This window comes from Pinus tabuliformis, chromosome 4_2 (assembly GCF_031772625.1).
Source record: "Pinus tabuliformis cultivar Carrire ecotype Pingquan chromosome 4_2, CPIR1, whole genome shotgun sequence".
Taxonomy (NCBI): Eukaryota; Viridiplantae; Streptophyta; class Pinopsida; order Pinales; family Pinaceae; genus Pinus; species Pinus tabuliformis.
In genome coordinates, this window is record NC_142304.1 from 420,737,356 (window position 1) to 421,025,713 (window position 288,358).

Consider the following 288,358-nt stretch of genomic DNA (forward strand, 5'->3'; position numbering starts at 1 on the left):
GACTCTTCAAGGATGAGGATGTTGAAGCATTGTTTTGTGCTATTTCTATTATCCAACCAGATTGGATAAACGAAGCAAGGGATGAATGGAAGAAGGACGAAGAAGTATGGCCACTTATTCAAAAGTTGCAAAAAATCCCAATTCAAACAATATTGCCAGAAATTGAAGAGGAAGGAAAAATCGTATTGGAACCAGGAGCAGCCACAGAAATAAGAACCTGACAACTACGAAATTGATCAATTTCAGAGTATCTCATCAAGTGGAAGAACTTACCTGCTGAAGATTCCACATGGGGAGGACAAGAATTTTATACAAAAGCATCAAGAACTACACAAGCATTGAGGACAATGCTTTTTGAAGGAGAGGGGCATGTTAGGCCCCTATACTACTAGTATAACCCCTTATTGTTATTAGTACAACCCACTTATTATAGTAATGTACCCATGCAGTGCCCATATTGTTACTATTGTGCCCCATAGAAGCCCACTATTGTTATTATTGTGCCCTTACATTATTATTGTTATGTCGGATCTGATTATGTTATGACCCCTTAGACTCCTATATGTAGAAAGGAGGTCTTTTCATTTGTATCATCCAAGAATTGTTCATTTATTTAATGTAAAGGAGGTTGCCCCCTCGAAGAGGCTGATTTCTAAGGCGTTGATCTATCTTTTCTATCTTTTCTTGAGCTGGTTACGTAACAGAGTTTAGAATTTGCACAATGGAGTTACTCAATAGCTAATTTGGAATTTGAATTATGCCTATCAAGCTATCCATTTGGATTAATACATTGAATCTCTACATATAAGGTTTATTTATATGCAATATTGTTTGTAAAATTTATCTAGTGGAATATGGGAACAAAGCTTTCTTGTAATACTGAATTTATTTCCTAAGTCCAACATTTTAATGTTTAGGAGACACAAAACATCTAATCACATATGTACTGAAAAGCTTGTGAGAGAGGAAATGCATTGATATTTTAAATTCGTGTGGTTAAAGTAAAATATATGCTCCCCAAATTTGTAGCATGCATCCTCTCAATTTCATTCCTATAGCATTCAAAACAAAAGCTACATCATTCCAAAAAGAAGAATTGTGGGTGATATAGCATCAAATCAAATTCATGTCATCAATTTCACTCTAAATATAGTTTCATGATGAATTAATATAGCCTCCATGTTATGAAATTTGTTTTAACATCGTCTGAGATTATGTAGAAAGACAAGATTTTTGGAATGAGCATTATTAGGAATTTCGTAAATGATATGAATTGATATGGAGGAGGTAAGATCATTTTGATGTTCTCATAAAATATAAACTATCTAATTTGTATTATTTTAAATCATTTCCATAATTCCCATCAATAGAGTTTTGTATGATAATATATAGTAGAGTTGAAATCAATTCAACTGTTGAAAATTGCAACAAGAAATGCTGAAAATGCAACAATAAAATCCTATTTTAATTTTGTCCTTGAATTAAATTAGGATTAAAATTGTAATTCCACATCTCATGACAACTTGTATTAGTTAACTAAGTTAATTTGAATTATTTGGCTCAGTTAATTCGAGTTGAGGATCTAAATAGACTCATGTAGAGTGTCTCCTACATTATAGGAGCCCTGGTTGAGTTTATTTTGAGTTGTAATTAATTAATTCAGTCTAATTGAGTTAAAGTCAGTTAAGCTAGTTCCAATTGTTGGAGGAACTAGTGGGAGGTCTAGTAGTGTGGTGCTACGTGTAGTGGAGTGTGGTGCTACCTGCAGTGATCAACCAGTAAAATGATGATTCACTCATAAATAACTCATGTATGTTAGATATGAGAGTTTCCCAATTGAGATTGGAGTTTAGGGACAATGTACTATCAGTTGTATGACCATCCAAATTGTACAGGTGGTGCATGCAGTCAAAGGAAGGCCTATGAGGATTACATAATTCATAATGAGGAATTTCCCTAAGTAATAGGGGCTAATTCCTTGAGGAACAACGCAAGGAAATAGGGACTTGGGAAAGTAGAAAATTGGTTGAGTGAAGGTTTTAACCCCGTACAGGAATTACCTGCATATGAATTCTAAAACACAGAAAATAAACAATGCGAGAGCATAACACATAAAACAAATATACATAGATATTTCCCCTGGATCCCAAAACCGGGACTACAAGCTTGATTATTCATTATGTTCCTTTCAATGTTACAATACATATTTATACATCTTGAAGCATCCAATACCATGGACCGAAAACCATCGCGTCCAAAAAACATGTACGAAAATCATGCACAAAACCATATGTAGGTTTGCCCAACCTAATATAGGGTCCAACAAACAAAATTTTCTAGGGCGTTGCCCCAGACCCCATAGAGGGGGGTTACCTGCACCCCTCAAACCCCCTGTGACCCCCCCGCTACGAAATTGGCGCAACGGAGGGGGGACTCTGCCCCCCCTCTAACCCCCACATTTAACTACATGGGCTAGTCATGGAAAGAATATAACACAACCAACATTCTCCCACTTGTTGTTTTCTTTCCACAGGGGGCCGCAAGAGAGCTTAGTCATTTATCTAGCCCTGCAATGCCCATTGTTTCTCTATACCAAGAGAACTTCTCAGATCTCACAGATTTTGTCAATGTATCTACAATATTCTTCAAAGTGTTCACCTTTACCAGCAACACCTTTTTGTCTTCTATCATATCCCTCACAAAGTGATACTGAACATCAATGTGATTTGTCTTTGAATCATATGCAGGGTTCTTTGCCAAGAAAATTGCACTTTGGCTGTCATAGTCTATCCTTATAGCTCCCTGTACTAACCCCATACTTGAACACAATCTCTGCAACCAAACTGCTTCCTTTCTTGCATGAGTGGCTGCCATGTATTCTGCCTCTATAGTTGATAGTGCCACTACAGATTGTTTCTTACTCATCCAACTGACTGCATCTCCAAATAGGTTAAACACATACCCACTTGTAGATCTTCTTTGATCTAGATCTCCAGCCCAATCTGCATCAACAAAGCCATGAATATCCAAAAATCTGTCCAATCCTGGTCTTCCTTGGTATCAAAGCCATAATCACTAGTGCCACACAAATACTTGAAAACCCGCTTCACTGCTATCCAGTGCTCCTTCCCTGGTTTTGACATAAACCTACTTAATACTCCCACTGCATGTGCAATGTCTAGTCTAGTACAGACCATTGCATACATCAGACTACCGATTGCAATTGTATATGGAACATGGGACATGTTCTCTTCTTTTTCTTGTGTCTTGGGACATAGTTCAGCAGATAACCTCACACCTACTAAATAGGAACCTTCACCGGTTTGCTATCCTGCATATTGAACCTCTACAATATTGTCTTGACATACTTCCTCTGGTTTAACCAGAGCTTCCTCTTTGCCCGATCTCTTTTAATTTCCATGCCCAAAATACAGTTTGTAGCACCAATATCTTTCATGTCAAATTTGGAGAGAAATTGGGTCTTCAAATCTAGGATAATTTCTTTGTCATTTCCATCCAGCAACATATCATCGACATACAAGACCAAATAAATAACATGGTCACCAATTAGTTTAAAATACACACAGTGATATGCTTTACTTCTGGTGAAGCCAAGTCCCCGTATAAATGTATAAAATTTTTGATACCATATCCTTAGTGACTATTTTAACCCATACAGAGACTTCTTTAACTTTCATACCATTTCTTTCTTACCCTTCACCGTAAAATCTTCAAGTTGCTTCATGTAGATCTCCTCTTTAGATCCTTGTGAAGAAATGTTGTCTTCACATCCATTTGTTCTACCTTAAAATCAAAAGAAGCAACAACAGATAAAAGTAATCTAATAGAAGCTACCTTGGCAAAAAGAGAAAAAATATCAGCAAAATCAATTCCTTGCACCTGGGAATAACATTTTTCTACCAACTGAGATTTGTATTTCTCCACCTTTCCTTCTGCATTTTTATTCTTCTTGAACATCCACTTGCTACCAATGGGTTTCCTTCCAGCCGGAAACTCCACTAGATCCCAAGCCTCATTTATGTGCAAAGATGCCATTTCATCAACCATGGCCTCTTTCCAAAGTTTTCCATCATCTGAATCTACTTCTTCCTTCAGAGTTTTGAGATCATCATCAGTAACAAATAAAGTAAAATTTGAATAGAAAGCATATGTACTATACCTTTCTAGTTGCCTTCTTTCTCGAACTGATCTTCTCACACTCGGAGTTTGTGGCTCTTCATCTTTTGATTCCTCCTCTGCTGTATGTTGGAAATAATACTGGGGGGGGGGGGAATCAGTATTAGCAAGTCAATAGCTTTTCATTTCCATAATTAGATTTATATACACTACTTCAGTTAAGGGAACTTGCGTGTACATGCAACAGTGTTCAATGCAACTAACGTATATTTAGTAAACTTATAATTCAATTAATTCATCATATGTTGATCTTTAATCAATGCATCAGAACTTAATTAACCATCTAAATAGTAACTAGGTGCAGTTAAAATAGAACAGATCATCACACACATGAACACCAAGATATAAGGTGGAAACCCAATGCGGGACAAAAACCACCTGTTGTTGTCTTCTTTTAATATAATAAAAACCTGTTTACAATCTTGTACTGGCGTAGACTCATACCAGTATGCAAGCACCCACCTGTAGAAGGCTGCAACCTTCTCTCGTTCTCCAGCTTCTACTGGAAGGGAGTTACAACCCCCTGGCTCTTGTACTAGCCGATATGTTTACTAGTACGTAAGCACTGACCTACAAAAGGCTACAACCCTCTCTCGTTTTTCGGCTACTACTGGAAGGGAGCTCCAACCCCCTGGCTCTTGTACTGGTCGATATGTTTACCAATACATAGGCACCAACCTACAGAAGGCTACAACCTTCTTTCTTCCTCCAGGGACCACGTTTCATAAATTTTCAGACTGGATACTCCTGGAACACAACACCATAATCTGAAGGCCATGTTTCATCCAATTTTCATACTAGACCCATCAACAACATTGAAGCTCAAAATTAGTCACCACTACAATACAACCATTGCATTAACCAATCATTAAATACTCAATCATCAATCTCTGAATCACCCACAACTGAATTACTGAAGCCCTGTCATCAAAACACAGTCACCGGAACACAGAAAAGAACCCAGAACTCTGCAACAACCACTAGAACCAACTGAAAATTCAGATATCATATTTCATAATGTATATGCTACTTTGATGAGCCGAACCAGTATGTATACGCACTTTTGTCAAAGCGAACCCGCAAACAGATCTACGAATACTAACGTAAACACTTCACAGCTATTTTAGAATTCAATCATACCCAGATCATAACATTTGTAGAATAAAACATGCGTCAGTATTCAGATCTAGTCTATCCATGATCAAACCACATAATGATAATACATTCCAAGCCTTAAGATCCCGATCCATCATCCATCGTCATCCACATAGGTGCATCCTTAGTTCAGATCAATCAAAGCATCAAAAACCCATAACCTACATACTGGATCTCACACTTCATCAGATATTCAATGCTTGTATGCTTGGCCTAATGATCTTCTCCTCCTTTTATAGTTTTAGGCCTTTCTCAATACCATGGACTAAAACCACTTAGTACCAATACCTTGGACCAAATACCTAAGGACAATACTTCAGACCAGATACCTTGGGTCAATACTTCAGACTAGATACCTTGGACCAATGCCATGGATCAAAATACCATGGACCAAATACCTTGGACCAAAACTTAGTTTTCCAAGATATACGCTCCTTTCCTTATGTGAAAGTGCGTGTGTATGTTATATGCTTCTTTTGGTCTATTAACTCACGTGTATACACTTCTTTGTTAGGGTGAACTCGTGTATACTTCTCTCTGATCATTAATCCTTTGCTATTGATCTGCTGCACTATGAGCTAGCATTTGAGTGAGTTGCCATCAAGGACAACACCTATATCATAATGCCAACAATCTCCCCCTTTGGACTTGCTGGCAAAAACAACACCAAGTCACTCTCCCCCTTTGACCTCAAGGGCAAAGGATGGACCAAGATATTCTCTCCCTTTGCTATACATTATGTTGTCCATACTCCCCCTGAGTACATGTTGAGATCTTTGATTGAGCTCCCCCTTTGTACATACTAAGATCCTGATCACATGTAGAGTCTGCAAAAATATTTTTGACAAGAATAACATGACTCTACAACTCAATTAAGTGAGTATGACCTTCCTATCACCAATGACTCATACATACATCAATCTCCCAACCAAGTGGGGATACACCATTTTTTACTCATCCACCCAACCAAGTGGGGATATACCAAATGTTTATACATGACTGAAATAGAAATTATTGCATCATTCTTCCCATCCAAAGTGGGGTTACAAATTAGGTCTTTGCATGACCTTTATATCAAATGATATACATGACTTTTATAACAAAGACCAACAATCTAAACAAGACCATGACAGTCATTAGCAACTATCATACACCATATATGATCTACACATAAGCATCTGTCAATAGCATCTAGACCTGTAACCTACAATACCATTCTCTTGGCCAACCAACAATAATATGCCACTTAAGTGATCATCCATGAATCTGATTTGAATACCAACAATGTGACCCCAAGTATCATCCACATAAGCATATTCACCAAAGGCTTCTAACCATAATGCCAACAATGCATTATTTGAAGCATATTCTCCCCTTGAACCTATTACATATGTTCACTATTAGATTTGATCATGCATATATCAACAAAAAGTTTCAAGGCATCATCATCAATCAGATATATATCAAGTTAACTTGTGAGGATCAAAAACACTTCTAGATAACATCTTATGTGTACCAATACATTTCCACACATTATCAACAGATTGTAACCATCATCAAACAGAGTATATAATTAACTAAACCATATCATACCCCTTTTCCTGAGTCTGTCCCACTACTTTTCTTCAAACTAGCATATACGCGACTATGCAACTTCAAACTCGTGTATATACGTGACTTGTCTTCATGAAACTTGTGTATGAGATTTAGAACACTGAGGTTTCATACTTTCAGCTCCCCCTGAGTCTGTTATGTCTGTACACTGTGCCATGCCACATCTTTCTGACTAAACTTCCTTCTTCTTCCATATGTTTGACTGTGATGATGTTTCCTCCTTTTGGTATGGTGCCCAAAATCTTCTCCTGGATTCCTTTGATATATGCCCAAGCTTGTTACATGCATAACATCTCACATGTTTCATATTCCTTCTATAGCAGTCAATGGCTTTGTGAACAAACATATTGAAAGTAAAACAATATCCTTTAAAGTCCTTGGAAGGTGATGATCTTTTTGTGTGACGGTCTTGAACCATTCTATTTCTGCATCTGGCTGCAACATGTCCAAAATTATGACATATGAAACATTCAACATTATTCATCAGAGGAAATAACCGTTTATCACCTCCACAATTAGGAGTAAAAGATTTTCTTTGAAGAATTTCTTTCCTTGGTGTTAATGGGGTTGACCTCTTATCTCCTTGTTGAGCATTTCAGGTTTTGCATTAGAGTTGCTTGCCTCACCCTGTGAGCTAGATTCACCTTCAATAGATTCATAAAAACCAAGATTAGTTTTTATAGCAGGAGATCTTTGACTACTAAGAATATCATCCAGAATCTTAGTACTGTCTTGAAATCGTAACAATTTATCTTTTTCTTCTAATTTACTTTTTAAGATATTTAACTCAATCTGATGTTGTTTTTCCTTTTCCAGATGTTGCTTTTTCAAGAGTTCTTCAGCCTTTCTTCCTTCTTCCACTTGTTGTCTTAATTTAAGAATCTCATTTTCTTGTTCTTTATCTGCTTGAGGTAGTTCTTCATTCTACTTATTTTTTAACAATATCACTTCATCCTACAACATTTGACGTACTTTGAAGGCACACTCCAGTTGAGCTTTTAATCTGCTAACTTCTTCTTTGAGGGCACACTCCCTTTTGTTAAATAGATCTTATTGATCAACGATTTTATCTAATGCTTCATTTGCTTGTTCATCTTGATGTGATTTGGAATCTGAATCCTTGTTTCCATCTAACGGGAAATTGCCTCTCCTGCTGTCAGTGTTCCTTTGAGTTGTGTTCTTTTTTAGCTTCTTTCCCATTGTTTCTATGGATTTCCTTCAAGCGATCAAGCTTCTACCAAAGGACCTGCTCTGATACCAATTGTTGGAATTAATACTGAGAGGGGGGGGGGGGGGGGGAATCAGTATTAGCAAGTCAATAACTTTTCATTTCTAGTCAGCTTTATATATGCTACTTCAGTTAAGGGAACTCGTGTATACACGCAACTGTGTTTAATGCAACTAGCGTATATCCAGTAAACTTATGATTCAGTTAATTCATCATATGTTGATCTTTAATCAGTGCATCAGAACTTCATTAACCATATAAACATTAACCAGGTGCAGTAAAAATAGAACAGATCATCACACACATGAACACCAAGATATAAGGTGGAAACCCAATGCAGGACAAAAACCACCTGCTGCTGTCTTCTTTTAATATAAGAAAAACTCGTTTACAATCTTGTACTAGTGCAGACTCATACCGCTATGCAGGCACCCACGTGCAGAAGGCTACAACCTTCTCTCATTCTCCAGATTCTACTGGAAGGAATCTACAACCCCTTTACTCTTGTACTAGCCAATATGTTTACTAGTATGTAGGTGCCGGCCTACAGAAGGCTATAACTCTCTCTCATTTTCTAGCTGCTACTAGAAGGGAGCTCCAACCCCTTGGCTCTTGTACTAGATGATATGTTTACTAGTACGTAGGCACCACCCTACAGAAGGCTACGACCTTCTTTCTTCCTCCAGGGACCACATTTCATAAATTTTCAAAATGGATACTCTTGGAACACAACACCATAATCTGAAGGCCACGTTTCATCCAATTTTCATACTAGACCCATCAACAACATTGAAGCTCAAAATCAATCACCACTACAATACAACCATTGCATTAACCAATCATTAAATACTCAATCATCAATCTCTGAATCACCCACAACTAAATCACTGAAGGCCTGTCATCAAAACACAGTCACCAGAACACAGAGCAGAACCCAGAACTCTGCAACAACCACTAGAACCAACTGCAAATTCAAATATCATATTTCATAATGTATACGCTACTCTGATGAGCCGAACCAGCGTGTATACGTGCTTTTATCAAAGCGAACCTGCATACAGATCTACAAATACTAACTTAAGCACTTCACAACTATTTCAGAATTCAGTCATACCTAGATCATAACATTTGCAGAATAAAACATGCGTCAGTATTCAGATCTAGTCTATCCATGATCAAACCACATAATGATAATACATTCCAAGCCTTAAGATCCCGATCCATCATCCATCATCATCCACATAGGTGCATCCTTGGTTCAGATCAAGCAAAGCATCACAAACCCATAACCTGCATACTAGATCTCACACTTCATCAGATATTCAATTCTTGCACGCTTGGCCTAATGATCTTCTCCTCCTTTTATAGTTTTAGTCCTTTCTCAATACCATGGACCAAAACCAATACCTTGGACCGAATACCTATGGTCAATACTTCGGACCAGATACCTTGGACCAATACCATGGATCAAAATACCATGTACCAAATACCTTGGACCAAAACTTAGTTTTCCAAGATATATGCGCCTTTCCTTTTGTGAAAGTGCGTGTGTATGTTATATGCTTCTTTTGGTCTATTAACCTGTGTGTATATGCTTCTTTGTCAGGGTGAACCTGCGTATACCTCTCTATGATCATTAATTCTTTGCTATTGACCTGTTGCACTATGATCTATCATTTGAGTGAGTTGCCATCAAGGACAACACCTATATCATAATGCCAACACTGTAGATTTTGATTCTTCCTCCTTAAGCTCAAACTCTATCTTCTCAGTTTCCTTTGGTTGGAATTCATGTTTAATAACATCTTTCACCTTTGTGAACACCACATCTCGGCTGTACACAACCTTCCTTGTTACTGGGTTCCAAAGATTATAACGCTTCAAACCATCCTTATTCCCAATAAAGATGCAATTTTTAGATTTACTATCCAACTTGGTTCTTTTCTCCTTTGGAACATGTATGTATGCATCACATCCAAATACCTTCATATGTGAAAGAGAGGGTTTCTTACTAGTCCATACCTCTTGTGGAGTCTTATCCTCTAACGCTAATGAAGGTGATTTGTTGACCAGGAAACATGCTATCTCCAACGCCTTTGCCCAGAATTCCTGTCCTAACCCGGCACCACTGAGCATGCTTCTTGCCCTTTCCATAAACGTCTTGTTCATTCTTTACGCAACTCCATTTTGCTCAGGTGTGTATGGAGTAGTTTTCTGCTATGCTATACCACACTTCTTACAAAATTCTTCAAATTCCTTGCTACAAAACTCTCCACCATTATCTATCCTCAACACCTTTATCTTCTTCTCTGTCTAGTTTTCCACTAGAGCCTTAAATTATTTAAACCTATCAAAGACTTCAGATTTCTTCTTAAGGAAATATATCCATGTATTCCTTGAGAATTCATCTATAAATGATACATAGTACACAGACTTACCCAGTGATGGAACCTTCACAGGTCCAGACACATCACCGTGAACAAGTTCTAATATATGTTTCGCCCTCTTACCACCAGAGGGGAAACTCACTCGATTCTGCTTCCCATATACACAATTTTCATAGAAATCAAAACCCAGAGAGATATTACTCATACCTTCTACCATACCTTTACCATGAAGTATTCGAAGGCCCTTCTCTCCAATATGTCCAAGACTTTGAGGCCGCAGCATGGTCTTCTCTCCAGAGACCACTAGATTTTTTGCTCCTCTTTTAGGAACCATAGAACTGTTGTACCCATCAACAACAGTGCTACCTTGCAGCTTGTACATAGTTCCAATCCAAACTCCCCATATCAATATCGCTGCTCCCTGAACCATATTGCAGGTATCCTTCTCGAACACTATTTTTACACTTGCATCATCCAACTTGCTCACAAAAATCAGATTTTTGGCTAATGCAGGAATATGCAGAACACCTGGAAGTGTTCTAACCATTCCACCTTGCAACTTCAACTTTACTTTTCTGCGACCAACGATTCTAGCCTTCCTATCATCTCCTAAGAAGACATCACCACCATCATATTTCTCATACTCGCAGAACCACTCTATATGGGGAGTGAAGTGAAAGGATGCACCTGAGTCAATCAACCATGCCTCATGATCTACATGTGTATTTGAAGAAGCCAAGTACACATCCCCACCTTCATCTGAAGTGGTTTTCGCCTCTACAGAAGGAGCATCATCATATACCTTTCCTTTATCAGGAGCTTTAGATTTACAATCCCTTTTTTAGTGCCCTTCCTTTCTGCATTTCCAACACACCATCTTTATAGGTTTTCTTGGAGATTTAGATCTCCCTCTAGATTTATAACTCCCACTCGATGACTTATTTTTGTTTTTGTTCTGGGACTTTCCTTGTACAGATACAACATCACCATTCTGGATCTCCATATTTTTTTGTCTCGTCTCCTTCGTTAGTAAGGATGATACTATTTCATCAAACTACAAGGCAATTGTATTGCTACCTATTGCAATAATCAAACTATCCCACAAATATGGTAGAGAACACAACAAACTAATGCACTTAACTTGATCTAAAATTTTAAACAGATAATAACTGACTTACCATAGTATTAAATGCGTTCAGATGCTCTGTCACCGAGTCTCCATCTTTCATCCTCAAGTTATATAGCTTTTTACATATGAACAATTTATTCACTAGAGACTTAGATTGGTACAAAGTCTCTAACTTTTCCCACAAAGCCTTTGCGGTAACTTCCCCTGATACATTCAACAATACTGAATTTGAGACACACAATCGTATTGTGCTCTTTTCCTTCTGATCCAACTTCTTCCATTCTTCATCAGACACTCTCGTTTATTTAGTACCTGGATCTACCATAATCCACTGATCTTTATCCACTAACAAATCCTCCATCTTGAGTTTCCACAACTCAAAACTTTGGCCATTAAATTTCTCGATCTCTATCTTTCCACTGCTCTCCATCTTCTTTCATCACCTGAATCGATCTCGCAAATCTCACACTAAAAAGGGTCTACCACAGGCCCGAGCGAAACCCCTCAGTAACAAAGGCATCCCCTTGAAGCCAAAATAGCTTTGATTCCAAATGTAGGTTTTAACCCCGTACAGAAATTACCTACATACGAATTCTAAAAGACTAAAAATAAACAATGTGATATCATAACACATAAAACACATATACACAGATATTTCCTCTGGATTCCAAAACTAGGAATACCAGCTTGATTTTTCATTATATTCCTTTCAATGTTATAATACATATTTATACATGCGGAAGCATCCAATACCATGGACCGAAAACCATCACATCCAAAACCATGTGAGAAAATCATGCACAAAACCATAGGTAGGTTCACCCAACCTAATATAGGGTCCAAAAAACAAAATTTTCCGAGGCGTTGCCCCAGACCCCATAGAGGGGGATTACCTGCACCCCTCAAACCCCCTGTGACCCCCCAGCTATGCAATCGTTGCAACAAAGGGGGGAATCGACCCCCCCTCTAAACCCCTGTTTAACTACGTGGGTTAGTCGTGGAAAGAATATAACACAACCCAACATTGAGTACTGGCTCAGGCTTGCCTAGGAAGCAGTGAGACATATAGAGATAGTGCAGAGGTTGCTCAGGCTTGAGCAAAGCATTGTAACCTTCTCATATTTTTCGATTAATGAAATATATAGATAGGAGGGATTTTTAGTTGTGGCTTTCCCTAAGAAATCATTGTGTAATTTGTTGATTGAATTCTTTTTCTTGTATGCTTAGTGATTGCATGATCGTTTAATTGTTTCTGCTGATGAGTAGAGTAGATTCAAGTCTATTATTTTAGCATATTATAATTAGAATTTTGAATCTACAAGGAATTTATACATGGTATCAGGGTAGAAATCACTATAGAAGAGGAGAATACAAGTTTGTCTTTTGTAGGTGAAATCGAATTTGTAGTATCATACTTCAGAGCCAATAGGATGTCATTCTACATATTGAGACTCAAATATTCCCTTGAGGGTAGTTAGAACTATATTTCTTGGAAGGACTGGATGTAGGTAGTGTTGGAAGATAATGAGCTTAATTAATTCATATACAAAGATATTCCTAAGCCTCCAACAGCTGATGCTCAAGATATGGCAGGGTGGAGAAAATGTATTGCAAAGGCGAGAAGGATTATCTTAGAAGGAGTTCAATATCATATTGTATCAAACCTCCATGGTAAGGAGAATCCATATGCAAAGTGGAATACCTTGAAAAACATGTTTCAAAATAGCACTGACCAAAGGAAGCTAGAACTAAAGGACAAGCTCAAAAAAATCAAGATGGAGAAGGGTGACAGAATACCAAAGTACTTGACCAAATTATCCCAATGTGAGTATGAGCTTAGAAGTGGGGTGTGATTGTTTCCAAAGATGATATGGTCAGCCTGACACTTCTAGACTTTCCCAAAAGCTGGCATGACTACCAGGACTCAGTAAATATGAGGGAGAAGCTACCAGAGTGGTAGTGCTTGTATTTTGACTTGGTGCAAGAAGAGTTTTGACAAAACATCAAAGATGGGACCTCATCCAAAGAAGTGGAAAAGGAATTTGCATTAGTCACAAAATAAAAGAAAGCCAAGGGAAATCAGTCCCAAGTAGAGGAGGGAAAGAAGGAATACTTGTCCAACATCAAATGTTTTCACTTTCACGAGTTCGAGCACTATGCCACGAAATGTCCTTAGAACAAAGCAAGCAAGAAGGAGCCTACAGTAGCAGTAACATGAGGAGCTCTCAATTCACAATTAAAACTTGATTTTACTCTCATTGCATGCATGGCAAGCACTATAATGAGAAGCATGTGGTATCTCAACAATGGTACCTTGTTCCATATGTCAGGGAATAGGGATCTATTCAATGACTTGGAGGAGAAATATCTCAAGAAGAACATAGAGTTTGGAGATGATGGGAGGTATAGCATGACTGATATTGATACAGTTACTTTTCAGATGGAATCTATCTTCCCTCTCATACTCATAAATGTGATGTATGTTCTAGGACTAAAGAAGAATCTGGTTTCCATCATTGTATTGGAAGACTATGGCTACGATGTGATATTTAGCAAAGGGAAGGTTTTCCTTAGACACATCGCCATGGGAATGTGAAAAAAATCGGTGTGAGAGTTAAGAATATATATGTACTTGAGGTACAAGATGCATGCAAAGCCTTGAGGAGCAATGAAAGTTTAGAGACTTGGTGGTTGATAGGGAGCATGAATTACCTCTCAACATGTAGCCTCAAAAGAAACCTCAACAATTGTGGAGCAACCACAATTGGAGAAGTAGAGAGAGGTTGAGTGGAGACATCCACTCAAGAAGAGTCCTCTAATAGGGGTAAATTTCGAGCCAAGTGGGTAGAGGGAGCACATGCATCCATACCTCCAGGTGAGAGGTGGGGCAATGTGAAGCAATAGTCCTAAGTGTGCAAAAATTTGGGCAGCGTCCATTCTGGTGCTTTTGTCTCATGGGTCATTACCTTGCTACAGGACCCAATAGTATTCAGTAGTAGGAGGATCAATGTTGGTCAGATAATAAGGAGTACATAACAGATTTGACATTAGAGCATGAGGCTCAGTAGAAGAGTCACCAACATCACATTTTTCCTAGTAGAGAGTTGCAGATTGATTCAATGATTATTTTTATCTATTTTTGGATGCTTTTCAGCTACAAATGTTGTAGTAGAAATAACAACAATGATAAGTGTTGCATGCAATACATTCCAAAGGTATTGGATTGGTATAGATGTGAATTACTTTCTTGTTGAGAGGGAGTGTTGAAAATTGCAACAAGAAAAGTTGAAAATACAATAAGAAAATCCTAATTTAATTTTGTCCTTGAAGTAAATTGGGAATAAAATTGTAATTCCACATCTCATGACGACTTGTATTACTTAACTAAGTTAATTTAACTTAGTTGGTATAGTTAATTCCAGTTGAGGGTCTAACTAGAGTTATATAGAGTGCCTCCTACATTATAGGAGCCCTGGTTGCGTTTATTTTGAGTTGTAATTAATTAATTTAGTCTAAAAGTTAGTTAAAATAGCTCCAATTGTTGGAGGAAATATTGGGAGGTCTAGTAGTGTGGTGTTGCATGCAGTGGAGTATGGTGTTGCCTATAGTGATCAACTAGTAAACTGATGATTCACTCATAAATAACTCATGTATGTCAGATTTGAGAGTTACCCAGTTGAGATTGGAGTTCAGGGGAAACATACTATTAGTTGTATGATCATTCAAATTGTACAGGTGGTGAATGCAGTAAGAGGAAGGCCTATGAGGATTGAACAATTCATATTGAGGAATTTCCCTAATTAATAGGGGGATAATTCCTTGAGGAACAAAGCAAGGAAATATGGACTTGAAAAAGTAGAAAATTGGTTAAGTATTGGCCAAGGCTTGTATAGGAAGCAGTGAGACAGATAGAGATAGTCCAAAGGTTGCTCATGCTTGAGAAAAGTATTGTAATCTTCTCATATTTTTTTACTAATGCAATATATAGATAGCAGGGGATTTTAGCTATGGTTTTCCCCAGGAAATCATTGCATAATTTTTTGGCTGAATTCTTTCTCTTGTATGATTCTTGATTTCACAATTGTTTAATTGTTTCCACTAATGAGTATAATAGATTCAAGTCTATTGTTTCAACATATTATAATTAGCAATTTTAATCTACAAGGAATTTCTACATCAACTACACTGAGTTGTGATCCTAGTTATACCAATTTTTGGTATGATAGTGGCCCAAAAGAAGTGCATTTATCACATTGAAATTCATAAGAAAGTACAAGATATTATGAAAGAACATGAATAGTAAAATTAATGGCTTAACAAAAAAGATGCTAAGAATAATAGATTGGGCATAGAGAAAGAGATAATTTATATGAAGGAGAAGTTGAGTCTTATGATGGAGCTACTAAAATGAATCCAAAAGGAAAGTCAAATGGTCTAAAGATATATTAATTAGAAGGATATTAAGGCATAAATTAACTGTTTGGTTCAAAGAAAAAGAGAAGCTAAGAGTTGATAAAGGATATGAGTGCAAGAAAAGGTATGGAAAGTAGTCCTTAGGGATAGAAAAATCAATATTCATCTACGAACTTGAGTGAATACAAATGTTTGATGAAGAAGATGCGGATGAGAGAAAAAATAAGAGTCTCACAAAAAGGTTTGATAAGTTCAGTCCAACATGAAGGAGAGATGCCAACTCTAGAACATCAAGAGAAGCAAGTGAGACAAAATTTCAATATAATTATTTAAATGCATGTGTGATTATACAATATGAAGAGGAACACATACAAGAAGATTTGATAAAGGAGAAAGATAAATAATTGTCTCTTGAAGATAAATGTAAGGCAAATGAAACTCATGGACCTAAAGTTTAAAGGTAGAGGACAAACCAAAGGAAAATTTAAATATTTTGGAAGGTGGAATAGACAAAAATAAGATAGGTAGCCTCATATAAGATCCACTGGAGGTCAAAACTAGTATACAAGTTGAAAGGAAAAACAATTCAAATGAAGGAAGTACCTTGTTCATGGTAGCATCACAAGTCCTATCTTGTTTTGTAGATCTTGTAAAAATAAATAATTCAGATAATTTTTTGTATTCCAAGTGAAGGTATGATATTCATAAATATGATATTAAAAATAATTCAAGAATTAAGGTAAAATAACTATAAAAAAATTAAGTGTATTTACATGTGAAAGTAAAGTAATTCTAAATCAAGCAAATAGGCCTTGGGATCCAAGAAGAGAAGACTTAGCAAATGTACCTAAACTTGATGATGATCCAATTTTAAATTTCGAACAATAACTAATTAATAATAGACAAAGGAAATATTTATTGAACATTAAATAAACCATGAGCAAGATCCTATGATGAAGTTTCTTTTCTTTGGTAGTCTGATGTAGTTGCATTTGTAATAAATGTATTTTTGTTTAATGTTTTATCCTAGGTTTAGATACTTTGGCCTCATACACATATGGAGGAATATGTTTGTATATAGCCTCCTAAATGTCACATAATGAGCTAAATAAATATAATTTACTAGTCTTACCATATAGTTAGGGGTGTTAGAATAAGAATAGGATTTTTTTTTTGATTTTCCTAAATAAGGGAAGATCTCAACAAGATCCACTTGGATACAAGTCATATTCCTTATGATATATATAAAGAAGTTGTAATATTTGTAAACAAAAATGATGGGAGCTATGAGTGTTTAATAGAAATAAGGCTTGTGTTATGCTCCATAAATCCAATTCTTCTTGTTTTGAATATGAGTGTTTATTTGACTATAAATCCAATTGCAAAAAAAGTTTCTCATTCCAATTCATCCAATTAAGATGTTTATATACACATGCATTCAAATCAATCAATGCATACTCAATTTTATTCAAGAAAAATTATATCCTATAGTGAATGTCATTCATCAAAGATGTACAGAAGAAATATCAATCCTCATGATATACTCTAATGTAAGAAGCTAAGGAGCTATAATTATTCCCCATCCAACCATACTCTACAAATCCAAGATACCTATTCACATATGGATTCCATGCAAAGCATGATAGCACACCATCAATTCATGATTTCCTTGTGTATGGCGAAAGCGAGAGAATGACAAATCCACTTGGTAACTTCATCAAGCATTCATATATCCATCCTAAAAGATGACAAAAGTTTCCCTAGGTAGTAAAGAAATCCATTTATGTTGCATTAGAATGACTTCAAAGAGACCAAAATTTCCAACTTGAGATAGGCTAGGATCTCATACTCATAATAAATAAATATCAAATATACAAGGTACATAAATCCATAAGAAAAAACTCAATAAATATGTCTAGAAGTTATATGAATGCTAATCCATTATGTTAGTCTATCATAAAATGATCCCTTCAAGCTACAAGAATAATTATGCTCTTTAAAACAGGTTTCAATTCAATTTGTACACAATTATAATAATTCATAACTATCAAGGAAGCACATATAACAACCCTTAGGGATGTCATTATAGGAAATCCATCACAAGATGGACTAAGTCCAAGTTGGATGGAAAATGAAGCTATGAAAAACTCATAACCAAAACTTGGTTTTTTGTACACCTTACATTGAACATTATAGCTATGTTTTCCGTAAAACACCAATTTCAACAATGTAATTTCATGAACATATTTTTTCCACTAGATTAACTCAGTTAGACAAGTAAGCCCACGGAAATCATTCCTAGTGCATGTGATAAATATTTAGCATAGTTCACACGGAGTTCACTCAAAATTTAATTAACTATGAGATTCATCACAATCAAGAATTTATCAATCTCTTGCATACACGAAAACGAAATGTTATGAACCTTGAACCTTAAAAATGATAAGAAACCAATAATTGCAGTCCTCTTCAAGGAGGAAACCCCATTTTACAATGAATAAAATGTGCAAGACAATATTTGATGATGCTAAGACTAGGTCTCCTTAGTATATATATATAAGAGACAAAGGGTAGACTTATAATAAAATGGGACCATGAAAGGTTATAGCCTACATAACAATATAAAAATAGAAATGTAATCACTAAATATCTAGGGCTTAATAAATATCTTTAAGGTTAACATGGGGATTGTATAGGGAGTAGTAGAAGTTAAATTGATGGAACTGAGGGAATCCCACTAGATGGCATTCAAAAGGGAAAAGCACTAGTGAAAGGAGAAAAAGGTTGAGTGCCCCCACTTAGACTAGGAGCGAAGGTAGATCCAATAACTACCATGCTAGGTGAAATGATAGGGATAGAAATAGTACCTCCTCCTTCAGCTGAAGGAGTATGCATAGTAGCGATATTGATAGCCACACTAGTGCTACTAATGTTGGCCATGAAGAAAGAAGGAGAGTGAAGAGGGCTACCATGTCTATCAGTTGGAGTACCAATGTATGATACAATGTAAGGAACGTCAGAAGGAAGAGGTTCTGTAGGAGTCCCAGAGGATCTGTGTTATAGAATCATTAAACACTCCTATAGTTCTGATGCTTTGGTATGGCCTTGGGAAACCCTTTCCCATACAAACTTGATCATTTATGAAAAAATAATATGTTTAATTCCATATATGACTCTTCCCTTTCAAAATCGCGTACACACATGGGTACCATAATACAGAACCCACGTATATTATTTAGAATATGAAAACATAAAATAATATCCTATTTTTAAGTGGGGTTTATGGGTTTCACAGAAACCCACCTACAAGAGCCTGTGGCCTACCTGAATCAATTGATTTCTGGTGGTATTTATATTCCTCATGGGAAGGCCTAAAAATATCAAGGAGATATGATATCGACATTATAGTATTTTTGGTCCCCAGATCAAGTCTTATTTTCCCTATGCCTCCTACACTCCCAATCATAGGAAACCCTTTTTTCCTTGCATAGATGCTCATCCTTCATTATATGGCATCCTTTTGCACATGCTTGAGAGGTGATATTTGAGGCTTAGGCTAGATGGATCCGAAGGAAGGTTTCATTGGTGCCATGGTCGGATCAGGTTGTATCTCTCCACTACTCTTTATTGATATCAATAAAGAAGCTTTGTCTAGTTTCCAATATGTTATGATCTCATGTTTTTATGATTCATGTGTAATATGTCATTATTTATATGTTTATGATTGATGATCTAACATGTTTATTATGCACACACTTTGAACTACTTGCTATGTATATGCTTCTCTAAATTATGTTGCAGGTATGCTCACTTGGGAGGAAGCAGAGGGTTTGGACCCTACGGGATCAACATCAAACATAGGACCTATGGGTACTCCTCTCAAACCCAACTTTGGTAGTTTGTATAGTTTGTTTACTTGAACTTATGCTTCTTTTTGATTATCTACCTTCAATCTGTTGAGGTTGTCAACCCTTACCTTAGGGAAGTTTTTCCCAGCAACAGAACTAGCAACTCCACTGGGGAATACAGTCACGTATTTCCTAGAAGGGTTTTGTTTCCCTTGATCTAGTATTTTCTTTCTTGTTTCTTGATTTTTCCAGTATTTTTAACTCATTTATAGTCTAATATTTTGGATTAGGTTTGTCTTTTTTTATTTTTCCCTGTTTTTCTCTATATACACTCTTTTTGTTGTACACAAAAGTGTACATAAATAGTTTCTACCAAAGAAACTAGTATATACACTAGTTTCTTCAGAAACAGTCGCATGTATACGTAGGCCTGTTATTTCACAATAACGTATATTTGGGAAAAATTGAATTTTTCAAGTTTTTCCTTCAGTTAGGGGTGTAGCCCAGTTTTTTCTACTTTCTTGAAGTCATCTACACTCTGGAATGGTCTTGTTTCTTGCTAGTGTCGATTTCTTTATCTCATTTTGCAAAACAATGTTTTCAAACTATGGTTTACATCCTTTCAAAGTTGTTTCATTTGAGGTTTGGGTTTCAGATCTTCTTTGTGAAGTATCTGATGTTCCTATGCTTTTGGGACAATGAGTTGGTTCTCAACTAGCTTATAATCCAATTTTTTCATTACTTCACTTTGAATTCTTGAATTTGACTCATTTGGTTTTTTTTTTATTATTTGAGAAGGGTCTTTGAAATGTTGGTTCAATGAAGGATTTTGGTTCTATGAAATCTTTTGGTCTTTTTGACTCTTTTACGTATCTTTTAGATCAATTTTTTCAAGTGTTTTGGTCTCTTATTCACTTTAGTCGGATAATATTGGTGATTGTTTATGGCTTGTGAAATTTGGACTCTTTTAGCTTGATTTTGATCTTGAAGTGATTGATTTCTTTTCTTTCTTGAAACTTTTGTCATAAGTCCTTAAAAAGAAAAGGAGAAAAACAATTTTTTTTTCCTTTCTTTTCTTTGGTTTTTTGGTCTTTTTGGCTTTTCAAAAAGTGTGAAAATCTTTTCTTGAGGTTGAAATTTGCTTCATTTGGGAGATATTTTCTTAGATATTTGTTTCTCCTTGTTTTTCAAATTTTGGCTTTTTGTCTTTGAAATAACACATTTGTTTGTTTAGAGAATTCCATAAAATCTTTCATTTAGGCATTTTAGTATGCGTTAAGGTAGTTTGCATTTTAGTCATTTTAGTCTCTTTCGATGGATGTTGAATATGTGAGTGTGCTTAAAGGAAAAAGAAAATAGTTTTTCTTTCATACATTTCTCATAGAACCTTGTAGAGATCACTTTTAATTGAATAAAAAGAAGTTCCATTTGCATGTAGCCTAGTTTTCTATTGGTTTCTTTTTGCATCACAACATCACAAGTTGCACTTCCGCTACCCTTGACCTAAATAACAACCAATAAAATCAAGTGCTTAATTTAAAATGAACTAGATTTTGTTTTTGTCATAGATACATCAATTAGTATAGGGAATTTAGGGCCTTTGAATAGGTGTGTGGAGAGTAAACTCTCCAAGGCAACTCTAAACTAAAACATATAAGTTGATTAAAGAGTGCAAATCCAATATCGTTAGGTTGTCCGAGAATGCTCCTCTAATAGAGGAGTTAAGCACGAGGACGATTGAAGACAAGGAAATAGAATTACCCCCTCTCCTACTTGTTGGATCCCATGCCCACGACTGTTCTGCCCAACCTCTATTTACGAGCTGGTGACCTTAGTTTCCTATCCTAGGGACTGCATAGGTGACTATGGGGGGGATGCCCATGGTATCTGATAGAGACGTTGCATCAATTTCATATTAATTTTGGAGGGTACCCTTGCGAAGCTCGGGTACTTGCATCGGAAAAGGCTATTGTCTATAGGTCAGTGTAACTATTTATGATACCTACGCTGGTAGGCTTGGGTCGTAATTATCCCAAACTGTCTTCGGAATGTCCTTATCTTCACTTTATTGTATTTAGGTGTCTCGTCCTAATCACCCAAAGCAGAAATAATTGGAATCCGCTTGTTTGGTTTTATCTTTAGGGACTTTTTAGTGAGTTCTCTTTTCTCCTGGATTTCCATAAGTTTTTATTTTTGAGCCTTTAAAATTTTCTCTTAATATTTAAAAGTGGTTGATCGCCCAGTTCATCGGTCTAGGAGGTTTCATGGGATTTCACCTGAGTGTCGAGCCTTCATCTAGAAGGCATATGAGAAATTCTGCTAGTGATTTTAAACCAGTAGTAGGTGACACATCAAAGATTAACCCTTCTCCAGGGGCTCTCATTTCATAGGATGAACCTAGTTCAGTTTATAATTTGGAAGAAAACACTATGGTCCTTGCTAGGGTTCTCTTCTAATCAGAAGACAAGGTGGATATTGAATATGTACCTTACGTTGTAGAATACATGGGTATGCCAACTCACAGGCCGACAAGCCCTGTTCACTCTCCTTTTTTTCCGATGGACAATGTTAGTGGCGTAAGTATGGCTACTAGTACTTCTGGTGTGCAGACCCCTCCTTTAGTTGCAAGAGGGGGTAATATTCCTATCTCTACTATTACACCTAGTACAATAGCTATTGGCTCTATGCCCATTCAAAGTTTGAGTGGGGGCACCCAACCTTCTGCCCCTTTCACTGGTGCCTATCCTTATGGGATTCCATCTAGTGGGATTCCTTTAGTTCCTTCAACCTTCCCATCTACTATTTCCACATCCATGACTTCTATGCCAAGTGGTTCAACATATTTTCAGGGTTTCACTTTTGGAAGTGGTCATATTCCTCCCAATCCATATTTGAACTTAGGATCAGTACCTTTCTCTAGACATGCTTAGAATGTTAATCCTTTGCAAGGATGTCAAGGATTGGAAAATCCTTCTGTTAGTGGTTTAGGGGTTGGGAAATTATCCCATCTATTTGGTCAACAAGGGAGTATGCCCTTCCCTTCTATTGGGACCTCACAATTATTTCCTTCGCTAGCTAGTGCATAGAATCCTTATCAGGGGATTTCCCCTTCTTTCCATGTTCTGTTGGGAGGAAATTATCCTATGCATGGTTACCCTGTGGTAGGGGGTGGATACCCTACGAATACTTCTAGGCCACAAGGATTTCCTTATGGTTTAGGTCCTTCTACGAGTAACCTGGGGCAACCTAATGCCTCTCCAAATTCAAGATACTCTTTTTCTAATGTCAGAAATCTTGCTCTTGGTGGGTGGAATTCTCATATTCCTCCACACTTACCATTCCTGACAACTTTGAACTTTCCATATCTTTCAAAATTGGCAAACAATTCGATCTGATACAATTCATCTTGGCCTCCGGTCCCCACCAAATTCCATTTGATATTCTGAAATTCGAAGGGAAGTGTGGATAAGATCCAACTGATCATATGACCATGTTATATTTCTGATGTTAATCTAACTCCTTGATTGATGATTCGATCAGGCTGAGATTATTTCAACGCACCCTAACTAGAAATGCTGTAAAGTGGCACATTGAGATTAAAGGGGGTACCTTTTATACATTTGGCAAATTGGCTACTATGTTTCTAAATCATTTAAGTTTCCTATCTGATATGATGTTGGAACTGAGCTTCTAGCCAATTTTGAACAAGACAAGACAACTCATATTTCTAACCACATCCAAGAGTGGTGAAAAAGGAAGAGACTAATCAATTCATATATCCCTGATGAGTTTATTCTTGAATGGTTTTTGAGATATTTGTAGCCAGAGATTTATAAGGATGTGTCACTATTTAGAGTGTTCATTGAAGAACATGCCATATTTAGAGCCCAGTAGTTAAATCTCATCTATTCTCAGTCTGGAGTCCTTTACAAGATTCTTCCTGATGCTCCTTGATCAAAGATTGATCTAGCCAAACCTAATCTAGGACCCCTTGCTGATGGAATTGTAGGGTTAATCGATAGTAGTACGGATAACTTGTTGAATCAATTGCAACAATTGTCTTTACAATCTGCTTCTCCAGCACAGGCTATGTCTTCAATGTCTATTCCTTCCCAACCTTTAGTAGTCAATATTGTCCAATCTTTAAATCCCAAAGGAAACCAATAGTGCAATGGGAAGAAGAAGGGATATGGTAAGAAGAAAGTTAAGGTTGGGAAGGGAAATGTAAACAAGCCCAATAATGATATTGGAGAGGGAAAAAAGGAATCAAAAAAGAAAGTAAAATTCCCATGCAAGTTATGCAATGGGGATCATATTACCCATATTTTCCCTAAGATTCAGGATGCTCAGTATTTGTTAGCTCAGTAGGGTTCTTCAACTCGACAGGTTGTGCTAACTAACGCTTTTCCCCAAGGGAAGCAAATGCTTGCTGGTGCTAATGCTAGTACTGGAACCCACATAGGGGGAAACCAGGATGGGGAATCTACATCGAATGTATATATGGTAAGGTCTCATGTTGATGTTGCTACAAGATCACATGATTATGGTGAGCCGGAACATTCTAATGCTAAGGATTATTTCGATATCCCAGAGCCACTCCATATAAAGAGGCTTGTGGTTGAGTCTATACCTCAGATGCAGAAAGTCTCTACAAAACATTCAACTATCAATCCCAACACTGGGGATTCTCAGAACCATTCTATTGTCAAATATCTGGCTCAGAGCCCCTGTGCAATGTCAGTGTTAGAGGTACTCCAATCATGTCCTACATAAAGGAGTGCATTTCTCACTATGATAAGAGAAGTAGATACAAATAAATCTCTCATTATTACATTTGATATGTCAAGTGTTAAGAATAGACTCCCTCATCACATGGATTTCTAGATTAAATCTACATATCGAAATAATATTATCTTTTTAACTATATTTGATAATGGAGATTCCATGTGCATCATGTCGATATCATGTTGGAAGGCTATCGGGTCTCCGAAAGTTGTTCCTTCCCCTAATATCCTTACTGCATTCAATGGTAATTCTCACAGGCCTCATGGAATTCTTCCAGACTTTCCAGTCTGTGTTGGGGGTAAGGTTGTCAATATTGAGGTAGAGATAGTTGATGCCAACCTTTATTATAATATTTTATTGGGTCAAAATTAGGTTTGTGCAATGGATTCCATTGTTTCATCGTTGTTTCACATCTTATTCTTCCCTCATAAAGGGATAATTGTTACAATTGATCAAATGGATTATTCTCCTAATGATCCCAATGCATCCTCTGACTCTTCTATCCCCTTGGTGAAGAACACCAAGCAGCCTGTCAAGAATTTGGGAGTTGGAATGTATTCCTTGTTGATGGGTGCTTTTGATATTCCTCCTCCTATTGCTCATATTAATTCCATTTCATCTTGCAATATTGCTCCTCGAAAAGGTTCATTCAGAACTCATTATTTTTCTGACCCTTGGCCCTTAAAAACCCCCTATTACCACATTAGAAGAGGGGAAAGTAGGTGGAATGGAATTCCTATGTCTGCAACATAAATCACATACCAATCTATTGTGAATTCTACAAATTTTGACCCTATTCCTCCCCCATCGGAGGATTTGGATGGTGATGTGGCTCTAGTTTGTACTGTTGACTCTACTTCAGCTATGGAGTTCCTTAACATCATCTTACCATTCGAAGAGGAAATTTTAGAAGCAATGACTAGTGCATAAATACCGTGGGATGATTTGCATCATTAGTAATATTTTCTCCATGATTTTCATGAAGTTGAATCAAATTTGTCCAATCCTTCTTCAATTGGAAGTGTTCATAAAATTATAAATCCTTTAGTCCCATCACAAATTTTTGCCGAAGGTAATATATTTAATACATCAGAACCCATTCCAGTGAACATGTCGAGGAATCCCAATATCATCGAGAATATCTTCATCGAAGATGAATGTTCCCCTAAAGAAATCAATATTTATACTGACTTCTTTAAGGAGTTTCGAGATGAGTTTGCTTGGTTTTATGAAGAAATGCTTGGAATTGATCCATTTATAGTTCAGCATGAGATCAAAACATACTAAAATTCTATGCCTATATGACAAAAGCTTCGAAGGATAAATCCTAGGAAAGCTACAACTATTAAGGCTGAGGTTGAGAAGCTACTTAAGGCGGGTTTCATATACCCCGTTCCTCTAACTGAGTGGGTATTGAATCCAATCCTAGTTGATAAAAATCAAGGAATGATCTGGTTATGCATCGAATTTAGGGATTTGAATAAGGCTTGTTGTAAAATAATTTCCTCACTCCATTTATCGATTAACTCATTAATGAGTGTGCTGGAAATGAGGTATTTTATTGCATGGATGGTTTCTCGAGTTATAATCAAATAATTATTGGTCCTAAAGATCAACACAGGAGAACATTTATTTTCCCCTGGGGTACTTTTGCGTACAAGAAGAAGCCTTTTGTCCTAAAAAATGTTGAAGATACTTTTCAGTGGGCCATGGCTTATTATTTCCATGACATTAAGCACATAATAGAGGCATATTTGGATGACCTAGATGCTCGTTCACGAAAGAGAATAGATCATCCGAAAAACATTCATTTAGTTTTTGAAAGAGGTCATCACTATAAGATCAAGTAGGACCCTAATAAATGTGTTTTCACTGTCACATTTGGTCAGTTATTGGGATTCATTGTGTCCAATGAAGGGAGTCGTGTTGATCCATTCAATGTTGAGGAAATACTTCAGTTGCCTCCCCCGTTGACTGTTCGTAAACTTCAAAGTCTCAAAGGAAAAGCCAATTTCATAAGGATATTTATCGTAAATTATGATGAGATTACGAAAGGATTTCCATTTCTTTGGGATGATTTCGCTCAATGATCTTTCGATGCTTTGAAAAACGCATTGACCTATGCTCCTTTTTTGAGTCCACTCGATTATAGCAGGGATTTCCTCTTGTATCTCACTTTAGCATAATCAACCATTGGTATGGTTCTAGTTTAGGAAGATGATGCTCTTAGAGAGCATGTGATTTATTATCTGATGTGAGGCTTAGTTAGTCCTGAACTTAGGTATTCTCATATAGAGAATGTTCTTTGGCAGTCATTCACACTGTCCAACGGTTCCGTCATTACATTCTGCTTAGAAGAACTTTTGTGTTGGTTGATGTCAACCCATTTCAGTTTGTCCTCAGTAGGCAAGTGATTGGGGGAAATTATAATAAATGGGTTGTCATCTTACAAGAATTTGATGTCAAATTTAGGTCAGCCAAGTCTAAATTTTTTTCGGTATTCACGGAATTGATTTCAGAGTTTCCTTGTGAATAGGATGTTGTTTATGAAGAGTCATTTCCTAATGAACATATCTTCCTAATATCTTCATAAGATCCTTGGTTGGAGACATCATAGTATATCTCTAGACTTCGAAGTTCCCTCATATATTTTTGAAGGATGGACGTAGAAAATTTCATTACCTAGCTAAAAATTATATTATTATCAATGACACTTTGTATCATCGCAGGATTGACTCAATCCTCAGGAATTGTTTAACCCTAGAAGAAGTTGAGCCTATTATAAATTACTGCCACAATGGATCTTGTGCAGGCTAGTTTTGGCCATCGATTTTCAAATATTGCATTGAAGTGGTAAAGAAGTGCCATCTTTGTCAAGTATACACTCAGAAAATGTGCTCTCACCCAGCTTCACTTTTCCCTGTCATCACTGTTGTTCCTTTCTCTAAATGGGGCAATGATTTTATGACTTATAACCCAGCTTCGACTAAGGGTCACAAGTACATTATCATAGAAGTAGACTACTTTATGAAGTGGGTTGAAGCTATGCCTACTTTCAATAACGACTGTGAGACAAAAAAAAATTTCCTATTTAACCAAATCATTTCACGTTTCAATATTCCAAGGGAGATTATCGTTGATCATGATAGTTATTTTTAGAATAAGATTATGTTTGAGGCTTTAAAATTTGGATTTCGACAAGAGCATTCGTCTCCATACTACCCTCAAGCGAATGGATAGGTTGAAGCTGTAAACAAATCCCTTAAAACTATCCTTTAAAGGACAATCAATAAATCTAAATCTAACTAGAACATCATGCCATATCCTTCACTTTGGGCATACTGGATGTCTGTCAAGACCACCATGGGTTTTACTCCCTTTTAACTAGTTTATGGTTTGGAATCAATCTTCCTTGTGGAATGTGAGATCCTGTCTCTTAAATTAGTGGTTCAACTTCTTCTAGACATTACCAGTCTTGAAGAATGCCTTATTCATTTGGAACATCTCGATGAGAAGCGTGAGGATGCAACCATAATGAATGAAGCTCATAAAAGAGAGTAAAGGCTCAATATGACAAGATTGTGCATCTTAGGGTTTTCTCTAAATGTGACCTTGTCCTGGTCTATGACCAAGATAAGGACACATTGGGGGCAAGAAAGTTAAAACCCATGCAGTACTATTCTTTTATCATCAAAAAGGTCTTGAAGAAAGGTGCATATGAGATGGTTGACTTTAATGGAAACGTGCTTTCGAAGCCCAAAAATGGGATTTATCTTGAGAATTATTATGCCTAGGATATTTCCTAGCATTTGCTTTGTTTTGTAAATATTATGCATAGTTTTTTGTTTCTGTCTATGGGTGTCATGGTGATATTGGTATTGTTGATCTACTTCGGCAAGTTTCGATGGGTGATCTAGTGTATCTAGAATTCACTAATGGTTCCAGTAGGCATACTCAGAGCTTAGCTTCCACCGCTTGGGTAATATATTATCCATCTAGTCAATTGTGAGTCTCAAGAGGCATATGTATTGGTCTCGCTTCCAACAATATGGCTGAATACAATGTTGTCATTAATTTACTATCTGAAGTAATATCTTTTGGTATTGAATTGTTAGTGGTTTATTTGGATTCACAACTGGTGGTGTGTCAATTAAATAACATATATCGTGTGAGAGATCCTTTAAATTATGTTGCCAATTTCTGAGAGTGAGATTATTACAAATATCATTTAATTTTATTACCTTTATTCATATTCCATGATTAGAAAATTCACTTGTTGATTCTATAGCTAATCAAACATTATATTGGCACATTAATCATTCATCATGTTAAAACCAAAAATATTGTAAAATCATAAATAATATGTCCAAAATGTTACAAAATGTGGACAATTTCCTACAAAATTAGGGCTTAAGCCTGATCATGTCCATAAAATACCAGTCATCTAATCTAAGTTTGTGGGCCCTGCCCTGGATGAGTGTCACAGAAAAAGATGATGGCATTCACCACCCATCGAAGGAGCCACACCCACTCCCGTGGTACTCCTACCACTCATCTCTGAATGGCCTCAGGGAGATCCTCTACCACTACCATGGGAACCTGGGGAGTCAAAATCTCCAAGTTCCTCTGGACTGCATGAAGGACTCTCTCAGACTTTGTTGCCACTCTCTTCGTGTCTCTGCTTCTGCCTAGGTAAACCCTCAAGTCTCATTGGTCCAACATTTGCATCATGATCAAATAATATTGTAAGATTTTTGTTTCACGGAAAAAGAATTTTAACTTCTTAAGATCATATTAAAAATCCAAAAGAATTCAAATAACATAAAAATTTAAATGTTTTACCAATATTGCCCCATGCAATTCCCTCGAGAAGTGTCAGTTCTAGGTCCTCTCGATAATATATGCCTGCATAAGGGTAGTCATTTATAAGTACAACTTGTTTCTCCCACCAGAGGAAGAACTCGTCATCAAATGTTGCTTGAGTGACTTCACCTTCGCCAAGTCAGCCCATATAGCCATCCTCAAATCCCTGGGACTACTAATGGTTGTAGACACTCTGGGTCAAAGTGATGGGAATCTCTCAAAGAAAAATGAAAAAAGTATGTTTCCATAGCCAAAATGATTCATTTTCCCTTGTCTCACTGAAGACAATTTCTTCTTCATGCAGACCAAGAGCATTGTGCACCAATCAAAGACTATCAGACGAAGGCACTATAATAACAAGAACATGGCAGGTTGAAAGGCATGATGTAGTGGTGTCGAGATTTCTACCCTGACAATGGTAAAGAGGATAATTTTAATACGTAGGCTCCCTACATTTTTTATTGGAATCTGTGTCCCGACCTTGTTTGTCCCTAGTGTATAGTAGAGACCTATGTAATATAAAACATTTAGGCCTCCCTGGGCCCTCTCTTTCAGATCAACTAGTTCCCCTCTTCAATAAATTCCTGTGACAAAGTAAATATCTTCTACCTCACTCTGTAAGGGCATCTGATCAATCATAAATAGATCTTTCTCTAGATCCCAGTAATGAATAAGAATCTCTAACAGTTGAGTTTTGGTTTTCATATTTGGCATCATAAAAAAATTGAGCAATCCACATCCTCTTAATGCATCCAATGCCAAAGGATCATTTAAAACCTCATTGTTAACATCATTGTGCTCCCTCTCTCTCCAAATTATTGTCATCCTATAAATTTGAGGGAATTCATCCATTATAAATCGGATTTTTCATTCTTCTCTGCACATACGAAACTTTCTTAAGAGACAGTCATGTATACATGTAAATTTTCCTTTAGAAACTTGCATGTAGGGATTTTTATATACCATTTCCAAAGAGCCGACGCACGTACACGGAGAGGAAATTTCTAAGAAAAAATCCTACAATTAAAAATGAATCCATTTAAAATGCATTCAAATGGATGAGATTGTTGATTTAGAATTACCTGGAAGATTTGGTTGACAAATTGGTTGAGGAAATCGTGAAATGGAGTTGCCCAAGTTTTCTCCCAAGCTCTCAACACTTTCAAGTTCAAATTAAATTTTGGTGAGTCAAAATGTCCTTTTATATTAAAACTTTAAAACCCACTTTTATAAAGTTCATAATTTTTAACTTTATTATTTCATGAACTTTTTAACTTTTTGGCTTGAAGTGTTGGGGGAGGTTATTTTCCAAGGTAAATGAATACTTTGTGACATTTTTTCACCACTTTGACTCCATAAGCACATACTATGGCAGCTATCATTTTCGTCACTGGAATATAGGTTAGGACATATCACTTTTTGCATTGCATTATGCATCGTAACCTCATACTGGGATATTTTTCCATAGGTCAATGCCATTATGTTGTGGTTTTCAAACCAATTTCGCTCACCATCTTGTAAAACCGTAACTAGAGGTAGAGGCGCTCCTTCCATGAGATTCCTAGTTAGATCCTCACTAGCATATGTTTCCCATGCTACAAGAAATTTTTAGGCTCGGGAGTCCTCTTTAGTCTCTCCATGACTTTGTGATGAAGCCTTATTCCTCTTGTTCTTCGCTATCATTATGAATTTATACCCTAGAGGCTCCCATGTGTTAAGTTGTATTGCTGCATTGAATATTGAATACTTGTACCCTTTTGGCCTTAAGCCGAATTCACTTGGACTCATTTATAAGCCGCTTTTGACCATGACCTTTCTACAAGTTCAAACCATGCATTCATTAGCCTCTGTGACTTGACACCTTTTATCTGTGGAAAGAACATTACTTTGAGTGTTGATGACCAATATCACCACCTTGCATTGATCATAGGAATGTACCAGTCTCAGGAACTAGTGCATCTACCCTTACCACTCATTCTTTCCACTGTATTATAAGCATTCTTTTATTCTTTTCTAGGCTTCAAATATGAAAAAGCCAAAAAAATCATATATTCCAAAAAAGAATGGGAATGAGACATTTACTTTCGTATTTCATGGCAACAACAATCATTTGTGTCACCCTTGAACAAAGCACTCAAAATAAGTCTTTCCTCCATTGGGATGGGACTTAGCTTGACTTTAGGAGAGACATAACCTTGTTTCTAAGTCAGTCCTCTTCCAATTGGTTATGGAGAGTTTGTTAATGCCTCCTGCATTCCAAACTTATACAAAGCTATTTTATGTTTCCATAGAGTCACACTTTGAGTCATGCTTTTGTTCAAAGGAAGTAAACCTGTGTCGACCATTCTGCGGTGTCTCTTGAATCATTTTCAGCTAGCCATATTTGGCCTTTCAAGCCCTAGCCCCATTTACATCATTGATAGGTTACCTTGTGCTCAACATTGATCAATATCACAAGTCTTTAACTGAGTGTTTCCCTTGTGTTCAACGTCAACATAAATTATCACACATTGGGATTCGTGCAGTACCTTGTTTACGTTCGACCTTATTGGTGGATTCCTCACCTCTATGTCAGATCTCATTATTGTTTGGTCCATAGGGTTTTTGTTGTGTGCTAGCTACATCTTATGTACAGTGGACACATACTTTAGAATGGTTACTTCATTTCTTTTTGCCCGAGTTCTTCCAAATTATTAGCCTGTGGGTTACACTCATGTTGGATGATGTAGGATGGCTTAATGCCTCCCTTCCAGCAGATATTTTCCCATCGAATCCAACTTACTGCTCTCAGAACAAGATCTAGAGTCCTTTTCAGTACCTTAGGGTTTTCAGTCATCAGTAGCAGACTCCTTCATTATCGACAATGAGAATACATCAATGCCTCATGATTGATAGATTCTCTAAAGTGTTTGACTTTAAAACATTTATTCACACTTGTTAGATTGTATTGGGGTACCTTTAATCTCATCATCATTATTGATGAGTTGTCTCGCATTTGTTAACCGTATAGATCAATGATTGGTAATCAAACGATTTCTCATATGGTAAAATTCATCCAATTTATTCCCATAGTGTAGAAATGTACCATCTGCAGTCGGTGAAGACCTCGAGTTGTGTCAGCATCTTGGTTCACTTGTCAACTCCTTCAATTTTATGATAGTGTTACCAACCACCCTTATATGTTGCAATTCATCACACTAGCGTCTCGTATGTTAACACCTGAGTTTATGGAGTACCATTGTTCCACCTATATGACTTGGTACTATTATGAGGATTAGTTATGTAGCCTCACTGATCACACATTCTTAGAGCATCATTGATCATATTTTCTTCTATACGTGATATTTAGACATAGCTCCATTGTGTTCCTTTGTAGCTATGATCAGATGATCCACTATGTATTCTTCAGTATTTTATGTACACTTTTCTATACATGTTGGATCTGCTCTATACATGATCAATGAACATGCTTTACCATCTCTGAGCATGAGTATGCCTGCCTCAAACATGAGTCTTCTTTCTGACTCCTTACGCAAGTATTCAGTGAGGTGGAATCTAGTGATCTCCTCTCAGGTCCTCATATGATCTCTCTTTGTACTTGATACATTTCAGCCATCATGTACCCCTTCTGACCTCATATATTAGGGGGTGTCTTTTTTAGGATCATTCAACACTCTTGTATTTCTGATGCTCTAGTATGGCCTTAGGCAGCCCTTTCCCATATAGACTCGATCTTTATTAAAAGACAATATTTTGAATTCCATACGTGACTCTACCCTTTAAAAAGCACGTACACACATGGGTACCATAATACATAACCCACGTATATTATTTAAAATATGAAAAAATAAAATAATATCCTATTTTTCGGGTGGGGTCACTGAAATGCCACCTACAAGAGCCTATGGCCTAACTGAATCAAATAATTTCTGGTGGTATTTATACACCTTATGGGAGGGTCTAAAAGGATCAAGGAGATAGGATATCGACATTATAGTCTTTTCAGTCCCCAGATCAAGTATGATTTTCCTTGTGCCTCTTGCACTCTCAATCATAGGAAACCCTCATTTCCTTGTATAGATGCCCATCCTTCATTATACGACATCCTTTTTCACATGCTCGAGAGGTGATCTTTGAGGCTTGGGCTAGACGGATCTTAAGGAAGGTTTCATTGGTGCCATGGTTAGATCAAGTTGTATCTCTCCACTACTCTTTTCTCATAGCAACAAAGAAGCTTTGTCTAGTTTTTGATATGTTATTATCTCATGTTTTTATGTGTAATATGTCATGATTTATATGTTTATGCTTGATGATCTAACATGTTTATTATGCACACACTTTGAACTACTTTCTATGTATATTCTTCTCTGAACTGTGTTGTAGGTTTTCTTGCTTGGGAGGAAGTAGAGGGTTTGGACCCTGTGGGATTGACATCAAACATAGGACCTATAGTTACTCCTCTCAAAACCAAATTTGGTAGTTTGTATAATTTTCTTGCTTGAAAGTATGGTTCTTGTTGATGTCTTCCTTAGGGAATTTTTTCCTGCCAACAATTCGGAACATCTTTAACTTCTACTTGGTCTTCTGACTAGAAGAGTACTCTAGCAAGAGCTGGAGAATTTCCACCTTAATTATGAGCTAGACTAGGTTCTACCTCTAAAATAGGAACCTTGGGTGAAGGATTTGTCTTTGTTGTGCTAGCTTGCACTGGTTCAAAGGAAATAACTTAATTACTCCTATTCCTTCTTGGTGAAGGCTCGACACTTATATGTGAAATCTCATGAAGCCTTCTAGACAAAGGAATTTGTTAATCAACTGCATTAAAGAATCAAATCACCTAAGGCAAGGTAGGAGCATAAAGTACTCACTAAAAAAAGCCCTAAAGATAAAAACAAGCAAAAAACTTCCAATTATTTTTGCTTCGAGTGAAAGAATCGGGCACCAAAATATAAGAAAGTGAAAAGGACCTCCCAAAGGTAAGTTGGGATGATGAAGACCCAAGCATACTAGCGAAGGTATCAGAAGAAGTTACGATGACCTATAGACAATAGCCTTTTTCGGTGCAAGTACCCAGGCTTCACGAGGGAACCCTCTAGAAGTACTATGAAAGTGATGCAACGTCTGCCTCAGGTACCATAGGCGTTCCCCCCATATTCACCTATGTGGTTCCTAGGAAAGGAAACTAAGGTCACCATCTCGTAATTGGAAGCTGCGGGGAACAATCATGGGCACGTGATCCAACAAGTAGGAAAGGGGGTATCTCTATTTCCCTATCTTCACACATCCTCGTGTTAGAGGAGGAGCTTTCCCATATAGCTTAATGACATTGTATTTCCACTCAATAATCAACTTCTATACTTTTCAGTTTGAGTGGCCTTGGAGATTTTACTCTCCACACACCTATTCCAAGGCCCTAAAATGCCCTAGACTAGTTGATGTTGCTATGCCAAAAAGAAAAAAATCTAGTTCATTTTAATTTTCATGTTCATTTTAATTGTTTGTTGTTTAGGACAAGGGAAATAGTAGTGCAACTGATGGTGTTATATTTCAAAATAAATCGATAAGAAAAATGTAGGCTACATGGAAATGCAACTCTCCTTTTCTTCGATGAATAGAGACTTCTATAAGGTAATACAAGAAACGTAATAAAGCAATTTTTTTTCTTTTCCAATCTGGCACTCACACATTCAAAATCTAACAAAAAGAAATAAATGATATCTAAATTGCATCTAACCTAATGAACACTAGTATGTAAATGAAGTATTCAAAGATAATTTTGAAGCAAAGAAAATGTGACCAATAAGACAAAGGAAAATCCAAACAACAAAGAGAAGAAAATCCCAAAGCAAAATACACTTCCCAAAGAGAAAAATAAATATTTTACCTTATCACAACAACTTGTACATTTTCCAAAACCAGAAAGGATACAAAACCAATAAAAAAAGAAAAGAAAGCAACAAGAAAGTGATTTTATTTTTCTTTTAAGTATCTTGAAAATTGAAAGTTCAAAAAGGGAAGCAAATCAAATATCTTAAAGCCAAAGTATAAAGAACATTCAAGTTCACCTAGTCGCAAATATGATCATAAAGATTGAAAAACTAGTGCAAATAAGAGACTTACAACTTCAAGAACTTGGAAAAAATATGCAAGAGACTGAGAGAATTAGAAATACCTTAGAAAACTAAAATCTCGCATTCACCAAAGAATCTCAAACCCTTTTCAAAAAAACAAGAAAGAGAAAGCAAAAAGGATCCAACTTATAGGTTGTAGAAAAAGAAAGCAAAAAGGAGCCAATTTAAAGCATGCCTTGCAGTCAATCTCAAAAAGATATTAAAAGATAAAGTATGTTCCTATGATTGAATTCCAATGCTTAGAAAATAGAAAGAATTATTTTCTATTATGCCTTTAAATCTGTTTCCTTTACTGAAAATATCTCATTCATGTACTACATAATTCATGTTCCTATACCAAAATGAGTTTCGTTCCTACACTAGAGTATTCTATTATGGTATTGGAATGCTTTGTTCCTGTACTGGAACGCTCTGTTCCTTTACTGGAACGCTCTATTACTGCACTTAGAACTCATTGTTCCTACACTAGAACGGGCTTGCTTTCAACCACCCTTCACTCATATATTAATGTGCTATGGCCAGTAAATTGGTAATGAGCAAAATCGAAACAAAAACTTCATCTTGAACTTTAACGAAAAAGACTTCCAATCCAAAGCAAGCATTGAATAAAAAGATAACTGCAAAGACTAAAGGGAATTCTCATGACAGCAGAAAGGAAAAACTCTTGTGTTGTAAATCAAAATACACTATCCAAAAGATGAAACTTAACCCTCTTTGTTATCACCAAAAAATTGATCATCTATCCTAATTTACTAGATGGATCGAAGTACACCATGTAAAACCAATTTTACCATAGTAAAGTTGCTTTCACTGTGAGAAATTACTTAATAAACCACCTTTGTTAAGTAATTTATAGTTAAACCCATGAAGAATAATTAAATAAATCACTATTTATTTGATTTTCTTCTAGGAATAATTAATTAAATCTTTGTTCAATTATTATTCCTTGTCATATTTGACCAAATTATGAAAAATAAACAGATAAATCATTATTTATTTTATTTTTCTATAAGAATAATTAATTAATCACTAATTAATTATTATTCTTTGTCAAATTTGAGTAAATCCCTTAGGAATAATTAAATAAATCATTGTTTGTTTATTATTCTTTAACTAATTTCTTGAGATGACAAATAAATCATTTATTTATTTATTATTTCTAAATAAAAGTTTAAATACGTTTTCCCTCCTAACCAAATATAATAAAATATTCCAAGTGGTTATTTCAAGAATGAGATCAATAATATTTTATTATTTCTCATCATTCGAGGATAACTCAATATTTGTTATAAATAGAAGGGTTTTCCATTCATCATTCACTTTTGATTATTTTCATTGTTGCACTCACTGTTGTAACTCTGATTATTTTCATTGTCGCACACCATTTTTGTTGGGTTTACAAATTATAGAGGAGAGAGAATCTACACAAGCTGAAGACATTTAAGGATATTCAAAGATCCATCCCATAGAGGGGGACTAGTAACATTTATTTGTTCCCTTCACAGGTTTTATAATAAAACTATTATTTGTATATCTTGTTTCCATTGGATGATTGGAGCTATTAGTCTTTCTTTTTGCTGTTTAACTATGATTGTGGCATAGATCCAGACTTTGGCAGGTTTTGTTTATATGAGTTGTTGTAGATCTACAATGTTTAGCAGCCATTTATATTGTTGATATTGTTTGTCATCCACAATATTAAGTGGGTTCTTTTTGTACGCTTTGAGAAGAAAACACTACAAAAAAATTGGTGATTGGTGAGAACCAATATTGCAGCAATAATGCTACAACTCCTAGACTGCCCACTTTACTCTTATCAATCCAGTAGTTTGTAACAAACTTGGAAGCGCCGGTCCTATATGCACAAGTACTAGTTCTCATTGCAAGTTGTCACTTGGTCAGGTGGCACAAGACCACTAGGAGATCAAGCCAACTTCTATGGATTCCAGAAGAAACTCTTCTATGTGATGAAAGGAAAGAAAGATTACTCTACAGGTGTTATTCTAATTGCAGAAAAGATAAAGACTGAAATGTAAATCAAACCTAGTAAAACCTAATTAACCAACTAATTATACTTTTATAGAAAGCACTATGAAAACCATGAAAGGAATGTTATTACTTACTCAAGGAAGTAAAAAACATCTAACTATGCTATTCCTGGAAGTAAATAAGCAAAAAACATATTTTTGGATTTTTATGTATTTTATGTGAATTTGACATGCATGTAATTTATTGTGTGTGAGTGTGGCAGTGAATAGGTGGCATTGAAGGGCGTTTTTGGGACTTGAGAGGATGTAGGATGGTGTGGATGGGTCCTAGGAGGTCTCAGGTGGCCTTCTGGAGGTTTTTCCCACATTCGGCCTTCAAAAGAAAGCCTACAAGAAAATCTACAGGAGGAAAACAATGAACTACAGGAGGCCTACAAGAGGAGGCTGAGAGCTTTTTTCACTGTTTTGAGGTGTGAGAGTGGGTGAGAAAGGTGGATGAAGGTTGGAATGAGGTGTTAGGGTGCCTAAGGTCTACCATGAATCACCAAGAGAGAGAGATGATTGGATTTGCTCAAGGAGAGAGGAAGAAGTTCTATGGAAAAATGCAGGAAACTAGGGCAGAATTGAGGTGAGATTTGGGAGACCTATAGGGCATGGATCAGATGGAGGGTGTGATTGCTGATAAGTGGGCATACTACTAGAAGAGATCTGCTGCACAAAAACTGACATTCAACCCAGGAAATCAAGAAACAAGTGAAATGAATACATTTAGGAAAAACAGAGTTTTGCATAAAAATGATCTAAACTATGATCTATGAAAGGAAATGTTGAGAAATTATATAGAAAAGGAAAGCATGAAAGAAGACTATTGAAAATAAGGAAGTGAGCATGATAAAAAAGATCTAAAGCAAAGCAAAGCTGGACTATTAACCTACTAAAAAGTTGCAAACACTAGAAGTCCTATGAATGAGGAAAACCTATGTTTTTGGGGCAGAAAGAGAGTCTTTACCTCAAATCATGGTCCCAAAGGGAGGAAGAGAGGCCAAGGCACTATTGCTAGCCTTTTGAATCTTTTCTGATTGCTGCTTAACCTACTATAGAAAGCACAAATGGAAGTAAACTACTAAATCATCAAAAGCAACCTATTCTTAACCATAATAGAAACACATCTACCGGCAAACTAATCTACAAACTGAAACAAAGAATACAAATACAAGTAAAGAGGAGTTTGGCTACTTGGATTGGGTCCTAAACCCAAGAGCTTTAGACCTCTAAGGTAACTCAGTGCTAGCTCAAAAAGGATTCCATCTTTATTTTCAAAACAATAGCAAGATTACATGAAACTATCACAAAAATAATAAGCTTGAAATTTGAGCAGAGTTTACATAAGAAAAAATTTGACCCTAGTGAGGTCGTAGGCCTCTCTAGTTATACAAATGAAGCTACCAACAACTTCCTTAAAATAAGGGAGGCTTGGCTCCCAAAACTCGATATAATCATCAGTCATCCTCCACTTGCTCGTCTGCCTTCTAGTGCATGATTCGACTGCTTGTACACCGAGCTGAATGAAGGGGAATTCGAAGTGAGGAGTAATAAATGAGGGGGATTCCCTCCTATAAGTCCTCTCCTCTATCTACTTCGAGTTATTGTTGCCATTTATCCACTGGATCCTTGACTTTGACCTAGAAATCCATCAAAAATCTGCATTAAATACATGTTAGACCACATGGCACAATAACTAACTCAACTCACTCTATAAGCATAAATATAATCATAAAATCATGTAATAAGCTAAGAGAATGGTTGATTTGACTAGGTTAGGAGGTAAAATGAGCCCATATAATTACCCATTTATGAGGCTCATCAGTGAATCCGCTAGGTTTATACTTCAGATCCGGAAACTTGGGTGACCTTTAGTTTTCAGCTTAGGGTTTCTTATTTTTTCAAGTCTCTTAATTTTTCCTAGCTTTTTAACTGTAGATCTATTAAATTTCTGACTTCCGCAAGCTTTCTGGTCTTTTCCACAGGTCACAAGAACCAGTTACGATAAAGGCGATAATATTTTCTGAGATTTGTCGATCGGGATCCATGGAGCAAAAATCACACTTTTTAGCCCAAAAAGTGCGATCTGGAACCTAGAGCGCACTTATCGGCCCAAAAAGTACAATCCCACCTGGAAAATAGGTTAGTACCTACGATTTATGGGTTTTAGGGTTTTTCTCAGTTTTGTTTCTGGGTTTTGCAGAGAGTTGTCTGCTGGGTTGTATGACCTCTATATCATCCCATTTAGGCCTTGGTCTACTCTAATTTACTCTTTGAAGTCGAATTTAGTTCCCCCTAGGCCCTCTAGTACACTTCCACCTTTATAGGAGGAGTTTAGCTGAGTGAGAAGTCTGAGTTTCTACAGCACTTTCAACCATATTTTCCAGATTTGTACCCTTATGTTTCAGATCTATAAAGATAGGTTGTCACCATCCATAGTTTTATATTACAACTTGTTAGGTCATTGGCCTTAAGGTCCCATTGGTTGCACTAGGTGTTTCACCCATCTCCCTATCTTTTTGCAATGATCTTCCACTCTAGTTTTTGTTGTTGCTACACCAGTTTCCAACAGCTTAGTGTCATTTGATCCTAGTCACACTAACATTTAGATCCCTTGACCTTTTTAGTGTGTTTTTTGTCGATTTAGCCACCAAAACATAGTTACCGATCAAACGAGAAAGTGAACTGGTACCCATTTTTTTGAGGTAGCAAAAAATCACCCGATTTTGAAAAGTGGTGATGCTAAAATACACTTTTTTTTAGCATATTTTTTGCACTTTAAATTTTCTTATGTATCAAGTATGAACATTTTTTTTTCGATGTTAGTGATTTTCATGCTGATTTTGAAAAGTGTTGATGCAACATCAACACATTTTTTTAAATGTTAGTGATTTTCATGCTGATTTTGAAAAGTGTTGATGCGGCATCAACACATTTTTTTAGAGGGCTTATTTTTGACACGTTAAATTTTTTTATGTATCAAGTGTGAACATATTTTTTTTGTTAGTGATTTTCATCTTGATTTGGAAAAGGGCTAATGAGCATCAACCCTTTTTGTTGAGAGGGCTTAGTTTTTACACATTAAATTTTCTAATGAATTAAGTGTGGATAATTTTTTTTAAATGGTGGAGATTTTCATGTTAGTAATAAAACATAAAAAAATAATAATAAAATCGTGACAAAAAAAAATCAAATACAAAAAATATATTAAAAAAAAGAAAAAAAAAAAAAAACCTATAAACATGTAAAAGAAAAAAAACCTTAAGCATAAAGGATGACAAAAATAAAAATAATAAAAACATGTTAGTAATAAAACATAAAAATATATAAAAAAAAATTAAAAAAACATGACAAAAAAAATAAAAAACATAAAACACAAAACATGTTAGTAATAAAACATAAAATAAAATAAAAAAAACACGACAAAAAAAAATCAAATACAAAAAAATATATTAAAAAAAAAAGAAAAAAAATACAAAAAAGATATAAAAATGTAAAAAAAAAACCAAAAATAACTCGTAAAAAAAATTTAAATAAATAAATAAATAAAAATAAAAAATTGAATAAAAATTGATGAAAAAAGAGGAAAAGAAGAAAAAGAAAAAAAAAGTGATTTTGTAATTGTTTTTTATTTTTCTTTTTTTTTAATTGTTTTTTATTTATTTATTTTTTAATTGTTTTTTTTTATATTTTTCTTTTAAGTTGTTCTTTTTTCAAATTGTTTATTTATTTATTTTTTAATTGCTTTTTTAAATTGTTTTATTTTTTATTTTATTTTAATTGTTTATTTTTAATTTTTAAATTGAAATTTTTTTAATTTAAATTTGCGTTTTTTTTTGTAAGGTATTAAATTTAAATATTTTAAATTCTAAATTTTTTTATAATTTAAATTTTTAAATAAAATTATATATATATATATATATGTTTAAATATTTTATAATCTTAATTTTAATTTTAATTTTTTAATTGTTTTGAACTTTTTTGACATTTTTTTAAATGATTTTTTTTTGGAACTTAAAAAATCGTTATATATATATATATATATATATATATATATATATATATATTTTTTTTTTTTTTTTCTTTTATTTATTTTTTTGTTTTTTTTTAATATAAATTTTTCATTTTCTTAATTTTGATTCTTTTTACATTTTTATTATATTTTTTTGTTTTTTGTTTTTATATATATTTTATGAAATTTAATTTATTTTTTTTCACCCTTGCCACCCCTGGCAAATTGGGCCTCGAGGTCACTGGGGAATTTTTTTTTTATTTTTTTTATTTTGCAAGTTTTTTATTTTTTTTAATGTTGCATTATATTTTTGTAATTTTTATTTATTTATTATTATTATTTTTTTATTTTTTATTTATTATTTTTTTAACTTTTTAATTTTTAATTTTTTTTTTTTAATTTTTAATTTCGTTTTTATTTTATTTGACTCTTTTTTTCCTTTTTTTTATATATATTTTTTATATTTGATTTTTTTTGTCATGTTTTTTTTAATGTTTTATTACTTGTTATTATTTTTTATTTTTATTTTTTTTCAATATTTGAATTTTTGAATTTCTATATATTTTTTTATATTTGATTTTTTTGCCATTTTTTTTTTCAATATTTGAATTTTTGTTTTCTTATGTATCTTTCACACACACACACATATAAATATTTTTCTTTTTCTTTTTTGTAGGGTATGTGTCGATGCTTGTCTAGCAACTCGATCCCATTATGTGCAATTTGATAGTTGATTTTAAATTTTTCGTTATAATGAATTGAGTCTGCCCCACAATGTGTTAATTTCATGGTTGGTCTTTAAGTTTTCATTACAATGGGTTGAGCTCACCTACAATGCATGTCAATTTGATAGTTGATTTTAATTTTTTTCACAATGTATCAAGTTGTGTTAGGCTAAGATTTCAAAATTATTATACATTTAGCATTTAAAAAAATTACTCTTGGTATAATAACTCTTTCATTTAGGTGTTTATTTTACAACTTTTTTTAGTCATAAATTTTTTCCATAATGTCATGCTTAAAATATTTTGAAAATTTAAGATTGTTTTGGAGTCATAATCTTTGGTTTTAATTCCATGGTTGAAAATTGTCAAGATTTTTAATATTTTTCTAAGTCGTGATATTTTATCTTTAATGTTATGGCTGAAAACAATTATAAATATTTCTTCTTAGCACCATGCTTGAAAATTGTTGGAATTTTAAAGTTTTTCAAAGAATTGATATTTTAAATTTAATGTTGTAGGTTTTAATTCTGTACAGAGATTACCTACATACAAATTCTAAAACATAGAAAATAAACAATGCGAGAGCATAACACTTAAAACACATATACGTAGATATTTTCCCCTGGATCCCAAAACTGGGATTACCAATTTGATTTTTCATTATGTTCCTTTCAATGTTACAATACATATTTTTACATGCTGAAGCATCCAATACCATGGATCGAAAACCATCGCGTCCAAAACCATGTGTGAAAACCATGCACAAAACCATAGGTAGGTCCGCCCAACCTAATATAGGGTCCAAAAAATTTTTTTCCAGGGCACTGCCCGGGACCCCATAGAGGGGGGCTACCCACTAGTTGTGGAAAGAATTTAACACAACCCAACAAATGTCATGCTTAAAAATCATTGGAATTTTAAGGGTTTTCAAAGACGTGATATTTTATCGTTAATGCCATGCTTGAAAACCATTGGAAATTAAAGTTTTTCAGAGTCACGATATTTTGCTTTTAACATCATCATTAAAAAGTGTTGAAAATGTACCCTGAAAAAAATAACATTACTTTGGCATCAACACTTTTCGATTTCAAGGTGTTTTTTGCACCAAACAAAATGGATTTTATTGTTATTTTTAAATAATATTGAAAATGTACTCTGAATAAATAAATAAATAAATAAATAAAATAATAAAAAATAAAAAATCCCTTTATTCTAGCATCAACATTTTTCAATTTCAAGGTATTTTTCCATGTTTTTTGGGGATTATTTTTCGATTTCAAGGTGTTTTTACATGTTTTTTGGGGATTTTTGGGCTCGAATACCCATTTTGAGGTAATAGTTCCCATTTGATCAGTAAATATGTTCCAACCAACATAACGTTTGCAAACCCAGTTTGGGTGAGGTTTAGTTAATTGTTTTGCTTTTCATTTTCTATTGTTAATTTTAGTTTATTTTCAACAAGTTCTTTTATTTTTTACAAACACGATCTGGGCTTAACCAATAAATACACTTGCACACACAAGCACACCTTAAACGAAGGGTGCTTGGTTTACACCATCAAGCCAAGACTTAACATAATAAATTTATCTCCCCTCATCGAGACAAAGGCATATTGTTGATCTCCCTTCACCTTTTTCGCGTCACATGTGTCTTACCACCATTGCGCCACTAAGGCATTTGTCGTGGAGACTATTAGGCCTTCACCCCAAGTTTCCACTTGGGAATATTACCCCTCCTCATCGGGTTCGAGTTCATAGCCCTCCGAGTCCCCACACCGACTCTTCTCTTAGTTCATCTGATTCCTCATTTGATTTTGAGCCTCCTTCACTGCATATCATCACCATGTCTGGACCCACAACTGGTGCAGGAACTCAATCTAGTGTTGTCTCTGGTTCTATGCCAGTGGTCACATCTAGCAAAATAGTCTTAGGAACCGTTCCAGAAGCCCCCATGCTCCCCTTTTTGGTTGGGTTAAGTATACCAAATTTTAACCAGTTGATAAACAACCCCATACACCATGATGATGGTTAGAAATCTATGCCAACTAAGAGACCCTCAGACATCCCAAAGTTTGAGGGTAATGCCTGAGAGGATCCTACCAACCATGTTCGATCCTTCCACATGTGGTGTTCGTCCAACTTCATTACCGATGAATCCATTCGTCTTTGGCTATTCCAATGCATGCCACTGGAGATGCTGTAAAATGGTATGTAGACCAACCTGCTACATCTCATTCCATTTTCACGGCGCTTTCTAAAGCATTCCTCTCATATTTCCAGTTACCTCTCCGGTACGACACTGGTATGGAGCTATTAACCTCATTCCTCCAATCCTCCACCACCTACCTTTCCGACCATGTTCAAGAGTGGCATCGAAGGAGGAGCACATGTCGTGCCCCACCCTTCAAAGACATGTCTATCTAGATTGGTTTCTTAGGAGCCTTTTATCTCCCATTAGAAAATACATCGCGTCCCATTTTCCTTAGACCGAGGAAGAAGCTCTCCAAACTGCTCTAAGATATGACCTGATTTATGCACAATCTGGTTATGTCTATACCATCATTCCAAACCTCCCTTGTCCTGGAAGTGCCAATGCACTGGGGGCATCTCTTGCCGCTGACAGTATCATTGGAACCCTTTCACACCCTTCGCCATATACTCAACAAAGTTATGGCTATCTGCAGGGGGCCACCAGTTCCTCCAACACTTATGCCCCTCTTGCTAGCAACATGTTTTCAGGGCCCCAACCTGTCTACCAAACTGTTGCTCCTCCTTATGCACAGTCGAGAGCTTTAGCCCCTAAAGCATTAGCGTCACGACCTCCCATGCATCCTGAGCCCCAACAGACTCCGCCCCCTCAGGGTCAAGTGTTTGCACAATAGAGTGTGACCAATCCCCAAAATTCAAAGAAAAAGAATAAGGGGAAGGGTAACAAGGGTAACTAGGGTAATCAAGGTAACCAACCTAGTGAACCCTAGGGGAACCAGCCTAACACTTACAACCAATAACAGGGTAGCCTGCCTAGGCAGAAAAAGGTTATTCGTACGAATAAGAATTGTGTATTTTTTGTTGTACATGGCCATTATACACATGAGTGTCCTCTCTTACCCCAGATGCGCCAAGTGTGGGAATCTCAAGCAGCTTCTAGAGGTCAACAATCGCCTCAGCATCCTGCACCATCTTAGCCGACAGTGCTCACAAATCCTTTCCCTCAGCAAGGATTTGTTTCTTCTCAACCTCAGCCAGGTTAAGTAGCCCATCCCCCCAACCTTCTGGTCCTGGTGACTACTAGATCCTTATGATGAACTCTGACGAGGTTAATCCCTCCAATATCAGCTTGCAAACTCAGTCACATCAATATGATAAGCCATCGACTTCGTCCTCCATTGAGTCCAAAACCAAAGCATCTGCTGAGCCTCTTATGACACCAAATGGTTTGTTAAAGATCCCTCAACCTTAATTTGAGGAAATTCCCAAGATCCCAGAGGGATCATTACATCGTAACACAGCTTCTAACTGAGTTGCCCAAACATATAGTATAGTAGAAGACTTGGTTCAATCACTTGCTGCCATGTCGACGCGAAGTACTCCAATCATGCCCATCTCAAAAGAAATCTCTACTAATTGCCTTGGGCATAATGGATCCTGCTGAAAATCATTTGATTGTCTTTCCTATTGATACATCAGAACATCCCCCATTGCCTTCATTTGTTGCTTTCCAAATACCGGTCTGATTTCATAATGCCATCATCTCTTGATGCATTATTGACAAAGGTCATCCACCTATGTGATGTCCGCTGTTGTTTAGAAACAACATAAGTCACCTGATTTGTCCCCCTCCACCATCACTTTTTGTGCTTGGGATAGACACTCCTCCCAGCCCCTTGGCATGTACTGCAACAGTCCAGTGACCCTTGTGGGAAAGGCTATTCATGTCAACATTGAGGTCATTGTTGTGGGGAAAAATGCCTATGCAGGATGATCCTATCCACCTAAGGTGTGACAGTGCCTTAGCAACAAACAGAGACAGCTATTCTGGTTTATTCCTTTATGAAATGCGAAAGAGGAGAGATCAATGGACTTACCGGTGTCTTCCGTTTGTCCCTCGATCTAGATCCTCTTCTCTTTGGGTGTTCACAGCTACTCGCCTCCTCACTCGCCCAAGAGAGCAGCTACTTGATTCCTGCGAGATCACAAGAGAACAGCTACTTGCGACAAGAGAAGAACACAACACAAAGGCAGATATTCATATTCATAAATGATTCAGGATTAGAAATAAATCAAATACACTAATGCAATCATACATCAAAGATACATCAGTATATAGGAGAAAACCAAGATAGATTTATTGATAAATAACAAGGTTCAGGAAGAGATACAACCCAGAGGGCTCCAATCCAGCATCTCCTTCCCAGCAGAATGGAATTCCTATCTTCACCTCCCTTCAAAGCATTAAACACCCAATGATTCCAGTCTCAAACCAACAACAATTCTTTGCAATAACAAAATTCCAGCCTCTAGATCTCATGGAGGAGAGATCTATATATAGATGTTTTGGAGAGAGGAAGAGTCAGCTTGAGATCTGACTAGTGTCCTCTCCCTCTGTTAGTTCTTGATTCCACTTGGAGGTTCTTGCTTCCACTTGGATATTTGGAACCTCTTACTCATCACCATTCGAATTCCCTGAGGCAAGTGTCATTTTGGAAGCTTCCTGGGTTCTAACACCTTGAGGAATGAGTCTGCCACATGTCCAATCTCGCTCAGCGTAGGTAGCCAGTGTTGGAGTTGACATTCAGCGCAGGTAGCCAGTGGAGCCATTGACATTCAGCGCAGATGGTTAGTGGAGCAGTTGACATGATCCTGAATTGACTTGTTTTTGAGCAGTTTTAGGTGGAGAACTTCTGTGAATTGTTGTGGTTTGTTAGCCTTGTTCCTCTAGGGGTAGGAACAACATGTTTAGGGACTTTGGATCCCTTAGATTATGGACATTTCATGCTCAATGTTGTAAGGCACAAAAATGTCTATAACAGTTGCCCCCTAAAGTATGAGGCCGTTTATCGGGTGAAATTCTTTATCCAGGAGGGTCCGAAGTTCATCCATTTGCTGGAAGGAGACCTGTAATAAGATACAATACAATACATCATGATTCATATTGCTTTCATGATCTAGCTGAGGCGGGCATTCCCATGCTCAGCTTTATAAATTCATTTTTTGTACATAGAACAGACGATCGTCTGATGGTAGACTGATAATTTTGTTGAAATTATCATCCTTTGAGTAGGATGATCATCTGCTGCAATGATGTACATGAAAAATGTCTTTATCTTTCCTGAATATATATCGCAGCCCGGATGGATGAAACTAGATCCGGGGTCTTCAAACTCGTTCAATCTTCACTCTAAGTACAAGTCGATCCATGTGAGAATTGTGCTGAAGTCGAACATGGAAAGACATCGCTTGATTACCGGTCGAAGAGGTAAACCGTTAACAAGCGCGAGAGGAATCACCGATAATGATAATGACCCTCAAGGTACTGCAGTACAATTCACGTGGTGTGAATAAAGGACTTGGCGTCGAACACCACGCAAAATCTTCTGGTCGAAGGTCATTGATGTATACCTGTCGCCGGAAGTGAGAAACTTGCCATTGAGGCATGCAAGCTTCAAAGTACTGAAGGGGTTGTTCCTAGATCAACTTCTTGGATAATGAGCTGATGTCGACAAGAAGTGATCCGTCAAAGGAGGGCCTTAATGAATCCCACATCAGTGACATGGAACGGAGCTAATGATTTTGACAGAGGTGAAAATGATCCGTGACATATGATTCAGGGTGGCGGTCATGAATGGATGAAGGATAATGTATGGCAGTGGATGGGACCCGGTTGACTCTTTCTGAACGACTTCTCTTGAACATATGGTGACACTGATGTGATGGATCAGTAGCATTACCCCAATTATGGATGGTATGGCGAGACCATGGTGATGTGACCAGTGAATGAAACAACCCAACCCGATTGTGGTACGGAGAAAAAGTGTCATGTTTAAGAGCGACTTGCTACCATCAAAGTTTTCTTGAGTTTCTCCCAATTTTTCCCCAGTGATTGCTGACCAGTACCTCTTTATTTTTGTCAAGCTTGAGGAGGATAACATATGCTTGTTCTATAACCTGCCCTTCGGGCAAGCCCATCGCTATGTTTTAACGAGCCTAGCGATAGTGAAACTCGTTCTCGTCTAAAGACAAGTTTGTCGCTATTTAATGATTTTAACGAGTCTAACGACAAGGATAACTCGGTTCTTTTCATTTTTAGAGAGTCTGAAAAGATACATAAAGTTAACTCCAAAAGTCCTTTTTCGTCATCTAATCCCTTTAGTCCGAAAATGTATAAAACAATACAGAAGGGATGAGTTTTCGATAGTTTTAACGAGCCGAACAAAACAAGCGCTCGATCTTTTTGTGTAATAATCCCTCAGGTCCAAAAAGATTAAAATCTAGAGGAGGGATAGCACTTCCGGTTGCTTTAACGAGCTGGAAGGCCAAAACTCGGCAATCTTTTCATATTTTACGAGTCAATTGAAAAGAGCTTAAAGGAGACTCGTCTTTTGAGGAACGAGTGATAAACAGGGTTAGCAGCTGATTCCAGGTACAGGTTGGAATTTTCCAATCACGGCAGTGTCACAAGGATGGCTAGGTGAAATCACTCTTCGCAGCTGTTCCTTAAAAAGGGTAAACAATCATATGGAGGTGAATGATCGGCCAAATGAAAAGTGGAGGTGACGGTGCAAACACGACCAAGGCTTTTAATGGCTGATAAAGTTACATACACAATGGTTATTTACCGGAATAGGTTCATTTTTTAACGAGCTTGAACACGGAAAAACACTGCTCAAACTTATGTTTATTTTTTAACGAGCATGAACTATGCGCTAAAACTGCTCAGATCTTGCGTTTATTTTTTAACGAGCATGAACTTTATGCTAAAACTGCTCGTTTATATGGTCAAATTTTGATTTTTTACCATAACTAGTTTTTTCTCTTTTCAAGGATAGTACTGCATTCTCAATTGCTGCATCAAACTTAGTTAGAAATGAATAAAATTTGCTTGAAAATGAGATTAAAACCCTAATATTTCGCTTTGAACTACGTAAAAAGAAATTAAAAAGTGTTTTTACCTCTCATTTTACCATTTCATTTGAACTTGGCTTGTTGGAGCTTTGGAGGTGCCTCTTCCCCCTTGATTTTCACCAGCTGATTTCGGGAGATTCTGTGGATGATTCTCGGTGCCGTCTGGACCAGGTAGGAGCTAAACCCTAGCTCTCTCTTTTCATGGTTTCATTTTTCCATTTTGTGCCTGTTTCCCTGTCTTCTTGAGCACCTGGGGTTTTGCCATGGCGCCCTGTCATCAACACAGGTGGTCCACTCGAAACCTGCGTTGAATGTCAAGCTGCCTTGAGGCAGCTTGACCTTCAACGCAGGTGGAACACTGTCTACCTGCGTTGGGCTTAGAAAACTGATTTTGTGGCACAGTTTTTGATGAAATTTCGCCAGTTTCTCATCAAATCCAGGATCTTACTCATTCTCTTGTTTGTTCTGAAGGGACCTTTGAGCAAAATGTCCCTTACATGGCAAGAACGAGAACATGAAGAAGAGGACATGATTGCCCTCCATGATCCTGTCACGGTGAATGCACTGCGGAACTATGGCCTGCTGAAGTTCTTCCGTATCTCTAGCATGAGAGCACAGATCTCCTTACTGCAGTATATGCTTGATGCTTGGGATCCTATCAACTAAGTATTCCAGATTAGGGGCAAATCCATCCCCTTGACCATCGTAGACATTTGCTTCTTGACTGGGTTGTCAAGGCGGGGTGCCCCCATTTCTTTGTCAGGTTCGGCCCGGGGGAATGACTCCGTGAGAGATTATGTCCGCCAGTATTGCAGGGAAGGTTCCCAGCCAAGCAGAGACGACAAGGTTGTTATCCGTGAGATTACTGACAGATCTCTCAGGTCCATTCTGTATATTATTGGTAGGATGGCCGGTAGTGCATCTCTTCATGTCGCCAACAGATCTTATGTGCAGCACGCCTTGGAGTGTCTCCAACCGAAAGTATTCAACTGGTGTGATGCAATACTTCTTCAGATGAAAAGTCAATTGACCAAGGTAAAGGACGGGAAGCTGAAGAACTTTGGATTTGGTTCTATTTTGACTGCCTTTGCCTTGGAGAAAATTCCCCTGATGCAGCCTCAGTATATTGCACTCGACTTGCCTTCTCCGACTGAGCTACGCATGCAGAGATGGGTCGATCACATGTATAGGCATGCTGGTCAACCCCAGATTACTTTCACTGATACCTTCTTCAGGTGGTTCGAGCGCCAGGAGATGGTCTATTCCGAGTATCCATATGTTGGCATGGATTTCTGAGGTGATCCGGATTTGGTGTTACCGGATGGCGAACAGTGGGGCGCTATTGGTAAAATCTCTGACCATATCACTATTTACTGTTTTTATTCATAATGTTGTTGTGCTTCATTCTATCAAGACTTTTAATCAAACTCTTGTGTGCGTGCAGATGTTGGTCATGTTCGTCTAGCAGTTCGTCCGAGGCCGCCAGTCGCTGCCCCAGCAGGGGAGCCTGCTGGGAGGGTTATTCTTCGCGACCTTGACGTGGCCAAGACCCTTACAGCTGTGCAGGAGCAGGTTGAGAGCCTTACTCTCTGTATTTCAGATGTACGGATCGAAAAGTTACCTTTACAGTTGCAGCGGCATACTACTGGGGTGCCTAGACGATGGACTCGTCTCTTGCGCATGATTGCACAGGCCGTGACGTGCTATCATGAGCATCACTGGGCTAGGGTGCCCCCTAGCACTTTTGAGTTTTTGGGTCATGCGACCAATTTTTGTCTTGGTTACAAAATATTATGTGTAAACAATAAACAACTTTTATATATATATTTTGATTTTCGAGGTTTATTCTAGTTGAGTTATATGATCCACTTGTACAACATTGATGATGCATTTCTTTTTATAAATGTCGCAAATGTCTATCTAACACATAGTTTGCTAATGAGTCGGTTAATGTGTTTAAGTTCCTGGCAATATGTTGGTATTGAAGTAAATCAAACTGTCTTTCCAAAATCTTAACCCTTAGAAACATACGATAAATAGCTGGGTTGCGGACAGAGTATATACCATTGAGTTGTAGTATCACAAGTTGTGAGTCTAGCCTGACGATCAGTCGGCGTATACCATGGGTGATGGCATCAGAGAGGAGTTCTATCAACATGCTATACTCAGCGATATTATTCATTGATTGCCCAATACACACACCTCTGAAACTCACTAACTCGCCGCTTGGATCAAAAATGGCCCAGGTCGCGGAGGACAGGTTCCGCGAACTACGACTCGCTCCGTCAGCATATCCCACACATGTCTCAGAAAGGTTCGACATATGCAATAAATGAAAAAAGGTGGATTATTCGACCGAAACAAACACTTTAGCGAAAACAAAATACAACAAAAGCACACAGGTTACTATTTAAGCATAGTAATTCTTGAGGTACAACCCGTTGCGGGGTTGCGCTAGTGGAATTCCGTCATAATCCATTAACTCGTAGGCCCCTTTTGCTGACACTCATTTAAAAATATAGGGGCCCATCCATAAGGAATTAAATTTACCTGCTCCCAATTTGTCGGATTCTTGGTCGTAAAGCAGGACCAAGTCACCTTCTCAGAAGATACGGGGTTTGACATTTTTGTCGAACTGCGCCTTGACTCGTTTCTTATGGGCTTCGTTAGCCAAAGCGGCGTCACGACGGGTTTCATCCAATTGGATTAATTCCAAGAAACGTGCCTCTTCTTCTGAAGTTCCGGGGAGGAGATCAATTGCGAGTTTAAGAGACGAAATTTCACACTGGACTGGTAAGACTGCCTCCAGGCCATACACCAGTTGGAAAGGTGTGAACCCAGTCGCATTCTTTACCGATGTTTGGTAAGCCCACAAGGCTGAGTACAGGATTAGGTGCCATCTTCTTTTGTGAACCCCGATCATCCTTTACAACATACGCTTCAGGACCTTGTTGATTGCTTCAACTTGTTCGTTGGCTTGCGGATAGTACGGTGTAGAGCTGTCGTGAGATAGCCCTAGCTTGGCAGCTAATTCAACCATCATGTGATTGCGAAAATGCGATCCATGATCTGTAACTATAGCTTGTGGTACGCCGAACCTGGCGACTACATGATTGAAAAAGAAAAGGGCAGCTGTTTCACCAGTGTTATCCAATGTAGGCATCGCCTCGGCCCATTTGGTAAAATAGTCAACGGCGACTATAATATACCCATGCCCCCCGGTCGAGGTGGGGTTACATTGCATGAAATTGATGCCCCATTTGGCGAAAGGCCCAACAACAACTATTGGCTGTAAAGGTGCGGGTGGTCTTCTGGTTTTGCTATCAAAAATTTGACAAGCATGGCAACTTCTGACTGCGATTATGCAATCTTTGAACATGGTTGGCCAGAAGTATCTTGCTCGTAAGATTTTTTGTGCTGTTGCATATCCAGATTGATGCCCCCCACACGCGCCTGAATGACACTCATCCAGGGCTTTTTCGGCCTCCTCAATGGTAAGGCACCTCCTCAGAACTGTATCGATACCACGACGGTAAAGCGTATCACCGACGATCATGTAGTCTTTAGCTTGGTATCATATACGTTTCTGTTCAAAGTGAGAGGTGTTAGGCCTGAACTTTTGGGTTTGGAGATAAATTATGATATCTCCATACCACTCATTGCTTGCAGGTATCAGAAACAAACTCTCGTCCATGATTAATTCTTCGGATGTTTCATCGTTGGACGACGATGGGAGATCACACAATAATTCTGCGAAAACGAGAGCTTTCTTCGATTTGGATTTTACAAATTCTAGATCAAACTCTTGAAGGATCGCTATCCATTTTGAATATTTGCCCCCCAGCAACTGTTGCGACAGTATATAAGTCATGGGGTTGCAATCTGATAAAATGGTAGTTTTCCGAAAGAGGACATAATGTCGAAATCTTTGAATTGCTTGAACAGTTGTAAGCGCTAGTTTTTCAATGTAAGAATATTTGCTCTCTGTATCATTTAAGTTTTTACTTAAATAATATATAGGATGTTCAATTCCATCGACTTCTTGAATTAAAACCATCGCAATGGTCGTATCCGCTGCAGCCAGATACAGGTTAAAATCTCTTTGATATTCTGGGGCATACATTAATGATGCTCTTACTAGAGAATCTTTCAGAGCGTCAAAAGAAGCTTGCGCCACCTGATCCCAGACAAAAGGTACATCCTTTTTCAAAAGACGAGTATAACCTTTAGCAAGTTCTGCGTAATTTGGAATGAACCTCCTCAAAAAGTTTGCTTTCCCTTGGAGTTTCTGAATCTGAAGCAAATTTGAAGGAGGCGGCAAATTAATGATTGCCTGAACCTTGCAAGGGTCGAGACGAATCCCATCCTTAGAGACTACAAAGCCAAGTAAACGACCAGAACTGACGCAAAACACACATTTGTGCGGATTGAGTCTTATCTTGTAGTGTCGGCAACGTAGAAATATCGCTCTTAGATGCTGCGGATGATCAGTCCGCCTTCGCGAATGAGCCGGAAGGTTGTCAAGATATGGTTGAACGATGTTCTTGATGTCATGGAAGGCATAATTCATTGCCCTCTGAAACATTGCCCCTGCGTTCTTTAAACCAAAGGGTAATTTTCGATAAAATAATGTGCCCCACAGACAAATAAATGCAGTCTTTGACTGGTCCTGTGGGCGGATATTTATTTGATTATACCCGGAAAATCCATCCATAAATGAAAAGATTTCACAACCGGCACATTCATCATTTATCTGGTCGATGAAGGGTGTAGGGTAGTTGTCCTTCGGACAAGCTTGGTTTACATCCCTATAGTCGACGCACACTCTAATCGTCCCTTGTTTCCTCATAACAGGGACAATATTCGATACCCAATCGGTTAGAGGAACCGGGTAGATGAAACCAGCATGGAGGAGATTTTCAACTTCTGCTTTAATGGCAGCGACTTTCTTGGGGTGCACCTGCCGAAGCCGTTGTCTTACTGGTTTGACATCAGGATACATCTTGATTTCATGTTCAACAATACTCGAGTCAATGCCTGGCATTTCATCGTATGACCAAGCAAAGACATCTATGAACTCGCGAAAAAGAGCATTATATATTTCCAGTTCTGAAGGGGAACAACCTTTGCCGACATAAATATTCTCTACAACATTTGGTTTAGTCGAGATATTTATGGCTAAAGTCTCTTCAATATTGGATAAGTTTTGCTCGGAATCCACCGTATTTACAGTATTTGATAGGAATTCAAAGACTGAAGGGTGATAGAGGTCATGTTGAGTATCTTCTTCATATTCTGGAAGAAGGGAACGATGGTGGTGATCATTCCATGGTGCCCCCTCAATCAACATTGATTGTAAGATCCCTTCGTCAGTCCCATGCACTTTCGACCAAGGATCTAATGAGGTACCATATTCTCTAGACCTATCTACCCAAACACTTGACGAGCGTTGATTTGGGTTCGCCTCCCATGCCCGAAACATTGATTGCTACAATATTTCTATTGGGCTTTGGGGAAAAACCATGGCATGATCCATGTCGATATCATCTTCTACGACCTTCGTGGAAGATATCATGTTGCAGGTTGCTACTAACGCTATATTTCCTATATAGATGGGAGGTGGAAGCGCGAAGGTTCCCATCAATGTGGGGTCTTTCAGTAGGCCTACTCCGATATCTTGAAGCGAATGGTTGCTTTCATGGATCATGGGAATGCTTCCTGTAACTTGTGAACCATTAGGGAGGAAGTTCTGTTGGTCGACGACCGTAATCCCTTCTTGAAAAGGGAACGCGATCTTCCTAAAATAAGTCGACACGACAGCTACCATGGCATATATCCATGGTCTTCCCAGTAGGATGTTGTAGTCAAGATTCCCATCGATGACTTCAACATCTATTTCCACTGTTTTTCCCCCTAGTTCAACCTTCAAGTTATTTAGGATTCCGTACGGGGTGTACGTCCTTCCGTCGAATGCTTTTAATGTCGTCGAAGATCGCGACAAGGTTGGAGACCCTAGAGTTTTCCAGCAACTCATCGACATGATACATGTAGATGCCCCCTCATCAATAATTGTTCGGTGAACAGTTTTGTTGAGGGCTTTCACTTGAATAAGGAAAGCTAGTTGAGCTGGTAACTGAGGATCGTATCCTTTGTGGTCAAAGGATACAAGATTGGAATCCTTAGGATCAACCCCACCAATAGCCGATAACAACGCCTGCCTTTGGGATGGGCAATTTTGTAGTACCTCAAGAGTCGACATAGTGGATGGCGATTGGGCCAAATATTCCACTATGTTATAATGCTGCGCCGCTCTGGCGCGAGGATTAAATGTCGACTTGTGTACTACTCCCTTCGGCAGTTTTATTGTTAATTCAGGAATGATTGGTGGTACAACTTCTGTCGAAGTTGTTGTTGAACTACTTGGTTGATCTTTACCTTTGTCGTTCGACAGCGGTGGATTCCCGTAATCTTTGTTCCTTGTCGAAATCAAAGCATCATTTTGTTGCTTGGAAATCGACAACATTAGCACTTGCGACGGGGAAGCATTTCCACTATCAACCAGATTGTGACCTTGATCGGGAAACGGATCAGTTAACACAGCCGAGGTATGCGAACTTTTGAAGAACCTTTTAAGCTCAGCTCTGTATGGACAATCTTGTGTCCAATGATCCTCATCACATATAAAACATGGAGTTTTTGGTTTCCCTTTCTTAGGAGGATTTGAAGAAGTTTTTCAGGGGATGACTCACCATGTTTCTTCTTCTTCCCTTTGTTTTGCTTCTTCTTGCTTCCTGGTTGATTGGGTTCTTTGCCTTTATCTGCCGATATGGCATTTACTTCCGAAGCAAGAATTTCTTCTTTTGCATTTTGATTCGAATTCTTACGGGCTTTCTTAGACGAAGCCTTTGTCGATTTCACGTTTGCCGTGCCAATCACACCATCGCCGGCATGAGAGTCACTATTTGATTTATGGGGAGGAGGAATTGAGAATTCCGGTCTAGGGGCGTCAGGTATTTTGTTGTAGAGCGTGCCAGACTGAGTATACACTAAGTCTAGATATTGTGCACGAGCAATAACCTGCTCCTCTGTTACGACTCCCCCCTTGGCCACATCTTCCGTTATAGCAGGAAGTAACGACTTAATAAACCATTCAGCTAATAGCTGATCGGGAACGTAAGTCTTTACCATCCTGCGACGACGACGCCACTCATGTATATGATCGGATATATGTGTGGCCGTTGTCTGCTTGAAGTTGGTCAAGATTTCTGTTCCAGTTTCATACCTTATCGGTAATTGAAAATGGGTTAAGAAAGTCGTGGCTAGGGAACTGAAATTGTCGAAAGAGGCTCTAGGTAATTCAATATACCATTTAGCCGCTGGACCTGTCAATGTCCTCTGAAAAAGGCGAAGCCTTATCGAATCATCGTTTAGGGTGTTCGACGAACACCACAGATGAAAAGTCATTACGTGATTCGACGGGTCTTCGCCTGGATTTCCATTGAATTTAGGAATGTCCGAGGGAAGTTTGTGAGGAATCGCTGGCCACCAAGGGGCGTAAGCAATTGGATCGTTCGTTAATCGGTGTAAATCCGGTAATTCTAAAGTTGCCATGAATGGTAACTGTTGATTCAGGTTAGGTGAGGCGTACCCAGGATACGATGGAATCGCCTGAGCAGTAGGCCTTTGCATACCAGCATAATGTAATTGATGTTGGTATGAATGATACGGTTGGTGGACTTGACCACTGCAAAGCGGTTGGTTTTGACCGTTATGAATATACGATTGTCCACTGTTCGCAAAGATCTGTTGCTCAGAACCTTGGTACACTTGCTAGAATTGTGGTTGTTGGTATTGCACCAGCCACGATTGTGAAGCCATGTTCTGCTGCGCTATACTAACCGGTGGACCAAGATGTGGGGTAATTGTACCCGTTTGGACCTGTGTCACCCCACCAGTTGGTGATTTTGGTTGTGTCACAGGGTCAAGGGGTTGTTGCATTACAACCTGAGAAATCTGAGGTTGACATACAACAGGAATCGTTTGAACTTGTGACACTGTTACAATAGCTGGTGTTGTCAGGATGTTCGACATAGGTAGACATTGTTGCATAGAATACACAACTCTTGGTTGTTGGGGTAGCATAGGTACCCAACCACTTGTCGTAACTCCAGTATAACCTGAATACTATTGAGAATTGCCGTATGGATATCCTCCCGGAGGGGATAATGAAAGGGCATACTGCCCCCCATACGGTAGCAATCCGAAACTCAAGGGTATTGTTTGCCCTTGGGGACTGGATGGCCCAAATTGACCTCCATAGGGATCAATCTGTCGAGTCTCAACATAAGAGTTACCGGATATTATTCCAGAGGAACAAACTGGAATAGACCACACTGTCGAAATAGTCCCTGGGTGGACTCCTTCTAGCGGTTGCGAGCTAGTTGGGATAGATGGTACGCCGGCAAACATCGTCGGAGTGACGACAGGGAGTTCTGCTGTCGCTGTGTCGTTTGACACAGTCCTAGATGTTGACGGTTGCTCAGACATTTTGAGTCTATCCAATAAATTGCCTAACGATTCTACAGGAACTTCCACTGGTGATAGACTAACTTCTGATGTAGAAGGAAAAAGAGTGACCCCTACTCCAAAATGGGTTGGAGTACTTGCTTGCAGATCCTCTACAATTTCCTCTATCGCAATCAAACCAGGTGGAAGAGGAAGACCGTCAGGTCCATAAAATATTTCTGGTGCCGAAGAAGGGGTTGTTTCGACAACGACAATTGTTTGAGGAACACGACTCTCTGAACCGGTTACAGATGGAACTGGTTCAGTAACGCAAGTATTTGTTCTCAGACTAGGATCAGTGTTACTGTCCCTCTGTGGCTGTTGAACTTCTTCAATAGAGGCAGGGTTTCCAGAAATGTTTGGAGTAACCGGAACCTCAGATGTTGTCGGAACACTTGTTCTAACTTTGATAGGAGATTTCGAACCGGTTAAACGAGTTCACTTTGTCCGTACTGTTTTCGATTCCAGAGACAAAGACGGTTGACTCATAAGCCTCCGCGAACGACGGGGTTTCAATTGACTTTCTTCCATGATTGCGGATTACTCGATCAACTAAAATACAAAAAGGGGAAAATGTGTTTCCGTATTGAATGAATTTTATTAGACGCTTTAGACACAAATTGCTTTTTCACTTTTAAAGAGTCGAGAAAAAGCTAAAGATGACTCTAGTCTCCTTCGATGTTTTAACGAGCCCGAAGTGACAAATGCTCGAATGGACTTTTTATGTTATAGAGTCTGAAAAAGGCCAAAAGAAACTGCTCTGGAGTTCTAGGCAGAGGGTGTGCCAAAATTTTCGCAAAACCGCAGAATACTTTTTTAAGGTACGGGCGGTCGATCTTCCTGAATGTTGTGTTCAGTGCATTGCAATCACTAGGGCGGCCGACACGGCTTCCTAAGGATAAAGGATATATGCCTATAGGGGTCTCCCAATATATACGCGACGGTACGTGGGAGCACAATCCGTACTAGCGCTATCGTCCCTCAGGAGGAATCACCCACCTTCCATGAGATCGACAGTCACTAGGCTTAACGACGCCGGAACACGTCTCTAGCCTAGACCTCTATGTTGTACGTTATGTTGCAAAGCGTTGTTAGGTTCATTCAGTTTATTTTAAGTTGATATTTTTAGAAGTTTTCCTTTCAGGATCACCACGAGATGTATGGTACAATTCCTAAATGCAGTCTAAGATGATAAGCAAGCTTTATAATCTTTTTAACTTTGAAAATCCTAGCTACTAAGGGAAAAGAAAGACACCATCTTTTCTCAAAGAGAAATCAGCACACTCTAATGCACTCTTCCTAAATCAAGCATGCAAACTTATCAAAATGCAAATGCACAATGCAGGTGTTTGTTTTCCGCTTTCTTAGTATTGATGCCTACAAAGAAAGCTTTTTGTACAACTTTGAATTTGCTTTTAAATGACAAGTACAAACAAGTTTACTTTTTCGAAATCAACAAGGGTAGAAGAGATTACAACACTTTGCGACTTTCGAAATGAATACTTGTTTCGACACTTAAAAGAGACAAACTCAAACCAATAAGCAAAAGCAAATGTATAATCAACTGCAAACAGCCAATGAACTCTCTCCTAAGATCACAATCAACAGATCTGAATCAAGGGCTACAGGATGATTATTTCACTCATGCAAAGGAAAACTGTAAATGACGCCACAAACACATAAAAACACTCACAGTATTTTTGTACAAAAGGAGGCAGAATTCAAGCAAAGAAAAGGAGTTATCAGACTGGTACCTACGCTGGTTAAAGGCTGCAAAAAACAGAGATCAAAACAGGGCAACAGAGAGCAGAGAACCCCAGCTGCACAAGGCCAAACTAGTTCAGCGCAACCTCAATACTGTGGGTTTGACATTCAGCGCAGGTAGCCTTCACGGGACCTGCGTTGAAATGCAGACTGCCTTCATAGCAGTTGCGCTGAAGGAGAAACTCTCGTTTCTCCTGGGTTTTGGGTCACAAATCGCTCAAAAATCAACAGTTTCAGGCCAAATCAGAAACACAAGCAAGGTATAATCAAAGGGATGCTTTGAGAGGGTACTAAGATCTATCACAAAGGATCATCAAGTCATTTGTGAGTCCATTGTTCAGATCATAGACAAAATCCAGTGAAGGATTAAGGCAGCAACTGTCTACTTTGCAGAAGCAGTTCGATTGTTGCTGTTGAGTCTATGAAGCAAACAATGATAGAAACACAAATAAAATGACTAAACAAATCTCCCCAACGGAGTCGCCAATTTGTTGTGGGGAAAAATGCCTATGCAGGACGATCCTATCCACCTAAGGTGTGACAGTGCCTTAGCAACAAACAGAGACAGCTATTCTGGTTTATTCCTTTATGAAATGCGAAAGAGGAGAGATCAATGGACTTACCGGTGTCTTCCGTTTGCCCCTCGATCTAGATCCTCTTCTCTTTGGGTGTTCACAGCTACTCGCCTCCTCGCTCGCCCAAGAGAGCAACTACTTGATTCCTGCGAGATCACAAGAGAACAACTACTTGCGACAAGAGAAGAACACAACACAAAGGCAGATATTCATATTCATAAATGATTCAGGATTAGAAATAAATCAAATACACTAATGCAATCATACATCAAAGATACATCAGTATATAGGAGAAAACCAAGATAGCTTTATTGATAAATAACAAGGTTCAGGAAGAGATACAACCCAGAGGGCTCCAATCCAACATCTCCTTCCCAGCAGAATGGAATTCCTATCTTCACCTCCCTTTAAAGCATTAAACACCCAATGATTCCAGTCTCAAACCAACAACAATTCTTTGCAATAACAAAATTCCAGCCTCTAGATCTCATGGAGGAGAGATCTATATATAGATGTTTTGGAGAGAGGAAGAGTCAGCTTGAGATCTGACTAGTGTCCTCTCCCTCTGTTAGTTCTTGATTCCACTTGGAGATTTGGAACCTCTTACTCATCACCAGTCAAATTCCCTGAGGCAAGTGTCATTTTGGAAGCTTCCTGGGTTCTGACACCTTGAGGAATGAGTCTGCCACATGTCCAATCTCGCTCAGCGCAGGTAGCCAGTGTTGGAGTTGACATTCAGCGCAGGTAGCCAGTGGAGCCATTGACATTCAGCGCAGATGGTCAGTAGAGCAGTTGACATGATCCTGAATTGACTTGTTTTTGAGAAGTTTCAGGTGGAGAACTTCTGTGAATTGCTGTGGTTTGTTAGCCTTGTTCCTCTAGGGGTAGGAACAACATGTTTAGGGACTTTGGATCCCTTAGATTATGGACATTTCATGCTCAATGCTGTAAGGCACAAAAATGTCTATAACAGTTATTGATGCCCCTTTGGATTATAACATTCTCTTAGGTTGTAGTTACACATATTCCATGTTAGCCGTTACATCTGTGGTGTTCCACAAGATGTTCTTCCCCCACAAAGGGAAGATCATTATCATCAATCAATTGACTTACTACGAGCCGACATCTGTGACCTCCCCCAAATCGATTATCTCATCGGTTTCGGATAAATAGTCTTCACCTCCCCTCACTGGTGTTTCACCCAGAGTCTATAAAGGTTCCTCATTATTGGGTTCTTTCCCTAGTCCTCCCCGTCCCATATCAGAGCCTAACTCTATGAGTGTTTGCATGTTACAAGCGTCACGGGCTGCTCTCAAGGAGGTTGATAAATCTGATCAACAACCAACTCCTCAGCACCCTGTTTTTTCCATCCCAGCTGAGCCCTCTGGATCCAACCCCCCAGGACCTCCTCCGTTTGTGGGTGCCTCTCCTATGTTTTCGCTAGGAATTGTTCCTCCAGGTCTCAACCATCTAGGAGTTATTCCACCGGGACATTACCCTACAGGTCAGATACCTTTCTTATTCCCCCCTCTAGGAGTATTTTCTATCCTTGTCATGGCTTCGTTGGTCCTTTCTAACATGACTTTTGGGATCCCAGTATGATACATTTATCCCCATACAAGCATTCCACCTAATTATCTAAGACCTTATCATGCTTTGACCCCGTTTCAACTAGTCCCTACGGCCCATGCCACTGCTTCAGTTCCATCCCAACGTCAACATGAACACACTCTTGTTGTGAAATCATCTAGACAGGGGGAAAAAAAAGAGAGGAAAGAACCTAAGGACAAGGCTCCCCAAGCTCCTCCAGCCCCTAAGGCCCCAAATCCATCACCTCCATGTGCTTTGCGTAAAGTTGTTGGGCACGCTACCAATAATTGTCCTGAACTTCCTCAACTCAAACATTTGGTTCATGAAACATTCCCTGAGTCAAATATCCATAAAGTCCATGTTAACTTACTAAGACCACCCAAGAAACTCATAATGTTGTGCACAAATCACCCTTGTGCCATGTGTGATCATCATGATCACTATTCCCATTGTTGTCCTCATCTCGATGAATTTTGCAATTGCCTTGAGGCACTTTGCAAATATGAGGCCACTCATAATGGATCATATACTCCTATATCTATGGATTCTAGTACCACTAGTCAACCAGAACAGGGGTACTATGGTCCCACCATCATGATTCCCCCCCCCGATGTCAAAATGACAGGACAACATATGCCATATTCTTTACCTGTCTTCATCCTTGAGTTCCTCGCAGGCAAACCTTTCTGAGGTTTCTACGCATGCTTCTATCGAACTTCTTTCGATAGAATCCCATGTCTCAACATTTGTAGATCCTTCATGTGCTAGTGTGTCATCTACCATTCAATAATATGCATATGTGAACCTTCTTTCTCATGTTGATGCACTAGGTAACATTCCTGCATCATGTAGTCATTATTCCTCCCATTCACCCATCTCCCAGTCTAATGAAGACATCATGGAAACTATGTCTACCCCTAATTACCCTTGCACTTAGGCGAGGAGGCATATTTTAGGAGGATTCTAAAGGCCATTCCATTCCTAATTCTCCCAGTGCACTCTACCTCCAGAAATGTCGCTCATAGCATATCCCTTTGATTTGTGTGTCTTTATTTCTACCATGAAGTTAGGTAGATTTCATCATCTCATCCATTTTCTTTTGTGCCTTTTAGATGGATCCATCATCCACACTATATATCGATCACACCGACGGTGTGAGTCGCTTATCTCGGAATATAGCTTCGACAACCTGGGCTATTTTTACCCCCTTGCATACGTTAGTCCTTACGAACGGCGTGTGCATTGGATCTGCCACCAATAACCAGGCCGAATATTGTGCAGTGATAAGTTTGTTAGTTGATGCCCTTGCTCATCGCATCCTTCATCTTCATGTTCATTTAGATTCCTCTCTACTTGTCATGTTATTGAATGGTGTGTATCATGTGCATAACTAAGTCCTATTTAGAAAATATCTGCGAGTTAAGATGTTGGTACGTGAATTTGAAACCATTACTTTAAGTCATGTTCTTAGAGTCCAAAATAACTATGTAGATACCATTGTAAATAACATTCTAGATTGGCATTTATCACATGTATACCACAGAACACAACCATAAAACATAATACATGGCGAACCGTCATCGTCATATAATAATTCATAATCATATTATGTATCACATAAAACATATAAGTGTTAGGAATCCACCACTCTAAATACATCCCGTACGCCCATAGCATACTGGGCAGGCACATAGGCCCCTACATCTCATTATCATCCTTTGGAGGACCCTATGCCAAGTTGGGTCGAGACACTTGAATCCCTTTTTCGAGCACTTGAAACAAAATGGCGCTCCACAAACTCCTCCTGCTAGGGGGCATCATTCCGATCAGTCCCCTCCATCACATATGCTTGTAGAAAGTTCTCATGCTTGGGGGCATGATGGTTTTCCCCTAGCCATATTCTCAATTAAATATCAGCCTAGATCCCACAGAATATAGGTATGGTCGATTATCCTCCCATTCCTTGGATAGTTTATCCTACTGGCCTCTCCAGCGAGCCATATGCACATCACATATCGTAAATGTTTGATATCGTATCTTCAAATATTCTACTCTATGTCCACATAGTCCCCATGTTTGACTTAGTGGGTGAGAATGATTCTAGACCTCCTCTAGTATTTCATTCTCGTTTTCCTCTCCCCTTGCTTCTTCACCAAGAACCATCGTTCCAAGAAGCATTAATGTCACCTTTAGACAAGTAAGGTCACTTGCCTAAAATTCTTGGATCTTGATTCCAATGGTCGGTTTGTCCACTATGATCTCCACAAGATTTAGGGCCTTCTCCTCCTCTCAAATTGGAGGGAAAATGTCATTTCATAGAAAAATACACATTTTTTTGTCGCCCATTGCGACCAAACCTTAGCTCATTTTGATGAACTGTTAGCACCATTGGAAATCTCTCATCGAGCTCTATAATTGGTCTTTCTTAGTTTGTTGTGATTCAACACTTCACTAAGAAGTAATTTTTCCAAGAAGGGTCACTTCATCGCCTCTCAAAACTGAATTTCTTCATAAAGTGACACTTGCACTTTGAGGTCCACCTCCTCTTAATACTTTTCATACCATGTGTCAATTTTATTCATGAGTAACCATCATTTACTCATGTTTTGATGGTCCCCATCAGGCCTAGTCTGTGTGGCAGTGTCCTCGAGTCACTCTTTTTTGGAGGATCTGTGATGAGTCACCCTTGCTCCATGGAGTCTATTTCACGTCCCATTATATCATGTCACAATATTCCATCCACATTTCCATATCATTCATCTTGTGTTTCTCATTTTGATCTCTAGTCATACTGTCCCCATCCCCTCTGGAGTTGAGTCAGTCACTGCCAGGTCAACCATGCACTTTATGCTCTAACATGGGAGGTCGTCTGTTTTTCCCTCAGTCTCACTTTTATCCATCATCTCCGGTGTCAGTCCATCAGTCACATTACTATTTTCCCTCACACCTTAGTTAAGGATCCTCATTGCCTCACCTATCGCAGGCCCTATTATGTCGACATCAACTCATTTATTCCAGAAGAACAACCTAGAGGGCGATGTATCTTGGTTATAGCTTCCATTATTGTTCAGTGCCTCGGATCGAGCATAGGGACACATTACTTCCCTTTTACTTGGTCGTTTCATGTTCGTGATTCATACACTTTATGGTCCAATGATGTAGCAGATTGTACCAGTGATTCCCGTGTGTGTGTGAGATGTTTTCGACCTCATGAGGGGGTGGCCCTACAAGTAGCCCCTCACATGCCCTAATGAATTTCCATTATGCTACAGGCTCAGATGCAGTTTTGCAGATTTGATGGGTTCAGTTCCTACCCATCGTAGTGTTCATAGCATGCACATCTCCTTCAGATGATCCATTCAGTTTTGCATAGCCCTTCCCCATTTAACAGGGCTTCTTTGTTTGTTTTACCCTCCTTCCCACCCATTTTTGAGGGAAGGGCCTTTATATCTCATGTACTTAGATATTATTGTATTCAGTCCTGGCTCATATTTTTTCCAGGTGCATTATGTACATGGGACACATTGTATTATTTTCTAGCTCTGTTATACCAACATGTCATGTGCCATTCAACATGTACTTCATTGCTCATTTTTATGTTTCTGGGCGCACCATTATTTTTGTACTAAGTTATCTCGGCATGTATGGTTATGCCTCCCTCGCCTCAGTGATGTCCAGTACCACAACATAAAAGGAGACTTGCATTTGTCTCACCCCCTCTGTCCCTATCCTCTCTCGCTTCAACTTTATTGGTCTCTCTCACTCTCTTTGACTCCTGTGTGTTGTTTAGTGATTGTGTCTTTACAACATACTTCGGTCATACGTTTTGCTTCTAACACTCATATGTTGGGAGGCAATCTGTTATCACCAAAAAATTGATCATCTAGCCTAATTTACTAGATGGATTGAAGTACACCATGTAAAACCAATTTTATCATAGTAGAATTTCTTTCACTATGAGAAATTACTTAATAAACCACCTTTGTTAAGTAATTTATAGTTAAACCCATGAAGAATAATTAAATAAATCACTATTTATTTGATTTTCTTCTAGGAATAATTAATTAAACCTTTGTTCAATTATTATTCCTTGTCATATTTGACCCAATTATGAAAAATAAACAGATAAATCATTATTTATCTTATTTTTCTATAAGAATAATTAGTTAATCACTAATTAATTATTATTCTTTGTCAAATTTGACTAAATCCCTAGGAATAATTAAATAAATCATTATTTGTTTATTATTCCTTAACTAATTTCTTGAGATGATAAATAAATAAATTATTTATTTATTATTTCTAAATAAAAATTTAATTTTTTTTCCCTCCTAACCAAATATAATAAAATATTCCAAGTGGTTATTCCAAGAATGGGATCAATAATATTTTATTACTTCTCACTATTCGAGGATAACTCAATATTTTGTTATAAATAGAAGGGTTTTCCATTCATTATTCACTTTTGATTATTTTCGTTGTTGCACTCACTGCTATAACATTGATTATTTTCATTATTGCACACCATTTTTGCTGGGTTTACACATTATAGAGGAGAGAGACTCTACACAAGATGAAGACGTTTGAGGATAGCCAAGAACCCATCCCATAGAGGGGGACTGGTAACATTTATTTTTTTCCTTCAAAGGTGTTTTAATTAAACTATTCTTTGTATATCTGGTTTCCATTGGATGATTGGAGTTACTACTCTTTCTTTTTGATGTTTAACTATGATTGTGGCATAGATTCGGACTTTGGCAGGTTTTATTTCTATCAGTTGTTGTAGATCTACAATGTTTAGCAACCATTTATATTGTTGAGATTGTTTGTCATCCACAATCTTAAGTGGATTCTTTTCGTACTTCTTTGAGAAGAAAACACTACAACACTCTTCAGATCTTCGTCATAGTGATAAATATACTTTGCTTGAAATATTAATTTTATAAAGTCTTTAAACCCATAAAAATGCCATAAACGATTTTTGTACTCAGTGATATTTAGTTTGTGTTCATGTAAGGAAATTGTTACAGTATAAAATTATGCACAGAGATATCATCACTCAGCCATAACTTGTATTCATATCAGAGCATGTTGTGCTATAAGGAAATACATAAAACTTAAATCATTAAAATCAAAAACCTATCTAATCTTCCGGAAATAACTCAAGAAACGTTCTCAAAAAAGAAAAGAAATAGTGTGATTCTTTAGGAAGAAATAAAATACTCAAACTGGAAATAGAAATCCACTCAACACACACGACGACTCCTCAGATTTGAGATCACACATAAGAAAAATACATTCACAAGGGTTTCACCAACCTTGCAAGCTCAAGTATATAAAAATCACTTTGCTCACACTAGCATAACTATATCTAAGCACACCATGAAAGATAGGGAGAACGAGATGGATTGGATGGGCCCTAGACAACTAGCTTGTTTCCCTTTACAAAAATTCTGAAATCAAATGTGTGAGGGAAACATTAAAAATAATGAGAGGAACTAGAAATAAATGAAACTTGCATTAGCTCCTTCTTTATTCAAAGTATTATGCAAATATGCATCGTAAAACCATAGATCCAGCCCAAAGGGATAGGGTGGTACAATATTACAAGATTACAACAGTAGGGTACCAAAGTTCTTCACAGTATCGCTAGCTAAACCTATCCTAGAAACCCTAATTTATACACAGATGCTCGGCTCTTGGAGGCAAAGAAAAACTTAACAGGAAAAACACGTTGAACGATGACCACCCTCCATCTTTAGCACATCCATAATGCTCCAAGCCTAATACAGAAAATGGAACAAACCCTCAGTAGTAGGTGCACGCCATTCTTTAACAAATATGATTTTTTTGGAGTCAATCTGGAATGAATCGGCCAAGTGTCCACCTGGTACAAGAACGACAGACGGTACAAGAACTTCAGATCTTGCACCAACCAACTCCAACTTTGATTAATGACATTTAATCACCACGCCTTAAGGAAATATGAATAGATAAGTTAAAAATAAATATAAGCCTATTCAACCTTTTAAATGGCTAATATGCCTATATGGTACATATAAAAAAAATCACAAAAAGGGACCAAGAATCATGTGTAAAGGGTTTAATTTAATTTTGAAACAGGGGTTTAGGTAGCATGATTAGGACAAAGGTAGGGTTAAAAGAAGGAAAATTATGACGACCAACAACTTCAAATGCAAGAATATTCAAAAACTCAAAACCCTAGGTTGACATAAGAATTTATCCAACAAGAGGAAAGATAAAAAAAAGTAGTTTATAAGATGATTCAAGAGCTTACAAAGATTAAAAAGGCTGAAACAAACTCGGTCAAAGCCTAAACAAATTCAAGAAATGAAGAAAGGTCATTTTTCCATATCTATATGCGACTGTTCAGATGCAATTCAACATATATACACAATTGTGTGTGAAGAAAAAACCATATACATGAGTTTCTTTGAAATCAACTGCGCATGTACGCGATTGTCTATTAATAAAAGAGCATATAGAAAGAAAATTTGGGAAAAATAAAAAAGAAATCCCAGACATAAAAGATTAGGCTAAAATACCAAATTACTCAAGACTTCAGAAGGCTGAAAAAACTAGGAAACAAAAAACTAAAAACCCATAACAAAGAAAATAACCCTTCTAGGAAATACCTAATGGTAATCCAGTGGAGTCACCAATTCTATTGGTAGGAAATGATCCCTAAGGCCAGGGTTCGAAGCCCCAAAAGAGAGAAATAGATCAATAAATAAAGAACACTTAATCTAGCATGACAAACATTCAAATGACTAAAATCGGTATTAGGAATGTACCCAAAGGTCCTATGTTTGAAGATGTTCCCATAGGGTCTAATCCCTCTGCTTCCTTCAGGTTATGTAGGCCTAAAAATCAATCAAAGAAGCATAGATTGATGAATACAACCTGATAGATACAACCTAATCTAGGCCAAAGGCATTGGAGGATTCTTCCTCCAAATCCATATACCTGAGCCATGAAGACAACCTATCTAATAGATGAAAGGACATGCTAGATAAGGGGACTGAGCATCTATGGAAAGGAAACCAGGGTTTCCTAGAGAGTGGGAGTGTAGGAGGCATGTGAAAAGTAGACTTGATATTGGGGAAATCAAGTATAATATTGATACATCTCTTCTTCTATGAATTATGCATATCTAAGGGGTGTATATATACCACCTCAATTTATGTTTTTTAGTTAGGCCATGAGCTACTGTAGGTGGGCTCTTGGTAAAAATTGTAAACCCTACCCAAACAAATATATTTTATTTTTATGCTAGTGGAAAAACCTATGAACGATTTATGAAACCAACGTTTCAGACTAGCTAGGTGAGTCCATCATCAGGGCAATGAGATCTGTATTTAAGAAAATATAGATCTCATTTCCCTGATGATGGACTCACCTAGCTAGTTCGAAACGTTGGTTTCATAATTTGTTCACAGGTTTTTCCACTAGCATAAAAATTCTGCCAGCCTGTATGGAATCTCTCTTTAACATATATTTTATTTATTTTTTTCAAATTTAAAAATGTGTATGCGGGTATAATATTTTGGCACCCACGTATGTACATTTTTTGTGTGGGTAGAGTCACATATGGATTTTGAAATATACATTAAGATAAACTCAAGTTTGTAAGGGTAAAGGGACTATCCAAGGCCATATAAGAGAATTAAGTCTACAAGAGTGCTTAATGATGCTATAACAAATATCTCCTAATGTATGAGGTTAGAAGGGAACATGATGGCTGAAATATATTAATTATAGAGAGAGGATCCATTTGAAAACCTGAGAGGATATCACCAGATTCCAACCCATCAAATACCCGTGGAAGGTGTCAGAAAAAAAAAATTCATGTTTCAGGTGCGAATATCCATTGCTCAAAAATAATAAAGCATGTTTTCTGCTCAAGTATAAGACAGATCCAAAATGTATACATAAGTGTACAAAATTAGCTAAAGGATACATAGTGCATCATCATATCATAGTTGTGAAAGAACACAATGGAGCTGTGCCTCAATATCATAAAGAAGGATGTTTGAACAAAGATGTTGTATAACTAATCCTCATAAAAGTACCAAGTCATGTAAGTGGAGTAGCAATATTGCATAAAATTGGGTGCCAACATATAAGTTGTTGAACAAGTGTTCAACATATAGAGTTGAGAGGTGATACTAGCATAAAACTAAAGGAACTACCAAGTGAACTAAGATGCTGACACAACTTGAGGTCTTCAATGACTGCATATGGTACATTTACTATGAGAATAAATGAGTTGAAGTCAACCATTTGAGAAATTATTTGAGTACCATTCATTGATGTATACTGTTAAAAAACATGAGACAATTCAACAATAATGATAGCAAGTGTCAAGGTACCTAAGAGCAATCTAACAAGTTTGAATAGATGTGTTGAAGTCGAACACTTGAAAGAATCTACTAATTAGGAGACATTGATGTATTCTCACTATTGATATCGAAGGAGTCTGCTAATGATGACTGCAAACCCTAAAGTACTAAAAAAATTAAAAAAATAGAGTAACGATTTGGAGTTCGTTGTACCTTAGGAGACAACCCTCAACTGAGTAGAGGTCAGTGCCAAATACATTTATCCAAAATGATGAATTTATCAATTTGTTGCTCCATTTTCAAACTCCAAAAGTGTTTGTTTTACAGGTGAAAACTATAAATTCTTCTTGGAATTAAAAACCCATTCAAAGTGGCCTTTTGATGATGAATATGATTCTAAGTCATAGTAAAATGGATGAAAAATATTTTAGGAAAGCTTTAAATAATAGGCTACTTGTGGCAGAACCTCTTGTTTTAAAATTTAGCAGAATTATGGAAGAAAGATGAAATGAAATACATAAAAGAGGAGCACATATTAAGGTTATGTTGTAGCCATTGCAGCAACCCCTCCAAAAATTTCAAGCCCTTAAAATTTTAGGAGCCCTTGTATCGTGCATTAGCTTTCTGCATCCTAAGAAACCACTCAAAATCTCTTTAGACAAGAAAATCCTTGTGAGAACCTAAGGTTTCCTTCTAAGTCAAGCCAAGTCACGAATCTAGTCCAAGTAAGGTAGTCACAGCTTCAGAATGCATCCCTTTCCTTCACATGCGACTAATGCAACTTATCCAACCCCAACATCCTAAGTCTCTTAAGTCGCATAGGTCGGGTTTTGAAAACTTGTGACCCTTGCGACCATGCGACCAACATGTTGTTGAGTCAGAAAGGTCACAATTGATATCCTTCACAACCCTTTTGACCTATCGACCTTCATAGGTCACAAGGTCATATAGGTCGCAAGGTCGCACTTGTGACCCATGTGACCCCCACACGTGTGACCAAAACTAGAAATAGTAGGTCACCCTGGTTAATTTGTAATGGATCCTTTGGTCGCATGAGAGACGAGGGAGACTTGCGACTTGGTCGAGCGCACGATTTCTCGAGGTAGGCGGTTTTTCACCTTCCCTGTAATCATTTTCTTCATCCATGTGTCATTCTCTTCCATCCCGACCCTACACATTCTACCCTAGGTGGTTTTTACCTCCCATTTCTGCCTAAGTCTCCACCTCAAACCTCTAATCAATCACTCTGACCCCATACGATATTTTCCCCCCCTCACAGCCTTTCCTCGTCCTTAGCCACATCTGCTTTCACCAGTGATCCCGACCATTTGGCCTTGAATATTTCGAGCCATCCCCTGAGGCTCAAGCTTCTCTTCTTATCTCACCTAAAACACATGCTATATGGACCACATCCACGATACCATAAACCTTGCAACCTTCGCGACCAGTGCGACCCCGCCCTCGCAACTGTTATGACCCCACAATCTCGTGACTGGCGCGGCTCTGTGATCTCTGTGACCTAGCGACTAGTGTGACCCCCACTACCTATGACCCATATAATTAGTTTCTAAGTCGCGCTCCTTCCCTTGCGACCCCTGCGGTCTACCTTCCATTGCGACATGCCAAAAGACCTCCTTGCAGCTTCTTGGAACTGATTTTATTTAAGCAATCTCTATTTTCATTTTCATGCTATTTCTATCATCCTAGGATTGTTTGTTCAACATGCCAGGTGATGTGGTCCTTGAGTACATCTCCATCTCCTCTTTTGAAGACGAGATGGTGCCCCTGACTACAAAGGTCACTCATAGAAGCTCTGGAAGCAGTTCATTGGAAGTCTATCAATATGAGGAACCACCCATCTATGGGGACACAACATGCAATATCAAAAAAACTAGAAGGCTATCCTAGTATAACATCTATGAAGAGTTCATGAAGCCAGAGATACGAGAAACCCATGAAGATTTCCCAATATAACTGAACGTCAAGAGGTATAAACTTCACAAGATAGCGTCACATCCTTCGATCTTTCCGTGCACTGAAACTATCAATTGGGTTCTCCAAAACATAGATACAGATTCATGGATGGTTAGGGATCACACTGGAGAACCCTTAGCAGAAATATCCCCTATAGTTATTACCACCTACTACAGACTCCATGAAAGGAAAGAGACTTTCAGTACCTAGTGGCTCTCAGGTTTCGTAATACTAGTTAAAGATATCTTGAGGGAATTTTTGCAGGACCCGTCCAAATTCTGGGTTAGAGTAGATTAGGCATACATGACAGAGGAGATAAGGAAAGTGTATCAATTGATTGCCTCTATGATGTGCCGCCTGTATGGAAAAGAAAACTATGATGTATTCCACGATACCTGGGTCCCTCTCATGCACGTTGTCACCACCTGTGGAACAATATTCAACTGGGTGAGAACTCTGGAATTGTCACTAAGAACAAACATAATTGCAGCTAAGAATCCAGAGCCAGAGAAACCACCAGAGTTCTACATGGCTTCATATCTTCTAGACGCCGTCTACATAAGATGCCAATTTGATAACTAGAGCTATAACTAGGATACATCAGTATCCAACCTTGTACATTACCACTACAGGGTCTTCTGGAACACTGCCTACAAGGGTACAAAATATGTTATTTACGAATCTTTTATCGCCCTACTATACCAACAGTTATTCAGGGACGAGCCACCATGCATGTCAAGGAGGGCTATGGATACCATAGTCAAAGTATCACATTGGTTTCTCATCTAGGAGGGAACATTAATTAAAGTCTTCAGTACCCATAAGGCCCCCCATGCTCTGGCTAGGTTTTTCATAGACAAAAAACTCCTGCAAGAAGTTTGCTTCTAGGTGGCACAGGGTTTTTCAAAGGTACTAAGCAAAGGAAAGAAGAAACCATGGTCTGTCTTCCCACTCATCATCAGAGCATATATAGTTGAGAACTTCAAACAAGTGGAGGTAGGAGATGAAGCATTGAAAGGTAAGCACTTTGTAAATCTCAACTATTGGACACATGATCCTGAGAAAGTCGTGGCTGCCCACTGTAAGAGAGAAAAATTCCACTGATCATATTCACATTCCAGACATGATCATGAAGATGGGGTAAAGAATTGGTATAATGCCACTAGGGGACTTGGCCCTAGTGAGCAACAAGACAAATATGAGGAGCTCCTCGAGCACTCCCAGGAAAATTTCAACCTTCAAGAGAGAGCCTCCACCATGAAGAAGAAACAATGGGAGACACACAAGGCCACTGGGAAATCTGAGAAGCAGAAAGAGAAAGAGGTCGAAGATATTTTGAGCGACCCAGAAGAGGAGGACAATAATGAAACACTGGAAAAGAAGAATGTCACCCTGGAAAGGAAGAAGAAGGAGCTCAAGAGGAAAAGAGAACAAGTGCTCAAGCAATCTCGAGATTCTAGTGACCAAGTCCAACTCAAAAATAAGAGGTGACAAGAAGAGGAGGAAAAGGAGAAACAACTAGAATAAAATTTGCAAGAGGAGAAAAGGGCCCAGGAAGAAGTAGAGAATAAAAGACAACAAGAAGAAAAGTTGTAGGAAGAGAAAAGGGCCCAGGAAGAAGTAGAGAAGAAAAGACGAGAAGAAGAGAAAAAGGCCAAAGAGGAGGAAGAGAAAAGGAGGCAGGAATGGGAGCTAAAGGAGAAGTAAGAAAAGCTTAAGAAAGATGAGGAGCTTAAGAGGCAAAAATCACTAGCACAGCAGGAGGGAAGTGGCAGGAGGAAGAACTAAGGAAGGTTAAAGAAGAGGAAACCAAAAGAGTCAAATGGGGAGAGACCAGTAAGATATATGAGATGGACATGGAACAAAGTGATCTACCTCCATTAGATGTTCCTCTTTCTACTCCCCTCACTGGAAGGTACCTTCCCTTACAAGAGCTGGGTTTCTCAAAAGAACAAGAAGAGGAGGTCCTAGATCACACTAAGATCATCTTCGATGAATTCAACCTCAAAATTGTGCAGGAAAGGAAGAAGTATTATGCTAGGAATCTAGCGGAGCCATTATCGGTCACCACAGCCAAGGAGATTGTGCCCAAAACCACTGTGAATCCAGATATGATTGCGTCAGTCGGGACATCTTTCATAACTGCCATAGAACATAATGTCTCCCAAATGAGAAAACAGATCATGAACCTTTAGAATAGGCTTTACGCATCTGAGCAAAGGGACACTAAAGTAGGGTGAGAGAGAAGGAGAATAAGAGAATGCAACCTTCTGTTTATTTCACTCAAGCACAACGCAATTCTAGGAAGCAATCAAATGAGAGGCAGAGACCCTTGGGGAAGCCATAGTGATGGTTTACGAAGAGATGTTAAAGCTACACCACACAGTGGCCCTGGTATTGGCGATAAAATCTCACACAAAATAAAGAAATGTGATGTTGAAGCTATAATCGCTCTAGACAGCATGCATGAGTGGTCCATTAAGTACCTAGTAGCACCAATAGTAGTCCTTAAGAAGGATTGGATCACCATGTAAAATTCCAAGGTTGAACTCCGCATCAAGATCTAATCAAAAGAAAAATTAGCTAAGGATGTGGACAGGGTGTTGGCTTCCTATAGACACCTTTTCAGCGGCCCAGAGTCTATGCTCCAAATTCATGGAGTTCCATCTATTCGAGAAGTCGGACATGTAAGGAAGCAAGAGAATATATCAAGGGAAGTGCAGGCCTTTTTTGATACATATAAACATGCATCCCATGCATATGATCTTCCCGTCACTAAAGAAAATATTACACGTTATGTGGTGGAACCAGTAAGAATATACACAAAACTAGTAACCTTAAATAACTAGGTGAACACAAAACGGACCACCCTCATTCCAAATGCACTCGAATTCCTGCACAAACATGATGAAGTTGAGCACAAACTATGGTGCACGTACTTAATGGAGAAACTCAACCTGGACGTCCTTGAACTTGTGATTGTTAAATTGATAGATTATATTAGTAGCTTATTTTGTGATGTTTTAAATTGATAGAATAAGACATTTTTGGAATATGAAAGGTCATGAGGAATTCCAAGAGTCTCGAGGTAGATGAAAGGTCATGAGGAAGTCCAAGAGTCTCAAGGTAGATGAAAGGTCGTGAGGAAGTCCAAGGGTTAAGGGTAGGCCAAGAGTCAGACTCACTCTATAAATACACCCTCATGACACATTGTAAAGGGATTTGGGGTTGACGACTTTTTTGAGACATATTGTTGGAGATAAATTATGCTCTTCTAATTGATGCAAGGAGTGATTGTAATGTTCTACTATTGGATTTCTCAAATATTTTATGTCGTCATGTCATGAGTATTTTCACTTGATGGATCAGATGTTCCTGAGAGTTCTTTGATGTACGATCTATTCATGTGTTGTCTCATAATACAAACTTTGTGTTGCTACGCATGGATGATATATGATGTTCTCACTCTATGCTTGTATTGGTGAATTGTTTCGTTGGTATTGGCATAATCTATCATTGATTATACATTTACTTATTCTTATAGATGTTTGATTCCCATGAGCTACTTTACAATTGTTAAGCACTTTATCTTATGAAACATGAGTCTTATTTGAAGTCCGCTGACAATTACTTTACATAAGGTTTATGTTGTTTATAATTTGGATATTCATGATGTGCACGTTATAAGATATTTGTCAATTATTTTGTTGTGTTTATTGAATTTCATGCGTTCAATTGAGCCCGCATCTCACTTTTGTCCAAAGCAAGCTCAACACACCTGAACGATAGTCGGGCCTACATATTGGATGAGATCCTTAAAGAAAATGGTGCATATTCTAGTTGGGAACCTACACTGAGGAGATCCCATTTTCTGTTGGTGGAGAATTCCAGCATGTCAACAGATTTGGTGCTAGAAGGAGGGCCATGAAAAGTACCAATCCACATCCTCACATTGAAACTTCTCATAAAGATAGTAACCAACCCCATCCCCCATGTCTCTTGAAATACCATATATCCCCCTTACGGTCTGACTATTCCCCCTTACGGTCCGGATATTCCCCCTTGCGGTCTGGCTTTCACGAGGCCCTAGCAAGAAGTTTCCCAACCTCCCCCCCTTGAAGATGCCCAGGGAGGAGAGGAACTTCCCCTTTTCGAAGTCACCAATGAATAGCTTAGGGCCATACACCCCATTACTCGACAGTTCACCAGGGGTTTGAAATGCATTCTTACCACTAACTCCCTATCCAACCCTCACACCTCCATGCCTCATCACATGCGTCAAGGCATCCTAGTTAATTCCATATCATAGTTAATTGGGCTAGCGCTCGATGACTATGCAGATGACGGTGAAAGTCTCTCCATCGAGAGGTTGGAAAATCCTCTCAAAGATGAAGGAGGGGACCCTATGAATACATTCACCGGGGAAAACAACCGATCATGATAGGGAGAGACGTAGGGAAACAATTGACAGAACTCGGAAGATACCCCCGTTAACAACCTACCTATGAGAGAGAATACTGAGGGGACCCTAGGGCAGGGGACCAAAGATCACCTTAGAGACCATATCAACTTTTACAACAATCAAAAACTCCTGAGGAACTTGAGAAACATCAGGAATGTGAGAAACACCAGAGGCATAGGACACCTCAAAGTGTCTCGAGGGGAAGGCATGCACTGTCCTCATACCAGTGGGGGGTTAGGCACTGGTAGTAAATCCGAGGGAAATGAAAACCAACTCTTGTTTCCTCCCACACCTAGAGGCAATCACCACCAAGCATTGGCCTGGATGGCTCAATCCCCATTAGGAATTATGGGCCAACTTCATGACATGTCCCGCCATCCTTAGAAACACCTCCCAAAGTTCAACCCTGAGAAGGGAACCTCGGTTGATGACCATATTAGAAATTTCTACCTAGCATTGCAAATGATGAGGGTGCAATATGATGACATGGCTTGTCACCTTTTCCCTCACACTTTCAAAAATAAGGCTACCACCTAGTATCGGTCACTACAGTTGACTCCATCTGAACTTGGGATGAATATTGGAAACCCTTTCTACATAAGTTTTCGGAAGACAAGACACCTTCTATGATCCTCACTAAGCTTAGCACGTTGAATTTCCATAAGAAGGAGAAAGTGAAAGATTTAAATCAATGATTCACCACCATTTTGAATAATTTCCCGACTGACGTGGCCCTTGATGATTCCATCATGATCGATTATTACACTCAAGCCCTGTCGTAGGACATTTCCGTTTTCATTAAACGTGAAGCAAAAATCACCCTAGTGGAGAAATTTTCTCTAGCCCTAGAGGAAAAGAAAGATCTTCTCTCTATCGGTGTCCTCGAGCATGATTCGCGGGAGGAGGCAAAACCATCTACTAAGAAAAATCAAGCCTCATCTAGTAAACCTACCGATAAGGACAATGATTCCTTTGATTTCGAAGGGTTGGCAAAATCCTTAAAGCAACTGACTAATGAGGTGTCTAAATTAAAGAGAAAGATCAGTGACATTTCCGGAGGGGGAAGATCCACAAAACCCTTTTTTCGAAAAACTAAAAATCACTCCCCTAAAACTTCTCAGGCATCCAGTTCAAAATTCAATGTGGAAGAATGAGGAAAGGACAACTTCTACATTTTCCACCAGGTCTCTCATTCTGAGAATACCTGCCCCTAATGGCTCCATAACATGACTGTTGTAGTAACCCAAGTTTTAGAAGACTAGGTCACGGGATAGGGTGAAGAAGAAACTAATTACCCTGAAGAGGAAGACTCCCCTCCCAACAATGATGCTTTGTCCGCCATGTTATCCTTCGAAGTCATCCGTGGGGTAGAAGTGTTGATCGCTCATGAAGCCATCGTGGGGGACACCCCTACCCCAAAGAATCCCAAAATATACAGTACTAGGAGTAAGAAACCCATGTCAGATTCTACGCTGGAAGATAAACAGAGGGCTCTGTTAAGAAGGATTCTTCCACCTGCTAACACTAGCTAGCCATCCAACCCTTTCCCCAAAGTGACAATTGACCTAAGCCCTAAATAGTCCTGAACAGTTGGAAAAGAGGACACATCCACACCTAAAAGTTCGACCAAAGGGGTTATAACTAAAGCCACCTCGTTATCGCAACGATCATTGGAAGACACTTCGTCCATAGACTTGGATTACAATATTATCGAGGACATGAAGAAGATGAAGGCTAACATATCATTGTGTGATTTATGCAAGTTGACCAATCAATGTTATTTGATCATAGAAACCTTTTCCACCTCTCTCGCCCCTTCAAAATATCCCTCACAAGTCAAGGCCAATTCCTCAGGTCGATCCCAGGCCGTGATTGACCTACAAGCCATTGTGAATGCCGCAAACGCAAACTCAAGAGGTTCAACCCCTTCATTCCTCTTGACCTTTGATATTTTCAACTACAATGTGCACAACTACCTCATTGACTCTGGTGCATCAACCAACATCATGCCATGGTCGGTATACAAGAAGCTAAACATCCAAACAAAAAAAAAACACGCTAAAATCATCTAGCTGGATAGGTCCCATGTCTTGGCCATGGGTGAGTTGAATAACATTATTATTAGGTTGTCTTCTGATTCTCGAGTGCATCAATGCATTTACATAATTTCCATAGACATCCTAGAAGCCTATGGGTTACTCCTTAGCAGAGATTGGTCCTACAAGCTTCAAGGCTACTTCGCCACAGAGTGGTCCCACTTATGGCTACCCTAAAAAGGAAAGAATAATCAGATCAAAGTCAATAGTGAGCCTTGCATGAAGCACACCATGACCGATCTTTAGGGCTCTAATGAGCCAATCTTCTATGCCCAAGAGGAGTAGTGGGTGTGTTTCCTCGAGACACTATTTGGTTGCTATCAGTCCCAAAAATCGACTATTCCTTTGGATGCCCAGTTAGAACTCCCATTGCAAACCACGGTCCATAATAATGAAATCTGTGCATTAAGTTTTCACACTCCAGACCCACATGTCCTCAATGTTGGAACCTCGATGTTATATTATGACAGATCCAAGAATCGCAACGCAGCTAGAGAAACTTGTGTCGTGGTAGACCCTAAAGGAAACAGGTTCTTAATTTCTTGTAGGTTAGAGTTTCAATGCACTAACAACACTGCAGAATATGAGGCATTAACCCTTGGCTTCAAGAAAGCCATAGATCTAAAGGCAAATTGTTTGAAGGTAATCAAGGATTCTGAAATCATTATAAGACAGCTACAGAACACAATTCACTGTTTGTCACCTCACCTCAAGAATTACCAACAAGATGTATGGCGTTTGATAAACTCATTTAAAGCTTTCAATATAATTTATGTTCCTAGATTTAATAATGCAGCCACTGACGCTTTGGCTAATGCAACAACTAGATTCATGCCCCTTAGGGATGTATTTTCTATCGACATTGTTTATAAACCGGTTGTGCCTAATAACATCACTAACTTACGCATTTTCAATGATGACCAACAAAGGCTGGAGTTCATGACAAATGTAGAATTGTTTAAAGAAGAAACCATCGAAGAAGAGGAACATGAAAGGTACCTACAGGAAGAGGTAGACTCATGAAAAGGAAACCCTATACCTAAAGGAGTGGTCACATTAGAGAAATTGTTTGTCCTACAGAATCATTTCCGAGGCCTGCCGAACACCAAGACCCAAAGTTCCACCCTCTCGCATGAACAGATCAACCTCAAAACTAAATCTAATCCCAAATGTGTCAACATAGGGCTAGTATGCCCCCCCGAGGAAAGACAAGCCCTTATCGGTTTGTTTAAGAGGTACAATGACATTTTTACTTGGACATATGACGATATGAAAACATATGAGACAAGGATTATCCAACATGTCATTCTTACAAAAGAAGGGGCTAAACCATTTCAGAAAAAGTTGAGGAAGGTGCATCCCGTATTGGAACCCCTTATCCAAAAGTAACTCAAGAATCTATTGGATTCTCGCATTAGCTTCAAGGTTAGACACTCTACTTGGGTATCCAATCTGGTTCTAGTACGGAAGAAATATGGAGAAATCCATTTATGCATTGATTTATGGAACCTCAATTGGGCATCAGAAAAAGACAACTACCCAATTCCCTCCATGGAGAATATTCTCCAAACCATCTCAAGATCGGAAATTTTCTTCTTGTTGGATGAATTCTCTAGATACAATCAGGTCTTAGTGGTCGAACCAGACCAGATTAAGACTACTGAAGTGGGGAACTTTTGTGTTTCGTCGTATGCCCTTCGGACTAATTAATTCCAGGGAAAAATTCCAAAAAAAATCGATATCACATTCCAGGGTCTAGTGGGCCAGAGTGTAGTGGTCTACCTTAATGATTTCACTGTTTTATCAAAGAAAAGGGCTGACCACCTTCACCATTTGAAGCATATTTTTTATTGGTGTCAGAAATATGGAATCTCTCTCAACCAAAAAAAGAGCATATTCACGGTTTCTGAGGGAAACCTTCTTAGACATGTCATTACCAAAGATGGAATCACTATCAACCCCAATCGCGTAAAGGCTATAACACAGATTCCCTAATTAAGCAACAAAAAGGTATGCAATCTTTCCTTAGTAAAATCAATTTTATTCACAATTTTATTTTATATTTTGCGCAAATTGTCAAACCTTTGCAGAATATGATAAATGAATATTTTATTTTCAAATGGAATCAAGAAGAAAAGGAGTCTTTTTTTCGCATCAAGACAGTGATCGATGAGGCCTCTTCCCTTTTCAGCGCGAATTTTAGTAAGGATTTCATCTTATACACTTTTTCCTCAGACTCATCCTTGGTCATAGTCCTCATGCAAAAGGATTGCAACCATGCTAAAAATCCTATATCCTTCATGAGCACAAGGCTACAAGGTGCAAAACTCAATTACCCAGACATCGATAAGCTGGCATAGGCGGTCTACAAAGCAGTTAAACATTTTAGACCATACATTCTAAAAATCCACATCACAGTAATGGTCCTACACCTGACATTCAGATCACTCTTCGTCCAACAGGAGCTGGGTGAAAGGAGAGCCAACTAGATGATCTCCCTCCAAGAGTATGATTTGGATTTCAAACCTTCACATATAGTGAAAGGCAGCAAATCAATAGGTCTCAAAGGGAGATCAACAAGGTTCAGAGGTAGAAGGATGGGAGCATGAGATAGAGATGTATGAGAATGATCTACTCTGCTCAATGATCCCTCTTCATGGTACTTTGACTTGAAGAAATACCTAGTGGAAGGGGCTCTGCCACATACTTTGTCTGCCAAGCAGACGAGAGCCATCAGACTTAAGGCTACCTCGTATCAAATAGTTCAGGGAAATCTATTTAGAAAGCACCACCTTGGCATATTGCTAAGATGTTTGGAATATGACGAAGCTCAACGATTGTTGAAGGAACTGCATGATGGAACCATGGGAGGTCACAATGCGGGTGACACCACTTCCCACAAGATCATGCAGGCAAGTTTCTACTAGCCCAAACTCTTTAAGGACGTGCATTCCTATGCTCGAAAGTGTCCCATCTATCAGAAGCACATAAGCAGACATGTTGGATCATCCGGACGCTCCGACCCATAGCAATAGAGGACCCTTTTTGACAATGGGGGTTGGATGTCATCAGAGAGATCATGCCGAACTCATCAAAACAACACATGTATATACTCATGACCACCGACTATTTCACTAGGTGGGTGGAGGCAATCCTGTTGTGGAAAATAAGCGACGATGAGGTAATATCTTTCAACAATCAATACATCATCACTAGGTTTGGTGTCCCAACCTCACTTGTCTTTGATAATGCTACATATTTTTCATCCTTAAAATTGTATGATTTTTCTTTGGAAAATAGTGTTGTTTTAAAAAATTCAACCAACTACTACCCACAGGGGAATGGTCTAGCAGAATCTACCAATAAAATCCTCATCTACATCCTCGAGAAACCCATTCTCTCTCACTAAAGACACTGACATAATGCTCTTAACAACACCCTATGGGCTGATTGGGTCACTCCCAAACCATCCATTGACACATCCCCCTACTTCTCAGTTTATGGGAAAGAAGCCATATTGCCACCTAATCTTTATCTCCCCACCCTCAAACTAGCACAAGAGTCACAAGGCTCCCCTTGCCCCACCATTAAAATCTGCATTGACACACTCCTTAGATTAGAAGAGGAGAGACTAAGGACTAAGGAGAAGTTTGTTGTCCACAAAGTTGAATTAAAAGGTGGTTTGACAAAAGTTGTGGGAACTTGTGAATTTGGTGTTGGCGATCTAGTTCTTAAATTTGATCGGGCCCATGAGGACAAGGGAAAACACACCAAGTTCCAAGCCTTGTGGATGGGTCCTTTCCAAATCAATGAGAAAATAGTCTTACACACCTTGAAGTTACAAACCCTAGGAGGGTGGGTTGAACCCCTTCCTGTGAATGGCCAAGACCTCAAGTTCTACTTCACCTAGAAGCCCTCAAGGTTACTAGTCCCACCTTTTACCATAGTTCCCTTTTGTTTCACTAGCTAGTTAGTTTGTTTTGTTTTTCAGTACAGTTTGATTTTCATTTTCTTTGAAATAAAAGTTTGGGATGACAGGTAGAGGTTGGAATGGACTTGCACTTCGGCTCCCGTGGGTGCTCTACGAAACCATTTGTTGACTAATCCTAAAGTCGTGACCAAGATAGAGTGTGCAAAACTGGTAGTAGTAGGGAACTTGACAGGACACATGACCTCACCTTTTGCTCGCATCAACCTATTCCAGCTACTTAGATGGAATGAAGTTCAAATTTTCTAGATCACCCATTGTTTTGGGAATGAAGGGGAACTGAAGAAAAATTTTGATCATACACACATTTCGAGAAAACAATAAGGTCTCTGAAAAACTAGAAACAACCTCTTTGCAAGTCAAATAAGTTGGGATCCCTTGTCTTCCCAAGATTGCAAAGCCACCATCCAATAAGTGAAAATAAGAACAAACAAATAAGATCCAATGAACACATCTAATTACTAATAATAAGGTCTAAAGGACTGAGAAACACTTCTTGTGCAAAGAGATGAGGTAATAACTCCACCGGGGTACTAACCAGGCTCGCTAACAGTGGAGCAATGTTCACAATTTCTAGGTAGTGACTCTGCCGAGGTATGTTCAGGCTCGTTGGTAGCAGAGCAACACCAGAGTACCATGGCTACTCTACTGAAAAAGCTTAAAGCTCGTATCATTACTTCATCTTCCATTTTCCTTCCTAGAATAACAAGAATTGATGTCCTATCCCATGTGTTAAAGATCGAGTTTTGGCAGATTGGGATAGACGACTGGTGTGAAGGAGGGACCCAAGTACCATCAGTTGGCCCTACAGATCTATGGAAACAACACTCATTCAGGTCCCCCTTAAGCCAAGCCATAAGACGTCATAGATCCTCGAGTTCTCCGAGTGAATTGCCAATTATTGTAGCTGCTGCAACAACCCCTCCAAAAATTTCAAGCCCTTAAAATTTTAGGAGCCCCTGTATTGTGCAAGAGCTTTCCACATCCTAAGAATTTGCTCAAAATATTGCTAGACTAGAAAACCTCGTGAGAACCTAAGGTTTCCTTCTAAGTCAAGCCAGGTTGTGAATCTAGTCCAAGTAAGGCAGACACAGCTTTAGAATGCGACTGTTTCCTTTACATGTGACTAGTACGACCTATGCGACCCCAACAACCTAAGATGCTTAAGTCACATAGGTCAGGTCTCAAAAACTTGTGATCCTTGCGACCTTCATAGGTCACAAGGTTGCAAGGTCGCACTTGCAACCCATGCGACCCTCGCACGTGCTACCAAAACTATAAATAGTAGGTCACCTTGGTTCATTTGTAACGACTCCTTTGGTCGCACGAGAGATGAGGGAGACTTGCGACTTGGCTACACGTGTGATTTCTCCAGGTAGGTGACTTTTCACCTTCCTTGCAATCATTTTCTTCGTCCATGTGTCAGTCTCTTCCATCCTGACCCTACACATTCTACCCTAGGCGGATTTTATCTCCCATTTTGGCCTAAGTCTTCACCTCAAACCTCTAATCAATCACTCTAACCCTGTGCGAACTTTCCCCCCCTCACAACCATTCCTCATCCTTAGCCACCTCTGTTTTCGCCGATAAGCCTGACCATTTGGCCTTGAAGAGTTCCAACCGTACCCTGAGGCTCAAGCTTCCCTTCTTAGCTTGCCTAAAACACATGTCACATGACCCACAATTATGATACCATAAATCTTGCAACCTTCACGACCCTTGTGACCCCGCGACTGGTACGACACCGTGACCTCGCGACTGGTGCAACCCTGCGACTAATGAAACCTTGCAATCTCTGCGACTCTGTAACCTAGCAACCAATGCAACCCTTGCAACCCCTGTCACCTTCCTTTGATTACGACCTACCAAAAGACCTCCTTGTAGCTTCTTGGAACTAATTTTATTTAAGCGATCTCTGTTTTCATTTTCATGCCATCACTCTCATAGTGGGATTGCTTTTTTGACATGCCAGGTGACGTGGACCTCGAGTGCATCTCCATCTCCTCTTTTGAATATGAGATGGCACCCCTAACTATAAAGGATGCTTATAGAAGCTCAAGAAGCAGTTCATTGGAAGCCTACCAATATGAGGAACCACCCATCTATGGGAACACGACATGAAATATCAACAAAACTACAAGGTTTTCCTGATATAACTTCTATGAAGAGCTCGCGAAGCTGGACATACCAAAAACCCAGGAGTATTTCCCAACATACCTGATCATCAAGAAGTTTAAACTTCACAAGATAGTGTCACATCCTCTGGTCTTTCCGTGCGCTAAAACTATCAATTAGGTTCTACAAAACACAAATACAGATTCATGGACAGTCAGGGACCGCATTGGAGCACCCTTAGCAACAAACTACCCTACATATATTTCCACCTAATCCCTGAAAGGAAAGAGACCTTCAATACCTAGTGGCTCTCTGGTTTCGTAATACCAGTTAAAGATACCCTCAGGAAATGGTGGTAGGACTCATCCAGATTCTAGGTTAGAGCAGATCCAGCATAAAGGACAAAGGGGCTAAGGAAAGTGTATCAAGTGATTACTGCTATGATGTGCAACCTGTATGGAGAAGTAGATTGTGATGTATTCTGGTACCTAGGTCCCTCTTATGCATGCTGTCATCACCTGTGGAACAATCTTCAATTAGGAGAACATTCTGGCATTGTCCCTAAGAACAAACATAATTGCAACCAAGCATGCAGAGCCAGAGAAACCACCAGAGTTCTACATAGCTTCATATCTTCTAGATATTGTCTGCGAAAGATGCAAATTTGATAACTGGGGCTATAACTAGGATATATCAACGACCAACCCCGTGCACCACCACTACAAGGTCTTTTGGGACACTACCTACAAGGGTATGATAGATGTTATTTCCAAATATTTTATTGCCCTGCTATACCAACAGCTATTCGGGGAGGAGCCACCATGGATGTCAGGGAGGGATATGGAGACCATGGTCAAAGTAACGCCTTGGTTTCCCATCCAGGAGGGCACATTCATTAGAGTCTTTGGTACCCATAAGGTCCCCATGCTTTGCCCATGTTTTTCACAGACAAAACACTCCTGTGAGAGGTTTGCTACTGGATGACACAGGGTTTTTCAAAGGTACTAAGCAAAGGCAAGAAGAAACCATGGCATGCCTTCCCACTCGTCGTCGAAGCATATATAGTTGAGAACTTAAAATAAGTGGAGGAAGAAGCTGAAGCATTGAAAGTTAACCACTTTGTAAATCTCAACTATCAGATGTACGATCTTGAGAAAGTTGTGGCTGCCCACTATAAGAGAGAAAAATTAAACTGGTCATGTTCACACATCAGACAAGATCATGAACATGGGGTAAAGAATTGGTATATTGCCACTAGGGAACTCAGCCCCATTGAGAAACAAGCCAGAGATGAAGAGATCCTTGAGCACTCCCAAGAAAAAGTTAGCCTTCAAGAGAGAGCCTCCACCATGAAGAAGAAACAATGAGAGACACAAAAAGCCACTGGAAAATTTGAGAAGCAGAAAGAGAAAGAGGTCGAAGATATTTTGAGCGACTCGGAAGAGGAGGACAATAATAAAACATTGGAACAAAGGAATGCCCCACTGGAAAGGAAGAATCAAGAGCTCAAGTGGGAAAAAGAACAAGAGCTCAAACAATATCAAGATTCTAGTGACCAAGGCTAGCTCACAAAGAAGAGGCGACAAGAAGAGGAGGAAAAGGAGAAACAACTAGAAGAAACGTTGTAGGAGGAGAAAAGGGCCCAGGAAGAAGTAGGGAAGAAAATACAACAAGAAGAGAAGAAGGCCAAAGAGGAGGAAGAGAAAAGGAGGCTAGAATAGGAGCTAAAGGAGAAAGAAGAAAAACTTAAGTAGGATGAGAAGCTTAAGACGCAACATGCACTAGTAGAACAAGAGAGGAAGTGATAGGAGGAAGAACTGAGGAAGGGTAAAGAGGAGGAGACCAAGAGAGTCGAATGGGGAGATACCAGTAAGATATCTGAGCTGGACATGGAACAAAGTGAGCTACCCCCATTAGATTTTCCTCCTTCTACTCCCCTCATTGGAGGGCACCTTCCCTTACAACCTTACAAGTGATGGGTTTATCAGAAGAACAAGAAGAGGAGGTCCTATATCTCACTAAGCTCACCTTCAATGAAATTAGTCTCACAATTGTGCAGGAAAGGAAGAAGTATTATGCTAGGAATCCATCAGATCCCTTATCAGTCACCACAACCAAGGAGATTGTGCCCAACACCACTATGAATCCAGAGATGATCGTCTCGACCAAGACAACTTTTGTAACCACCACAGAACATAATGTGGCCCAGACGAGAAAACAGATCACAGACCTTCAAAATAGGCTTTACGCATCTGAGCAAAAGGTCGCTAGAGCAAAGCAAGAGAGAAGGAGGGAAAAAGAAGAGAATGCAACCCTCTGTTTAATTCACTAAAGCACAAAAAAATTCCAGGCAACAATCAAAGGAGAGACAGAGACCCTCAGGGAAGCCATGGTGATGGTTTAAGAAGAGATGGAAAAGCAACACCACACAGTGGCCCCAGTCTTGGTGATACAAGCTCACACAAAAGCAAGAGTTGTGATGTTGAGGGAAGCTGTAATCGCTCTAGAAAACATGCATGAGTGGTCTGTTAAGTACCAAGGAGCACCAACGGTAGTCCATAAGAAGGATTATATCACCATGCAAAATTCCAAGGTTCAACTTTTCATTAAGATCCAATCAAAATACAAATTAGCTAAGGATGTGGATAGGGTGTTGGCTTCCTACAGACACCTTTTCAGCGGCCTAGAGTCTATGATATAAATTCATGGAGTTCCATCTATCGGAGAAGTCAGACATGTAAGGAAGCAAGAGGATATCTAAAGGGAAGTGCATGCCTTCGTTGATACATATAAACAGGTAGCCCATGGAGAAGATCTTCACGTCACTAAAGAAAATATTACATGCTATGTGGTGGAACCAGTAAGAATATACACCAAACTGGTAACCTTGAATAAACTGGTGAATGCCAAACATACCACCCTCATTCTAGATGCACTCAAATGCCTGCACAAACATGATGAAGAACAACCATAGATCGCCGCCATTGCAGTCGAGTAGAAACTATGGCCCACATACTTAACTGAGAAACTCAACCTAGACATCCCTGAACTTACTATTATTAAATTGATAGATCAGATTAGTAGCTTATTTTGTGACGTTTGTATTTTGATAGAATAAGAAATTTTTGGAATATAAAAGGTAATGAGGAAGTCCAAGAGCCACCAGGTAGATGAAAGGTCATGAAGAAGTCCAAGAGTTAGGCATAGGAAAAGAGTCACCCTCACTCTATAAATACACCCTGATGACACATTGTAAAGGGATTTTGGATTGAAGAAGTTTTTGAGACATATTGTTGGAGAGAACTTATGCTATTCTAATTGATGAAATGAGTGATTGTAATGTTCCACTATTGGATTCCTCAAATATTCTATGGCGTAATGACATGAGTATTTTCTTTTGATGGATCAGACATTCCTGAGAGTTCTTTGATGTATGGTCTGTTCATGTGATGTCTCATACTACAAACTTTGTGCTGCTATGTGTGGATGGTATATGATTTTCTAACTCTATTCTTGAATTGGTGAACTGTTTCGTTGGTATTGGCATAATCTATAATTGATTGTATGTTTACTTATGCTTATAGATGTTTGATTCATGTGAACTACTTTATAGTTGTTAAGCACTTTATATTATTAAACATGAATCTTATTTGAAGTCTGCTAACAGTTACTTTACGTAAATTTTATGTTTTTTATAATCTGTCTATTCAAGGTATGCATGTTATAAGATATTTTTCAATTATTTCCTTATGTTTATTGAAGTTCATGTGTTCAATTGAGCCCACATCTCACTTTCATCCAAAGCAACCTCAAGACACTTGAACGACAATCGGGCCTACCTACCAGACATGATCCCTAAAGTAAACGGTCCAGGGTCTAGTTGGGAACCTATATTGGGGAGATCCCCTTTGCTATTGGCAAAGATTTCCAGCCCATCAACAGGTTATTTAAATTTAACTTACAGATACCATAATTTCAGTAAAATTGTAATATTAAAGGCCAACAAATTCATTACTCTCTTATATAGAAGAACAACATCCAATTCACAAGTATGAGGAAACACGTGACACATTCAACATATGTCTAGAATCACTTCGTGTAGATTTTTACTATAGATTCAACAAATTATGTGATATGCTAAAACACAAGTCAATAATCTACTTTACTCTTCAGCAGAAACCAAAATTGATTGATGAAAACAATAAGTAGAAAAGGAAGAATTTCAATTGCACATAATACAATATTTCTCTGGGCAAAGCAACTGCTCAAAACCCTGACTATCTATATTACATTAACCAAAAGATATGAGAAGAAAATACAATGCTTGTTCAACCCAAACAATTCCTGCACACGTACAATCTAACACTTTGCCTCACAAGCCAAATTAAGCCAACACTTAGCGAATTATTCTCCCTGCCAAGCCCCTACTTGCGCAATTCCTGAGAAAATTAGACCGTATTTAATCGGGAAATTCTCACTCCATAACTATGTAATCCATCCATATGACCTCAATTGATTTCATGCACTATCTGTACAACTCAGAAAATTATAAAACTGATAGTACACTATCCCTGAACTCTAATATCAACTGGGTCTTCCTCTCAACTAACATGCATAAGTTATTTATGAGTGAACCTTTGGTTAATTGGTGTGGCACTGAGGATGTGCCAGTGCTCGTCCCCATTACTAAATATCCTACTAGTTCCTCCAATAGTTAGAACTAGTCTAACTAACTATAACTCAATTAGACTGAGTTACTTAATTACAACTCAAAATAACTCAACCTAGGCCCCAACAATTTGGGAATCAATCTACATGACTCTAGATAGGCTTCCAACTCGAATTTCCTAAGCCAACTAAGTCAATTTAGCTTAGTTAACTATTACAAGTTTTATGAGAATATAATTTTGATTTAATTCAAAGATAAATTAAATTGGAATTTCTTGTTGATATCTTTAACAATCCCTCTCAACAGGAAATGGATTATCTGCTACTCAGATCCTATCTCTGTGAAACTTGAATTTTCATCTTGACAAAGCCTTTATCAAAATATATGCATCCTGCTCCTCTGTGGGAATGTACTCCAACAACATAATTCTCCTCTACAAATAATCTCGAAGATGATGATACGAGATATCAATATGATTGGACCAATCATTAAAAAATTGATTCTAAGATAGTTTGATACAACTCTGATTGTCACAGTAAATTAGAGTTGGATCCATTTGTTGACCAAAAAAACGAACAAGAATCTTCCTCGTCCGGATAGCCTCACAGGTTCCTTGACTAGAATCCTTGTACTCTTCTTCTGTTGAACTGAGTGCAACTGATATTTGTTTCCTTTTGTACCAAGAAACAATTTTTGAGCCAATATTGAACATCCCACCTGATGTGCTCTTCCTTTTGGATAGACTCCCTACCCAATTTGCATTGATGAAGCCTTGAAAATTTACCCTCTCCATCCATCTATACAAAAGACCATACTGAGTAGTTCCTTTGAGGTATCTCAACACATGTTTGGTTGCCTTCCAATACAACTTGGTTAGCTTAACCTTTGTTTGACTAAGATGGTTAACTGCATAACACATGTTTGGTCATGTGTTCACCAAATACATGGGTGAACCGACAAGATTCTTGTAAATAGTAGACTCCACTACTTCACTGGAAGTAGCATCCTTCTTCCTCCAGTTACCTACTAGAGGAGTCTCCATGGGTTTACTTCTCTCCATGTGGAACCTTTTGAGTATCTCCTTGGCATACTTTCCCTGAAAGACAAAATTTTCCTCATCACCTTGTGATACTTCCATACCCAGAAAGTAGTGCATGAGCCTCAAGTCCTTCATTTTGAAATATCTTGCAAGATCCTTTTTGCAAGACTTGATCAACTTACCATCACATGTCAGAATCAAATTGTCGACATATAAAGAAATAATAAAAAATTTACCTTCAACCACAATATGGTAAAGGTTCACATCTACTTCACTTTTGGTGAAGCCCAACCTAGTGAAATAGCGATTGATCCTAGTGTACAAAGAATAAGGTGCTTGTTTCACTCCATACAACGCTCATTTGAGTTGGCACACATGTGACTCCCTGTTTAATGTCTCAAATCCTTCAAGATGCTCATTATACACCTCTTCCTCAATCATACCATTGAGGAATGTTATCTTTACATCCATCTGATGTATCTTCCATCCCATCTGTGCTGACAGTGCTATAATGGATTTGATTGACAAGTATCTTGCAACGAGAGAAAAAGTATCATCGTAATCAATCCCCTCTACTTGAGAAAACTATCTAACCACAAACCTGGCCTTTTCTTTCTCCACACTACCATTGGCTGCCTGCTTTACCTTGTAAAGCCATCTAGAACTCAACATTGACTTGTCTGTCGATCTTGGGACCACATCCCAAACATTGTTCCTGACAATGGAGTCATACTCCTCAATGATGGAATCAACCCAAAATGGTTGTTGCATTTCTTCCTTCAAAGAGGATGGCTTAGGCTCTACACATCCTCTCATCATAGTCATATAGCTAGTTACCTCTCTGGTGACCTCCTCTTCCTACGTTGTGATGTGGGTGCTCCCACATTCTCTCTAGCATCATGAAGTAACCTGCTAGCCTCTCTGGTGCGCCTTATCCTATCTCTAGAAGAATCTGCATGAGTGGGTGTCTCTACTCCCAAATCCTTTGCATGTGGCTTCTCCACATCATCCTGAGGTTCCTTCTTTGGAGCTAGAAGCTCCTCAACTGAATGTCGCTGAAGCTCCTTCTCAAGGGAACATCTCATGGATTTCCCTTCATCAAATTTTACATCTTTGTGAACCACTGTCATCCTGTTAATTGGAAAGTACAAATGATAGTTGTCAGATGTATCAATGTACCCCACAAATATCCCCAACTTTGCTGTTGACTCAGGATTTTTTCATGAATCTTTGGTTACATGGCAGTAGACTAATGAACCAAAAATCTTGAAGTATACCACATCTGTTTCTACCTTGAAAAATCCTCTTTCGGTGTACTCATCCCAAGAATTAAATGAGGGAATTTGTTCTATAAATATACATCTACGTTGCATGCTTCAGCCTATAAGTGTAGTGATAGGCCCTAGTCATGCAACATCGCCCGTACCGCTCCTACAATGCTTCTGTTCTTCCTTTCTAACACCCCATTCTTCTATGGGTTATGGGGTACTATCAACTCCCATCTAATGCCTTCTGATGCAGAGAATTTTTTGAACTCATTCGACACATATTCTCCACCATTATCACTCTTGAGAGCTTTAACTTTCCTACCAATATCTTTCTCAACTACTGCTTTAAATTCACAAAACTTTTCAAAGTCCAATCTTTCTTCTGCATGAAGAAGATCCAACACTTACAAGAAAAATCATCAAAAAAATATAACATAATACCTATGCTTGTCTACGGATGCTATCGAGAACAATCAACACACATATGAGTGAACTCAATCAAGGATCACTTCTGCTTGACTGTCTTTGCCACGAAATGAAGTTTTGGATTATTTTTCCAATGTACACCCTTTTCATGTGTCTACTTCCTCTAATTTACCCTTGGGAAGACCAGTAGAAATTTGTTGTATGATCTTGAAAGCACCATGGTGCAAGTGACCCAACCTCCTATGCCACAACTCACCGATGTCTCGGCTCTGCACCTTCTCTACTTTCGTGCTCAAGGAAAAAAAATCTTCTACCTCCAACTTGTAGATATTCTTTACTCGAACCCCTATCCCCTTCACTTGTTCTATGGCTATGTGATGAAGGAATGCCTTTCCCTTACTAAATATCACATCACAACCTCTATCCTCCAACATGGAAACATATACCAAGTTCTTCTTCAAACTAGGAACATACATAACATCTCTCAAAGTGAGGGGAGAACCCATTTCCCTCCCAATGGTAACTATACCTCCCATCATCACCCATCTTGATATGCATCTAGAGATCCTTCTCCTCCAAGTTATTGAATAGCTCTTTGTTACCGGTCATGTGGAAGGAAGCTCCACTGTCCAGGTACCACACACCACCCATCATCGATGACACCATATAAGCGATGAGGGTAAAGTCCAATTCGAATTTTGAAGCAAGAGCCTCACCTACTGCTCCTCTTGAGGGCTTCTTACCAACCTTCTTGAGCGGAAACTTTGTGGAAAAATGTCCCAACTTGTGACAGTGAAAGAAATTGATTTTCAACATGTCATTCTTCTTTCCACCCTGACAAGAATCTGTTTTGGAATGGGATGAATTCCCCTTCACTTTCTTTTCCTTACCTGATAAGGAACAATTCTTCTCATCATCATGCTTCGATGAGGACCCATCTCTGGTTTTCTGCTGAATCTCTTCTTGTACCAAGTCGGACCACAACCACTCCCACTCTAGAAGCTTCTCCCTCCCATTAACAGATTTCTTGTAATTGTGCTAGCTATTAGGAAGTCCTAGAAGTGCTAAGCTCACCAGAACATATTTGGCAATAGTAATCTTGACACTTCCAAGCTCATCCTGACATTGGGTGAACTTGGTCAAGTACTTCGGAATTGAGTCACCCTTCTCCATCTTGATCTTTTTGAGTTTGTCCTTTAGTGCCAACTTCCTATGGTCACTGCTATTTTGAAAAAGGTATGTCAATTCCTTCCACATTTAAAATTGAGTGTCCTTACCATGAAGATTTGAGACAATGTGATCTTGAATTCCTTCCAATATAATCCTTCTCGCTTTTTCCACACACTTTCTCCATTCAACTAGAGCTTTAGGATCAGATGTTGGAGGCTTCAAAATATCATAATCTATGAATTCCTTGAGGCCATTGTCTTCCAACACTACTTCTATCATGTCCTTCCAAGCTATGTAATTTGATCTTCCCTTCAGGGCATACTCAAGTCTCAAACCATAGAATGGCATATTGCTGACTCTGAAGTATGAACTTGCAAATTTGATTTCACCTGCACAAAAAAACGAATTCTCCTCTTCTATACTATCTTCAACTCTAATACCATGTAGATTTTTGTTGTAGATTCAAAATCCTAAGTAATATGCTAAAACACAAGACAAGAATCCACTATACTCTTCAACAGAAACCAAAATTGATCGATGAAAACAATAAGTAGAAAAGGAATGATTTCAATTTCACATAACACAATATTTCTTTTGGGAAAGAAACTACTCAAAACCCTGACTATCTATATTGCATTAACCAAAATATCTGAGAATAAAATACAATTCTTGTTCAACCCAAACAATTCTTGCACAAGTACACTCTAACTCTCTGCCTTACAAGCCAACTCAAGCCAACACTTAGCCAATTTTCTTGCTTTCCAAGCCCATACTTCCTTATGCAATTCTTGAGAGAATTAGCCCGTATTTAATTGGGAAGTTCTCACTCCATAACTACGCAATCCATCCATAGGCCCTCAACTGATTGCATGCACCATCCGTACAACTCAGAAAATTATACAACTGATAGTAGACTTTCCCTGAACTCTAATCTCAAATGGGTCTTCCTCTGAATTGACATGCGTGAGTTATTTATAAGTGAATCTTTAGTTTACTAGTGTGGCATTGAGGATGTACTGTTGCTCATCCCCACTTTTAGACCTCCTACTAGTTCCTCCAAAAGTTAGAACTAGTTTAACTGACTATAACTAAATTAGACTAATTTAATTAATTGCAACTCAAAAGAACTCAACTCGGGCCCCTAAAATTTAGGGATCACTCTACATGAATCTAGATAGACTTCTAACTAAAATTTCCTAAGTCAAAATTTCAATTTAACTTAGTTACCTACTACAAGTTGCTATGTGAATATAATTTCAATTTAATTCAAGGACAAATTAAATTCAAATTTCTTGTTGCAATTTTTAACACTTATAAAGTTTTATTGAAAATATCTAAGAAGATGAAAAGATTAGACAAATTTTTTTTCTCTTCTGAAGTCCAAAAAACACAAAACCATTCCTCGTTCCTCAAAATTTCCTTTTGTATGATAATTAAAATGAGGACAAATATGAAATTGTCAACTGTCAAAACTGCTAACTACTTGAACTGTTTTAAACTATTTTGGTCCTTCGAAGGACTACATTCATGATAAATTAAAAACAAAATTACATCATTTTACAAAAACATTTTAAAATTTTTTGATGAAGTAACATGTGGCTTCTTCTCATTAAGTAATCTCAGCTTCTGGTGCAGTATAAGGTCCAACTTTTGTTGTTGTTGTTGTGGGAGACATCCACTCTCTACATTTCTTCCATACTGTCATATATGAGATCTGACTTTTAACAAACCTTTTGTGAGACATTCTAAAATAAGTGATCCTACTATAAGTTGGCTTCTGAGTGAAAATAGTTCTAATTAACCATAACAACTGAAAGTCCCGATGTAGATAATTTACAATTGTTGCCCCTTTCAAAATTGTTGTTTTTTCATGATAAGTCCCAATATTACTTTTGGCTTCTACCAGCAAGGTTTCATAAGTCTCCTAGAGAAGCAGATTTCCTTGTTGATCTCAGCATGAAGGCAATCCTACTATGGTTCTCTTATCAAAATTGGTGTTAAATTTAAAACATCTTGATTTCTGCCAACTTTGTCTCAGTTGTCTTCTTATACAAATTTTTCAAAGCTATTTTATTTATCTCTAGCACCAATTCTGTTCTATCTTCAATATGCATCTCTCTTAACTCTTGTGATGATTTGAACTTAAGGAACTTGATCATAATTTTGGAAAAATATGCACGTTATTGGAGCTTTTTCTTACTAGCAGTAATTATACTTTCCAAGTCTCTAACAATGGCTTTCTCCTCTGCTACAATTGACAAAAATTCCCAAACATTCTTCATTGTATGAATAATATCATTCCAAGTAATCTCCCTAGCATGAATGAGGGACATGTTTCCTTTCACCTTCTCCTTCAGTTCTTTAATTTCATGAGAAGCAACATGATAATCATTTTGATACTTCAAGGCAATATCTTTAGCCATGGCCAATTCTCTCTCTATTATTTTTAGGATCTGCTTTGTATCATCTTCATCTCATCCTCTGATATTTTCAATTCTATCATTACTCTAGTGAGCTTCTCCAAAGGATCATCATAATCAAGTTGTACTAAAATAGTACAAACATGTGTATCTAGTTTCTGTTGCTAACTAGAATTCATTTCTTTGAGTGCAACAATTTCATTGTTTCTCTACAAAAGCTTATTCGTTAGAATTTCTTTTTATTTTTCTACCTAAGCTATTTCCAAGGCCATGACATGCTCCACAAGGACTTGAATTTCAGTCTCTGCCCCTCGCATAAGTTTTTGTACAACACTCCTATCTTTAGGATTTACCCCAGTTTTTACAATCAACTTCTTTAACTCTTTATTCTGGGTGAACAAGGCTCTGGAATTTTCCATTTCCAATTTAGGATGATTAACCACCTTTCCCAATAAAGATTCAACTTTGCTGGAAACCAAGTATTTTTTCTTAACTCATTGTAGATTAATTCACTTATTTTCCTGTGCAAATTAATCTTGTGAGGCAGTGGGATTTATCTTGAATCTACAGTCAAATTAATATTTTTAAAACCTAATGATGATGAAACTGAAAATACAAAAGGATGAGAGAAAGAACACTTCAATTGATTTCTCTCAAGATCCATGGAAGACAATAGTCTGGTGTGATATTCAGAAACAAACTGTCTTCAAGCTGAGATTCAATACTTTCACCCTCCTATTTATTTCTTCTATTTAACCATACAACTTTTTTAGAATAGGAGAAATACTATAAGAAGTTTCTTCAGGCATTATGGAAGAAGGTGTACCAGTAGAATCTCCCAATTGCAACTAAAAACCCATCGTAGCTGAGGAGCTTCTAGCCAGACATTTTGGCCCCTTTTCTATCTTAGAAAAATTTGGTCTTTTCGAACTCTAATTTTTTTCACCTTCCAAATCAATTATGTCTTCACTGCCTCTTTTCAAACCTTTCTCAGTAGGATGTGGAGTTTGAATTTCTATTCCTCTTTGTGCTCTTGTTTGACCACCATTTTCTAATTTTTCCACATCTAGTCGAGGTTCATGTGTATAAGGAGCATATGAATTTTCAACCCTTCTTTTAGAAATAATATGATGGGGATCATATGACCATTTTTCACCCAACTATAATTTCATGCCTTTAAGATTCTTTTTTACTTATTCCATGGCCTTCTTGTTGTTCACAATAAAAGACCCAATTGTTTTTGGAAATTTGAATAAGTGCCCCTTCTTTGCTCAAACAAAATGAACCCGATCAATATTTAAACTTTTTCTAATAAAATCTAAGGAAAACAACCTCATAGGAATAAATGTGGGTGGTCTATAAGAGGAAACCATTGCTCCATATAGTCTAATCTCAATATAGTATTCAAACTGGAATCATCACCCACTTTTAGATCTTTTCTAAGTTGAAGAAGAGATTGAGCCTTTGGCAAAATACAAGGTGGATGAGAGCTATTTATAATGGAGTAAGCAACTGATAAGAAAGAGGTAGTGAAGTATACAAATCCTTTATAATTTGCCTTACTTCTTAAGGCATCTATCCAATTCACCATTGATTTCTTCTTTTTATGGATATCCATTATATTAAGACCCAAATGCATGAATTTCTCCACATGAGTGTACAAGAAAAGATAAGTCACTAATCAAGGAAATCTAAAACAACCAGTTAGACTAAGGTTTGACAACTGAGAATTAACTAGTTTTTCCCAATAGGCAGGAATATCAAATATAATATCAGGATGCAACATTAAATTAAACATCCCCAAAATGGCTCTGCCAATGAAAATAATATTTTCACTTCACAAAACTTTGGCAATTATTTGCAAAATTGGTCTTCCATATTCAAAAAAAGTTTCAAGATAAGTTTGAGTAGACTCTATAGGAAATTGTTGTCTTGTAGGCATTAAAAAGAAGGTCATCTAGGCATAATCCTTCCGAGATAAGTTTTTGAAAGTATACAATGAAGTTTCTTCAGAAAATGAGGTATAAAGACTTAAAGGTGGAAAGTCCAGGGCTTGCTAGATTAAAAGGGCAGACACTTGAAAAATATTTTCACCTAATGCATTGATCACAAAGAACTTATGTGGGTAGAGAGAAAAGACTAACCGGTAAATAAAATTAGGGAAAATATAGGTTTGGGGAATTATTGCACCAAAAATACTTGATTTTATGAATACAACATACAAAGGGGACTTCTTTTGGTTGACTAAAATATGCTGACGAAGTTCCATTAGACTAAGAGAGAAAATTGGATCAAACATATCCCTCTTGGTGTCCATGAGAGAAATGTGGGTAGCAGAGCCAGACAACACAACTTTATTTGACATTTTGAAAACTTCAACAAGTGGAGATGATGTATAATTACCTAGTTAACAATTGACTAGTGGTGATAATTTTTAATTTTAAGCCAGACAATGATTGCAACGTGCTATGGACATGGAGAACTGAAAGTGATGAAATGAGAAGAAATGAGAATAAATGGGGTTAATGGGAAAACGGGAAAATGGGAGGGAAGACAAAATTAAAGTGGAATTGACATTCATGGTATGGATGAAGTGGAAGACGGGATATGATGATGTGATGGGGTGACATGGGAGTGACACAATTATGACATGTTAGACTAGACTGTTGAATGCGCTCGCTTGCTGTGGAGCTACTAGAGCACCCACCAGAACAAGGAAATCTTGCTGAGGGTGATCTTGCAGATCATATCAATCGTTGATAAAAATTCAATTGTGATCATTGACTGCTTTTATGGGAGCACCTACTGGTATAATGACTGAGCAAGTTGTGATGTTGGGTTGGGACCATTGTAGGGTCCCGAAACATCATTTAACTCCACCCGACGTAAATTACCACCATTTAACTATATAACATGTTTTTTCTTTCTAATAATAATAAAGTCCAATTGGGTACCAATAGAACTAATACTACATCATTCTCAATAATAATGCTAATCTACCTTTAATAAAATAAAAAACTCTCTGTTTATTTTGATTTTTAATTTTTTGTTTGGAAATATATAATTTTTTTTCTTTTCCTACAATTTAAAGACAATGAAAAATGAGCTACAACATCTAGCTCTGCTTGGGGTTATTTATTTAGAATGAAGCACTAAGAACGACATATTAGTGCCTTCACTTCGGGCGTGGATTCATGTTATAACTTAGAACATTAAATTGAAGAAATCACCTATTATTTACAATGAACAAATCAATAGTTACAACAACAAAGTAAAATATCTAATTAAGGAAATAATGTTTTAAGTGATGCCCATTGACAGACAACTATTGTAGTTTTCCATCCAATTTTTCCAAAATGAAAGTATTATTGGCTTTGAAAGTATTTGGAATGGACCAAACCATAGAGGATCAAATTTATCATGTTTTCCCTTATCCTATCTTCTCACATCCCATCTTAGAACCAAATCTCCACGCTGAGAAAGAAAAAAAGAAAATTTCAGGATTTTCTGTCAAAAATCAATTTCATTTTTATTGATAGCTTATTAAATTTTCGATTACCTTCTCTTTGTTTTCATTCAATTCCACTAGTTGGTTCATTCTTCTAGTTAGTGTATTAAGTTCCTATTCAATGTCCTGAATTAGTGCAACAACTGTTTTTTGTAATTAACTAGGAAACAAAGCTATTGATCCATACACCAATTCAAAAGGTGACTTCCCAGTGGACCTCTTAGTAGTCACCCTATTTTCCCATAAGGAAAATTTTAGTTGAGAGTCCTAGTTTTTCTTATTTTCTACATAAGTTTTCTTAAGTATCCTCACCAGAGTTTTGTTTGAGGATTCTTCTAGCCCATTTTCTTGTGGATGATGGGTGCTAGAACGTGAAAGTATTACATTTTACTTTTGGAAAAAAATCAATCAGCTTCGCACATATGAACACCTGAGCATCATCTTCTACTAACTTCTTCAGACAACTAAATCTAGTGAAAATGTTCTCCTCTAGAAATTTAATTACCACTGAAACAGTTGCCCTCCTAGTTGGAATAACTTCCGCCCATTTAGTAAAATAATCAGTACCTGTTAGGATCAATTTGTGTTGTCCACTAGAAGGTGAATTTATTTCTCCTATAAAATCTAGACTCCATTTTCTAAATGGTTCTTCAACAAACACAGGAATCAGTGGTAAAGGTGCCAATTTTTTTTTCTCAGTAAATATTTGGCATTGTTCACAACTTATTTCTAAATTGTAAACATATTAAAACAAAGAAGGCCAGTAGAAACCGACTTTCAAAATTTTATATGTCGTGACTTTATAATTATAATGGCCACCACAAAGACACCCATGATATTCATTAAAAACTTCTATAGTTTCTCCTTTTGTCAAACAGAGCGACAAAATACCAACAAGATCTTTCCATTACAATCTACCATTTGTTATTACATACTTCTGGGATTTCAATATGAGAGCTTTGTACTTTATTCTGTCTAACGAAGTTGGGAAGCTAAGAAAAGATAGATAATGGAAAAAATCTTAGTACCATTTAGAACAAAGGTACTTATACTAAAAGTTTTTATTAGGTTCTTTCTCCTTACCTTTTTCTTCTGCAATTTTTGATTCAGAGACTTCAACTAGCATATTAATTCCCATTGCTTGACAATTTTCTTTTGTTAGGATATTTTCTAGTCCTTATCCCTTTACCAATTTTGTTGGATTAATGTCCATATCATACTCTTTAATCTTTTCTATCCACTTCCGCCTCTTTCCATCACTATCACTCTGAGTTAGTACATCTTTGACAACAACATTAGGAAAAAATGAAGTGATTTGAGATTGCATAATATAAATTATAAAGGCCTTCAATGCTTTAACCAGAGCATAAGCTTGTTTTTCTAAAATTTTATACTTCAACTCTACATCCCTTAACATCCTGCTAAAAAATGCTACTGGTTGTTCTTTCTTATCTTGATTTCTCTACAAAAGTACTGCTAGCCAAGAAGTAGAAGTAGAATCTTGTCTCTTGCTTTCGCAAATTGCATTAGCTTGTGAATATTCAGGGAATTCTACATGTACAATGCATGTGAAGAGATCAATGAGAGAGCACAAGATAGCCCCACGGGACACTTCATCCCGCACGACCTATCTCGGAGGAATATAAAAGCACACAAAGGTTTATAGCCATGATTTATGGCAAGAAATAGAGAGAGAGATGGAAATATTCTTGACAAGTGAAATTTTGTCAAGTCATGGACCAGTTAAATTAGTTCCAAACTATTTGAGGAATTAATAGTGAGTTAATGGCCAGTTGATGCATTAGTGCACTCAACAAGTGCTACTCCAGTTAACTGAAGATTCCCTCATCAGAAACTCATGCATGTCTATTCTGAGAAAGACCCAGTTGAGACTGGAGTGCATAGAGAGTTTACTATTTTTTGTATAATTTTTTGAGTTGTACATATGGCACATGAATCAAAGAAGGATATAATTTTGGATTGCGTAATTATGGATGAGGAATTTCCCTTTAGATACGGGCTAATTCTCTCAGGAATTGAGAAAAGAATTAGAAGCTTGGAGGCTTGGAAATTTCGTTAAGTATTGGCCAAAGGAAGTCATCAGGTGGAGGATAGGAAATACTTGTGAAGGTTAAGCTCAAGGTTGAGCAACACATATTGTATTCATCCAAATTCTTTGACCAAGGGTGCAAGGAAATAGGGAGCTTAGAGAGCAAAGAAGAGGCCTAGATTTGGCTTGAGCTTACTTGTGAGCTGGGAGATTGATTTTACTGAGTGTTAGGATTGTTCTTGTGAGAACAAGCATTGTAAACTCATCTTGATTTTCTAGATTAATACAAAACAGATAGTGGGTTTTTGAGCTGTGGTTTTCCACAGATATTTATTTTGTTATGTGCCATTGATTCACTTCCTCTATTGATTATTGTTTTATCGATGTTTACGGGCTTCCACTGTAAAGAGTAGAAGTAGATTCTTGTCTCATGCTTTAGAAAATTTCATTATCTTGTGAATATTTAGGATAACTCCACATGTACAACACACAGGAAGATATCAATGAGAGAGGCATAGGATGGCCCCATAGGACACATCATCCCGTAAGGCCTATCTCAGAGGAATATAAAAGCACGCAAAGGTTTATGGCCATGATTTATGAAAATAGATAGAGAGAGAGATGGAAATATTCCTGACAAGTGACATTTTGTCAAGTCATGGAAAGCATGCTCAGGATGTGGTTTTGTAGCATTTTCATGTGTTAGAGGACCAGGACCTAGCATTAACGTTTTTTGTTATAAGATAAACCATCAGGGCTATAATTTAAAAAGGGCCAGTGGATATTATATCACAATTTTTTATAAAGCACTTGGCCCATGAACGTTAAGCACTTAAGGCCTATTACACAACATATCTACGATATTGATTTTTGAGAAGCTTAGGGAACTTGAAGAAAATAAAGAGCAAAATTAAAAGAGCTAAGGGAAAATTGGATGGGGCTAGTGGAAGCATTTAGTGGCATGGAAAAAATAACATGTAGAATTGGCAGTTTCTCTAAAGTTGGAGATCAATTAAAAATTGAAAAGCATTGTTAAAACTTGTAACTTACTATAATTGAGGAAAACAATAGTTTGAACCAAAATTTCTTGAAGTAACAGGTGAGGAGTAAAAGAAGACCTGGAGAATAGATTTAGAAGATTCAATTGAAAAAGACAAAGGAAAAAATAAGAAATCCATGCAAATATCAAAGAAAAAATTAACTAAATCTTCATACCAAAAATATCAGCCAAGAATATTTTAAAAGTAGAATTGAGTAATCGATTTGTTCAGTAACCAGAGATTGTTGAAGGTGTTTGTAAGGTGGTTTTGGTGAGTAGTTGAAGTTGACCAAATTATTTGTTTATGAAGGTGCTGAAGCCCCGAAAATAGGGTCTATAACAAGGGGGATACCCACCTGGTCCCGACCTTGGTTAGTAGCTCCTTTTCCGTTTGGTATAGTGGGTCTGACTGGGGATATGGGACCAGTTTCCCAATTTATGTGTGTGTGTGTTGAGATTTGATATTTCTTTACTAAAAGTTCCTAATTGAAATGCTTTTACTTTAACTCTAATCTAATAACATGAAATTCTAATAAATAGAAATATCTAATTCTACACTAACCCGGGGTGTAATCTTTTCGTTATGCGATCTAAAATGATTACAAATAAAAATTGGTAATAAAGATCATTCAATTGTTATAAGAAGAGAATTCAATAGAGATAAACCACTTTGTATAAAAAGTTAGATGAAACAATTGTGAAAAACATATCGCATAATAAGCTACTCATACATTAAGCATAAATGAATAGCTATCACTGTACAGAAGTGCCAAATGATAACTCAAGCATTCACACATCAATATATAAACAACTGAACATAAATATCACTTTAACACAAAGGCAAAAAGAGTTAAGAGATAGAAGTACCATTTATAACTAGTTCTACTCATGAGCTTCAAGCAATAATGATTTATCTCTTCTTAATCCAACATCCACTAAGAGTACAGAAGTGCAACATCAGTAGTAGATATTAAATGCAGATATCAATAAATCATGTTCCATTCATTCATCAAAACCTCCTTGGAGGGTGCAAAAGTGCATGTTCTGAGGACAAGTTTTTGACAAATTTCAGGACCCTTCTCTAAATGCATGAGAAGGGTTTAAATACTACTAACTAAATCTAAAAATAACTTATTACAAAAATGTAGGATACGGTTTAAATGACCGTCCTCATTTCAGGAAAAAATAAAGCAAAATTAATACTAACATTGAATCTAAAATTAAAACTAACAACTAACTATTTCTGTATATATTCCTTGAAATCGCAAGCGTTCAACATTTGTTTGAGAAGAGTCGGTTGGCCAACTTCCGAATTTAACTATCCTGCGAAAATGGCATCGGCAAGAGCTGGTGCCATCTTCTCGGCAGAATTGATGATACATTTGAGAGTCATGCATTAGTTGTGTGGTTTTACCAAATGTGCCCAGTAAGAATCCCAATTCAACTTAGTTAATCTTTTGATTGATTCTGCCTTTTCTTGAGCTTTCTGTCTCCAGCCTGTCTACAGTTGTTGTGCTTTTGGTAGATACCCTGGAGTGGTTTCTGAGATCATTTTTTCCCTGTGCAAATTTTCATTTATGCAGTCAATAACATTGTTTGCTGATGTGGTTGCTTCTTCTGCCACTTGCTCTCCTTTCCTGATTTGTGCATCCCATTTGTTAAAGAGCATTTCTTTGTGATTGTTGTTGATTATTGGTGTGCCTACTCTTTCCCCTCCTTTGTTTCTTGCCAAGCCAAATATTTAGTAACTCTTTTATCAATTAAATCATAATCATGTCGTAAGTCCACGACTTGATTAGTGATTTTATCGCTTATTTCGCAATAAGAGTTCCACTGTGATATTCTTTGGCACAATGCTTCCTATTGCTACAGTAGTCGATCATTTAAGAAAATGGATTCTGTAATGAGTTCTGTAAGCTTAGGATCATCCTTGTGCATCTCTTACATATCCTGTAACTATTTTTCTCTTTCAGTCAAACTGTTTGGTAGCCTATCTGTAATTGTTGGAAGTCCTGTTGTAATCTTTCAAGCTATTTCCGTGCTTTGTTGTTGGCCTTGGCTTGTTGCAACTGTTGCTGCAAAACCTGTATTTGATCTTCCTTCTATTTCAGTAGTTGTTGTACCTCATATGCTTTATCAATGGTCGTAGAGGCATATGCTCCTGCGATCTAAGATAATTTGGTGAGATTTTCAGTGGGATCGGTGGTAGGATCTTGCCATAGGATGTCTAATTTCTTTGCATCATGAGAGAGCACGTTTTCCAATTTTCTTTTCTTTCTTTGTCTTCTCACTACTGCCTTGTGTTGTGGACTATAAAATACATCAAGAGGGTGAATCTCCTCTATTTTGAGCATAAGTTCAGAGGATGGGGTAATGGGAATATGTTCCATTTATGAGACGTTGCTAATTGTTCTTGTGACTATATCTTTTTTTGCCTGTATATTACTCACAGGTGTCTTTGTGCTTTGTCCTTCAATATTGATTAAATCGTTGAATGTCTCCCATTCTTTATCTAGCTCGGTTCTGATTGATGGTGGTTGGATGATGAGAGGGGGAGGATCTAGTTGTGGAGAGATCAAAGCCTATTGTTGTGGGAACTCTTTTGACTGGGTAGTATCCCTTATTGACCCTTCGCTTTTATCATGGCCACTTTAAGATCTCTTAGAATTTTCTGATGTTTCTTTCCTAGATTTGGATTTAGATCTATTTTTGCCTGAACTTCCACTGAGACTGATACTTGGAGTTGGTTCCCTTATGGGTTCCAAGCATAGTTCTTCCAAAGGGATATTATTTAACCTCCTTTCCCTGTATATCTTGAACTCTTGAAATTCTACTGGAGGGAATCACACTTGGACCGAATGCAGAATTTCTTCAAGCGTACTTTTCTGTTGGAACATGTCTTCAAAAAGATCATCTTCTTTAGAAAACACCTTTATTTTCACTGCAGTAGTGAAATTCTTAGCAATATCATAAGGGTCAAATGGTCTTCCTCGAAATTTGAACAATCGTAGACATGTTATGTTGTTTACTTCTTTGAATGCATGGCCTACATCAAATAGTGAAAAGGCCCCACAGGCCATTGGAAATTGTGTCCAAATAGCCTTCTTTTTGTCTTTCAACTCTTTAGTCAAGCCTCCTTCTCCGCAGGTTTGATAAGCAATTTCTCGTGCCATGAGTTTATCAGGAACGTACAAAGCTAAGACATGAGGGGAAGCGAGACTTCCAAATAACCTAACATATGTAAACAATTCTTCTCCGAACCATCTCGCGACAAGGAGTATATCTACCTCTGCTTCAGGAGAAAATCTTGGAACATCTTTATCATACAATATTTTGTACAAGGGCAGCATGATTCCATGACAAATCTTGTAGAAATACAGAGTGAACTTAGAATCCCACAATTCTTTATGATAAATATGAATGGGTAAGGGATCTTGAGTCGTCCATTTCCAACCCATTAAAGGAAACTTGGAAACATAACAGATTGCATCCATCACATATGTAGATAAGTAGAAAGGGGGGTAAATTCTCTAAGAAACAGTTCTTTTAGACCGGTAACTTACAATAGCTATGGCTAAGTTGTCAGACAATATTTTAGCCCAATCCATAACAATAGCATTAATGGAAGAATCTAATAATGGTAGCCATTCAGATGAAAATTTGTTAATGTCTAGCTTCCCAAAAAGTTTATAAAGCATAGCAGCAGCAAAGCAATATGAGGAGGTGAGAGAACCAGTACTATACATACCATGTTTATCCCTTTTTAGTGGTTCGTCCCTCCTTGACCAGCATTTGGTACATTCTGCCAGGCTTTCATTTTCTTTAGCAAAATTCTCTATGAACTGTCCGTTATAAGTCGCCTGTGGCTCTGGTAAATGATACATGAGCTTCAAATCTTGTGGGGTGAATGAGCCAATGAGTCCTTGACCCTGAGTCTTAAATTGTCTATTTTTTATGTTGGCATTATCCATTACCCATTTAACCATGTTTGTGTATGGAAGAATTTTGGGCCTCGCCACTATTTGGTGTAAGAATGAGCAAGCTAGCTCTGTAATAGACGCCTCAGAAGACCCATGTGAGCCTACAGTAGTTGTAACCTCCATCATTTTTGGATTCTCTTCCTCAAGTAGACTATACATGCCTTCCCAAGTAGTAATACCATCATCTTTGTTACAGGCAGTGTCTGTATACAAGGGCGTCATTTCTTGATCTTCAGAACTCAGAGCTTTGCCTTTCTTTCCCATAGTATCCTGAATACTACTTGGTATAATTCTATGTTCTTTGTTCCTGTAGTTTACAAATAAGGTGAGAATCATGATAAGGAAAAGGTGATGGGAAAGCTTTAAATGCCGAAGACATATAAAATATACCACCTTACGTGAAATGGTTCTTCGATAAGCACGAAACCCTATTTCATTAATGATTGGAAACTAACTCATTAATTAGCATTAAAGTGCATAACCAGGTCTCGGTTTATGGAAAATACTTTTTTGAACAATGAGCCCGAAAGATTTGCGATGAAGCAAATTTGCGATTTTCTTCACAATTTCACATATCGCAACATCGCAATATCAGTCTATCACTTTATCGCTTTATCACAATATTGCAACATCGCAACATCGCAACATCGCAATATCACTGGAGCATAGCATATGACAATCATCCGTTAATGTGTTTTTCGCAAAATGTGATTTGCGATATGCGCCATCGCATATTGACAGTTTGAGGTTTTTCAGCGTAAGTGATATTTGATGCATGCGATGCGATGAATTTTCGCATCGCGATCTCACAACCTTAGAATTGTGTTTGTAAGGAGGTATCCATTATCCTTTTTGCGATGCGATATTTCTTAAGGAGTGATTTTATCCTACCTTATCATAAAACTTAAGATTTTTTAGATCTTTCAAGGGTATTCTCCTAAGTTTATGATGGTACGTTTTATTGAAAAAAGGAAATTCAAGCACTAATTGATTTTTTAAAATTTTTGACTAAGGGTCCCCACTTATTTAGTATTAGTAATAACACTAAATAAGAATGGGGGTTGTTGCTGGCCACAACAGAAGGAAAGTGGTCTATTGGTTATAGTTTGAAAAAGGATGAAAGATGAATCAAGAGGGTCAGCAAGTGGTAGATTTCATTTCTCGAGCAAGAGTCCCTTTCAGTGAAGACTAGTAAATGAGTAGGGGCAAGAGTCCCTTTTAACAAAGGCTGATAAATGAGCAAGGGCAAGAGTCCCTTTCAGTGAAGATTGATAAATGAGAAGGGATAGAGTTTCTTTCAGTAGTAGCTGATAAAACTACAAGTAGTATCTTGTGGGGAAATGATATAATCATGTTGAATCTTGTATAAATAAAAGGAATATTGATGTTTTATGTATATGTTGATCATGTTCTTGATGATAATTATGTTATGTTTTTAACATGATTGAGTTGTGTTGTTGATTCATGAATAATTATTGAAGTGATTGAAACATATAATTATGAAATTATATAATTTGGTCACACTATTGATCCACCCCTCCTCTTAGTAGTGGCTTGGTTTCCATTGTTTCTAACAATTGGTATCAGAGCCCCAAGTTCCTTCAGGATCAGTTTAATAGCCGGAAGCAAGATCATGGATCATGGAGAACCATGATTAGACTACCTCGGATAGAGTTCGATTTTTTAATAACTCAAATTATACAACTTTGAAATGTAAGGATAAGAATCTATTTGCAAGATCTTGATTTGGATGTATGGCTATCTATGGAGAATGGAGTAATAGATGATAAGTTTGATAAACAAGCCAGGAAGGAAATCACGAGGGGGTTGTCCAAGTCAAATATTGAATAAGTAATATATTTTAAGACTTTCAAATAGATATGACATGAATTATAGTCCATTTATGATATATACATATAAGCTTCATGTGATATCAAGAGGTTTTCCCTGGAGGATGGAGTAGTCAAAGATTCAAAGAATATTGAGGATAATGAATTAGAGAATGATTTTTCTATATCAACTGGCCAAGTTGTTATTCAACACTCATAGGATTCAGAGGAGATTTAATATACTAGCAATTTGTTATTCTATTATTAATATAGAAAAATAGGCCATTTATCTTCAAATTTCTTAATTGCAAGTACTGGTGAAAGTGAGAGTTGATCATCTAGTTGTAGTAAAGAAGGAGCTACTTTAATAGCAATAAAATATCTATATGTTTCTCAAGAAGATACTGGGTCCACCTTTGGTGAAGAGGAAGAAATAACAACTCATGTTTTAGCAAAAGAATCCGAAGAGTCAGCAAGGGAAAAAACTATTGAGCAAGATGTGAGTGAAGTTGATAGTAATGGTGAAACTAGTGGCTCCTCTATTTATTTGGAAGACCATGAAGAAAATATTTACTTGAAAAAGAACCTCATATCATCCCATGAGGACATCAAGAATATCAAATCCATTAATATGGAGTTAGAAGAGGAGAGTAAGATATTAAAAGAGTGATTGGTGAATCTTCAAAAGAATGCAAAACATTCAGAAGCTTTTGAAGAATTCAAACTAGCCATGGTTCCTCTTAGGTTGAGATAATATTGGAAAATGAAAGTGACTCAGCAACAATGTTAAATGGGCCCACCAAATTGGTTAAAGGAATACTCGACAAAATTGTACTGGTATAGAAAAGAATGCAACCACAAGGAGATATAAGGACTTCTAGGAATCGATACAAAGGTATGCAACCGTTCATATGCTTCTGTTGTGGCAACGTAGGTAAATTTTCGTCCAAGTGTCCAAAGAAGGAAGAGAAGGTGCAGTAGTAGAGGTGGAACACTCCATTTTGGCCACAACCATAAATTTCTAAGAGAAATTTGAACAACCAAGCATAGAGATACTTTTCCCCTCAAAGGAAATATCTTCAATGACCCAATAACAACAAGAGAGAAAATATTTGTCCAAGAAATTGGACAAGAAGAAGCTCTGGTAAGAAGAAGATTTCATTTACCCCCTTATTGAATAATGTTGAATGCTACAAGTGTAAGAATTATGGGCACAAAGAAGCTCAAAATGCAGATTTGGAAAGAATTTACCTCCTTTCCACAACATTGCAAACATAGGCATGGATTATGTTGAGAGCCAACAAGGACAACTACGCAAGAGTTATTTTAGTATTCATAAGAAAGGTAGGTCGAATGAATCATGGAGGAAACATAGACCCATGTTTGGCTTTAAAGATTATCATTATAATTTTAGCATATCAGAGTTTGCAATACATGTGGTTGATCTCTCTTATATAACTTGCAATAGACAAAGACTCCAACAATTTAGCATAGATAGTTATAAAGAAGAGAAACATGTAAATTGAAGATTGGATTTAATTGGTCCTAACAAGAAGAATAACCTTGTAGAATTTCCTATAAATTATCTACAAATTTACCTCTGAGATCTATGTAGAAAATCTGACTGTAGATTAACTCGATAATGCAATATATCATAGCAAAATATAATCTACTTCTACTATCAAACTTGTGGAAGCTTAAAGATCGAGCTGAATCAAAGCTGAACACATATAACCAAAAGAAGAATCAATGCACATGAAACACAAAAAATGCTCAAGGGAAAGCCTCAGCTAAAAATCCCACTATTTGTATCATCATACAAGGTGGAAATATCTCAGAATTACACAAAGCTTTAGCTCTCATAGCTAGCCAGCTCTCAGTACAATCCTCCTGGATGCTCACAGGCAAACAAAGCTTCTCACAAGTCTTCTCCTCTACCCTCCAAGCCTCCTATTTCCTTGCACTATTTCTCCTAGGTGATCCTATTGTTACCAAGTGTAACACTAATCACTCATAATGATATCACACCCTGTAAAACTACGTAATCCTCAAGGAACCTCTCCTTGACTACATGGATGAGTTTCCTTTATAAGAAAACACATGCAAATGATCGTATATTGTCCCTGTCTTTAATCTCAACTAGTTTTTTCTCTGAATAGACATGCATGAGTTATTTATGAGAGAATCTTTAGTTATCTGGAGTACACTAGTTTGATGCATGCATGCATTAACTGACTAAACTCACAATTTGTTCCTCAAATTGTTTGGAACTAATTTAACTAGACATAACTCAGTTAACTGAGCTAACTAGTTACAACTCAATTATAAATCATCCTTATCTCCTTAATTAAGGGATAATCTCCTTAATTTAAGGGATAACTATTGCATGACTTCAGAAAGAGTTATAACCTGAATTTCTCCAAGTAATTAATCCAAGATGAATTAATTAATTATTTTTCAAGCAGCTGGTGAGAGTAAATTCGAATTTAATTCACAATTTTAATTCAAGGACAATTTAAAATTGGAATATTCTGGATTCTATTTTTATCATTTCTTGTTGCTATTTTCAACACTCCCTCTCAACAAGAAAATAATTCAACTCGATCCCTATCCTAAACCTATGGAATGTTATGCATGCAACACTTCTCTCTAGTGTTGTTGCTCCAACAATCTCCAAAAATAAAAAAAACATCCAACCTGAATTGGTATGATGCATCTGTCATCAAAGTCTCTGATTGCTATTGCCTCTATCGACTGAAAACTCCGTGCTTCTGTTGACTCATCCTTTTTGCATTGTTGTCAATCCTTCTCTGTGATCTTCAGTATTTGACTAGTCTAGCCTTTGTCACTTTTATCTCTGACTGCATCAATCCCACTAATTCCTCCCACTACTATGTACTTTGGGCTCCCGTAGCAAGGTACGATCCATGAGGTAAAACCTCTCAATGGAACCTACCCAATTTAAGCCTTCTTGGGACTATCACTTCACATCACCCTACCTCACACCTGGAGGTATGGCTGCATGTGATCCCTTTGCTGACCCTAATTGTGGCTCCTCCACAATTTTCTGAGACTTCTTATGGGACTGCATGTTGGGAGGTAATTTACTCTCCCTCTCAACCAACAAGTCTCTAACATTTTCCTTGCTCCTCAAGGTTGTGCATGCATATTAAACCTCAAGAGAATATAGGTTCTTGACTCATGAACTGATTTGCTTCACCTGTCTTGTGGTGATGTGTCTAAGAAAAACCTTTCCTTTACTAAAGACAACATCATAGCATTTATCCTCTAACATCATGACCAATACCACGTTCTTCTTCAATCTAGGCACATACTTCACATTGGTCAGGATGATATGAGCTCCATACTCCCTCTGAAAAGCAACCGTGCCCACTCCTGAAACACTAAACATTTCATTGTCACCCATCTCTATGCCCATCTTGAGGTATTTCTCCTCCAAGGTACTGAATAAAATTTTATCACCGGTCATGTGGAATGAGGCTCCACTATCAAGATACCAACCACAACCCATCATCGATGACACCATGCATGTGATGAGGGTGAAGTCCATCTCAAACTGAGAGGCTAATGCCTCACCTTCAGATCCTTCGGAGGATCCCTTCTTAGACTTCTTTGATGGGAAATTAGTTGCATAATGTCCCATCTCAATTTGAAGTATGATATGAATTCGATTTGCACCTGCAACCCCGAACTTCAAAATTTGAATTCTGTTCTCCGTATACTGTTCACTGCTCCGATAAACTTAGCTCCGATTTCCATGTAGAATTTCCTGCAAATTCTCTACAAATCTACCTTTGAGATCTATGTAGAAAATATGACTATAGATTAACTCGATAATGCAATATACCAGAGAAAAATACTATAATCTACCTCTACTATCAAACATGTGGAAGCTTAAAGATCCAGCTGAATCAGAGCTGAACACATATAACCAGAAGAAGAATCAATGCACATGAAACACAGAAAATACTCAGGGGAAAGCCTCAGCTAAAAACCCCATTATCTGTATTATCATACAAGGTGGAAATATGTCATAATTACACAAATATTTAGCTCTCACAACTAGCTAGCTCTTAGTACAATCCTCCTAGATGCTCACAAGCAAACAAAGCTTCTCACAAGCCTTCTCCTCTACCCTCTAAGCCTCCTATTTCCTTGCGTTGTTTCTCCTGGGTGATCCTAGTGTTACTAAGTGTAACACTGATCACTCAAACTGATCTCACACCCGGTAAAATTTCGCAATCCTCAAGGAACCTCTTCTTGACTGCATGGATGAGTTTCCTTTATAGGAAAACACATGCAACTGATAGTACACTTTCCTTGTCTTTAATCTCAACTGGGTCTTTCTCTGAATAGACATGCATGAGTTATTTATGAGAGAATCTTCAGTTATCTGGAGTACACTAGTTTGATGCATGCATGCATTAACTGACTAAACTCACAATTAGTTCCTCAAATTGTTTGGAACTAATTTAATTGGACATAACTCAGTTAACTGAGCTAACTAATTACAACTCAATTATAAGACATCCTTATCTCCTTAATTAAGGGACAATCTCCTTAATTTAAGGGATAACTGTTGCATGACTTCAGAAAGACTTATAACTTGAATTTCTCCAAGTAATTAATCCAAGATGAATTAATTAATTATTTTTCAAGAAGCTTGTGAGACTAAATTCGAATTTAATTCAAAATTTTAATTCAAGGACAAATTAAAATTGGAATATTATGGATTCTATTTTTATCATTTCTTGTTGCTATTTTCAACAAACCTGTGGTTTGATAGGAAGTTACCCAATCAGGAAAATCAACAAAGGAGATTAGCCCATGGTGAGAGTTTGGAGATTTATGTGGTGATATTTTTGAGAGTTTTGAGAATTCAGATTATCCACAGTATCCATTTTTGAGTCTATAACAAGACTCATCTTCAGGACAAATATACAAAGAAGAGAAGGGAGAAATGGAAAAAAATATGGGATGGATGCAAGAAAAAAATGAGGGTGGACTAGCAAACCCTAACCTAAAATAATGAAAGAAAAATATTCCATGAAAAAGATATAAATAAGAAAATAGAATAAAAATAATAAAATTATTATTTTAAATTTTATTAAATCTTTACAAATTTTTAATGTTAGAATAATTAATAATCAATATTATTATAGCCGTATTTTTATTAAGAATAATTATTAAATAATAAAGTTAATAATAATATTTTATTATTAGTATTAATTATAGTGTTATTAGTAATGATGTTTCTTATTACTGATAATAAAGTGGTAATTAATAATAATAAAGCTAATTATTATTATTATTTTTATAGCTTAATATTAATTATAATTAATAAAAATGATAGCGATAATAATTAATGATCTAGGATTTACTTCATATTATCGGATTTAAAGGGGAAAATGAAATTTCATGCTAGGGAATTATATGGAAGGGAGTTATATGTTAAAATTAGGTTAGTATCAGGCAATCAAAATGTTTATTGATTAAAATTAATTGCTAAGGAGGAAAAATAATTAGATTTGGATATAAGATAAAGTCCTGATGGGAGAGGGAGATTTATAGGCTATTTTGTCTCATCTGACCAATCAACCTCTTAATGGGATCATTCACATCCTATTCCCCCTTTACATCATCACTGAACAAATCCCTATGCATGACTCTCTCATTCCCCATAGTTTATGCTCTAAACAACATCATATGAGCCAATATTAGGACCAACGCACCCTAACGTCTTGCTGGACAACGTTCACTTGAAGGTTGCTCCACTGTGGCATGCATTGATCACATACATGTTGCCCTATTTTCACTTGCATTGGTTCTATAAATTAGTGAAAAAGAGAGAATACCGAAGCCTCAATTTTTAGAAGCTTCACGCATCTATTGTAACAATTTACCTTAGATTAAACTCTCGAATCCTATCCTATCCTACCTTGGAGTTTCCATCCCTTATCCATAGATCTCATCCTCCCATCAAGAGCAGATCTCAATCCCAATATTGGTAAAAGGATAAGAACTCCCAACTTACGTCACTCTATATATTTACAACCTTCCATATGCAAGGGATTGGCTTTTGGAGAGTGATTCTACCTTTATATTGTTGTTGTGAGAGTTATCCTTTCATGCATTTAGGGTGATTGGAGGTACGCTTTGTAGCAAAGGAAGGACAAGTCAACAACTTGGAGGATCTCGTCTACAAGATCAACACCTATTTATGGTTATAACTCACTCCATTTATACCAATACAAAGGGTTCTCTTTTTTCCCTATATGTGATTTCGTTATTTCATATATTTCAATACCATGTTGATCTGTTGAATAAAGTAGATAGATGATGCTACATAGATCTCATAGTTTCTTGGCTTGTGTTGTCTAGTTATGTAGGTTCTAATTTTGGCAGTTGGATCTAGGATTGGAGCATTCAAGCCAAAGAAGGAGCCAAACATACAACAGATTCCAAGTAGATTTCTTCTGCTCATCTACGTACTTTAAGGAAAACATTAGGTCCTTTGTCATTTTGCTATTCTAGGATAGCCACCAGACCTAAGGGAGATATTTCTCTCCATAGTCATAAATCGCGCATAACAAATTAGTGACCATATTAGGGAAAGGTGTATTCCCTTGGTGGTTTCTTTGTCCATTATGTTTGATTTACCTCTATCATAGACCTTTGATGCTTTAATGAACCAAGAAAATACCTAGGAAGGGATTACATTGAGTCTTGTTTGTATTTTTTATGTAGGAATCCTCTTTCCTAGGAACAACACACAATCTCCTTTGCTGACAAAGCATTGCACCCCACCTATTCCTTCCCTATCCCTACAATGCACCTCACCTAGGCCCTATTTGTGGTTGTGTTGCAGAGGATTGATGTCTCTTCTACACCTGCATTGATCCCTTTTTTTGCACAAAACTTGCCTTGTTTTCTCAGTGTTGATTTGATAAGCCTACTTCCAACTGAGCTTCCCTGTGGCTTGAGTATCTTGTGGTCTCTCTGAAGCCTCCATTTGGTTTGCATTTGTGTTTGATTACCTTTGGTAAGAATTGGTTTCAATTTTTTTTCTTATCATTAGCTTGCTTGCAAACTTGTTTTGTTTAATCAATTCTCAGTTGGATAAATAGTTTTTATAGTCCTCATTTTGAAGAGTGCATTTCAATCAGTGATTAAAATTTACATCTTATTTTTCCTCATTTTTGAAAATTAAGTGTGCTAAAAAGAAAAAAACTTTCATTTTCATTTAGAGTTTTTCATCTCTATTGATTTAGGAATAGTTGCATGAAAAGGGAATTTCATTGAGCATCTTGTTTGCTACATTTTCTATGTTGCATATTGTTTGTATCCTGCCTTAGCTAGATTTTCATTGAAGAGAAAGATTCCATTTCCTCATGATAAATTTACATCTTAGGGAATTCAGATGAATTCATGGTGAGCCATAAAACTAAAACTTAATTCAAGATCAACTCAAAATTTACTGAATCAACCTAAGGATCATTTGTAACATTAACACAAACACATAAAGGTCTAGGCTAGAGACATGTTTCAATGTTGTTAAACATAGGGGTTGTCATTTTTTTCCATTGTTGCATCCTGAGGGTGAAAGCTCGTTCTAGGTATGTGAGTGTATAGGATCGTACTCCACATACCTTCGAGTATATTGGTGGCGCTCCACACATGTAAAGTATATGGGAATGCTCTCATCGAATGGTTATGCATTAGACAACACTACTACTAACTACACTCCCAGGCACTGTTGTGTACATTTTGGGAGTCCCCAATAGGTTGTTACCCATTCATAGGTAATCGATTCTTCCACCTTGTAAATTGTGATACACTAAACACAACACTTGGGGATATTGGTTGTTGTATGTTAAGTTCTTAGTTCGCCAAGGTGTATATTACTATTCACGGTTTCTTGGTAACCCTTTATGACTAGATTACCCTCTTTTTGATTTATTTCTTTTTGTGTTGATAAAATTTACTATCCAAAGTGGAAAAAAAAATATCCCCCACTCCATTCACATAGAATGAAAAATAAGCCTCCTCTTCCACCAGAGGCTACTCTTGGCTATGTCAAAAGCATTAAAGAATGAAAACTACCAAATTAGGAAACTTGAGAACTACTTTTGTTCCTCCTCCTGAATCTGATCAACCAAAATCATATGTCCCCTTGAGTACCAAACTTGATATTACATATACTCTTGTCAGTGAAACAGACGAAACTGATACTGAATTACCTAAGACTTTGTTTCCTGATGTTATACAATAATACCTTCCTGAGTCAGAAACTTTATTTCTCAAGGTCATTGAACCTAAGGATCCTCATTCATCATTGCCTATTACTTCAGGTATTCCATCTTCTCTTCTTTTTTCTCAGACAAATTCGCCTACTATCTATCTTGGTCTTGATAGTGAACTGCTTCCACCTAAACTTGTGAGTATTGAGGAGATCCCATAAGAAGAGACTCATCCTTCTACTCATTTGGAGGGAATTTTCCTTTATCAAAGATGTCCTCTTCTTCCTCCTCCACCTCTTGCAAAAACTCATTTTCTTGGTTCTTTTGACTCACCCGTGAATTTCATGCGGCAATCCACTTCGTGATTATTTACCATCACTGGAACCGATATGGATTCCCAGCCTGTGTCTACCACTATGGTTGAGACACCAAATATCCCTTCCGCATCTATGTTTTCGATATCACTAGAGGCACATCTGTATGGTGGCCTGTTTGTCCCACTTGGTTATTAGTTTTTCTATGGTACCTTCTCTGGTGCATCTTTCAATTTATGGACATCCCCCATCTCATACAATTCGGGAATTCCATTTTGTGCTGCTCTTATGAGTGTTGCTCAGTCTATTGCTTCTCCTCCTCCTACACCGACAATTGAACAATAGGCTAGTCCCTATGTTAGTGGGAAATGTTTTCTTCAACAACCTAACTATCGTTATGTTGGGTGTCCTCCACATGGAGGGAAGTTTCCTCCATGATACCATACTCTTTTGGCAAGGGGAAACTTGTTGTTGGTATACCCCAAATTGGTAACCAACATTATTATAGTCCTTCTTATCCTGGGATGGCCTCTAGTGTTTGGTAGCCTACTTTTCTCATTCAACCTGGTTCGATGTAATTGGATTCAGCATTTGTTTCCCAACTTGTGCCATCAAATCAAGTTCTTATTCCTTAATATGTACCTCAACAAGCTCAAATTCATGTAACTCAATTCTGTATCTAGTACCTCCCAAGTACCACTTACTCAACCTCTACAAGTTCCTCTACAATCTCAATTGCTTGGACAAGGTATTCCTGAAATTCTAATAGGACATACTGTGTATGGTATGGAATAACATTAATCGAACCCTCCTTATCATGGGATTGTGAAAATTTCCATCGGCAAATAATATAGACCTTATCAGGGTATTCCTCAGGTGCCTTTTAAATGCTAAAAAATTCATGGTTACCCTAGGGCTATTCAACAAGGCCACTTGTATTCTAGTTATCGCATTGACTACTAAGGAGGATTTTGATAACTAGAATCCACTCCTTAGTTATTCCTATTAAATTTCCTTCCATTATACCTAAATTCAATGGGAATCTAGGAGAAGACCCATTGATGCATGTCATGACATATCATTTATGGTGTTCATAAAACTCCCTTAATGATGATTCTATCCAACTTTGCCTTTTCCAAAGAAATGTTATGGGTACCGCTTCTAAATGGTATATTAAGTTACCCAAAGCTCCATTCCATGATTCGATACCTTAGCCACAACCTTCCTCACGCATTTCCGGTTTCCCATCATATACGAAACTGGAACGAAACTGTTAACAAACTTCAAACAATGAGATTCCACTCACATTTCAGATCACATTTAGGAGTGGAGGCATCATCACTGGTTGGTAAACCCTTATGTTCCTGATCAATTTCTCATAGATGTTGGCTTGACGGGCCTTGGACTCAGGTTCAGAGTTAGTTGTGCTAAACAACAAAACCCTACACTACTGGCCCTTTCGGAAACAACCTGCATAGCGCAGGTTGCAGTCTCATCCGAGGCAGTGTTTTGGAGATCCTAAAAGCAGGTTTCTACATCCAAAGGACTATGTGATGTGTTTCTATCCAACTTAGGGCTTATCTCAACCTTTGCAAACCATAGCCCTTAAGATCCAGAAATTGCAGCAATTAACAGTTAGCATGTTTATGCCCTTCTCCGATTACACTAAACATTCATAACATCATATAAATACATAGATCTAAGTCTTCATGAATATATTAAGTAATTTTCATGATTAATTGCATTCTACAGATCAAAACATACAATGAATTTAGAGATAATAAATGATACACATATACACAAATAATTCTTCAAAACAACCTTTATTATAAGGGCTTAATTAATTAAATTGAAATTAAATTAAGGGCTAAATTAAAAATATTAATTTATATAAAAAATAAAAATAAAATATAATTAACAAAAGTAAAATAAAATAGGGGAATATGGTTTTAAAATTAATTAATATAAGATATTTAATTTAATTAATTAATATAATATAAAAAGGCTTAATTAAATTAATTATATTAATTATCTTATATTAATATATTTAATTTAATTTTATTTAATTGATTATATTAATTTAATTTTATTTAATTAATTATATTAATTTAATTTAATTTAATTAATTATATTAATTAAATTAAATTAAATTAAGGGCTTAATTAATTAAATTAAGGGCTAAATTAAATTAATATAAAAATATTAATTTATATAGAAAAATAAAAATAAAATATAATTAACAAAAGTAAAATAAAATAGGGGAATATGGTATTAAATTAATTAATATAATTAATATAAGATAATTAATTTAATTAATTAATATAATATAAAAAGGCTTAATTAAATTAATATAAAAATATCAAATTTTTAATTAATAAAAAGTAAAATAGAATAGGGAATAAGGTATTAAAAAAAAAAAAAAAAAAAAAAAAGGGTGGTTTAATCCAAAATGAAAGTAAAAATAAATTAATTAACTTGATTTATTTTATTAATCTAATATAAATAATAATAATAAGATAAAATAAAAATGAACAATTGAAATTGATTATTTATAAATTTCTAATTAACCTATGGTGTGGGGTTTCATTAAATTAAGAAAGGGAAGAAAAATTTAATTTTATTTAATTGATTAATTAATTAATTAATTTATGGTTGATTTATTAAGGCTAAAAATAATAAAATAAATTAAATATTTAATATAAAAATTAATAATTAATAAATACAATTATAAATAAATAACAAGAAATAATAACAAGAATGTAAAATCATGTGTCGGCTCTCATATTAGGGTTCCTTTGTGTATTTATATCCAGGTGTCTAGCTGCTTCTCTCATCATCTTTCATTCATTTCATTTCTATCTTTCTGAATTGTCCTGATGATGGACCCCCGTTGGGGTTTGAAACGTCGACAGACTGAACTAGAAACTGTGGATAATCCGGAACATGAAACTACAAAAAACTTCCACAGAGGCTTGAAAACCAACATAACCTTTATTATAATTAGATCTTCAATTAAAGTCCTTTCCAACCCTACGCACAAAGTTGTAGGGGCCCATGCACTCAACTGCAGAGTTACCAAGGTCTTCATGCACATAGCTACAAAATCCTTCCCCTTTGCCCAAGTATAGAATAGACAACTCACACCCAAAACCTGCCCTTCTATTCTCTTTCTTTGATATCTTCATATGACTCTTCTATGACTTCTTTTTTGTATGAATCTTCATTATAATATCATGGTCCACAAACCATGGGCGAGTCACAAAAAAACTTGAATCTTAACAAACTAAGGGGCTTTGACTTTCTAAAAGCCCCTTTGCCTCATATCGACCTGTTCTACACCTGCTCCACTCCTAAAAATGTGGAGACTTTACAATATTTAACAAAAATTTATAAAATTTGACCCAAGGGGACCCCATCCCAACAGGCCCCCAACGAAAATTTGTGACTCGTCCCTAGTCACTCTGTTGGTGTTGCCTCGATCTTTGCCTAAAAACTACTGAATTTGATCTTCAAGGCTTGAAGATATGATGTTGCCTGCATGACAACCTGGTGACAATTTTCGACTAGTTTCTCTGTGGTTGGACCTTCAACTGCAAGGCCCATGGTTCTCTACATTTATTGCAGAGCCTTTAAATTTCTCTAGACTATCTGTGACAGTTGACTTGCCTCATCGACATAGGGTTGCATCCTTGAGAAGATAATGGAGGCCTCCTAACACATCTCATCAATCTGGATCTGGATGAACTTTCCTTCCTGAAGCATGGTGAACCTTTTCATAGGTGCTAAGGTCTGTGTTGTTTCCTAGATCGTGCCAAACTAAAACTATTTGTCACGGATGTCTACTTCAATTTTTTGCAAGTGTGGATCTTCCTATCGTGAGGTCCACATCTCCATCATCTACTCAAACAATTGGCTACAATCCTTGACTTAATCTTCTAGAGTAGCCATATATTCTTTAATAGCAGCCTCGTGCTTCTCTTTGACTTCCAGAGGAGTGGTTGGCTATAGCTTAAGTTGAAGCTCCGATATCTTCAGTTCCTGCTCAAAGTAGACCTTTCTAATTTCCTCCTATGACTCCTTCAATGCAACAAGTAACTTCTTAATTTTCTCTGCTAAGACAACTTCTGCTAGAATTTGGAGCTCAGGGAGCTCACTGTACACTTGGGTAAAAGCGGTCTCTAGCTGTTGATTCTATTGTATCGCCTCATTGTGGACCTATAAGGCCTACACTTTCTCTTCAAAAATATGTTGATTAGTAGTTTTGACCTCATTAATAATCAACAATGCTCATTTCTCCTGGAGACATAGCTCATATGAAACTCCTTGGTGCAGCTCATGTAAAGTCTGGAACAGTAGTGTTGCAAGGTTGATGCTGAGGTTCTTCGAGAACTCTCTGTGCTCCTAGCCTTCATCTGTCTCAAACTGGAGAGAGCCCCTTGGTACTGGTACTAGGTGAATCTTGAACATGAGTTCCATTGCACTAATGCTCGACACACTTGCTTGTCCCACACTCGCCTAGATTACCCCTGTCTGGACCTGTAAATCCTTCAGGCCCTATTGTACCTTATCCAATACTTGGTGGTACTAGTCCTCGATGTGTCCCTAGATAGTTTTAGTGGCATTGTAGACAACATCTCTTATTTCATCAAGGTTTCCCTCCGTGAGGACCAATGGCATTGCACTCACAGATTTCTTGGACTTCTGCTTCTTGTGAGTTCCCGTGGAACTTCGATTCTACCTCTTCCTGATCCTGAAAGGGTATTCCAAGTCTGTACCCCCTTCCTCTTCATATTCGGTCTTGACCACAATGTTAGTGCACTCCATTTCAACTTCTTCAAGGTCAATAGTGGCCTGCGATGTTTCTGTAGCTTTTTCCTTTGGCACTTCCTTCTCTTTGGCCGAGGTATTTTCTTGTTGCACTACCATTTCTTTCTGCATTGCCTTCTCTTTCTGCGCTGCCTTTTTTTTTTTGTGCACCCTTTTCTGTTGTAGTAGCCTTTTATTCTTCTTTGTCTTTGTCTTTCTTGGTCGCCATCACATCAGATGTTTTCCCCATATCGCCTTTTGTGGCCTTACTTGTACTTGCGCCTTCATTAGATGGGGTGAGCCATTTGCTCAACCATTTGTTGATGACCCCCAAAATGTCTTCTTCGATGACCAAATATGTCAACTTATGCCATGTTCGTGTGGCATCCTTCTTTGCGCGTACAGATTGATTTTAGAAATCTTCCTTAACATCTGCAATATTAGTATATTAAGCATGTAAACTTGGCGATAATCGCGGTTGTTGGTTGATCACCATCCACAACTCTGTCTCGAACAAGACCTAGAAGATCTTCATTTCCATGATGTGTTCAGGATCCTTCATCACCAACAGCGAGGTGAATCTCGCAGCCTTGCACCAATCTGGATCCTGTGTTGGGAACTAGCTCTCCTCAGGTGTCCTCCATGCCACCAACGCGATCAATTGAAGTAACCATGCATAGTGGAATGTCTTGTGAAAATTCCTACACTCGAAGGAACCACTATTGCAGCAAATCTGAGTCGACTTCACCTACTTGATTTTTAAATTAAATTCATCAAGTTATTCTTCTAAATATTGAAGTAGATTACTTCTGCAACCTACACTAATTAAATATTTGATCTCATGAAATAGAAAGCAGAGCAAAGAAAAAGATACATAAGACACACTTATTTTTGGACACAATAGTCCCCGAAAGAACTGAATGCAAGAAAACTGGTGCAAAATCTCTTAGGGTTTATTATTATGCAGGAGAAATATCTGAATACAAATCTAGGATACTCATCTAGCAATCCTTTACAAAGAAAATATTGGAGGAAAATCTAAGTGAGTTTTACCTCACTTCACTCGGTAGAATTCCAGTTGATCTGACATAAGATTGGCTATCCTCAACTATTTTTGTGCTGGTTGTGCATCATCCCTATGTCAACTTTTCTTCCCTCCGCATTAGCTCTCCTGACTGTTCTGGTAGTTCCTGAAAATTCTGGATTCTGCGTGACAGGCATATTTTCTGCATCAACTCTCCCAGCTACTGCATTTCCTTTGCATCAGCTCTCCTGGCTATTTTGGTAGTTCCCGGTAGTTCTGGTAGTTCCTGATAATTCTGGCAATTTTGACAATTATGGATTTTGCGTGACAAAAAACTTTTCAGTGTGAGATCTCTCAGCTACTACGCTGCCTGTCAGCAAGCTCTCTCCACCTCTTTGTTTTGTATTTTCCAAAAATCCCTTCTCTCGGATTCTTGCTACCCCTCGGTTGCAAGATCTCCCTAATTTATTTTCCTCCTAAGAACTTCTCACCTTAGAAAATCAATTTCCTCAATCTCTTTTTGTGCGTTTCAAAATGAACCCCAAGCCTTGATTTTATACTTTTCCCATTGATTCTTCAACGACAGAGATTAAGTCTCTAATCAACAGGTAAGATTAAAACATGACTTGATCCACCTTCTAGATCATTCTCACCCATATTTTGATTAATACCCATTAATATTTTAATTTCCCTAAGTTTATACTTAGGAACTCCATTAAAATATTAATTATTTTAATAAAATACAATCTAGGAGGAATTTCACCAAATGATTTTTGGGTCCTTTATAACTTATGTGCCTTAGCCTCTCCTTCAATTTTCAAGGCTAGAGCACTTCCTATGGTATCAAAAACTAACACTCCCTCTTAGCGAGGAAAGTGCTCTAGTAATAATGTCCACTTGCATGTTGCTCTATTTCTGAAGCACCTCCTTTTTGCACTATTGCTGCCACCAAAATTGTCTTGCTGCTGCTACTGTACTGCTTTCCATGACATTTCCACTGTCACTACTGCATTTGTCCTACAACTCCCTCTCAAATGTTGCATCTGCTATGCTACTAGCACTGCCACTACTAACACTACATCCGTACTCCAACTTAGTTGCTGAGAGAAGCAATTGAAAAACATCCAAAATTAGTTTAACTTTACTGTGTTCAACATAATACAATGAATGTTGGATTCTGACTGCTATTGATTCTGACCCTCTGAATCTTCTACGTTGTTGCTAACTCCTGCACTGTTGCCAACCTTGCTCTGCACTAATTAGTCTCTAGTCCCTAGCTACTGCATCTGTCCTCCAAAAAATCCACTGCATCATGTGACACTAAGTCCATCTCATTACTACTGAATCTTGGGCTCCCTTAGCAAGGAATTGATCTAAGAGGTGGACTCCTCAAGGATCCTTCCCACATGTAGTCCTCTCGACTACAACTCAATATTGCCCCATCTCCCTCCTGGAGAAATGTGGGCACTCATGGAAAAATCATCCTCATCAATCTTTGTTGAAGAAGAATTAGGATCATGTTTCTCATCCTTATCATTTTTCCTCAAAGGACACTGGGATGCATAGTGGCCCATCTTGCCACAACTAAAACATTTCACCTTTGAAATTTCCTTCTTTCACTTTGACTTCTATTGTCCCTTCGATGCTAGAGCTATGTTTTCCTCCTTCTCCTTCCTCTGTGTGCTACTCCCATTGCTTCCGTTGAGGTTTACCTTCACTAGGTCCCTCCTTAACTCCTGTTGAAGAGTCGCCCACATCTCCTCCCATGAAGATAGTTTTTCTCTACCCAATATGCTTTGGACGAAAACTTCTCATTCATCCAAGACTCCATTCAAGGTTATCCTCACAATTGCAGTTGGCTGAGGGGTGGACCCCACTGCAACAAGTTGGTCTCTGGTGTCATGGAGACGTTGAAGATAGAGGTTCGCCCATTCTCCTTTCTGCACCAAATTTTGCTGCAACTTATGCTCTAAATTCATCTTTTTTTGCTCAAAAGAGACTTCATACAGGGAGGACAAGGCTTCCCACATCTCTCAAGCTGTATCCTTGCCCTGCAAGTGTGAGACCATGTGATCTCGAACTCCATCAAGAATGAGCCTCTTTGCCTTCCCCTTCTCGGCCTTGTACTTCTTCTTTTGATTGTTGTGAGTAGGAAGAACTGCAACACTATTGATGCAGGCCTCAATATCATACTCCTCCAGAATAGCTAAGATTATGGCCTTCCATATAATGACATAGTTGGAAGCTCTTTCCAACCTATCCCGATCTTTGAGCCCATGCGATGCCATCTTACCCAACTGCCGAATTGACTCCTCTAGTCACTTCTTAGCATTGCTAAGCTACTCAACAAGTGATAAATTTGAACTTTCTAGCGGAAAGTTCTTTGAGGAGAAAATTCTCCTTCTATATATCTTTGTTCTTTTCTAGCAGATTTCTGCCCTAACAGAAACTGTGCCCTTCAAAAACTGCACTAAGGATTTGTGCCACTCCCTCTGCCTCTACAAACTCACGAACTGGAAATTGTACCTCTCTATTGTCTCACTCAGAGAGAGATTTCCTTGGATCAGCTTCCAAACAAGGACTAAGCAATCCCTTCGAGGGGATTTTAATTACTTCCAATTGCAAATTTCGGCCTCACTACTCAACAATTGATCTACTCTTCCTATTTCAAAATCAACACTCTAATACCATGTGAAAATTCCTACACTCGAAGGAAACCCTACTGCAGAAAATCTGAATCTATTTCACCTACTTGATTTTTAAATTACATTCATCAAATTATTCTTCTGAATACTGAAGTAGATTACTTCTATAGCCTACACTTAGTTAAATATTTGATCTCATGAAACAAAAAACAGAGCAAAGAACAAGATACATAGGACACACTTATTTTTGGAGACAATAGTCCCCGAAAAAACCCAATGCGGGGAAATCAGTGTAGCAGCTCTAAGGGTTTATTATTATGCAGGAGAAATATCTGAATACAAATCTAGGATGCTCATCTAGAAATCCTTTACAGAGAAAATACTGGCAAAAAATATGAGTGAGTTTTACCTCACTTCACTAGGCAAAATTTTGGCTAATATGACACAAGACTAGATAACCCTGGCTATTTCTACGATGGCTCTATGTCAACCCTGCGTCACCTTCTCTACCCTCTGCGTTGGCTCTCCCATTTGTTTTGGCAGTTCCCAATAGTTTCGGTAGTTACTGATAATTCTGGCAGTTCTGAAAGTTCTGGATTTTGTGTGATAGGCAACTTTTATCCAACAGCTCTTCTGACTAATGCATTGCCTTTGCATCATCTCTCTCGACTATTCTGGTATTTCCAGGAAGTTCTGACAATTTCGATAGTTCTGGATTCTGCGTGACAGACAAATTTTCTGCGTCAACTCTCTCGGCTACAGCGTTGCCTCTCTGCAAGCTCTCTCCACCTCTTTGTTTTGTATTTTACGGAAAGTCTTTTGATCTAGGTTGTCATTGATGTCAATATGGCAATATTTTGGATACTAGAGGATGACATGAAGCCAAGGGGAAGCTGAGAAAATCCATGAAGAGACAAGAGGAACCATATATGCAAGGAGGTCTTTGAAAGACATTGCCAAGCCAGAGGAGCAGATGGAGACGACAGGAGCAAACAAAGCAAGAAGAATAGAGCATATATATGCCAAAGAAGAGGAGCAAATGGAGCATATCGGAGCAAGAGGAGCCATCGGAGGAGAAATGGATGCATTTACCACCAGTGGATCCATACATATATATATATTCCATATATATGTCAATGAAGAGGAGCACACAATTATCGGGAGCCTATCAGGAGCCATATATCCATGGGACGCAACAATCACAGCTATCGGAGCAATAGTGCCAAAGGAATACTCTATCGGAGGGGTAGAGCTATCGCATATCGCATAGGGCAAGAGTAAGGTTCATAAGCAGAGCAATATATATATATATATATATATATATATATATATATATATATATATATATATATATATATATATATAAACAAAGAAACAAAACAATGGAACAATATATATTTGCATGCAATAAACACTATCGGAGGCGGAGCAGTATATAATATCGGAGAAATCATATCGGCGGGCTTTATTAAGTGTCACCCCCGAAACCTCTGATTGCGATAATGTATGTGGACCCGATGCGGGATTGTGTTATGGTTGAATGTTTATCGCATCCGCCCATCGCAATGCTACACAGAGGGTTGTCCAACTAGAAGCACCGATAGCGATATGCATACGGACCCGACTACACCAGTGCAATATAATTTAATATGCTATCGCATCCATGTAACCCCATCGCATCGGGCCTATGTGGTGTTCCCATATTGCATCATGTTACAAAGGAAAGTGGATGCGAAGGATTATAAAGGTTGCTTTGAAGTGATATCAAGTCCGGCGGATATTGCATCACTTACGGGAAGCGACGTCCAACCACTGTGACTGGCAATCGTCAATTGGCATCGCATCGGGCCATCGCAGTGGAACACATATATATATTAAAAAGGGACATTGCGAACTACTGACAGCAATAGCGATATCACATTGGGACTGTGGAAAGCGCCGATAGTTGGAAGTCCGCATTTCCGACTGTCGATACCGCGATTGGATCATGACCGTCTAATCGGTTAGATCCTGATCTGCGTATATAACCCCATATATGCGTTAAAAGGCATAGAAAATGTTGTTTTCAACAGTAATGAAAGCTTTGGGTCTCGAAAGGGATTAAAGAGCTGATTTTCCAGTTTAAAAGGGTTTTCGGTCCCGATATTTAAGAGAGGTGATTGTGGGTCAAATATCCCTTGTAGGCCTTATTTAAATCCATTGTTGTCGCCCCTTAGTCTTTTGGACTGTTTGTATCACATTCTCTGTGTAATTAAATACTTGTATATATTGCTTGCGCAGGGTTTGGAGACAAATATGAGTTAAGGAATGCTCCCGATAGCTCAGAAGACGAGAATCAGTGATAGGACGTGGTAGGTCCGTTAAATGTAATAAGTATTCTCTGTGTATGCAGCCTCTCTTTCTCCTGAGCGTGTCCCGTGAATATTGGAATGTTTGGATAAGACAGGGGAAATGTAAATTCGAGAAGCCGAAGAAGCAAGCAAGCAAGGAGGTAACTGACAGGATAAGCGAGCATTTAAGAAACCGAAGAGCCTATGGAGAAAGGAAGCCACAGAGCCAACAAGAAAGAGGAAACGAATGGACAGAGGCATGGAATGCATAAAAACAACAAAAACAGAGGACTTCGCATGCTGTTGATTGTTGCGAAAAATGAGAATGTGAGATAGCAGAAGTAGCAACGGTGAATGCTATTGAAGGTTGTTGAACGCTGTGGAAAATAAGTTGTAGGATACAAGGGTAGCGAGAGGATCCAGTAGAACAAAAAGAGGGCTGCAGGGCTAACAGGACAATAGACAGTCGAAGGATAGAAGTTGCCAGTAGAGAAGCAGTCTTGCTGAAACATTCACCGTGAAATTAGAACATATGCTTGAACTGAATGTAGGTTCTTATGTAGAGTTTTAGTGCAGTTGTAGTGGACTCACTAAAGTAGTGTGGAGATATGATCAGAGGTCAACTATTGGAGACTCTATGTGAATGGTAGGAAGAGTTGTAAAGACTCCTTCAAGAGAAGACATGGTTGTCATTGATACTGTAGTTTGGAGACTACAAAGAAGTTGTAAATAGATAGAACTCAGTAGAAAAGAGTTCTTAGGGCAGAACAACACTGTCAAATGAATCTTGATATGTAAGAAGGATTGGAGTCCTTGGGGCTGGAGCCTCAGAAGTATGGAAGGATTGAAATCTTTGGGAGTTGGTGCTCCTAAGTCCAAGATTCGTGTCTTGGAAAAATAGAGTCGGTGCTCTGGAGGTTGGATCCTCACCAAGTCCAAGTTGGAGCTTGGAATTGATTGTAACCATCTATATTTTGTATCTATTTTACTGCACAGTTTATGTTAATAAAATCATTTATTCTTGTTGTTCATCTTGTGTTTTGAATATATATGTTTGAACTGGTGAAACAATAGTGGGAAAAAGAAATACTGATTCACTCCCCCTCTCAGTATTTCCAACAATTGGTATCAGAGTAGTTACCTTCATTCAAAGCTCAACAGCTTGAAGGTTGAACCTTAGAACACAAATGGCGAAGTCAAGGAAGAAAGTCTCCAATCCTCCTAAGAATGTGTCTCCATCCACTACTAAAATAGAAGACAATCAATTTGAAGAGGCTCCAAGGCTCAATGGGAATTTTAATATATGGGAAGCAAGAATGAGGAATTTATTACAGACTCAAGGCATTGAAACCTAAAAATCAGTGATTAATGATAGCAGGATGGATAGAGAATCCAAGGAGTACAATGCAAAAGAAATGAAGGCAATCTTGAATGGGCTCCCTAATTCTATAAAGAACAATCTAGGAAAATTTTCATCAGCAAAGGGTATGTGGGACAAACTTCATGACCTTCACTCAAAAGGAGCATTGACCATGACCATCGATCAAGAAGATGATGGAAATCTAGAACCCATCATAGAATCTGAACATGAGAATGATGACATCAAGGCTAAAACAAACCTAGAAGATGAATAGAATGAAAAATACTTTGTAGAAGAACTCCTCGCTCAACTTATGACTGCCATAGAAGAAATTAACAATTTGAAAAAGGAAAATGAGGCACTTAAGAAGATATCTCCAGTTGGTAACCAAGATCAAACAAGGAAGAAATTTGACCTCATCAAGCTTCAAGTACAAGAAAGGGATGAAGAGCTTGCCAAGCTTAAGAAGGAATATCATCAGAGCGAAAGAAAGCATCATGAATAAGTCATATCCATGACAAATCAATTGGATAAAGCAAAGAAGTAGGAAGATATCTTGTCAAGCCAACTTGAACAAAGGCACATGAGCTTGAACAAGCTTGAAGAAGAGATTGGTCAGTACAAGGTAGAGGTCTCATCTCCCAAGTCTCAACTACAAGAAGTAAAGAAACAAGCACAAGGAGCTGAAAAGATTGTGGAAGCATTGGAAGTCATAGAAGGACAAGTTGATGAAGCAGGAAAGGAAAGAAACACCATGATCTGTCAACTGAAAGCAAAGGATGAAGAAATCTTCAAAATGAAGTCAGATATCATCTCCCTTAAAATAGTAGTAGATGAAGCTACTCGTAGCAAGGAAGAAACTAAGGAACAACTTGCAAAGAAGAATAATGAATGTGAAATATTGGAAAAATAGATTGTCTTCCTCAGAACAAAGGTTGAAGGGATGAAAAAAATCTTGAAGAGCTCTCAAGCCTTGGATGACATGCTCAGCTATCATAGATGTCCATCTGATAAATCAGGTCTCGGATATGTAGGTGAATCCTAAAACAAGAATGAAAATGCTTTAAACAAAAGAGATGTAAAGAAGTCAAAAATAAATGGTGATGCTCCCAGTTCCAGCAAAGGCAAGGAGAAAAATCAAGGCTACAATAGAAGAAATCCTACTCCAAGAAGAAATCCTGCTCGAAGAAGAAAACCAACTCCAAGAAGAAATGTAGATGATGTCAAAGAGGCGAGAGGCAATGGTTATCATCAAAGGATCTCAAGGCAGAAAGGCTTCAGAAGTACATCAAGGAAACTTCCATCTCCCAGGTACCAAAGTTCATTTTTTGGTTATTGTTATTCTTGTTCAAACTTTGGTCACATGGCAAAAGACTGTAAATCATATCATAAAGATAGATGTTATGGTCCCCAACCATCTCATAGAGATAGATGCTATAGTCCCCAACAATCTACTAGAAACAATTTTGCAAGAAGAAATCATGAATTCTTATTCATGAACAATGTAGAATGCTTCAAGTGTCATAACATTGGTCATATGGCATGTGATTGTAACTTAACTTGGGCTCTTACACAAGCTAGAACCATGCAAAAGAAGAAAGTTACACAAGTGTGGAGAAGGAAGGAAATACAATCCGAAAGTCCCTTGAGTTCCTCAGCCAACAACATATGTCATTGGCCTTAATTTTGCTAATATAAGCATTTTATGACTAGACTCTGCCCAAAAGAGATGATGCATACAGTTAGGGGGAGCCTGTAAGTCTTGATCACTATTGCAGAAGCTATTAGTGAAAAGGGTCCTGATGAAATCCTTGTTGAACTATATTAACAATCATCCTTTGATGAAGATCATGTCTCAGGAACACTCCATTGAAGCATATGATCCTGTAACCATTCTTTGGACTGTTGTTAAAGAAATAGGGCAAACAACCATGGTGCTATTATCAAAAAGTTTTATGTCTTAACTCAGGGATTTAATATGAGAACAGATAAATTCTGGACACTAATAGAGGGAGTCTTCAAACAAACAGATACATTTGGAATGGAGTTTGAAGTAAGAGCAGCTGGCAGCATATAACAAAACTGAAGCATTGCATGAAGATGCAAATCAGCAGAATAAATTTAAAGGATAGTCATAGATTGGATATCTGAATCTGCAGAGATATGTACAAGAACAAAAGAAAAAGATGGCTCATAGGAAGGAGAATGTTGTGCAGTCAAGCATAACTTAAGCTGATACAGATCACTTAAGAAATATAGCAACAGTAAGGCACAACCCCTCACATTTTTGTCCAAAATGCAATGATGATTGAATACTAGATGGCAGTAACTTAAGGGGAAGCAAAGGGACACAAAGGAACTCAGATATGGAGAAAGACAACAAGAAAGGCAACCTCAGGGGCATTTTCCCTTGATTTGTACTATGAAGGTCTCCCAATTCTACCTCTGGACACATCAATATGGATTTAAGCATGAAATCCTAGACTTGGACACTTGGTGTATGGCCATTTGCAATCTAAATAAAATCATTAAAGTAGAGCATCCTTAAGCATTGTTGAAGCCATGATAAAGCAGTTCTGAGACATGAAGAGGGAATAATGTGCAAATTGATGATAAAACATCAATCCTTCTATCTTGAGTAAAACGAAGAAGAGCACTATGACAGGGGGAGTCACAGACCTGTGAAGATCTACCATTCATGAAGAACAGAAGCAGTTTGATAGGGGGAGTCCTAGAGCACTCCTTTGCAATTGATGTCAAAGGGGGAGAGAAGAAGAATATTGCCATCAATTAAAAAGGGGGAGATTGTTGACCTAGGTTGTCATTGAAGTCAATATGGCAATATTCTGTATAATAGAGGATGACATGAAGCTAAGGGGAAGCCGAGCAAATCCATGAGGAGACAAGAGGAACCATATATGCAAGGAGGTCTTTGAAAGACACTGCCAAGCTAGAGGAGCAGATGGAGATGACAGGAGCAAACAGAGCATATATATATGCCATATATATGCTAAAGAAGAGGAGAAAATGGAGCATATCGGAGCAAGAGGAGCCATCAGAGGAGCAATGGATGCATTTACCACCAGCGGAGCCATATATATATATATATATATATATATGTCAATGAAGAGGAGCACACAACTATCGGGAGCCTATCGGGAGCCATATATCCATGGGACGCAACAATCACAGCTATCGAAGCAACAGTGCCAAAGGAATACTCTATCATAGGGATAGAGCTATCGCATATCGCATAGGGAAAGAGTAAGGTTCATAAGTGGAGCAATATCTATATATATATACATATATATATATATACATATATATATATATATATATATATATATATATATATACCTATATATATATTTATACATATATATATATATATATATATATATATATATATATATATATATAAACAAAGAAACAAAACAATGGAACAATATATATTTGCATGCAATAAACACTATTGGAGGCAGATAAATATATAATATCGGAGAAATCATATCGGCGGGCTTTATTAAGTGTCACCCCCGAAACCTCCAATTGTGATAATGTACGCGGACCCGATGCGAGATTGTGTTATGGTTGAATGTTTATCGCATCCTCCCATCGCAATGCTACATAGAGGGTTGTCCAACTAGAAGCGCCAATAGCAATATGCATACGGACCCGACTACACCAGTGCAATATAATTTAATATGTTATCACATCCATGTAACCCCATCGCATCGGGCCTATGTGGTGTTCCCATATTACATCACGTTACAAAGGAAAGCAGATGTGAAGGATTATAAAGGTTTCTTTGAAGTGATATCGAGTCCGGCGGATATTGCATCGCTTACGGGAAGCGACGTCCAACCACTGCGACTGGTGATCGCCGATTGGCATCGCATCGGGCCATCGGAGAGGAACACACACACACACACACACACACACATATATATATATATATTAAAAAGGGACATTGTGAACTGCTGACAGTGATAGCGATATCGCATCGGGACTGTGGAAAGCACCGATAGTTGGAAGCCCACATTGCCGACCGCCGATACTACGATTGGATCATGACCGTCCAATCGGTTAGATCCTGATTTGCGTATATAACCCCATATATGTGTTAAAAGGCATAGAAAATGTTGGTTTCAACAATAATGAAAGCTTTGGGTCCCGAAAGGGATTAAAGAGCCGATTTTCTAGTTTAAAAGGGTTTTCGGCCTAGATATTTAAGAGAGGTGATTGTGGGTCAAAGATCCCTTGTGGGCCTTATTTAAATCCATTGCTACTGCCCCTTCGTCTTTTGGACTGTTTGCATCACATTCTCTGTGTAATTAAATACTTGTATATATTGCTTGCGTAGGGTTTGGAGACAGAGATGCGTTAAGGAATGCTCCCGATAGCTCAGAAGATGAGAATTAGCGATAGGACGTGGCAAGTCCATTAAATGTAATAAGTATTCATTGTGTATGCAGCCTCTCTTTCTCCTGAACGTGTCCTGTAAATATTGGAATGTTCCTATAAGGCAGAGGAAACGTAAATTTGGGAAGCCGAAGAAGCAAGCAAGAGAGGAGGTAACTGACAAGATAAGCGAGTGTTGAGGAAGCCGAAGAGCCTGCGGAGAAAGGAAGCCATAGAGCCAGTGAGAAATGGGAAACGAATGGACAGAGGCATGGAATGCATAAAAACAACAAAAATAGAGGATTGCGCATGTTGTTGGTTGTTGCAAAAAATCAGAATGTGAGATAGCAGAAGAAGCAGCAGTGAATGCTGTTGAAGGCTGTTGAACGCTGTGGAAAATAAGCTGGAGGAGACAGAGGTAGTGAGAGGATCTAGCAGAACAGAAAGAGGGCCGCAGGGCTAACAGGACAATAGACAGTTGAAGGGTATAAGTTGCCAGTAGAGAAGCAGTATTACTGAAACATTCACCATGAAATTAGAACATATGCTTGAACTGAAAGTAGGTTCTTATGCAGAGTTTTAGTGCAGTTATAGTGGACTCACTAAAGCAGTGTGGAGGTATGATCAGAGGCCAGCTATTGGAGACTCTGTGTGAATGGTAGGAATATTTGTAAAGACTCCTTCAAGAGAAGACATGGTTGTCATTGATATTGTAGTTTGGAGACTACAGAGAAGTTGTAAATAGACAAAACTCAACAGAAAAGAGTTCTGAGGGAAATCAAATGAATCTTGATATGTAAGAAGGATTGGAGTCCTTGGGGCTGGTGCCTCAGAAGTATGGAAGGATTGAAGTCTTTGGGAGTTGGTGCTCCTAAGTCCAAGATTGGTGTCTTGGCAAAATAGAGTCGGTGCTCTGGAGGTTGGAGCCTCACCAAGTCCAAGTTGGAGCTTGGAAACTAATTGTAACCATCTATATTTTGTATCTATTTTACTGCACAGTTTATGTTAATAAAATCATTTATTCTTGTTGTTCATCTTGTGTTGTGAATATATATCTTTTAATTGGTGAAACAATAGTGGTAAAAAGAAATATTGATTCACCCCCCTTCTCAGTATTTCCAACAAATTCCTTCTCCTAGATTCTCTCTTCCCCTCAGTTCAAACATCTCCCCAATTGATTTTCCTCCTGAGAACTTTTCATCCCAAAAAATTGATTTCCTCAATCTCTCTATGTGTGTTTCAAAATTAACCCCAAGCCTCCATTTTATACTTTTCCTGTTGAGTCTTCAACGGCCGAGATTAAGTATTTAATCAACAACTAAGATTAAAACATGACCTGATCCACCTTCTAGATCATTCTCATCCATATTTTGATTAATACCCATTAATATTTTAATTTCCCTAAGTTTAGACTTAGGAACTCTATTAAAAATATTAATTATTTTCATAAATACAATCTGGGTGGAATGTCACCAAATGATTTCAGGGTTCTTTAAGACTCATGTGCCTTAGCCCCTCCACCAATTTTCAAGGCTAGATCACTTCGGACGCTACCAAAATCTAACATGCCTTGCCATAATATTGGGCTTCGCGGAAATCCTCCATGAACTCATGACAGAGATACTTGGCCCAATTGTATTGGACCTCTTTACTGCACTGCGTAGCCAAAAATACTATTAGTGCCGAAACTTAATTGACAAGACACTTCCTCATTATCTTTCCAGCCAAAATTTGTGTAGTGAACTGCACAATGACATCCGCTATGGAACTAATAGCGTAGCAGCGTGACTTCTTCACCAACCTAAGGTTTCTCTTCATCTGATTGGCCAACTTATTTTCTGCGATTTTCCCACAAAAGCATTTGTGGGGTTCGTGCCCTGATAAGGAAACAAGGTAATTCTATGGACGAGTGCGTCATCAATTGGAATGGGCCCTTCCAACCAGAGGCACCCATCATGAACCAATGCTAGCAATTGGCGCACACAGATAGTATTAATGGCACTTCTACTAAAGTGTGGCACCCACAACATGTTAAGCAATCCCGTGTTCTCAATCCTAGCTACCCACTTCATTGGCTTAATTCGTGTGATAGCCGACTCCTCATAGTAGACCTTCTTCAAATATTTGCTAGGTTCCAACTATGGGAACTTCACATGATGACCCAAGTCCCAGTCTTCCATCTTTATAAGTGGTACTAGGGCCAACAAATCACCCTCCACAAGGACTCCTCTGGCAGCAATGGTGTGAAGACTTTGTATTTCGCCAAGTCTGGGTCCTTAGTCACTTTGGCAGTGGATTTCCTAAGGGGTACATAAGGTGGTAGCCGAGTAATTAGTACTGCTTCCTCTACGTAAATATCTTCAATCCCCATATTCAATTCCTCCTCATCTAAGTTGAGAGGTTGTGTTGATTTCTTGCTTCTATCCATCTGACCCTTCTGTCTAACCTCTATTGGATTTTTTCACGATGATTGTTGCAACGACGCTAGCTATGGTTTCTTTTGCTTCTTTTCTCCTGTCGCGGAGGCAATGGGTTTAGGACTCAGCAACTTAGGCTCTATGGTAGGTACGAGTTGTGTTGTAGTCATTCTCTCCCAGAGTATTTCCTTTTTCCACTCAAGTAAATCTGCCTCCCACACAAGTCCTTTCTGTGAAAACTTCTGTCATGTCTCTTTCCAATCCCGTCTAGACATGCAGCAATTGTCCTGACGGAAACTAAAGCACAAAAGCTAAAGGAAATTTCTCTAGAAGAAAAGTGTTTGAATGTGGAGTGGGATGATATATTTATAGCCCATATTGAATTCAAATCCATTCGTTCCCTCTAGATCTCCTTCATTAATGTTCTTTTGGCGACATATTTCCAAAGATATGCTTCTTAAATGCTCCCCCTCGCTCCGTTTAACAGAAAAATAGCCATCCAATCATCTACATTGTTGTCAACGATTACTTTTTAGCTAGGCTATGTGGGACCCACCATGTTAGCGCAACTCCATTGCAGATCCACTCTATGCCTTTCTTCTAATAATTGCGTAACCCCTTCACTTTGCCAAACTACCCTTCTGGTAGCATAGTTTATAGTCTCGCACTTCCTTGCAACTGCCTGAAGTACTAATATTGTACTGCATTCATATAGTCATTGCGCAGGGGTGTGATCACCCCTGTACAATTTCAAATGGCTCCAATTGATTTTTCCTGGAATTAACTCTTTGTTCAGCTTTGTGATCTCAACTACACCTCCATCCCTAATCTCCTTGACAATGTATGGTCCCAACCAATGCATATGAAACTTTCCTAGAAACTTCATAAACTTGCTATCATACATGAGTACTAAATATCCACCTTTAAAGGTGTGCTGCTTAATGTAGCAATCATTTCATGCCTTTTCTTGAGCCTTCTGCACCTGCTAATGAAATCCTGCTAAGAAGTGATCTTATTATAACTCAAGTATCTATGTGAGGCATTCTTCCATGATATCCTGATCATCCATTTTTGCGACTACATCAATCTTCAAATTGGGTATAATGTACTTCATTGGCATCACCATCTCTTTTCCATAAACTAGCCAGAATGGTGTCTATCCAAACAACTTCTTGTAGGTAGTTCTATATTCCCAAAGAAAAGCTCGTATGCGCACATCCCAAACATTACTGTTTCTATTACAGATCTTCGTCAAAGCATTCTCCAGGATTTTATTAAAGGCTTCAACTGTACCATTTTCTTTAGGATGATACGATGTGTTTTTCTGATGATACATCTGGAAATCTTCAGACAATACGACAATTATTTCGTTTAGGAAACGTGAACTCCTATCTCTCATCAAGACCTTAAGACAACCAAACCTAGACAAAATGTATTCAAATATAAACTTCACAACTATAGCTGCACTGAAATCCTTCATAAGCTATGCCTCAGCCCTCCTGGTCAAGTATTTTGTCATTGTGATGATGTATCGTGCTCCTGTCTTCTTTCCTGGGGGTTGAATAGGGCCTATAAAATCTATTTCCCATTTTTCGAATCCCTGTAATGAAACTTGTGGGTTCAGATACAATTCATCTCTTCGCGAGGATACCTTGTCATTCATAATATGGGACATACCTATGTAGAACTTCATCTAAGCCCATTTTATACAAGTTCCTGGCAATGACAAAAAAATATATAGCCGTGACCACTAATTATTTCTTCTATTGCATCATACACCCTTCTGGAGCTGTACCTATAGATAGGAATTGGATTATATTTTCAAAGTGTTCATATGCAATGAGTACATCAAAGAGATGTGCATTAGACAATCCTTCCTCAAGACTTGTAGGCTCATCGACATTCTCAATCCATGAAAGGTGATATGGTCCAACATTTAATCTCCCTGTCTTCACAATTACTTCAAAGTCGTACTCCTGGAATAATAATAATCACCTACAAATCCCCCCCCCCCCCCCCCCCCCAAACACAGGCTTGCTGAATAGGTACTTCAAAGAGGAATGATCAATGTACATTTTGAAGTGCGCTCCTAACAAATAATTCCTGAACTTTTAGAGTGCATATACCATCACCAACCCTTCGCACTCTGTGGTTGAATAATTATTTTATGCCTTAGACAACTTCTTGCTCGTAAATGCAATTGGATGGTCAATATCTCCTGCCTCTGGTTGGATTAACACTACTCCTAATGCTATGCAGGATGCATATACACGTACATGGAAATCCTTATTCTAGTCGAGGAACACTAGAATAGGTGTTGTAACCATTTTTTCCTTCAACACATCTAAGTTTTTCTAGAAATCATCATCCCAGCAAAACGTTGCATCCTTCTTCAATAAATTTTCCATGGCCACAATTATCTATGCATATGCCTTGATGAACTTCCTATAGTATCTAGTTTGGCCCAATGTTGCACACAACTGTTTTACATTCCTTCGAGGCTCCAGATTGATAATCACTACAATCTTCACAGGGTCCACTAACCCTTTCTTATAAACAACGTGGCGTAAAAGTATCCCATATGGTACAAAAATATGCACTTCTTCATTCTAAAGGATATTTGATACTTCCTACAAGTATCCATCATTAGGTAAAGACTGAAAACATGCTTTTTTCACTAATCCAAACACCATCTAATCATGAAAGTAAACCTCCAAAAATTATGAATAAATTCTTTGAAGGTTGCGACTACCACCCTAGAAAATATTGCAAGGGAATTCTTAAGTCTAAATGGCATAACTGTATACTGAAAACAACCCGATTCTGTGGTGAAGGTAGTCTTACTTTGATCTTCTAGTGCAATCTTGGTTTGGTGATATCCTGAGAACCCATCTGTAAAAGAGTAGGCTTCTTAACCTCCAACTTTCTCCAATACTTCATTTGTGAATGGTGTAGGGAATGGATCATGTACACAGGCATCATTCAACTTCCTTAGATCTACCCAGATTTGGATTTCACCCTTTATCTTCTTCTCCTAAACCACCATAGGACTAACCCAATCTAATTCTTCTACAGGCTCAATAATCTCTGCTGCAATCACCTTATCTAGTTCTTCGTGCATTTTTTCTTTGTATTTACGATTCAACCAGTACGTACACCGCTTTATAGGATTCGCATATGGCTTCAGATTGATGTTGATAACACCCAGATCTCCTACTATTCCCTTCATATCAAAGAACTTTGTTGGAAATAAGTCCTGATTTTCCCATAATAGCTCTGCAACTTTGTCAACTGTGTCTTGATCCTAGTAATCACCTATATTTGCAAACATTGGTTGTGCTTCTCACCCAATGTTCACTTGCTTGGTTTTCAATGACTTTGAGATGTTAGGGAATTCTACCTTAGGCCCAACGACTTAGCATTGTCCCTCTAACTTAGGGATATTGATATTCTTGGGGTATTCCTCACTGTCTTCTGCGATAACATTGTAGCACTTCGGAGCATGGCACAGTACGTGCTATAGTCTGGTTGTACCTGTTATCACAAAATCGTGTACTAAGGGCTGCTACTTAGCACGATCTCATGCAACTATTTCAAACCAGGCTTTAGACTAAGGCTTAGCCTCCTTAGTCAGAGAGGGATCTCTCACAGATTTTTGATATGAATTAATAACAAGAAAAGATGGCTAACTCTTCAAACAGTACATGAAAATAAGCTGGTTGGAACAACAAAATAACACTTCTTCCATTGGGATCATGGAGTCAAACACCTCTGCAGTAAACTATTAACTACTCAATCATGGAAGCCAAGGCATATAATGTTTAAACACTCAGAACATTTCTCAAAAAGAACCTCAACTCATAAACATACACAGGAAGTCTGAGCACTAGGTGAATTCAGAGTGATTGCATATCTATTGAGATGTAAAACAGAAAGGATAAAGACAAAACCACATATATTCTGAGCCTTTGAACACAAGATGAATCTTGGGAAGAAAAAGTAATCTTTATATTACTGTCAAAAGTCTTTTACATTAGCCAATATAAAAACTCTGTTTTTTTCATAAATCTCCAACCCTACTTACATCAGCATTTCTCCTATATATAGGAAAACAAAACTAAAACTACCTTGAGTCTCCTCCTCCAGCATGAGGGGAGCTCGATGATCTATCATTAACTAACCTTATCTATTTTTAAACAAACTTATTAAATACATAAGGTATTGTGCTGTAAATACATAGAGTCCTAATCACATTGAAATTCTAACTCTATCTCCTCGTATGCATGATTCCTTTCTTGAGCTTTGAAACCTGTACATTTTCTGTTGTGGCCGAGATATGTTGGAGGAGCATTCACTGAACGAGCTGGCCTTGGATACTAGCTGTGTAGATGGCTCATTAATTAGTAAAGATGAGTGCCCTGTTTTCATGGTCCCTGTCTTCCATTATTCTTTACTACTTAAAGACCACGCTCCAAGCTCTTTAATTCTTCAATAACAACGCATAACACCATATGCCTCATGATCTGGATGCCTTGTGGACTGAACAGGTGTACAAACCAAAAATTCCGGTAACCCTACCAGAACCCTAGTAATTCGGTCATAAAGTACCTTTAAGAAAACTTTAGCAAAAAACAAAATATTTCACCTTTTCTCCAAAACTTACACCTGTCACTGTTTGAATTGCTATGATAGCCTTGTATGGTCTCCCTCCTGTCCTCGAGGCATTCCTTTCAAAATTCGCTGACCTCATCATCAAATTCATTGTTTTCTTATAAAACAACATCTACAGCAGTTTCGTAGCGCGCTACGAAACTGCTGTTTTTGTCAAAACAGAACATATTTATCTTGAAGCGCTTTCTGCTTAAACTCATGACTTTTTCAAACTTCTTTTACCAGTGTTAGGGACCTAGATGATTTCAAAATGATGGAGCTTAAACAAAATTTATCAAAACTTAGAAAGGCACCTTTTCATTCAAATCAGTGAGCTAGTTTACCTAGCTGTTTCTTCAAACTGGTCACCTCCTTCTTTAAAGCTTTGTTTTCAGATCTCAGGCTCATGTTCAGTTTTCTTATGAGTTTAGCTTGCTTGAGGGCTGGAACCGTCCATGAATACACATCTGCCACTGAATCTTTTGTTTTCAATTCTAGTTTGAGATTGAATTATTTAGCTTCAGCTGCTACGAAACTGTTGTTCTGCCTGAAAAATGGGTCTCGGGACAGAGCTCATAACTTCTCACAGAAAACGTATTTGGAAAAACTGAAGGAGGTTTTTGTGAACCTAGCTGTGCTTAACAAAAACCTCTTTTGGTTTTTTAAAACACTACTCCAGCTGCCCAGAATCTGTCTTTGAAAAAGAGGTGTAAAACAGGAAATTAAAAACTGCACCTACAACAGTTTCGTAGCGCAACTTTAGTCACTCGTTTCTCCCAGCTCATAATCAATTTGAAGAAACTGAAAGAGGTTTTTCTAGTTCAGTATGTTAGGAATAAAAACCTCTTTCAATTTTTGAAAATATTCTTTCAGCCGCGCTAAATACCTCCTGGAAGCTGACTGCTTAAAACAGAGAAATATGCCTGTAACAAACATCACCTACAGCAGTTGTAGCCAGTGTACCAGTATGGAGATCTCCCTTGGGAACATTATTTGTCTGTGCATATTTGCCAGAACTTTCATCTTTGGATGTCTCAGCTTCGTTTATATACAAGCTGGGATCTTAAATAGCTTAGTGCATCTGGGATCTTGTTCTGCATCTGTAGAACCAAACATATCTTAAAACATAGTTGTGAAATATGACGACTGTTGGGTTCTTCCAAGCGTTCCAATATAGAAAGAGCTCTCAAGTAATCACTTGCAAAAGTCTGAAAATCCTCTCTTTCCAATGATGTATCTTCTAAGGCACTATTCCACGACTAGCATCTTCTAAATCTTGATATGCTTTCCTTCTTATGATTGACACCTTATTCAAAAGCCACCTTTCTATTAACCTCAGCTGTCATTGACAGTGGAACTGATTGAGGACTTTTATCCTGGTTAACAAGCTTTAAACTCTCACTAGAAGGCAAGCAAGCCTGCAGCCATAACTCAGATGAATTACAAAACTTCACCATCAATTTGCCGAAACAGGCTTTTCTATGCATATATCATATTCCCACATAACTCATAGGAGACAAAAGTGATATGGGTGAGCAATGGTTTCGGACAAATTCCCAATTTCGTAGCGCAGCCAGTGCAAATTATGAATTATGCGCTACGAAACCACCTAAACATTTTGCGCTGCGAAACTGCTAAAAAGGCTTTATGCGCATCAAACTAATGTGAGCGGTTTTGAACTTTTGGCATTGGAATTTTCAGTGATAACAGTACCCACGTGACTGGTTCTATAGGAATTCTGAATATTGTAGCCTTGATTTCCTATAACGATTCATCAATACATTCCGATGCATCCTCAAAATTGAACGTTAACAGAAATATTTCCTTCAAAATGTCCCACTTTGTAGTTTTGAGTCGCAGATCTGTTTCTAAATACTAGTTCATTGGGATTGTATCCAAACTGTGGCAGAATATGTGCATCCATTTAGGTTGTGCTTCCTCTCCCCATGATTTCATCCAATGAGTTAGATGCTCGCATGGATCATCCTTCCCTATATATTTTTCAGTAATGTAGGTATTGGCATATCCAAACTATAACTTCATCATCCTATGGTATTCCTTCCATTCTGCAAAATTATTCTTATGTGTACCCCACCATCTAGAAAGCGTAGCTCTTAGCATGATGTCCAATGCCTAGAACCAATGCTCCTCCGGTACATCCCTTTCAAACTTATCAAGAAATAAATTTACATCTTCTAAACCATCATAATATGGTAAATTGTGTACCTCTGTAGATATACAACATAGTGATTTAGTAAGCCTGTTGCATCGCAGCATTGATACTTCATGCAATCTGTTTTGCCAATGCTCGAGCTCTTCGTCTGAATCCGAGTTGTAGGAGCTGGCCTTTTCCCAAGTAATTCACCCATCTGCCGTAGGGTTGATCCAATCCTCATTCCATGCAATGTTTATATATTTTCTCAATATCACCCTCCTCATAGCAATCACGGACTGGTTTAGTATACCACACACCCTCAGCCGAAACCAATGGAACAATGACTCTCAATTCCTTCTTCTCAAACGTCATGCTATGATTCTTCAGGTTGATGACCACATTCATATGAAACACCTAATCAATTCCAAGTAGCACTGGGTAGGGATTACTATAATCCACTATTTCGATTACCTCAAAATCAGCTATAGCACGCACCCCTTCAATATCTACAGTTACCCCATGTAAGCGCCCCATAGGAATACACTTTTGTTGGTTCGCCATTCACATCTGAATTGGGGACCACTATAGCACCAAATTCCCATTATTTCCCATGTATTTTTAGGAAAAACATTTGCATCAGATCCCAAGTCTAGGATCACTTGGTCTATTTCAAATTATCTGAATTATGCAATCAATCTCATCTCTCGACCAATACTTTTCTTACCTTTGTTGACTTTATGCACTGGGCATTGTTTAGGTAGTGGTTTAACCTTGCCAGTGCAATTGTATATCAACTCTTGCAATCCCTTTATTCCTATTTGGTCCCTTAGGAGCTTCATGTAGGTTTGTAAGAAGGATGTTAACACTGAAGGATATGTTTCTTGCACACCAATGACCTATTCAGGCTTCTCCGTTTGTGCATTCTGAGTCTTTGATGTGGAAGCTCCTGAATCTGCAAAGCTTTTTCTCACCTCAATAAAAGTTTCCTTTTCCTTATGCAACTCAAATCCAACATATTTTCCAGCAGCCTTGCACACCCATATATTTTCTTCTGATTGTTTCCCTGCAGCTTTATATTCCCCATTATATATATCGCTTCACGTAACTATATTAACACTAGGCCCATCTTCATGTGGTTTTGATCTCATCATCTGGATGTTTTGGGTGGGCTACTGGTTCTTCTTATCTTGTATCTTTGTGATGAGCATGGGACAATATTTTATAATGTGGTCAAATTGTTGGGAATATTGACAAGAGGTGTGCATCAAGTTCTGACAATCTCGTGAAAAATGGCATGGTTCCCCATAATTGTAACAAATAATCTTTCCATGACCTCTTCCAGCTCCTCCCCCTTGTCCCTTAAATCCTCCACGTATTGTAGGTGTACCTTGATCCTACTGAGGATGTGTCTCAGCCTGTACTCTATATATCAAAGTTCTGACATCAGTAACTCATCATGGCCCACTGACTTACAAAAATTGCAGAACAGTTGTTGGGGAGTCTGCACAAATTTTTGCAACAAATAGAAATTGCCTATAGAATGTTTTCCTGTTATTTGGCAGATAGCGCACCATGGTACCACACTTGTGCTCGATCCAGTGGTATTTTCCGGCTTCAGGGTGACAGGACCTCCCCCAATTAGATAGTTTTCATACACTAGGAAATGATCCTTGTCGTTACCACGCCCTTTTCACTTTAAGCACCATACTTCTGCGTGGGTCCCATTTTGGACCTCTTTCCCTTTTTTGAGATCCTGCAACTCCATATGTAGGCTAGCCAACTATGGCTGAATCTATTGCACTTGCAGATTCATATCCTGAATAGGTGAAGCCTCCAACTTCATAGAAATTTCTAGTTCTTCGACATGTGATCCAACCTTTTTTTGTGAGAATGGTAATCTCAAATGAGGTAATAGTGAACCAATATACCAATACTTATGTTGCTCATCCAAGATTTGCATATTAGCCTGTTGTAGTAGACATTGAAGCCTTTGATCAAATATGATGTGGATTCATTCACCTTCTTCTTAATTTCTTTGATTTGAGTCACATACTGGGCTTGAAACTTAGGATTCCTGAATTCACTATTCAGCACATATTTGGTGTCCTTTAATGATGCAGCTGAATGAGTTGTACTGTACTTGATATACCAACTTAGCGCCCTATCTTGAAATTATGTGACCAACTGCATTATCTTCAGGTCATCATCCATTATCTTTTGTGAATTCCATACAACATCTTCTACAAACCAGAATTATTCAGGATCTTAAGTCCCCAGACCCTTGAATATAGGCATCTTCATAGTGTTCGCCATACTAAATAGCAGAGGTGGAGGTGGAGGTAGAGTGGATGGGTGCAGTATTCTTGCAATAACTTGATCTATCTTTTGCGATGCACCCTGAGGCATCTTCAGACTATTATTTTGTTCATCACTATCAGATGCTCCCAAAAAATGACTGTACTCAGCACTTGAGTCTTTGTCTCTTTTGAATGGTCTCCCACTTTGCGTAGCTCCCGTCAAGTCTCGTCTAAACATTACTTTAATGGAATAACTCATTTCTCACACAATATTATTTTAATCCAAGTTTTCAAAGACTTTAGATGCTTACCTCTTGGTCCTTTGAAAAACTGGCATTCAAATTTGCTATAACTTATAGACATGTCAATCGCAAACTTAGTAATAAATCCACCCAAAATACTATGAATACAACAATCGACAACCTTTGTGACCTTGTTTTTTGATCCTTCCAGGCACTTCACTAACTCTGGAGTCCACAAAATAGGGTTATCGAGCTTCCAAGTACCTTGACCATCTACCAATTTAGCCTACCATTCATATAATTCACATGGAAAAGAGCAAAAGGAGATTTTTTGCTCTTCTATATACAGGTATCTCTATAACCACTCTTCTTTCGACAGGCACAAATTCCTATTTTCTTTAGCTGCAAACTCATGTAACTTCTGATCTATCCACTTTTCAATCTCCTTCTTAATCGATATCTACTTATGCCACATCACACATTCCTCAAATAGATCATGGTCCCGGCAACAGAACCATTTGAGGGCTTGGACCCAGGTTTAGAGTTAGCTGCGCTAACCAACAAAATCCTACACGACCGACCCTTTCAGCAACAACCTATTGTTGGCTTAGGGGGACCTGAGCTAGGTTCAACGTTAATTTAACCAAACAAATCCCTACACTACTTGCCCTTTTGGCATCAATCCATAGAGCGCAAACTGAAGTCTCACCTGAAGCAGTATGGGGGGATGCTGGAACCAAGTTTTTACACCCAAAGATGGTAGTGATGTCATTTTATGCCTTAATTCTGCCCTCACGCAGATCGATAAGAATTTTAGGGCTTGTTGATATACTTCTCTTAATTGTCCTCTAGACCTTCACGAAGGTCCACGACTATTGTTTGCGGACCCTAACCAGGTGAATCAACCACTTACGCACTTCTGTAATTACTCTTACTTCTGTATTTACCCAGATTACTTAAGTATCTGATAACTTCGATATGCATTAATATATTCTTCACATAAACATATATTATTACTTGCGTTCAGATGCAATCTAAAACATATAGATTCACGCATCAATATAGCATTAAATCATGAACCCATTATTAAACATAACATAACCGCATTTATTTATAACAGAAGTAAATAGATCAAACACAGATATTTCCAGAGTAATATTCTTTATTAGTACTTCAGATCTTCTTATAGACTCTAACTGCCCTATGCACTTAGCTGGAGACTTCTACCCTAGGCCTCTGCGCACACAGCTATAGAGCCTCTCTTCTACTCTAAAACGCTTTGCTCTTTTCGTTAATGACCCATTAAATTCATCATCATTACTACTACTTCTACCTTAGACTCTTCTAAGACTCCTTTTTATATAATCCCATGGTCCGCAGACCATGGGTATATCTTCTAAATCTGACACAACTTATATACAAGAAGGGTGGAAACCCTTTATGAAACTTTACATCTACGCACTCTGCGACCATAAATTGTGGAGACTTTAGACTTTACGTACAAAAACTTGGGCTTTCTGCCCCAAAACTTGGGCTTTTAGCCCCAAAATTAACCCTAGGGGGCCCTGTCCCAACAGGCCCCCAACATAAATATGGTGACTTGCCCCCGAGTCACTCTACTGGCATAGTGATCTTACTGTGAAGACCTCCCAGCTCCACTTACACCACTGCAACTTTAGTTGTACACTGCGTAGCTGCCTGCTTGACCTGATCCACCAACTTCTCTGTTATTGGTCCTATGTTATCAGACTAGATCTTCTGTTGTGTTGTTTGCAGGTTGGCAAAATTCTCCCCAATGGTGGTGGAGAGCACATAGGCCTCATCTAGCCAAGGCCCCAATCTGGCCTTAAGGACTACCTCTTCTCACTGCGCTGCTTCTGCTTGTTCTTTCAGTTCCTTTGCCTCCTATAGCTTGGCCAATCTTTATGTTATGGCGACAATGCGCGTCGTAGCTCTAGCTTTGTCATAATGTTGTTGTAATTCCCTTGCCTAAGTATTCAACCTCTGTAGGTTGGGATCTTCCTGTAGACCCATTAGGACCTTCATTGATTACTCAAAGAGCGCAATGCATTCTACCACCGCAACATCTACTGCAGCGACTGCATTCTTAACAGCTTCCTCACGTTGTTCTCTAACCTCTGGCAGAGTTGAAGGTTTTGCCCTCAACTCAAGCTCTGTAATCTTGAGGTTCAACTCAAACTAAACCTTGGCCATCTTGGTTCGAGCATCACGCATGCCCACAACCAAGTTCTGAATCTTAGCCTCCAACGATGCCTCTTCTAGGATGTGTAGTTCTGGAATGGTTTTGCAGGCTTCTCCTACTACTGTTGCAGTTCACTCATTCTAATCCTAGACCTTCTTCCAAGTGTCTATCATTGCTGTTTTCTCAACAAACACTTTTTTTTTGTTAGCCTTTTGCTTGCTGATCATGCTCATTGTGCACTGCTCTCGAGCCCTAAGTTCTGCGATCACACCTACTTTCAGCGTGTGAAGGAATTCACTTAGAAGCACGGCCAAGTTGAGGCAAATGTTCCTTAAAGCAGCCTTTTTAGCATTTGTCTCCACTCTTAGGGGTACATCAAGTAGTGCGACAACCCGAGCATCCAAAGAGCGAACCATCTCCATGGCTTCAGTTATTCCTGGCGCTAAACTAGTTGATGCCGCGCTGCTCTGCCCTACCCCTACCTGTAGTTGAGTAGTTTGCATTTGTAGCTCGTGTAGACCCATCTCAATGGAAACCAAATCTTGCTTCTGCTGTTGCTTAAACTACTACAACATTTTTGTTGTCGCATCCCTTACCTTATCCCCAATTTCATCTGAGTCGCCCTCTATCAAGGTGATCAGTTTAGGGACGACTTAGTGGCCTTGATATTTTTGCGGGGCCCTTGCTTCTCCTACTCCTGATTCTGCTTCACCGAGAAGGGAGTGCTTTCCATATTTGCACCACCTTGCTCTAATAGCTCTTCTTCTTCTACCTATGGTGAAGGGGATTTATGACTTCTGTCAAAATCACACTCTTCCTCTCGTTCCTTCATGGCGCACTCCGCTTCTGCTCTGGCTTTTTTGTCAACCTCCTTCTTCCACTTTTCAGCCAACTACTGAATCTTCGACTGGGCCTCTTCCTTATTTTGCTTCCCCATAGACTTACTAGATTTGACAGACAAATCTGATTTTGTGCACCACTCAGCTGGCCAACGATCGAGAACTGCTACTATGGCATCATCTGTCACGAGGTATGGTAGATCATACCACTTCTGTTTTGAGTCCTTGCGCACCCAGATGGAGATACAATGGAATTTCGCTTTGAACTCCATGTATCCCGACAACTACCCAGAGATAGTTGATGACATGCATGGCTTGCGGTCGATGTTTGCACAGATGCTTGACTCCATCAGAACCCAAAATATTTTACTCTCCCAGACCCGTCTAGGGTCCTTTGTGGCCCATAGTGAAATAAACTTCACTGCTTCTAGTAGATCTTTTGCGATTGGAGGAAAATAGCCGTCCTCTAGTAATTCCCACACAACCAACACAATCAACAAAAAATTTATGACTAATGGAATGTTTTATTGTGGTCTTGTGCCTCTCTACAACTTGTGAGGAACTCCTTACACATGTAGCATGCCCAATTGAATTGTACACCCTCCGTGCACTGGGCCGCTAATGAAACAACTGGTGCTGGTACCTCATCTGTGTGACACTTCCTCATTACCTTTTCAGCCAAGATCTAGGTGGCCACCTTCACTGCGGGGTCTGTAATACTCAAAATTGAATATTCGTGTGACTTATTGAAAAACATAAACTTTTCGTTCATTCTTTAGGCGAGGTTGCGCTCGCCTATCTTTCTTCCAAACGCCTTGGCCGGATTCAACCATGAATGGGGTAGTAGGGTGATCCTATGGATTAGCATGTCAGTTATAGGGATCGACTCTCCCAACCACAGTCACCCATCGTGCACCAGGCACATCAATTGTTTGATAAATATCAAATTTATGGGAGCATGGTGGTAATGTGGCACCGATAGAAGATTCAACAATCATGCCTTTTCCACCCCACGAATCCACTTCACTAGCTCCAGCATGGTGACAAACGAGTCCTTGTAGACTCTCTGCATGAAATTATTAGTAGCCAGGTGGGGGAACCGATCAACATTCCCCAAGTCCCAATCCTCTAATTTTAGATGTAGGACACGCACCAAGCACGGACCTTCAAATGTTATGTTTTCTAGCAACAGGGGTGTGTTAAGGAGAAAATTTCCTTCATCAGTGTCCTTCGAGACCTTTACCTTTCCCTGGCACTGAGGGATGTATTCTGGCAGCTTTGAGATAGGGTCTACTCCCTCAATATCAATTTCATCTATGCCCATATCAATTTCCTCTATTCCGTCATCGGCCTCTAGGTTTACCACCTTTCCTTTCTCCTACACGGTGGGCTTCTCTTTTCTCTAATGCTTCCTTGGCGACTCACACAACGGCTGTGTCGCCTTCTGTTTATCCTTCTTCATCTTGGAAGCCTCTCCTGCCAGCATAGGCTTCGTCTTAGGCGACCTTGGTGATTTTGGCACCATTATGGGCACCTCCACACTTACGACCTCATGGGCAGCTCCCTCAGAGGCCATAGATCCTCCAGTACTTGTAGTTTCCACGGGCACTGGCATGAGGCTATTAAGGAGCTCCTGGGTTTCCTTAGGTAACTTATCAAACACTGAAATGGCCACCAAATCCTCAAAAAACATATGATTCATGCACAATTGATAACACGACACATCAACTCTCCAAATGAAAAGTGTTTTCTGTTGGGTAACCATTTGTAATTTATAGGCAAATTCGAATCAAAATCCGACCGTTCCCCCCAAAATCCACCCATAAATTCTAGATTGGCGATACATTTTCAAAGATCTCGCTCTAAATTTCAGCCTGAAATGATGCCCCCCCACTCCTCTTAGCCGTTTTCTCACTATCAAATCATGAACAGTGATAGTAAAGGTCACTTTTTGGCTGCCCTACGTGGTCTCTCCTTCTATAACACAGCTCCCATTGCGCTTCTGCTGATGCTGTGACATTCTTCCATCCCACGCAGTCCCATAGTCGTGCAGCTCTACAACCTAGGCAATGTAGTTTATAGTCTCGTGCCTCCTTTCAGATACCTGGAGTGCTAAGACTGTGCTTCCATCATATAGTCATTTGGCCAGATCCTCGGTGTATGGATTCAATCGGCTTCCATTTACCTTTCCGAGAAATGGATCTCCATTCTAGTTCACCAGTTGAACTGCTCCATAATCGGTAATCTCTTTGATGACATATGGCCCCAATCAATGCATCTGAAATTTTATTGGAAATTTATCAAACTTGCTGTGGTATAATAAAACCAAATCGTTTACCTTGAAGGTGTGCAGTTTGATGTGCCAATCGTGCCATGCGTTTTCGCACTCCTTCTGAACTTGCTGATGGAATCCAACCAAAAATATATCTTCTTCAAGCTCTGTCAGCTGCACGAGCCTCTCTTCCAGGGCTTCACGATCCACCATTCCTGTGAACGCCGCTCTACATAGACTAGGCACAATATACTCCATTGGCATCACAACTTCTACGCCATATACTAGCTTGAAGGGTGTTTGTCCAGTCAACTTCTTACAAGTAGTTTTGTAAGCCCATAGCACCACGGGTACATGCATGTCCCAATCATTCCTTTGTGCATTTCAAACCTTTGTCATCGCATTCTCCAATATCTTATTAAATGCTTCAATCGTACCATTAGCCTGTGGGTGATTTGGTGTACCCTTTTGATGGTAAACTTGGAATTCCTCTATTAGCATGCTAATCATCTCATTAAGGAAATATGTACTGCGATCACTCATCAAAATATTCGGGCAACCAAACCTAGTCATCACATACTCAAAGAGGAACTTTGTTGTTGTTGCCCCTATATAGTTCTTCATGGGCTATGCCTCCACCCATCTGGTCAAATACTCCATCGCGGTGATGATATATCGTGCACTCGTCTTCTTTCCTGGAGGTTGAATCGGGCCTACAAAATCAATTGCCCATTTCTCAAATGGCTGAAATGACACTTTATGATTTAGAGGCAGTTCATCCATTCACGATGGCCTGCCCATCCTATGACATGCATCACATGCCTTACAATAAGATTTTGAATCCTTATGTAGTGTTAGGCACCACAACCCAGCACGTAAAATCTTCTGTGTTGTTTCTTTTTCTACATAATTTCCTCCTGCAATTCCTCCATGAGCTTCAGTGAGGATGTTTCTCCATTCAAATTCAGGCACATAACGTTGTAGAATTTCATCTGAGCCCATTTTATATAAATGTCCTGCAATGACAAAAAAAATTGTTGCGCTCACCAGTGGCTCCTTTTTTTTTAACTAGTATACCCTTTTGGAGTCGTTCCCGTTATCAGGAAGTGTATGATATATACAAAGTGATTTTCATCTACGTGACTGCAAAGAGTTACGCGTCAAGTAGTCCTTCCTCCAAATCAGTAGGCTCCTCTCCTATTTCAATGCATGACAGATGATCTGGTCCTGCATTCAATCATTGTGGCTTCATAATGACTTCAAAATCATATTCCTGAAACAACAACAACCATTTACATATCTTCCTCCCCAACACAGGCTTGTTAACTAGGTACTTCAATGCAGAATGGTTTGTATACATCTTAATGTGTCCACCTACCAAGTATTGTCTGAACTTCTGGAGCATGTACACCATAGCCAAACCTTTGCGCTCTATTTTTGAATAGTTATTCTCAGCTTTAGACAACTTCCTACTTGCAAACACTATAGGGTGATCTGACTCTCCCTCACCAACCTGTGTCAGTACTACTTCGAGTGCAATACATGATGTGTCCACATGCACATGAAATTACTTCTTCTAATCTGGGAAGACTAGGATTGGGACGGTGACCATCTTTTCCTTTAACACATCTAGGCTCCACTGACATTATTCATTCCAACATAATTTAGCATCCTTCTTTAGCAGCTTCTCCATTGGCGCGGTAATCTGGGATAGCTCTTGATGAACTTCCTATAGTATCCCATGTACATAGTTGTTTCACACTTCTTGGCGCCTCGAAATTAATTATAACTACTATCTTAGCTGGGTCCACCATTAATCCTTGTCTGCATACCACATGGCCCAGCAAGATTCCAAAAGGAACACAGAACAAACATTTCTTCAAATTGAGTGCAATCTGATACCTTCTGCATGTATCCAGCATCAATCGTAGGCTAGCTACATGGTGCTTCACCAGCCAAAACGCCGTCCAATCATCAAAATATAGCTCTAGAAACTTGTGAATGAAGTCCTTGAATGCTGTGATGACTTGCATGAAAAGATCATCGGCGCGTTCTTCAATCCAAAAGTAATTACAGTATACTAAAAGCATCCCCACTCGGTTTCGAAGGTCATCTTACTTCTATCCTCCAGTGCAATCTTAGTCTTATGGTACCCCAAGAACCCATTAGTGAATGAATATTCTTTATGTCCTCCTACACTATCCAACACTTCATCGGTGAATGGAGTTGGAAAAGGATCATGCATGCAAGCATCATTTAGCTTCCTGAGATCTACTCATATCCTTATTTCATCCTTCTGCTTCTTTTCCTAAACTACCATAGGACTTACCTAGTCGGACTCCTCCATTGGTTCAATGATTCATGCCGCTAACATTTTGTCCAATTCTAAGCCGACCATTTCTTTGTACTTAGGATTGAGGCTATATGGCCTCTGCTTCATAGGCTTTGTGTTTGGTTTCAGTGTTATCCTCATCACCCCTAAATCACCTATAATCCATTTCAAACCTGAAAATTTCGTAGGGAACAAGTCCCGGTATTCATGGAGCAACTCAACAACCTTATCTATCATATCATCATCCCATTAGTCCCCTATCTTTGAAAACTTTGGCTCTGCCTCTATCTCAATGTTTACTTGTCTTGCTTTCAATAATGCAGTGATATCAATATTCTCTATCTGTGGCCCCTCCACTTTGCGATGACCTTCTGTTTTTGGGTTATTAATGTTCCTTGGATCCTCATCTTCCTCTTCAGCAATCACATTGTAGCACTCTAGCGTGTGGCGTAGCTATGTGGTCCAAACTAGTTGAATTAAATCCAATGGATCCTTCTATATTCTGAAGATCGTTTCTTTGACCTCCTACAACACTTCATCAATGCATTAAAATCCATCTTTAAAGCTAAATGTCATCAAGAATCCCTGTCTCAAAATATCCCATTCATATGTGCCATGGCAGAGCTCTGTCTCCAAGTACCAATTCATAGGTATTACATCCAAGGTGTGACAGAATAGATGCTCCCACTCCATTTGTGGTTCTACTCCATAAGCATCGATCCATTTGGCTAAGTGATCATGCAGATCACTCCTTCCATCGTATTTCTCTGTCAATCATACCTTTGGGAGACCAAACCTCACCTTCATCATTCTTCTATATTCACGCCATCCATCAAAGTTGTCTTTATGTGTACCCCACCATCTTGCAGGTGTAGCATGCAGCGCCAAGTCCAAGGCTTGGAAGCAATGCTTCTTTGGCACTTCCCTTTCAAATGCATCCAAAAATTTATCCACGCCAGTTAAATTGTTATGAAACCAGCTCACAAAAAGATAGAAAAGATAGATCAACACCTTAGGATTCAGCCTCTTCGAGGGGGCAACCTCCTTTACATTATATAAATGAACAATTATTGGATGTACAAGTGACAAGACCTCCTTTCTATATATAGGAGTCTAAGGAGTCATAATATAGTTAGAGCTGACATAACAATAATAATGTAAGGGCACAATAATAACAATAGTGGGCTTATATGGGGCACAATAGTAACAATATGGGGACTACATGGGTACAACAATATAATAAGGGGGTTATACTAATAACAATAAGGGGTTACACTAGTAGTATAGGGGCCTAACATGCCCCTCTCCTTTAAAAAGTGTTGTCCTCAATGCTTGAGTAGTTCTTGATGCTTCTGTAGAATATTGTTGTCCTCCCATGTGGAATATTCAGCGGGTAAGTTCTTCCACTTGATGAGAACTTTGAAATTGATCGATTTCATCACTGTTGGGTTCTTGTTTCTGCGACTGCTCCAGGTTCCAATATGATTTTTCCTTCCTCTTCAAGTTCTGGCAATATTGTTTGAATTGGGATCTTCTGTAACTTTTGAATGAGTGGCCACACTTCTTCGTGCTTCTTCCATTAATCCCTTGCTTCATTTATTCAATCTAGTTGGATAATAAAAATAGCACAAAACAATGCTTCCACATCCTCATCCTTTCTTGAGAGTGCATCTGCAACAAAATTTTGCTTCCCTTTTCTATAGATGATGTCAAACTCATAACCCTATATATTTGTGACCCATTTTTTTGGTTCTTCTATAGATAATATTTGTTCTAAAAAGTATTTAAGACTATCATGATCCATTTTTACCTTGAAGTGTCTTCCCATTCGGTAAGGTCGCCATTTCTTAAGTGCATGTAGTATTTCCAACATTTCCTTCTCATAAATAGCTTGCTTGAGATGTAGCAGTAGAAATACCCAATCACCTAGATCAAAACATTTTTCACTACAATGTTGATCTACCTGTTGTTTCATTCGATTTTGCACCAAAGTGGCGTTATCCTTTAAAAGTTGGAGAAATTGTTCTTGATGCTCGATGTGATCTTTCACTGCTTGAACCTTTTTCTTCTTGATATGTCCTTCTATCTTGAGAGTTTGAGGAGTGGTAATTTCTTCCAATGCTTTACAAGATATGGTCGGATTCATTTCTTGATGCTGGATGTGATCTTTCACTTCTTGAACATTTTTCTTCTTGATATGTCCTTTTATCTTGATAATTTGAGGAGTGGTAATTCTAGCCAATGCATTACAAGATATGGTTGGATTCATTTCTTCTTTCTCGATGTGATCTTTCACTTCTTGAACCTTTTTCTTCTTGATATGTCCTTCTATCTTGAGAGTTTGAGGAGTGGTAATTCTTGCCAATGCTTTACAAGATATGGTCGATTCATTTCTTCTTTCTCTGGGGTTGGTTCCTAGTGTATATACTCTTCTTTTGATGTTTCTTTATCCTTTTCTTCCTCCTCTTCACAATCTATGTAAAATAATTTCTTCTCAGCACACTTATGACCTTTAGTGCATTTGCTATCACAATTGTAAAAAAGCCCTTTTTCTCTTTTCTCTTCCAATTGTTGTGGTGTAACCCTTGTAGGTTGTGGAAGGCTATGATAAACAACACTTCCATTATTATAGTTGTGAGGGGTAGACTTCCTTGTTGCCAAAATTTTACTTTCCACTATGTAACAAAGCTCTTTTACTCTTTCCAATTGTTGTGGTGTTACTCTAAAGAAGGTGTTGCTCTTTGTATCCTCATAATGTGCTATCATTTCCTTCGTGAAAATTGACCACATAACAAGTTGTTTATGAGAACAAAGCCCTTTATACCATAAAAATTGATCCGGTTCTAAATATGAAGATGCAATACATACCTTTTGTAACAGTGGTACACCATGTAGATCAAATTATTGCTCCATCTGAGGTATCCAATTTACCGGATCCTTTCCATCAAACTTCCTCATGTCACCTTTTCTTGATTTTAGGAGCTTGATCTTGAAACGACTATAAATTTGTAATTACGATTCTTCCACTTCTAAATTGAGACTTGCAGTAGCTCTCTGTGTCTTCTTTCCAATGCCACCAATTTGATCCAAATTGGATTCTCCAAGGAAGAGTTATGCCAAATCTCCCACAGTGACCTGATTATAGACTAGTTCATAGAGAGAACTTGTACGATGTGCCACGTGTCCCTGTTTCAACCTTTGGCTCTGAAAAATATATACAAGAAACTACAGTCCATCCTCTTTTTGTACCTTCTTACAAAATTTCTATCCGATGCTCAAAGAGAAAGTTATGATGATTTTCCCAAGGTCACCTGTTTGGAATGTAATTCAGGAGTTTGCAAAAAGACTAACTTCCTCAGATCATATCTCTACAAATATAGCGCAAAAAGCTCTGAAATTTGGACCCAAGGTTTAGTGCGATTTTGTCTCAAATGGGTTTTTTTTTTTTCGCTTCTGAAACGTCTCAAAAAAATATATATATATCAAAAATTCCATGATGACCTATTTGGAGCAACGAAACCTTAGAACCCAAAGCTCTAATACCAAATGTTATGAAACCAGATCACAAAAAGATAGAAAATATAGATCAACACCTTAGAATTCAGCCTCTTCAAGGGGGAAACCTCCTTTATATTACATAAATGAACAATTATTAGATGTACAAATGACAAGACCTCCTTTCTATATATAGGAGTCTAAGGAGTCATAATATAATCAGAGCTGACATAACAATAATAATGTAAGGGCACAATAATAACAATAGTGGGCTTCTATGGGGAACAATATGGGGACTACATGGGCACAACAATATAATAAGGGGGTTATACTAATAAAAATAAGGGTTACACTAGTAGTATAGGGGCCTAACATAAACTATCATAGTAAGGTAGACGTCTTACCTCTAATGATATGCAATGCAGTGATTTGGTCATCATGTTACAACGTAGCGTAGAAACTTCGTGTAATCGACTTTTCCAGTGTTCCAATTCCTCATCTGAATCTGAGTTGTAGGAGCTCTCATGGTCCCATTCAATATGTCCATCAGCTATTGGATTCACCCAGTATTGATCTCGTGCCATTATATTATAAATCTGGTCCAACATAGTACTGTTGGACCCTGCAGAAGGACCATGCTACACTGAACCAATCCGTGATTACAAAAGTGATGATGATCGCGGAGTGATTTTATTTCAAATGACATCATCCACTTCTTCAAATTGATCACCCCATTCATGTCGATAGCCCAGTTGATCCCAAGGAGCGCAGGGTAGGGATTGTTGTCATCCACAATTTTTATCACTTCAAAATCGGCCAAGGTGCTCATGCCTTCAATATCGACTGTCAGTCCCTGTAATCTTCCCATGGGGATGATCCTCTATTGATTTTCCATCCGTAATTGAATTAGATACCACTGTAATGTAGGTCTCCCCATTCTCTCCCACATATTTTTAGGCAAAATGTTCGCATCTGACCCTAGATCCATAATAAATTTATCCATTTCATACTCTCCTATCTGCGCAGTGAGCCTCATCTTGCACCCTGTTCTTTCCTTATGCTTACCAATTTTCCTGATCAAGCATAGTTCCTTAGGAGTATGACCAACACATTTATTGATCAACTCCTGTAATCCATTTAAAACTTTGCTATCTCATAGCATTTTTATACAGGTCTCCAAAAATGTAGTAAGCATGGATGGGTCCATTTCTTCAGAATTCTTATCCTGACTTCCCGAGGTAGAGGCCTCAATGAAGCTTTTCTTTGCTTCCATGAAAGTTTCCTTTGCATGCTCCAAATCAAAGCCAACCTCCTTCTCTGGAGCTTTATGGACCCATTCATCCTCTTCAGGTCACTTTCCCTTATCTTCGCCAGTTGTCATTCCACTTCACAGCAAAATATTCATATTGGGTTGTTCTTTTCAGGGTTTAACCCTCGTCATTTGCAAGTTCTGGGTAGGCTACTGAGGCTGCACCCCTTTTTTGCGTAACTTAGATAGTAATATAGTGTAGTTTTCTATCATGTGGTCAAACCGAGTGCATTATCTGCATGAGGTTCTTGCATTCTCGTGCGTAGTGTCATGGTTCCCCACAGTTGTAGCAAATAACCTATCCCTGACCTCTACCAGGTCCTCCTCCACCATGGCCTTGTCCTTGTCCTTGATATCCTCCTTGTGTTGCCCCATTGCTTTGATCCAAATTCTGAGTTTCTTCCTACACTTTATAGGAGGGCATTCTATCCATCATTAGCTCATAGCTACAGAAGTTACAATCATCATGACCCACCGATTGACAGAAGTTGTAGAAGAGTTATTATGGTGTCTGTACAAATTTCTGTAGTAGGTGACAATTGTCTATCACATCTTTTCCAGCTACCTAACAGATAACACACCATAGCACGGGCCCTATACTCGGCCCTTCTTGAGCTTCCAACCTCAGGGACATCAACCCTACTACTACAACATAATTCGTGAATACTGGACATTGATCTTTGTCTTGCCCCTGACATTTGCATTTCAAGCACCAAACTTCTTTGCGCACCTATGGCCAAACTGCTCTATCCTTCTTTAGATTTTGAAACTCCAGGCAAAGGTTTTGCAACTACGCATGAACCTGTTGAACTCCAAAATTAGCATCTTGCATCGATGTCTCATGCAATCTCATCACAATCTCCAGGGCTTCCGCCTGGGTCCCAATCTTTTGCTGTGATAAAGCAACCCTTAGATGAGGCAAGAGCGAAGCCACAAACCATTCGCGGTGCTGCCCATCCGTAAGATTCATGTTAGCTTCACGAATCGTGCACTTCAATCTCTGATCTAGATCCTAGGGTGTCTTGCTAGGCTTCATCATGATCTCCTTGAATCCCACAATTGATTGTGCTTCAGACTTAGGCCTACTAAATTCCTTATTCAATGCGGTCTGAATATCTGCTAATGAATCCATCGGGTTATCAATGTAGTACTTAATGTACCATGTCAGCGTGCATTCCTGTAAAGTAATAACCAACATTGCTTTCTTCATCTAATCATCCATTATACCCTAAGCTTCCCATATTCCCTTTGCGCATAACCAAAACTGGTCTAGGTCCTCATTTCCCGAACCCTTGAAAACGGGCAACTTTACTACATTCGCCATATTGAACGGTGTCGGAGGTGGTGGCAGTGTGGGTGAAGGTGTATGTTGTGGAGGTGAATGTGGAGGTGGGGTGGGTGGATGGGATATTCACAGGAACCCTCATCGTATTAACTGAATAATCCTCTACGGTGAATCCTGTGTTGTTTCCTCGTCATCACTCAGAGGAGGATTGATCAACAGGCTATATTCAGGGCATGTTCTCCCTCTATCCCTGAAGATATTTCCACTTCCAATAGCTCCAAACATCAAGGTAACTACATAACCCAATTTTCACACAAGAGCATCTTAATCCAAGTAATTAAAGACCTTAAATACTTACCTCATGGTCCCTTGAAGAAGCAGTGCTCTGCTTCGCTGTAACTGACTGAAGTATTGACCGCAAACTTTATCATGAATCCTCCTATAATATGATCAAGCCAGTGATCGACAGTGCATGCAATCTTATCTTCAAAGCTTCCAATATCTGCACTAACTCTAGGGTCCACACTCTCATTCCGTTAAACCTCCACCTTCCTTGGTTGTCTGCCAATTTAGTGATCCACTCGTATAACTCAACTAGAAAGGAACACAAGAAGATTTCATGTATCTCTGTGCACAGGTATTTTTCCAACCATTGTTCTTTCATCAATCATGGATTTCTGTTTTCTTGCACTATGAATTTGTGGATCTTTATATCCAAACAGTCTTTAATTTCTTTCTTAGTCAGATTCTAGTGATGCGACATCACATATCTCTTTATGCAGATATCAGTCCCGAAAATGGAACCATTTTTTGGCTTAGGGGGGCCTAACCTTGGTTTAGCGTTAATCTAGCCAAACAAATCCCTACACTACTGGCCCTTTCGGCATCAATCCACGGAGCGTGGATTGAAGTCTCACCCAAAGTAGTATGGGGGGATGCTAGAACCAAGTTTATACACCCAGAGATGGTAGTGGTGTCATTTTATGCCTTAATTCTGCCCTCACACAGATCAATAAGCATTTTACAGCTTGTCAATATACTTCTCTTCATTGGCCTCTAGACCTTCGGGAAGGTCTACGACTATCGTTCGCAGACCCTAACCAGGCGAATCAACCACTTACGTGCTTCTGTAATTTCTCTTACTTTTGTATTTACCCATATTAGGTTAAGTATCTAATAACTTCAATATGCATTACTATGTTCTTTGCGTAAACAAATTTTATTACGTGCGTCCAGATAACAATGTAAAACTTATAGATTCGTGCATCAATTTATCATTAAATCATGAACCCATTATTCAACATAACATAACCACATTTATTCATAACAAAAGTAAATAGATCAAACACATATATTTCCAGAGTAATCTTATTTATTAGTACTTCAAATCTTCTTACAGACTCTAACTACCCTACGCACTCAGATGCAGGGGTCCGCGCACTCAGATGCTGAATTCTACCTAGGCCTCTATGCACACAGTTACAGAGCCTCTCTTCTACTCTAAAACTCTTTTATCTTTTAGCTAATGACCCATTACATTCATTATCATTATTACAAATTCTGCCTTAGAATCTTCTAAGACTCCTTTTTATACAATCACATGGTCCGCGGACCATGGGTAGATCTTCTAAAGCCGACACAACTTAAATACAAGAAGGGCAGAAACCCTTTATGACAATTTACATCTACGCACTTTGTGACCATAAATTTCAGAGACTTTACACTTTACATACAAAAACTTGGGCTTTCTGCCCCAAAACTTGGGCTTTTAACCCCAAAATTAACCCTAGGGGACCCTGTCCCAACACCTGCATAGCGTAGGCTATAGTCTCACCCGAGGCAGTATTGGGGGATGCTAGAACCAGGTTTCTGCATCTAAAGGACTATGTGAGGTGTTTCTGTCCAACTTAGGGATTATCTTTACCTTCACAAACCCTATCCCTTAAGATTCAGAAATTGCAGCAATTAATAGTTAGTAGGTTTATTCCCTTCGTCGATTATGCTAAACATTCATAAAATTATATAAATACAAATATCTAAGTCTTCGTGAATTTATTAAGTACTTTTCATGATCAATTGCATTTGACAAATCAAAACATACAGTAAATTCAGAGATAAGAAATGATACATAGATAATTCTTCAAAACAACTTTTATTATGCTTATATCTTCAATTACAGTCCTTTCTAACCTTGCGCACACAACTGTAGGGGACCACACAATCAGATATGGAATTACCAAGGTCTATGTGCACACAACTATATGAGCCTTTCCCTTCACCCAAGTATAGAATAGACAACTCAGACCCAAAACCCGCCCTTATATGCTCTTTCTTCGATATATTCCTATGAATCCTTTTTATATGATTCTTCATTACAATACCATGGTCTGTGAACCATGGACGGGTCACAAAACAACTTGACTCTTAACAAACTAAGGGGCCTTGACTTTCTAAAAGCACCTTTGACTCCTATCAACTCACGCTACTCACGCTCAGCTCCTCAAAATGTGGAGACTTTATAATATTTAACAAAACTTTACAAAATTTGACCCTAAGGGACCCCATCCCAACAATGGAATGGTTTACCAAATATCTGTTGGCCCCTATAATAGAAGATGTGACCAAAGGTGGAGTCATGACTGAAGAGCAAGTAATTTCTCATGCACAATATTTGGATTTGTTTTATACCCAATCTGGCACTCTCTACGATAAGATACCAAATGCTTTGAGACCTTTAAATATTGTTCCTCCTCTTATGCTTGGTAAAGAATCTCATGATGCTAATGGCATTATTGGTTCTACAAACATGCAAACAGTGAGTAAACCATCTAGTATTTCTCCACTACATCTGCTCAAAACCCTCAATCCCACCCTCCTGCAGCTTCTACTTTCAAGATAAATGTCATTTCATTTGATAAATGAAAGTATAAAAAACAACCTAGAAGCAAGAAGAACGGATAAGGTAATAAAAATAAAGATCCCTTTCCATAGGATAAACAAACAAATAAGTCTTCTGATGAGCAACACAAGCCTTGATATCCTTGCTTGATTTGCAACGAGTAGCACTTTACACGTGATTGTCATCATCGCATTGAAGTGAAATAATTTCTTAAGTCCTCTACTTCTCATGCAGTGTTGAATGACCCATTTCTTAATCAAGGGACTCATATGGTTGCTCAAGACCCATCTTCCTCTAAGACGGTTTTGATGCTTTCCTTTTCAAAGCCGAGATCTGATGTTTTTGTAGCTACTTGGAACAAGGATTATGGGAATGCAAATTTGATGAATGGTTAGGCTACTAATCAACCTACCAATTCAGCACCATCCTCATCATATCCTACCCCACCATTGATTCCCACCTAATTGACTATTAAACCTCCAAAGGGTGTTATTCATAAGTCGGATTTCAACCCTCGTGAAAGAGTTGCTCATAATTATAACTTAGTGTAAGACTTGGCTCAATCTCTATCAACTATGTCGACTCTTGAGGTGTTGTAGAACTTCCCTGCCCAAAAGAGGGATTTACTTTCAACTATCAAATATGTGGATCCATCGAATTCCAACCTTGTTGTTTTCTCTCATGAAAACTATACCCCTCGGCTTCTATCTCAATTAGATTTTTTAATCCAAATCGTCATTCATGGTATGAACATTCATTGTTATATCATGGATGAGGGAGCCTTGACTTGCATTATGTCTATGCATTGGTAGAAGGCGATTGGTTCTCCTCAACTGAATTAGTCACCTACTACATTGAAGGAATTTGATGGGAGAACATATAAACCTTGTGAGATTTTTAACTCCCTACAAGTTGAATTAGGGGGAAAAATTGTGTCCATAGAAGTAAACGTTATTGACAGATATCTTAATTAGAATATTCTATTATGACATACATTCTTCTAATAACCTAGCTGATCCATGGATTCTACAAGATGAATTTGACATCCAAATTTTTGATTACCGAATTCCACTAAGCCCCATTGAGCTAGATTACAAAGCCATTTATTCAAATTGTGTAGTTTCCTCTTTTGATTCACTTAATTGGGTAGAAAAATTTCTAGACTATGGTACATCTTTCGATCCTTTCTTGAGTGTATTCCCTACAGATGAAAGCATCATGGAAATCATGATGACAGATGATGCACCATGGGATGAATATCACCATCATTCCTCCATACTTGATTCCATTGAGGATGGCCTCAGTGGTGTATACTCACCCAATCCTGTCAAACTTTTTACACATTTTGTGTCCATTCATGAGGTAGATTCGGAAAAGAATATTTTGAATATAGAATAAAAAATACCTCTTGACATTTCCGTTAAGCTAGGTGTTGTTGAAAATCTACACGTTGGAGCATCTTTATCTCCATCCAAGATCAAGACATATTGAGCCCTTTTCCATGAGTTTTAAGATGTATTTTCTTGGACATACGAGGAGATGTTAGGTATTGACCCAAATATAGTTGTACATGAAATTAAGATGTATCCTTATGCCAAGCCAGTTTGACAATGCCTCCATCTGGTCAATTCCAAGAAGGTTGCTAGTATTAAAGCTAAAGTTGAAAAGCTTCTTGGAGATGGTTTCATATACCCATTCCTTTAATTGATTGGGTGTTAAATGTAGTCCTTGTCATGAAGAAACATGGCACCATTAAAGTGTGTGTCGATTCTAGGGATGTGAATCATGCATGTCTAGAGGACAATTATTCCACCCCGTTTGTTTTCCAGATTGTTGATGACTTCACTAGTTGCGAAATTTCTTCATTCATGGATAGATTTTCAGGCTATAATCAAATCCACATTATCCCTAAGGACCAACCTAAAACTACTTTTATTTGTCCTTGGGGCACTTACACCGATAAGAAACACCCATCTAGTTTAAAGAATGTTGGGGTCACATTTTAACATGCCATGGATTACAATTTTCATGATATCAAACACATCATTCAACCATGTTTGGATGAACTCCCTACTCACACAAAACATTAGACTGATCACCTGATGCATCTTCGGGATATTTTCCTTCATCGTAGAAATTATAATATTCAACTAAACTGACACAAATATGTGTTTTGTGTTAGTTCTGGTCAACTCTCAGGTTTCATTATATTGAAACAAGGAATTCGTATAGATGCATTGAAAGTACAGGAAATTTTCGAATTTCCTGCACCTTCTTTACTAGTTCAGCTTCAACAACTTCAAGGGAAAAATAACTTCCTGTGAAGATTCATCCCTAACTACGCCGAGTTGAGAAAAGGTGTCACTTACTTTCTGAAGAAAGGGGTTCCCTTCTGTTGGTATGACATAACTCAGAAATCATTTGATGCCTTGAAAGATGTAATGGTTCGGGCATCTCTTCTATACACCCCTAACTATCAATGTGATTACTTCCTGTATCTTGTTGTTTCCATTTCTACTATAGAAATAGTATTGGTACAAGAACACGATTTAGGGACTAGACATCCCGCATAGAAAAGTTGGCTTTGGAAGCTCTTCAATTCATCCAAAGATTTCACCATTACATATTTCTTCGAAAAACTATGATCATTTCAGATTGCAATCCTATGACATACATTTTTTCATGTTAATTTCTAGGGGGGAAGTATTCGAAATGGATTGTCATCTTATAATAATTTGACCTGGATTTCATCAAATCCAAGTTGAAGAAATCCATATTTTTCACAAAATTAATGTGCGATCTCCCTTCCCCTAATTTAGAATCTACATTTGAAGATTCTATTCCCGACGAGTCATTGTTTATGATCTCGTCATCTGACACGTGGTATGGAGATTTCTTGATTTATCTCTTGACCCATAATTTATAGTCTAATACCTATCGTTTGGAGTAGCAACGTATTCATTACCAAGCCCAAAATTACGTTATTATTAGAAAAACCCTTTACCATCATGGCATCGATACAATCCTACGAAGGTGCCTCACACTTGAGGAGGTTGAGAAAGTCTTAAATAAATGCCACTTGGGGGCATGCAGTGGACATTTATTTGGTTATGCTACCTCCCAGAAAATTTTATGTGCTAGTTACTTCTGGCCTACCATCTTTTGAGACTGCATCCTCGCTATCCAAAAGTGTCATGCATGCCAGATATATGATCGCAAGACCTTTGCTCCGCCTGCTCCATTGAATCCCATTATCATTATTGGTCCCTGTTACACTAAAAAATGTCACCATGGCTATTTACAGTCGGTATGGCTCAATCAACAGTCATACTACCCTTTTGAGCAAGTCTTATGCCTCTACTATTCATGTCAAACTCCAAGAAAGAGAGAAAGTCTTTATAAACATGTTTATCTCTGGGTACGCAGGTTCTCTCAAGCCTTGCCTGCGGGTACGCACCTTTTGTTCATAAGGTCCGCGTCCAAGGACGCTCTGTATCTAAAGGGGCAGGTGCGTCCCTCTGAAAAGGTTAAAATGCGCAAGTTTTATCTTCAAAAACTTACTTGTGGTCATTTCTAGAGCATTCTAGAAGGTTGTTTGATGTGTATTGAGCGCCTCCAGATGGTTCATGCACTCCTATCAAAGAGGAACTTATCCCATCAATAAGGGAGTGATCCCATCCAAAGATGGGACTATCCCATTGATGGTGGACCTGATTAACTTCCTCTTGAGCACTATAAAAAGAGGCATTGAGCCAGAAGGAAAAAGGTTGAAAGCTATAGATTTCTAAGGGTAAATGCTGCAGGAATTAGGACTCCCATTTAGAAGCTTGTGAGGAGAGATTGTCATCTTTACTTGTTCTATTTGGAGGTGGGTGAGCTTTGTCAAAGTAGAGGAATACTCTTGTGGACCCTGGAAGGAGCTTGCACAACACCAAGACTGAGGTTGTAATGGTTCCTTTTGGTTACCTTTAATGCAAATTGGTCCATTCTTCTCAATAACTTGTTATTAATGGGTTATTTCATGTACTCCTTGGTCTATGTGTTGAATATGCTTTGTTTTATGTTATAATCAGGTGCTATTTAATTGTTTGACTGTTGGTGATTGCAGGTTTTGGAGAAAAGGAGGAGCTCATCCAGATCAACAAAGCTTGGACTTCTACAACAGCGTTTGGACAAAGGTAAGAACGAAACACTTGATTTCTCATATCATAATGTATGTTTAGAGAAGGATAGCTCCAGTTTGTTTTGTTTGTCATTAGAATGTCTTAGACTTCTAGGAAGGTCAGTTGTGTCCGCACCCTTGACTGATTCCGTGTGACAAATTGGCGACTCCGCTGGGGAAGATTCCATTGATGAGAAAAGTCTTTTCTTTTGTGTGAACTTTGCTTTGAGAAAATTGGTTTATTTTTCTGGTTTTGGCTCTGTGACTTTGTCTCTGGGTGGGTTAGCTTAGGGTGGCCCGCACCTGGTTTAACTGGTTGCCTGCGTCCCCTGCTAAAAATTAAGGAATTTCCATTTTTTGCATTTTTCCTCTTAGATTTTGCTTTTTCTTAGTTTTTACTGCCCAGATCCATTAGTCTCTTGTCAAAGATCTTCACCTGAGCTTGTTTCATTGGCATTCCTGCTTTAAGCTTTCATCAATTGGGTGTTTTGAGTCTCTTTTTTGAGAAATTCTTGATTTGATTTCCTTTGGTCATTACTTGGCGGTTTGTCTCAGTCTATTCACAATTTTGCATCTTTTTGCTTTTGTTTTTGAAAAAAAATTTCCCCCTCATTCGCCGGGGGGGGGCTAAATTGTGTATGAGTGTTAATCGCCTTTGAGTGTTTTTATGTTTTGATCTTTGGAACTCTCACCTAGTTTTCTCGACTTGCACTTGATTGGTTCTTAGATCACATTAGAATCGTCTTGTGTTTGAGAATTCTCTTGCATAGATCACATTTGCATAATTAGAATTCTCATTTTCAGAATATGAATGAAAAATGTGCATAGATTACATTTGCATACTTTTCAAGTGAATTGTGCTTAGATTACAATTGCATAGTTTACATTCTGAAAAAATCAATCGTAGATTTAGATCAGTTTTCTTTGATTTGAATTTACACAAAATAAAAAATAAAAAAATGGTTTGGAATTGATTTGCATTAGTTTTTCTTGATAAAATTAGTGCATTAGAGAATTTGTTATATTTTCTCTTAGTGATCAATTTTTTGCATTGTTGGCAGTGAATGGAAACTCTCTCCTTACTTTAATTAGGATTCATCGAATTGAAAGGATTGCATTATCATATTCGATTGCATTCAGTTGAGTCGGGTCATAACACCATTGGTTTCATATCCATTTACCCATTTGAGTAATAACAGCCTTAATAACACAGCGCTTAATTAAAATTCATCTAGTAATTTTTACATTTCTAGGGCTCTGAAGCACCAACATAGCTTAGGCTAGTGTCTTGGAGTAGGTGAGTACTTAACTCTCCAAGACAGTAAAACCAAACAAGTAGCTGATCTTGTGATAGAATCAAATCCAATTGTTACATTTACACTCTGGGAAAGCTCCTCTTAAAGGAGAAGCACGAGCTCGTGTCCGAACCAGTGAGGGGATCCATCCTCCCTCGTTGGGAAAGACGCCAGACACGCACGTATTACAAACGGTAAACCTCGGATTAACCATTGTCGAGGAGCCAGGGGTCACTTATCGGTAAACCTTGGATTACTGTCAAGGAGCCGGTAAGGGGATTGAGCTTGCTACTCTGCCCTCGCGTGCTGTCGGAGTTTAGACTGTTCCCCCAGGTGTACGTGTGGCCGTTGGTAACCTTAGTGACCATAATCTTTAGGATTCTACCCAAGGTGACGGTGGAGGGAAGATCCCACTGTACCTGGAGCAGACGTCGGTTATACTCACTTGGATTTTCCGGGGGGTTCGCTTCACTTCGAGACGGTTAAAGTGGAGGAACTTGTGCCGGTCTATTCATTAAGCAGGTTGCCGGGGTAACTGTTCCACCCTCCACTTCTGTACTGAATTCGGCGATGTTGGATTTCATCACCAACTAGTGTTTTCGGTCCAGAAGGCTACTGTTTGTGTGTGGTTTGACTCCTAGATTTGATAGCGCGTGTTAATTTGTTTGTTTTTACTTTTAGAGACCATAGGTGTGAATTGTGAATTTTAATTGTTAAGTGTGAATTGTGAATTGTTAATTTTAGTTTTAAATTGTTAATAAAATTCACTGAAGTTGAATATAATGGCAAATGTTCCGGAATTTATCAACTTAGGAACCCCTCCTAATGAGAATCCTAGTACTTTTCCTTACTTTGGAAATGTTGGTCCTCCTTATATGGCTACTTTGTCATTACCTGGATTTACAATAGGTTTACCGATATGGTTATTTTCAACTTCGTTGGCCCAAAATACTCCAATTGTTCCACCTCAACCGGATGCTTCACCTCAACAGAGTTCACCATCTCAACATCACCAACCTTCTGTTGACCCTTTACCTTCTTCGCCTAATTTTTCTTCCTCTTCGCCTGGTAAAAGCCTTGATGCTAGTAACCAGGAGGCTAAGAAGAAGAAGAAAGGGAAGAAGAAGAAGAAGAAGAAGCAAGATAAGAAAGAAGTCAACCAACTAACCATGGCTGTAAGTGTTAGTTGTGTTGAGGAAAATTCCGACATGCATCGTAAACCCAAATACCCTTGCAGGCTTTGTAAGGGTGACCACTTCCTTGTCAATTGTCCTGGTATTCCAAAGGTCTTGGAAGTATGGTCAGAAAAATCTCATCAACTTTCTATTGATCCATCAACCAGTGATAGTCAGGTTCCTGGGAAAAAGGGTAAAGTTAGGTTTCCTTGTAAGTTATGCAAAGGGAGTCATCAAACTCACATTTGCCCTCACATGGATGAAGCCTCAACATTGTTGGAAAAACTTACTGTTCCACAGCAAGAATTTCCAATTGGTTACCGTAAACTTTCTCCCAACCTACCATCAACTGATGGAGTGGTCGATTCAATTTCACATTCGGCCGATCACACTCTTCCATTAGAGAGTGAAACTCATGTCACTCAGGTTGATGATCCATTAGTTGATCAAGTGGTCGATTCAATTTCACATTCGGTCGATCACACTCTCCCTTTCGAGAGTAAATTTCATACCGCTGATGTTCTTCTTGTTACATCAGATTCTTCTATGCCGGGGGGTATTTCACCTGTTTCTACAGAACCCCCTCCAAGCACTGAGGTCTTTTCCTTTGATTGGAATAGACTGACAGAACCTCGTCTTCCTTCCTCCATCCCTTTCCAAATCATTGTCAAGGCTGGTGGTAGGGACATACATCGTACTCAGGTAGATGAGGGTGCTTCTGTTAGTATTTTATCCTCAAATGTTTGGAAAGCTTTGGGTTCCCCTCAGCTTGCGCCTATTACGCAGAATCTGAAAGCTTTTAACAGAACCATTAGTGAACCTTTAGGGATCCTTCCTAAGTTTTCCATTACCTTGGAAGGTAAAACTGTTTGTATTGATCTTATGGTAGTTCGAGGTCCCTTGGATTTCAATTTACTCCTTGGGCGAGACTATGTTTATGCAATGAAAGTTGTCGTATCGACACTCTTTCGCGTGATGTCTTTCCCTCACAATGGCAGTATTGTGACTGTAGACCAGCTTTCGTTCCCTAGTCTTGTCTCAACTACCAATAATATGACAACCCTAAATGTTCTTGATTCTCAAGTGGTATCTACCCTGCCACGGGTTAATTATGTGGCAACTGGTCCCATGTTTTCAGTTACCGATGTAAGTGAGCCTCTCACTGTTGATTTAGATCCGGTAATTGACATGGAAAACTCTATGGGATTATTTGAACACGATGTTCTGATCCCTGTTGAGTCCCTTGACATGTGTTCCTTCCAGAGGAGTATTCTTCCTTCTGATGAAGACCTCTTGGAAGCCATGATCAAGGTGTGTCCATTGACATGTCTTTCTTCCAGTTGGAAGCCATGACCAATGGGTGCGAGGATAGTTTTTTCCTGTATCAACCTCGTTAAAAAATGAAATAGGATGCCGTGAGGATAGTTTTTTCCTGTATCAACCTCGTTAAAAAATGAAACAGGCCAGCGCGAGGATAGTTTGTTCCTGTCTCAACCTCGTTAAAAAATGAAACTGGATGTAACGAGGAAAGTTCCTTTTACTGTGTCAACCTCGTTAAAAAATGAATCAGTGAGTGCGAGGATAGTTTTTTCCTGTATCAACCTCGTTAAAAAATGAAACAGGCTAGCATGAGGATAGTTCCTGTTACTGAGTCAACCTCATTAAAAAATGAATCAGGTAGATTTTAGGATGTGTAGGTAGAATGTAGAGTAGCTACGAGCACAGTTCCTTATCTTGTGTCAAGCTCGTTTAAAAAATGAAACAAGGGTTTTGAGGATAGTTCCTGTTACTGAGTCAACCACGTTAAAAAATGAAACAGGTATGAGGATAGTTCTTTTCTTGTGTCAACCTCCTTAAAAATGAAACAACTCCCTTTTCAAGTTAAATATTGAAAGTAAACCTTCATTCCTCCATCTGGTTGTATGAAATGAAGCTTGGGGGGCATGTACCTTGATTTACGTCATTATGCTGGGGGCATGCGAACTTTTTGAGCATAGTTCCTTGTCTTGTGTCAAGCTCGTTGAAAAATGAAACAAGGGTAGGTTAAGTAGCTAGATTGTAGAGAGTAGTCATGAGCATAGTTCCTTGTCTTGTGTTAAGCTCATTAAAAAAAAAATCAAGGATTTTAGAGCATAGTTCCCTGTCTTATGTCAAGCTCGTTAAAAAATGAATCAAGGTTTTTAGAGTAGAGTTTTTTGTTAGGTAGATTGTAGAGAGTAGTTACGAGGATAGTTCTTTTCCTGTGTCAACCTCACTAAAAAATGAAACAACTCCCACAAGTCTTTCCAAGATTTTGAAAGTAAAGCTTCATTCCATCCCCCTCATTGAATGCAATGAAGCTTGGGGGGCATGTACCTCGTTTTGCGTCGTTATGCTGGGGGCATGTGAACTTATAACAAGCATAATTTTTTGTTTCAAGCTTGCGTAAACATGAAACCAAATCCGAGCATAGTTCTTTTCCTGTGTCAAGCTCGTTAAAAAATGAAACAAATCCTCCTCTACTTGAGTCGAGAGATTGACGAGATCTTATAAATGTTAAGTTTTTAGGTTAGTTATTTCATTGGTTTGCATAATTTTCTTATAGTTTTAGGTCGAGTCTTTCAAATGATCTCGTAAATCAGCCTTCATTTCATCCAACTGGCTGAATGAAATGAAGCTAGGGGGGAATGCGCTCTAGCAGTTATGCTTAGGGGGCATGAAGCATAGTTTTTCTCTGTTTCAAGCTTTTGTAAAAATGAAACCTATCTCGAGTCAATTTTAGTTATTTTCAAGACTCGTTAAACTCATGAAAATACCGAGATTATTTTGCTATCTTTCATTCTCGTAAAACAAATGAAAATGCTGAGTTCTTTCCGTCTTTTCCTGCTCGTAAATTAAATTGAAAGTCGGCCACATGAGTACATTTTTATCCCTTTTTCGAACTCATTAAAATTTACGAAAAAGTGAAGACCATGAGTACATTTTTATCCCTTTTTCGAACTCGTTAAAATTTACGAAAAAGTGAAACATGCAGAGTCATCTTTTAAGCCCTTTTCTGACTCCTAAAAACTGAAAAGATTGCCGAGCGTTTCTTTTACACTCGTTAAAACAGAATTAAAAGACGGTCCCCTTATAGCTCTTTTCTAACCGTAAAATCAGGAAAAGATTGCCAGGTTTTTGTCGTTTCAAACTCGATACGGAAATAAAACGACGTGTTTTTGATCGCTTTTTACTTTTCAGGTCAGTGACACTAATTATGAAAGTACTCCTTGGTCGCAAGATCAAGCGGTTCCCCCAGGTATTATTTTATACTTTTTCGGGCTTGAGGGACACAAATCTACGAAAAATTTCAACTTGGAGTCTTCTTAAGTTTTTCAGACTCTCTAAAATTGAAAAACGCCGAGTTTCTCCTATACTGGGCTCGTTAAACATTTCACAGTAAAGGACCTGTTCAATTACAAACAGGAACGAACCACTCCTTCCTAGGGTTCGAATCAAAACTAGGTTGGACTCATCCGAAGGATGAGCTTATAATCAAGCATATGTTATCCTCCTCAAGCTTGTTAAAAATAAAGAGGTACTTGCCAGAAATGGTGGGGGAAAAGAGAGAAGAATGAGCCTATTTGTTACCTTTTGTCTCAGAAGAAGCTTTATTACCACTCTTGGACACGACACTTTTCATTCACCTGGGTTGGGAAATCCTTTACCTCACAGTTAATCAAACCACTTTTGAAAGTCTTCAACCGGGTTCCGGGGATTAACTTTGAGTTATTTAACACCAAACCATCTGTCGTGTCGTTATGTGTTCAAGAGGTCTGCAAACAAAACTTTCATCTGCAAAATACTTGTCATCCATTTGACCATCCCTGAGTCAGTCCTTACAGCGACATTTCTTCAACTTGAACAATGATTTCGTGTTGTGGGCTTGCCTGCAACGGGTCACTTTCTATCGACATCAGCACATTATCTAGAGAGATGACTTAGAAATCGTCAGTGCCTTGAAGTCTGCATGCATCAATGGCAGGTTTCTCGCCTTTGACGTCAGTTTACATCATTGACTTTCAATCGAAGGATTCCGTGAAATGTTCGACATCAACTCATTCATTCACATCTCATGGATTGTACTGGGTACTTTGAGAACCATTGACATTACTGGTGGTCTCTCTCACGCTTGTTAACAGTTCACATCATCGACTGGTAATCAAGTGGTTTCTACCATGTTCGACATCGACTCATTTATTCACATGGCTAGAATCGTACCAATTCGAGAAGTAGGAATGAAGACCCTGGATCAAATCTTTACCATCCAGGCTGCGAGGAGTTTTGTATTCATTATCTAAGTAGACTAATCATAAACAGATGGCTGCGACCATACTGTGTCTACAAAAGTCTATGATTATGATGTACTGCAAAATCATTCCTGTATCAAAATAGTTAGTCTATTAGTTAAAGTTTTTTATCTGAGTATGGGAATGCCTACCTCAGTGATGATATAATCTTATCCATGTATTTTGTGTTGAAAATTGCAGGTTCCAACCAGGTTCTCCATGAGATAATCCTCGAAATGATAAAGCGCTTCACCCTTCCTAGATAATACAAAACCCTAATCTATTCCAGGCTTCGCACTTTAGGGGGCAATCTGTTACACTAAAAAATGTCACCATGGCTATTTACAGTCGGTATGGCTCAATCAACAGTCATACTACCCTTTTGAGCAAGTCTTATGCCTCTACTATTCATGTCAAACTCCAAGAAAGAGAGAAAGTCTTTATAAACATGTTTATCTCTGGGTACGCAGGTTCTCTCAAGCCTTGCCTGCGGGTACGCACCTTTTGTTCATAAGGTCTGCGTCCAAGGACGCTCTGTATCTAAAGGGGCAGGTGCGTCCCTCTGAAAAGGTTAAAATGTGCAAGTTTTATCTTCAAAAACTTACTTGTGGTCATTTCTAGAGCATTCTAGAAGGTTGTTTGATGTGTATTGAGCGCCTCCAGATGGTTCATGCACTCCTATCAAAGAGGAACTTATCCCATCAACAAGGGAGTGATCCCATCCAAAGAGGGGACTATCCCATTGATGGTGGACCTGATTAACTTCCTCTTGAGCACTATAAAAAGAGGCATTGAGCCAGAAGGAAAAAGGTTGAAAGCTATAGATTTCTAAGGGTAAATGCTGCAGGAATTAGGACTCCCATTTAGAAGCTTGTGAGGAGAGATTGTCATCTTTACTTGTTCTATTTGGAGGTGGGTGAGCTTTGTCAAAGTATAGGAAGACTCTTGTGGACCAGGAGCTTGCACAACACCAAGGCTCAGGTTGTAATGGTTCCTTTTGATTACCTTTAATGCAAATTGGTCCATTCTTCTCAATAACTTGTTATTAATGGGTTATTTCATGTACTCCTTGGTCTATGTGTTGAATATGCTTTGTTTTATGTTATAATCAGGTGCTATTTAATTGTTTGACTGTTGGTGATTGCAAGTTTTGGAGAAAAGGAGGAGCTCATCCAGATCAACAAAGCTTGGACTTCTACAACAGCGTTTGGACAAAGGTAAGAACGAAACACTTGATTTCTCATATCATAATGTATGTTTAGAGAAGGATAGCTCCAGTTTGTTTTGTTTGTCATTAGAATGTCTTAGACTTCTAGGAAGGTCAGTTGTGTCCGCACCCTTGACTGATTCCGTGTGACAGTCCCTTTTCTAAATGTGGTATCAACTTCATGACATGTAATGCTCACTCGGCAGGGGGGCATGGTTATATTATTGTCATTGTTGACTACTTTACTAAGTGGGCCAAGGTGATGCCTACATTTAACAACATAGTTGAAACAAACGCATACTTCTTTTTCAACCACATCATTGCACAGTTTGGTGTTCCACAAGAAATAGTTACAAATCACGAAAAACATTTCCGGAATCATATGATGACTGAACTAACTGCTAAGATGGGACTTTCCGATGAAATTTATGCTCCCTAGTATCCTCAAGTTGATGCCATCAACAAATTTCTTAAGACGATGGTTCAATGCATTGTAGGGGTCCATAAATCGGACTAGCACTTGCTCATTAATGCTACTTTGTGGGCATGCCATATCTCAGTCAGGACGACTACTAGATTCACACCCTTTCAGTTGGTGTATAGTTTTGAAGCTATCTTCCCAATTGAATGTGAAATCCCATCATTGAAACTAGCCATCAAACTTCTTCCTACCACTTCCGTAGAGGAGAAATATCTTTTACATCTTACTCATTTATATGAAACCCGACACAATGTTGTTATAGCTAATGAAGCTCGTAAAAGATGCATCAATGCACAATATGACAAAAGTGTCAAGCCTTGTGTCTTATCGGAAGGAGACCTTTTCCTATTATATGGCTAGGAGTCTGATAAGTTAGGTCCAAGGAAGTTTCAACCCATGTGGTTAGGTCCATACATTGTCAAGTGTGTCCTTGCAAAAGGGGCCTATGAGTTAGTATATTTTTCTGGAGTTCCCTTCACACAACCTAGAAATGGGTTATACCTCAAAAAATACTATGCTTGATCTCAAGTGTAGCTTTCACTATGTAAATATTGTTTAAAGTGTGTTGAGTGTGTTTACATCGTGTATTTTTAGGGTTTCACATGGTTTATATTGATTCCCTTTTATGTTTGGTTTGCAGATGTCGGTATCTCTTGAAACTTTCATCGGTTATGTTAATGGTGCTATTCATAGTACTCAGAACCCATCTTCTGTAGCATGGGCTATCTTTGGTCCTGTTAGACTCCGTCTTGCTAGTCTGTTGTCTTGGAAAAGAGGAGTGCAACAAAATGTGCTTTAAAAGTTGTTTTGAAGATGATACAGAAAAAGACTCTGGTCAAGTAGTGAATATTATGGAAGTGTAACACCAGATGTTTTCAACTTTATAGCTTGTTCTCAAGAAATGAAGTTACTAACAAAGTTGAATGTGTTTATAGTGATACTGCAGCAGATAATTAAACAGAAAGTTTACCTGATGTCATTTGCCAGGTAGTAAGTGCAGGGGAAAATGGGCAGTTTGCTCTCTCTGCATTTGGAGGCTGTCTGTCTTACCTGCGGCAGGTTTTGCTAGATCAAAGTTTGCTAAGTTTTGGCGAACTTGAGATCTTTCCTCGTTCATATTTTGTGACTATGCAGTCTGCATCTAATAAAAGCAATTTGGTATTTTCTTCCCAATATGCTCATCTTGTTGAACCTTACATGGCCCTTGATGCAGCTGCCTTGGAGAATCTTGAGATTCTTGAGAACAACCAAGATGGCAGCTCCTCAGGGACTCTTTTTGCACAGATAGATCACTGTGTAACAGGATTTGGTAAAAGGTTGCTAAGAAAATGGCTCATGCTACCTCTAAGGTGTGCAGAGCGAATCTTGGAACGTCAAGATGCTATAGCAGAGTTAAAGGGTGTGGTTGTAGATTTTGGTTCTGCGATCAAGTTTCGGAAAGAATTAACGAAGTTGTCAGACATGGAGCGAATGCTTGCACGCCTCTATTCAAGCAGTGGTGCTGCTGGAAGGAATGTTGATCGAGTTGTTCTTTATGAAGATGCAGCAAAAACGCAACTCCAGGAATTTATTGCTGCTCTTCATAGATGCCGGTGTATGATCCAAGCTTCTCTTTTTTTCAATGATAGTATGGATGAGGTAAAATCCAGTTTGTTACGGCATATTTTAACTCCAGGTAAAGGTCTCCCTAATGCGAGGTCAACTATTAAAATTCTTTTGATTGGTTCAGCAGAAAAGACTGGCCATATTCTGCCTTGTGAAGGTGTGGATAAGGACTATGATGCGGCTAATAGAACTGTGAGAGAAATTGAAATAGAGCTAGAAAAACACTTGGAAATGCAGCGGAAGTATTTTGGAAGTGATATGATAAATTATGTTACTGTTGGAAAAGAGCACTATCAAATAGAGATACCTGAAAGTCTGCTTGCAAAAGTTCCTCAGGATTATGAAGCTCGATCATCAAGAAAGGGTTTTCGCAGGTTTTGGACACCAAAGGTTAAACAACTATTACAAGACCTCGCTGATGCACAAGGACAATGAGAAGCATCCTTGAGAGGAATATTGCAAGGTTTGATTAGACAATTTTGCGAGCACCATAGCATATGGCATGGGATTGTTAATGTGGTTGCAGAGATGGATGTGTTAATAAGTCTAGCACTTGCTAGTAATTACTTTGTTGGACCTACATGCAGGCCATCCATCAAAGACACCACTAAGCTATTGAGTGATGAAGTTGACACCCCTTACTTACGTGCTAAAGAGTTGGGACATCCAATTTTATCTAGCCTAAGTGGAAGTGGGTGCTTTGTTCTGAATGATGTGAATATAGGTGGTCACAGAAATGCTTGTTTCATGTTTCTTACAGGACCCAACATGGGTGGAAAATCAACTCTTCTTCGGCAAGTATGCTTGGCAGTTATCTTGGCACAGCTTGGGGCAGATGTTCCTGCTGAAGAGTTTGAATTTTCACCAGTTGACCGCATATTTGTTCATATGGGAGAAAAGGACCATATCATGGCTGGGAAAAGTACTTTTCTTGTTGAACTCTTAGAAACGACATCTATGCTGTCATCTGCAACACGAGATTCACTAGTAGTATTAGATGAACTTGGACGTGGAACTGCAACTTCTGATGGACAGGCAATTGCGCATGCAGTGCTAGAACATCTTGCCCATGAAACTGGATGTCGTGGCTTGTTTTCTACTCACTATCACCACCTAGCTACGGACTTTGCGAGTGATCCTTCTGTTGGTTTGTACCATATGGCCTGTAAGGTTGGCACACAAATTGGAGGTTTGGAGGAGGCCATTGATATTGTGAACAAAAATCAATATGGCAACGGGGCTTCTATATTCACAACATCAGGTGTAGCTGCAAGAAAATTTCAACATGAGATTGAAAGCAGGCCAGGTTTGTATTAAAATACCAATACCAGTTTCGTTGCCCTTTTTCTCATTCATGGGCACACAACAGAGCGCTATTCAAATGGAGCCGAAATACTTTAAATTGGAACAACGATATACATCACAGCCGAAGACATAGGATTCGATTCCTATTTCAAGACTTCAGTCCTGATCCTAACGGGATCTGCGCTCCATGTGTCGGCCATCAGAGGATTTTTAGGGAGACGATGTTTTATTTTAGAATAGAGGAAATTCTCTTTGCCATTTTTATAATTGCAGGTGAAACAGCGCCCCTGTTTTGGGGTCGATTTGTTTTTCCTTAGCATTTAATGTATTTAAAAATCATTTGTAAAAGAAGTGTAAAAAGAGAAGAGAGAGTGAGGGGAGAGAGAGATCTGGGCACTGGTGGAGGTGTGTGTGTAGCAGAGCTTTCTTGTACAGTCCTTGACAGAGTTTTTAACGAAATTACACAGCTCTGGCTTCTGAGATTCCTGTGGTGTGAAAGTTAGCATAAGTTTTTCTTCTGTTTCATATGTAACCTGTTATGTTTCATTTCACTTCATGATCATTTCCAGTTGAACAAATGTAGAGTTTAGGTAGAATTCATAATGTTTTATGCTCTGCCTATAAGTTTGTTCATATTCAATGTTTTCCTCTGTTTGACAAGGATTCATCCTCTATGCCCTTGTCAGCTCCTCAACAGTCTTGCCAGTCCATTTAAATCTCAATTTGATGTTAAATTTCTTGCCTACCTTGCCTCAGGAGAGAACCTGTGTTTTGGATTACATTTCTTTGTTCAAGCTGTTACTTTCCCCATGCAGCCCAGAAAAACCCCATCATTTTATTAAAAACCCTTTTTATCAATTTACTAGCCTAAAATCAGTGTTTCCCTACTGGTTATCTCGCCCATTGAAGATCTTTACCGAGATAAACCGGAGAGAGCCCTCTCCTACCCCGTAGGGCTAGCTACGAGGCTAAGTGGTTTGATGTTGCCTTGGAGTTTACCTTTCTCAGCCTGAGGTGAAAGTTCAAGCGTTAAAATATTGGCGACCATATTGGGGAGAACATTCGACTTGTTGATTGTCTTGTCCCAGTACATGAAATCAAATCGCAGATCTGATGCTGATGGTGGACAACAGTCAGACACATATGCAGGCTGAACCATTCACCTGGCAACTTCAATTCGATCCAGACATTCCAGTGCTTGCTGATCCCTTCATGCAATGGTAGGGTATGTGCCAAACCTTACCCTGTGTGAAGCTGTAGAAGGAATAAGAAAGGAGTTAGCAGATACTGAATTTGATAAAGATGTTTTCAGTGCCTTGCTTCATTTGTTGAAATCTCCAAAGTTCCCTTGGTTCAAAACTAGATTTTGTGAGTTAATTGTTGAAAGAATCGAAAAGGAGAATCAATGCTTAGATGAGAAAATCCAGTCATATGATTTCCAAGACCCTAAAAAGTTTTTTGAAATCCTTCCTCCATCGAAACAAGAAATCATAGACTTGCCTACATATGTTTACATTGAAAATGTGCAGCTGGAAGTATGTATTGCAAAGTTGGGGCAGCCAACAGAGTCTGGTTTCCGCGATCCTATGGCAACTTACATGGACACGTTTTTCAGTTTGATTGACAGATCAGGCTGTCTTGTACGTGACCAGGCTCATTACGTGCATGAAGGGCTACCAGCAATTACATCTGTGTCCTCGTGGAAGCATTCTCAAGCGGCATCATTCTCAGGTTTACTTGAATGGTTAATCTGGCATTTCAGTATTACCTAATCTATTGTTTGTACAACAGAGTAGGGTAGATTTTGTAAATAAATAAGCAGCCAAAAGGCATCATCTTGTTCCAGTTTTATTACAGTTCTAGTTTGAAGTTTGCCGAATTAGTCTTTTAATCAATTCAGTCAGTTTCCAGTTAATAAGTTGAGTCTTCAGTTGTGTTGATTTGTTGAAATAATGGACTCCATTTCCCAATGGATGGAGGCACTGTCTGCTCTCCCAAAGTTCTGCGGTTCTTGGCACCTCCACGAAGAGGCAGCTGCCATCCCAATTGGAGCCGATGTTAGACTCCGTCTTGCTAGTCTGTTGTCTTGGAAAAGAGGAGTGCAACAAAATGTGCTTTAAAAGTTGTTTTGAAGATGATACAGAAAAAGACTCTGGTCAAGTAGTGAAGATTATGGAAGTGTAACACCAGATGTTTTCAACTTTACAGCTCGTTCTCAAGAAATGAAGTTACTAACAAAGCTGAATGTGTTTATAGTGATATTGCAGCAGATAATTAAATAGAAAGTTTACCTGATGTCATTTGCCAGGTAGTAAGTGCAGGGGAAAATGGGCAGCTTGCTCTCTCTGCATTTGGAGGCTGTCTGTCTTACCTGCGGCAGGTTTTGCTAGATCAAAGTTTGCTAAGTTTTGGAAAACTTGAGATCTTTCCTTGTTCAGATTTTGTGACTATGCAGTCTGCATCTGATAAAAGCAATCTGGTATTTTCTTCCCAATATGCTCATCTTGTTGAACCTTACATGGTCCTTGATGCAGCTGCCTTGGAGAATCTTGAGATTCTTGAGAACAACCAAGATGGCAGCTCCTCAGGGACTCTTTTTGCACAGATAGATCACTGTGTAACAGGATTTGGTAAAATGTTGCTAAGAAAATGGCTCGTGCGACCTCTAAGGCGTGCAGAGCGAATCTTGGAACGTCAAGATGCTATAGCAGAGTTAAAGGGTGCGGTTGTAGATTTTGGTTCTGCGATCAAGTTTCAGAAAGAATTAACGAAGTTGCCAGACATGGAGCGAATGCTTGCACGCCTCTATTCAAGCAGTGGTGCTGCTGGAAGGAATGTTGATCGAGTTGTTCTTTATGAAGATGCAGCAAAAAAGCAACTCCAAGAATTTATTGCTGCTCTTCATGGATGCCGGTGTATGATCCAATCTTGTCTGTTTTTCAATGACAATATGGATGAGGTAAAATCCAGTTTGTTACGGCATATTTTAACTCCAGGTAAAGGTCTCCCTGATGCGAGGTCAACTATTAAAATGCTTTTGATTGGTTCAGCAGAAAAGACTGGCTGTATTCTGCCTTGTGAAGGTGTGGATAAGGACTATGATGTAGCTAATAGAACTGTGAGAGAAATTGAAATAGAGATAGAAAAACACTTGGAAATGCAGCGGAAGTATTTTGGAAGTGATATGATAAATTATGTTACTGTTGGAAAAGAGCACTATCAAATAGAGATACCTGAAAGTCTACTTGCAAAAGTTCCTCAAGATTATGAAGCTCGGTCATCAAGAAAGGGTTTTCACAGGTTTTGGACACCAAAGGTTAAACAACTATTACAAGACCTCGCTGATGCACAAGGACAACGAGAAGCATCCTTGAGAGGAATATTGCAAGGTTTGATTAGACAATTTTGCGAGCACCATAGCATATGGCATGGGATTGTTAATGTGGTTGCAGAGATGGACGTGTTAATAAGTCTAGCACTTGCTAGTAATTACTTTGTTGGACCTACATGCAGGCCATCTATCAAAGACACCACTAAGCTATTGAGTGATGAAGTTGACACCCCGTACTTACGTGCTAAAGAGTTGGGACATCCAATTTTATCTAGCCTAAGTGGAAGTGGGTGCTTTGTTCCGAATGATGTGAATATAGGTGGTCACAGAAATGCTTGTTTCATGTTTCTTACAGGACCCAACATGGGTGGAAAATCAACTCTTCTTCGGCAAGTATGCTTGGCAGTTATCTTGGCACAACTTGGGGTAGATGTTCCTGCTGAAGAGTTTGAATGTTCACCAGTTGACCGCATATTTGTTCGTATGGGAGCAAAGGACCATATCATGGCTGGGCAAAGTACTTTTCTTGTTGAACTCTTAGAAACGACATCTATGCTGTCATCTGTAACACGAGATTCACTGGTAGTATTAGATGAACTTGGACGTGGAACTGCAACTTCTGATGGACAGGCAATTACGCATGCAGTGCTAGAACATCTTGCCCATGAAACTGGATGTCGTGGCTTGTTTTCTACTCACTATCACCACCTAGCTACGGACTTTGCGAGTGATCCTTCTGTTGGTTTGTACCATATGGCCTGTAAGGTTGGCACACAAATTGGAGGTTCGGAGGAGGCCATTGATATTATGAAAAAAAATCAATATGGCAACGGGGCTTCTATATTCACAACATCAGGTGTAGCTGCAAGAAAATTTCAACATGAGATTGAAAGCAGGCCAGGTTTGTATTAAAATACCAATACCAGTTCCGTTGCCCTTTTTCCCATTCATGGGCATACAACAGAGCGCTATTCAAACGGAGCCAAAATACTTTAAATTGGAACAACGATATACATCACAGCCGAAGACATAGGATTCGATTCCTATTTCAAGACTTCAGTCCTGATCCTAACGGGATCTACGCTCCATGTGTCGGCCATCAGAGGATTTTTAGGGAGACGCTATTTTATTTTAGAATAGAGGAAACGCTCTTTTCCATTTTTATAATTGCAGGTGAAACAACGCCCCTGTTTTGGGGTCGATTTGTTTTTCCTTAGCATTTAATGTATTTAAAAATCATTTGTAAAAGAAGTGTAAAAAGAGAAGAGAGAGTGAGGGGAGAGAGAGAACTGGGCGCTGGTGGAGGTGTGTGTGTAACAAAGCTTTCTTGTACAGTCCTTGACAGAGCTTTTAACGAAATTACACAGCTCTGGCTTCTGAGATTCCTGTGGTGTGAAAGTTAGCATAAGTTTTTCTTCTGTTTCATATGTAACCTGTTATGTTTCATTTCACTTCATGATCATTTCCAGTTGAACAAATGAAGAGTTTAGGTAGAATTCATAATGTTTTATGCTCTGCCTATACGTTTGTTCATATTCAATGTTTTCCTCTGTTTGACAAGGATTCATCCTCTATTCCCTTGTCAGCTCCTCAGCAGTCTTGCCAGTCCATTTAAATCTCAATTTGATGTTAAATTTCTTGCCTACCTTGCCTCAGGAGAGAACCTGTGTTTTGGATTACATTTCTCTGTTCAAGCTGTTACTTTCCCCATGCAGCCTAGAAAATCCCCATCATTTTATTAAAAACCCTTTTTATCAATTTACTAGCCTAAAATCAGTGTTTCCCTATTGGTTATCTCGCCCATTGAAGATCTTTACCAAGATAAACCGGAGAGAGCCCTCTCCTGCCCCGTAGGGCTAGCTACGAGGCTAAGTGGTTTGATGTTGCCTTGGAGTTTACCTTTCTCAGCCTGAGGTGAAATTTCAAGCGTTAACATATTATGTTAGCGCTTGAAATTTCACCTCAGGCTGAGAAAGGTAAACTTCAAGGCAACATCAAACCACTTAGCCTCGTAGCTAGCCCTACGGGGTAGGAGAGGGCTCTCTCTGATCTATCTCAGTAAAGATCTTCAGTGGGCGAGATGACCAATAGGGAAACACTGATTTTAGGCTAGTAAACTGATCAAGAGGTTTAATTTTGGGATTTTTCAAGTTTTGGTGGAAAATTGGGGAATGGCAATTTTGGGTGCGGGGATTGAACACAGTTTTCGCAGGGGGTTCTTTGGGGCGAGGTAGGAAACAGTATTGATTCATTTGATAGAGATGGATGGATGAGAATGACCGATGAGGAGTTAAGGAGAGCAAGCAATAACCTTGAGTTCCCCTTAAACAGTTGAAAACATTGATATTAAGCAAACTTAAAAGCAGAGCATGACAGTCATGAATTCTACTTTAACACTTCATTTGCCTAATTTGCAGAAGGAAAATTAATGAAATGATTCACATAACACACTTACAAGTACAAAGTGAAACACACCATCAACACATGTGACCACAAGAATCCCAAAAAGGACTGCAAAACCCTGGTCTTCCTTTGCCAAAAATTGCAGAGATACAGTGAATAATACAATAAGAGCTTCTCCCTCAAGAGTCCAACCATGAAAATGAGCAAGAAAGTACATAATATAGGTCATCTAACATCTTTCCATGCCTCTAGGGGTCGAGCTCACTATTCTAGGAGCTGTTTCAACCAATTCTAAAGTAAGCACTGAAAATTAGGCAATCAAAACAACTTGCCTCTATAAGCTAGGAAACCAATTCATTCATTAAATGCATGCTATTTCATGAATGAATCTTCTAGAGAAGGTAAATAAGCGTCATATCAACATGAAAATACATAAATTACATCAAAGAGGGTGAAAAATCCCATCATAAGTCAAAACTAGTAAAAGCTGGGCGCATTCCTGAGCTGTAGGTGAAAAATTGTGAAAATTGCCTGATGGGTCGCGCGCATTTCCTGGACGGGTCGCGCGCCTTTGGAGGCACTTTTGAGGCACTTTCAGGTGTCCAAATGAGGAAAAAGTGGGCTTGTTGGAAAGGTCTAGATGTCTAATTTCTAACCCAAGTGGAATTTCGGAATTTGGTTGTCATTTTCCCCTCCAAAATTGCAATCTCCCAAGACTGCTCCCTGTGTGTCAAAAATGTGGCAGAAAGTCATTTTTTGCTTGTTTTTTGACTTTCTGGAGGCCCAAAACTTGGTGAAATTTCCTAGTAATGGCTGAGCATGTGTAACTTTCCATGAAAAATCTAGAAATTCTGAGTTTTCCCAAAATGGAGTTGCCAAATGAAAGGGTCGCGCGCCTCACGCGACCCGTTAGGGAGGAAAACCTGTTTTTGCCAAAAAAAACTCAAAAATGACCCAAAATACTCAAAATTTTTTGGAATTTGTGCTGGAGTTGAGTTATTCAGTATCATGCTCCTTCAAAGAAGCCTCAGCCAAGATATGGAGGGGATCGGACCTTTTCCTTCGTTTTTGTGCTTTGGCCAACTTCCTTTGGAGCACTTTCATTTTCGCCTTGCATACATGCATCCGCGCCCAATAATGATTTTTCATATTCCTGAGCAAGTCCTTATCTTGGTTGGCCTTGGCCAGAAACCTCTCCAAATGAGCATTGACCTGGAGAAGCATAGCCTCTCGCTCAATAGGTACCAAATCGTCGGGTCTCTTTCGAGCCAAGTTGCGGTCCTCATGAATCCTCCGCAACTCATCAAGATTGTGCTCATCCTCCAACTGCTTGTTGCACTGCTCTAAATAGGTGATCGTCCATTGTGCCCCTTCCAATCTTCGCTGCAATGAATCATTTTCAGCTCTTAGGTGCTGAATGATCTCCTTTGACTCTAGGCTAGGAGAACTAATATCAAGGTCTACCACCTCTATGTCTGGAACACCTGATGGCCCCTCATCAATCCTCGGTTATTTTCCCCTCTCTGATACCTGTGTTGCTATTGGAGATGAGGCCCCTTCCACCTGAAGTGGAGATAACACTCGTGGTGCTGATGAAGAAGGCGAGACCCCTTCCACCTGGTGTGGAGAAAATACTCGCCGAGCTGCTGCAAATAAGGCCCTGTGGCCTCTATGATAAGTGACCAATGGAGGAGAGCTGACATGTCTAGTCTCATGGATATCATGCTACTGTGATGGTCCTCCCTCCTCATGAACAATCCTAGGATGTGGTAGTGGTGCTGTGAAAAACTCATGAGAGATAAACTCTTCCCATGGGATGCCCTGCTGTGCCAACTGATGTATGACCACAAGCTGAATCAAACCATAATGGTAGAGGCTCTTATATTGTTGTGCTGGGTTCTTCCTCTGCATCAAAGGCACCATCCTCTCAATATTCTGGCATAAGAAAATTGGGATGTTCATCATCCGTACCCGTGTGAAATGCATCAATAAGCGAATATGATATGAATACACAAGTGAAAATCTGCCCTCACAGGTGAAATAGCGCATGATAAGTCTCATCAATGGAGCATACTCATTCCTCAAAAATCTGAAAGGAAATACACCCGTCACTTGTCTCATGAATGCAGGTTTAATGTAAGGCTCAAACTGAACATTGTCCAATATTTTGCGCTTGTTCCACACTTCTCCAACATTTGGTATCCCTGTTGCTTGAGCAATCATCTCAGGTGTCAATGTAAAATCCACCCCTGCAAGGTTCACATGCCCATCATGCAAATGAAAAACAAACAAGCGAGCCAACTCCCTGTGATGCTGAATCTGAGAGATCCTCTCGCAAAACTCATAACAAGACATATAACGGAAACATGAGACTGCAATTGGACAAGCCTGCAAATCAATCAAAGAGGTGGGCTCCTCTCTCCTATGATGACCGCTCTTTCCACCTTTGTGAGGTCTCCTCTGTACCTCAAACTCTGAAGCTGACTCATGGTCATCACTTTGCTCATAATTGGTTTCGGTTTCTGACATTGTTTTAGGAGCAAAGTGGCTGAAATGTACTGTTGTTTCTGCTTTGAAAACTGTTGATTAAAATGTTGTTTTAAGGGGACAAGAAGCACAAGGGAAATGTTAGGGAAGGGATACTTTAAAGGGAAATTGGGAATAATGAAATAGGGAGTTTTAGGGGAAAAATCATTGCATATACATCATTATACAATTTTACTTACAAGGATGTTATGGGAGGTAGGGTTAGGATTTTAATTTTTTGATTTCTTGGGGAGAGGGATAGGGTTTTAGGCTCTTAGCAAATTTGGAAGGGAAGTTTAACTAAAATGATAGGGAATATGTAATGGGAGGTGGACAATAGGAAAGAAAAGGGATACCTCAAAACAACATAATAAACCTTAGCAATTGTGACAACTTCAAGCCCAAAAGCACAATGGAGACTTTTACTTGCAAAATGAAGACCTTTAAAAATACAATCATGATCTTCTTGAACTGTAGCAAGCAATAATTTTTCATGATTTGAGGGCCTACCTTGCAAAATTTAGCAACTTGTGGTTCCTTGGCAGCTTGCTGGCAGTTTTGTGTAGAGGGAACGCTGATAGGTCGCGCGCCTCACCCAACAGGTCGCGCGCGCTTGACGGGTCGCGCCCATTGAGAATTAACATTGGCGGAGGTGGCCTGACGGGTCGCGCTCGCCTGACGGGTCGCGCGCCAGTCTCGACGGGTCACGCGCCTCCCAAACTCACCGAATTCACTCAAACGCTCTTGCAACTGATTTCTCTATCACTTGGATGCACAATGGAGATTGATGGATGGAAATAGAGCCTTTATAGCCTTGCTTTGAATAAATTTCATGTCACAACCCACTTTCTAATGTTTTTCCATGACACTTTTTAAATTTTGAATGTTGTTGTCTTTTTGGTTTCCTTTTGTCCTGAAATTGATTGATTTGATGTTTTCCTTGATAATTTTTTGCAGGGATAGCTTCTGAGGAGTCTTGGCAAGGGAGCCAAGGTTGTATGCTGTCCTTTGAATCATTTTGAATTTTTACAAGTTTTACAAAATTTTGTGAAATGACCTTGGCTTTAAAAACAAGGTTTTTAAATCCAAGGTGAAAATTAGCTGCACAAGATAGAATCTTTCGAAGAAATAATTTGAAAATCATCCCTCTGGCTTGCTGGGAACTTATTGACCTTCAGAGACATGACCTTGAAGACCAATTTGACCTAAACCCTAGACCTAGAAATTTTGACCTCAAGACAAGACATGTAACCTTGAAAAAGTTTAATGACTGAAACAACTTGATCCAGCAGTGCCAAGAGGGGAATAAAGACACCAGCTCCTCCATCAAGGTTATGGCATGCCTAATGGAATGCAATAAGATGACACTGATGAGACACCTACTTATGCAAAATGCAAAGAGCTTTGATCGCTGATGGAGGGCTACTAGACCGACTCTAACAGGTCCAAATGGTGAGTTAGTGAGTCTACAAAGGATTTGTATTGGTCGCTCCACCAACAACATCGCTGAGTATAGTGCATTGGTTAAGGTACTGTTTGATGCTATTGCACATGGTATTTGTTGTTTAGTCACCAGACTTGACTCACAACTTGTAGTACTACAACTTTTTGATGTCTATTCAGTTAGAATTCCCACCATATTATGCATGGTTTTAAGAGTACGCCTTCTAGAAAGAAATTTCAATTTCATGAAAAAGGAACATATTTATGGAAAACTAAATAGACTGACAGATGCCCTAACTAATCATGTTTTAGATAGACAGTTGCAACGAATGTAATTAATTTTCAATTCACATCACATCATATTGAAAATACAATAGAATCCCAAAAATATGGAATATATATATATATATATATAAAGTTTGGCTTTAAAATATTTGTTCCCAAGACACATATGGCATACATCGCCCATATAAAAAATTGCATGCAACAATCTAAGTAGACAAATCAACGATGCTCATGATAGAATGACACTGCATGAACCAACTTGTGCAGTAGTCATCCAATATGAATAGGCACTCCTATGGTTTATCACTAAAGTCACAGTGGAAGTTGGTCGACCACGGTATCATCAATTCCATGGTTAACGCTTCCATGTGGCACTCTACCTATGATAGGACCTCTGCCCACCACAACAAACTACGCTGGTTCTAGCCTCCTCCTCTTGTCATTCCTCTACATGACGAAGATATGAAGCACCAATAGGTCGAACTGGTCCCACATATGCATGAAACATAAATAGTTTAGTCTTGGAAACATTTAAAAACATAAAAAAAAAGTTGTAAAACTTTCAAAACTTAAAAGGTTGAAATTTCTTACCTAAAGAACCCCATTCCTCACCCTCAGGAAGTACGAGCTCATGGTCATCAAACCGAAGGCATGCATGTGTAAGAATAGTCATTGATCATGACAAAATACTTGTGTAACCATTCAAAGAAGGCTGGTGAGAAGTTGAATGCTGGCAACCATGCATATCGGGACATTGATCTATCCACCTCCTCATCCATGGCACCCTCAAATCGATAGGCTCGAGTATGATATATTGAGGCTGAAGTAATGGAACCCATTCTAATGCAAAGGAAACTAATATCGCACCATATCCAAAGTTCTTTATTTTCCCTCTTTTGCCTTAGTCAATTGTTCTTTCATATTTACCAGAACTCCCTCGATCTAGTTGAAGAGTGTCGACTCTAGACACTCCAATCCATATTTCATATATGATCTTCTTGCCACATGAAATGTAGAGCTACCTACCAATATTGCGATAATGAATAGGATTGTTCTCAAAGGTAACCAATTCACATATTTTTTACTAATATTTCCATCCTTTGTTGGTTGGAATTGAGGTATACAATATGTAGCGATATAATCTTTCACTATCTACCCACCACTTCTCCCACCTAGGAGAGATATGGGGCAACCCTCATGGACAGACCTGTGAAAAAGTAGATATCCTCTACCTTTATCTCAAGTAGATGTTTCCCAAACTTGAACACTTGTGCTTGAACATCCCATGAATGAATAAGGTATTTCAACAACTCCATCTATTGCCTCATACCAAGAAGCCAAAAGAACTTTGGTAATCCAAATTTATTTAATGCTTAGATGGTAGTAGGATCATTTGCTGCATTTAAATCTTGTTTCTCATGTTCTCTTTCTCTCCATATGAAATCAATTTTGTGTTGAGGAACCCCTAAAAAATCAGCAAGAGATTCATTAGGATCCTTTTCATGAAAAAATTTGATAAATTTTGAAGGAAAACTGATAGAAAATCTTTTAATTTATGCCCAACACACCCCAGGAGAGTAAACCAGAGTGTTTCACCTTTGCCTCTAGTGTGTGACTACCTAGGCGCAACATACTTTTCAACCCTCTAGTCCTGCATTGGCCCTAGGGAAAAATTTTGTAACCCCAAGGCCCTCAAAAACTCATAAATTTTGTTTGAAATCACAAAATGGAACTACTGAAAAAAAATAGAAAGGCTCTAGCTCCTACTTGGAAGTGACAGTACTTGAAATCGTCCACTAGATTATCTGTAATCAGCTGCAGAATATTGAGGGAAAAAGTACTTAGATCTCTCATTGTTAGAGGTAAATATGAAATGGTAAAAATGAACAGTCATTTTTAGTATATATGGTCATATTTTCATCATTTCATTCATATTTAATGTTTTGACCTAGTGATGGTTTGTTTTTACCATGAAACATGTATGTTTAATCCTTTTTGTGTTTTTTTGAGTAGGTCGATAGCTATTAACGGATTTTTTTGTGCTTTATACAGGTGATTTTGACCAAAGAGTACATTTTTATCTCTTTTTTGTTCTTTAAATCTACAGAAAAAGAACCCCCCGAGTCCTCTTCCAACTCTTTTTAGACTCCCAAAACGTGAAAATATTTCCAAGCACTTGTTTTTTTGAACTCGTAAAAATAAATGAAAAGACTTCTACTTAGTATAAGTTTAACCTTTTTCCAGGCTAAGATAGACTAACTACGGAAAATGAATATCTTAGTTGAACATGGATAAGAGGTTCTCTTGGGTATTATTTTCTACCTTTTCGGACCTAAGGGACTACCTACAAAGAGGGACATCTGGAGTTTTCATTTTCACCTCTTTTTCAAGGTCTATAAATATGAAAATAAGTCGAGTTTTACCTTCATTGGACACGTAAAAACATCAAAAAATGGACTCATTGATCATGACGAGGCCAAACCACTCTTTCTCGGGGTTTGTTAAATATACTCAAGAGGGATTCATATGAAGGATGAGCTTACAGATCAAGCATATTTTTTCCTCCTCAAGCTTGTTAGAAAATAAAGAGGTAATGACTAGTATGGTTGGGGAAAGTGGGAAAATAGGGTACTCCATTTGTTAATGGCAACGAGTACCTCTTGAACATGAAACTCTTCCACCGCATCTCCATGGTTGTCAGGTTGGGTAATCTGCCTGTATTTCGGTTCATCATACCTTCATAGAACCTACATTTTGGTTTTGGGTCAATGTTTCCAACTCTATTTTAGTGTCATTGTTATGTTCAAGACAATTGATATTCGTTGAATACTCTTAAGCCTTCATTCCATGTTTGTCTTTCCCGATCTAGTTCCGTATCAACATCATTTTGTCTCAATCATGATACCTGTTTCATGTAGTTGATAGGGGATACATCAAGGCCATCCAGGAATTCGACTTAGAAACACCCATTGGTGCCTTGGTGCTTGCATAAATCAATTTCAAGTGTCCTTGCTCTTGGCGATAGGTTTACATCATTGGCCTTTGACCAAAAGATTTTGTGTGGTGTTCAACGTCAACTCATTCATTCACACCATATGGATTGTACTTGAGTATCTCGAGAGCCATTAACATCATCGGTAGTTTCTCTCATGTATTTTAATGACTTACATCATTGGACAATATTTAGATGGTGTCTACCATGTTTGACTTCAGCCCATTGATTGACATGGTTAGAATAATATGTTGGTTGGTGGTGTGAATGAGATAGAAGACCACAATTTAGTTTCCTCCATTTGGGCTGTGATTTCGGGATTATACATGACCACTATGTATTATGGTTATGATCATATTGGCAGTCATCCATGGACATGTCTTTTGATCATTATACATGTAATGTTAGCTTATGTGCTAAGTATGGGTATGCCTCCCTTAGAAAAAATAATGTCATAATGTAAATTTATTGTAAAAAAAGATGAATCTCCCTTATTGTTCTTGATCCCGACTTGTCACAAGGTAAAGCACTTCAACCATCAGTTATCATATTTGACTTTGCACTTTAAGGGGCACTCTGTTATAGGAAATTTTGTCTTATCTACTAAATCAACCTCCTAATGGAATCATTCACATCCTATTCTCCCTTTACATCATCATTGAACAAAGACCTATGGATGAATCTCTCATTCCCCATAGTTTCTGCCCTAAAATGCATCATCTGAGGTAATTTTAGGACCAATGCACCTTGGCCTCTTACTAGAAAAGGTCCACCTACAGGTTGCTCCAATGTAGCCTGTTTTGATCACCTACATGTTACCCTCTTTGCATCTGCATTGGCTCTAGAAATTTAGGAAAAAGAGAGAGAATCCCAAAGCCTCCATTTCCAGAAGCTTCCATGATATGTTGTAACCATTTATCTCATAATAAAATCTCAAATCCTATCCTATCCTACATTGGAGTTTCCATTCCTTATCCTTAGACCTCATCCTCCCATCAAGAGTGGATCTCAATCCCAATAGTGGTAAAAGGATAAGAACTCCCAACTTACCTCACTCCTTTATATGTTTATAACCTTCCATATGCAAGGGGTTGGCTTTTGGAGAGTGATTCTACCCTTATGTTGTTGTTGTGAGAGTTATCCTTTCATGCATTTTGGGTGATTAGAGGTACTCTTTGTGACAAAGGAAGGAAAAGTCAACAAATTGGAGGAGCTCATCTACAAAATCAACACCTATTTATGGTTGTAACTCACTCCATTTATATCAATACAAAAATTTCTCTTGTTTTCCTGTATGTGATGGATTTAATTCATATATTTCAATACCATATTAAACTATTGAATAAAGTAGATAGATGATGGTACGTAGATCTCATAGTTTCTTGGCTTGTGTTGTCTGGTTATGCAAGTTCTGATTTTGGCAGCTAGAGCTAGGATTGGAGCATTCAAGCCAAAGGAGCCAAATATATGATAGATTCCAAGTAGGTTTCTTCCCCTCATATACATACTTTAAGGAAAACATTGGGTCCTTTATAATCCTATTGTTCTAGGTAAGCCACGAGACCTAGGGGAGGTATTTATGTCCACAATCATAAATCTTGCATAAAAGGGAGTATCAAAAATGGATAGAGGGAACATAATGTGAGGGGGGAGGGTAGGGAAGAGGATTAATGGAGAGAAAAGGGTTAATGGAAAGAGAGAGGGAAGAAAAAGTTTTATCTTTTAGCTGTGTGGGAGAGTAATGGGAACCAACTTCTTCTTACTTCTAAACCCCCGTCCCTATTGAGATTGTGAGGATGCTTAATGATTTTAAGGGCTTCATGAATTTTTCGCTTATACTGATGGTTTTATTTGGAAATAAAGTTAGTGTCTTCCAAGAAGGTATGGTGACAAGTCTTTTTTGAGTGTTCCTCTAGTGATTAAGATCAAGTTCTGTCATTTTTGAGGTCTACGCAATGTTCTTTAAGTCTAATCTTGAACGACCTTCTTGTTTCTCCAATATAACAATTTCCACATGAACATATGACTTTATAAACACCATTTTATTAGAGTTTATCAGGGCTATCTTTAAATGATCTCATCTTTTGTCTAATGGTTGACATGGGCTTGAAAGAGGTTTCAATATATTTCTATTTAGAACCTTAGCCAACTTATATGTGACTCCCCGAATGTATGGTAGATAGGCCCTTCTGCTACAAACTTGGGAGTTTATTGTAGGTTATCTGTCTTTATTTCTAGATTTTTCTCTTCTAATGGTCTGATATTCTAAGATATCTTTTGAAAAGAGTCCTGAGTACCCCAATATTTTGTGTCGGGTGATTGTGTGAGTTTGCATGTAGTTAGTTATTAGTGTGTACTTTCTTTATGAACACCTTATGTCCAAGAGATCCATCTTCATTTCTTATGAGGAGAATGTCTAAGAATGGGATAATGTTGTTTTCCTCAACCTTCATTGTGAAATTTATATCTTTATATATACTATTGAGGTGGCCTATAAAGTTACTTAAATAATTGTCCTCATGTGGCCAATTGACACTAGTGTCATCAAAAAACCTAATCCATAATTTAGGCTTTAATGGGAAAGTGTCAAGAGTTTTCTTTTCAAAATTCTCCATAAATAGGTTGGATACTATAGGGGATAGCAAGGACCCCATAGCCACTCCAGATGTTTGTTCAAATAATTCACCTTTGAAGGTGAAGAAAGTGGAATGAAGACATATTTTGGAAAGATTTGTAGTTTGAGGATCTGTGACCTCTTTTACAACTTGTACAACTTCCTTTAAATGGATCTTTGTGAAGAGTTGGACAACATCAAAACTTACAATCTTATCATGAGGATCCAGTTTTTCTTTTTTAGTGAATTCTAAATAATGGTTGGAGTCTTTAATAAATGAGACATTTTTACCAACAAGAGGGGCCAAGGTTCTAGCAATATATTTTGTCAATTCATATGTAGGTTCCCCAATATTGTTAACAATAGGTCTAAGGGGGGCACCAACTTTATGAATTTTTGGGACTCCATAAATTCGTGGGGTCATTTCACTATCAGGAGATAGATGGTTCTTCACTCTTTCATCCAGGTTTGAATCCTTGATGGTTTTTTTAACAATTTTGGTAATATTAGAAATACAGTTATCTTTGAGATTCTTGTAGCTACCACTATTATATAGGTGGCCTTTAATTTTTGTGGTATATTCTTATTTATCCATAACCACTATTGCCTCTCCTTTGTTTGTTTTCAGGATGACAATGTTATCATTATTCCTTAAAGTTTTTAGGTCTTTTACATGTTCATTGTTTAAATTGATTTTTGGAGGCCTTTCTTTTCTTAAGATGATGACAAAATCTTGTATGACTTGCTCTCTATCTTCATCTCGAAGAGCTTGAATCCCATCTTCAAGACTACAAATAATTTCTTCCAATGGAATATGATTAGAGGTTATGGAAAATTTAAGCCCTTTTATTGGCTTGATGGGCCCTGACCCAGGTTCAAAGTTAGCCGCGCCAACCAACAAAACCCTAAACTGATGGCCATTTTAGAAACAACCCACGTAGTGTAGAATGCAATCTCACTTGAAGCAGTATTAGGGGATGTTAGAACCAGGTTTCTGCATCTAGAGGTATGTGTGATAGGTTCTTGTGGCTTCTATGGATTAGCTCTGTCTTCACAAACCCTATCCTTTCTGGAACAATAAATTATAGTAATTCACCTAAAAAACATCTATATCTTTGTGAAGGTATTTAAACATTCATAACATCAACATCATTACTGATATACCACTTTCACGCAGAAGATAATCATTCATTCATATAATTTGCAATATAGAGCAAAAATATAGAAAGCTGCAAAAGTAAAAATAGATACGTAGATGCATAATTGATAGATCAAAACTATCTTTATTATATGTATTCATTCAAGTATAGACTCTTTGTCCCTACGCACTCAGTTGCAGGGCCCACGCACTCAGCCCGCAGACTTACCAAGGTCTTCGCGCACTCAGCTACAGGAGCCTTCCCCTCTGCATAAGTATAAGAAACAAACTTTCCTGCCTTAGATTACTTGCCCAAACAATGATCTTCTAGTTATGACTTATATTGTAGACTTGATATGACCATTCTATATATATTCTTTGCTTTTACAATACCACATTCCGCAAACCGTGGGAGGGTCTCAAACCTTCTTATCTCCTAATAGCCTAAGGGACTAAAGCCCCTTTGACTCTTATTATCTTCACACTCCACTTCCTCAAATCACAGAGACTTTACATTTGTATAAAAAGTAAGTACCAAAACTTGACCCTAGGGGACCCTATTCTAAAAACTTAATTTAGGACTTCCACGTCATCCTTTCTTATTCATACGTAGAAATATTTATGACATTTTTACCTAAATAGCTAGGGGGGGAGTCAGAAACTTGATTTATTATATTAGGTTTTTCTTTATTATTACTTAAACTACTAGGGGAGGATCTAGAAATGTTATTATTCATGTTTATTATATTTGATTTTATGTAATTGGAACCCTTGCATGGGACAACAATGCTGCTCTTTTCGACTATCCAAGGTCATCAGTTGATAGTGTTGTTGTTGACATTTATCATGATATGTGCTTCCGTTTTCCCATTTACTGTGGAATCAACATCACAGTCTGCAATGATGTTTGATATCTTCATATAGGTTTCTTGCATATGGTTAATCCACATAATTTTAATGTTGTCGATTTTATCTGATTCTGAAGATACAGAACTCTTTCCCACGTTAGGTCCATCATCAATTTTTTGAATATGGCTTATCCGCTAGCCAACCAAGGTATCCACATTTTTCTTCATTCCACCTGTATGTTTTTCACCCAGGTTCAATGCCATTCTAACCCTTATGTTGTTTCTTGATCTCTAAGACGTATTTGTGCTTATAATTTTCTCTGTGTTTACAGTGCTTTCAAAACTTCGACAACCCATCAAATGAGACTTCACCTTATTAATTTTTCCATTTTGTCTCTCATCTTCCAAACACCCTTGTTATCTGCTTTAAGAGCTATTGAGGAATCAATGATAACCCACAAGTGCTGTCAAATTGTTGATGCAATATTTAAGTGACTCTTGAAGGTTGTTGATGATATTTTATCCAGTGAGAATATAGTTTTGCAGATTACATGGCAGATCAGGGATTTGCTAAGCTGTTCAAATGCTCTTCTATTATACTAGTTCTGAAGTCTATGTTTCAAACAAGCGAAGGAAAGAACCAAGTTAAAATCACATCAATGTTTTAGGAAGAATAGATCAACTTCTCTTCTTTGAATTTTAACCCTAACTTTTTCAATATTATGAATCTTAGTCCAATTATCCCTTCCATATAGGGTAATAATGAGTGTTATGAGAATTCAGATTATCCACAATATCCATTTTTAAGTCTATGTTTAGAGTCTATAACAAGACTCATCTTTAGGAAAAATATACAAAGAAGAGAAGGGAGAAAGGGAAATAAATATGGGATGGATGCAAGAAAAGGGAGAAGGAGAGACAACCAACAAACTCAAACCTAAAATAATGAAATAAAAATATTCCACGAAAAAGATATAAATAAGAAAATATAATAAAAATAATATTTTTTTTTTTTTTTTTTTTAAATCTTTATTAAATCTTTGTAAATTTTTAATGTTAGAAAAATTAATAATCAATATTATTATAGTCATATTTCTATTAAGAATAAATATTAAATGATAAAGTTAATAATAATATTTTATTATTAGTATTAATTACACTATTATTAGTAATAATTTTTCTTATTACTAATAATAAAGTGCTCATTAATAATACTAATAATAAAGCTAATTATTATTATTTCTATAGGTTAATATTAATTATAACTAATAAAAATGATGGTGATAATAATTAATGATCACTTCATATTATAGGATGTAAAGGGGGAACATGAAAAGGAAATTTCATGCTAGGGAATTATATGTTAATATTAGGTTAGTATGGGGCAATCAAAATGTTTATAGATTAGAATTAATTTCTAAGGAGGAAAAATAATTAGATTTGGATATAAGATAAAGGCATGGTGGGAGAGGGAGGATAAAAAATGTGTAGAGGGAACATAATGTGAAGGGGGAGGGCAGGGAAGAGGATTAATGGAGAGAAAATGATCAATGAAAAGAGAGAGGGAAGATTTTTTTTTATGTGCCAGCTATGTGGGAGAGTAAGGGGATCCAGTTTCTGCTTACTTCTAAACCCCCATACCTATTAATATTGTGAGGATGCTTAATTATTTCAAGGGCTTCATGATTTTTTCACTTATATTGATGGTTTTCTTTGGCAATAAATTTAGTGTCTTCTAGGAAGATATGATGACAAGTCTTTATTGAATGTTCCACCAGTGCTAAAGATCGAGTTCTACCATTTTTTATGTCTACGCCATGTTATTTAAGTCTAATGTTGAAGGACCTTCTTGTTTCTCCAATATAACAATTTCCACATGAACATATGACTTTATAAACACCCTTTTGTTGGATTTTATCAGGGCTATCTTTAACTGATCGCATCTTTTGGCTAATGATCGAAATGGGCTAGAAAGAGGCTTCAATATCTTTATTTTTGAGAACCTTACCCAGCTTGTCTGTGACTCTCTGCATGTATGGTAGATAAGCCCTTCTGCTAGAAAATTGGGAGTTTGTTGTAGGTTGTCTATCTTATTTCTCGATCTACCTCTTCTAATGGTCTTGATGATGTCCATATTTTTATATCTGATGCCTGCAAAGACCTTTCTTAAATATTCAATTTCTTGTTTATCATGAGAGGTGTCTAATATTCTGAAATTCTTTTGAAACGAGTCTTGATTACCCCCATCTTTTGTGTCGGGTGATGGTGTGAGTCCGCATGTAAGTAGTTATTAGTGTGTTCTTTCTTTCTGAACATCTTATACCCAAGAGATCTATCTTCACTTCTTATTAGGGGAATGTATAAGAATGAGATAATATTGTTTTCCTCAACCTCTATTGTGAACTTGATATCTTTAGATATATTGTTGAGGTGTTCTACAAAGTTACTTAACTCCTTGTCCCCATGTGGCCAATTGACACTAGTTTCATCAATGAACCTAATCCATAATTTAGGCTTCAACAAGAAAGTGTCAAGAGAATTATTTTCAAATTTCTCCATAAAGAGGTTGGCTACTATTGGGGATAGCAGGGACCCCATAGCTACTCCATATGTTTGTTCAAATAATTCACCTTGGAAGGCTAATAAATCATAATGAAGACTATCATATTTCAGCAAGTTTTGTGGTTTGGGGATCCATGAGCTCTTTTACAACCTATACAACTTCCTCTAAAGGGATATTTGTGAAGAGTTGGACAACATCAAAACTTATAATCTTATCACCAGGATCCAGTGTTTCCTTTTTATTGAATTCTACATAATGGTTGGAGCCTTAAATAAATGAGTTGGTTTTGCCAAGAAGAGGGGTCAAGGTCCTAGAAACATATTTTTCCAATTCATATATGGGTGCCCCAATAGTGCTGACAATAGGTCTGAAGTGGCACAAACTTTATGAATTTTTGGGCCTCCATAAATTCGGGAGGTGATTTCACTATCCGGATAAAGGTGCTTCTTCACTCTTTCATCTAGGTGTGAATCCTTGATGGATTTTTTAACAATTTTTGTAATCTTAGAAATAGGGTTATCTTAGAGTTTCTTGTAGCTGCCACTGTTATATAGGTGGTGTTTTATTTTTGTGTTATATTCTTCTTTATCCATAACCATTTTTTCCCCTCCTTTATCTACTTTTAGGATGACAATGTTATCATTATTCCTTAAAATTTTCAGGGTTCTTAATTGCTCATGGTTTAAATTGCTTTTTGGAGGCCTTGATTTTCTCAACTTAATGACAAAATATTGTCTAACTTTCTCTCTATATATATTCCTATGCGCTTGAATCCCATATTCAATACTACAAATAATTTCTTCTAATGGAATATGATTGGGGGTTATGGAAAAGCTAAGACCTTTATTTAGGACTTCCACTTCATCCTTTCTTAATTCATACGAAGAAATATTTATGACTTTCTTACCTAAATATCTACGGAGGGCATTAGAAACTTGATTTATTATATTAGGTTTTTATTTATTGTTACTTAAAATGTTAGGGGAGGAGCTAGCAACGTTATTATTGACGTTTATTATATTTGATTTTATGTTATTGGAACCCTTATAGGGGAGGCCAGTGCTGATCTTTTTTACTATCGAAGGCCATCGATTGATAGTGTTGTTGTCAACATTAATAATGATATGTGATTTCATTTTCTCACTTGCTATAGAATCCGCATCACGGTCTACATTGATGTTTGATATATTCATACAAGTTTCTTGCATATGGTTAATCAGCATACTTTTAAGCTTGGCAATTTTACCTGATCAACTCCAACAAATGGGTGTTTATAAAGTCATATGTTATTGTGGAAATTGTTATATTGGAGAAACAAGAAGGTCCTTCAAGATTAGACTTAAAGAACATGGTGTAGACATAAAAAATGACAGAACTCGATCTTTAGCACTGGCGGAACATTCAACAAAGAATTGTCACCATATCTTCTTAGAAGACACTAAAGTTATCTTCAAAAAAAACCATCAGTATAAGAAAAAAATTCATGAATCCCTTGAAATCATTAAGCATCCAAACAATCTCAATAGGGATGAGCATTTAGAAGTAAGCAAAAATTGGATCCCCTTACTCTCCCGCAGAGTTAACACATACAATTGTTTTTTCTCTCTCTCTTTCCATTGACCCTTTTCTCTCCATTAATCCTCTTCCCTACCCTCCCCCCTCACGTTATGTTCCCTATACACATTTTTTATCCTCCCTCTCCCATCATGCCTTTATTTTATATCCAAATCTAATTTATTTTCCTCCTTAGAAATTAATTATAATCTATAAACATTTTGATTGCCCCATACTAACCTAATATTAACATATAATTCCCTTCCATATAATTCCCCTGCATGAAATTTCCTTTTCATGTTCCCCCTTTACATCCTATAATATGAAGTAAATCCTAGATCATTAATTATTTTTTTTTTTCTATGTTAAGACTAACCTACGCACCCACGGGGGATTTGAACCGGTGACCTATCGCAAGGAGTGCCTTAACAGTGCACCCATTCACCGTCAATCCAAAGCCCCGTGGGCCTAGATCATTAATTATTATCACTATCATTTTTATTAATTATAATTAATATTAAGCTATAAAATTAATAATATTTAGATTTATTATTAGTATTGTTAATTAGAACTTTATTATTAGGAATAAGAAAAAATATTAATAATAACATTATAATTAATACTAATAATAAAATATTATTATTAACTTTGTCATTTAATAATTATTCTTAATAGAAAGATGACTATAATAATATTGATTATTAATTATTCTAACATTAAAAATTTATAAATATTTAATAAAATTTAAAATAACTTTTTTATGATTTTTATTCTATTTTATGATTTATATATTTGTTGTGGAATATTTTTCTTTCATTATTTTAAGTTAGGGTTTGTTGGTCATCTCTCCTCTTTTTCTTGTATCCATCCCATATTTATTTTCCTTTCTCCATTCTCTTCTTTGTATATTTTTCCCAGAGATGAGTCTTGTTATAGACTCGAAACATAGACTCAAAAATGGATACTATGGATAATCCAAATAAAGTCTCATTAGTACCATGTATGAAAGGGACAATTAGACTGAGATTCGTAACCTTGAAAAAGTTAGGGCTAAAATTCAAAGAAGAGAAGCTGATTTATTCTTCCTAAAACACTATCATGATTTTGACTTGGTTCCTTCCTTCTCTTGTGTGAAACATAGACTTCACAACCAGTTTAACAAATAGAGCATTTGATCGGCTCAACAAATCCCTATCCGTTATATAATACACAAAACTAGATTCTCACTAGATCGACTATCATCAATAACCTTCAAGAGTCACTTGAAGCTTGCATCAACAATTCGATAAGACCTATACATTATAATTGACACCTCAGAAGCTCTTAAAGAAGATAGGGAAGGACGCTTGGTGTGAGGGACATAATGGAAAAATTAATAAGTTGAAGTCTCTTTTAATGGGTTATTGAAATTCTGAAAGCGTACAAACATAGAGAACAGTCTAAACACAAATATGTCTTGGAGATCAAGAAACAATGTAAGGGTTAGCATAACATCAGACCTAGGTGAAAAACATATAAATGAAATGAAGAAAAATGTGGATACCTTGGTTGGCCAGCCGATAAATCATATTTACAAAACTGATGGTGGACCTAATGTGGGCAAGGCCTACATATCTTTAGAATCAGGTAAAATCAGTAGTATTAAAACTCTATGAATTAACCATATGAAAGAAACCTGTATGAATATATCAAACATCATTGCATACCGTGATGTGAATTCTACAGTAAGCAAGACAACAAAATCACATATCATGATTAATGTCAACAATAGCACTATTAATTGGAGGCCTTTGATAGTCGAAAAGAGAAACACTAACCTCCCCTAAAATGGTTCCAATAACATAAAATCAAATATAATAAACGTGAATAATAATGTTGCTAGCTCATCCCCTAGAAGTTTAAGTCTTAATAAAGAAAAATATAATATAATAAATCAATTTTCTAACTCCCACACCTAGCTATTTAGGTAAAAAAGTTGTAAATATTTCTTCATATGAATTAAGAAAGTATGAAGTGGAAGTCCTAAATAAAGGGCTTAAATTTTCCATAACCCCCAACCGTATTCCATAGGAAGAAATTATTTGTAGTCTTGATGATGGGATTCAATCTCTTAGGGATGAAGATATAGAGAAAGTTAGACAAGATTGTGTCATCATCTTAAGATAAACAAGGCATCCAAAAAGGAATTTAACCCATGACCAATTAAGAGCCCTAAAAAGTTGAAGGAATAATAATAACATTTTCATCCTAAAAGTAGAAAAAGGAGGGGCAACAATGGTTATGGATAAAGAAGGATATACCACCAAAATGAAAGACCGCCTATATAATAGTGGCAACTACAAGAAGCTAAAAGATTACCCTATTTCTAATATTACCAAAATTGTTAAACAATCCATCAAGGATTCAAACCTAGATGAAAGAGTGAAGAAGCACCTGCCTCTTGATAGTGAAAGCACCCCACAAATTTATGGAGCTCCCCTTAGACCTATTGTCAACAGTATTGGGGCACCCACATATGAATTGGAAAAATATGTTGCTAGCACCTTTTCCCCTCTTGTTGGTAAAACCAACTCATTTATTAAAGACTCCAACGATTATATAGAATTCATTAAAAAAAAATCGGATCTTGGTGATAAGATTGTAAGTTTTTATATTGTCCAACTCTCCACAAATATTGCTTTAGAGGAAGTTGTACATGTTGTAAAAGAGGTCACAGATCCTCAAACTTCAAAACTTGCCTAAATATGTCTTCATTCCACTTTCTTCACCTTAGAAGGTGAATTCTTTGAACAAACATCTGGAATAGCTATGGGGACCCCGCTATCCCCTATAGTAGCCAACCTCTTTATAGACAAATTTAAAAAGAAAGCTCTTGACACTTTCTCGTTGAAGCCTAAATTATGGATTAGGTTCGTTGATGACACTAGTGTCAATTGGCCACATGGGGAGACAGAGTTAAGTAACTTTCTAGAACACCTTAACATTATATCTAAAGATATCAAGTTCACAATGGTGTTTTAAGAAAACAACAATATCATGTTCTTAGATATTCTCCTCATAAGAAATGAAGATGGATCTCTTGGACATAAGGTGTTAAAAAAGAAAGCACACACTGATAAATACCTACATGCAAACTCACACCATCACTTGACACAAAATAGGAGGGTACTCAAGACTCTTTTCACAAGAGATTTCAGAATATTAGACACCTCTCATGCTGAAGAAGAAATTGAATATTTAAGAAAGGTTTTTGCAGGAATCATATATAAAAGTATGGACATCATCAAAACCATTAAAAGAGGTAGATCCAGAAATAAAGACAAACAACTTGCAACAAACTCCCAAGTTTCTAGCAGAAGGGCTTATCTACCATACTTTGATGGAGTCATAGACAAGCTGGCTAAGGTTCTAAAAAATAAAGATATTGAAACCTCTTTAAATCCCATGTTGACCATTAGACAAAATATGAGATTAGTTAAATATAGCCCTGATTAAGTCCAACAAGGGGTGTTTATAAAGTCATATGTTAATGCATAAATTGTTATATTGGAGAAACAGGAAGGTCCTTCAATATTAGACTTAAATTACATGGCACATACATAAAAAAAATGGCTAAATTCTATCTTCAGTAGTAGCAGAACATTCAACAAAGACTTGTCATCATATCTTCTTGGAATACACTAAAGTTATCGCCAAAGGAAACCATTATTATAAGCGAAAAATTCATGAATCCCTTGAAATCATTAAGCATCCTCACAATCTCAATAGGGATGGGGGTATAGAAATAATTAGAAACTATATCCTCTTACTCTCTCGCATGACTAACACATAATTTTTTTTTCCTTCTCTCTTTCCATTGACCCTTTTCTATCCATTAATCCTCTTCCCTACCCTCTCCTCACATTATATTCCCTCTACACACTTTTGATTCTCCCTCTCTCATCATGCCTTTATCTTATATCCAAATCTAATTATGTTTCCCCCTTAGAAATTAATTCTAATCTATAAACATTTTGATTGCCCCATACTAACCTAATATTAACCATGGAAAATTTTAGGGGTGAATTTTCGCCCTTAGGTGAAATTAAGGGGTTTTAAATTTTTAGTGGGTGAATATTTTGTATCATAGTACATTTTTACAAATCACCTCAAATTTATTTTATAAAAAAATTATGTATGGAGCTTACCCACCTTATTTTAAGGGAGAGGGTAAAAAAGGTAAATTTATCCCTTGAAATTAGGAGTTACAACCTTCCATTCGCCCTAATTTTCAAGAATAGGTTTTATTTATGTGAATCCTATGGGCCAAATACCATATTTATAAAAGAGGTATGGTAAATTAATAAAAATATAAATAAATGAGAGGTATGGTAAATAAATAAAACATTTTTTATATTTACTCCATAAGTCACCTTATATACATGCAAGGGTGTAAACAAATAAAAATAAAAATAAAGTGGAGGTATGGTAAATAAATAAAACCTCTTTTTATACTTACTCAAAAGGTATGGTAAATAAATAAAAATATAAATAAACTAGAGGTATGGTAAATAGATAAAACCTCTTTTTATATTTAGTCCATAACCCTCTTTCTATTTATGAAGGCTCAAAAAAGAGGTTTTATTTAAGTGAATCCTATGGGCCAAATACCATATTTGTAAAAGAGGTATGGTAATTAATAAAAATATAAATAAATGAGAGGTATGGTAAATAAATAAAACAATTTTTTATATTTACTCCATAAGTCACCTTATATTTATGAACACTCAAAAAATGCATTATATTTAGGTGAAACCTATGGGCAAAATACCATGGGCTATATTATTATTAATACCATGCAAAAAAACATTATTAACCTTAATATTAGTATTAATAAAAATAAAAAAGGCACATGGTATTGACCCATGGTATTCACATGGAATGTAGCCTATTTAAAGGGGGGAATTAAACTAGCATAGTTCCATATTTACTCTGGATCTACTAAGCCTGGAGAGGGATCAGACATTGTGATATGCAAACTAGAATAGAGTGAAAAAATATTTGATCCCTCTCGGGGCTTGGTGGACCAAGAGTAAAAATGTATGTTGTAATTTAATGTATGTTAAACATTTTAACTTGGTTAAAATAAAAAATAAAATAAAAATCAATTATTAATTTTATTAATTTTTATAATTACTAATAGTAATTTTTAAGCTCCAGGTTTATGATAACCCATGGTATTGACCCATGGTAATACTATGGTATTCATGTGAGAATAGAATATTTAAAGGGGAAATTCTATCATCTTAGATCCATCTTAATTCTGGGTCTACCAAGTGCTCAGAGGGATAAATAGATTTCATCCCTCTAAGAGTGGTAGATGTGGAGTTAAGATGGATATAGGTTGGTTTTTATGATAATGAAGATATTAAATAGACTTAGGAAATTATATTGTAAAAACATCTTAAGGTGAATGGTTAAAGCTACATTTAGTCACTTCATAAAATTTAGTAAAAAATACCAATATCTCCATTAATATTGGTTTTTCTGATTTAACAAAAAAAATTCAAAACAGTGAAACCTTATCACTCTTTCCACATCACCGTCGCAGAAGATTTCGTACCATTTTTCAAACATTCTCAATATGATATCTTCATGAAGAAATTCAGGTATCGATGTTGGACTAGTTGTTTGAAAAATAAGGTGGTTTTTACAACCTTTCATCTTTTGTGCTATTCTTAGTTTGTCCTAATGATCTATAGGGGTTGGATCCACTACACCATATTTTCCTAAAAGGTGGAGATTGTTCACCAAAATGGAAATTAATCTACATGTTACAACACTATTAAAAAATGCAAGACATACGAGGGTAGTGAATTATGCTAATAAGAAATTTATATTGGGAGAGACGTAATTAAATTTTATTAATTGAAGATTTCCAATTAAAATAATAATAAATCTACATTTATATATTCATATATTGATTGGAAGGCTTCTCACACTCGTCACTTCTTTCAATTAGATCCTTTTCAAGCCTTTGGGATACCTAACGCTTTCTTATATAATATAGTTGGGGCTTGCTACTTGTTGGCTTGTTGGGGTAAACAAACTTGATGTGTTTTCTTTATCTCGCAGTTGGAGTCTATGGAATAAGAAGGAAATTTGATAACTTGAAAAAAGTGGTAGCTTGACAAAATTTGTAGAGAAAAGATTAATCTCTCCTACCTTGATAGAACTCGTGGTCAATATCAACACCTACAAGAACTTTGTTGTGGAATATTATAAAAACTAATAGAAGGATATGAAAAAGTGTATTGTAAGAACCTTGACAAACACGACCACTGAAACTTGGAACATTGTTTGTAGGAAGAGAAAATTATGTTTCTTTTTTCCAAACATGTATGTTAGTATATTACAGTTTAATGAATATGTTTTCTTATTATCATATATGGTTTCATGCTTTAACAAAACATTCGCCAAGACTTCACAATGTTTTATTATTCAGTAAAAGATTTGTGAAGATCTTACAAGAATTTATAATTCAGTGAAAGATTCTCGATCACTGTACAATATAATATAATCTGGTGAGAGATTCGCCAAAATTGATAAAATTGCCCCCCATTTTTCCTATGTATCATGGGGATTATCCCATTTATTATACATATAAATTTAGGATGGTTCTTAAAATTTCCCTTGATATTAACATACAATTCTCTTCCATATAATTCTCTAACAGGAAATTTCCATTTCATGTTCCCCCTTTACATCCTATAATATGAAGTAAATCCTAGATCATTAATTATTATCGCTATCATTTTTATTAATTATAATTAATATTAAGCTATAAAATTAATAATAATTAGCTTTATTATTAGTATTATTAATTAACACTTTATTATTAGTAATAAGAAAAAATAATACTAATAACACTATAATTAATACGAATAATAAAGTATTGTTATTAAATTTATCATTTAATAATTATTCTTAATAAAAATATGACTATAATAATATTTACTATTAATTATTCTAACATTAGAAATTGATAAAAATTTAATAAAATTTAAAATAATTTTTTTATTATCTTTATTCTATTTTCTGATTTATATATTTTTCATGGAATATTTTTCTTTCGTTATTTTAGGTTGAGTTTTCTAGTTATATCTCCTTCTCTTTTTCTTGTGTCCATCTCATATTTATTTCCCTTTATTCCTTTTATTTCCAGAAGATGAGTCTTGTTATAGACTCGAAACGTAGAATAAAAAATGGACATTGTGGATAATCCGAATTCTCAAAACTATCAACTCATGGTGTTGACCAAACTAAATATTCCTAAGTGTGGAAGAAAAAGGGAGATAATCTACTTAGGGGAGTAGATCCCCTCCACATCTTCATTAAAAATGAGACGTTATCATCAAGGGGAATCCAAAGAGGTTAGATGCAATGAGCATAAAGGAACATGTCTTATTGCATCTGAAGATTAAGGGAAGTATTCCATTTTTTTGTTTTTATGAAATTACTAAAGAAGAGTGGGGTTATTGAGTATTATTTTCTTTTGGTTTATTTGCTGCCAAACCAAATTTTGAGACTGATTATGTAGAGATGGAGATCACATAATAGGGATTTGTTTACTGTCAAAGATTCCTTGTATGGTGTAACTATTTTACAAATTCTTAATGCAAAGAGGGAGTTGTTGCAAGTCCCTTCCCAAAATCTCCAACCCTCTCCTTAAATGAATACCCTTCCAACAGTCCTTCTCAATCCTTAGGCCTGGGTTAGCTTTATAGGCCAAGAGTGGGAATTTTGGGATCCATTTTCCAAAGGATGATATCCACTAATGGCGGCATAGGGGTTCCACAAAGAGAGGGAGTAGCTCTATGTTGGAAGGGATTAGGGATGAACAAGAAACCATTCGAAGCTTGTTAGTTGGGATATACACGACTAATAATGCTTCTAGACTTTACGTTTTATTTTTACATGCGTTAAGTCATGTGTGCAAGTCACCGTGTAATATAGAGCACACTTATGCTAAGTTCCTAACAGAATCTTCTGTGCATGTGCAAAATTTGACTAGGGAACTATGCAAGAAGCCAAAAATAGGGTTTTGAACCATGGGACCTAGTAATTCCAATTTCTTTGGGATAGCTTGGATTTGAACTTTGTAGGGGAATGCTTTGGGACACATTAATGGATATCAAAAGATCCAAACCAATGGTCATCTTCCTAATGCAAAAATGACATGTAACAGATTTCCCCCTAAAGTCCAAAGCCAGAAGAGATGTTTGATGACTGAAGCACTTTATCATGCCAAGGTTTGCGTTAGAGACTACAGTCGGAGACCTGAAATAATCAATCAAATGTTACAATGTAATATATACAATCATTGTTGAGGTAAGAATTCCCATAATCAAAACATAAGTGTATCAAAGAACTAGTATGTAATATATCTAAAGATCCATGTCAACATAATACATAGTATGGTCGTAGGCATCAATGCATCTATGTTTATAATCAAGAATATTTAATAACTCCACGTAGCTTGGATGGATGAAACTAGATCCAGGGTCCTGATATCCATCTCTTGATTCATAGTATAAATCTAGCCATGCGAGTGAATGTCTCATAGTCAAACATGGTAGAAACCACTTGATTACTAGTAAATGATGTGAACCATTAACAAGTACGAGAGAAACCACCAATAACGAAAATGGCTCTCAAGGTACTTCCAGTACAATATATGAAGTGTTAATAGACGTGTTTATGTTGAACACTAATAGAGTCATTCAAATCAAGGTCAATGATGAGAACCAGTCATCGATGGCGAGAAACCTGCCATTAAGGCATGCATGCTCGAAGGTACTAAAGGTTTCTAGATCAACTTCCTAGATATTGAGCTGAATTCGATAGGAAGTGACCCATCGTAGGAGGTCCCAAGACACAAAAATCATATCAATTTTTGAATAAAAACAGTGTGGATTAATCCAAGACTGACTTAGGGATGGTCGATGCAACTGAAGACTATGAACGAAAAAGTAATTTGAATTAGGTTGGACTTCTCTTGAACATATCAGAGACAAAACATGATTACTTGGCATCATTTGACTAAAAATATAACCAACTGAATATTTTCAATGAGGCATGGTCAACTGAGAGGAAAATGGATTTCCCAACCTGGACACAAAAAGTGATGGAGTGTCATGTTCAAGAGTGACATATTGCTTTTTACAATACAAAACAAAGGTTCCTTTCCACTTTTCCCCCACTATTACTGGCAAGTATCTCTTTATTTTTTAAAACCTTTAGGAGGATAACATATGCTTGTCATGTAAGCTCATCCTTCGGATGAGTGCTTCGAAGTATTTTTAACGAACCTTATGAAGGAGTGGTTCGGCCTTGTCATGCTTAACGAGTCTTGAATTGTTTAACTTTTACGAGTCTAATGAAGGGGTAACTCGATGTTGTTTTCATGTTTAAAGAGTTTGAAAAGACACAAAAAGAAAACTCGTTCATTTCTTTCAATGTAAATTTTAATGAGCCCAGAGAAAGTAAAGCTTGATGTTTTTTAGCTTTAGAGAGTTAGGAGAAAGACATAAGTAAACTCGACAGTGTCCTTTTTTGTAAATTTAGTCCCTCAAGCCCGAAAAGGGGTAAAATAATGCAAGAGGGGAATCTATTGACCATGATTAGTCAATGTATACCTTTTTTGTAAAAAAACTAGTACGGTTTGTAAAATGGGTAAATTTATACTGAATAGACGGTTGTTCATTTACTTTTACGAGTTCAAACAATCAAGTACTCCACAAGATTTTCATGTTTAAGGAATTTGAAAAGGGAATATAGAGAACTCCTTGGTTTCATTTTTTCATTAGTATTAATGAGTTTGAAAATTTGATAAAAATATACTCAATGACGAAATGGTTTATTTTCGTAAATAATGTATGATCTACACACTTAAACTCAAAATAATAATTTCTACTAAAAAATATAGTGAAAAAATTTATAAATTAGGAAGAATGCTTCACAGTTGGAGACCATAAGCTCATCATTGATGCTGATGAAATTTACTTATTAACTGCGCTTCCATGTTGTGGGGTGAAAATTTATCTATATGGGCATAGGCAAGGTGGCAAAACTAATGCCACCTATCTAATACAACATTGCACTGACATATTTTCTCTCAAATATGGGAGAATTGACATCAAAACCATAGTGAGGCTTCCTTTGAAAGCTATCAGGTTCAATATTGCATGACTATGTGGTAGTGAAACTCTGCATTTGCTTACAAGGCTCAGATGCAAATCTTTGTAGAGTGTTTGCAACCTACTATATTCAACTTGAGTGAGGTTGTAGTTGCCAATCTTAAAGGGAAACTAACTAGAGTCAGAATAGGAAAACTCAAGAGCTTTGGGTATGGTGCATTTGTCATCTCATTTTCTCTAGAGCAGATCTCTCTTCTTGATCCATAGGTGGCTAGAGAGAGAGGAGGGCCTTGGGACCCTTGCATGATGAAATGGGTCACACTTATGGCATGCCACAGAGGCAGAGAAGGACCAATGATTCAGTATACTCCTAATTTCTTTGGCTGGATCAAAAATCAAATCATCATGATTGAGGATTTTCCATACATATACATGGATTACATAGGTGGTCCAGATATGCCAATTCTAGCTGGTATGCACTGGGGTAATCTAGGGAAAACTTCACATTTTGGTTGTTTTTAAATTTTTTATTTTTTACTAGTTTTTGGCATCAAAAACTATTTGTTCGAAATGATCATGTAGATGTGGCCTTGGTGAGACTGACAAGGTTACACATATATAATAAGCATGGTGAGCAACCAATAGCGCCCATAGTGCTAAAATGTTTGGGTCTGAAGATAAATGATGATATCTCTATACTGGGGATCTAAAGTACTGATAAGAAAGAGAGATTCATCTAGAAGAGAATCCTTTGCCATGTTTTCCATCTCAGTACGGGGAAAGTCACATAATAATTCAAAAAATACTAGAAATTTCTTAGATTTAGATATAATCAATTCCAAATTGAATTCCTGCAAGATAAATATCCATTTGGAATACTTTCCCCCTAGCAATTATCTAGTAAGAATGTAAACCATGGGGTTGCAATAAAAAATCACAGTAATTTTGCGTAATAAAATGTAGTGCTGAAATCCTTGGACAACTTGAACGGCTTCCAAAGCCAATTTTTCCACATGTGTCACCAATTTGTTATGTGTACTTATCCCTCTTGCGGACAAGAGCGATCTCCCTAGACCTCAGAGAAATCTAGTAACAAACAACCAGGAACTACTACCACAGGGAGAGTATAATCAAGTTAAGGTTTGAGCATCGACTTCTTCTCTTAACAATTGGTATTAGGTTTTTTTCTCAAGAACAAGCATGGAAGACAAAGCCTAATGGTGTTTTATGCATATTAATGTTTCCTAAATGAGTAGATATTTGTGTGACAAATATGATGAATAGTTTAATTGATTGGTATCAAAAATCAATTTGTGGTGAAAGTAACATGATCAAAGGAGGAGAACACTCAATTATCAAGTGCTAAATAATAGTTGACATCAATTCAGTAATTGGTGTCATTGATCTCAAAGTATAATCAATTGGTATCAATTGTTATTAATTGTGACCAAAGCGTGGTGTTCATGTTGTCAGTATGAGATTGTCAGTCCAAGTGTTGGTGAAAGATTTCTTATTTAAATGTTTCTATGTTCATGATGAGTCAAATTTTATATGTTGAATCTATTTCCATTAGAATTTTGTCAAGAAGAGTATGAGTTGTTGGTTTAAGACTACATTAAGAGTTGATCTATGTTTGTCAAGTAAGAAATCATACATGTTGCACTTTGTTGTTCATTAGTTGACAAGTTAATGGTGTCATTCATGCATGGGATAAACTATTTTTATTGTTAGAGGTTAGGTGTATGTGTCCAAGAAGAGGCACTATTATGAATGTAAGCCTAACTAACACTTAGACCAACAAGTATTATTTTTCTTCATGGATTATTTGTACTAACATTTGTTGTTTTAGCAAGAGATCCCTCTTGACTACTTGAGGAAGGGATTGGTAGTAATCACTCGTCTCCTTTAAACTCAATCATTTTAATATGATAGAGAAAAAATTTCTTGGATAAAATCTGATATACCTGAAGTGTTCAGTATAAGAAGAAGCAGCTAACAGGTACACGGGATCAGAAAAATAGAGGGATATTGTTGATAGGGGGAGCATGTTGGTGTCATTTTCATTGACATCAAAGGGGAGAGGTCTTAGTGATAAGAAAAGTAAAGGCGAAGTCATGATACAAAAGGACAACAACTTCACAACAAAAATAGTGCAATAGGAGAAAAGTGCATCATAGGGGGAGAAACATCCAACGGACATATTTGAACAATCATATTTGGTATGTCTTCATGAGGATGTTTTGTTTCATCATGGTGTTTCTACCAATTCCAAAACGGGATATTATTGGAAATGTGTTGTCATTGATGGCAAAGGAAAGGCATTGGTGGCCAAGGAAAATAAGATGATGGAAAATGTGTTTCAAGGCTCATATGTTTCAAAGCTGCTTGATGAAGAAATTCATAAAGGTACACAAACTTTGGTGCCATTTCTTATACAACATATCATCTCAAATGAAGTTTGAACCCACCTAGATGGATAGAGATCTGAAATAGCTTTCCAGTTACATGTGGATTTTCAAAAATGGCCTTTTGGATCAAAAGTTGGATCTATTCAAATATGAGAACCCCCAAAGTCAAATTGGCATAGCTAAAGTGGTTAGAGAAATTTTGGAGCAAATTAGTTTGGCGTATTCCTCAATATTGCAAAGTCATTAATGGAATGGACAAACTGAGGACCGAGTAAACATGGAATAATAGCAAAAACGGAAATATTATCATTGATTGAAGGTGGAGGCCACTATGCACCTCATCCCAACAAAAGTACCATAGAGGTTTTCGAAGAGCCATAGAAGAGGCTAGTGAGATGACGCTAGCTAGGGATGACACAATCCCTATGAGTGGCCAGAGTTAAAATATGCACATGTTTGTTGGGGATAAATCCCCATGCATCTCATTGATGCAACAACAATAGTTCCAACAGGGTCTGTAACACAATAGTTAAAACGTAGAGGGGTTTCAGAATGGGTGGTTTGCCAATATTTCCAATCTTGTGATCAATGATGGGGGTTGATTCTGACACCCTCCCTCCTCAATACCACAAAATACGAAATGGGTGTCGAAATGAATGGTTGATCAACACAAGCCATGCATGGTTTTCATAGAATGGTCAGGCAACGTGGCAAGGTAACCCAATGTTGAATTAAAGGTCGAGACCCTTATTTTATAAAAACAATTGGCACAAAACCAAAGTCCTAGACTTTTTATCTCTCCTCTCTAATAGATAGCTGGTGTAATATGATTGACTCATAGAGATGATGTTGATGCATAGGTCATTAAGGATTTTAGCATGACATGGCCCAATATGAAGTGGACCTATGGTGCATAGATTCAACATTTTTAGGTACTTGAATGGACCATTTTTGGGTGACATGTGGACCAATCATAGAGAACCACGTGGCATGAGTGACATGAGCATGACGTCATCCCATAGGCCTGATCCTAAAATATTTAAGCAGTTCATGTAGAGGATTTATGGGATGACTAGGCATCAGGATGACACAACAACTATCAAAGACAACTTAGCCCAAGTAAGCATTTTATTGGCTCACAAGTGCAAGGGTCGACCCACCGAGACATGTCATACTTGCAAATTGACCCTGGAAGAAAATTAAGGTGTGTAGAAGAGATTGTTGAGATACAAGTGTCAGAACACATTGATTGTATGTTTGGTAGAAGGGTGACCAATGAGAGAAAAGTAGGGAGGTCCCCATGGAACACATCATCCCTACAACATGACCCCAGAGGATTTTAAAAGGGTGCAATGAGGGGAGCACTAGGATATAGGCATTGAGACAAGTCAGCATGTATAACACATAGACAGAGACAAATGAGAGAGGTGAAGGGTGGCCCCACAGGACATGTCATATCACAAGGCTTATCCCTGAGGAATATAAAGTTGTATAAAGGTTTATGACTAGAATTTATGGCAAGAGATAAAGCAGGAGATGGAAATATTCCTAAAAAGTGGCATTACATCAAGTCACATAAAGCATGCCCATGACTTGGTTTTCTGGCATCTTCCTATGTTAGAGGACCAGGACCCAACATGGAGGTTTTGCATTATAAGATAATCCCTTAGGGATATAATTCAAAAAGGACTAGTGGAGATTTATATGACATATTTTTATAAAACACTTGGGCCATGAATGTTAAGCACTTGGGGCTTATTGTGCAACAAATCTACAGTCTCTATTTTGGTGAATCGTATGGAACTTAAATAAAATAAAGTGCAAAACTAATAGAGCTAAAGCAAGGATGAATGGGATGAGTGAAAGGATTTAGCAACATGGACAAAGTAATATGAAAAATTAGTAGTTTCTCTAAAGTTGAAGATCAACTAAAAATAGAAAAGCACTACTAAAACCTGTAACTCACCATAATTGAGGAAAACAATAGTTTAACTCATAATTTCTTGAATTAATAGGTGAGGAATAAAATAATATTTTGAGAATAGGTTTAGAAGAATCAGTTGAGCATGACAAAGGAAAAAATAAGAAATTCATGCAAATATCAAAGAACAAGTTGACTAATGCCTCATACCAAAAATATCAGTCAAGAATTCTTTAAAAGTAGAATTTGAGGAACCAATTAGTTGTTGTTGGTGCAACGAGATGCATAATGTAAATATGCATCAAGGGTAAGTCAAAGATCATATTTGATATCTGATAGGTGAATGATGAATTTGTGTTTGTTGCTTTGGTAGGTGATTTTTGGTGTTGATGTTGCTGGTGTGTATGTTTTGGTGATTTGTTCAGTAATCAGAGATTGTTGAAGGTGTTTGTAAGGTGGTTTTTATGAGTAATTGAAGTTGAGAAAATTATTTGTTTGAAGGAAATTGGTCTATTAGTTCTACTTTGAAAATCGCTGAAATATGAATCAAGAGGGCCAACAAGTGCTAGCTTGCATTTCATGGGCAAGAGATGCTTTCAGTGAAGACTGATAATTGAGCAGGGGCAAGAGTCCCTTTTAGAAAAGGTTGATAATGAGAAATTACATCAGTCCCTTTTAGTGAAGACTGATAAACAAGCATGTGTAGAAGTTACTTTCAGTAGCAGTTGATAAACCTGCAAGTAGTATCTTATGGGGAAATGATGTAATAAAGTTTAAGCTTGTATAAATAAAAGGAAGATTGGTGTATTATGTATATGTTTCTCATGTGTTTGATGATGATTATGTTATGTTTTACATTATTGAGTTGTGTTGTTGATCGATAAACAATTGCTAAAGTGATTGAAAAGTATAATTTGAAGAATTGTATAATTTGGTCACACTTCTGATTCACCCCTCACTAAGTAGTGTCCTAGTTTCCATTGATTCTAACACTAACTTAGTCTCTTTTATCTCACAAGTTATTTCCAATCAGATTATTTCTAGTTGTGTTATTTTCATTACAACTTGTTTTAGTTCCATTGCAATATGCTTACCATATTATTTCATATGGTATTCATATGTGTGTTTATATTTCATTTAACATTATGTAACAAACAAGGTTTGTATACTCAGAGCAATGATCTGATACCAATGTAACAACCAAAAATTGTATACACAATGAAAACCTTTAAAATACTTCAAAGTCGTAAATGTCCATTGTAAGACATGTAAATATATATTTAATATTGTGTATTGAATTGATGTAGGATATGAGATGATTACAAATGAGAATGAGAGCATGCTTATATACCCTAGGCAGACGCCCTTTCATGAATAGTCATGTCTCTAAGACATGCCTCTTCATTACTAACTAACTAACCAGTAGTTGATTAATTATTAATTATTGTTATTATATTTATATTTGAAATATATTAATAACATTTCCTCTTACTTCAAGAAGTTTTGTCCTCAAAGCTTACTTTGTATATATTCTCATCACTGAAATTTCATCTACATTGATACAAGATGATATGATGGTCTGAGTGATAGAAAACATTATCCTACTGAGAATGGATTAGACCATCCTAGATTAATCTTCTGAGGAATCTTATTATCTCTAAAAATTTGTGATGAATAGTTATTCTAGGAATAGATTCTGCAAACTTCTGTATTCTTGGGAACATAAATTTTTCGTTTATGTTTTGAGTGAAATTGGTACATATATTGATTGGAAAGTCTTCTCTTGTGATTCAGATGTCGATAAATAGTTCTTCTGGTTGGACTTTCCCTTATCATGTTAGTATTTGTTTCTTGATTTCCTTCAGGCGTTGTTGTTTTTAAGTTGTCTATTAAATCATCATTTGGAATGTCTATCATTTGAACTAAAACTCCTACATGTGTCTTCACTTTAGTAGGTTTATCCTCTACTTGAGTCACGATTTCGACTGGATCGATATTTGTTTCTTTATTTTCAACTTGGAATGAAATGATTGGAGACTTCAATACTACTTCTTCAAGTTGTTCTAACCTGTCATTAGTGATTTCTTGTCACTTTTAAGCTTCTTTGTTTGCATAAGTAAGGTTTGGTTATGATTCCTTAAACATGAAAGTTCACCATTTTCTAAATCATTGACTTTGTCCTTAGTATCTTTCTCTTTATCTTTTAAATTTTTTATTTGCTCTAATAAATTTTTATTAAGGGTTTTTAGGCACAATTTTTTTTTCTTTTTTCTCATAGATTCTCCTTTAGTTCCTTATCAAAACATTATTTTTCTTGTTTTAGTCTTTGTTTCTTAACCTTGGACTTTTTCATCTTTTAAAGTAATTTATCATTGTGGTCCCTTAGACGCCAAATTTTTTCGTTGCTTCTTGTTTATTTTTCATGAAATCAATCTTCAAGATCTTTATATTTCTTCTTTGATTCTTTGTTCTTTTGTTGAAGGTTTGTGATTTCTTCCTTTAATCATTTTATTTGCATATTCTCATTGTCTTGTTGTTCTTTTGTACTAAATAATCTTCCACACCTTGGACAACGTAAATTGCACTTTTTTTAATATATGTATATCCAATTTGGTCTAGACAACTTGGAAATTTAGTCAAAAATAATGATTGTTGTGTGGGAATCATCTTCACTACTTCCTTCATTATCTTCGAATTAGGCTCCATTTTTCTTGACTTTATAACCTTCCTTGGTATATATATATATATATATATATATACAACAATTGTTTTTTATTTCTTAAACTCTTTTTTTTTTATAATTTTTTTTAACTTTTTTTTTTTTTGAAAAGTTACAACCCTAGTGAAATGTGGCTCTTCACCTCTTGGGGTATAATATAAAATATATGTCCACTTATGTTCCTTTGACTCAGTTAATTTTCTCCATGTAAAACGTAAAACTTACCATTCACATAAAGAGAATTTTTATTCCTTTTTTTATTCTTTTACTTTGAAAATATGATGGGAAATTACCATGGGTTGCTAAAACCACGAGATTGTAAACCACTTAATGAATAATCAAGATAATTAATATTATCTATTCTTCTCTTATGTATATTTTTAAAGATATTTAAAAAGATTCTCTTTTGAATTTATCATGCACTTTACTTTTCATCAATAATGTAGAGCCTTTTTATATATATGAATGTTCTCCTTCAAAATTTACATCTCACTATATTTTTTTACTAGAATCATTGAAATTTCAATGGACAAAGGCCTTAATTTTTATTTATTTATTTAATTTGTTGGGGCCAAAGACCTAAATGGTGATATGGAGAATCTTCAAACTCTGAGCGAAACACTTCAATTACATGACAACAAGGTTGACGAGAAGTTGATGGCCGAAGGCCTGGTGATCAGCCAACATGGATCTGATGCTAATGTAACAAACAAAGTTCATATGCTTAGAGGAATGCTCTGATACCAATGTAACAACCAAAAGTTATATACACAGTGGAAATCTTTAAAATACTTCAAAGACGTAAATTTCCATTGTAAGACATGTAACTGTATTTTGAATATTGTATATTGAATTAATGAATATATGAGATGATTACAAATGAGAATGAGGGTCTGCTTATATACCCCAGGTAAGTTCCCTTTCATGAATGGTGATGTCTCTAAGACATGTCTCTTCATTACTAACTAACTAACCATTAGTTAATTAATTACTATTTATTATTATTATATTTATATTTATTATTTTTATATGAAATATATTCATAACATTTGTTACGAATACAATTTATATAAAAATAAAACAAATATGAGTGAATAAATAATAATAATAATTATAGTTAATTAATGATTAGTTAATAAAGAGACACGTCTTAATGGACATGGTCATTCATGAAAGGGCGCCTGCCTAGGTATATAAGTAGGCCAGGGAAAATTTTAAGAGCCCCCCCTAAATTTATAAATATAATAAATGGGCGAATCTCCATGGTATATAGGAAAAATGGAAGGTGATTTTATCAATAATATAATATGTATATATAATTTTTTGGCGAATCTCTCACCAGGCATGGCAAATATTTTACTCAATTATAAAATCTTGTAAGATCTTGGCGAGTCTTTCACTAAATAATAAAACTTTGTAAAGTCCTAGTGAATCTTAGCATAGGCTACATGCTGGTTTAATTCCCCCATTTAAATAGGCTACATTCCAGGTGAATACCATGGGTCAATACCATGTGCCATTTTGGTGAATACCATGGGCCAATACCATGTGCTATTTTGGTGAATACCATGGGCCAATACCATGTGCCATTTTTATTTTTATTAATTCTAATATTAGGGTTAATAATGGTTTTTTGCATGGTATTAATAACAATCTAGTCCATGGTATTTGTCCCATAGTATTTTGGCCATAGGTTTCACCTAAATATAACCCATTTTTTGAGTGTTCGTAAATATAAGGTGACTTATGGAGTAAATATAAAAAAATGTTTTATTTGTTTACCATACCTCTCGTTTATTTATATTTTTATTAATTTACCATACCTCTTTTACAAATATGGTATTTGGCCCATAGGATTCACTTAAATAAAACCTCTTTCTTGAGCCTTCATAAATAGAACGAGGGTTATGGACTAAATATAAAAAGAGGTTTTATTTATTTACGATACGTCTAGTTTATTTATATTTTTATTTATTTACCATACCTTTTGAGTAAGTATAAAAAGACGTTTTATTTATTTACCATAACTCCACTTTACTTATATTTTTATTTGTTTACACCCTTACATGTATATAAGGTGACTTATGGAGTAAATATAAAAAATGTTTTATTTAGTTACCATACCTCTCATTTATATATATTTTTATTAATTTACCATGCCTCTTTTATAAATATGGTATTTGGCCCATAGGATTCACTTAAATAAAACCTATTTTTGAAAATGGGCGAATGGATTCACTTAAATAAAACCTATTCTTGAAAATGGGCGAATGGAAGGTTGTAAGTCCTAATTTCAAGGGCTAAATTTACCTTTTTTACCCTCTCCCTTAAAATAAGGTGGGCTATTTGAGGTGATTTGTAAAAATGTACTATGATACAAAATATTCGCCTACTAAAAATTTAAAACCCCTTAATTTCGCCAAAGGGCGAACATTCGCCCCTAAAATTATCCTTGAAGTAGGCCCTCATTGTAACATTCAATCATACTTGTACATTCATCTTATTAATAAAATATTATTTACAAATACATTTGTGTATTTTAAAATGAAGAGCACACAAAATTATAACTTTTGTCGCTTTAGTGGTATCAAAGCCATGCAAGCCTTTCGACATTATCCGCTGCACAATATTCCACTAATTTTATGTCCTCAAATCATTGAGTAGTTAAGTGAAATGCAAGAATCATTACAAAAAATAAAAAAATCATTTGCGGAATATGCAACATATCTGAAGGAAGAAAACGTTGACTTTAAAGGAACTAACATTAAAGAATGTTATAATCAATAAAAGGATTTTGAACATGTTGAATTGGTATCTTCTCAGGTTGACATAAATAAGGTTGATAATCAAAGTGGATATATGGTAATCGAAGATGAAGAAGCTAAAAACGAGGTTGCTCGCAAGAATATTGTTAAAAAATGTGATATTTTGAGCTTGCAAGTTTATAATGTGAAACAACGAAAATATTAGCCTATAGAAAAAGCGGATGTAGGAAAAAATGATGAAAAGGAAGTTAAATATTATGATAACAAGAAAAATAATGAATATAACCAAAATAAAAATAAGGAAAACTTAGTATGTTTTGTTAAATTACATGAGCATAACACAATATGCAAGCCAGTTTCAAAGGACTCACCCTAAACAACCTATCTTGTACATCAAAAAATTGTTAAAGAATTTGAAGGTTCCTTGAGGAAAGGAACTTGTAGTGATTCTAGCATAGAGACTAATAAAATAGTACCCAGGGTTAATCTAGTGAAAGTAAAAGGTCCATCTCTTCCTACCTATTCTAAGGCTCTTTCTTCAGTAGAAAGTGAGGTACATCACACTAATGGTAATTTTGACATTATCCAAGCTGTAAATTCTTCCAGTAATAATATAACTTCAATACCAAAGAATGATATTCCTATGAAAGATAAGGGCATCCAGATATCTACAAAAGGTTACCAAATTTGCGGCAACAGGAAACCACCCATGCAAGAATATCTTGATATGAACAAGAGAAAGGTGAAGAAGGGAAATGAAGAACCAAGAAAATTAAGGACTATAAACAACTATTTGGTAGATTTTAACCCAAAGGCTACTTCAAAAGAACCACAATGTTTGACATTTGACAATATAGGAAAAGAAAATATTTTTTAGAAACTGCAGGGTGCAATTCATCAGGAGGTGTCTAACAAGGATAATTTTAGGGGCGAATGTTCGCCCTTTGGCGAAATTAAGGGGTTTTAAATTTTTAGTGGGCGAATATTTGTATCATAGTACATTTTTACAAATCACCTCAAATAGCCCACCTTCTTTTAAGGGAGAGGGTAAAAAAGGTAAATTTATCCCTTGAAATTAGGACTTACAACCTTCCATTCGCCCATTTTCAAGAATAGGTTTTATTTAAGTGAATCCATTCGCCCATTTTCAAGAATAGGTTTTATTTAAGTGAATCCTATGGGCCAAATACCGTATTTATAAAAGAGGTATGGTAAATTAATAAAAATATAAATAAATGAGAGGTATGGTAAATAAATAAAACATTTTTTATATTTACTCCATAAGTCACCTTATATACATGTAAGGGTGTAAACAAATAAAAATATAAGTAAAGTGGAGGTATGGTAAATAAATAAAAATATAAATAAACTAGACATATCATAAATAAATAAAACCTCTTTTTATATTTAGTCCATAACCCTCGTTCTATTTATGAAGGCTCAAGAAAGAGGTTTTATTTAAGTGAATCCTATGGGCCAAATACCATATTTGTAAAAGAGGTATGGTAAATTAATAAAAATATAAATAAACGATAGGTATGGTAAACAAATAAAACATTTTTTTATATTTACTCCATAAGTCACCTTATATTTACGAACACTCAAAAAATGGGTTATATTTAGGTGAAACCTATGGCCAAAATACTATGGGACAAATACCATGGACTAGATTGTTATTAATACCATGCAAAAAACCATTATTAACCCTAATATAATAAAAATGGCACATGGTATTGACCCATGGTATTCACCAAAATGGCACATGGTATTGACCGTGGAATGTAGCCTATTTAAATGGGGGAATTAAACCAGCATGTAGCCTATGCTAAGATTCACTAGGACTTTACAAAGTTTTATTATTTAGTGAAAGACGCGCCAAGATCTTACAAGATTTTATAATTGAGTAAAATATTCGCCATGCCTGGTGAGAGATTCGCCAAAAAATTATATATACATATTATATTATTGATAAAATCGCCTTCCATTTTTCCTATATACCATGGAGATTCGCCCATTTATTATATTTATAAATTTAGGGGGGTTCTTAAAATTTTCCCTGGTGTCTAACCATACTTTTGGTAGTACTGAAGATTCAATGAAAATTCCACTTATCATTTATCCTAATGACTGGGAATACACCAGCAATATTTCGTTTCATATTTTTGTTTCCATATCGAAAAAAAAACAACAACAAGACCAAGAGAATAAGTTAAAAATACATCGGCAATTGATGATGTTTCTACCACTATAATAGCAAGGAAATTAGTTTGCAGACTAAAACTTGAAATCTTTGATGTTAGATACCTTCTACAAATTCTAGAAAATGGTTTGGGGAGACCATGACCTCTCTTGCAAACCTAATGTTATGATTTATAATTATTATCAAGAATCATTATAAGGAGAATAACATTTTTTATAGGGTTGGTGAAGGAAACAATTCAGAAGAGAAGAATGCACGAGAAGGGAATGAAAAATTGTGTGTGGATAATAGTCTCTATTTTCTGTATTCACATTTCCCGAGAATTGTGGAGTTTGATCGCTCAAAACCTCTCCTTGGAGAAAGGGAGTTCGAGAGATCTCCTATCTCCTCCTTATGTGAGAGTTGTATCATTCAGATGAGCACCAAATTACTAAAAAATAAATCTAACACCTAATCCTTGAAAAACACTTTTGACATGATACCTTTGGACAAAGCAGAAAAGATGAAAGTTGTACTGCATTTTTTCTTCCACTAAATATGACATGCATTCAAAAAAAAAATGCTAACGCTTTGGTCGAATTGGATGCAGGAGAGAGTTGCTCATATTTGGTGACAACTATAGCACATCTCATTAATGCTTAATTCTACAGTCATGCATCTAAAAGATTACCCATCATTGTATCTATTTTTGCCTCTTCCGATAAATATAGAAGTGAGTTGGAACATAGCCTTCTTGAGAAAAGAAGGCTAAGAAAACGAAACGGAAAATTAGCAGACACTATCGACGCATGTACGAATGTGACCGTAAGAATTCGTACATTGGCTATTTGGCATTAAAATAAAAATAAAAAAATAAAACAACTTTCATAAATAAAACTCACTTTGTAAAGTTATTATAAAGTCACTTTTTTACATGATAAAGTAGCTTTGTAATACATTTTTATAAAGTAACTTATATATATATATATATATATATATATATATATATATATATATATATATATATATTAAATAAATAAAAATAATAATAATAATAACCAAAAAGTATTTATTATTTATAAAAAATCAAAAATAAAAATAAAAAAATCGAAAGGGGAAGGAGTAAAGTTCGATTCCAAGATAGTATTGTCGACTATTTACACATGTCGAAATAATGTGGGAAAGTGAATAAATTTCCAGCGATTAACTTTGAGGACAAAGCTTCTTGAAGAGAGGGGCAATGTTATGAATACAATTTATATAAAATAAAATAAATATGAGTGAATAAACAATAATAATAATTATAGTTAATTAATGGTTAGTTAATAAAGAGGCATGTCTTAATGAACATGACCATTCATGAAAGGGTACCTACCTAGGTATATAAGCAGACCCTCATTGTAACATTCAATCATACTTGTACATTCATCTTATTAATAAAACATTATTTACAAATAAATTTTTGTATTTTATAATTAAGAGCACAAACAATTATAAGTTTTGTCGCTTCCCACTCTACTGCATAATGGGCTATACTAACTCTTCAAGTGTAGCAAAACACTTTTAGTTTTACATAGATTTTCTTGTTATGAGTCATACTATCCTATTTTGACCAACAGTCTATAGAGAAATGTACCATGCCATGAACTTGTGTTCCATGGTCTCTAATATGTAAATTTAATTTAGCTAATTACACAATTGAGGGTAAGAGTGACCTTCTTAGTATAATTTTACTTCATTTGATCAAAGGATAGTAGAGTTTCATTTTTTTCCTTTTTCCATGGAATATGATAAAGCATGCCCTAATATGTCATATGTTTATTTTACCTACATTGAGAACCTCACAAGCTTTTAATGAACCTCATATTGAAAAAGAAAGGATGTGCTTCTATTATATTATCCTAAACTTAGAAAAAGCATATAAAAACATCATAATTTTTGGCATCATTGTCGAGGAGGCACCTAGAGAACTAGGACCTTATTTTAAATTAACATACTTGGATACGGTATGCATAAGATATTTTTTACTACCCTTTTATTTTCCTTGTCCTTAATATCCTAGATTCAAACATGAGTTAGACGCATAAAAGAAAATGACACTTGAGCTCCCCCAAAGGATTCAAAACAAAACTGTGTAGCCAAGGTCTAAAAAATCAACGAAAGAAAGAACATATGGATATTGAGGTTAAACAATATCTGAGGATTCCACTCAAAAAAATAAGAGAAAGATTAGCATCCAATATTTTAATTTCATCTCTTAGAATTGAGTCAAGATTTGACACAAAAATTGACACTGCAAACCCATAATCCCCTAGATCTTATGATGGGAATGCAATAAGTAAGATATAACTATTGGTAATATCTAACAACTTAGAGTTTCGGGAATTTATTTACCTTAATATGGGAAAAGAAGTAGAAAGCTGACAACCAAAAGGACCAACCAACTTAGGATTTCCAATCAAATATCCTGATGGACTAGTTTAAATGAAAAATGTTCCACTATTTGTACTCCCAAATTTTTGAGGATCGACTAGTGAATATCTAGATACTTTTCTTTTTAAATTTAATGTCTTATGTTGATTTATGATTACTCCACTAACACCTAGAAAATTATTCCAACCACCTTAAAAGAAGGAACTCTTGTTGGTTCATGGGACTTAGGGGAAACTCTATTAAAACGTGGGAGGAAATGAGATAGAAAATCCTAAAAAAGTATCGATACTATTAAAAGTAAAGGATATTGGATAATAAATCTATAAAATGACACAAAGAGAAGAGTAATTTTTGGAGCACTACATTGAGAGGTTTCATTATAATTTACAAAGGACTAAACAACACACATTAGACATTGAAACTCATTGTATAATTATTCTTCATGGAACTAGAGATGGTTTCATAGATGTAATGAATCTCATGGGATTTGAAGGCATCTATTAGTTAACTTATGATGAAATTTGTGAGTTTTGTAGGCAATATTCACAAGGTACCTCAAAATATGGGAGGGCTTTAGGGACTTGGCCTTAAGAGTCACCAAGCCTGCAAATGGAGGAGGAGTCACAATATAGGAAACTTTTAGATAATTTTAAACTTGATATGGTCAATCCATTAAAATCCTAGGTTGCCATCCTACAATCAAAAAAGGGAGGAAGAAGAATCAACTTTGGCCATATTTTTTTCTAATTGTAGGAAAAATAATCCCCTTCAAGAATTTCCATTGGATAATATTGAAATATGTGTTATTTGTGAAGAGAAATAACCAAAGAGTGTTTTTTTCTAACAATATTAAAGATAGTATATAAAGGGACATGGGAAGAAACGAAACAAATTTGTTTCATGACCAAAAATAAATCATTGTTGTCTTGACTGTTGGGTATGGTACAAGACCATTACTTTACTCCCTATCCATATTCTCCATAAAATAGGTATTAACTGACACCATGGAAACAATGGCCTAGTCAAATCAATCTTGGTAGTAGGGCTAATTATCCTTTTCACCCTTTTGAAACTTACCTTCTCAAAACTAATAGTACCTCCCTTAACCCCTTACAACATTTTAACAAAAACCACAACTCCAGTTTCCATCTAGTCACCATTCCTAGAGGCCATCACAATTATCTATCCAACGAATACCCAACTCAAATAATAAAAAGGAGACACAACCCACTTGTAATATTGAACTACCTTCCTTTTTGACATATTCAATCTCTCCCACAGATTGTAGAGATTTTCACTTATGACTAAGAAAGGTGGTACATGATCAAAATTCCCCATTATATAGGAAAAAGAAGATGAGGATAGTCATATTGAGTTGGATCATCAATTTGAAAATTCCCCATCAAAATTTTAGGCTCCAATATTAGAATAGCCCCCCAAAAAAGAATCCATTCTAAACCCTCAGTACCCTAAAATATTGTGCATATAAAAACCTCTTTCAAAGCCATAATTTAATTATTTAAGAGAACTCAAGAATGTTTGTGCCAAGATTCCCCTACTTTAGGGAATTAAGGATGTTTCAATCTCTGCTAAATCTATTTGAGAGTGTTATTTGAAAAGAATAGGGAGGAAGAAAAAGGATCTAAAAATTTTTCATGTCTTAGGAAAATTGGAAGATTTAATGTTAGGTAAGGTCTTTATAAAAAAATACATGGACCCAGGAAGTCTTGTTTATTAATATCAATAATACTTCCATTACTAACACTTTAATTAATTTGAGGGTAGCCATAAATGTCATGACCAAGGAAAAAATGGAGAAACTTCCACTGTCCAAATTACAAGAAACCTCTACAATGCTCTAACTAACAGATAAGTCTATAATGAAACTAGATAGTATGTTATAAGATGTAGTTATCTCTCTATATTTTTTGGAATACCTAGCCAAATTTATGGTCCTTCAACCAAAATCCAAATTAGGGAGATATCCCTTGATCTTGGGTAGACCCTTGTTAACCACTATCAATTCATACATTAGTTGTAGATCTAAGCACATGACCATCTCTCATGGAAACTCTACTAAAAATATTACTCTTTACCCTCCCAATATACCTTCTTTCAACTTTGAAGTATCTCCCTATTTTGAAGATAGTGATGAAGAGATAAATCAACCTCGGTTATCCCTCAATCAAGCCTTAACATTTATATGGGATATTGAGGATGGTTTCATTACATCTTTTTGATCACCAATAGATCTAGCATAAGTAAGAATCATAACCCTTCGCAATAAAGCCCCTGGGAATCAAATCCTAGCAGTTGATATCTTTCCAAGTAAGAGTTTAAACATAAATAGAAACCTATAACCCTCTTATAAAAAAATAACTTATTGAAATTCTAAGAAGAAAAAGTGGTGCATTCACTTGGGAATACACTGATATGAAGGGGATACACCCTAATTTATTCACTCATATTGTTTATATGAAGGAGGACCCATAACCTATTGGATAGATTGTAGGATGAACCCCACATTAAAATATATATAGTAAAGGAATAACTCCAAAAGCTTTTGGATGTAAACTTTATTTACCCAATTTCTAACAGCAAGTGGGTTTCACCCCTAGTCATTGTACCAAAAAGGAATTGAATGTTGCATATCTACATGGATTAAATACAATTTCTCCCTATTACCTAGCATTCATTCACTAGGTTCTAGACACCTTAGAAGGAAAGAAATCATTTTATTTCCTTGATGGGCTCAGCAAGTATACTCAAATACAAATTTACCTCGAATATCAAGAGAATATTATATTCACTTTCCTGAGGGGGACCTATACTTATCACGTCCTACCCTTTGCATTATGAAATTCCATAGATACCTTCTAAAGGACATTCCTCAAGATATTTTTTGACCTAATTAATGACTTTGTAGAAAAATATGTATGAATTTATGGTATATGGAAATAACTTTGAAGAAGCCTTGAACAATCTTGAAAATTTTTTGGTTAGATGTCAAGAGAAAAATATTTCTCTTAAGCATGAGAAGTGGCATATGTTACATACTGAGAGAATTGTGCTAGGTCATCATATATCACTTATTGGAATTCAAGTGGATCCTACTAAAATAGAGATCATTTTGAAACTTCCAGTTCATACCACCCATAAGGGTGTACGTAAATTTTTGGGACATGTAGGATATTATTGAATGTTTACAAAATATTTTACTAAAATAACATCACCTTTGTTCTAATTACTTAAAAACTCTACAACGTTCTACTGGAATGACCAACATGAAACTATATTTGAAGTCCTAAAAGAAAAATTTCCAATTTCACCAGTCTTATAGGGGTCACATTGGTCCTTTCCCTTTAATATATCTATCAATACTTCTAACACAACTATTTGGGATGTATTGGGACAAAACAAAGACTAATGACCATATTCCATTTATTATATTAGTAATAAACTCAACCATACTAAACAAAAATATACCATAACAAAGAAATAATTTCTTGTCATAGTACATGGTAATAACGAGTTTCATCATCATTATTGGATATTCTATATTTGTACATACTAACCACTTTGCTATCAAGTACATTATGAACAAATGTATCACAAATAGCAAGGTGACTAAATCGCTACTTTTGTTTTAGGAATTTAATATCACTATCATTAACAAGCCAGGAAAAGAAAATGTCAGTGTAAAATTCCTCTCTAAACTTAACAATGAGGAGGAGGCTACCCCAACAAAGGTATTTTCCGAATAAACAAATTTTTTCTTTATCTACTAATACTCCTTAGTTTGCAAATTTTTCTAACTATATAGCTATAGTGAAGCTTCCATATCATCTATCACCTTTAGAACCCTAAAAGGTTGTCACAAAAAGTCCCATGCATTCATGGATCAAATGATTTCTCTTTTTAATAGTGCTATACCATATTATTGGCGCTATGTATGAAAGGATAAGGATTTATAATATTTGGAAGTTTTCCATGATGAACCTTATAGAGGCCATTTCACAGATAAGAGGATTGCATTCAAAGTATTGCATGTGGTATATTATTGGCCTACTATTTTTGTGGATGCGAAGGAATATGTTAAGAGCTATGAAAAATGTAAGAGAATGGGTCATCGTATGAAAACCAATGAAATTCCACTTCAACCATAGAACTTGGTGGAACCATTTGAAAAATGGACCCTTGACTTTGTGGGACCTGTTAATCCACCATCAAAACAAAAAGTGTACATTTTGTTATGTATAAACTATGTAACTAAGTGGGTTGAAGCAAATACCTTTGCAAAAGCCATTGAAGAAGTAGTAGATAATTTTTTATATGAATAGTATTTTTCTGATATGTACATCCTCAAGAAATTGTTATCGATCTAGGAACCCAATTTACTTCTCAACTTATCCAATCCATCACTAGTCATTTTAAGATCAAGCATTGAATGTCAACTCCTTATCATCCTGAAGATAGTTGATAGGTAGAAGTTACTAATAGTGTTGGAAATTATCTTGACCAAAAAAATCGAATGTCACCATAAAGATTGGGTTAACATGCTCCCTAAAGCCCTTTATGCGTATAGAACTACCTAGAGAAAAACCATAGGATTTAATATTTACAAGCTTTTATATGGGAAACACTTAGTTCTTATAACTGAATTTGTGATTAAAACATTAAAGATTGCACTATATGTGGGCTTCGAACTATATGAGACCCAAAAGCATAGGCTTGATTAAATCAATGAGATAGATGAGATTTGTTAGGATACATTACAATAGGCTACCATGTTTCAAAAAAAAATGAGCCAAGTGGCATGATGGATTCATTAAGAATAAAATGTTTTGAGAGGGAGACTGGGCCCTTCTATTTTATTCCATATATAAGGACTTGAAGGGAAAGTTTTATACTCCTTAGCTAAGACCAAATGGGATATATAATGTTTATGAAAATGGTTATTAGGTCCCTATAATAATAGTGTATTCCCATTATTTTTATTATTGTTCCCATATATACCCCATGTTGTTATTGTTGTGCCCTTACATTATTATTGTTATGTAGGCTCTGATTATATTATGACACCTTAGACTCTTATATATACCAAGGAGGTATTATAATTTGTATCATCCAATAGTTGTTCATTTAGTAATGTAAAGGAGATTCCCCCTCGAAGAGGATAATTTTTAAGTCCTTGATCTATCTTTTCTATTGTTTTGTGAGCTAGTTGCACAACATTTGGTATCAAAGCTTTAGATTCTAGGGTTTTCCTTCTTGAAACAAGTCGTCTTGGAATATTAACTATAAAAAATTTTATACGAGGCTTCAAAATATAAAATTGCAACCATGTATAGAATAAATATTGGTGAACTTTTTGTATGAATTTTAGATCTTAGTTCGCTATATTTTTGGATATATGATCCAAGGAATTTAGGGTTTTTGCATTCTCCAGAATTTAAACTCAAACAGGTGACCTAGGGAAAATAACCATAAATTTCTCTCTACGAATTGTATTTGAATTTCATAACAAGTGGCTAAAATTACCTGAACTGTAGTTTTTCGTGTATCATTTTTAGGATGAAGGTCGAAATGGTGACACATGGCACTCTGTAAAAGTTGGCTCTATTGAACCAATCAATAATCAGGTCATCTTCGAAGATTTGACATAACTCTTCCTTGAAGAATCCAATCTTGGTCTGACTTATGGGGTTGGAAAGAGGACTCAGAGGGATAAAAGAAGATGAAAGTTAGATCTTGGAGATCTGAAATTAAAGATATACAACGCTTTCAATATTGAGCTCCTAAAAAATAAGAAAAGTGTGTGTTATTTTTTATTTTTATTTTGCATAACTTTTCTTTGAAAAATTAGTTTGAAGTGATTCAAAGGGCATAGAGAAGCATAGATATCATATTTTGATTCCAAAATTCCTCAAAATAAAAAAAATTGACACACCAAATAAGCAACCAAAAATATCTTCTATGGCACATGAAGAAGAGGAAGAAATGCAACATGATATATCAAATTATGAGACCAAGTGAAACAAATTTCACTCTCACAAAGAGTAACCAAAAATGAATTGGAAGTGATGATGAATGTTAATATGGATGGTTTAGAATAAAAAATAAAAATGGACATGGAAGGCTTGAAGGATGGTTTAGAAACAAAAATGGAAGCTTTGAAGGATGGTTTAAAAGCATAAATGGAAGGCTTGAAGGAGGGTTTGAAAAAGTTGCTACAAGAAATGGCGACAATGTATTCCATGAAACTCAAGATGAGAATAAAATGAATATTAATCATGATTTTAGACAATCCAACTTTGGGTTGAAAATCTACTACATTCCAAAGAACGATATGAGGAACTTTGATGGCAAGGATCCGGTAACATGGATACTACAGATGGAGAAATATTTTTATCTACATAGTGTGCAACCATCACAAAAGATATGTAGTGCATATTTATATTTATAGCCCAATCAGTCGGTATGGTATATATGGATTTGTTCTCATAAACCACTTGTCACCTCGTCAATTTTTATGGAGGAAATGATAACACATTATGAAGATACAAAGAGCAACACCTTCTTTAGCCAATTGATAAATCTCAAACAAAAGGGTTCAATGGTGAAGCACAATGAAGACTTCAAAAAATTGAATATAAGGGTAACTAATATTCTAGAGGAGCTTAGGATTGATTTCTTCATAGCAACTTTAAAGGATAACATCCAACACGAGGTTCGCCGTTGGGAACCTGATTCAATGGAGAAGGTATTGTTACATGTCAATTTGTTGCCATGACACTTGAATAGTTTATGGGTCTTTTTACCATTCGTGAACATGTTTGAATGAACTCCTTTAGAATTCAAACAACCCAAAATATCTTGATGTAGATGAGAAATTTGGGGAAAATAGCTATCACGCCTTGTTAAGTTTCACCTGTGTTGATTTTTCTATATTTCCCACACATTCGTTGGAGATAACTCTGACAAAAATGCAGATATGTGCTCTCTGTCTGCCACTATAAACTTGCGTAGGTGAATTCAAGAAAGTAAAAATAAAAAGTACATTCTAGAAACATAGTTAGTCGAATATTTCCCAACTAAAAGCTTCCAGGTGATGACTATTCGAACTATAACCCTCATATGATGATCTTAATCCCTTTTCTCATGGAAATCTAATCCTTCAATTTAGGAGTCTCATCCTCCTCTTTTGGATTTGAAACTTCTTCCTCTTGGCCTATAAAATGATTAGAGGGATTGAGGAGGAGAGGACCCAAAAAAGATAAACCTATGCTATTAGTTTTAGATTGGAAATATTATCATCTAAGGAGGAGAATGAATGCATTTGGGAGAGACCTCACGACATCAAGGCGAAGGTTGTAAGGCTCCTGTTTATCTTTGATCAATAAAAACGAACACTTTATCCCATCAATTTGTCTTATTGGAGTGATGAATGGTTCATAATTTTTTATAATGTTTATTAAGGCAAATTCAATTCCTAGTTTCCTTGATCATTAGGTTAAGTTTTGTTTGGATTATTATATCGCATGTTGTTTTGATCCTTTTATGGTCGATGTTTGTGGGTCTTATCAAGCATTGTGGAGCCGCATCAAATCACAACAAGGGATCTTCATCGAGCATTTTGTGAAATAGGTAAGAGGCTCATCCATTAGCTTTAATTATTATAATTAAAATAAGTCTAACTTAGGGAAAGAGTGAGTTCAATTGTCTTCCTTTGTTCTAGTTTTCGTCAAGGATCTAGGGAGATCACTCTTGTCTGTAAGAGGGATTTTTTCGGTGTAATAAATTGGCGACTCTGCTAGGGAAAATCTCTATTCTTGTCTTTTACCTTAGTTTTTCTTTCTGATTATTCTGATCTATCTCAAACTGAGTCTTTATGAATTAATGACCTTTCAGATTTGTGTGGTTGATTCCTTGATTTTTTATTTTTTCTTAGGTTTATTACACTTGAATTGTTTTCTTTCACTAATAGAGCACATTTTTGTGCCAGTTTTTCCTTAGCAACTGAGCGCATGTGCTCTGTTTTGTATTGGTAACCTGTGCAGGCCTTGAGAATTTTTAAAATTTTGGCTTTTTCTTCAACCCAAACCTGATTTTTTTTTTTCTCTGGAAGTGTCATTATCTTTTTTTAGACTGTGTTATGTCTCTTCTGAACTCATTTGAGTGCTTTGTTAATATTTTTGTAGAATTAGGTCTCTTTGACGAAACTAGTTAGGGTTTTTCCTGGTTGATTTGTTGATTGATAAAAACAAGATAGGTTGTCCTTCTGCTTGTGATATTCTTATTTTGTTCTATCAAATACACCAGTTAGCCTTAATTTGTTTTTTCTTATTTGTTATCAAACTCATTTTGAATTGAAAAGTAAGATTTCTTGAGATCTAGTGCTTTTGTGAAGAAATTGTGGTCATTTTTGTTTGATAAAGGAAATTGTTTCTTTCAATTTTCGCAATTCCTCACAATTGCACTCTTGTTATCATTAAATCAAAGCATTCATAGGGAAAATGTGCAACTATTTTGATTGATTTTTGTGTACTTGAAAGTTTTGGGTGATAAAATATAAAGAGTTATTTTTTGGTTTATTTGATATTTAGGGAAATTTGAAACTTGGTTTGTTTTCTACATTTTCATTGCATTAATATGAAATTGGTTGTTTCAGAAAAATTGGAAAAGTTGTGAGTTTTTCATTTCATTTAGGGAAAATCTAGAAAAATCAGCACAGGGGAAACTTAACAAGGTGTGACAGCTATTTACCCCAAATTTCTCATCTACTTCAAGATATTTTGGGTTGTTTTACTTCTAAGGGAGTTCATTCAAACATGTTCATAGATGGTAAAAATACTCATAAACTGATCAAGTGTCATGGTGAAAAATTGACATGTAACAAATTTCCCCCTAAAGTGTGAAGTCTATAAAATAAGCTTAAAAGATTGAAGCACTTTATCGTTCCAAGGATCGGATCAGAGGTAATGGTCGGAAATTTGCAGGGAACATTCAAGGATTACAATGGAACTGTATATCAAAAATCATCATTGAGGTAGGAATTCCCATACTCAGAGTAAAGTGAACTCAATGAACAACCATAGAAAAACCAAAATCATATAGATAGTAGACACAACATGGGTGAAACCATTTGTCATAAATGGGTCTACATAATCATGAATATAAAATCTCCTCGCAACCTAGATTGATGAAACTAGATCCAGGGTCTTGATCTCCATCTCTTCAGAGTACAAATCTAACCATGTGAGTGAATGTTTCAAAGTAAAACATGGTAGAAACCACTTGATTACTGGTCAATGATATGAATTGTTAACAAGTGCAAGAGAAATCACCAATAATGACAATGGTTCTCAAGGCACTTCCAGTACCATCTATAAAGTGCAAATAAGTGATTTGAATTCGAAAACTCATAGAATCGTTCGATTGTAGGCCAATGATGATAACCTGTCGTCAAAGGTGAGAAAAATGCATGTCTCAAGGTACTAAAGGTTTCTAGATCAACTTCCTAGATAATGAGCTGAAGTTGATAGGAAATGACCCGTCGTAGGAAAGCCTACAACACGAAACACAATGTCAAGTTTTGAAAATAGTTTGCAAGGACTGACTCAAGGATGGCTGATGTGATTGAAGGTTTCCATTTTACATTGTCATTTCTAAAGGTAGCATGTCACTCTTGAACACGAAACTCCATCACACTCATGTCCAGGTTGGGAAACCCATTTTTCTTACAATTAATTGAACCTCATTTAAAAGCCTTCATGGATTTTGGTATTATCACTAAGTAAAATGTTGCCAAGTCAATTGTCATGTTGTTATGTTCAATAGAAGTTCAACCTCAGTTCAAAATTCCTTTGCAAATTCTATCCTTCAATCACGTCGGCCATCCTTGAGTCAGTCCTTGCAAACTAGTTTCAAAACATGACATTGTGTTTCGTGTCATAGGATTTCCTATGACGAGTAGCTTCTTATTGACTTCAACTCATTATCTAGGAAGTTGATCTAGAAACCTTCAGTACCTTAAGACCTGCATGCCTTAATGGTAGGTTTCTCACCTTCGATGAAAGGTTCTCATTATTGGCATGCGATCAAACGATTCTATGAATGTTCGACTTCAGATCACTTATTCGCACTTCATATATTGTACTGGAAGTACCTTGAACCATTGCCATTACTGGTGGTTTCTCTCGCACTTGTCAATGGTTTATATCATTGACCAGTAATCAAGTGGTTTCTTCCATGTTTGACTTCGAAACATTCAATTACATGGTTAGATTCGTGCTATGGATCAAGATATGGAGATCAAGACCCTGGATCTAGTTTCATCATTCCAGGTTGCGAGGATATTTTATATTCTTAATTATGTAGACCCATTTATGACAGATGGTTGTGCCCATGCTATGTCTACTATCTATATGATTTTGGTTTTTCCATGCTTATTCATTGAGTTCACTTTACTGTGAGTATGGGAATGCCTACCTCAATGTTGATTTTTGATATATAATTGAAATGTAATCCTTGAATGTTCCCTGTAAGTTTCTAACCATTGTCTTTGATTCAATCCTTGGAATGATAAAGCGCTTCAATCTTTTAAACTTATTTTATAGACTTCACACTTTAGGGGGCAGTCCGTTACATGTCAATTTTTCGCCATGACACCTGATTAGTTTATGGGTTTTTTTACCATCCGTGAACATGTTTGAATGAACTCCCTTAGAAGTCAAACAACCCAAAATATCTTGAATTGGATGAGAAATTTGGGGGAAATAGATGTCACACCTTGTTAATTTTCACCTACATTGATTTTTCTACATTTCCCCACACATTCACTAGAATTAACTATGAGAACAATGCAAAGATGCACTCTGTCTGCCACTATAAACCTGCGCAAGTGAATTCAAGAAGGTAAAAATAAAAACTACATTCTAGAAACATAGTTGGTCAAATATTTCCCAACTAAAATCTTCCAGGTGATGATTATTCGAACTATGACCCTCAGATGATGCATCTTAATCCATTTTCTCATGTAAACATAATCCCTCAATTTAGGAGTCACATCCTCCTCTTTTGGATCTAAAAAATATTCCTCTTAGCCTATAAAATGACTAAAGGGACTAAGGAGGTGAAGACTCAGAGAAGATAAACTTATGTTGTTAGTTTGAGATTGGAAAGCTTGTCATCTAAGGAGGAGATTAAAGGCATTTGGGAGGGACCTCATGGCATCAAGGCGAAGGTTGTAAGGCTCCTCTTTATCTTCGATTAATATAAATAAACACTTTCTCCCAACGATTTGTCTTATTAGAATGATGAATGGTTTATAATTTTTTATAATGTTTATTAAGGAAAATTCAATTCCTAATTTCCTTGATCATTAGGTTCAGTTTTGTTTAAATTATTATATTGCATGTGATTTTGATCCTTTTATGGTCAATGTTTGTGGGTCTTATCAAGCATTGAGGAGCTGCATCAAATCACAACAAGGACTCTTCATCGAGCATTTCATGAAATAGGTAAGAGGCTCATCCATTAGCCTTAATTCTTATAATTCATAGAATTCTAACTTAGGGAAAGAGTCAGTTCAATTATCTTGCTTGTTTCTAGTTTTCGTCAAGGATCTAGGGAGATCACTCTTGTCCACAAGAGGGATTTGTCCGATGTAACAGGTATTCAAGGTGGCAAGAAAAGTCGAAAGAAAAATTATGGAAACAAGGAAGTTTACCACTCACAACTATAAATATGGAAGCGTTGCTTCTCCTAGTCTTCCATAACCTACAAGGTTGACACCACAAAAATTGGAGGGAAAAAGATCAAAAGGGATTTCTTATAGTTGTGATAGAAAATACACTAAAGGTCATAAGTGTGCAAAGAAGAAATTGTTCTACATATATTATGAAGAGGAGGAAGAAAGAATAAGAAATATCAAAAAAGGAGGATATACACCAGGAATCAACCCCAGAGAAAGAATAAATGAAGCTGACCATATCCTGTAATGTTTTGGCAGGAATTACCACTCCTCAAACTCTGAATATAGAAGGATATATCAAGAATAAAGATATAATAGTTAGGATTGATTTGGGACTACCCATAAATTTATCCATTGTAAAATAGCTAAGGAATTGAATTTCTTCCTATATCCCGCACCAGAGTGTCAAGTGATGGTTGCGAATGGAGAAACTATAAATTTCTCTGGAAAGTGTCATAATATCAAGCTAACCATGGGAGAATATGTATTTAATAGTCTAATGATTTCCATTCCAATGGGTGGTGCTAATGTTGTACTAGAAGTCCAATGGTTACAATCTTTGGGGATGATAGTTTTTAATTTTCAAGAAATTTTCTTGAATTTTTTTTGGGAAGGAAAGGAAGCTGAATTAATGGGTATCACATGGAACCCAAGAAATATAATCAACTCTAACGACATGACAAATCTTCTAAAGAAAGAGCAACAAGGCGTAATTGCACAATTATTCTCACTAAAGGTTCAAACATCAAAATCATATATTTCTCTAGATCTCGAAAAAGTCTTGGACAAACATTCCAAGGTATTTGAGACTCCCAAAGGAATCCCACCTATTCATGATCATGATCATTCTATCCATTTGATTCCAACAAGTGTTCCTCCAAACATTAGACCTTACAAATATCCCTATGCCCAAAAGAGTGAAATTGAACTATGGTTGCAGAAATGCTAGAGTCAGATATAATTCAACCTAGTCAAAGTTATTTCTCAACTCCAATAGTATTGGTGCACAAGAAGGATGGATCATGGCATATGTGTCCATATTATAGGGAGTTCAACAAGCTTACTATTAAAGATAAGTTTCCCATTCTTGTCATTGATGATTTGTTGGATGAATTACATGGACCAATTTACTTCACCATGATGGATATTTGTTCAGAATATCATCTAATTAGAATGAAGACTGAAGACATTTAAAAACAACATTCATAACTCATGATGGTCATTATGAATTTCTGGTCATACCTTTTGGCCTTACTAATACACCTTCCACATTTCAAGGTTTGATGAATTCCATTTTCAAACCCTTATAAAATTTGTGCAGGTATTTTTTGATGATATACTAATCTACAACAAGTTTTGGAAGGATCATGCTCAACATGTTGACAGGGTGCTCAAACTATTGGAGGAGAAGTAATTATATGAAAAAACATCCAAATGTTTCTTTGGAGTACATAATGTGGAACATTTTAGGTCATATTGTATCTCATGAGGGTGTTAAGGTAGACCCTAATAAAATTAAAGCCATTAAGGAATGGAAAATTCCCACAACCGTAAAGCATATTTGAGGATTTCTAGGGTTGATAGGGTATTATCGCAAGTTTGTTAAGAATTATGGGAGAAAAATAACACCTCTAACAACATTACTAAATAAATATGCATTTTATTGGACTCCAGAAGCAACTAAGGCCTTTGAATATCCTAAAGAGGCAATGTGCCAAGAACTGGTCTTACGTACGTCAAACTTCACAAAAACCTTCAATGTGGAGTGATGCCTTAGGAAATGGATTTGGTGTTTCTTTTATGCAAGAAGGAAGACCCATTGCTTTTGAAACTCAAGCAATCAAAGGAAAATATTTACATAAACCTATTTATGAGAAGGAAATGTTGTCAATACTACATGCACTAAAACAATGAAGACCTTACCTAATGGGAAGACACTTGGAGGTAAAAATAGATCGTGATAGTGTTAAATACTTTTTGGAACAAATATTATATTTAGAAGAGAAGAAAAAATGGGTCACAAAGATGTTGGATTATGACTTTGAAATCATCTACAAAAAAGGGAAGAAAAATGTTGTTTCGGATGCACTCTCAAGAAAGGATGAGGATGTGGAAGAATTACTTTGTTCCATTTCTATTATCCAACCTTATTGGATATATGAATTAAGGGATGAATGGAAGAATGAAGAATAGGTGTGGAAACTCATTCAAAATTTGTAGCAATATCCCATTACATCTGATACATTTAGCCGGAAAAATGATTCATTATGGTACAAAGATCACTTATATCTTTGTAAGAATTCCCAACTCAAGCAAAAGATTCTTTTGGAATTTCACACCTCCCCCTTAGGAGGGCACTCATGATTTTTAAAAACCTACCACAGGGTCAAGAAGGAGTTTTTTTTTGGATGACCTTAAATTTGATATTCATAAGTTTGTGGTAGAATATTTGGTTTGCCAACAAAATAAAGTTGAGACAATTAAGACCCTAGGTCTGTTATAACCATTAGCCATTCCAAGTCAGTGTTGGGAGGAGGTACCAATGGATTTTATCACATGTTTACCCAATTCTGAAGGAAAGAGTGTCATCATGTTGGTAATTGATGGACTTACCAAGTATGCACACTTTTATACATTATATAAATCTTTTAAATCCAGTACAATTGCTGCTGCATTTATGGAAACAATTCAAAAGCTACATGGAAACCCAAACATTATTATAAGTGATTGAGATCCCATTTTCACTGTAATTTTTTGGACAAAATTATTTTCTTGTCTTGGTACTCAATTAGCTCATAGCTCATCTTATCATCCTCAATTTGACGGGAAAACTGAGATAGTGAACAAATGTTTGGAAGGATATCTTCGTTTCTTTGTATATTATAAATAGACAAAATGGATCAAGTGGTTACCTCTAGCTCAATGGTGGTATAACACTTCCTTCCTCCATTTATGGCACTTTATGGATATCATCCACCATACATCACATCATATTTAAGAGAAAATTGTAAGGTTCAAGTAGTGGAATATCAAATCGAGCATCAACAACAAATTCTCCAACTCTTAAAGGATAACCTCACTCTGGCACAAAATCAAATGAAATAACAGGCATCTCAACATCGCAGTGAAAGCAATTTTAATATAGGGGACTAGGTATTTTTACAGATACAACCATCTAAACAAATGTTCCTCGAGCAAGTTAAGAAGGATAATAAATTATCGCCCCACTACTATGGTCCTTACAAGGTGTTGCAAAAGATTGGTACTATGGAATACAAATTGGAGTTGCCTGCATCTTCCTGAGTACACCTGGTTTCCATATTTCATGCTTAAAGAAGGTTATCGATGACAATCTCCTAGTTCAAACAGTGCTTCCAGAACTTGATGAAGAAGGAGAAATCATATTTTATCCTAAATAAGTCACAGAAACAAGAACCGACCAACTACACAATCGATTAATTTCAGAGTATATCGTTAAGTGGAAGAACTTACCCATTGAAGATTCCACATAAGAGGATGAGAATTTTATACAAAAAAATCCAAAACTACTCAAGCATTAAGGAAAACACTTTTTTGAAGGAGGGGGGAATGTTAGGTCCCTATAATACTAACGTATTCCCCTTATTGTTATGGTTGTGCCCATGTATCCCACATGGTGTTATTGTTGTGACGAGAGAGGCCCACTATTGTTATTGTTGTGCCCTTACATTATTATTGTTATGTAGGATCTGATTATATTGTGATCTCTTAGACTCCTATATATACCAAGGAGGTCTTATCAGTTGTATCATCCAATAATTTTTCATTTATGTCATGTAAATAAGGTTTCCCCCTCAGAGAGGATAATTTAAGTTGTTGATCTAACTCTTCTACTGTTTTGTGAGATGGTTGAATAAAAATGGTCCAATCAAAGTTTTTATTTTCTATTTATGAAGAAAGGACCCCATTAATGGTTAATGGTCATTGATTGAGGCTACATAAGAAGCCTAAGTCTCAAGAGGAATCTATCGAGGAATAGTTCAACAAAAAGACTTGGAGGTGGTGAGCAAGGTGGTTATATCATCAACACCCACACACCCCTAATCATTTTTTCCAGCCAGAGAGAGAGAGAGAGAGAGAGAGAGAGAGAGAGAGAGAGAGAGAGAGAGAGAGAGAGAGAGAGAGAGAGAATTTACCAATTGTAGAAACCTCTTTTGAGGCGAAACTGGGAAAGATCCTATTTGAAAACTATATTTCTAGCAGACAAAGCTTCAAGCAAAAAAGGAAAAAATAAGAAATTTCTAATATATATATATATATATATCTATATATATATATATATATATATATATATATATATATATATATATATTTTTTTCTTTCTTTCTTTTCTCTTTCCCTTTTCTCAAGCCCTTATTTGTTAGAAACGTGGTTTTCAAATATGGGCTTTCCTAGTTACCCTAAGGGGGGTTTTCACAACTTCAAAATTATATATAAATGTGTGTGTGTGTGTTATAATAAAAGCACCGAATGATGGGTTCTTAATATTGTATAATTATTCTTTCAAGGTTAAAGGGAATTCTCCTTCCCAAAATGTTTCAAATATGTCACTGTAAGAATTCTAATGAATATTATATATGCAAAGAAGGTACCAACAATAGCATAATGACCATATTTACTTCACAATGGTCAAAATTTTCTCTAAAAAATTCTTAATTTACTTTTGTAAATATGGGCTTAGAGAAAGGATATGGCACTTTATGATATCATAATATACTTCTCCCTATCCACTATAAAATCTGGAATCCTTTCCTAAAAGTTTGCCTAAACATATTGAATAACATTATAAGGATAAATATTTTCTTTATAAAAAGGATTGCATGGCTTATATGAATGATTTAATGGCTCATATAATGTTAAAATCCACTATAAGACTCAAAGGGGTCACCTCACAACATTATAAGGATAAGGGCTATAGTTTTCACTAAAGGATATCATGAACCCACAAAGGCATCAACTGCACCTTTAATGAAACTTGGGCATATCCCTATTAACTGTTATACGATGGGAATTATAGTGCACCACCTCACATATTTCATGGTAAGCCTTGTCGCATGTTTGATCATATACTATACCATATATATCATGTAAAGATGGAAAAACAATTATTAAAAAGGTTCATTCAGGAGAAATTTATCATCACTACCATACACCCACTCTGTAGCCCAAAGTATGAGAAGTGTATGATCCAAAGGTTAGCCAATGTTTTGATTGTTGTATAATCAAATGGAGGGACAACGTAAGGTTTCTCTTCACTAAGCATAAGATAACCTCCATCTACCATATCTCGTAGACATGGGGGTGATATTTCAATGGGATATAGCTCAATGCCTTCATAGAAACTATGGTTTATTCCACAACACCACAAATATTGGTTGAGATCAATTGGTTAGGTTTTCTCAGGAGATTCCAGGGCTCTAATGCCAAATCAACATTGGATTCTTCCCAAAATTTTGATGGAAACAAAGCTTGAGTCACACAACTAGGAATTTAGGTCACCAAAGACTCCATTAGCCAAATTATTGAGCTTCATTCCTTGTGCAAGTGCTAGTATAAACACTTCAAAATATCAAATGAAAGTTTGGTTCCATTTTTAAAAGTTTCATCTCCATTTCCTAACCTATAAAAAGGGATATCAAGGAGCACTCTAGTGTATTCATGTAGTGATATTCCCTCATCTTGAAATGGTTTATCACTTTTATATATCACTACCATACCCACCTTTTGATGCATTTTAGAGGTGACAAGTCATTGAATGTGATGTGTTATTTTCTTAAGAGTCCAACTAAGTTGTCTAAGGGAGTTCAGAAGAAGAAGCATCCTGAGGGCACTCTCTACAAAAAGGATTTATAAATATGATAATCATGGTTAAGTTGTAGCTATGAGACATATCATGGCTTACATATTTAATGGGAATCATGACCTAGTAAGGACCAACCAAGCCTCAGGCAAAGGTTTTCCCTCTAAGGGTCACTCTAACCCAACCTAGATAACATGCGGTCTATGATTTTAGACAAATATATTCAACTTGGACAGTGGCTAAAATTGGAATGGTTTCTATTAACACATCATAGGACTTTAGCACCAAAACTTCTATGGATATCGAAGATGAAGAGACCAAGGGATACAAAATCAAACCCAAGGAGGAAAGATATAAGGCTAAGGAGGCTGAAAGAGAAGATGAGATCAAGGAGGAAATATATGAGGCCAAGGATACCAAAGCAGAAGATGAGGCCTAAGAGGCCAATATTGAGGCAATATGGATAGACATGGGCCATGAAATTTTCCAAATTAACATTGATGAGCTCGAGGACCTCACATTCACCACAAGTTACAACAAAGGACTTTATGGAGACAGAGCTTTCATTCAACTTAAGGAAAACAATGCCAAAGTCTAGTAACAAGAGGATAAGGAAGTCAAATAAAAGTATGACAATTATTCCCCTAATTTTATTCCATTTCTCTAGTCTAAGTTACTAAGTATTTTTAAAATAGAATAAAAGATTATTATTGCAAATCAAAAAGTTACGAAGATACAGAGTGGAAAACATAGGATGGCTAGATGGAGAGACTCCTCAAGGCCATTGAAAAGGAAGAGACCCCTAAGCTTAGAGATGATATCCATGTTGAGGCTCACATTAAAGAGGCACAATAATTTATTAACGCCTTGCTATATAATATTCTTATGAAACTCAAGCTATACCTTCCACAATGGATAAATAAGTATGAGATTTTTGACTTAGGGTTTATCAACAAAGAATTAGACTAATAGAGCTTGGAAAAACTCAAGTAGTGATGGTTATCCATGTAGCTATTATAAGATAAATTTGGAAGGTGAAGGCTAAAAAGGATATAGATCAATTGGAAGTAGCTCAAAAATTAACAAAAACAATCATGTGAATTGGATATGGAAGCAACTCTTTGTAGGGACGCCCAAGGGTCTACCCTATTTATTTACATGACATATGGATGACCTTCATATTGAAATTAATAGCAGCTAAACAATCACGTGAGATAAAGAGGCCATGAGATTTTATAGAAATGTTTCTTTCTACAAACATGGAGGATCATAACTTATTATGTGAGATTTATCTTTCTAATTTTCTATTGTAAGATGATGTTCACTGGAACCCCAATCCTTATGCTGGGGATATCCATCTTTGATCCTTTACCTCTCATATTCTTGCATTGGTTAAGTGATAAGATAAAATTCAATTTTAGGCAAGGATTGAGTCTACGATGAGTTTCTAGGTGAAGGATGGGTATCCCTTGCCTCATATAACCAAATTGGATCTACACATGATGATTAAAGAACTAGGAAATTCCATGGCCATCAACATAACCAAAGGTATGCCATCAAATAGTATAGAGATGTTTTTAGAATATATTTAGTGAAATAACTCCTTATTTACCATGCCTTATGGGAAAAAATGTTTGTTTGGCTGAGAAATGGGAACCTAGTCAAATATGCCTACTTTAGTTTGGCCCTTAACAAGGAAAGTTTCTATGCAAAATCCATGCTCAAATATGGATTAAGGTGGATTGGCCTGCATTTCCATTTCTTTGTCATCTGGTGCACCAACCATTTTTGTAGAGCACCAATGACTTGGAATGGTTAGGAGTAAAGGAGACATTAGCGAAAATTGGACAAAGCTTGAGGATAATATAGACAAGGAAATTATAGATACATAACATTTTATTGGGGCTAGCTACATTTAGGGATCCTAGAGGAAGAGTAAATGGTTTTCATGGGGACATGAAACCAAGTAATCTAGGGGGAGATGATGATCCATAATTTTTTCCATATTTTGATTTATAAAACCTACATTATTTACCCTAACCTATGACTATTTCTTCCTCTATTTATTGTGACTAATGTCGATATTTGACTGGTTATGCAATTTCCATATCTTTTTCCTATTTTTATTTGTAATAGAAGTTTAAGTGTCCCACTAGAAATACATTAGACCATTGTATGTATGTGCATATTTTTGGTTAATCTAATGATTTATTTCAAATATTCCCTAAATAAATTATTTCACTCAAGACCATGCACTCTCTCATCTAGTGATGAAGGGGTAAAACCCCAAACCTTAAATAGAAACTATGAATAGGGGTTGAAACCCCAAAATTTCAAACAATGAATGGGCGAGGGGGTAAAACCCCAAATTTCAAAAGGAAAATCATAATGAACTATGGTATTATAATTTGAAAATTGGTAATGTGGTAATATGAGACATGAATTATAAGTTTGAGAGGCTAACATGTAATTTCAAATTTTAGTGCATAATTTCAACATGTGACATATAAGCAACAGGTGGCACAAAATGCAAAAAACTTGATGAAGGAAATGTAAAGCATGAACCCCAAATTTCGATATTTGAAAATAATGGTTACAAATCCTTATTGCAAAGGTTGTTAATACACTAGTTCAGATTGTAATTATTTTATTTCTAGGATCATTGTAAGGATATGAGTAAGATTTTGTCCAATGAATTAGTTAGGAAGTTCGTTAATATCACCATTATCCTCTATAACATGTCAACCTCACCATGAAAAGGAAGAGGGTATATTGACTATTTGTTTAATGGCATGCATCATCATGAAAAATAAAATTTAGGCATGCACATATACTGAAGATCCCTCCTGATGTGCTCTTCTTGTAGGATGGAATCCCTGGTCAATATGCATCGGTGAAGCCTTGAAGCTTCACTCCCTTTTTCCATTTGTACCACAATCCATACTGAGTGGTGCCTCTGAGGTAACTCAACACATGCTTGGTCGCCTTAGAATACAGCTTAGTTGGCCTAACCATTGCTTGACTAATATGGTTAACTGCATGGCACATGTTCGATCGGGTGTTAACCAAATGCATGAGTGAACCCACAAGCTGCCTATAAACAATAGCTTACACTATTTCACCCGAAGTCGCATCCTCCTTCTTCTAGTTAGCTGCTATAGGGGTATCCATGGGTTTACTTCTCTCCATGTGGAACATTTTCAATATCTCATTGGCATACTTTCCCTGAGAGACAAAAATTTCCCCATCACCTTGCCATACGTCCATGCCCAGAAAGTAGTGCATGAACCCCAAGTCCTTCATTCCAAACTCTTTTGAAAGGTCCTCTTTACAAGACTTGATTATCTTATCATCACTGGTCAAAATCAAATCATCGACATATAAAACAATAATCAACAATTTACCTTCCACAACAATCTGGTATAGGTTCACATCTGCTTCACTTTTTGTGAAGCCCAACCCAGTGAAGTAGCCATTGATCCTAGTGTACCAAGCACGGGGTACTTTCTTCAACCCATACAATGCTCACTTGAGTTAGCACACATGTGACTCTTAGTCAAAGGTCTCAAAAACTTTAGGCTGCTCAATATACACCTCTTCCTCAATCATGCCATTAAGGAAGGTTGTCTTTACATCCATCTGATGTATCTTCCAACCCATCTATGTTGATAATGCCAAAATGGATTTGTTTGATGAGTACCAAGCAACAGAAGTAAAGGTCCAATCGTAATCAATCCCCTATACCTGAGAAAATCCTCGGGCCACAAACCTAGCCTTATGTTTCTCCACACTACCATCTGCTGCTTGCTTTACCTTGTAAACACCTCTTCCTCAATCATTCCATTAAGGAAGGTTATCTTTACATCCCTCTTATGTATCTTCCAACCCATTTATGTTGATAGTGCCAAAATGGATCTGATTGATGAGTACCTTGCAACAAGAGTAAAGGTATCATTGTAATCGATCCCCTCTACCTGAGAAAATCCTCGGGACACAAACCTAGCCTTATGTTTCTCCACACTACCATCAACTGCTTGCTTAGCTTGTAAATCCATTAGGAACTCACCACTAACTTGTCTGCCAGTCTTGGGACCACATCCAAAACATTGTTCCTAATAATGGAGTCATAGTCCTCAACCATGGCATCAACCCAAACTAGTTTCTACACAGCCTCCTCAAAATACGATGGCTCTGTCTGTCTCAACACATCCACTCATAAGAGCCATATATCCAGTGAACCTCTCAGGTGATCTCCTCTTCATGCATTGTGATGTGGGTGCTCCCACATTCTCTCTCACAATAACATGTCAGCCTCTCTGGTGTGCTTTCTCCCATCTCTAGAAGACTCTGCCTGAGTGGATATCTCCACTCATGGATCCTTTGCATGTGGCTACTCCACATCAATCTGAGGCTCCTCCTTAGGAGCTAAAATCTCCTCAACTTTATGTAGCTAAAGCTCCCTCTCAAGGGAACATCTCATGACCTTCTCTTCATCAAATTCGACATCCCTGTGAACCACTGTCATCCTGCTGGTAAGCAGGTACACTCGATAGTTGTGAGGTGTATCAATGTACCCCACAAATATCCCCAACTCTGTTTTCGGCTCAAGCTTCTTCCATGCATCTTTTGTCATATGGAAATATACCAAAGATCCAAAAATTTTGAAGTGACCCACATCTGGTCTCTTCCCTGAGAAAACCTCCTCAGGTGTACTCATCCCAAGAATTCGATGAGGGCTTATGTTCTAAAAATAAATCATTGTGTTTCATGGCTCAGCCCAAAAGAGTAATGGTAGGCCCCGATAATGCAACATCATCCATGCTACCCCTACAATTATTCTATTCTTCCTTTCATCCACCCCATTCTCGTATGGGTTATGGGGTGTTGTCAACTATCATTTAATGCCTTATGCCGCACAAAAAATTTTAAACTAATTTGACAAATACCTTCCACCATTATCACTCCTGAGAGATTTAACCTTCCAGCTAGTATCTTTCTTAACTAATGTTTTAAATTCATAAAACTTTGAAAATGCCTGATCTTTCTTCTGCATGAAAAATATCAAGAATTTATGAAAAAAACATCAACAGATATAACATAATACCTGTGCTTGGTTGTGGATTCTATTGAGAATGGTCCACATACATTTGAATGTACTCTATTGAGGATTGCCTATTCTCAACTGTCTATGTCATGAAAGGAACCCTTTGGTGAATTTCCCCAAAGTACACCCTTTGCATGTGTCAACTTGTTGTAGTGTACCTTTGGGAAGACTGGTAGAAATTTGTTGCATGACTTTCAAAGTGCCATGATGTAAGTGACCCAACTGCCTATTCCACAACTCACTGATGTCTCGCCTCTACAACTTCTCTACTTTTGTCCTCAAGGTAGCACAATATTCTACCTCCAAATTATAGATATTATTCACTTGAATCCCTATCCTCTTTACCTATCTCATGGCTATGGGATGAAGGAACGCCTTTCCCTTACTAAATATCACATCATAGCCTCTATTCTCTAACATGACAACAAATATCAAGTTATTCTTCAAACCAGGAACAATATAACATTTCACAAAGTGAGGGGAGAACTGAATCCCTCTGAAAGGTAATTGTACCCAACCTGATAGCACTATACCTCTCATCATCACCCATCTAAATATGCATCTAGAGATCCTTCCCCTCCAAGTCATTAAAGAGCTCTTTGTTACTAGTCATGTGGAAAGAATATCCAGTGTCTAGGTACCATACACTACCCATCATTGATGACACTATGCATGCAATGAGGGTAACTTCCAGTTCGAATTGTGAGGTAAGATCCTCACCTGTTGCTCCTCCTAAGGGCTTCTTATTGTACTTCTTGAGCGGAAAATTTGTAACAAAATGTCTCAGCTCCTGACAATGAAAACACTTGACTTTCGAAATGACCTTCTTCTTGCCTCCATGATAAGAATCCAATTTGGAAGCAGACTCCTTACCTTTCCCTTCCTTTGCCTTACCTACTAAGGCACAATTTTCCTCATCATCAGTATTTGATGAGGATTCATCTTTGGGGTTCCTCTGAATCTCTTCCTATACCAAATTTGGCCATAGTCGTTCCTAATCTAGTAGCTTCTCCCTCCCATTGATAGAGTCCTAATAACTGTGCCAACTCTTGGGAAGTCCTAGAAGAGCTAGGCTCACCATATCATCCTCGGCAATAGTAATCCCTACACTTCCAAGCTCATCACAACAATGAGTAAACTTGGTCAAGTACTTTAGAATAGAGCCACCCTTCTGCATCTTGATCTTTCTAAGATTCTCTTCCAATGCCAACATCCTTTGGTCAATGCTATTCTGAAACAAGTCCATCAATGCCTTCCACATTGAGTATGTATTTTCCTTACCATGAAGACTCGAAACAATTTGATCTCAAACTCCCTCAAGGATGGAGAATCTATCCAAAACTTAACCAATTCTATTATCTGCCAAGCCCCTACTTCCTTGCACAAAGAATCAACCCATATTTAGTTGGGAAATCCTTCCCCCATAACTTCTCAATCCAAACATAGGTCCTCAACTGATTTCATGCACCATATGTACAACTCAAAAAATTATACAACTAATAGTACACCATCCCTACACTCTAATCTCAACTGGGTCTTCCTCTAAACTTATATGCATGAATTATTTGTGAGTGAATCTTCAGTTAACTAGTGTGCTACTAGTTGATGCTCTGGTGCACTAATCCACTACTAGACCCCTACTAGTTCCTCCAATAGTTAGAACTATTTTAACTGACTATAACTAAATTAGACTGAGATCTAATTACAACTCCAAAGAACTCAACCTAGGCCCCTAGAATTTAGGGATCGCTCTACATGAATCTAGATAGACTTCCAACTTGAAATTCCTAAGCTAACTAAGTCAAGTTAACTTAGTTAACTATTGCAAGTTTCTATGAGAAAATAATTACAATTTCAATTCACAATTTAATTCAAGGACATATTAAATTGGAATTTTTGTTGCTATTTTAACACCACTCACTTCCAATTCACTCCATTTTAGGATGTTTTGCTAAGTTTGTGTCTCATAATTTAATTTTGATTTACTTGCCAACTAGGGAAAGTGTTCTTGATTTATATTCAGTGAAACACATGGGACCCCTACCTAATTAGAATAGTTTCTTCCTCCTAGAGAGTCTATATATTGTATGCATGTTCAAATATAATATATCATTTTATTTTATGAGTAATTTGAGTTGTATCCTTGGTTCATTAGTCAATTTCTTAGTGGTGTCATTCTCTCTTCTTTCTTATTTTGCAAGCAACTAGTCTAATATTTTTTCATGCTTACATTCTATAAACATGATCAATATCCATGAAGAAGAACTAATTTCATGCATTAAATTGGCTATATCACCGATCCACTTCTCTCTTTCTTAGGCATAATTGTTTATGTATCCATTCTAAAATTGATGATAGATATAGTAGTACCCTTCCTTAGAAGAAAGTCTTAGATAAAGAATCTATTTATCCCTTATATTTCTATCCCATTCCTTGTGTTATTGTGTTTTCTCCTCAAAGGTGTAGGAAAAGGAAACACTTTAGACTATGGATGACAAATAGTCCTAACAATATAAATGGTTGCTAAACATTGTAGACTTGCAGCAAATGATAGAAACAAAACCTGTCAAAGCCATGATTTATGCCATAATCATAGTCAAATAGAAAAATGGAATAGTAAAATAAGCGCAAGTAACTCCAACAATCCAATGGAAACCAGATATATACAGAATATATTTTATTAAACAACACCTATGAAGGGAACAAATAATGCTACTAGTCCCCCTCTATGGGATGGGTTCTTGGTTATCCTCAAATGTCTTCATCTTTTGTAGAGTCTCTCCCCTCTATAATGTATAAAACCCAACAAATAAAATGTTTGAGCTCAATGGGAATTCAAATGAAAAAGAAGATGATGTGCGACAATGATAATAATCAGAGCTACAATAATGAGTGCAACAATGAAAATAATCAAAAGTGAATAATAAATGGAAAACCCTTCTATTTACAACCAAATATTAAGTTATCCTCGAATAATGAGCAATAATAAAATATTATTAACCCTATTATAGAAATAACCATTTGGAATCTTTTATTATATTTGGTTAGAGGGAAAAAGTATTTAAACTTTTATTTAGAAATAATAAATAAATAAATGATTTATATATCATCTCAAGAAATATTGTTAAGGAATAATAAACAAATAATGATTTATTTAATTATTCTTGAGGGATTTGGTCAAACTTGACAAGGAATAATAACTAATTAGTGATTAATTAATTATTCCTAGAGAAAAATAAGATAATTAATGATTTATCTATTTATTTCTCATAACTGGGTAAATTGTGACAAGGAATATTAATTAAACAATAGTTTAATTAATTATTCGTAGAAGATAATTAAATAAATAGTGATTTATTTAATTATTATTCATGGGTTTAATTATAAATGACTTAAAAAATGTGGTTTATTAAGTAACTTCTCACAGTGAAAGAAATTTTACTATGGTAAAATTGGCCTTACATGGTGTACTTCAATCTAGCTAGATGATCATTTTTTTGTGATAACAGATTGCCCCCCAACATATGAGTGTTAGGAGAAAAACATATGATTGAAGTACATTATAAGGACATAATCACTACACAACAGAGTGGAGTCAGAGAGAGAGAGAGAGAGAGAGAGACCAATAGAGCTGAAGTGAAAGAGGATAGTGACAAAGGGGGCGAGACTAATGCAAGTCTCCTTTTTTGTTGTGGTACCGAATCTCAGTGAGGTGGGGGAGGCATACCTATACCCACTGAGATAACTTAGTACAAAATAATGATGCGCACAGAAACATGAAACTGAGAAATAAAATACGCGTTGAATGGTACATGACATGCTGGCATAACTGAACCAGAAAATAATACAATGTGTCCCATATACATAATGTGCCTAGAAAAAACACGAGCTAGGGCTGAATACAATACTACAAGTACATGAGATATAATGGCCCTTCCCTGAAAAAATGTGTGGGAGGGAGGGTAGAACAACCAAAGAAGCCCTGTTGAATAGGAAAGGGCTCTACAAACTGAATGGGTCATCTTAAGGAGACATGCATGTCATGGGCGCTGCAAGTGGCACCAACTGAACCCATCAAATCTGCAAAACTACATCTGAGGCTGTAACATAATATGAAGTCATCTGAGCATGTGGGGGGGGTACCTGAAGGTCCACCCCCTCATGAGGTCTGAAACATCTCACACACACCCATGAATCAGTGGTACAATTTTCTGCATCACTAGACCATCAAGTGTATGAATCACGAGCATGAAACAACCAATTCAAAGGGAAATTATGATTCCCTTTGCTTTATTCAAGGCACCGAACGAGAGTGGAAGCTAGAAAAAAGATACACTGCCCTATAGGCCGTTGTTCTGGAATATATGTGCTGATGTTGACAGAATAGGGCTTGACATATGTGAGGCAATGAGGATCCTCAACTAAGGCATGAGAGGAAATAGTAATGTGATTGATGGACTAGCACTAGGGGCAATGGGAAAAATGGGATTGAGGGACAAATTAAAAACTTCCCTTGTTAGAGCATAAAGTGCATGGTTGACTTGGCAGCGACTGACTTGACTTCTACGAAGATGGTGGACAGTATGACTAAAGACCAAAATGGGCGAAACAAGATGAATGGTATGCAAATATGGATGGAATACTGTGACATGATATAATGGGACGTGAAAAAGACTCCATGGATGGAAATGTGACTCATTGCATATGCTCTGAACAAGGGTAACTCGATGGTGCTGCCACACAGAATAGAACTGGTGGGGACCATGAGAACATGACAAAATGATGGTTACTCATGATGAAAATTGACACTTGAGATGAAAAGTGCCAAGGGAATATGGATCCCAAATTACAAATGTCGCTTATCAAGAAATTCAATTTTGAGAGGCGACGAAGTGACCCTTCTTGGAAAAATGGCATCCTGGTGAAGTGTCAAATCATCAAAAACTAAGAGAGACCCATTATAGTACTTGATGAGAGCCTTCCAATGGTGTTGTTGGTTCATCAAACTGAACTACGATTTGGTCACGATGGGCAACAAAAAAAATTGTGGGTTTTTCTCTAAAAGGACGTTTTCCCTCCAATTTGAATTCATTTTCTAAGTTAGTTGTGGTGAATTTGGAGAGGAGGAAAAGGCCCTAAATCTTGTGGAGATCGTAGTGGAAAAACTAACTATTGTAATTAGGATCTATGACTTTCAGGCAAGTGGCCTTACTTTTCTAACGATGGCCTTAATGCTTCTTGGAACGATGGTTCCTGGTGAAGAATTAAGGGAAGAGGAAAACGAGAATGAACTACTAGAGGAGGTCTAGAATCATCCTCACCCACTAAGTCAAACCTGGGGACTATGTGGTATGACATAGAGTAAAATATTTGAAGATATGGTATCAAATGTCTATACTATGATGTGTGAATATGGCTCGCTGGAAAGGCTGGTAAGACAAACTATCCAAAGACTGGGAGGATAATCGACCATAACTAGATTCAGTGGGATCTAGGTTGAGACTTATGTTAATCAATTGAGAATATGTCTAGGGGAAAACCATCATGCCCCCAAGCATGGGATACTACCCACAAGCATATGTGATGGAGGGGACTAATCTCATATGTAAAGGTGGGAATGATGCCTCCTAGCAGGAGGAGTTTGTGGAGCGGCATTATGTTCCGAGTGCTCAAAAAAGGGATTCAAGCATCTCGACCCAACTTGTCACGAGATCCTCCAAAGGATGATAAGGAGATGTAGGGGCTGATGTTCCCCCCAGTATGCTATGGGCATATAGGATGTATTTAGAGTGGTGGACTCCAAATATGGAAGGAAGTACGCTCAATGGTGCATATCATCCCAAGGATAACCAGGGGTAGTCATGGCTTCCATGATGTCCTTATCAGAATGGAATATGGGGGGACGAGCGAAAGATTGACTACATGATGTGGTGGCAGTACCTGGTGCATCAGCATGATAAATAAGGTTCACATATGCATCATCTGAACTAGTAGATGACGAGCTAGTAGATGGAAAATCTACCAATGTTGAGACCTAGGCTTCCATCGAAGGAAGTTCGATAGAAGTGTGTGTAGAAGCCTCAAAGAGATTTTCCTGTGAGGAACTCAAGGATGACAATAGGTAAAGGATATGGACCATGGAGTATGTCATCTCGACATCCTAGGGAGGGATCATGATGGTGGGCCCAGAGTCTCCCTGTTGTAGTGTACTAGTGGCACCGTAATCCACAGGTAGAGGAGTAGATGATCCAGTATGGGTGGCCTCGAATTCATGAAGCACATGGGCACAATCACAAAATTATTCGAGATAAGGGAAACAACAGGAATAGTGATCATAATGATCGCACAAGGCACAAGGGTGATTTGTGCACGATGTTTTGAGTTTCTTGGTTGGTCTCGATAAGGTAACTTGGAACTTAGGGATATTTGACTCAGGGAATGTTTCATGAACCAAAGGTTTGAGACGAGGAAGCTCATGACATTTATTAGTGGCATGCCCAACAACCTCACATAAAGCACATGGAGGTGTTGTCTTTGGAGCTTTGGGGGCTGGAGGAGCTTGGGGAGCCTTGTCTTTAGGTTCTTTCCTCTTGGATTCCCCCCCTGTCTGGATGCTTTCGCAACAGGAGTGGGTTCCTGTTGAGGTTGAGGTGGAACTGAAGCAGCAACAGGGGTCATGGGGATTGGTTGAACCGGAGTCAAAGCATGATATGGTATTAGCTGACTAGGTGGAGTGTTCACAGGGGGATTAATGTACCACACTGGGATCCACAAATTCATATTAGGGAGGACCAACAAAGCCATGATAGGAACAAAAAATATTCCCAGAGGGGGAAACAAGAAATGTATTTGTCTTGTTGGGTAATGTCCCAGTGGAACAACTCCTGGATGGTTGAGAACTAGAATAATAGTTCCCGGTGGGAACAAAGGGGAGGCACCCACAAAAGGAGGAGGTCCTGGGGGGTGGATTTAGATGGCTCGGTTGGTTTCAAAACAAATGTACTAGACTACTTTTGAGCAACCCGTGATGCTTGTAACATGCAAATGCTCAAAGAGCTAGGCTCAGAGATGGGAGGGGGAGGATGGGTTGCTTGACCTCGCTAAGGTTAAGAAGCAACAGATCCTTACTAAGAGAAAGGATTTGTGAGCATGACTAGTTGAGATGGTGCAAGATTTTGAGGTGGTTACTACATGGGAAATTGACGTCTAGAAGCTTCTTGGGCCTCCCACATTTGGTGCATCTGGGGTAAGATGGGACACTCAGGAGTATAATGGCCATGTACACCACAACAAGCACAAGGCTTGTTCATGCAAATAGCCTTGGTCTTCTTGGGTTGGTCACTCTGTTGCTAGTTATTGGCATTAGGCTGGTTCCCTTGGGGTTCATTAGGTTGATTACCTTAGTTCCACTGATTACCCTTGTTACCTTTCCCCTTATTCTTTTTCTTCAAATTTTGGGGATTGGTCGCACTCTGCTATGCAAACACTTGACCCTAAGGGAGTTGTGGTTGTTGGGGCTAAGGATGCATGGGAGGTTGTGACGCTAATGCCTGAGGGGTAGAAGCGCTCGACGGTGCATAGGTATAATATGGTGAAGGGGAAACAGTCTAGTAGATAGGTTAAGCACTAGTTGGCCCTGACATCTTCTGATGTGGTTGGGTAAATGTGTAAGAGGTGCTTTGGCTTAAATACACATTGTTGACAGGAGGGGAATAAGCGTTAGAGGAACTGGTGCCCCCTATGGATAGTCATAACTCTGTTGAGTATATGGTGAAGGATGTGAAATAACTCCAAAGATACCTTCGGTGGCATGAGATGCCCTCAGTGCATTGGCACCATAAGGATGAGGGAAGTTTGGTATAATGGTATAGACATAACCGGATTGAGCATAAATCAAGTGATATCTTAAAGGAGTCTGGAGAGACTCTTCTTCTGTTTGAGGAAAATGAGATTCGACATCTTTGGAAATAGGTGATAAAAGAGTCCTAAGGAACTAATCGAGGTAGACACGGTCTTTGAAGGGTGGATCATGGCACATGATCCTCCTTCTAGGCCATTCCTAGACACGATCAGAAAGACAGGTGGCAGAGGACTATCAAAATGTAGTCATGAGCTCCGTACCGGTGTCGTATTTGAGAGGTAACTGAAATTATGAAAGGAACTCTTTAGCAAGAATCGTGGAAGTGGAACGAGAGGCAGCAGGATATTATACATACCATTTTGCAGCATCTCTAGTGAGCATGCGTTAGAACAAATGAAGACGAATAGAATCATTGGTGATGTAATTAGATGAACACCACATATGGAAGGAGTGGATGTCATTGGTAGGGTCCTCTCTAGAATTACCCTAAAACTTGGGAATGTTAGAGGGAAGCTTAGTCAGAACAGCTAGCCAACCAGCATCGTGGTGTATAGGGTCATTGATCAACTGGAAAACTCTGGGAGGCTTAACCTAGCCATGAAAGGTAGCATGGAGCTGTTGTAATGGTTCCTCAAACGGTTCCGCTAGATGTGACCATCTGGGTAGAACCGGAGCCAACATCAGGTTGGGTTCCTTCACTTGTAGTGGGTCCTGACATGATGACAGTATGCAGTGAAGGAGGCTCAGAATCAGATGAACCAGAAGAAGAGTCAGTATGGGGACTCGAGGGACTATGAACTTGAACCCTCTGGGTAGGAGTAATATGCACAAGAGGAAACTGGGGATGAATTCCTAAGAGTTTCCGTGACAAATGCCTTGGTGGTGCAATGGTTATGGGACACAAGTGACACAGAAATTGTGAAGGGAGATCAATAAGATTTTTTTTTTTCTGTGTGGGGAGACAAATTAATTAAGTTAAGTCTTGGCTTGGCGGTGTAAACCAAGTTCCCTTCGCTTAAGGTGTGTTTGTGTGGGTAAGTGTGTTTATTAATTAAGCCTAGATCGTGTTTAAAAAAAAAGAAAAAGGTTGGTGAAATAAACTAAAATTAAAAATAGAAAATAAATAGGGAATCAACTTTCTAAACCCCACCCAAATTGGCTTTACAGACATTGTTCTAGTTGGTGACGAAATCAAATGAAAGCACCTGAAAAAGGTCAATATATCTAAGTGTCAATGTCACTGGGATCAAATGACACTATGCTGCTAGAAAGTGTTGCAGCAACAACAAAAAACCAAAGAGGAAAATCACTGCAAAACGATAGGGAGATGGGTGTGAAACCTAGGCAACTAATGGTACCCTAAGGCAAATGACCAAACAAGGTTTAAGATGAAACTTTGGATGGAAACAACCTATCTTTGAAGATCTGAAATAGGAAGGTACATATCTAGAAAATATGGCTCAAAGCTCTACAAAAACTCAAACTTCTTACAAAGCTAAACTCATCCAATAAAGGTGGCAGCATACTAGAATCCCTAAGGGGCTAAATTCCACTTCGACAAGAAAATCAGAGTAGATCAAGGCCTAAGTGGTCTATGATAGTGGTCAACCAACCCAACAGACAACTCTCGACAAAACACAGAAACAGATCGGAAAAAAGTCCCAGAAAACCCTAAAAACTGCAGGTACTAACCTAATTCTTGGGATATCACACTTTTTGGGCCAGAAAATACGCTCTGCACCTCTAGATGGAGCATTTGGGGAAAAAAGTGTGATTTCTGCTCCTTTATTCTCAGTCGGAAGTCTTGGAAAAAATTTCCATCTCTGTCGTGGCTGGTTCCTGTGACTTGCGGAAAAGACCAGAAAACTTACAGAAGTTAGAAATTTGACTGATCTATGGTTAGAAAGCTAGTAAATAACATTAAGAGACTAAAAAAAATAAAACCCTAAATTGAAAAGTGAAGGTCACCCAGGTTTTCAAATCATAATTAAAAATGCAATGGCGTCGCTAATTTTTTTATTGTGTTTTCTCCTCGAATGTGTATGAAAAGGAAACACTTTAGACTGTGGATGAAAAATAGTTCTAAAAATATAAATGGCTGCTAAAAATTGTATATTTGTAGCAGATGATAGAAACAAAACCCGTTAAAGCCCTTATCTATGCCACAATCATAGTTAAACAATGAAATGGAATAGTAAAATAAGCGCAAGTAACTCCAATAATCTAATGGAAACCAAATATATAAAGAATATATTTTATTAAACAACACCTGTGAAAGAAACAAATAATGTTACCAATCCCCCTCTATGGGATGGGTTCTTGGCTATCCTCAACTGTCTTCAGCTTTTGTAGAGTCTCTCTCCTCTATAATGTATAAAACCCAGCAAATAAAATGTTTGAGCTCAATGGGAACTCAAATGAAAAAGAAGATGACGTGTGACAATGATAATAATCAGAGCTACAACAATGAGTGCAGCAATGAAAATAATCAAAAGTGAATAATGAATGGAAAACTCTTCTATTTATAACAAAATATTAAGTTATCCTCGAATAATGAGCAATGATAAAATATTACTAACCCCATTCTAGAAATAACCATTTGGAATATTTTATTTTATTTGGTTAGAGGGAAAATTTATTTAAACTTTTATTTAGAAATAAATAAATGATTTATTTGCCATCTCAATAAATATGGTTAAGGAATACTAAACAAATAATGATTTATTTAATTATTCCTGAGGGATTTGGTCAAACTTGACAAGGAATAATAACTAATTAGTGATTAATTAATTATTCTTAGAGAAAAATAAAATAATTAATCATTTATCTAAAAATAAAATAATTAATCATTTATCTATTTATTTCTCATAACTATGTCAAATGTGACAAGGAATATTAATTAAACAATGGTTTAATTAATTATTCCTAGAAGATAATTAAATAAATAGTGATTTCTTTAATTATTCTTCATGGGTTTAATTATAAATGACTTAACAAATGTGGTTTATTAAGTAATTTCTCACAGTCAAAGCAATTTTACTATGGTAAAATTGACCTTACATGGTGTACTTCAATCCATCTACTAAATTATGGCTAGATGATCAATTTTTTGTGATAACACCTTACATAGGTTTTTCATTTCCATTGTTCAATCCCCCATCTCATTTACTCATCCTAGTTCCTTCTCCTTGGATAGACCCCATCCCTAAATGAGAATTGCTTAGTTTACTTTCCTCTGTGCATTTTATCTCACTACCTTGATTGAGACAAGTTTGAATTTGGTACTTCATCTACTTTATTTGATCCATGGAAAATAATCTAATCACCACAATATTCCTTTGTTTAAGATCCTATAATTGTGCTTAAAATCCAACTATATTTACTAAGCTATATCTATTTTGCATGAAATGTGACATGGTAAGAAGTTGCATCATAACAATATCATGCATATTAGCCATATTAAAACTTGTAAAAGTCCATTTATTTTTTTAGCTTAGGAAATTACAAAATAGGAAAATCCCTAAGGTTTGGTCATTATGGGGTTTCTTCAAGATAAAATTATGAATTCTAATCAATCAATACAATGGATTAAGAAACTTAATAAGAGAGTGAAATATTTTCTATGAAAGCATATATTGCCTCCTTAGTCATGTGAAAAAAACCCAAGAAATAATCCTCCTCCCCTATTTAAAAAACATACAAATACCATTTTTTAAGCCAAAAAAACATACCCCAAGATGTATAAAAAAAAAATTATGAAGGAAAGAAGTGTGTGCCTTAATTATGTGTTTTATTTATTTACGTGAAGTGTGCATTCCTATTTTTAACCATATAAAAAAATGTTAAACTACACAAAAATAGTATTTTAGTCCTAATTAAGACTAAATGCTTTGGTTATGTTTGAGAAAAAATATAAAACTATTTTATAAATTCTATTCTAGTGTTATGAATCTCCCATGCAATATTTAATTAAAAAATTATATTAAATTAGGAAGACCTTGAAAATAATTTCAAAGTATAATATGTTTCTCTTTAAATTGAACTTTATACAATTACATACATTTTCCTAATATCTAGAGTAGAGCCTCCCTTGATTTTTATTTTATTCCATTTTTAAGTATTAGCTTCAATTTTACACTTAAAATATGAAATGTATTCATTAATTGGCCACCCTACTAACTTCCAATTGGGAAATCTTCTTCTCGGGTACCCCAAAGTTGCAATGGGTTGTATGATAAGAGTACAAAAAATAGTATGTAGAATGCATGGTACCTCCATAGCATTGGGCCCCCCACCTCCAAGGAATTACCACATTCTTGAGACCAAACTCAAAACCATCTCACCAAGCAAATTTGTTCACATTATGACATCCATCTAGCATTAGAGTGTAAAGAGGTGAGATCTGAATCCCAATCCTTGTTTCTTATATATTTTTTGCATCTCAGACCATTTTTCCATCTTATATATCCTTTGATGCAAAATACTAATTATTTTAATTACTAATTTAATATTATTCTACCACCCATGTGTCACTTCATACAGAAGTAATTCTTTTATTTAAAATGTAAAATAGATATTATTCACCACATCCTAACCCATTCTCCTAGTTTTACTCTTAAATGTTCTCTAGATCTCCTTTTATTTTTCATCACTGAATTGGTGCACAAGATCGTTGTTTCCTATTTAATTAAAATTACTTTTCTTTCCATTTAACTCACCCTTTTCTATATGCATTTCCCTTTCAATTTATAATATTTACCATTTTATAAAAATATGTATAAGTTGATATGACCAATCAAACCACTCATGCAATTCATTCAATTTACCATGCTAAAATAAAATGCATACGCCAAAAGTTACTTTTCTCCAAATTATACATAAACTAAATCAAATTTAATTGCAAGGGTGAGACAAATTAGCTTAGAGCCTTCAAGTATTCAGTAACAAGAGATAGACATCAGTGTAGGTTTTAACCCTGTACAGAAATTACCTGCATACGAATTCTTAAACAAAGAAAATAAACAATGCGAGAGCATAACCCATAAAACACATATGCACAGAGATTTTTCCCTGGATCCCAAAACCGGGACTACCAGCTTGATTTTTCATTATGTTCCTTTCAATGTTACAATACATATTTATACATGCCGAAGCATCCAATACCATGGACCGAAAAACCATCGCGTCCAATACCATGTGCGAAAATCATGCACAAAACCATAGGTAGGTTCGCCCAACCTAATATAGGGTCCAAAAAAAATTTTCCGGGGGAGCTGCCCCGGACCCCGTAGAGGGGGGCTACCCGCCCCCCTCAAACCCCCCGGACAGGGGGGCTGCCGCCCCCCTGTGACCCCCCCGCTGGGCAATCGGCGCAACGAAGGGGGACTTCCGCCCCCCTCTAACCCCCCGTTAAACTGCGTAGGTTAGTCGTGGAAAGAATATAACACAACCCAACAATCTCCCACTTGTTGTTTTCTTTCCACAGGGGGCCACAAGAGAGCTTAGTCATTTTTCCAGCCCTGAAACACCCATTGTTTCTCTACACCAAGAGAACTTCTCAGAGCTCACAGATTTTGTCAATGCATCTGCAGTATTCTTCAAAGTGTCCACCTTTACCAGCAACACCTTTTTGTCTTCTATCATATCCCTCACAAAGTGATACTGAACATCAATGTGCTTTGTCTTTGAATGATAAGCAGGGTTCTTTGCCAAGAAAATTGCACTTTGGCTGTCACAGTCTATTCTTATAGCTCCCTGTACTAACCCCATACTTGAACACAATCTCTGCAACCAAACTGCTTCCTTGCTTGCATGAGTGGCTGCCATGTATTCTGCCTCTGTAGTTGATAGTGCCACTACAGATTGTTTCTTACTCATCCAACTGACTGCACCTCCAAATAGGTTAAACACATACCCACTTGTAGATCTTCTCTGATACAGATCTCCAGCCCAGTCTGCATCAACAAAACCATGAATATCCAACACTCTGTCCAATCCTGGTCTTCCTTGGTAGCACAAACCATAATCACTAGTGCCACGTAAATACCTGAAAACCCGCTTCACTGCTGTCCAGTGCTCCTTCCCAGGTTTTGACATAAACCTGCTCAATACTCCCACTGCATGTGCAATGTCTGGTCTAGTACAGACCATTGCATACATCAGGCTACCGACTGCACTTGCATATCGAACACGGGACATGTCCTCTTCCTCTTCTTGTGTCTTGGGACACTGTTCAGCAGATAACCTCACACCTACAGGAATAGGAACCTTCACCGGTTTACTATCCTGCATATTAAACCTCTGCAGTATTGTCTCGACATACTTCCTCTGGTTTAACCAGAGCTTCCTCTTTGCCCGATCTCTTTTAATTTCCATGCCCAAAATATAGTTTGCAGCACCAAGATCTTTCATGTCAAATTTGGAGGACAATTGGGTCTTCAAATCCTGGATAATTTCTTTGTCATTTCCAACCAGCAACATATCATCCACATACAAGACCAGATAAATAACACGGTCACCAATTAATTTAAAATACACACAATGATCTGCTTTGCTTCTGGTGAAGCCAAGTCCTCGTATAAATGTATCAAATTTCTGATACCACATCCTTGGTGACTGTTTTAACCCATACAGAGACTTCTTTAACTTGCATACCAGTTCTTTCTTACCCTTCACCGCAAAGCCTTCAGGTTGCCTCATGTAGATTTCCTCTTCCAAATCCCCGTGAAGAAATGTTGTCTTCACATCCATCTGTTCTACCTCAAAATCAAAAGCAGCAGCAACAGATAAAAGTAATCTAATAGAAGCTACCTTGGCAACAGGAGAAAAAATATCACCAAAATCAATTCCCGGCACCTGGGAATAACCTTTTGCTACCAACCGAGCTTTGTATTTCTCCACCTTTCCTTCTGCATTAGTCTTCTTCTTGAACACCCATTTGCTGCCAATGGGTTTCCTTCCAGCCGGCAACTCTACCAGATCCCAAGCCTCATTTTTGTGCAAAGATGCCATTTCATCAACCATGGCCTCTTTCCAGAGTTTTCCATCCTCTGAATCCACTGCTTCCTTCACAGTTCTGGGATCATCATCAGTAACAGACAAGGAAAAATTTGAACTGAAAGTAGATGGACTATACCTTTATGGCTGCCTTCTTTCTCGACCTGATCTTCTCACAGCCGGAGTTTGTGGCTCTTCATCTTCTGATTCCTCCTCTGCTACAGAGTCCGATTCTTCCTCCTTTGGCTCAAACTCTATCTTCTCAGGTTCCTTTGGTTGGACTTCAGATTGAATAACATCTTTTACCTCTCTGAACACCACATCTCGGCTGTACACAACCTTCCGTGTGACTGGGTTCCAAAGCTTATAACCCTTTAAACCATCCTTATACCCAATAAAGATGCACTTTTCAGATTTACTATCCAACTTGGTTCGTTTCTCCTTTGGAACATGTACATATGCATCACATCCAAATACCCTCAGATGTGAAAGAGAGGGTTTCTTACCAGTCCATACTTCTTGTGGAGTCTTATCCTCCAACGCTGATGAGGGTGATCTGTTGATCAGGTAACGTGCAGTATCCACCGCCTCTGCCCAGAATTCCTGTCCTAACCCGGCACCACTGAGCATGCTTCTTGCCCTTTCCATCAACGTCTTGTTCATTCTTTCTACGACTCCATTTTGCTGAGGTGTATATGGAGTAGTCTTCTGCCGTGCTATACCACACTTCTTTCAAAATTCTTCAAATTCCTTGCTGCAAAATTCTCCACCATTATCTGTCCTCAGCACCTTTATCTTCTTCTCTCTCTGATTTTCCACCAGAGCCTTAAATTCTTTAAACCTGTCAAAGACTTCAGATTTCTTCTTAAGGAAATATATCCATGTATTCCTTGAGAATTCATCTATGAATGATACATAGTACACAGACTTACCCAGTGATGGAACCTTCACAGGTCCAAACACATCACTGTGCACAAGCTCTAATATCTGTTTCGTCCTCTTACCACCAGAGGGGAAACTCACTCGATTCTGCTTCCCATACACACAATTTTCACAGAAATCAAAATCCAGAGAGCTATCATTCATACCTTCTACCATACCTTTACTATGAAGTATTCGAAGGCCCTTCTCTCCAATATGTCCAAGCCTTTGATGCCACAACATGGTCTTCTCTCCAGAAACCACTAGATTTTCTACTCCATTTTCAGGAACCATAGAACTATTGCACCCATCAACAACAGTGCTACCTTGCAGTTTGTACAGAGTTCCAGTCCGAACTCCCCGCATCAATATCAGTGCTCCTTGAACCATCTTGCAGGTATCTTTCTCGAACACCGTCTTTACACCTACATCATCCAACTTTCTTACAGAAATCAGATTTCTGGCCAATGCAGGAATATGTAGAACACCCGGAAGTGTTCTAACCCTTCCACCTTGCAACTTCAACTTTACTTTTCCCCGACCAATGATTTTAGCCTTCCTATCATCTCCTAAGAAGACACCATCATATTTCTCATACTCGCAGAACCACTCTCTATGGGGAGTGAAGTGAAAGGATGCACCTGAGTCAATCAACCATGCCTCATGATCTACATGTGTACTTGAAGAAGCCAAGTACACATCCCCACCTTCATCTGAGGTGGTTTTCGCCTCTAGAGAAGGAGCATCATCAGATCCCTTTCCTTTATCAGGAGCTTTAGATTTACAATCCCTTCTGAAGTGTCCTTCCTTTCCGCATTTCCAGCACACCACCTTTGTAGGTTTTCCTGGAGATTTAGATCTCCCTCTAGATTTAGATCTCCCGCTCGATGACTTATTTTTGTTTCTGTTCTGGGACCATCCTCGTACAGACAAGGCATCACCATTCTGGTTGTCCATATTCTTCCGTCTCATCTCCTCCGTCAGCAAGGCTGAGACTATTTCATCAAAATGCAAAGCAGTTGCATTGCTACCTATTGCAATAACCAGACTATCCCATGAATCTAGTAGAGAACACAATAGACTGATGCACTTATCTTCATCTGAAATTTTAATATCAACAGATAATAACTGACTTACCACAGTATTAAATGCATTCAGATGCTCTGTCACCGAGTCTCCATCTTTCATCCTCAGGTTATACAGCTTTTTCCGCAGGAACAATTTATTCACCAGAGACTTAGATTGGTACAAAGTCCCTAACTTGACCCACAAAGCCTTTGCCGTAGCTTCCCCTGATACATTCAGCAATACTGAATCTGAGACACACAATCGTATTGTGCTCTTTGCCTTCCGATCCAATTTCTTCCATTCTTCATCGGTCACTCCCGATGGTTTAGTACCCGGATCTACCGTGATCCACTGATCTTTATCGACCAACAGATCCTCCATCTTGAGTTTCCACAACTCAAAACTTTGACCATTGAACTTCTCAATATCGATCTTTCCACTACTCGCCATCTTCTTTCACCACCAGAATCGATCTCGCAGATCTCCCACTGAACAGGGTCTACCACAGGCCCGAGCGAAACCCCTCAGCAACAAAGGCGTCCCCTTGAAGCCAAAACAGCTCTGATACCAAATGTAGGTTTTAACCCTGTACAGAAATTACCTGCATACGAATTCTTAAACAAAGAAAATAAACAATGTGAGAGCATAACCCATAAAACACATATGCACAGAGATTTTTCCCTGGATCCCAAAACCGGGACTACCAGCTTGATTTTTCATTATGTTCCTTTCAATGTTACAATACATATTTATACATGCCGAAGCATCCAATACCATGGACCGAAAAACCATCGCGTCCAATACCATGTGCGAAAATCATGCACAAAACCATAGGTAGGTTCGCCCAACCTAATATAGGGTCCAAAAAAAATTTTCCCGGGGCGCTGCCCCAGACCCCGTAGAGGGGGGCTACCCGCCCCCCTCAAACCCCCCGGACAGGGGGGGCTGCTGCCCCCCCTGTGACCCCCCCGCTGCGCAATCGGCGCAACGAAGGGGGGCTACCGCCCCCCTCTAACCCCCCGTTAAACTACGTAGGTTAGTCGTGGAAAGAATATAACACAACCCAACAATCAGCTCTATAACTCTTCAAATACTTTGCACCAACAAATAGATATAACCTCTACAAATATTTAGGTGGAATATACTAAAGGTTCCATACAATTGCATGCCCTTTAAGTACTACCTAATAGTAGGCATAGAGTGCTTCTTGTTTCCACATGTCTTTCAAATATCATTTTTAAATGATGGGGCATGGTTTGATGGTTGGGACTTAACTAACCCATCTCATTCACCATTAGTGAGAGACTAATCGTCACTAACGAATAATTAGTGTCATCTTATTATGCACCCCTTAGAAATACCTCGTGAGTGGTTGAATCCATTGCCCACCCTTACACTATTATGTAACCTCCAAAAATAACATAAAACATAGGTTTTTCAACCTATAACTTGTCAAGGAGGCTAGTAGGTAGGATATAAGCCTAGATTTCATTTTAATCATTATGCTTATCCTGCCACATCTCATCATACAACCCTTTTCCATGTGTAATATTATTTATAAAATGTTTCCCTATCTCTACACACATCTAAAGAAAACATATCAAATAGAACTATCCAATAATCATGAATAAACAATGGGCAAAGTCATATACATGTGAATCATAAATAACACAAAACCATCCTACCTCCACATATCTTTCCCACTTGAAAAACCATCAATAAAATCATATAACACAATATATTTATCATATAACCATCCTACCTCCACATATCTTCCCACTTGAAAAACCATCAATAAAATCATATAACACAATATATTTATCATATAACCATGTGTTCATTTTCAATATTCCTTACCATCATAAGAATATCAAATGATAAACCATAAAAATGTATGTATACATCCAGCAATAATCACATCAAAATAGATGAAAGGTCTAAATCACATAATTAATAAATGTATATATCAACCAATTTCTCCATTCTAACAACCAAAATTCCCTCAAAAAATAGCATCATATCAATCAAATAAATTCAAAGAATGAGACATAACTACATTTTGAAAACCATAACCATTCAAATGATATTCTTGTACGTTTGGATTATTTAATTGAACATTAGATTCTATTTTATGTTTTCCACCACTTATTACTCTTGATATATTTAATTTTTAATGGTTACAAATATGAATAAAATATTTATTTATATATCAATATTATCTTAGTTGTTATTTATCTTTCTCTTATATTTATCTTATCTATTCGTTCCATTTGTTCACTATTCATCTATTACGATTGATTTTTCCATCACTTTTTTTTGTCATCTGTAATTCCATTTGCTATGATATTCCATTTACTCATCATTCATATACTAAGAATAATTTTTTTTTTATACTCTTTGTCATTTATTAGTCTTTCCTCTTGGTTATTCCATTGCCGATAGCCATCTACTATGCCTATTTTTTTAGTATCTAGTATCTTATTCTTGCACATGAATTCATAAAATTTTTATGTTAACACCATTCACTCCTTATTATGAGAGAGTGTGCTGATGTACATATTAAACCAAGAATGTAAATTTTGTCTCTATAATAAATTAGGGTGGCAACCATTGAATTTTGTCAGTGTTTGTAGATAGGTGGATAATGAGCATCTTATGTCATATGGGTGCCTCTCATTGAGAGCCACTTATATGGGATTAGGGAATTTATAAATTATAGGTATATATAATGATATGGTTATGAATATTCACTTAATTTAGCCTCCTTTATAGAGTTAATATATCTTAAAATGAACATCACGTGGTCCAATAATGATTCATCTTAAGGAGTCATTTTTATTAAGGAAACAACAATTGCATGTGAAACATCATTGGTGATGGAGTAAACTCACTAGATTCGTAGATGCAAGTAAACATCTTATATGTTATCCTCTATTTTATTCTTGAGTTATAATTGTCTTAGAATAATTACGTATATTTTCTTTTTTGCTATACTAGGGTCATAATACCATAATATGTTGTTTTAGAAAATATCAAGTAATGTCATGCATATGCACACCAATATATAATGTGTTTCATATTTGATTTTTTTAATAATATTGACCATTCATTAATGTGGTAACGTGGAGCTCTATTATTTCCTTGATACTAGAAAATTTTAGCGAATTTTCCTTTGACAAGTTCTCCAACTAATAATAACCAACCTTGAAATCATTGAATTATATAGATTTCATTTAAATCAATTAAATATATAATATTTTGTTGATTTTAGCGTACACATAAATTATTTTCTATTCCATAATGGGTACCCTCTTGAACCTAATTAAAATTCTAATCCATTACCCATCCCAATTCACCATTTAAAATGGATGTATTCTTAAAAACAGGCTTGATATCTTAATAATGCATGTTTGAATTAAATATTATACATTTGTAGAAAAATAATTGAAGCATAGGATGGTTGAAATAATGGAAAATACATGAACACCCTCATCACCCCTCTCCCTCCCTTCTTTGTGCACCACACCAACAATTAATACCCCCCACTCCCCCACTCCCCACGCCAACCCAACACAAACATACATTTCATGCAAAAAATCATATCCTCATCCAAGAATAGAGATTTGAAGTGTAAAAATGGAAAATATATTTTAAACACCTATCCTTTAACAAAATATTATAAAAGAAACTATTAAGGTATGGGAGTAAACCAGATTTGAGTTTTTATTGTCTAAGAACCTTTTGGAATTGTGAAACCTTAATGTATGAGATTTTAAGGAGATAAAATTTGACTTGATCAACTCCTTGATTCATGGGATGCTAGTCACTATTATTACTTGGACCACTTGAGTGATAAAATGTAACTTTGTCACACCCATTTTTAGGTAAAGTTGGTTATGCACTCGAGGAGGTCCAAATGTATAGATAAGAGAGCTTGTTTTTCATATCCATATATGAACTTTGAAGATCTCTCTTATTGAGCTATTATGGTGATATATCGGTATTTTCTAATACTACTTTATATTCTTGGAATCTTCTTCCTTATACAATATTTATGAAGCTCACTTTAGGAGATTCTAAGATTATAAGGTGGTATTTAAAAACATCGATATATCTTCATTATTGATCAATATAATAGAGCTACCAATTTGATATGAATACAACAAATGATCTCATATGTTTATACCTTTACATGCCTTGAGTGCATAATCGACTTTCCCTAAAACCAAGGTTGAGAAAAATATACTTAATCAAACAAGTTGTCCCAATAACAATAGTTCCTAGTATCTCATGAATCAAGGCATTGATTAAGTCAAATTTTATCATTTTCAAGAACCTCAAATAAAGGGTGTTCCATTCTGAAAGCATTTTACATAATAAAAAATTCGTTAGTTTATACTTATACTCCAACATGCCATTTAAATACAAGTGATATGGTTATAAGAAAAATTACATCCTAATAAAAAAAATATTGTGTAAGATAAATTTACCACTCAACCATAAGCATCCAATGTGGATATCACCTACAAGATGAGCTATTAGGTCACAAGGGAAAGGAAACCAATTATATATGTATATCTCACTCAAACCAACTCATTTCTCATGACTTAGCTAATTTTCTCATGAAGGTACACTCAAATCACCTCATCCAAACATCAACCAATAATAAACTCTCTTTCCACTACCATACAAAGCATAGCTTTGGAATTTCCTTTCTCTCCTATAGATCCCTTTAGGATTTCATTACCATATTGTGTTCTAGTGCATGTAAAAATATTAAAATTGTTTATTTTCTTTGAGAAATATTTATGGAGAAATAATTTTCCTCTATATAATTAAATTAGTAATATCAAGTGGGTAATGGCATCCTAAATTTTTTAGCATCCACAATCATGTAAAACCGGTAATTTAGCTTACAACAGCTCCAAATCCATCTTTTTAGTTTTAATTCTTCATAGGATATAATAAGAATATTTGATATGGAAAAATGGAGATCATGAGGATAGTGGTGAGGATGCATAAAATTCCATAAGGTATGAGAATTGAATAAAGGACATTAACATCTTCCCAAAATTATTGTGATTCTCCTTACAAGGATCATTTTCTATGGTCCTTTATTTGAGTTACTTTCCTTCACCCACCATTTCATGAATTTATAATCTAGAATTCTAAGTCAAAAGTGATGGTGACTTTAATTTAAGGTACATGATAGAGTTATGTGATCTATTGCATTGGAACTTGGAAATAGAGGCTTCCTTTTCCATGAGTCCCCTTTCATATTTTTCTCTTATTTATTCATATCCATTGGGTACCCTTTATATTCATCTTGGACCATTATATATTATATTCCAACATTCTCATGTTATATAACATAGAGGGCATCATGATAACCCTATCGCATGGACCTTGGAAAGTGTATTTATAACATATAGATACCTATCAATTTTCTATTTATGCCTTGTCCTTAAGCTCCACATTAGGACTCCACATAACATATTCACAATATTTAAATTATAAGGTCATTTATTTGAATATAACATGGATTAAAATACATCATAATAAGAATGCATTTACACTTCATATACAATATGATCTAATACCTTCTAATGGTTAAAAATCTAGTAATGCATGGATGGATTTAAGTTCTGAAATATCAAAACACAAGTTAAATTTATAGATATGGAAATATGGCTGCATTTAATCACTATCTAAGACATGAAAAACATTTAATGGAATATGATTTCTCCTATGCAATGAAATTAAAGTGTCTCACTATAAATTCTTCAAACATATATATAACAACTATTTATACAAATATACTTAGTGTTATAGAAGTTTCAATGATTGAAATTACACAATATATAGTTTATCTTCGATTGAAATTGCACAATATATAGTTTATCTTCTATTTTGGTACCTTTGGGTGGAAGAAATAGAGGAATTGGTTTGCAAGGTTAATTTTAATGGTAGGTTCCAATTTTGATATTTGGGGTCCATAACCTTATAGATCAATTTTGTGGTATCAAAACTTTGTTATCCTTTTAATGAAGAAAAAATAACCTCAATCAGATTTCATATGTGAAAGTTATGCCTCCCACAAGTTGACCTACTTATTAACCACCATGGTACATGTAGATTCCATGTCAACCCCTATTACTCGTGTGTGAGGCTAGTCACATGTGGATGTCATTTCAACCCCCTGTTACTCATGTGTGAGGCTAGTCAAATGTGGATTTCCAAGAATATTCTATAAGGTCCAAGTATCCTTAACACTAACTAAAATTTTGGGCATGCAAAATTCCTAACCCTAGATAGCTATCATACTATGTTAAATATTCGGCCACCAAGAGGATGAGGGGGTTCCAATCTTCAAGCATTTTACATATTTTGTAGTTGAGCAGAGCATATAGGAGTGGGATTTGAGAGCATAACAAGGAGGAATAATATCCTATAACAACTATTCAAACCAAAGTATCAAAGGAAACTCTATAGTGAGTTCCCCATTTTTAAAATTTTCATTTTCATAATTGGAGAAAATAGAGAAGAACATAGACCTTACCTTTTAACTGGGTTTTCCCCTATATCATATTTCCCATTATATATCTTGTGTTCATTTAAATAAATGTTGTGTTCATTTTCTTATTCTTTTATTTTCATATTTCAATTATTTTCATAAATTTAAATAATAAATAATAAAAATAAATACAATATTTTAACAAATAAACCTACATAATAGAACTTTCAAAATACTACAAAATTTATCACTATAAGTTGTTCCAATAAAATAAGTACAACAATATAACTAACCTTAAAAAATTATACAACTAAATTTAAAAATACAACTTTAAATCATTTTTCCAAAGGTGAAATGCACAAGAATATTACTCAAGTTACTAGAAAATTATCACTTTAGTAAGGAAATGACGTTAATAGCCTATAATGAAAAATAAATGGCCAATTACATTGCAATATGCATTGAATGAAAACAAGTTAAAGTGGAACATAAACCCCTAGCAATGGTTGTTGCAAATTCCATCCATTCCTGAATGAAAATCAGATGTAATCACCATGAATTTCATCACAATATGAACAATAAAACAACATAATGTGTCATGGTTGTAATTGATAATTTAAGTAGGGCTTCTCATTTTATCCTTATAATCCACTTTTAAAGAAGTAAACTATTGCCAAAAAAATAAATTATGAAAGAAATTTTCAAGTTCTATGGAATACCTACAACAATCATACCTTATAGTGATCTAAAGTTCACGTTAATATTTTGAAAAGCATTATTTGAAGGATTGGGTACATACATAAATTTTAGCACTAACTGTCATCCACAAATAGGTGGAAAAATACATAAATTTTAGCACTAACTGTCATCCACAAATAGGTGGAAAAATAGAAAGTACAATCAAGTACTAAAGGACATGTTTCACATGTATGTTGTGAGTAAACCGAGTAAATTGAAAGGACATATGCATTTTGTACAATTTTCTTAAAATAATGGTTTTCAAGCATCAATAAAACTGAGTCCTTTTGAGGTATTATATGATTGAATATGTAATATGCTTGTACGTTGGGGAAAATCCAATAAAGAAAATCGCACTTGGATTGGAAATGTTGAAAGAAATGGAGCAAAAAATCATCAAGATAAAAAAAAGCTTGAAGATAGATGTAAAAGAGTTACATATATAGAAAAATAATGCATAAATAATTAAAATTTGGTGAGCATGTCTATCCTAAACTAAAACCATTAAAAATTTCTCTAAATCTTCGAACCTATGACAAACTTGCACCTCGATATTGTGGAGCCTTTGAAATTTTTAAAAGAATAAGACTAACAAGTTATAAACTTGCTTTTTCATCAAATATTATATAACATAATGTTTTTCATGCATCTCTACTTAAAAAATTATGTATGTGATATTAACCATACTATTGATTACATTGTAATTTATGTGGAACCAAAGGGAGATTTCTAGCCATAATCGTTATGCATATTAGACAAGAAAGTAGCATTGTTCCATGACTAAGTCATTGTGTAGGTAAAAGTCCAAAGGAAACATTTTAAGCTTGATAAGGCCACTTGTAGATGGAAGATGCTATGAGAGAGGCATATACATCCCTAATTTTATCATCAATATTGTTATTCGGAAAGAACACTCAGGATGGTGTTATTACAAGGTGGAGGGAATGCAATATTCCAAATTTTCTCCTTAGAAAAATTGTAATTAAAGTTGTTAAAAATTATGCATGGATATTTTATTTTTTCTATATTAATTGTCATGAGGTAGATATACCATGGTGTTGTAAACATTGTAAGAATTTTTTATTTTGTAATTAAAAAAACAAAATAAAAAGATGATAACCAATACCAACAAATCATGAACGCGTATAAGGGCTATGGTAACAAAAGTGGTGAAAGGTAAGGAGGTATAATGGATAAATGGGGAAAGGTAAACAGGTATAATGGATTTCTTTATTGCTCCTTTTTTTTATATGCTAACTTATCATATTCACCTTGTAATTAAATTTGTTAAAAATTATGCATAGATATTTTATTTATTCTATACTAATCACCATGAGTTAGATATACCATGGTGTTGTAAAAATTGTAAATATTTTTGGTTTTGTAGTTAAAAAAAAAAATTGATAACCAAGACCAATAGATCATGAATGCATATAGGGGATATGCTAACACAAGGGGGGAAAGGTAAGGAGGTATAATGGATTCCATTATTATTCTTTTTTTTTATACTAACTTATCATATTCACCTTATTTAAGCTATGAGTAGTGGAAAAAATTAGTTCCTAAAGTTTGTGAAACCAATTGCAAGGACCCATAATTGCTTGAAATTATATAGAAATAATGGAGCTTCCTTCTTGATATAAGCATTTATCATTATTATAATATCATTGAATAACCCAAATTGTTATTGGAGATCCAATTTATAGTGGTAATCCTTGTGACTTTATTTTGAATTTTATTCATAAATCAATTATTCTTGAAAGTTGTATATTTTTCCAAATCACTAATTGTATCAACAATCATATTTTATGTAAATGATGTTATAGCATTAATAGAATATTAGGTAGTCCAAATGGAAAGAACTTGTTGTAGCTCAACCTTGCATAATCAACATAATGGGGATAGAATATTAGGTAGTCCAAATAGAAATAACATAATGGAGATAGAATATTAGATAGTCCAAATGGAAAGAACCTATTGTAGCTCAATTTTGACTATATATTAGGTAGCCCAAATAATGGAGTTTTTTGTTTTTTTTTTCAGTTAAGGATGGCGATGAGTTCCACAGTCCGTGCAACATGTACACAAGTTGTTGTAGCTAAATCTTGCATGGTCAAAGTAATGGAGTTTTTTGTTTTTTTCAATTAAGGATGTCGATGAGTCCCACAGTCCATGCAACATGTACACAACCTGTTGTAGCTCAATCTTGCATAGTCAAAGTAATGGAGTTTTTTGGTTTTTTTCAATTAAGGATGGTGATGAGTCCCACAATCCATGCAACATGTACACAACCTATTGTAGCTCAATCTTGCATAGTCAAGGTAATGGAGTTTTTTGTTTTTTTCAATTAAGGATGGAGATGATGAATCCCACAGTCCATGCAACATGTACACAACATGTTGTAGCTCAATCTTGCATAGTCAAAGTAATGTACACAACCTGTTGTAGCTCAATCTTGCATAGTCAAAGTAATGGAGTTTTTTTTTTTTTCAATTAAGGATGTCGATGATGAGTCCCACAGTCCATGAAACATGTACACAACCTATTGTAGCTCAATCTTGCATAACACAACTTGTTGTAGCTCAAATATTGATGATGAGTCCCACAACATGTACACAACCTGTTGTAGCTCAATCTTGCATAGTCAAACATGTTGTAGCTCAATCTTTCATAATCAAAGTAATCGAGTTTTTTGTATTTCTCAATTAAGGATGGCGATGAGTCCCACCGTCGATCCATGCAACATGTATAGAATGATGAGTCATGCAACATGTACACAATGAAGAATGATGAGTCATGCAACATGTACACAATCCTTGCAGCATGTACACCATGAAGGAAGAATGATGAGTCATACACCATATACACAATGAACCCATGCAACATGTAGACAATGAATCCATGCAACATGTACACAATGAATAATAATGAGTCATGCAACATGTACATGTACAAAATGATGAGTCCTGGAACATGTACACAATGAACAATGATGAGTCATGCAACATGTACAGAATGATGAGTCCCACAAGATGTAGACAATGAACCCATGCAACATGTATAGAATGATGAGTCCCACAATCCATGCAACATGTACACAATGAACCACATAAGATGCAAAATCGAGGAAGGGCCCACTATGGGACCGATGGGGATTCTCAAGCATCGATATGAAATGAGAGCCTTGAGACATAAAAAATAAGATCATTTTATATATAACTGATGTGGGATATATCCCATAATCATAAAAAAAATCACACAGGTCGAAGTAATTGAATAAATGCCCAAAATAATATCATTGCAAATACGTTGGTATTGTGTCGGCCTATCAACAGATAGACCTGTGAAAACCCACAATTATAAAAAAATCATATTTATGAGGGAGATAAAATAGATATTGGTCATGAAGCAGTAATGAATTTGGAAAATTATGTAGATACCTAAAACGAAATAAATCTTCTCAGCGGGTTGGAACATCCCAATAGTATACAATATTATGGTAGTGAAATTATGGAGGATTTTTTTTAAATATATCTAGAATATGTTCCTGGAGGCTCAATCCACAATTTAATTAATGATTTTCGACCACTTAAAGAGCCTATAATAAGGATATACACATGCCAAATTCAATTTGGGTTGGCCTGTCTACACAACATGAACACAGCTCATAGAGGTATAAAAGGTGGAAATCTTCTCGTGTAAAAAAATAATGGGAGGCACTTAGGCCAAAGCCTAGTTGACTTTCTCTAGCACAACAATGAGTTTATAAAGATTTTGTTAGACTTCCATGGCAGCATCAATCTATGCAAAATATTCTTGAGGCGTTGTTTGTTTCATCAGGCTAGCGTTGGTTCAATCGGTTCTGGTTTCTCTCATGTTGTTTATGGTTCTGGTATGGTACAGGAAAGCTCAATAAAAATAGCTCCACAGTATAAATGCGGCCCATGTGAAACATGAAACCTACTGATCAGTCAACGCATCAGGTAATTTTTATGTAGCTGCTATAATCATTAGCAAATGAAATTAGTCTGAGCTCCATCCAATGGTTTTAGGATGGGTTAACTCAATCAGAGTTTAATGGAATGGAAGGTGGCACAAACCCGAATTGAAAAACCACCAGTACTCCAAATCAATGATGGATGTTAAATGCGACACCCCTCATCACATTTTTCAAAAATCGCTACCAGAGAGAGCTCAAAGTGGTTTGTGGTTTCCCAAAAACCACCTGTGGTTTTTGCCAGCATATGCATATATTAAAAAAAAATGGACCATTTCTCAATTTTTCATCCTTGCACAGGGGCCATGCTAATCTTCTCAGTATGGTTCCAATTTTATAAGATGTCTCCAAAAAGACTCTAGCATATGCATATATATTAGAAAGTGGGATATATTTATTTTATATATATATATATATATATATATATATATATATATATATATATATATATATATATATATATATATATATATATATATATATATATATATTATATTATATTATATAATATTTTTGGAATCGTTTTTATAACTATTAAAATCAATTTTAATTAATGATTTTTGAATAGTTAGTTTAGGGGACAGGGTTAAAAGTATGATACTTTTAAGAGTTCTGATCTTGAAAATCATGACAATATGTAATGAAAAAATCTCTCAAGGACTCAGTGATAGAAGTTTGTTTTGATTCTAGTTTTGGGTGCAGTTGCATACATTATTTTTCTCTTGTATGTATTATTTCATTTATGTCTTTTTTCTCTTGGAACAATGTATGATGCAACAAGTTGTTTCAATTTAACACTTCATAAATTTACTTGTTAGTACTGATGTTGTTTATATTTCAAACCCTTAATAGATGGTCCACTTCCAGGAATTCATACACATTTTCTCAATCTTTCATCATTCTTTCTACATAAGCTTGAATTCAAAGTCTTAACTGCCTAAATTTAAACCATGTCTTCCTTGATTTTCCTTCTAAACCATTTTTCTAGCTCAAAAACTCTACAAACCTCATTATTTCTAGTCATGTTGGTTTTTAAAGATGGGTCTTTGAACTAAACTATTCATTACAAGTTCTCATGGTCCATACCTCCAGGCAATAATTTTAAAAGTTTTTATTCAATCTTTGGATGTCATGGCCATTGACCTCTTGCAATCAGGGGTTACCTCCAGGGATACAACAGAACCCAAATACAATGGAACCAAGCATAAATAACCTTGATGATAGTGTTACAAAACATATCCAACATCTAGAATTCCAAAGACTGAAACTCAATAGAAAAAAAACAAAAGTGAGATTTGATTGCCAAATGGATGGTACAGATGGTGTACATGTGGATTCCAACTAATCTACCTTCATGAGTAAATAGTGAATGTTATAGAATGTTTTTTCAAACTTGTTCTAAGATGCAACTTTTGGACATGACATCAAATTCATTTCCCTATAGCAGACTATGTCTCACTGAACATTTCTTCAAAAAATACTTTTTGAGTTTCCATACACCATTTATATTATAGCATAATTCACATATATGTGATTCTCATAAAAGAAATATGTCTATGTCCATGAATTTTTGTAAAAACATCTTGTGTTTGCCTTCAAAATGCACCAAAAAAATTTAAATATACACATTTTAGCACTTTTTTTATATGGTTTATGAGTTACATCAGAAGCCACATGGTACAACCTATACCTCAATGACTTCAACCAATTATTGGGGGTATAAATTGATGCTCGAGGTGTAGAATTCATACATTCCTACTTGTGCAACTTATTGCTAGTAAAACTATCCTCGATCTAAGTATACTTCCCTATGTTTTGAAGTCATCCCCTCAGTGAGAAAACCCTAGTGTCCTCATCGTCTCTCTATATTATTAACATTTTATTGGGTCCCCCTTATATCTCACATTATTTCAAGGCAAAAGATCATAGGAGGAAGATCATCAGTGGTGAAGGAAAGACAAATCTAAATGACAGTTCCATTTAGCTCCCAAGGTAGGATTTAGGTGATCTTTATCCATTATGTGGTTTATGTTTCAATTAATAAGAAACTCATATTTCATGTCCCCATTTCAATTTTTATATAATATGCTTTATAACTATGCATTGGAATTTGGATTTCATTCACATTTTATATTAAATTTTACTTTGATATTCTTATTGTTTACTATCGTTTAGGCATGTGTTCAACATAGAAAACAGGAGTAGATAAAATCCATTTCAACATAACATTGAATATAAAATGCTAGTGAGATTCAAATTATAATGCATAAATATAAAGAATATCGTATAAACACAGAAATGGAGATAGGAAAGATGAGTTTCTTATTAACTAAAATGGTAACAATATAATGGACGAATATCACTTCTCTTTTCATGGGCACCTAATGGAACCATTCTTTAGATTCCTCCTTCATAGGCCACTAAATATTTTCTTCCTATGATCTTCCACATCAAAACGATATGAGAGATAATGGGGACTTAACAAAAGATTTAGAAGATAGAGAGAATATGAAGAAACAAGGGTTTCCTCGCTGAGGGGACGAATTAAAATCTAATGGAAGTGGACTCAAAACAAGGCTAATTTCACCGACATTAGCTTGCACATGTATGCATGTATGAATATGTTGATGGTGTTGGAAATCGTTAACACACAGGGGGTCTCCCCGATATGAAGTCCCAATTATACCTCACACTGTTTAGTGTAGGAGCCCCATCCGAAATGTGGTTTGGCTACCATTATCTTAAAGAGTTTCCTTGGTTGCAATAGTTAGCATAAGAAAGCAACACACATGTAATTTCGAATGAGCAAGTAAGTAAGCCCTGTGAAATGTTCAATTGCAATATGTGTCAAGGTTTTTTCACCAAAAGGGAAGAGAAAGTGAGTCTTTAGAATAAAATTAATAGCATTATTCTAATAAAGACACACACACATACATATGAAAGAATTTTTAATCATCTAGTGAATTAGTTCACAAAGACATAACAATCATTAAAGAAAATACAACATACATTCAACAAGATGAGCACCAAAGCCAATGAAGCAGTTCAATATATTTAATACATAAAAAATAAACACATACCACAAAAATTTAAAGAATAGTCTTACAACATTCACAATATATGCATGAAAGTGTGTTGGCTCAATGAGATTCTATTATTAAGAAAAATTTCCAAGATACATGGTTACAATGAGACATGACTAGCTCTAATAGTGGAGCATTAAGCCACTACTTGCTCCCCAAAAGAACAATCTTCTCTCTAAGGCCTAGTTGGATAAGCCAAGGTGAAAATTCTTTTTCTTGAGTAATGAGGCTTCTTTTATAACAAGAGGGATGACCTTTCATATCCCCATAACCCTTGAACTAACCTCAAAAATCTTGGACTTCTAATGTGACCTTTGAATTTCCACAAGAATTTTGGACTTTTCTTAGTGACTCTTTTGTCCATATGTGACTCTTGTACTTCCACATATTTAAAATATTTTCTGAAATTGCATCATCATTGTCCACATCATCATGTGACGACAACAAGACAAGTCATTGATATTGATGACTTGGAACTCGATGGCTTGTAACAGTATGTTCTTCAAGAAGTGACAATATTTCCACTATGTCTTCAATACTTGTAATAGATCTTTCACTAAATAGTTGCCTTCTACCCTCCAAAGGGTCTAAATAGATTATGAAGTCTTCATGTGTCACTTTAATCATCACAAACCAACATCCCTTCAACTATCACAACATGGTGCCTTTGTGCCTTTGTCTTAAAAATGCCTCTTTGGAAAACTTCTCTTATAAAATCTCCTCAACATCCTCTGACATACTTACTGAGAACATTTTCAAGTATGGATTACTTATGGCAAGAAAACATTATCCTGGAAATCTCCTACTCTAATATGATTTATGCAATGTACCAATTGTGGATCAAAAGTGAACCAGGGAGAGGGAAGAGTACCTTCTAGGCACAAAGCACACTTGTGGGAGATAGGGGGTAATGAATTCCCACTAAGACTACACCATGCACAGATCTGGAAGAGGAGGAGGCAAGGTGGGCACATGGCGCATTTCCAAGAGGCAAGCCTACAAGGACTATTCACTAGGACTACACCACGCACTAGGGAGGAATGCCATGGCCACAAGGAGGATGCAGGGCATAGTTCTAAGACACAAGGAGGGGAAGAACTTCCTACTCGAAGTGTGCAATGCAGAATACTAAGAAACAAGGGGAAAAGCTGACACAAGGAGGAAAAGTAAGTAGGAAGGAGAGGGTTCCTGCTAAGTAATGTGTAGTGCACAGGAGAGAGGGGAAGGCTTAGGGTGGCACAGGGCACATTTCTAGATGACAAGTAGGGTCATTATTGGGCTCTAAAAGTGCACAATGCACTCTCCCTAGCCCAAAGGAGGAGTCACAAGGTGAGAAAATGACTAAGTATGGAGGGGTACAACATGGAAAGAGATAATGAGTTTAGAGCAAGATCAAGCGTTATACATCTCAACTCATCAATACAACTCAAATAGCAACCAAAAATAATAAATATACTTGAAAATGATAGTTTACAAACAAAGCACGTGTCATGCGACACATAAGTGTCATTTTGTGACTACAAGGTGCACTACGACTCAAAAGTGTGGTATAGTTACTCTTAATGATATGAAAACATTTAGGAAGGGGAATGGACACTTCAAACATGTATAAAAACATAAAATGAAACTTGACGAATAAAAGAAACACTTCACATGATGGGAGGTAGGCTCCAAAATTTAAATATGGAAAAATTTTGGAGGGTGTTGTAGCAGCGACAACACTTGGTGACACACTGGAAAAAATTCAACTTCTTTGTCTAGTTATTGCTTTTAGCAGAAAGTCTATACCTTTATGAACTATTGAATCATCATAAGGATCACCCTAGATTCACCACTTATGCAATCTTACCACATGGATTCTCCTATTTTCTTGGATTAAACACATTCAAATATATGTCAGAACTTGGCTATTTAGATTTAGGAAAGGGTAATAATGTACTGAGCTTCTTCTAATAATATGTTAAGCACATTCCCCAGTGTCGCTCTACTTCCAACGATCATGTTCAATACCTCGACACAGCCACCTCAAGGAATCACAATCATTGTTTCACTACTAGAAGGCTTATTCAGTACCCCAACAAAGTTGATTACTTCACCTCTTTGGGTAGTAAGCCTTTCTCTTCTTCACCTCTATATTTATTTACTAATAAAATGTGAAAAGACACTTACTTATTTGAAGTTGAAATATGGATCCCATCTTATTTTATATGCAATAGAGCTTGTTCCTTGTTTAAAGGGTTTCATATAGTGTTTGAAATTTATATGCTCATTTTTTAAGTTTTCTCCTTTCCTTTCTCTACTTGGTTGAGTCAAAACATGAACACTTCACTAAGTGAAATGACAACTTTAAAATGAAGATCCAAAAGTATGGGCATCATAGATCCACTAATAGTTTTCCATTTTGCATGACTCATATTTTCCGTGTGGACATTACTTGTCTAAAACACTTAGACCCAAACAAAGAAGGAGACTTAACATATAGCCAATCATTGTAGTTATCACAAACCCTTTTCATTTCCACCACATTGTTCTTTTGTGCCATATAAACACTCTCACACAAGGTATTATTTATGCACACTAACCAAATAAATCGGAATGAAACATGCGAAAAAATGAGATAAACAACACAATATAAGGAAAGAAAAATGTATAGAGGTAGGAATGTAGCCTAACATTGCTATTGGAAATAATGGTTAAGATCTTGCCCATTAATGGTAACTGGATCGGTCCTCCCATCTAAGGATATCAATATATAAGAATGGTGGCCAAGATTTTCAATGATGGTGTAAGGTCCAATCCACAAAGATTGAAATTTGGTTAGCTTTCCTTTCCCTTCGTGGACCTTGTCCCACTTCAATACTAGGTCTCCCACACCAGAAAATATATTCCCTATAGACCTTTTGTCAAACCAGTGCTTGATTTGGTTTTAGTGTATGGAAATTTTTATTTTTCTTTAAGCCTTTCTTCCTCTAGCCTGAGAAGGGTATATATCCTACCCTAAACAAGAGTACATGGTTTACCTTGAAACTCCTGAGAAAGCTATAAGGGTGGAAGGTATATGTTCAAAGGGAGGATAGATTATTTTTTGTATTAAAGGAAGTAGGGAGAGGTCTTCAAAGAGGGTTTGGGAGTGACTCATCCAGCCCATAATGCATTCACAAAGGCATTATTCCAATTCCTTTATTTATAAAAAATTATTTTCTTAATAATACAGATCAAACTTTTGCTTGTGGGCTTGACCAAACTATTTCCATAGGGGTAGTAGTTTGATGCATACTTTAAAACAATACCACTCTCTAATCCAATTTCATAAAGCTTTAATGAGGAAAATTAAGTTGCATTTATCAAAGATAAGAAATGTAGGAACATTGAACCTGGTTATGATGTTTTCCCTAAGAAACTGGATGACTTCCCGCTTATTAACTTGTATTAGTGGAACTGCTTTGGTCCATCGAGTGAAATAATTAGTTGTGGTTAATATGTATCAATGTTGCTTTGATGAATGAGGAAAAATTTCTCTGATAACATCCAATCCCCACTATTGAAAATGGTTCCTTAACTGCTATGGGTAGAAATGGGGTGACTGACTTTTTGATCATGACCAACACATCTCTGACACATTGGGTACTTTCGAGTGTAGGCATGAGAATTCTTAAATAATGGGGCCAATAGTAACCATCCCCATCACCTTGTGAGCAGTGGTCCATCATGAAAATTTCTTAACACCCTTTCTGAATCTGGAGGCTCTAGACATCTAAGTAGGACACCATTGTGTTGCTTTTAGAAAAGAACATTGTGCACAAGTTGGTAAGATAAATATTTAGGTCATATTTCCTTCTTTTTTTGGTCGATAGATGACAAGGAAAGATGTCGTGCTCTAAGTATTGTTGTATGTCTGCATACCAAGATGTGGTTGTACTTATAGGAGGGACTTGCTCAAAATTATACATCTCTATCTCCTTCTACTACAAGATGACAGAGACCATGGCCTTTGATGGTATGAACCAACTTGATTTCAAGATCATATTCTTGCAAGCACATCATCCAATTCACCCTCCTCTGTCCCAGATCTTGTTGTACCAAGAGTGGTCTAACTGTTGAATGAGGCATATAGATAATAGTGTGGGCTTTCAGGAGGTAAGGCATAAAATGCTTAACTGCATTATACATTGTGTATTATTTCTTATCGATGGAAGGATAATTCAACCCTGATCCATGTAAACCAACACTCATGAAATATAGAGGCCTCTCATTTCCTTATCATCTTTTTTGTGTTAACATGGCCATAATGGAAATGTTAGAGGAAAAAGTGTATGACAGGAAATTTTTGCCAAAATATACGCTGTATAAGATTGGGGCATCAACAATGGTTTGCTTGATTCAGTAAAAGGAATCTTTCTCCCTCTTTTCCCATTTATATATGACATCCTTCTTTATTATCTCGTGTAATGGTTTAACAATCTGTGCATAATCGGAGATGAATTTTCATAGAAAATTAATCTTTCCCAAGAAGGATTGTATTGCCTTCATATTCATGGGAAAATGGATTTGAGTAATAGTCTTGACACTCTCCAAGTAAACCTTGATTCCACTCTTAGCAATAATTTTCCCTAAAAGGTTACCTTCTAACACACCAAAAATGCTCTTTTTTGGATTTAGTGAAATCCCATACTTGCGACATCGCTCAAAAATATGCTTTAGATGCAACATATGATCAAATCTCTTCTCTGGAATCATTGTTACGTCGTCCAAGTATATGATGACACTCTGGCTGATTAATCCATAGAATGTGATGTTCATGCCCCATTGGAATGTAGCATTAGTGTTAATGAGTCCAATTGGCATGCACTTGAAAGAAAAAAGTTCCCCACTTCATCCTGAAGGTGATTTTAAATCTATATGGTTATATTACTAGAACTTGATTATATCCAAAGGATCCATCTAGTAGCGAGAATATTTTCAACCCAGATACTGTCTGGAGTATCTTCTCCATATATGGAATAGGGTAATTATCCTTATTTGAAGCCCGATTGAACTTTGAAGATGATCTAAGCATCCAAAAACTTCCTCAATTCCTTTTGAATCAGGGGTATGAGCATTAGATGAACTTTCCTTAACTTTTGTTGAAATGACTTCACCTATTCTTTGATAGGAATCACATGCTAGATGATATGTGTATCATATGACTTTAGATCATCGTACGTCCACACAAATACATCTCTATATTGTTTTAAAATAAGAAATAAATCTTGTTTTTCTTGAGTAGTACAAAATATACCGAGATTCACATATTTTGGATCTTCTTTGGTTCCAAAATTGACTCGTTCATGCAACAAAATTGATCTTTGAGTCTTTATATTCACTAGTCCTCTGAAACGGTTTTGCAGTTCATATAATTTATCAAGAGATACCACAACTTTCAACATAGTATCCCCTTTAGATGCTTGAGATACTCCTTGCAAGCCCCTTTTGTGCTCATCTTCTTCAATAGCCACATCTTTGAAAACATCAACATTGGCCATGAAATGCAGTATATGTTTGTCATCATTAAACACACAAATGTTAGTTACATTATCGGGCACAGATGGATTATAAATAATTTCTATAGAAAACCCATCTCTTAATGGTAACATCCTAGCAACTGCATTGGCTAAAATATTTGTAGCAGCATTACAAATTCTAGGGAAAAAAAGTAATATTAAATGCTTTAAATAATGAAATAAGGCGTCATACCTCTTGTTGGTAGTTTCTCAAGTTCGATGAAAAACAATGAATGGTATTTTGTACCTAATGGGCAACAATATCTTAATCATCAATTACCTTACGTACTTCCACCTTGAGGTCAATGGATTTATTTAGTCCCATAATGAGCGCTTCGTATTCGAAATTATTTTTCGTGCACTTGAACTCCAAGTGACATGATAAGAGATACATTTTATTCTGAGGGTCAATAAGAATACAACTAGCTCCAAAACCCTCCTGAGTTTTAGAACCATCAAAATATAAAGTCTAGATGTCAGTGGCTACTGAGTTAGTTCCTACACTAATAGTATATACATCTATGTTAAAAATTACATTAACGCCAATTGGACTGCAAGGAAGGAGCTCCAACTGTGTATAAGATGGTAAAGGGGATGATTGTGCTTGGTAATATTCATGGTTGACCTATAGAAAACAATTTCCAAAAATGACATGTGAAAATTTGATTGGCTGATTGTGTCCCTGAAGCGTTGTAATGGTATGTTTCATGTAAGGCCGACTTTCTACTCAAATTTGATTATCTATTCCCTTATAATAAAGCCATAAATTTGTTTAGTCTATGGAAAAATATTCTTATAGTTTTCTAGACTAGTCTCCGTTGAGAAGAAAACCATAGGCTTCAGGAATGTCCACAATAACAATATATATGCATTGGTCAACATTGCCATTTGATGATAAATAGATGATAACATTATTAAGTTCATCAAATTCCTGGACCAAAGATATGTCTAATTGTATGATTTGAGCATCGGCCTTGTCCCATTTCACATTAATCTTTTTAATGGCAGATGCATTAGAATCAACGAGACAATTATGGACATTATGGTTAAATATTTCAAACGTTAAAAGAAAAGGGGGGTAGATAGTATGAGTATTTAGATTAACAACAATGACTATAGACTCGATAATTTCATGAGACTTACGAGACACAACTTGAGAAGTATAAACTTCCTTACTTGATGAAGGTTGTGATGCAAATTCTTGGATGATCAATTCACATTGTCTTGTTATTTTAGCAAGCTCAAAGACTGAAATATTGGCACAAGCCCTTTTCATATATTCAATAACATTATAATTAATATCTTCCTCCATAACAGGTCGTGTTGAAGTGTTAGGCGGTGTAGCTTTGTTAGATTCCTTAGGAGTGATGGACTTATTTTTACTACTTGTGGAAGTGTTCTTAGGAGGTGGGACACTTTCAGACTTATTGTGTGAATTTTGAGTTGGATTGGTAGGTGGTAAAATCTTCCTCAACAATTTCCTTTTGAGATCTTGCCTAGAAACCAATCCTTTTCTCCTCAAATTGTACAGTTGAGTTTCTTGTTGTGAAGGAGATTCACTTTTTGGAGGTTCATCAATGCTTTGTCTTTCAGTATTATATATAACATCGAATGGATTAACTAAGTGATCAACATCTAAAATTTCCTCTGTCACGGTTGGTTCATTTGCTAATAAAGTATCTATGAAATTAGTCATCACAACTTTCATGTTGTGATTCCATTTTTGACATGTTTTTTTTGAATGCCTCTCTTAATGGAGAGTACAAAAGTTATACATGCCCAAGCTTTCAACATTGTACACAACATTGGAGCTCTATGTAGATTTAGTCGATTGATTATTGTTCTTCTTAATGAAAGGCAGCTTGAAAGACTTAATACTAGTATTTTCCTCACTTGCCATTCTCTTTAGTTTGGATACTTCATCAGTGATCAATTTCAAAGATTTATCCAAGCTTTCCATATCTAAAGAATTTTTCTCATTGGTTTTAGTGGAAGAGGCTTGAGATATATTACCAGTTTCTTTGGTGTCTTTAGAATCTTCATGATCATCAATAGCTCCAATAGAATGCAAGTGTTTCTCAACAATGATTTCTTCTGCAAAGTTAAGGGCCAATGTTTCCTTTGTAGCTCTTTGCACGAACATGGAAAATTTAGTAGGCCAGGCAAAAATGTAGTAATATTTGGTAATAGAATTGTGCAATTGAACATCAATGTGGAACCTATTCAATAAACATGTAAATATCTGATTAAAATCCTTTACTTTTTCCTTGTCCCCCATCTTAATATTTTTGAGTTCATTAAGTAACATGGTAGGAGTTTTATCATCGACAAATTTATCTAACAAAAAATGTTTTTAACTCCCCCCAATTATGGACTAAATTAGGAAGAATACTGTGGTACCATTATACAAGTGACATCATCAAAGTGCTCCTATATCATCCACAAGTGCATGTATAATTCATTAATTTGGTCTTCATATTTCGTCTTCTTATCAGGATCAAACTCTGAGAGTAAATTTTCTGGATGCTTAGGCATACGATGAAGATTTCCTAGAAGAGTAAGAGGTCCTTGGGCCATATAGTCCAATTGATTATAAGCCAAGTATTCATCTTCCTCCTATTCACCCTTTGATTTTAAAAATTCTTCTCCTTCACCATTCAAATATTCCTTATTATCAGGATGTTCTTCTCTCAATTGTTTATTGTCAAAGAATGAAAAATCTTTCTAGTCTTCGTCCAAATTTTCCTCAATAGGTGGAAAATCCTCTTGTTAATTTATTCTTTTAGTAAGATCAACTAAATCTTCAAGGGTTGCAATAACCAAATCTTCCATTGAAGAAACCAATACACTACAACGAGTTGTCTCTTTATTTATTGGCTTATGGGGAAGAATAGAAGTGACAGGAAGTAATCCAAGAGCTCTTGTAAAATGATGAGTAACAGGATAAATTTTGCAAAGTTGATCGCAAATGACTTCAAAATCACGTTCCATACATAGGTGAGAAGACTCTCCTATCTCAGGATGTGAGTTGGAGTTGAACTTAGACCATTACTTCCTTGCACAAAAGATTCCCTTTTAGAATGTGGTGAATTGTCAACCATAAAAGGGTTTTCGTCTTTCTAGCACCAGAATATTAATGGTGCTAGAAACCACCAACACACCAGGGGTCTCCCTAATATGAAGTCTCAATTATACCTTACATTGTTTACTATAGGATCCCCATCCCAAATGTGGTCTGGCTACCATTATCTTAAATATTTTCCTTGGCTGCAATAGTTAGCATAAGAGAGCAACACGAATGTACTTTCGAATGAGGAAGTAAGTAAGCATTTTAAAATGTTCAATTGAAATATGCATCAAATTTATTTCACCAAAACGGAGGAAAAATTGAGTCTTTAGAAGAAAAGTAATAGTAATATTCTAATAAGCACACACACACACACATACATATGAAATAATCATTAATCATTTAGCAAATTAGTTCACATAGACATAATGATCATTAAAGCAAATACAACACACATTCAACAAGATGAGCACCAAATCCAATGAAGTAGTTCAATTTCTTTAGTACATAAGAACATAAACACATACCATAAACATCTAAAGAATAGTCTTACAACATTCATGATATATGCATGAAAGTGTGTTGGCTCAATGAGCTTCTATTATTAAGCAAAAGTTCCAAGATACATGGTTACAATGAGACACCACTAGCTCCAATAGTGGAGCATTAAGCCATTACTTGCTCCCCAAAAGAACAATATTCTCTCTAATGCCTAGTTGGAGAATCCAAGATGAAAATTCCTTTGATTGAGTAATGAGGATTCTATTATAACAAGAGGAATGATATTCATATTCCCATGACTCTTGAACAACCCTCATGACTTTTGGACTTCTAACATGATCTTTGAAATTCCACAAGACCTTTGGACTTTTCCTAGTGACTCTTTTGTCCATATGTGACTCTTGGACTTCCACATATTTACAATATTTTCTAAAATTACATCATCATTTTCCACATAATCATGTGATGCCAACAAGAAAAGTCATTAACATTCATGACTTGGAACTTGGTGACTTGTAACAAGATGTTCTTTGAGAAGCAACGGCACTAACATTATGTCTTAAATACTTGTAATAGATCTTGCATTGTAGTTTCCTTCTACCCTCCAAAGGGTCTAGAGAGATTATGGAGTCTTCATGGGCCACTTTAATCATCACAATCCAACATCCCTTCAAGTATTGCAACATGGTACAAAAATGCCTCTTTGGGAAGCATCTCTTAACAAATCTCCTCAACAACTTCTGCCATGCTTACTGACAACATCTACAGGTATGGATCACTTGTGGAAAGAAAACATTATCCTGGAAATCTCGTACTCTACTATGATTTGCACAATGTACCAACTGCGGATCAACATTGCACCAAGGAGAGGGAAGAGAACCTTCTGAGCATAGAGCACACTTACAGGAGATATGGGGGGCAGAGAGTGCCCATTGAAACTGCGCCATGCATAACTCTGGAAAAGGAGGAGTAAATATTGGTGCATGGCATTGTTTCAAGAGGTAAGGCTATAAGGATTATTAACTAAGACTACCCCATGCACTAGGGAGGAAGGTTAGGATGAAAAAAAGGTTCAGGGCATAGTTCCAAGACACAAGGATGGTAATCACTGCCCACTAGAAGTGCAGAGTGCACAATACTGGGCAACAAGTGGCAGAAATGGTGTAGGGATGAAAAGTAAGCAACAAGGAGAGGGCTCCTACTGACTATAAATGTGTAGTGAACAGAAGAGAAGAGGAGTCTTAGGGTGGCATAGGGTTCATTCCTAACTAACAATGAGGGTCACTGCTAGACTCTAGAAGTGTGTAATGTGCTCTTCCTAGCCTAAAGGAGGAGTTTCAAGGTCTAAACATGACTAAGTTGGGGGGGTAAAACATGAAAATACATAATGGGCTCGGACCAATATCAATTTTTATACATCTCAACTCATCAATACAACTCAAACAAGATCGAAAACTAAGAAATATACTTCAA

At 37.0% G+C, this 288,358-nt stretch overlaps 3 pseudogenes; 2 read left to right on the forward strand and 1 right to left on the reverse strand.

Moving 5' to 3' along the window:
• The first annotated feature begins 24,393 nt into the window (after window positions 1-24,393).
• Window positions 24,394-177,613, forward strand: LOC149169738 (DNA mismatch repair protein MSH6 pseudogene; annotated as a pseudogene).
• A 1,205-nt stretch (window positions 177,614-178,818) lies between these two features.
• Window positions 178,819-181,844, forward strand: LOC149169739 (DNA mismatch repair protein MSH6 pseudogene; annotated as a pseudogene).
• Window positions 181,845-274,954: 93,110 nt separating this feature from the next.
• Window positions 274,955-275,051, reverse strand: LOC149169740 (U6 spliceosomal RNA; annotated as a pseudogene).
• Between the last annotated feature and the right edge of the window lie 13,307 nt (window positions 275,052-288,358).